General features: G+C 40.3%; 2 protein-coding genes across 11 annotated transcripts; one reads left to right on the top strand and one right to left on the bottom strand.

Moving 5' to 3' along the window:
• Nucleotides 1-52,101: 52,101 nt before the first annotated feature.
• On the top strand, nt 52,102-252,811 carry GPR39 (G protein-coupled receptor 39). 2 transcript variants are annotated; one of them, XM_089520145.1, is made up of 2 exons: nt 52,102-52,969; nt 252,288-252,811. In XM_089520145.1, the coding sequence occupies exons 1-2, from the start codon at nt 52,102-52,104 to the stop codon at nt 252,809-252,811; spliced, it is 1,392 nt and encodes a 463-aa protein (XP_089376271.1). The 2 variants fall into 2 exon arrangements, 1 of the variants encoding a protein (XP_089376271.1); XR_016280878.1 differs by lacking the exon at nt 252,288-252,811 and adding an exon at nt 55,590-56,642 and having other exon boundaries at nt 52,934-52,969.
• On the bottom strand, nt 170,066-287,704 carry LYPD1 (LY6/PLAUR domain containing 1). Of its 9 annotated transcripts, none has more exons than XR_016280880.1 (5): nt 287,410-287,704; nt 284,494-284,631; nt 238,466-238,560; nt 175,535-176,433; nt 170,066-171,004 (listed from the first exon to the last, which is right to left on the bottom strand). XR_016280880.1 is itself a non-coding variant. In XM_089520151.1 (4 exons), the coding sequence occupies exons 1-4, from the start codon at nt 287,459-287,461 to the stop codon at nt 170,998-171,000; spliced, it is 342 nt and encodes a 113-aa protein (XP_089376277.1). In that variant the 5' UTR covers nt 287,462-287,704; the 3' UTR covers nt 170,066-170,997. The 9 variants fall into 9 exon arrangements, 7 of the variants coding, with proteins under 7 accessions (XP_089376277.1, XP_089376272.1, XP_089376273.1 ...); XR_016280879.1 differs by having other exon boundaries at nt 176,289-176,433; XM_089520151.1 differs by lacking the exon at nt 238,466-238,560 and having other exon boundaries at nt 176,289-176,433.
• Nucleotides 287,705-288,358: the final 654 nt, after the last annotated feature.

The following is a 288,358-nucleotide window of genomic DNA, read 5'->3' as shown; positions in this document are numbered from 1 at the left end:
ATGAAATCACTGTAAATAGTTAATGAAAGATCTCTTGAAAAAGAGTTCAGCAGAAGATGTTCAGAGAATATTTCCTCCCTCCATTCCAGCTTCCACTGCCCTGGCCTTGGAGGGAGAGAAGAGGCAGCCACAGCTGCACTATGTCTAGACCTAGAGACAAAATAGGTGGCCCTCCCTTCATCTTAACTGCTATCACCTTGGCATTAGAGGGAGAGAAAATGAGCCAGGCACAGCTCCTCCATGCCTAGTCCAAGAAGCAGATGAACGGCCCTCCCTCCATTCCAATGGCCAGCATCCTGCCCATGGAGGAAGAGAAGAACTGGCCATATCTGCTGGACATGATCCCCGTCTTCACTGCTATTCTCTTCTCCTTTTGTGTCATGTCTTTTTAGATTGTAAGCCTGAGAGCAAAGTAGCAATTTGTAAGGTGCTCTGATAGGCTTTGTGGCTGAAAAGCAGGGTATAAATACTCAAATAAATAAATAAATAAATAAATAAATAAATAGTATATAAATGTATAACTGTGCACACCATAATCATAGCCTTTTTCCATCTTTACCTGAGTTACTTTATTTGAAGTACATACCATTGCTTAATTGCTGCTTTGTGCCCCAAGGGACACCCTGTTTGCTTCCAGTATTCTCTACAGGCAGCTTTACCTCCCAGGTATGAAGAGATGTTAGCAGAATGGCCTATTGGTTGCTTTGGAAGATACAAGCGCAGCAAATCACTCATGGGATGTATATGCAATACTTTTATCCTAAACTAGACAATATTTATTCATGAACTCTTGTAATGGCAATAAATGCATTAAAATATCTTGATACATGTAATTGTTATCCAGGGTGTAATACCACACAGTTCCTTTGTTTGTTTGTTTTAAAATGTTTTTACCATTTTAGAGCTGATGCTCTTTCATGTTTTAAACAGAAGCAAAAACTCATGTTTTTCACAATTTGCAACCTGCATGTTTGGGCCTCCTTTTAGGCACAGTGAAGCAAGCTGGTAAAAGAAGTGGTGGCAGTAACTATACTGGGGCAGGTTGAGGATGATGCATTCGTAGAGGAGAACTTGGGCCACCATTAGAAACCTGAACGCTTCACATTCTTTCACAAACCTACATACTATCCAATATTTCACAGATGAAAACTGAGACATGCATCATCAAGCAACCTCAGAGTAGGGTCAAAAGTTGTTACTGAGGAAAAACACACAATCTAGGAGAGGCTGCAGCAGTTTGCTTTTGCTTGAGTCTACTGGGAAGGGCAACACTCCACCCTCTCTCCTCCCTTCAACTGAATTAATTGAATGCAAACAACTTTGAACTGAGTTTGCAGCAACAGAAAAGTGGGAGGAAAAGAGATAAAATAGGATATTTTTAAAACAGCTTGAAAAGCGGGACAACAGAGGATTCGCTGGGATGGCCCCTCCCAAACTGAGACAGTTGGAGTGTATGAATTTACTACTTCTTTCATTTTTTGAAAACTATATTTCATTTTGTTTTATTACATTTCATTCCTGTCTTTCCACTATCACACAAAACAAAGCAGAGCATTTTGGGTGGCTAATAACAGCATTAAAAGCAAATTAAACAGTAGGATCATTAAAATCATAACTAAAAACTGATATAGTAATCAATAAGTCTGATATATATCAACCATATCAAGGCAGGATAAGTGTTCATCAAGGTGCACAGTTGATTCATCTGTTAAGAGGTAAAATAAAATTATAGTACCATGAAATGTGTGAATAACAAATGTGAAAGAAACAAAACAATGTTGTTTTTCCCCCTAGGCTTTGAAAACGTCAATAATTTGTATTTCTTATAGCACTGGTTGAAATGAGTGTCACAGTTCATTATATGGACTGATTGGAATGTTAAGTAAATAATGTTTTGAGAGTTGGTGAACAATCTTACCGCTTTTAATATGTTAAAGCAAGCTGCCTGCTAATTATTTTCAGGTATAAAATGTCAATGCCTATTAGAATTGAAAATCCCATGCCATTCCTATTAGTACCCTAATAGTAACCTTTCATTAAATCATCAAGACACTGGTTTATAATATACAAAACTGCATTTAGTGCTGTGTGTGACTTTGGGCAAAACATAGAAGTGTTTTCGCCTTAGGTCTGATTTAGCTTTAATTTTGCCTTTAAAGGTGTTATTAACCATTCTTTACAGCTCCCTTTTCTAAGAAAGTTTTAATAACTCCAGATTTGAGTTTTGCAAGCTTTTCTCTTAGTTGTCTTAACACAGAATCATAATTCAGATCTCCATGCCTTCATTTAAAGTTCTGACCATTTTCTATCATATAGGATTTGCTGCAGCTAACTGCTTAGGCTCATTCTATCTTCATTCAATCAGTTAATTTGCCACTTTGCTTAAATTCCTGGGAAATGAAGAAATAACCTTGTAAGATACAGTTTGTGCTATAAAGAACAAGGATGCTGAGGTACTGAGAATGAAATTAAATTTCAGCACAATCCTTTGAAGATCCAAAGTTGCATGTTTAATACTCAGTTTCATTCATGTGTTCTGCTGTCAAACACATTTTCCTTTTGACCTGATAGTATTTTAGTAGAAACGTATGCGAAGCATAGATGTTAGTATGCTAATAATCTGAGTAGAACGTCTATACCTGTTATTTGTGTTTTAGTATTATCCTGTTAGAAGTACTTTGATCCTGTTGTCTAATAATAATTTTTATGAACCTAAAGAAAGTATTTCCAGTAAAATGTGTTATGAATCTGTTATAAGTATTAGGTTTCGAGGTGAACTTTACAATAGGTATGTGGATAAGATTAAATGGGAAATAATAAACTGGCAACAACAGCAGCAGCAATCATCAATGGCAGTCTGATGAGAATAAATAGCTGACAATGTGGTTAACAGAAGACATACAAACAATAATTGGATTAATAATCAGATATTCCATCATTCCTAAAGGGCAGATATAAATTACATGCAAAAGAGAAATGTCTAGTATTAAAATGTGTACCCTGAAGAATTTTATTTCTAAGAATACATTTCCCTTGATAATGGAAAAGACCAATGAATGTCATGATAAAGGTAGTAAATTCAGTGGTGTCACTAGGGGATATGGTGGTGCAGACTGCACCAAGTGATACCCCAGAGGGGGATGTCACCCCATGGGGTAATAAACCCCCAAGGGGAGCAAGCAGCTGTCTTCTGGGTCCCGGGACTTGGAAGGTCAGGGAGGGAAGATGGATGCCTTCCGGGTCCCATGCAGCAATGGGCATGTGGGACCTGAAAGGCTAGGGCTGGGGGCTGCCTTCTGGATCCTGTGTGGCCATTGCCAAGAAGGCAGGTGGGGTAAATTTACCTGTTGTCTCACAATGTTATAAAGCAGGAAGATTAGTTTACATTTTGGTCCAGATTAACGATACTAAGTGGGAATATTATGAAATTGTGGGAATACACTCACCTCTAAAATATGCATTATGTTTATACTTACAGAAGAAAAATCTTGCAAACAATCACAATGTGAAAACAATTTTGCCAGCCTTGACCAGTCTTTTCTCTGGAATGGTGTTGGGCCATTAACTTATTTATCATTGGCCCTCTGTATCTATAGATTATTTATCCACAGATTCAACCATCAATGGTTTGAAAATATATAAAAAAAAAAATTCCGAAAAGCAAACATTGGCGGGTTACAAAGAGCCAGAAAGTACGTGCAGAGCGCGTACTAGGGTTAGGAAGGGGTGGTGCTTCCACACACCCCTAACCCTAGTACATGCATAGCATCCAGACGTGTCGCGGTGGAAGTGATGCTGCGAAAGCGCGCCTTGCGCTTTGCAGTGCCACTTCCGGAGCCCAGGAAGGAGCGTGATTTCCGCGCTCCTTCCTCGGAGCGTCTGGGAGGCCCGCGGTGTGGCAGCTGCGGCTCCCAGACGCTGCAAGCGGCGGCGGCGGGAGACCGCCACAACCCGGCGGTTTGTAACCCGCCATTGATTTTACAACTGTTTGTAAGGGACACCGTTTTACTATGCCATTATATTTAATGGGACATGAGCATTCACAGATTGTGGTATCCACAGGGGGTCTTGGAACCAAACCCCAGTGGATACCACAGATACCTACTGTACTTCTGAATCCTAAGTATGTCCTCTAATGCTACAGAATTTGCACGTGCACTTAGTATGCTTACTAGGGAGCTCTATACTCCTTAGTAAACAGGTCCAACACTATCGGGCCTATCCTTAAGAAATAGAGCCCTCCCTCCAGTCCATCTGCCTGGGTCCAGGCCTCAGAGGGAAAGATGAACTCCAGGACCTCATCCCCTTCCCCACAACCATTCCCTTCTCCTTTTTTGTCGTGTCTTCTTAGATTGTAAGCCTGAGGACAGGGAACTGTCTAATTAATATTGTATGTACAGTGCTGTGTAAATTTACAGCGCTATATAAATAAAGCTTAATAATAATAATAATAATAGTGCACAAATGGTCTTAAACTCATTACAAAACCAAGCAAATATACATCGAAGCACATAACTGTGTCAACAGTGCAATGACAGTTCCATAGAATGTCTACTGTGCTGTCCTTAGTCCCCAGCAGACTTCTTTGAAGATGCCAAGGGTTTATTGACATCTGCTCCAGCAGCTTTGACTCCTCAAAGTATGTCAATATATGGGGGGGGGGGGGGGGACACCAATCTGACACCAGAAAAGACAAAAGACAAAAAGAAGTGAGTTGGCTTCAACCTCCAGTTGTGTTGTTGTCACTAATCACAGACTTCCCACCCCAAACATGCATTCATATTTCTGATATTTTAGATAGCACTTCATGAATTAGAATCCACAAATAAATCTGATAGTCTTTAACATAATTAAATAACTGTAATGTAACGACAGAACCGCTGGATTTTGTTTTGTTTTGTTTTCTGTTTTTGCTGCAACATGTTATTGACTATTCCTTTTGGAAATTGCCAGTAGACTTTATTGTAATACTCAAAATTACAGTGGAACCACATTTGTACACTGCTTGGATAATGATAACAGAATTATTGGTTCCAAGGCCATGTTCCTTTCATGTATTTAATTGTGCCAGTTTTTTTAGATTTAATTTCAAAAGACTGAATGGTCCTTAATACCACTTTCCCAAAGGTTTGAGGGCTATGATTATACATACCAGAAATTTATTTACCCTTGGGGCAGGAAATCATACCCTCCACCTGTCCAAACTTGGCAGTGACAATCCTGTTTAACTCTCTGTCATCCCACTTTTTCAGCTGTTTTTCAAATGTCCTATTTTTTTCTCTCCTTACTTCATTTGCTGCAAACTGACTGAGTCCAAATTGCAAAACTAGTTTGTACTCAATGAACTCAGAAGAGGGGGAGATAAGCAAGGGCAATCTTCCTTTACTCAGTAGACACAGGTGAAAGCAACTACTGCAGGTTCTCCTAGCTTGTGTTTTCTTCCTCTTTAATACCTTTTTTTGCCATCTTGACTGCATTCTAATGTTCCTGGGCCATGCACATCCAGCGTTTTCATTTGTGAAATGTTGGAGGGTATGAAAAAGTATGCACAGTATAACTACTCCAAATATTTGTTTAATACCCTGGGAACTTTAGGGCATCTACCCTCCAGGACAGGTTACAAGAGCCAGTGTAAAAAAGAGCAAGATCATCAAATGCACAATATATTTCCCCCATTTCCAATAATCTCATGAATTTGCAAGTAGCAATCTGACTAGGGTTGCCATAACCCGGCTGCAACCGGGTTTTTCCCGGTTTTGGCGGCACTTGCCCGGTCACGGCATGGGTGCAGCCAAAATCCGGGAAAAGCCCGGTTACAGCGGAGTTGCTAGGCAACCCTGGGGCCTCGCTGCCCTCCTCCTCCTCCACCATGCATGGCCACGCAGAGGAAAAGGAGGGCAGAGAGGCCTGGGGCGGAGGAGGCTGCAGGGAGGTGGCGCCTCTTGGGCGCAGCCGCGCCAACCTCCCCGCCTCCCTGCAGCCTCCTCGCCTCCTTCCTGGTCTCCGCGGGGGCCAAGAAGGAGGCGAAGCCCCGGCCATCGCCGGCGGCCTGCTCGCCTCCTTCCTGGTCCCTGCGGGGGCCAGGAAGGAAGCGAAGCCCTGGCGATGGCCGGCGGCCTGCTCGCCTCCTTCCTGGTCTCCGCGGGGGCCAGGAACGAGGCGAGGCCCCGGCCATCGCCGGCAGCCTGCTCGCCTCCTTCCTGGTCCCTGCGGGGGCCAAGAAGGAGGCGAGGCCCCGATCCTGGCCTCCGATCGCGGCGAAGCCCAGGGCCCAGGCGGGGAGGGAAAGCCTCCTTAAGTGGAGGCTTTCCCTCACCGCTTGGCTCCGCTCCCCACCGTGATTGTGAGGGGAAATGTAGGACACATTTTTGTGTGTCCTACATTTGAAAATTTTGTCCTACATTTTTCCCGGTTTGGAGGTCCGGCACTATGGCAACCCTAAATCTGACTGACTTTTGACATGAATCTTCTTTTGATTCACATTGCAGGAGGACAAGGTGATTATCTGTTTCCCTTCCTTTACTGATTCTGTGTCAGAAGTAGATAACTGCATTCAGGGGTTCTTCCTCCTCAGGAGTGCTACTGAATAAAAAGTCTTCAGCTGGTACAGCCCTTCACCCCTAAATGCAGTTATCCAAACCTATCATTGAAAACATCCACACCAGGAAAAAAACCTCTCCTGTGTAGAGACATTAGCCTCTGGCCTTGTTTGTGTTAAGTGGCAGAGAATTTAAAGTAAGCTAGAAGCTTTGTAGCTCATGGTAAAATCTCAGGCCAAGATTATCTCAAAATAAGAGTGTGTTTGCATGCTCTCACTGCATGAGCACAGTGGTGTTGAAGTTGAAGCAATGTGGCAGATTCTGATAGGGCACTCTAACAAAAACACTAATACAGTCTCATTTAGATCTGGATTTTTATGGGGAGGGTGTTATTTCACATTGACTCCATTTTTAGCTTTTTCAAACAAGTCTTTTTTCCTTGTCAAGGTAGAAATCAATTAAATTCAATCATGTGTCTAAAGGAAAGCATACCAGCAAAATATTTGGGATATTTCTTGATTAACCATTTGAGAGCTTTATCTATTCTGTTTTCCAGTTCCATGTGTGAATTTATGAACCATCTGAACTTGCCACCCTATAATATTTATTTAGAGGTAAATCCCAAGTAAATGAATATACAGTGGTTATTCGCTGAGGTTTGGTTCCAGGATCCACCATGGATAACAAAATTCATGGATGCTTAAATCCCATTAAATATAATGGCATAGCAAAATGGTGTCCCTTATATAAAATGGAAAATCAAGGTTTGCTATTTGGAATGTAACCTTTTTTTGAATATTTTCAAGCCATGGATACTTACATCTGTGTATAAAAAAATCTGTGGATAAGGAGGGCAAACTGTGTGACCCATTTAATTTCATTTCATTTCTGGGATTCTTCTGACAATAGGTGAATTTGGGATAATGCCCAGGAAAATACAATGGAGTATGTCTGTTGGTAAGTGTGAGACATAGTACTTAATCTCTCAGGCAGAGTAATCAAATTGGCAAGGTGGAAGTTGAACAACAACCAATCCCATGCACACCCATACACACTCAGGGTCTAGCAGAGAAAAGAAACAAGCTTAGTCTTTGTAAAACATATAAAAGTAGCTTATGAAGTGGTATTGTAAACCACCACCTGTATTGTACTTTACTGTATTGTAAAGTACATTAATAACCGTACTTATTATTCTCTTTATCATCTTTCATGACCCTTTTGTCTGCTCTAATTTCCACTGTGACCAAAATATGTTTCACCAGAACTGAATTGTCTGTAGGCAGCAACAGACACAACTTAATGTTTGTTTCTCTCCTCTTCCAGATACCATCTATGAAAGTACAATATGCTTTGGTGTTATTCATTTCTAAGCTCCTGCTGCTAACAACCAAAAATCTCCAGCAAACAGGTCAGTGACATATTATGCTTTGCCCTAAATCCAATTATTTGTCCCAAGTACAGTAAATGCACTGGGTCAACTGCTGAATGGCAAGTCAATACTTATATAAATCCCATAGATTCAATTGGGTCTACATTAGTTAGAAGAGAGCCAGTGTCATGTAATGGTCTGAGCCCTGGAATATGTCTCATGAGATCAGGGTACAAAACCCTGCTTGGCCATGGAAACTCACTGGGTTACCTCAGGCAAGTCACATTCTATGAGCCTCAGAGGAAGACAAAACCTGAACAAATCTTGACAAGAAAATAACTATGAGAACAAATACACATGTCCAAGAATATCTTGATCAGGGCCTTTCTCACCCAGCATCTTTGATTACAAACATATGGTCAGACAAAACTTTACTGCTGTTGAATGCATTTGCTACAGCTGTTTTCCAACCACCTCCCTAGAAATACAGGGGGTTTTAGTGGTAGTAGTCCAGGAGTCTCCAAAATGGTCAAGAATCATGTAGTTTACGAGTGGTCTACCCTATTTGGCAGACGTACTCCAAGAAGCCTTTCCCTATCTAGAGATACCATAGAAAGAGACCTTCTGGAAGCAATGCATGAATTCTGTCACTAAGCTAGAAGCCTTCCCACATCCATCTTGTAACTTAAAATTTCTTACTGGACTGTGGTATGCACCCCCCTGTTAAAACTGTAGAACCCTTCCAAGGGATTCTAATTTACATGACCTGTACCACTGATTATAGGCTGTAATTAATTTTTGCCCCTTCTCACTTGTGTTAGTCAAGCCAGGAAATAACAGACTTAATAGTGCTAATACTTCATGTGGCTTCCAGTTGAAGTGACATATATTATTTCACAGAACAAAGGCAGCAATGCTTGTTTGCAAGACTTTTGCTGAGAACTGCAATTATTATCATAATTGTTTAGTCCCACAGTAAGAAGCATGTAGAGAGAAGAACCTTCCCCCCCAAAAAAAATGTTTGTAAGCAAATTTAAAATACACATACACTAAAACTGCAATATTCAAATAAGTCATTGAGTAATATCAATCCCTTCTCTGAGACTACACTGGTATAAAAGGTGCATGGATTTGAATCAAGGTTGGAAGTGCTTTCTGACCTAGGATTGTTTCCTTGCTCTTTAGCCATTTAAGAGACTATAGTTATGAAAAGAAAGAAGCACCAAAATTGGAAAATGTAAAGAAACCCTGCAGATGAAAATGGGAACTGGCATTTATAAAGGAAACAATTTTGCATTGGGCGTTTTCAATTGATGTGAAAGAGTGATCTTTTGTAATAGCAAAAATTGTACTCTTGGCTTTAATTGTATGCAATTATTCACCATGCTGCACCATTTTCTGTTTTCAGCTGCTTGTAGTTTTAATTGTGTGCCAGAATGCATCAGAGGTGGCAGCCTAAAGCATAAATCTTTGCTTCCTTTCGCCAAGAAAACACACACACACACACACACACACACACACACACACAAAAACCCACTTCATTTCCTTTCTTTTCTGGGATTCTTCTGACAATAATCCTCCCTAGCCTATTGGCTCTGAGCATCCCACAAAAGCAAATGTTTTTATTTCTGAAAGACACCTATTGAAAATGGGCATGGAGGATGGAAATCAATTATCAAGCTCATGACTGAAGAAAGTTAAGGGAGGTATAAGGACATAGTGCTGAACTACCCTAAAAGCATCATATCCTGTCTGTTCTTGGAATCTAAGCAGGGTGAGTCCTGGTTGGTACTTAGACAGTACTTAGACTTAGACATGGCTCTGGCTCCCGGGGTGTCCAGGGGCATGAAGCCCTAAAGACACCCCTTTTCCGTGCCACAGAGAAGTGGCATTTTGCCGCTTCATCCGTGGTCCAGAAAAACTCTGGATTGGGGCCGCAGGGCTGCCCTGCCCCCAACCCGCAGCGAAAAGGGGCGTCACAGACCCACACCTTTGGGGCAGTTTGTACTACGCCATTGTCAGTCTGTCCTAATATGACACATTTGTGTTTAGAATAATAAAGACTAGGGGCGGGGAAGAATTGAGTGAGATCCATCACTGAGGGTCTGTATCAGACCCATTACTGTTTAACTTATGTGCCTCTGACTACAGTCCATGAATGAAACTGGATTTTTGGATTATGTGTATTATCTATGGTATGGGAGCAAATAACTATGAGGACAGATACACACATCCAAGAGTATCTTGAACTGGGCTGTTCTCAACCAGCATCTCCTGTCTTGAATACCTCTTTTAGGATTATTTTGCTTTCTTTAAAGGGAGGAAAGATTCAAGAATGGCTTGTAATATGGTGTGTACTATTCCGTGAGTTCCAGTTCTGCTGGGCAAAGAGAAAGTTATGCTTTGGCATATGTTGTTGTTGTTGTGTGCTTTCAAGACATTTCCAATTTATGGTGACCTTAAGGTGAAGCTAATGTGTGGTTTTCTTGCAAAGATTTGTCCAGAAGGGGTTTGCCATTGCCTTCTACTGAGGCTGAGAGAGTATGAGTTGCCCAAGGTCACACAGTGGTTTTCTGTAGCCAAATGGGAATTCAAACCCTGGTCTCCAGAGTCATAGTCCAGCCCTCAAACAATTACACCATGCTTACCTATGAATTTAATGCAAGGCAATACTAAGCAGAGTAGCTTAGTATGTTACAAAAGTTACAAAAATTAGCACATGCTTTTTGTTGGTTTCCCAGTGGTTTAATTTATAGATTTTCCATCTTGTGTCTCTACTCCTAGCCATACTTTCCACTCTGGGCAAGATTATTTTTTTCTGTGTATCACCTTGTTTGTAATCTGTGACATGGAGAGCAGTTTTCTTTCCATGTTCTGATAAAGGATGCAAAGGCTACCCTTGGTACATCAACTGTCCCCATATAAATATGTTGTTTTTGTCATCTCTAACCTAGCATTCCTGTTCCGACAAAAACAGCTTATTCTTTGGCTTTCAAGACTTTACTAATATGTAGAAAGAAGCATTTTAAGCTGTTGACAATGTGACAGTTAAAATGGCTGAAACAATGGCTATTACATTCTGTGAACAAACTGTGGGCCTTCTGAAAAAAAAAAAATAACCAAACACAACAAGATATCCCCCTTTTATCTGAAACACACAAAAAGAGAGACAAAATATGTACATCATAATATCAATAAAATGTATTCTTCAACCATGAATGCATGGTTAAAGAATACATGGTTTATGATGAATTAATTCTAATTCCTTGTTTTAAAAAATCCTGTTTAGTTGGAGCCAAGTTACATATTTATCAAGATAAAATACATCTCTTGTAATTGTGAGGGTTGTACTTTCTTTCAAATTTATAACAATAAATGTATAAATGTATAATTTTATATTTGCATGTATACCCATTTATGATTTTAATATCTATTTATTTATCTAGATATAAAACATCCCCCCAAAATAAAATCTAACCTATAGTTATACCAGTTTTAATAAGAACAAATGTAATGATACCATATCTTTGTAAAACTATGACAGTTTCTTCCTGCTCTTGGTCTCAGAGATAGCTCATGCAAGAAAATAATAAACATAGCATCTTGCTCAGAAAAATTACTGTAGTGCTACCCTTATCAAGACAAAACAAAGTCAAAGTTGATATAGGGGTGAAGCAGACCAGCAGCAAGGAGCAATCTCTGGCTCCTGCAGCCTTGGTCGGCCCTTGATCGGCCACAGACCACAGCTATCGGACAGCTCACTTGGAAGCAGGCTGCTGCCATGGTCCCGAACAAGCTGCCACCAAGGAGCGCTTTTTCTGCACTCCTTTTTCTGGCAGCTTCAGGCCACCAACGCAGCATCATCTGCATACCCTGCCTAGAGATGTAAAATTTCTGGAAGTTTTTTAGCCATGGGGGGGGGGGGGGGGATTCCTGAAAAAATGGAAATTTTCAAAAATAATTGTAAAAAATGCAACATCAGCACTTCTTACAGATTAAAAGTCAGGGAATTCTAGGAATCATGGTTTGTTGTGGCACCAGAGGTGGATGTTTGGGTGGATGTTTGTGGCACCCATCAATTGATGAAAGGTATAACAATGTCCCATGTCCATAGGTGTAAAATCACTCAACCCAAGAGAACAGATGGTCACATGATGTGGAACATATGTTTTGAGTAGCTGTCAACCCTCCTTTGAAACAATGTAGCCAACACTGTATTTATGACTTTAAAATACTGCTTGTGTTATTTTGAATTCAGAACAACAAAAAGCTTGTTTGGACCCCCCCCCCCCCCAACTCTCATGAACATGAAACCTAAAGAGGAACAGGTTTTGTCATTTATCTGCAGGATGCTAATGGTATCATGGGTCAACTGTCTACCTCAATAACAAAATAGTTTTGTTAGGAAAATGTCCAATGAGGGACCACTCTTTTTTGACAACCACTCAGGAGAACCAAAGCATGTTCTTTTCCCCACAAAGTTTCTGCATCTAGTACACCACCTGCTGGTTTTCTTCTACTACAGATAAAATAATAGGAGCTTTATAGCATATATGACCTATAGCTTATTATTATTATTGCAACCTCCAGTCCTAGATGGGGTCACGCTCTCCACAAAGGACTGTGTTCACAGTCTGGGGGTGCTCCTAGATCCGTCACTTCACATGACGAACCAAGTGAATTCGACAATCAGGAGCGCCTGCTATCAGGTAAAAATAATGTAATTGGCGTATATTCTACAAAATAATAACAAACTACATATAAAATAATACATAATAATAATTATAGGAGTCGATAAAATAAGCAGGCAACAAATTAAAAACATCAAATCAAGTTATTCCAGTGAATAGTGTAGAAGAATGTTAGATCTTATGTTGGATCATTCTAAGCTAGTGGGAAAAAATATCCTCCTGCCACAATTCATCCAGTGTGGAAATATGGTTCAACTTCTCACCACTCTCCAACCAAGCTAGGCTTCTCATCATGTACCATGCTGGCTGCTCAGGTAAACATTTGAGATTTATATTCTTTATTATTGCATTTCTGTAGGTACGGAAGTGACACACTTATAAACTTTGATAATTATAAGGAACTACGACTATCAAGTTTTTATAATTAAGAGAAACCAACAATGGTAAATTGTTTTGAGGTCCTTGAATAGCTTATCTTTTAATAACTGCATAGCAGGGGATTGGACTGGATGGCCTTTGTGGTCTCTTCCAACTTTACGAGTCTATGACTCTATGATTCTAACCTTGGAAGATTTGTAGTGGTATTGTTTAAACTGTTTTACTGACTTTGAGATAGTTTCACAGAGATATAAGATACAGTAGCACCACCTGCTGGTTATACTGAGAGGCTGTCCACACGTGCTAAAAGGCCCTTGTTTAAATTGTCTCTGTTTAGGGTTGCCATAGCTGAGGACCTCCAAACCGGGACAAATGTAGGACAAGGTTTAAAAATGTAGGACCTTTTTTTTTAAAAAAAGGTCCTACATTTTTAAACCTTGTCCTCCTTCTCCTTCCCGGCTTGGGAGGAAGCCTCGGCCTGCTCCCAGGCCGGGAAGGAGCGTGGGGGCCGCCTGTCATCGCGGCAATCGTCGTGATGACAAGCAGCCTCCTCAGCCTCGCAGAGGCCTTGGAGGACCCTGTGGCCGGAGCTCCGACCACGGAGTCTTCCAAGGCCTCCCTGGGGCTTGGGAGACGATGTCTCCCAGGCAGCAGGGAAGCCTGGGAAGGGGCTCCACAGCCGCAGAGCCTGCTCCAAGGCCTCCCTGGAGCTTGGGAGAGGATGTCTCCCAGGCAGCAGGGAAGCCTGGGAAGGGGGAGCAGGGCACCGCGATCGCGGTGATTGCGGGCAGCCCCCACTCCCCTTCCCGGCCTCTGTGGAGGCTTGGGCCTCCATAGAGGCTGGGAAGCAGGGAGAAGGGCGCCCGCGATCGCGGCGATTGCGGGTGGCCCCCACTCCCTTTCCCGGCCTCTGTGGAGGCTTGGGCCTCCATAGAGGCCAAGAAGCAGGGAGAAGGGCGCCCGCGCTCGCGGCGATCGCGGGCGGCCCCCACTCCCCTTCCCGTCCTCTGTGGAGGCTTGGGCCTCCATAAAGGCCGGGAAGGAGGGAGCAGGGCGCCCGCGATCGCCGCAATCAAAGCAATCGCGGGCGGCCCCCACTCCCTTTCCCGGCCTCTGTGGAGGCTTGGGCCTCCATAGAGGCCGGGAAGCAGGGAGAAGGGCGCCCGCGATCGCAGCGATTGCGGGCGGCCCCCACTCCCTTTCCCGGCCTCTGTGGAGGCTTGGGCCTCCATAGAGGCCGGGAAGCAGGGAGCAGAGCCAGGCCGCCTCCCTCGCCGGCGGAGGAGGCGACAAGGCAGCGGAAAAGGGCCTCGCCGAGGTGAGACCCTTTCCTGCTGTCAGGCAGCTTCCCTCGCCAGCGGAGGAGGCCAAGCAGCGAAAGGAGGCGAGGCTCCTTTCCCTGCTTGGCGTCCGTCGTGGGGTGGGGGGTGTCCTGGGGGCAGGGCCAAACTGGGGCAGGACCGTGCGGACCCGCCCCAAACCGGGAAAGTCCCGCCCCCTGGCGGGATATGGCAACCCTATCTCTGTTCCCAGATTACTTTAGAGGATGACTTCATTTAGAAGGATTTAATACATGGTTTAGATGGCATTCATACTTATGGTGTGGTAAAAATGAACCCTTATGGGCCTGATACTTTCCTTGTTTTGTTTTTAATTGCTTCAACTACTAGGGGGCCGCTATGATGATGTAGGTGCGGTGCAACACCCAAATGGCACTGCACCACACGTACATCATCAGTGCACGCAAGGGTGACAATGGCTGTGTGTCTTCAAATCATTTCTGACTTATACTTAAAACAGAGTAATGGAATAATAGAGCTGGAAAAGAGCACAAGGGCCATCCAGTCTAACCCCTTGCCATGCAAGAATCCACAGTCAAAGCCTTCCCCCGCCCCCCAGCAAATGACCATCCAGCCTCTGTTTAAAAACTTCCAAAGAAGGAGACACCACCACACTTGGGAGGAATGTGTTCCACTGTCGAACGGCTCTTAACATCAGGAAGCTCCTCCTAATGTTGAGGTGGACTCTTCCTGTAGCTTGCATCCATTGTTCCAGGTCCTAGTTTCTGGAGCAGCAGGAAAGAAGCTTGCTCCATCCTCAATATGATATCCCTTCAAATATTTAAACAAGGCCATCATATCGCCTCTTAACTTTCTCTTCTCCCGGCTAAACATATCCAGCCCCCTATGTCTTTCCTCATAAAGCATAGTTTCCAGAACTTTCACCATTTTGGTCTGGACACTCTCTAGCTTCTCAACATCCTTTTTGAACTGTGGTGTCCAGAACTGGACACAGTATTCCAGGTGAGGCTTGACCAAAGCAGTATAGAGTGGTACTATTAATTCTCTTGCTCTCTAGACATTATACTACTGTTCTATAATTTCTATTCTAGAAACAAATTAGTAGGAAAGTGGAGAAATATAAACAAGAGAGAGGTTAGGGAGTCACTTATAAATTTTAATATAGAAATTTCCCTTTAAATAGAAAATGTTCTTTGTTCATTTATTAATAAGAATTCACTTTATTGTGACTCTCATATGATGCAATGACTATACATTACTTTGCAAAATTGTATAATTGCATGGACAAAACCTTGTGTTATTGTCAGAAATTATTCTGTTCTAAGCTTTCTTATATTTTGAGTTTTGCCTTTTTGTTTATTTATTCATATTTCTGAATAAAAATAGATAGGGAGAAATATCAGTTGGAAAATCAAGGACTGAGAATTCTTAATCAGAAGTGTCTTTATGCATTTGCCCCATATTTCTCTGAATTGCACCCTCTGGGTTTTGTACTCACTTAGAAGAAGAAACATGCTTCAAAAAACAATGACAGAGTACATTCTTCATGTAGGATCAGTCCCTGTTACCTCCGTTTACTCACAACTCCAGTGGTCACCAGCTTTCCTCCTGCTCTTAAAATCACCCCCTAGAAAGAATAACAAGGCAATAAGTCATTACCATTGCACCACAGAAATAGTGCTCTTAATCAGAAAAAAATAATTTGCTAAGTCTCACTGGAGGAAGGGAGAAACTAGTTAAACACTTAACTAGTTAAATTATTTCCAAGGACTTATAATGATTCTCAGAACAAATTAAGTAGGTGAGCCTCATTGGGGGGGGGGGGGGGGAATGAATCATTATAACTGCTTGGAAATAATTAATTCATTAAGTGTTTAACTAGTTTCTCTCTTCTTTCAGTGAGACTTAGCAAATATTTTTTTCTGATTAAGAGCACTATTCCTGTGTTGCAGTGATAATTAGCACATAACTAGTTAAATGTAACAAGTCTTTCCCAAATTTTGTTGTTATTCCACAGACATTTCTGTGCATACAAACACAGCAAACACAAGCATGGCATCTCATATTGCTCATTAAAATTTCAAGCTTGAGAACAAACAAAACCTGTCCTCAAGAGAGGGCCCCAGGCAATCCAAAACTCTTTTTTAAAAAATAATAATTTAAAATAGGTTTTTTAGATATTTTGTTTAGCTTAGTCCCCTATGGAATTATGGCAACTATACAAACCAAGTGCTTGCATGTTGAAACTAAAAAGATTTGGTAGAAACAACAAATAGTTTTGTGAGTGTATTGTGGCAAGATCTTACTTGACTATATGGGTGCTGAAACATAGTTCTGGAATGTCTCCACTCCCACTGTATAAATTTCCGCTGTTAAAGTGGCCAGGGGCTGTTCAGTGTGGAAGTTGCTTGCCTCTTTGGCAGGAGCAAACAAGTCTTGCCTGGCTTCGCAGGCAGGCTGCTAGCTCTCATATATAAGCATAATTTCTTTTGACTTGTAGTCATTAGCTTGTCTTTTCAGGATTGATCACCCTCCATTGTTACATATGTAAATGAAAGTTTAAGTTGTCTGTAGTCCTTATTTATAGACATATGAAAGGCAAAATGATGCATTTCCAATACACACCAATCTTTTCTATGTGCAGTACTGCTACTATTAAAACTATAACTTGGCTTATAAAACAGAAGTAAAAAACCTTTGCTCCATGCCTCACTTAAGCATGACTTGCTAGATTATGACACTGCAGCCTCTGCAATTTACAGTGGAAATAACAACTATGAAGATGAAGTAATTGGGTTTCAAATATTTGAAGCATCCATTCCAGCTGCTACTAGCACTGCATCACTATATATTAATGGTCTCATTCCTTGCCTGCAAAAAGGCATCCTTTTAAAAAATTGCTTTGCATTTTAAGAATTAAAATTTCTCTTTAGCACTAAATTTGCTCCAAAGCTACAGAAGTCTTAATCACTGTTGAGAAAACCCAAATATTTATACTCGATGACAAAATTCTGCATATTCAACAAATGCTTTGAAAGTATTCTTCATATAACAGTACAGGTTTAGTATCCCTTATCCAGCATTCCAAAAATTAAATACTCCAAATTTTGAAATTGTCCACATAGGTGACTGAGATGGTGATACCTTTGCTTTCTGATGAATCAGTGTACACAACCTTTGTTTCATGCACATTATTAAAAATGTTATATCTAAAATTAACTTCAGACTATGTGTACAAGGTGTATACAAAAATGAATTTCACATTTAAACTTAGATATATGAAAATATCCCAAAATCTGAAGAAAAAAAATCTGAAATCCCAAACACTTCTCGTCCCAAGCATTTTGGATAAGAGAGACTCCACCTGTACCATTTATTCAAATATATGCTTATTATTTGTAGTATCCAGTGCTTCGTTTTTCTTTCATTCAGTTCTTACCTGAAATTGCTAAGAAAAGACAAGGCAGAATCAAGATATTCTGAAACATTCCAGTCCAACAATTTTTACAGGCATTCAACTATTTTTTACATTATTATTTTTATTTGTCATATGGGCAGTTTTCAAACTCAGTCTCTTATTTGGTTATTATTATTAAATAAAATAATGCACTGACTTTCTTTAGTCTTGCTTTCAAAGACTGATACTGGGTCTGCTAATGAAATAAAACATTTACAGAGGTTCTTGGTAAGGGTGACAGGAGACCTTGATGAAAGAAATCCTCACAACTTCTAATGGTAATTTCATTGTGGTTGTACAAGCAGTTTCAAGAGGAATCTATTTTCTAAGCCATGGGTTGGAGATAAAATAGATTACGAGAGCTCCCCAGACTCAGTGAGGCTTTCTTGGTTCCTCTCCACTCTAAAGTCCAATGAGCTCCCCAAAAAGCCATTCCCAAGTGTGCAGGAACACTCCAGAATAATATGTGATGATGGATGCAAGGGAACAAACCAGAAAGGGCAAGGGAGGAATTCAATGGTTATGGATGGAAGGGCAGGAATGTTCCAGGATGTATTTAGAAGGTTTGTGTATGTGAGAATATGTGAAAGGGGGATGTCTGGAAGGAAGGGATGAATAGGAAGAAGGTATGAGTGAGAAAGAAATTAATATGGGTGAGTATATGAAGAGATGTGATTTGGAAGGAAGGGGAAAAAAGGGATTAATGGAAGGAAGCTATGGAGAAGGTTTAAGAAGGTGTGAGGAGTGGGGTAAAATTCCAGAAGTATTTTAAGGATAATTGGTATGAATTAGTTAATTAGAAAATAATTATTATACCCAAACTTGTCATTGTGGGGATGTTTGATGTTGCAGTTCAGATGTTTGTCGTTGAATGTTATAAGTGTGGATGACATCTGTAGAGATTTTTTAAAATGCAAAAACATTTTGTTTCAATAAATATTTAATAACAATAATACTAAAGCATGGATCACTGTGACCCAATTTTATTTTCCTATGAAAAGGGACAGCTGATGCGCCTGATAAGGGGGCAAAGGCATTCCTGCTCTCTCTTGACCTTCCAAGAGCAGTGCCAGACCCCTCCAAACCTTCCCCAGCTGTGAGTCTGAACTCTCAAATAATTGGTACCCATCAAGAGCAGGTTTTAAATCCATCCCAGGTTACACAAAAGACACTCTACCATGTCTACATATTCCAATACTTACCAAAACATTTCTCCTAGTCATCAAGACTTATTTCTTGGTTCAGAGAAGAAGAAGAAAAATGGAGAGTGAGCACTGGTTGATAGGGAAGGGGTGAAACAGCCAGCCTCTGCATTAGCATGACCCAGTATTTCCTTCGTAATGTATTTAGCACTTATGTAGAGTCAAAGAGAGCTGTTTGTGCTTAAGAAAACAATTCACTTAGCAGCACTTTCTGTACAATGGCTCAGATAGAATAGCATGCGATAACTGCACAATGCTTTTGGAATGAAGTCAAGTTGGTTATGGAACACTTTGAAGAACCACGAAGCAGAAAGGCCTTGAGAGTGGTTTGGTACTGCTTTGAAAATATACCCATTATATGAAGGTGTCAAGCTGGCTCTACATTTCAGGCATGAGAGAGTAAACTGTCATCACCAGAGCCTGTCCCCCCTGATCACAGTAAAGTATGAACAAACATTTCCTGCTACTGCCCAGTTAATCTATTTTCCTTAGAACTGTCACTGGGTGTCTTGGCTTCTTTTAATAAGTAGTAAAATTCCCTTTAGAGATAAAACGTCATTGCGCCTTAAAAAAGAAAAAGGAAAGCCATGAATCTCCCTTGCAATTAGTAAGCATTGAAAAGAGATCCTCTGTGAGGGCTATTAAAGACCATTTTTATTTAGTAATAAAATAAAATTTTATTTATTTCTACTATTTTTTAAAAAAAGACTCTTGGATAGTCTCATAGCGTTTGTGAGAGAGACCATTTTATATTCCAGATGTTATTCAACAAATATTTACAATGAAGAGGGAACCACACACACACACACACACACACACACACACACACAATGTTCAATAAGCTCCATCCTTTTGAATTCCTTTTTCCGAAAGAGTTCATTCAGAGGTTGCCAGGTAACCAAGAAGACTATAAATAATTACTATGAACACACAAAAAAGGAAGGATCTTTTTTAATCTCCCGGAGACAGAAGGAGCTATCTGAAAAGATGAAGTGCTTTGCCAATAATGGAAGGGATTGACCATCAGTTTTGTACCTTTTTAAAGTAAAAGGAAATATGAATAATTCTTTGGTAGACCCCATGCATCCAATTTAATATTCATATTGTAGGTGTTTTCCTCACACTTTAATCTGCATATTCAATGTCACATTATGGCTTGGTTTATGCATCCTTTAGAAGTTTCAAAAGCAGGTACAAAAGCAGTGGGCTACAGTTTTTGATCACGAGGCAGAGTATGTGTTTTTGTTTTGCATACACATCCATTGTGTGTACAGCTCTACATAAACCAATTCTGGTAATACCTTTTTACCAGAGGCCAACAAATAAACAGACCAAAACCCATCTTGTCCATTCCCTTTTAAAGTATAGAAAGAATCTCTAAAGTAGTAATAATAGCTCTGAGAATTTTTTAAAATTTATACTCCACCTTTATCCCATTATGGGACCCATGGTGGCTTACAATGTGTTAAAACAGAATACAGTTAAAACAAGGAAAAATTAATAGCTTTGCACATTAAATAAACAATTATATTAAAAACATTAATTCACAACAATGTCAAAAGCAGTAAAAACTTAATAAAGATGGTTGAGATCCCGTATAGTAAGATAATAGAGCTCCATCAGTGTAACTATGAGTGTATCCACACTGCAGAATTAAAGCAATTTGACACCACTGTAAATGCCATGACTCTGTCCTATAAAATCCTGGGATATGCAGTTTAGTGAAGCACCAGAGTGCTCCAACAGACCAGGCTGAAAATATCACTGAACAGCAGATTCCAGGATTCTGTTTGAAAGTGTCATATCAGTTAAAATGGTGTCAAAATGCTTTAATTCTGCAGTGTAGATGCACCCTATGTCTGATGATGTCACCCTGCAAACCCCCACCATATCAGCTAGGCAGTGCCAAAGAGTGCTCAAGGTACTACAGATTGGAGCACTGGGAAATAGTGTTTGCCATGTTCTCCCAGTCATGAGGCATGTTGGAAACTAGTAACTGGAGAAACCCATATGGGTCCTGCCACAACTGCTTCTCTCCAAGCTCTGCATAATCAAGAGTGTACTGCAGATGCCCTTTCCCAAGCCCCTTCAGCTGGGTCACTGCCTGGCTGAAAATGCAGGTTTTGGGGGTCACGTTTGGTCACCAGTGACCATAGATGTGAATTCTAAAAGTTATGAAGACTTAGGTCTGGATTACGATCCTGTAACTACTGAACAGGATGCCAGATGATGATTTTAGAAGGACAGTTCCACCTGCTCCCCTGGTTAAAAGTCCTTTCTGCAACAACTGGTTGACAATTATGGACCCAAAAAATGTCTTTTTTGTCTACCAGTGGAAAGAGAGCAGTGGAAAGAGAGCAGTGAGGCGGCCAACTTGGCTGGGATCAGCCACTGACTCTGGTATTTTATCAGTTGCCATCTCTTTGCTCAGCCAGACAAATTATGACCAAACATGGTCAAGTCTCAAATGTATCCATCCCCTTCTCTTAAACTGTGCATGTACAGTATACACAAACCAGTTCTACCTAAACAGTTACAGGCAAACAATGAGCCATTAATCAGATAGGGCTCACCTTCTGGTGAACTCTGGTTGCACTGGCTGGTGCTTACAGGACTGATAAACTAAATTCAGAATGCAATCCTGGTTTATTTATTTATTGACTGCCTTTCAAGGTTACCTCTTTCAAGCAGGGACGTAGCTAGGATTTTAGGAAGGGGGGGGGGGGGGTCCAGACTAAGTGCCACCATTATAATGGGGCTTGGGTGCGGCGGTGCAGCAGCACACACCATTCATTTTTCTAATGGAAGGGGGGGGGGTCCGGACCCCAAGAACCCCCCCCCCCCCTTGGCTACGTCCCTGTTTCAAGGCAACTGTTACTAGTATCTCTGTCTAGTGGTCTAAGAGAATATTTTTTAATGGAAAAGCTTCCTATAATTAATGTTGGTATAGGAATTTGTTTTAAAAACAACTGCAAAGCAAAGCATGAAATAACAATGGGTAAAGAGCACAACACACATGGCCAGGAGTATGTATAAATCTATTTACTTTCACTTCTGAGTTCACAGATGAAAATTAATTGGATAGTAATTAAAGATGCCCTGTTTTGAATCAGCTCACGTGAACCTTTCCCCCAGCTTGATCATATCCATTGGTTAGACCCATTTGATGGAATTGGTTTGCTTTTATGTTAGAACAAGATGCGGCACACAGATTACTAGTTCAGCCTGTGCTTGTCTGGCTGTCATTGGAAGGACCCAATGAAAAAATGGGTTCCACTAGAGTCGACAGAACTTTACCAGTCAACAGATCCTAGTGCGAGAAGTTACAATATAAACGTTCTGCCAGGTGTAACTTTGACATGTCTCCTCCTTCACTCATCAGTCCACCTTTTATCTGCTGTATCTCACCCAGCACAGATGTCATGCCCAGCCTAGAGGAGGACTCAGAGGATTTGGAGGACTCAGAGGATTCGGAGGACTCAGAGGATGAACCAGAGCCTCTGGGACTGGAGTCTGCAGCTGCAGAACCTGTGGCATCTCAGGAGGCTCAGCAGAGTCTCTCTGCGGCAGATTCTATGGACATGGAAAAGGGTCAAGGGAGTGTGTCTACCTTAAGTCAGCGTAGAGTCGAAAGTGAGTGCCTTCGTAGGTCGTGGAGGCTTTATCAAAAATGCGCTGGTAATCAGATCCACCTGAACACCTGCAGCATGCTCATATAAGTAGCTGTTTGTCTAGTTGCCAGTGATTATTTGACCTTCTTGGGGAAACCACCTTTTACTCTTTAGACTGAAACCTTGCTTCTTGGACTGCTGACCTGTCTTGACTTTCTGGAACCCTTGACCTTTGGGCTGCCTTATCAACCTGCCTATCTGATACCCTGGACCTCAGACTTTTTGACAACTCTTTTGGTAATACGTCTTGTGATTCTGCACTTAGACTCAAAGACTTTGTTGCTCTGCACTGGCTCTGTCAGCCAGTGGTTTGCTTGTTTGGGAACTGAGCTGGTCTTATCAGCCATTTGGCCGCTTTCCTGGACAATAGCCAGTCACTGGCCAGTGGAGAACAGGGTAGCAGTGGAGAAAGTCCAAAGATTTTCCTATAGCTGGATGAAGAGCACTGGAATCATCCTTCAGGTGGTAGAAAAGTGGATGGATCAGGGGTTGCGTAGTTCCTCCTGGGAGAACATTATGCTACATCTTCCTGCTCCAGGATCTATTACATATAAGAGATGTATGGACCTGTAAGGGAACCTTAAGTTCCAGCCTCAGGAGTTCATTGTGAGAAATGACTGCTCTCAGCATGCTCTGTGCACCATGCAAGGTGTGCCTTTTGGTTTTGGTAATCAGTGCTAATAGATAGCCTTAACTATGGCCTGTAGAAGTGGTAGGAAAATATAGAATACCATAAGAGATTAGACTAGTCCATATTACACTTTTCGCCCTGCTCAAAGCATTCCACAGGTAAGGTAGTTCATAGCTAGGAAATAAAGCCCACTGCCTTGATTAAGTCACACTCTCTCAACCTCAGAGGAAAGCAATGGCAACCCCCCTCTGAACAAATCTGGACAAGAAAACCTCACTTGAAAGCACACAACAACAAACAACAACAAATTGATATAACATTTTACTTTTGATAAATAACTTTCTGAATTCTAGTCAAACCATGCAATCTGCAGCTCACTAAACTGAATCCAACCTGTTAGCCATCTATTGAGACTAAATGCTAGTCTGCACAGAGTTCTGGACTTAATAATTCAGCATGGGCTGCCATTTACTGATAACTGTTTTGGTGCCATATAAAGGAGACTTTTATCAGCCCCAACCCTAGCATAAAAAAAGAAAGAAAGAAAAGAAACTTGTATGAATAATGTGCAGTCATTTGTGCTGAGAGACACTGAAACACTGCACTAGTTAAATCTCCTCAAAAGGTTCCCAGGCTAAGATGGAATAAGAAGCCATACTCCATAGTAATTCATCTCATGGCAATTCATGCAAGGATGCAATATGACAGAAGCAGGACATATGAATTATACACTGCCAGAAAAGCAGATAACAAGATCTACATAATCACCACCTTCACAAAGTTGCCAGCAGCTTCAGAAGATGTTTGACATAGGCTTTTGCATATTAATAGAAGGCTATAGTGACTAGGCAACCTAGTCCGCTAGTCACCAATAGCCTTGTATGAATTTACCTAGCCAGTAAACTGGTGAGCCTCCAAACCCAGTGACCCTTCAAGATGAATAGAGCTTGTCAACCACATGTTGTGGCTTGCCTGACAGTTGATAACCTTCCTGCTTTTATAGTAAAAGACAGGCTCCCGCAAAATGGTGGGCCCCCAACTTTAACTGCTACATCATATCTTTGGTATCTAAGGACCTGTTATATAATGACCTTCCCACCCCATTGCCATAGATGTAAATATACATAATTTAGATGTAAATTATATTTCATTTGTCCAGGAATGTTTTAGCTGCTATTTATTAATGTCTTATTTTCAAGAACAGGAACAAGCTTCTCTCTTGAAATACACTTGTATTCACTGCAACCATCTCAATATTATGTGTATTTGAGCACAGAAACCCTTTCATCTGTAAACAAGAGAGACTGTTTTTCATGGTACAGGCATGAAAATGGATATGATACTTACAACCTTAGAGTGAGGATTAGAATGCAGGAGGATAAAAGTCTCAGCACTTCAGCCACCTGATTTAACATGTTCTAAGAGCTAAATGTTAAATTGCTGGTGAATAAATGCAGAGCTTTTCATCTTTAGGAGCTTCATTGAAAACCAACACATAACTGAATGGTGGCAGAGGAGAGATCCAGATTTTATAAGAAGTAAAGTTAAAATAGCTGCAACCTTATTTCATTTCTGAAACTTTCTTCTGGTTTCTTTGTTGATGTTTGCCCTAGCCTAGTGTTTATTAACATTTTCATAATAGGCTGCAGATAAAGGGCTTTATTTTATAATGACAAACTCTGTCCTTCACACCACATATTGGCAATCCAGTGAAAACAAATGTTCTCCATGATGTTGGGGACAACTGATCTCAGCCTTCTGAGCATAATAAATTAAAAAAAAAAAAATTAAGGACCATTTAGCAACAATAGCAATGGCCTCACAGAAATGGAGACATATTGGATTGCAAGAGAAGAGTCCTGTTGATATGCAAATAGACTTTAAATTTCCTGGACTTTGAAAAACTCCCAATTTCTACACTGCCAGGAGGAGGAGCCAGCCTGCAAAATTTAACCTCCTCATACCATCTCTTAACTAAGGACAGAAACAACAAACTGCAGGCATAGTATTAGCATCTCCAATTTTTCTCCTATTTGGTTTGTAACATCTTGCTTGATGAAGAAGCCAGTGGAACTTTGAAAGCATGCAGCAAGTATATTGTGCATTTCGGTTAGCCAATAAAGGTATCACTGTTTGGTGGATTTTTGTTTAAATTTGCCAAATGGGAAGGGATTCGTTTGTTTTTTTATTGTATTTTTATTGTACTTCCACTGTTGTTAGCTGCCCGGATTCCTCGTTGATTGGGTGGGATACAAATAAATTATTTATTAATATTAGTATTATTATAAATGGCCAACACAGCTACGCCTGCATATTTGTTTGTTCTTGTTGTTGCTTGCCTTCAAATTGTTTCTGATTTATGGAGACCCTGTCATGAAGTTTTCTTGGCAATTTTCTTCAGTGGGGGGCTTGCCATTGCCATCCTCTGAAGCTGAGAGTGTGTGACTTGTCCAAGGTCACCCAGTGAGTTGTTGTTGTTGTTATGTTTATTATATTTATTTATATCCTGCTCCTTCCCCAATACTGGGACTCAGAGTGTCTGACAAGATTCTCTATTGCACAATTAAAAACATAGAAAAATGATACATTTAAACAGAATTAAATTATTACAATATTTAAAAAGATTGCATCAAAATAAAATATAGTTTAAAAGATCAAGATGTTTAAAATACTTTAAAAGAATACATCATCCAGCCTGATCTTTAAAAACCTTCTGTTTTTAAAAGCCTATCTGAAGTTGAAGGTTTTAGCCTGCCGGTTAAAGGCCAACAAGGAAAGGGCCATTCTGGCCTTCCTGCAAAGGGATTTCCAGAGTCTAGGGGCAGCCTGTCATGGCCAGCCAAGAGCAAGTCTCAGAGGATGAGGAGGAGGATGGGGTTCCTCCAGTGCAAGAGGTAATTGAGGCTACACCAGGTGTTAATCCTGCTCTGCCAGAAGCCACCCCTGATCTCCCAGCCCCAGAGGAGGAGGCTCAGCCAGGTCCTAGTGCTGGTGGGATTCCTCTGGTGGTACAGCAGCCTAGTGGTGACTCTGGGGAGGAACCAGGCGGTTCCCTCCTTTAGGCAGCGCAGGGCTGAAAGTGCGGGCAGACGCAGGTCCAGGAGGATTGCTGAGAGACAATTGGCAAACAAGCCTCAGCTGGCACCGAGGACTGACTATCATGATCCCTGTTATCCTGACTTCGGCTTTGGCTTTTGGTTTGCTCTTTCTCTCACTCCCTGCAAGGTTTGTGGACTATTTCCAGTTGCACAGCTAATTATCTTGTTGAGCCATCCTTATCGGCGTATGTTTGTGTGTGCTGGCCATAGTCCAGGACACAGCCACAGAAAAGGCCATCTCTTGCGTCCTCATCAATCGTGCTTGTGATGGGGGTGGGATGAAGAGCAGGGCCTCTCCTGAGGATCTCACAGCCTGAGCTGGCCCATACCGGAAGATACAGTCTGCCAAATAGCCTGGACCTGAGCCATATAGGGCTTTATAGGTCATAACCAGCAGTTTAAATTGTGCCTGGAACCAAGCTGGCAGCTAGTGGAGCTATTTCAACATAGGCATGTGATCTCTATAACATGCCCCTGTTAACAGCCTGGCTACAGTTCTTTGGCCCAGCTGAAGTTTCTGAACACTTTTTAAAGGCAGCCCCAAGTAGAGTGTGTTACAGAAGTCCAAATGGGATGCAACCAAGGCATGTATCACCGTGGCCAGATCCAACTTTTATGGCTGAGCAGAGAACTGAATCCTTGGCCCTGTCCAGACCGGTGCTTTGTGCCGGCCTGGATACGTGCTATGGTTGCCCGAGGGTGGTGCCACCGCATGCCCCGCAACCCTAGCACATTGCGGTGACATGATAATGGTGGTGCCCTGTTTACACGGGCATGGCCATTATGACGTCATGGCCATGCCGCAGCCAAACAGCATGGTGTGGGCGTGACATCCTCGTGACACTGCAGGGCACTTGGGGCACCCTTTCAGCGTCAGGTGAAGGAGCTCCGAAACAGAGCTCCTTTTTGCTGCGTGTATTGCTGGTGTGGCCTTTAAACTGCCATGCCAGCGATGCAGAAGAGAAAGGGACTGAACGGCCCCTTTCTCCCATTCCCCACAGCTGTCAGGGTGTCCTTGAGGCATGAAGCCCCAAGTACACCCCTTTCTAGGTCATGGGGAAACAGTGTTTTGCCGCTTCCCCAAGGCCTGGAAAAGCAGTGGATTGGGGCCTCTGGGGCTGCCGCTGCGGATGCCCAGGCCGCAATCCGGAGGGGAAAGGGGTGGGTGCAGGCTGCCTCAAAGGGGTGGTCTGTCTCCTGTCCTAGTCTCCAGAGTCATAATCCAGTGTTCAAACCACTATACCATGCTGGATCTTACAAAATTGAAATCAAACATAGCTAATGCATACAAAAGTTAAAAATGCAATTAAACTATCAACAGAAGTACAAACAGTTAAAAGCATGACCATTATTGTTTTAAGTCAACAATAACAAATGTAAACATTGCAGCACATTATGAAAGGCCCTTTCTACCTGAATAATTAGCCCTGAAAGGGATGCTGAAACAAAAGCAGCTTCCAGTGCCTATAGCACAGAGGGTGCTAGTCTAACCTTTCTAGGAAGGAAGTTCCAGAGCTTGGGGGCAGCCACTGAGAAGGACTTCTCCCTTGTCCCCACTACATGTACCTTTGAATCTGATGGGACAGAAAGACAGACATTCCCAGATGAACTCAAGATACAGGTAGATTTATATGGGAAAACACAACTCATTGTTGGACAGATGCCAGAGAATTCTATGTAAACTCTTTGCCCAAATAAAGTCATCCCTTTGCCCTGCCATAGGTCTGAGGAAGCCTATTAACTTACAAGAAAATAGGGAGTGCTTTCTCTCTAATTTGGAGAAAGGAGAGTAAGCTCAAGTAATGGTAAAAAATTGTATTAAATATTAAAGAATTTTAATTTTTTTTTTTTTGAAATATGAGAAATTAGCATAAGAGTCATGTGACACCTTAACGACTAAGATGTTTTATTAGGTACAAGGTTTTGAAGACTACATTATTGGATGAGTATATGAGGTGGTGGGCTAGAATCCACAGAAGTGTATGGTAAATATAATAATAATAATAATAATAATAATAATAATAATTGTTATTATTATTATTATTATTATTATTATTATTATTATTATTTATATCCTGCCCCTTTGAGGTCAATCGGGGTGGCTAACAGCACTAAATTACAATACACTGTACATCAAAATTTCCTCCCCCTCTTTAAAATTATTAAATCAATTATAATTAACACCAACAAATTAAACAACATTAACACATACACATTATTACAAGACAAAAACAAAACAGAACAAAACAAAACAAATAAAACAGTAAACTATGGTAGCATTTCCAGGGAGGACCTTGGGGACTCTCATGAGAAGAGGATTGCTGAGGCCGGGGTTATCTATCCTGGAAAGGCCTGCCGGAAGAGATCCGTCTTGACAGCCTTTTTAACACTGTCTAAAGATGTCAGTTGATGGATCTCGTCCGGCAGGTAGTTCCATAATCTGGGGGCAACAACAGAAAAAGCCCTCTGGGAGGTAGCCGAAAGCCTATATCTTTGAGGCTGCAGCAAATTCCTCCAAGAGGACCGGAGTGTGCGGGGATGATTATATGGGAGGAGGCGGTCCCTGAGATAGTTTGGACCCAAGCCATTTAGGGCTTTAAAGGTGATAACCAACACCTTGTACTGGGCCTGGAAACTAATAGGCAGCCAGTGGAGGGACTTTAATACCGGAGTAATATGGTCCCTCCTCGATGTTCCTGACACTACTCTGGCCGCCATGTTCTGCACTAATTGCAGTTTCCGAATCAAGCACAAGGGTAGCCCCATGTAGAGCACATTACAGAAATCTAGACGTGAGGTTACCAGCGCGTATACAACAGTCTTGAGATCCCTTACTTCCAGAAAAGGGCGCAGTTGGCGTATCAGCCGAAGCTGATAATAGGTGCTCTTGACTGTTGCATTTACCTGATTTATCATCAGGACTAGTCAAGGAGCACCCCCAGACTGCAAACACAGTCACTAGAGGAGAGTTTGACCCTATCCAGGACTGGAGGTTGCAACCCAATTCTTGGTTTCAGGGCCACTACCATGAGCACCTCCGTCTTGTCTGGATTCAGTTTCAATCTGTTTTTCCTCATCCAGCCCATTACTGCTTGGAGACATTCATTGAGAGAGGAGATACCATTAGAATTCAAGGCCGACGAACGAGACACGGAGAAATAGATTTGGATGTCATCAGCGTACTGATAACACCCAGCTCCATTTGTTAGTCTTAAGTTACCAAAAGATTCTGTGTTGTTTTTGTTGCAACAGAATAGCTAACCCCACTTACCCTAATAGACAGACTACTGTAAAGCACTTCACACCATTTTGGTCCAGACACATGTAATCAGACTATTTGACAAGGTGGATTATATGAAGCATGCAACTCTCTTGAAAGAACAATTTTGCTATCTTTCAGAGTCCTAAGATCTTTGGAAGACTCTTCTGTCATGCCACTATCTGAGGCACATTTGGCAAGAAAACAAGACAACATTCTTGGTGGCTATGAACTTCTTGTTAAGGGAAGAGAATGTAGAGACAACTCTGTTGCTCTTTTGTCAACAGAAATGGCATTGTTAACATTCAGACAGCATTTTGATGACTAAGAGCTCATTGGGTTTGGCCAAATGTATCAAGACATGGAAGTTCTCTCTCTCTCTCTCTCTCTCTCTCTCTCTCTCTCTCACTCACTGTGTATATGTGTGTGTGTTAACTACCTTCAAGTTGACCTCAACTTATGGTGATATTATGAATAAGACATCTTCAAGATACCCCAATCTCGATAACCCTGTTCAGGCCTTACAGATCCAGGGCTATGGCTTCTTTGATTGAGTCTATCCACTTTTAATGTGGTTGTTTAGACATTTTGATTTCTAGGAAGTGTGCAGGTTTGATTTGTTCTAAGATGCACTTATTTTAAAAAAATGAGCCCATGATGTCCACTGAACTCTTCTCCAACACCACATCTCAAATGAGTTGATTTTCTCCCAATCAGCTTTCCTCATGTCCAGCTCTCACATCCATACATAGGTATGGGAAATACAATGGCACGGACAATTCTGATTTTAGTATCCAGTGAGCTATCTTTGCACTTCAAGATCTTGTCTAGTTCTTTCATAGCTGCCCTTCCAAATCCTGTCTTGTTCAGATATCTTGACTGCAGTCTCCATTCTGATTAATAACTAATCCAAGGTATGAAAAATCTTTAGTTATTTCAATTTCTTCATCATCAGGTAGGTAAATCATCCAAAGTCATTATTTATGTGTTCCTAGTGTTCAGCATTAAACCTGCCTTAGTACTTTCCTCCTTGACTTTCTTCAGTAGTAGTTACAAGTCTTTCCCATTTTTTGCTAATATTATGGTATCATCTGCATATCTTAAATTGCAATTGATTGGCATTACAGTTGATTGTTCACAATGTCTGTTTACTTCTGATGTATTTTAATCCTAAAATATTTGTAAAATATTTATATTCATTTTACATTTAAGTATGCTAGATCTACATATGATTTATTCTGTGATGTACTTTTTTGTTTCGTTCATTTGCATGTTTTGTATGCCAATAGCCCATGGCCCAAGCATTAATAAAAATGGTACAGATAAAAGCATCTCAGACCTCCCATTCTAGAATTGCCCATCCCCATACTAAATAGTATTTGGAGAAAAGTGTGTTTTGGTTTTGTCATGATGTCATGATAATATAACACTTTCTTCTAATTCTCCATTTTTAAAATCTGATATTAACAGTATTTAAGATTTCTGCAAATAGAAAAGTGGTATTCATGTTTTCCTTAAAACACAGCTGTAGTGTGTTCTTCCATAGTCCCATTTGCACTATGCAATTGTAACTGAAGCAATAGCACATGAAACACTAGATACTTAATTATGATTGTGAAAAAAATATTGTTTACTATGGATTGAATATTACAGCCACTGCTTCATCTTCAACTATCAATAAATAACATTTGGAACAAACAAAATTAGCATGGCTGTGCATTCTTAAAATGAACAGGACTTTTTTTTTGTTCCAGCAAGCAATTTATTATAATTATGTTCAAATATTCTAAGCCTTATTTAAAACCTATGTACTTTTAAACATAAAATAAACAAGCAGTTTGTGCCTTGCAAATGCATTTCAAAGCCCATCATCCTCAGTTGCATTGCCACCTGAAAAGAAGGTTGATGCCCCATCTTTGGATCCTGATCCCATTTTAAATAAAAATTAAATGCATCCAGGGTACCCAAACACCCTCCTTTTCCAGGACATGTCCTACATTTCAACCTTTTAAAATGTTACTACTATAGATTTTTCTCCCCCCCCCCCCCCCGATATAAACATATATTAATTGACCCTTACTATTTACATTGGGGTAGCAAGGTGAAATAATGGTTATGGAGAAGAGGGCATTTCATTCTTTGAAGATGCCAGCCACAGATGCTGGCGAAACGTCAGGAAGAAAATCTTCTAGAACACAATAATAATAATAATAATAATAATAATAATATAGATTTATTTCTAGCCCGCCCAATCATGGAGAATCTGGGCGGGTTACAACAATAAAACACATCAAGTTACAGTAAAATACAAAAAATAAAATAAAAAATCAGACCCTAAACCCCCCAACATGGCCACATAGCCCAAAAACCCCACAAAAAAAACATGGATGCTGGCCATGAAAGCCTTCAACTTCACAGATGGCCAGCTAGCTCATGAAAAGGCTGCAGGGGGCAGCCAGGTGGCATTGGGAGGGAATGGAAAAGAGGGCTGGGCCTCTTTTTCAGACTTCTTCACTTCCTTGGCTCCCTTGACTGTGAGACCCACAGCCGCAGAGAAGCCAGAATGGACTACACTCTCCCATTCTTCTGTGGCCTCCCAACAGCCTGTTCTGGATCTGGTGCAGATGCTTGCCCAGCACCCATGCCAGTCCTAGAATGACCTCACCTTTCTCCAGAGGCTGCTGATGGGGGATAGTGCTGTGGCCTTCTAACAGCCCATTCTAACTCTGGCATGGCTACTGGCCAAGCAAGAAATGGAAGCAGCACACTTTCTCACTCACCCAGCTGTTGTACTGCCCCACTGGGTATACGCCTCCCCTCTGGGATGTCAGCTGGTGTGGTCTGCACTCTCTCTCTCTCTCTCTCTGTCTCTCTCTCTCATTATGTCCCTGCTTGGGGTAGTCCTCTCTTGCCACTGCCTTTCCCACTTTCCTCCTTTCCCTTTCATGTTTCTTTAATCCAATCATGAGTTCACAGTGCCTTGCAAACTTAGGTTCTAGCCATGAGGTGGAGCATCACATTGCCCACCCTTTCACAGTTAGTTGATAGAATTTATTCCCCCTGCCAAGATATGGATTGTAAATTCCACGGAGAGCTATGAGTTCGAGCCCACAATGCTCTCTATACTTTCTACTTGTTGCAAAAACAGGAAGTGGGCTTCACTTATTCAGAATCATTTTGTACATTAATAAAGCCCTCCTTGATCTTATAAAAACAACCACAACAGAGTACTGTGTGGTTGTTTGCTCTGTGTTCTATTATATGTCGTAGTTTCTTGAACACACTGCTCTGTCACTTTCAGGGGCTGAATTTATAATTTATTAAGGGATGTCCACAGGGATATTCACTGCAGTGAATGACTGCAGTTGTTGTTAGAAAGATAACTGGAAGTCAGCAAACTAATACTAGAGGTGGTGGTGGTGGGAAAGAAGAGGGAGGAGTTTTGCAAATGAGATGATAGCCACATCAACATAGTACTACAGTGAGCGTGGTTATAAAGATGATATTTCAGTCTGTGATATTACATTGAGACAAAAACAGCACATGTTTAGGGTAACGTGAAGCACATGTAAACATGAAAGCAGCTGTCATCATGTTTGTTGGAAATGCAACAATGCCCAGCTTTTCAAGAATTAATTGTGTTTTAGAGAGAACATCAATGATAGGGTTAAATATTGTTTTCATGTCCTAAAAACTTATCATGTCTTATCTATCTAGCCTAACCTCTGTGACATACAGATATTCTTAGGGATCATTCCCCCACTTCTCTCCACCTCCTCTTTATTATTTCACTGTTATAAAAGTAAAACACATTTAGTCCTAGAGTGTATCCACATTGTAGAATTAAAACAGTTTGACAACAGGTTAATTGCCATGACTTTGTCCTACAGAATCCTTTGATTTGTAGTTTAGTGAGGCACCAGAGCATTCTGACAAACTAGGCTGAATACCTCACCAAACTACAAATCCCAGGATCCTGTAGGATAGAGTCATGGCAAAATGGTATAAAACTGCTTTGATTCTGCAGTGTGTGGATATACCCATAGTCTTTCCTGTCCCTGTTTAGCTTAGCTTAGTATCCTTTAGAAAGCTTTCCTGCCTCATACAGTTGCTACAGTAAACCTGTGTTTGTTTTCTATAGCCAATGGTATCATTGCTCCTCAATCAAAATACTCAGACATTGACACACGAACTCTCTTTCCACATTAAACCTCAACTCTTTGCTTATATTGTGAAAAGGATAAAATGATGGCAATACCAGGAATGGATACTGCTTTGTTTGGATGGACATATGTGTCCCATCTAAAGGAAGGATCTGTTAGCCACTATCAGCATAATATTTACTGAGTCTGTCTGAATCCACCCAGTTTGATAGTGATTCAGTCTTATACTGAAGGCTCTAACAAAACTCGAGTTATGAAACATTCTGTGAAATACAGGATGTCTGTACCAAAATCGAAGTCTGAAAAGGTATTCACCAAGTTTTCATTTGCAATGGAGTCTAGACGTCTTGTACAGAACAGCAGCAGACTAGTAGTTGATAGAAATATCTGAAGATACTATAAAAGCATGTCACTGATAAGGTCAATGTATTTTATTAAGGATTAAAAACTGATGTGTGTGTGTGTGTGGGGGGGGACACTATGCTTTGCATATTCCTTGCTTGCAGTGAGGTTAACAGTAAGCAATGTGACTGACCTAATGCAATTTCATTAAAAGCAAAGGAAAAGCATCTGAAGCAATGGGAAGAGAAAAGGCCCATCTGTCTCCCATGAACTGTATGAAAATTTAAATTAACTGGGTTTTCCAAAGTCCAATGCAATCCTCAGGTTAGAAAGCTATAAAATATGAGTCTGCAGAAAGGAGCAATGAAATATTTTGTACATTCTGTCAACACATTTTGCTTTGCAGCAGGCTGAAGTGCACCATCATGTCCTCGCTCTTTTCAAATCAAATTAGCTGATTTTTGAAGTTAAGGCTAAATGGCTCTGTAATTACGGAGATGGGCATACAAGTTTGAGCACAGAAGATAACAAGAGGTGAAGTACAAGATGCTCATTAGCAATCATTTCTTCCTTTGGTATGTGTGCAGTGCATCATGTAGCAAACACCATTTGCACAAGGCAGAGAATTCATTCCATGTAGGTAATTTATCCCCAAAAAATAATCATCCAAAAACGTAGCACTCTCCAACAAAAAAACCCCAACAACCTTGAATGAATTGTAATACTTTGCCATCAGAGAAGAGAAACCTCGGCATCTTCCTCTGAATTGAATACTTGATCCTGTTGGGTCATAATCAGAGTCTGCAGAGATCAAAGCACCCAAAATGAGGCTTTTTAAGAGTGACTCTGTTACATCCTGTAGAGGTGATAAGCCAAAGCTATTGAACTTACATTTAAAGAAATTAAATGCAAACTTTAATTCTACAGCCATTTGTGAAACTGATAGAAAAAAGACTGTTAAAATATTAAATGGAAAGGCCAAGCTAACATTATTAACACAGCTATTTTGCTTCATGGAAGCATGTGTTAAAAAATTTTGGATTTGAAAAAATGACTTAAAATGCAGAAAAGCATCATCCTAAGCAGGTCGAGTGATATTATTTTAAGACTGTTAAACACCTGCCAAGGCAAGTGGTTCAGAGAATGTGCAAGAAAAAAAAATGGCATTTTTCTGTCTTAGAAGATCCCTTGTGAAAGTTGTTGTTAACTGCCCTCAAGTCGATTTTGACCCATGGCGATCCTGTGGATGAGACATCTCCAAGACCCTCTGTTTCCCACTGTTCTGCTTAGTTCCTGCAAACCCTTACCCATGACCTTGTTAATACAGTCCAGTCCATCCAGGCACTTAAGGCACTTAAGACGGATCTCTTCTGGCGGGCCTATCCACCTGACCTTTTATAGCTGATTTTATGGAACATTCCCACTCTGACTTGATAGCACAGAAAATTGATGATGATTTGGCCTTTTTAGTGATTGGTAGTAATATTTTTAGATAATATTGTATTTTGTATTGTATTGTGTATCTTTGCTGTAATCCAGCCTTAATCTGCAGGAAGAGGCAGTAAATACAAATAAAATTTATCATCATCATCATCATCATCATCATCATCATCATCTAACACATGGTCTTCCTCTCTTTCTACTTCCCTCCACCTTTCCTAGCATTATTGTTTTTTCCAATGAGTCGTGCCTTCTCATGATGTGTCTGAAATACAACAGCCTCAGTTTTGTCATTTTGACTTCCAGGGAGAGCTGTGACTTGATCTGCTCTAAGACTCATTTGTTTGTCCTTTTGGCTGTCAATGGGATCCTCAGCACTCTTCTCCAGCACCACATCTGAAATGAATTGATTTTTCTTCCTATCTTCTTTCTTAACTGTCCAGCTCTCACATCCATACGTGGTAATATGGAATATGTATGATTATAACATTTGTGCTCAGTTGTACATTTTGGCACTTTTAGAATCTTTTCTAGTTCTTTCATTGCTGCTTTCCCCATTCTTAATCTGCTTCTGATTTCTTGGCTGCAGTACCCATTTCTGTCAATATATGATGATGAGATATTGAGAATTCTTTTACTATTTCTATTTTTACTATTTCTATTCTATTGTGAAAGTAAAAGTGGTATATTCTGAAGCATGGTGTAGTGGTCTGCCAATGACTCTGGAAATCAGGGTTCAATTGCCAGCTTGACCATAAAAATAAAAAAAAAACACACCACTGGGTGAACCTTGGGCATGTCAAGCTCTCCCAGCCTCAATGGAAAACCCCTTCTGATGCAGCTTGCCAAGATACCCCTATGGTAGGTTTGACTGACAGTTGCCATAAGTCCAAATGACTTGGAGGCACACAACAACAACAATACATTTTATGTAAAGCTTTCAAATGTGAGGTTTCATGACAGCAATATATAGGATGCTGAGATTTCAGGACCTAAGGATGGGCAGCCCAAATAATATTTCAGGAGTTGGCACCTGATGATGTCATAGAGGGTTGGACCTCAATGACATCCCCACCCCTGGTGTCACCTGGTGTGTGTGTGTGTGTGCCAGGGAGGTGGGGTGGCCAAAAGGGCATGCTTGTCCCTTCTCTTTTGCTGCAGTGGTGTGGCCTCTTCCTGAGGAGACCACCATCACTGCAATGAAGCCAAGCCACACTGCAGTACTATGACCTACTCCTGAGGAGACCACTGCAGGAGTGAAGCTGGGCTGGGTATGCTCGGCCTTCTCTTTTGCTGCATCTGTGCATGCCCTTATTTATTTATTTGTTTATTGTGACAGCTGGTGTTATGGCAAAGTTGGACCAGGTAGGCTTGCCTCCTCTTCTTTGTTGCAGTAGCCTGCTTGGCAAAGTCAGGATGGGTGCAGTTCCCCCTTTTCACCCTGCAGCGGGAGAAGGCCCAATCAGATGTCATCCCTTTTCTGGGGTGTCACCAGGTGTGGACCACACATTACTGCTGGGTATCATTTGGTGATGTCATTAAGAATACTCCATTAAACATCTATCACAGTTTTTCCCAGCTCTCAGTTTTCCAAACTGTGGTTTTAATAGGTTTTCTTGTTAATCAGTGTCGCTCACTGGTCATATTTTATTTTCTCTTTGATGTTTATCACACTATACTTTTAAAGTGCTACAATTCCACTTTGACTCCTCTAGCTGCTTCCTGTTGCATTCTGGGATTGGCAGTTTTAAGGAGGGGTATTTAGAATTCTCAGGCAGAGAAGTTCTCTGCCTGATAATTCTAAATACCCCTCCTTAAAACTGCCAATACCAGAATGCAACAGGAGGCAGCTAGAGGAGTCAAAGTGGAATTGTAGCACTTTAAGATATAGTGTGATAAACATCTCTATTTTACAGTCAGATCATGACATCCTTCCTCATCCCCCAAAGATTACTTTATCACAATCATAATAATGCTACAAAATATTTTGAAGAGATTATGATTATGATAATTATGACCAACAGGGCAATAGAGAGCAAGGCAATGTTATCACATATTTATTCATCAAAAGCAAACCCTACTGAGTTTAATGAAAATTTCACCTTTGAGAATCTAACATATATAAGTTATAATGTCAAGGTTTCTGTGGAGAGAAAGGAGAGAGAATTGGAAAGGGGGGAGGGGAGGAGAAAGAAGATGATATAGGAGAGGTGGAGGAAGGAAGGAAGACCATGCAGAAAGAAGAAGATGTAGTTCAGCAGGAGAATTGGGAAAGGGGAGAAGAAGACAAAGAGGGTATTAAGGAAGGAGGATGAGTGCAACTAAGAGAGGGAGTGGAGGCAAGTGAGAAGGAAAATGAAAAACCCATGTAAGATGAATTGTGGGAGTAGCTGTGGTGCTTAGTCAGTAGTTGTGGTAAAGAGAGGAGAAATAGCACAAGAAAAAGAGGGGGTCTAGGAAATGAAACAAGCTAGCATGGCATTAGTGGTTTAAGTGTTGACTACGACTCTCTAGAACAGGGTTTGATTCCCAGCTGGGCCATGAAACCTACCAAGTGACCTTGGGTAAATCCCATGCTCTCAGCCTCAGGGGAAGGCAATGGCAAACCTCCTCTGAACAAATCTCCCCCCCCCCCCAAAAAAAAAAAAACAAACAACCATGATAGATTTGCCTTAGGGTCACCATAAATCAGAGGAAATGACTTGAAGGAAGACAACACACTCACTAGGAAATAAAGGAGAAGGTGAATGTAGGCTGGTGTTTCAGCATGCTAATTTTTAAAAATATTTTATTTGCCAATAATAAAACACTTATGAACATACAAACATATTTACATATACATAAACAAACTCATAAAATACTCATACACACAAAAGCAGAAACATTACTACAAACATATCACTAAAAATGTGACTTCCGAGAGTTGTAGTTATTGCATATAAACATTTTACAAATTGACTTTGAATGTTCACAAAATATTCCTTTACGCTATCCGACCTGATTTTGTTATTCTAAATATTCCCTTATCAATGGGCTGTCCTACCTTGACATAAAAAAAGAAGAATTCTGTCTTTAACAAACCTACTCACAATTTATATATTTTTACTGATTTATCTATATATGGCATAAACTATTACGTAAACCAAACTTATCAAATCTCTCTTGTAAATATGTAACAATACAGGACTTCTCAGGCTAATTTTTTTTCAAGGCAATACTGTTATCCTAAGATTCTCTCTCTATACCCTGAAACTTAGAGAAAGGGAATCTGGCCAAAGATCTGGGAACCCTACTTGCTAAAACTTTCTGCACATTTTGGGAGGTGTACTCAGAACCAAAGTGGCATAGTGGTTTGAATGTTGAACTGCAACTCTGCAGACCAGAGTACAATTCCTCGCTCAGCCATGAAAACCCGCCAGGTGACTTTGGGCAAGTCACATGCTCCCAGCCTCCAAGGATGGCAATGGCAAACCCCCTCTGAAGAAATTTGCCAAGAAAACCCCATGACAGGTTCATCTTAAGCTCACCATAAGTCAGACATGACTTGAAGGCACACAATTTGGTGTTCCAGGATTTGTGAAATCTGCTGAACACACTGTTCACCTTCCCAGCTATTTCCCAACCATTTCCACACACAGGAGAGGTGTATACCCTCACAGAGTCGACATTTGTACTTGGTATTTAGCAATTCTCAGTACATTGTGAAGATATTTTAAGGTTGCAGTTTCTCAGCAAGCTCATGACCAATATTTGCTGTTGTGCTTATAATACAAAATACCCCTTGAGCTCCTCTCTCGCTCCTCTCTCCTACTTTTTTCCTTTTTAAAAAATGTTGTGCTCTTTATAAAGCTGGCACTGCAGTGAGAGAGGCTACTGTTTTATTTGCTCTTCACACAGATACATAACAATTGGATTCCAAAAAAACCAAAGACAAATTGTTGAGTTTTTTATACAAATTATACAAATTTATACAAATTAGATACTAGCGGAATAGTATGCAATGAAATATAGGCGTGGGACAGACCACCCCAAAAGGGCAGATTCTCAGCACCTGTTTTTCCGCTGGAGGGAAACCGCAGCCGCCAAACTGCATGGCTTCCCGCTGGCAGAAAAAGAACCCTCTTCTAAAGCTACGGCAGTGGCGTAATAATCAGCCACTAGTGCACTGATTATGTAAGTGTTGTGCGGCGCTGTGTGGATGTCGTACAGTGCTTACGTAACAATGGTGGCGCCCATGTATACAGGGCGCCGCCATTGTTACACCCTCATCATGTGCTAGGGTTGCGGGGCGTGTGGGCTCCGCCCCCAGATAACCCTAGCACATGACACGGGCGTAGCAAAGGGCCCGTATGTACTGGGCCATAGATTAACAATTTGGCTGTGCTCCGATGCAATTGTCAACTGTTGCTTATTGATATGAGAACCAAGCTTATACATCCTCTCTGTTAGGCATGGACACCCTCCTATGGGTGCAAAAAAAAAGGACTTCAGAAGCTTTCATACACTTTTTGAGTGACTGGGTTATATCTAAACCAGTCACATCACCTAAAGAAGAATAAATATGAAAGTATATCACAACTACCCATAATGGAGTATCGTAGGAGGAAAATTCTGCAGAGGTGGCCCAGCTTTCCTGTTGTCCAAAACAGGAAGTAAAGTGCTGCTACTTTGACACTGTGATGATAGCTGCCCACATCAGGACACTGCCACCCAAAGCTCGAGAGCTGGAGGACTATGTATAGAGCTTCAAAAAACAGCTGGTGCAACAGCACATAGCCAGTTGCTTCTTAAATGCCTGTTTATGGTAGGACCTAAGAGCCAAGCCTTGTGGGGAGGGGGTGACCTAAAAAAATACTTGTGCTGTATGTAGTACAGGCCATTTCCCAGGCCACCTTGCCTATAGTTCCAGGCTCTGAGGATGCCTCAGAATCTGGCATTTAGAACATAGCCAGCTCTTGAGAACTTCACTGAGAAGCAGTGGTCCACCAGAGAGGCAAGGGGACCTGGGATCTTGGGAGCGAGTGTGGATGTGCAGAATGGTGAATTTGCCACTTTTGGTGCTCTACCACTTAAGATAGTCACCTTACTGAACCTAATGGAAGGTCTGGGTCTGATGCTCTGAGATCCAGAACATCATCCTATGGCTATTCATTGGTCTATAGCTTCATATGTCTTTATATTCATTCTTCTTGAATTCTAGAATTGTGAGGGAGGACACTGCTTGTGCATTTCTCAGAAGCATTAAGCTAACAGTTGATTGGATGTGGGGTTCAAGAATAGACAAATCTTAAGTAGTTTTTATTTTTCTTAACCTTTTACTTTTAAAGCTGCAAAGCTGGATAGATCAGGTTGTTCAAAATGAACTACTGCTCTATTCTGCAGTTTCAAAACCTTTGTCTCCATTGTACTTCAAAGGTTTTCATATTCTAAATTTCTTATGCCCCACCTGGCCCCAAGAGAAAAATCAAGGTGGAATTATTGTCACTGTTAATGTACTTTAGGATGGTAGACAAAGAAGCCAGTCAGAAAAGGGAGATTAGTGCAGTCAATTAGAGTATATTTGCATATGCATAGCACAGCTATTGAAAAACATATATGAAGACAATGGAAAATTAATAATCTCTGTGAGCCACTTTGGGCCTAGGGATTCCTAAACTGAATGGTAATTGAGAAATAAACAAAGTGCATTTATGCAGATTGGGATACAAAGAACCAATATACTAAGATGCAATTTGGGGCAGGAGAGGGATATGGATATAGGTATTAGTTGTATTATTCTACAGCAATATGGTGAGAGAATCAAATCTGTAACAATGTACATACAACAAGAGGACATTTGTGAAATTATGTTGATATAAACAAAACTTTTATCCCAAATTCTATGGAAATTTTAAAGACTTAAATGTATGCTTTGTAAAGTTGAAATATTATGAGGATGCAATTATGAATTGATTCATTCAGGCAAATTATGTATACATCTAAAGAACTTGCTTTTTTGGATTATGAGTCCCAGATCCCCCAGTAAGAATAACTGAGACATTCTGGCAGCTACTTTTAATTGCTCGCATATTAATGTAGTCCATATAGGATTTCAAAATAAACAAATGGAAAAGCCATATTTAGAAGCTGTAGTTCTCAACATTGCAGTGGAAGAAGTGATGTGAATGTTTAACACTTTTCATGCTTGCAATTTTTCTTCCTCAGAATTACTTTGAGAGCCCACACATTCATGAAAAATAATTAAATTAATCAAATAATTAAATTATAAATTATAATTAAAGTGAAATGAGAAAGGGCAATAGGGTACAGAGTGATGAGGAGCACAAAGTGAGAGAAAAAAACAGAATTCTGAAACATTCAGCTAACATGAAACTGAGCAACTACAACAACAACAACAAACATAAGAACAAATAGACTAACACATGGAAAATATTTAGACCCTCTTAATAGTTGTTAAGCTTGCATCTGAAAACAGGTAAGCATGTAACAGTTAAGCATGCATGGACCTAAAAAAAAATTACAAAGAGAAGAAGAGAAAGGAGATGACATTCTGAACTGAAGCCCATTAGTGTTGCTGTTTTCCTGTTGGCCTTTCTCTTTCTGAATTCATTAGCAGAGGGCATAGCATAGTGCTTTCTTTCAAACATTCAGAGCACTTCACATGCCTTTTAGTGAGGTAATTCTTATATCAACCCTGAAATGCCAGGTAGTGTTATAATCCTCATACTGTAGATGGAAGGCCAAGAATGAGTAGCCTGCCTAATGGCAGAGGTGAGATTAGAACCAAGAAGTAATTGATTTATAGCTCATTCATTTAGCCAATATGCCACACCACCTCTTTACTTTGACTGGATTGTGCCCCAAGGTTGCTAGTTGTCATGGACATTGCTTCCCTCTAAAATAATACATATGCCGTCTCTTCTGCTCAAGCAATCCATCTTTATAGTGTTCCTTAGACCAGAGGCTGAACAGTTCTATTATTCTTTATTTCCAAATTTTATTTGATCTGGCAACCTCATTGAACTCAGACTGCACTAATCCTTAAAAAGGAAAGGAAAGGAAAGGAAAGGAAAGGAAAAGTTGATGCATAATGTAAGGGGAGTCTGCGTACATGTGATCAGAAGCATGCTAAACACTTTTATCTTTTTAGAAAACGGAAATGTGCTTTACAGCTTGCAGACTACTTCATAAGGCAAATGTATCATTAGAGGAGTTAATGTTGGCTGGCCTGTAGGCTAGAAGTAGAATGAGACGCCACCGTTAAATCTGCATTGTGTGCAAATAATCTCCATTTTTATGAGCTTTCTGCATTATCTTAATTCCCTGGTTTATATATCACTTTCCTTTCTGATTGATGGCAGCCTGCCAGGATAGCAGCATGCTAATGGAACAAAATCAATGTTGTTATATTCAGTCCTTTCTAGATAACCAGTCCAGGCACATACTTACATTAAGGACTGCAAAGTACTTCTGTATACTTTTTCATATTCCTGAAGTTTGCTGAGAAGGCAAACTATAATGCATCCAATTCAGCCCCCAACCCACCCCCAAAATAATAATAGAAACGCTGTTCTCTGTGTTTTGTTTTTAATTCAAGGTCTTCTTGCTTCCTCCAAACAAGGATGACAACTCAGGGACTAATAGCCTATGAACCAAACATTAAAATCATCAAGGTGTTTCCAAGTATCACTTCCTTTTAGGAAAAAATGCAATGGCTTTATGATAATATGCCATGAAATTATCACTAAAACACATACATGGGGAATTTAGATCCCAGTTGGAGTAAAACCAGTGAGACAGTGAAAATTTGAAAAGTCAGCACTTAGGGCTTTGTTTTAACCTATATTGTAAGTTCCAGAGCAATACCCTACATCAAAAGGGTGCCAACATATACAACAAAACTCTTATATTCTCCTCCCCACTACTTGCCATGGACAAGGAACAAGTGTCTACTTTGTCCTGCAGAGACTGGGAAGAGCCTTATATTACCCATGCCACTTTCCCCCAATTATGTACAATGGCACAGCACTCGACACAAAGATTTCTTGTCTCCTTACTCTGGAGGCCATCAAAAGTAGATCCCTCCCCTGCAGCACCACGTACCCCACATTTCCAGGTCTCCATTCCTGGAGGAGAAGGTGCATGTGAATGTTCTCATTAGTAAATAAAGGAATTTTTAGCAAGAAGTTAGATAAAGTTAGATAAACAATATGCTTAAGGTGGATTGTATGTATTTTAAAGTATTTGTAAATTAGTACTACCTCAGAGGATCCCTTAAATACAATTTCAGGAAATGTGTTTGGGTTTGCTCAAGTTCTGTGACAGGAAAAAAATGGAATTATGTATTTGTGTATATAAAATGTGCATGTTGTACTGTCCATGCAAATAATATTGTTTAGAAAATTTGCATGGTCAACCTAAAAAAAAACTGATGAACAGACAAATTGATTGATCAGTCTAGGCCATAAGGTAAAACTCTAAAGCTGTAGCAGTTCTTTTATTACAATTAATAATTAATTGCATTTAGTGTGGTAGAAGCATTTTACGTTTGGCGTGGCAGAATGACATTTATTAGCAATGTTATTACAAGATCATCTGCATTTAAGAAGTCCTATTCAGTGGATAGACAAATTATCACAGAGTCACATCATAGCAGCACACATCCATTGTGACCCAATTAGCATAATTTACATTACTGTTGCATGAGCACGGAGGTGGAAGGCTGATCTTGGTTACAAAGACCTTTGCCTTGTCTGGTGTCAGCTGCACAAGATATCTCTGAAGATGAATATTGCCTGAGATTTCAGTAAGTTAATACTCTTTCAAGCTCAGCAATCAAAAACATTGCTCTCAAATCTGACACATCTTGCAACTTTTTACCAAACCCCCAGGTGCTAACAAAGCTGAACTCAAAGGCATTTACTTTTGAGAAGGTATATAAAAGAGTAAGGTACTAAATGTACTGATATTGGTGAGTTCAAGTACATATATTGCGGATTCTGGGTAGGGGCTAAAGACACACACTGTGGATCACATGGGCCATTGGAATAGCACACCAGCTTCCCACTGCTGGCACTACTACAGGCACTGCTACTTCTCACAACTACAAACACTACTGCAACAAAACTTGCCATGGGGGGGTAAAACATCTACTCCCCACTTACTGTGTTTCCTAATGAAAATACAAATACTTTTGCAGTAGTAACAGTGGATGTACAGTTTCTTTCCAGTGGCAGGAAATTGCAGTCCTACTGGGCTGAAGTGAGAAGTTGCATGCAGCTAGGCTAGAGGTTGTACAGTACTGTATCATTTTCAAGGTGGAGGGAGATCCTTGTCATACTGGGAATTTTGGTAAACCTTCTATCAAGCCAAGGGCATCCCTCCGAATAGCAAATACAGGTCTGCAAGGCTTGGTGAAAAATGCTTGGAGGCTGCAGCTGGAAAAAGCACTCCTTTTAGTAGGCGATCTCTAGCACTTTAATGCTCTTTGACTAAGGATCTGATCCTTCATTTGTACAAGCCATGCTGAATGGCACTGGTGAGCATTGGAAAGCCACAGGTTTGCCACCTTCACATTTTAGTAAGGAGTAAAGAATACACAGTAGTTTTTATTTTGTTTTGTTTCCCATTTCAGGCCTGTAGCTGCATCTGCACTGCAGAAACAATCCTGTTTGACACCACTTTAACTGCCATGGGCTCAGTGATGTGGAATTCTAGAAACTGTAGTTTTTTGTGGTACCAGAGTTCTCTGACAGAGAAGGCTGAATGTCTCACAAAACTACAATTCCCAGAATTCCATAAGATTAAGGCATGGCAGTTAAAGTGGTGTCAAACGGGATTATTTCTGCAGTGTGGATGCAACCTATGTAATCAAAGTTATACAATGTCTCCATCTCTTCTTATATACCTCTTCAAGAAAGTGGAAGAGAAAATGGTAGGTTAAATTTTTTGTTAGTACTGTGTGCCTTCAAGTCGTTCCCAGTTTATAGTGACCATAAGGCAAGCCTATCATAGGGTTTTCTTGGCAAGATGTGTTTGGAAGATGTTTTGTCAGAGCCTCCCTCTGAGGCTGTGACTTGGCCAAGGTCACCCAGTGGGTTTCCAAGGCTGAGCGGGGATTTGAATCTTGGTCTCCAGGGTCCAGCTCGAACAACTAAATTACACTGGCTCCTAGACTAGAAATTAGTTAATAATTTTTAAAAATAGAAAAGTAATCTTATGAGTGTGGTTTCTGTCATGCAGACTCTCTTGAGTATGGAAAAAAATCTTGCTTACACCAAAGATGACATGGAAATTGATTAGGGAGTCATTGGAAGCAATAAGAAACTCTTGCTCCTCGAACCTTTGGCATGGGGGGTGGTCTGGAAGGCTGATTAGTCCTGTAGTCATATCAGGCTATCACCATAACACCTGAACTTGGAAAAGTTCCTTTTTGGGTTCCAGTTCCCAGAATCTCCTAGTCAGCATGGGCAGTGCTGAAATTACCATCCAGAGAAGTCCCATTTCCAAGCTGTGTATGATGCTTCAGCTATCCTTTGCCTTGCCATCCTCTGAGTCTGGGAGAGTGTGATTTGCCCAAGGTGGATTTCATGGCCAAGCTGGGAATCGAACCCTGATCTCCAGAGTTATAGTCCAACACTCAAACCACTATGCCATGCTGGCTCTGAAGGCAAACCTATCATGGGGTTTTATTGGCAGGATTTTTTTCAGAATGGGGTTGCCTTTGCCTTCCTCTGAGGCTGAGTGAGTATGCCTTGTCAAAGGTCACCCAGTGGGTTTCCATGGCTGAGCAGGCCTTTGTAGTGTCATCTCCAGTCATATTTCCTGAACAGACTGGCAAGAAATGCTGACATGGGGGCATGGAGTCCGCACACTGCATGCCCTGCCTGTGCCTTGATGCTGTCGTCATGCCGCACATTTGACCAGATGGCGGTTGGTATCATGTCATTTCTTTGGTGCAGCATTTAGACGGTGGTGGAATTTAGGTGGTGGTGGCAAGAGTTGCTTTTTGCCATTTTAAAAAAGAGCAGCATTTTGCTGCTGCTTTTTAGAGTGGCAAATTGCTGGATTAGGGCCACGGTGTGCAGTTGCTGTGGCTCCGATCCGGTGCTGAAAGGGGCTCTTTCGGGGCAGGCTGTTCAGACCCATAGTTTAACACTCAAACCACTACAACATGCTGGCTCCTACTGAAGGGTTTATTATGATTATGATTATGATTATGATATCATGAGTGAATTGTTCAATGTGGATGGGAGCTGGAGTATATATTTCTTCTCAGTAGAGCACAAGATGGATCGGGAACTGGGTCAGACACATCTAAGGACTGTAAGCTAATATTTATACATTGCCCTCAAAGTCAATAATAAAAGTAGTTGTGTGTGTGTTTCAAAAACCTTTCTCTCTTTTTAAAAGAGATGTACGTATTCTCTTAAGAAACAAATACATCTCCTCCACAACATGCTGGGACCTCAAGAGGATATATAGTTAATCATCCCCCAGCCTTTTTTCTATCAAGGCAAAAGACATGTTAATAGTAAATTTTGGCCTGCATATGTTATGAGACTAATAGGACAAAACCGAGGTGTCTCTTTAACAATTGCTATGGGGAAACATTGAAGAAAACACAATCTCTGCAGACCCTCTTCCCTCCTCAGCCCCTGGTAACCAACAAGTTTTTAATTTGTTTCATTTCCATGAGTCAGCCATGCATGTGTAATCTCTGTTCCCACTTTTATCAAGTAAAATTAAATGAAAGAAATTGGGCAATAATATAAAGCTTGTTTGAGCAGAACAAATCTGAATTATCACACAACAGAGGAGGACTGGGGCAAGAGGGCTTCAAGCAGCACAAAAAGTCAAAGGGACCCCCCCCCCCAAGGATTATAAATAATCAACCAGTGTTGATTGTTTGTTTTCTTTTGTTTATTATATTTTTGAAAGGTGGGAAGATAATCATATTGAATGAAATGATAACACTCTCATGCACAGATTAAAAAGGAAACCTGCCTTATCTAATAAATTTTGGTGATTTTTTTAAAATAGTAGATTAAGAGTGCAATCCTATGTAAGTCTACTCACAAGAAGATCCAGCTATGCTGGCTCAGCACTTCCCCCTACAGTAAGTAGTAGTAGAGGTTTAGGAGTCCAACATTTTGCAGGAGAAAACCAGGACACCTGTGGCCAAGTAACATTAGTAACAATTGAAGGAAGCTGACAATGAAGCAGCAGGAGGAGAGAGAAACTGGGACTTTTTAAAAAGTAGCTGAAAAGTGGGAGGCAGAGAATTAAGGCATTTAGTAGTGGCATAGCTGGCCATAGTAAGTTTATGGGAAAGAAGAAATCTGACATGTGAAGGCTACTGCCTTTTTTCTCATTCCTCTTCCTGTTATTTATATCCCATCTTTCTCCTCAGACCCAGAACTCAAGCCTTTAAAACAATTACAGTATTGATAAAAGAATATGGAAACTACAATAATAATGAATCCCACTGTGGAAGAAAGGCAAGATCTAATTCCTTAGAAATAAATAAATAATATTAAACAAGAACATTTTTAAAAAGCCATTCAAATAAAAAGCAGTACAGCAGACTGTTAAAAGTCCATTTTTTGAAAGCAGTCAGTTCCCAAAGATCTTTCATATTTCCTTTAAAAAAAAAGGTTTTGCTGACAGAAAGACAACAATCTAGCGTTCATTTTTACTTGTCTTACACCAGCAAGCATGCATATATATATATATATATATATATGAATATGAAAATCCCATTAGGATTTTATAAACTGACTAATTTACTTTTATTAATCTATACATACAAAGTTTCTAATTGTTTCTAGAGGCTACAATCAGAGACACTTGGTGCAAAACATAAAAACTAAAAAATTAGAGTATCTTTAATTCATTGCTTCTCGCAGCTATGAGGAATAAAGCTGATAAAAATGATCTGTATTATTTTGGTTATCTAACTAGCAAGAAAAAAAGGAAGATGTAAAGGACTACTCCTAAACTTTGAAAGTCATCTGCTACATTTAGTAGAATGGTTTACCTGTATTAAATACAGCCGCAATACAGAACAGGTAGGAAATTCTTAGAACCATAGTGATGATCAAGTAGTTAGTATATGCTGATCTGACTCCTGGTTTAGGCTTTTAAAAAAAAATGGAAGAAAAAATAACTGGGAATGGGCTCAAAATATATTCTGGGGTACTTGTGTTGGCCTTGCAGCAACCTACAGCAAAATACAAAATCCGCAAAAGAGAAATATTTTTATTGTGTCAACTTCAAGGCATAAAAAACATTATGCAAGCTTTCAAGCTTCACTGGCTTCTTCATCAGGTAAAGATGTTAAAAATCATATGGGGGAAAATGATGATATTAGGCACATTCTGTCTGAGATGTTGTTAGTTAAGATGGTACTGAAGGCTTTCAGTGCAGGCAGAGGCTATTCCCCTTATTGGCCATGTGAGAACTAGAGACAAAGAGCAATAAAAGACAGGTAATAAAATTCCAACTCCATCTGCAACAAAAAGTAATCTCACTTGTGATCCTGATGCCCCTGTGCTGTGTGAAACAATCTGTTCCTTCCTTAGGCAGAGCACATTGAATTTCACAAGGAGCCTATGTACAGTTTACATCTGGGAAAGCTTTTAGGTGCTGTATAGGTTAAATACACCAAACTGTACTCCCAAATTGTAATCCATTGAAAGAGTTTTATCTTTGTTGGAAGCAGAAATTTTCAAAGAGTTAAGTCTTAGGCGTTTCCTTCCCCCTTCTTTAGGATAAATTTGATATCTTGAAAGCTAGGGGGTTATTTATTTATTTATAGGGGTAGCTATGTTGGCTGCACAGCAAAATAAAACAAAATCCAAAATCCACAAGCAGTAATACAACTTTTGGGCCAATACATTACGTGAGCTTTCAAAGCTTCACTGGCTTCTTCATCAGGCAAAGATGATAAAAAACCACACAGGAGAAAAACGTTGATTGATGTTAAAGTCACAAGCCTACATCTGGTGCATTACAGAGGCCCATTCTGCATGGGTGGAAAGTACGCGCTCTGCGCGTACAAAATGGCAGCGTCCGTTCTACATGGGCGCCGCCATCTTGACATAGTGGACGCTTAGTGTCCGCACGTCGCAAGTGCACCATTGGCGCCTTACAGCGTCATTAGCACGCTGCAATAAGAAGCACCATTTTGGGGCTTCTTTTTTGTGGCGCCAGGGAGCCTCGTGGTTTGGCCGCTGGGGCTCATCCACACCGCTAATGGCGTCGGCGGCAGACCGCCGCTTTCAGGCAATCTGTAACGAGCCAGAGTTTCTTTACTTAGACTCTAGCCTCTAAAGAGTTTATTATTCTGGCTTGTGAAAACTCGCCTAGTAGTAATAGGTGACTAGAACATGATTGAAGGTGGGAAGACAAGGGATAGAAAGCTTGTCTTTCCTCTGAGTCTCCCACTAGCAATCAAATTATCTGTGAGAGCATGAGTGCAGTTATGTGGCCCTCCAGATGTTGTTGGATTGTTTCAGCAGCCTTAGTCAGCAGAGCCAAAGGTGATAAATGTGGGACAACAAGCCTAATGGGCCTTTATTGATGTTGGAAATCTTTAAAGGTGCAAATGAAAACTTAATGCACCAAGATCTCATCCTGATATTCCTCAGGACAGCAAGAACTGAATTTTAAAAGGGTGGAAGAAGCTGCAGGGTTTTTCATTTTGCAGATGGTTAGAGAGAATTTTGTCATTGATCCTAATGAAAAAACTTACATTTGGAGAGAAGTGATGAGAACAATTTTGATTATCTTGTTATTGTGCTTTGAGAATTAACTTTGTCTATGGACCGCCACTGAAATATATGTGATTTTGGACTGACATGTAGTAACCCACATATTTACAGTACTATTTGTACTTAACCATTTTTTTAAAGTACATCTGTGCAACTGGTAATGATGCTTCATTGTGTGTGTGATTTCCCACATCTGCATTATGGAGAAAAATGCCCTCCCCATTCCACATAAAACTGAATCTCTCTGTTTGTCTTCTACCAGAGTATGTATGTTTGTATAGCTACCTAACAATTGGAGGGAGGTATTTACAGGACTGTTATGATCTATATTAAAAAGGGGCAGAGAGGGGACCAAAGGATGGAAAATAAGTGCATAGTCTTAATTTTAAAAATGGTAAAGGTAATTGTTGGCACAATCACTAAACCACCTCCTAAGGAAAATTTGCCCATCTTTTATTTAAACGAAGAGAATCTGTGAATTAAATCCATTTGTTAGTCCCAACCTGAGTAGAGTAGGTATTACATAAGTACTGATTTACCAAGTAACCCTGGCTCAGTGGAGTCATCTACTCTAGCTGGATCTAACAATGGAATTTAGTCCTGTGTTTTTAATGGTTTCACTATAGCTACCCCCCCCCTCCATAATGGGAACATGGGGAGTAAAACTGCCATGTACTAGGACTTACATTCTTTCTTTTTCTTCAGGTATGCCAGAAGCATATAGTCATGTAGTTACCCCTCCTTTACCTATTGATTTCTGGCTGCCAAAAGATGGTTTATACTACAGACCATCATTTGTCAAAGTGACAATACTGCTATAGTGATGGTACTATTGTCTTGATAAATAATTTCTGTTTTTCGTCCAGCCCCATGATTATGCAGTATTAAAACCATTTAAGGTTTGAGAATTTTTAAAAAATTATTTCCTGCTAAATGCCAACAAATGTGTGAAGAGAAAAGGAAACTTAAACCTGCAGCTAAACTAGAAAGTGATCGCTTACGCTCACTTGAAATACTGTAAATAGGAAGGAGGGAATAAATCAAAGGTTAAATTGTTCAGCAGATGTAGATTCTTTCCACAATTATAGTTCCACTTTAATTTTTCTCTTTCTCTCCTGTCTGGAGTTGTTTGAAGAAGCAGAGATCAAATTTCAGGAAGGGAAAGCCAGCCTGGTTATCTTGAATCAGAGTTGCCTCATTCCCTTTCTACTCACTTTATCGTTTTAATCAGTGACCACATCCCTTCTACAGTTCAGCTGCAAGTTAATGTTTGACAGACATTTGTTGCCATTCAGCCACAGGGAACTCACACTGCAAGCTGTCTGGGATGGCAAGCAACAGTGACTCACTGGAGGAAACTGACACCTTAGCTACCCATTAAGGAGAACTGGAGCCACCATTACACAGTGTTTGAGAAAGAGCTACGTGCGGAAAAGAAGACCAAGAAGTAAGAAGTTTAAACCCTCTGGGGTTTCTTATTTCTTAAGGTGCCTATGAGGTTATTTTATTTCTTTTCTTCCACTGAATCCACAAATAGGGTGGGCTGCTTGCTAGATTAGATCAGGTAGAAAAGTTGTTGAACATACTCAAGGTGTATGTGAATTATTACGGTTATAGCTTCAGACTCATGCATAGTTGCTTAGAAATAAGGCTTCTTTACTTCATTAGGTGTTACATTAGAGTAAGCACACACAAGATTGAGCTGGAAGCACAGTAAGAACATTGAGACAATGACATGCTCTGAATCTCCCCCTCTCTTTTGCAATTTCTATACATAGTTCTGCACATGGCGACACAAGATGGCGAGCCAGATTGTTGGGATATAATAGATGACAGCCACATTAAGGAATTTGAAGTAGCTCAATGGATCAAGATCACTCTTGCGCTTGTATACATCATTGTCTTTGTGGCAGGTATCTTGGGCAACAGCATTACCATCCACACTACTAAAGTGCTCCAGAAGAAAGGCTACTTACAAAAAGAAGTTACAGACCACATGGTGAGTCTAGCATGCTCAGACCTGCTGGTCATCTTACTGGGGATGCCTGTGGAGTTCTTCAGTATGATATGGAGCCCCTTCTCAACTTCTAAAGGGGACCTGGCTTGCAAGTTGTACTGCTTCCTTTTTGAGGCCTGCAGCTATGCTACAGTGCTGCATGTGGCCACTCTAAGCTTTGAAAGGTACATTGCCATCTGCCACCCTTTCAAGTTCAAAGCTACATCTGGACCTTGCAAAGTGAAGATCCTCATTGCTTTTGTCTGGATAACCTCTTTTCTGGTGGCCCTACCACTTCTCTTCGCAATGGGGACAGAGTACCCTTTGGAAACTATCCAGGGCCATCAAAAGTTGGTTGCATGCAGAAGGGCCCAGGCCCGGCACCATATGCCTGACATAAGGCTAAATGTGACTGTATGCACAAGCTTGTCATCCAAATGGAGAGTCTTCCAGTCCAGTATATTCACAGCCTTCATTGTCTATGTTGTGATACTGGTATCTGTAGCATTTATGTGCCGGAGTATGATGAAAGCCCTGATGGTCCACAAGCAAGGGACTCTGGCAGTAAGAGGTGAGAGGGAAAGTCAACATCAGTATCTAAGGAAAACTGAGAATCCTGAGGGCAGAACTTCCAGGAAGCAGACAATTCTCTTCCTAGGTAAGATCACAGTGGAAACAGAGAAATTGTGTTGGGCGAGTGGGGGAAATGATTTTGAGAAGGTACGGGATGAAAGACAAAAAGGCAGACATAGGATTACCTCAGGAAGAAATAAGGAGAAAATGCAGCAGGGTTTTTGCATCATCCTTTTCAGTTTCACCATTCCATACTCATTATGGAAGCAATTCTGCTCAGCAGAAACCAAGTAGTTTGCATAAAATGTATGGAACCTATGTAGGGTGATATTAAAGCAAGCATTAATGCACTCACAATGGGCATTCGAGAGGAATAGCTTTCATTTCAGCTGCATTTCCCTTTTCTTTATATAGAGATCCAAATGGCTGGGCTTTTTCACAGGTATTGGGGCTGCCACACATTCCATCACCTCCCCCATCATCATTTAAAGAAAGCTCTCTCTATTGAAATGCTTCCATATTAAAGCTGAAGGCTCTAGCTTGTATAGTGCTGAATTTTGCATCACTTAAATTAAGTGTGTGATCTTAAAATTCAATTTGCCTTGACTAGTCATCGTGCTTGATAATATCTTATTCCCATTCCTCACCCTATTTTTAGATAAATGAAAGAAGCCTTCTGCATTACTGCCCAGGAAAAATATTCTATAGTCAAAGAGGGTAGAAGGATGGAATAGGGTTTGGAAGAAGGAAAATGGATTAATATGCGGATTGTTGTATATTCAGGCCTTTTGGGGGGAAATGAGAAACTCTGAAAATCACATCCTTGCATTGGAATCCCATGCATTTCTATTCCGAAATAAATCCAGTTTGCATTCCTTAGGTATCTGTATCTCAGGAAAGTGGAACTATTGTAGATATTCCCAATGAAGCACAATTATAATTAAAAGAAAACAAATGTTGGAACAATTGTTTTGGTCTCTACCCATTGTTCTTAAAACAACAACAGCAGCAACAACTTCAAACCTCATTTGGATTCTCATTTTATTGGATTTAGTATGGATTTACAGCCTGGGGCTGTAATCTCAAATCCTTTTACCTGCAAAAAGGCTCATTGATGTTAATAGAATTTACTGTATTTCTGAATAAATATGCTCAGTATTTGTTACTTTTGTAACCATGTGCCTTTTCAAAAAAATGTATTTTAGTTAAATCTTGGCTTTTGTAAAATCCCAACTCTAGCTAAATCTGTATTTCACAAAACCAGCACTGAGATTTTTGTTAATGGTGGCCACATTATTTTTCTAGTTTCTTTTACTAGCTCCTTTCCTTCATTTTTAACGTATAGGTAAAGTTACCAGATCCTGTCTGATCTTGGAAGCTAAGCAGGGTCACCCTGGGTAGGACTAGGTTGGGAGATCACCATTGAAATCTAGGTGCTGTGGGCTATATTTCAGAGGAAGGAACTGGCAGAACTACCTCTGAGTATTTCTTGCCCAAGAAAATCATACAAGATTCATAGGGTCACCATAAATCAACAAGTGACTTGAAGGGATATACATACAGACAATTTTGGTATGCCTGAGAATCATTTTTTTTAACTATTGGGACCTCATGGACTGTTAAAAATAAAAGTGCCAGAAGCATGATTCTTGTTTAGAAAAAGAAGTTATTTTTTTTAAAAAATTTTAAGACAGTGCTATCTGTTCAACCAACCTATTTTAAACCTATTTAATAGCTTAATCACCACTTCTGCATATTTATTACTTAAAGTACAGTAGTAATATCCTACCCTCTATTTAAAGATCTCAGGGCAACATGCAATAAGCCAGCCTGACTAATTTAAATGTATAAAAGTTCTTTCCATCATGAGATAGTCTAAGGTCTGTAATTTGGTAGAATTTTCCAGCGCACTTTCCTGAGCTACAGGATTAGCTCACTAGCAGAGAATTTACTGCATTTCATTACACTCTGAAGCCCAGGATTACATAAGATGGAGCCATGGTGGTTAAAGTGGTAACAAAATGCTATAATTGCCTAGTGTGACTATACCTCTGCAGGTTTCCAACAAGAACATTTCTTGCCAAAGGGTACAAAATAAGGTGGAGAGGTTAAGGATGGAGGGAAAAACAGCTCCAAGACTATACTGTGCTACTCCTGGATCTGTAAAAACCTCAGTACAGATGTACACTTCTCCAAAGCGTTTGGAACTAATAGGGCAGTGATAGTAGTGTTGAGACTGGCTGAGTTAATCTGGGACTTGTAGTCTTTTAAAAGGTAACTCTTCCAAACTCTTATTCACCAGGACTATCCAGACAGGGACCCTGATTTGTGAAATCATGGCAGCCTTTTGTGAGTTGCTAAGTATGTGCTAGTTGCAACTACTTACATTTCATAAAAACTTTGCAACTGTGAGAGGCTGATGCTAAGCTTGGGAGTATCCATGTACAGTATATTGTCAAGGTAGTCTTGTGGAGGCTGCGAACCAATATGAATTCCTACCACACGTTAGGGCCAGAGAAGAAAAAGCTTTCACATTTTCTTTTGCCTTCAGCTAGGCCCCACTAACTTTAAGATACAGAACTGTTCCATTTCTTACAGCTCTTGTTCCCTTTCTCAGAATACTTTTTCTTTCCTTTTGAGCTTATTAAAAGGCCAGTAGCTTGGGAATTATGTTTGATTCTGATCTCTCTTGCCACATTTTTCAGGCTAAACCTAATCAAGTTGTCATCGCACCATCTTGAGAATCTTTCCAGGCTGTGATCCATGTACCCTCAGCATCTTATGGTGGGCTCTTAGATGCGCTTTTCATCATGTTCTGCTTGAATTGCCACAATTCTTTGTTTTTGCTTGCTTGCTACATACTGTGCTAGTGCTGCAATAAATGAACTTGCTAGCATGTGAATGTGCATACATCCAAAGCAGTGGGTTTTCCCCCTCATTGCTTTTGTAAGACCCACTGGATATTTGTGGGGCTGGGAAGGCTGTGGTGAGGAGACAGAATAATAAGTGTGATTATCAATTCTAAATGCCCACATAGAATAATGTTCTATATATTTTCTAGTAACTTGTATTTTCTTTTTCTTTTCTTTGTCTCTCTCTTTTTACTATAATCTGTGTTCAATAAAGCTTCAACGTAGGCTGAATCTGCACAGGCTAAATAATGGGTCTTACCTCAATCCCAGTCTTGTTGGGACATACAATATTTCTCTCCTTCAGATGTGAAAACATTTACTTTCAAAGAACTTTATGGTGATTTAAAAAATAAACCCTTCCAGTTTACTCTGCTGTTCTGAGGAAGAACCACATTTTTAAAATGCTATTTGATTAAATGAATATGCAAATATGTAAATATGTAAATGCATTGTGGGAATTAAAAACAACAACCCAGCAGCTGATGTGATTGTGTGGCCAAACATAAACCGATAAAGCAACCATGTGCCTTCAGTAGAAACACCCCCTTGTACCAATGTGGCTATGTAATTTGGGTCCTGTGTGACTTTCCAAAGAGATTTCAGTTTGGATTAAAACTGGCGAAGTAAAGGAGTCAAACTGGGGCAGGGATACTACACAGTGGAGTTGGAATTCAGCCCTAGTTGTTTGTCTAGAGAATGAATTTTCCAGGTAACAATCCCCGGGTATATCAGTGCTGGCTCTGTCTAAGAAATCGATTGTACTGGAGAGGCCTCTCGAACCAGACATATACACTATTAATGTCCCCTCAGCTGGGGGGGGGGGGGGGGGAGTAAGCAGTAACATACATATATTTAATGGCAAAAGTTTGTGTGTGTGTGTGTGAGTGAGTGAGTGAGTGAGAGAAAGAGAGAGAGAGAAAAAAATAAACTGCCAAAAATACAGGATGAGAAAACAGCCAAAGGGTCAGCAAGTTACTTCTGTATAGCCAGTTTCCTTTAAGATATGTGAAACAGTAAACTAAGCCAGTTTTGACTAATGTCTAGTTTAAAATAAACAAACAAACAACCTTTACTTTTCTTACTGTATTATTTTTACTGCTGCTTACAAAAACAGAAACTTGTTACATGTTAGCATTAAGTATTCATACAAAAACAATAACAGCAATAATGTATTAAACATTTTATACAAGTGTTTGAAGCACTTCTGGACTATGACTTTGGTGAGCAGTGTGTGAATGCCCCTCAGCTATGAAAATCCACTGGGTCACCTTGGGCAAGTCCCAGTCTCTCAGCCTCTAAGGATGGCAATGGCAACCCCCCACTGAAAAAACTTACCAAGAAAACCCTGTGGTAGGTTTGCCTTAAGGCGGCCATAAGTTGAAATGACTTGAGGACAAGCACTGCACTGAAACACTTCACGTATTATCTTTAGTAATTTATGTAAGGCAGGTTTCTCATGCTATCTTATGTCTCAGTATAGGGGAGACCTGAGTCTTGAGAAACAATGGGTTGCCTAAAGCCACTGACTATGTCTGCTGTGACCTCCAAGCTCAGATACTTATCTTTGACTAGCTTCCCCACTTTTCCTACAGTCTCTCTACACATACTTCTGGTTTTACAAACCTAGTCTGGGGTGGAAAGCAGGAGAGCAGTTCTGAAAACCAAATGTGATTTCGTTATGATTGTTGGTTCAGTGTTGAGTTTTTCTCATGTGTTTTCTGGTATTTGAATTGCTAGATCATGCAGCTTTCTCATACAACTCAGATGCTGACCTCTGAATCACATTATTTGCTCTAGACTGTGAATTACTTTTTATGCAGCAGCCACTGTGCTGAAAAGATAGTACTTCCTGCCCTGAAAAAAGCATCTACAAGTCTTTAAAAAGGTGTGCGAGGACAAAACACATGCCAAAATGGCCAAGTGCCCACTCTCTGAAGCTTGGACCTATTGGCCACTTTGTGGCAAAAACAATTTTGAATCCCTCTTCCTGGAGTCAGGGCTTGCCAGTTCTTTGCAGCTGCATTGGGCACTATTTGGAGCCCACAGAGCACACATTTCCCTTTCTTGTTTTATTAAGACAGGCCACAGGTGCTGTGATGTGGCTTCAACCTTTTTCCTTAAGACTTCCATGCTATACGGACAGACTGTCTTGAAAAAATACTAGTACTTCAAATCATGCTATGTCTGGAAAATGTGATATTGCGGGCAGGGTATTCTATCAACAGAACGTAAAGAAATGCTCAGTTTCATTAAAGAATTATCTTAAGGTTGGAAGGTCTTGTAGTCTGTGGTTGGCCACCAATGCTGCAATGTGTTCAGTATGACTCATTCTTCCCTAGGCCTCTCACTACATTCCAGCCATCATGTGTGACCTTCTCTTGTCTCTGGTGGAAAAACGTTTGTGTGACTTGGTGCAAATAAGAGAAAACAAAAGAGGGGGAGGGAGGGAAAAAGTTAACTGTCCCTTGGCTTCTTTGTGGTTAATGCTTTCTTGTTGAAAGCAATTTTGCATTAATGCTTACAAGTAAGTGTGTCTGTCTGTCTATTGGGTTGAGGTGGCAAGGGAGGGTAAAAGTAGTTTTTTCCCCCCTCAGTGGTTTCTGTGCAGTATTTCAAACGACTCTTTAATATGAGTCTTGCTAATTAACTTCGGTTAGAAAATAAATTAATGAACAGAAGAGAGAAATCATGGCCTGCATCCATGAGAATAATATATCTGAAGTTGTGGCTTTCATAAGAATGATGCTTTAGGGTGCTTTTAACCCAGGCATAACGAACAGATATATTGTTTACAAATTGCTGAATTTAAATATTGTAATGTTGCATTCCTGTTTGCATTTCATTTAGCAGATGGGTCAAATTAAAACAAATATTTGTTCATTCCAAATGTACTTCTCATTGAATGTGAAATGTAAATGACAACACAGAGCAAGATGTCTCGAAGATCTAGCAGCAATAAAAACAATTTAGAGTCTTTCTCTCGTCTAGTTGTTAAAAGTGATAACTTCTATAAAACAGAAATTAAATTCATAAATCTACTGCTCAAGAAGGGAGAATGTTTGCAGAAAAACAAATAGAAACGTATGGAGTTTTAGTGCTATACTTTGGTGTAATGACTGAAAAATAATGGGGGAAAAAAGAAAACGTTTTAGAAGGGGGAAAGCAGGGGTGCTTGCACTGGATTTGAAGACGAGAACAGGACAGTGAAAGAGAAGAGGAGACACATCTTATTCAGAATACTCAGAAGTGGATATTGTAATGTTTGGTGTAGGCAGATGTTACCCAAAAAGATGGAGGTACTGGAGGGGATCCTCACCAACTGTGTCAGTGTCTTTAAATATTTGGAAAATTGCTTACTTCAAAGGACACTTTGTGAGAGGCTCGGTACTCTTTGGGTCATTTTCACTTCTCTATACCATTACTAATTGTGAGAGAACTACAGATTTAATGTACGGTATAAAGATTTTTTTTATATGGATGGAAATACAGTTACACCAAATGGGAAAAATGAGTTAGTAGGAGACAGCAAAGCTATTACAATGCAGTTGTGTAGTTCTTATGGAAAGGATGGGGCATGCATTAAAAAGAGAGAATATAGATATATCTGTAAGCAGAATACATTAGGAGCTGGCTGACATTTTCTGTATCAAGGCTGGCAATTTGCTTCTCTCTCCCTCTCCTTCTTTCATACAGTTCTCCCATTTTTCTTTGAGTTGCTCCGTAACACTCAGAATAGCATGCACCTTCCCCCTGCTACTATTGTAAATATAAAACCGTGCTCTAAAATAAAATAACAGTACATTCACTCCAACACACAATAGTACAGCGGACTACAGTAATCAGTCTCTTGCACTACAACTCATGGAACACATCCTGATTTGAAGAGAGATTCTAATTCTTCAAAAGGAAGCCCACAGAAAAGTATTATTGTGTACCTCTATGAATGTGTTATTTTAAACCTGAAATATCTCAGTTCACAGCATGCTTTGCTGTTATGTCTCCATTCAGAATCAAGTTGGTATAATTTGGGCTTGGAACAATACTGGGGGGCACAAAAAATGAATGGATAAATTCTGGCAATACTTGTTTCTTTAAAAGTGGAAATGATTTTGCTGACATAAGGTGGGAAGGCAAAAACAGGACCTTACCAGTTGTGGTCTCTCACTTCTAGAATTCTCTCTCCTTTTTTGTAAACCAACATCTTTTCTGCTGACCCTATTATTTCTGCATGTATATGGTTTGCTGCTGCTATGCTTGATCTGTAACTTGTTGCTTGTTTTATTTGCTAATATTTCCTTGTATCTTTATTTCTCTATCTCTTTAGAGTGACAATTTTATAGTGTATATTTTTACATTTATAACCTATTTCTTAAATCTCACAAATAAATAAATAATATAAACAAATCTCATAAATAATTTTGTGGGAATGCAGCATAACAAATTGAGAAACCTCCTTCTAAAACAGGTTTCTACACGAAAGACCGTCTTGAAATATGACCCTACAATAAAAAGAGCTTTCCCTAGAGAGGAATAGTGCTTGAATTTGATGACTGTGGATACTTTAAAAATTTGATTGTAGGTTTGTTCAAAAACACTCTGGCAGAATAGTGTGGGGGAAAAAAGCTACGTTTTCTTACAGTAGTAGCCTGTAAGTTGTTAAAACAGCCATTGTGGTATAAGAGTGTCTCAAAAGCACTGAGAAGAAAATAGGCAGACATCACATTAGCCAAATATCTAGGGTTTTAAAAAATGGTTTCAGTGATTCTGTCCACATAGATAAGAGATGCTGAAATGGACAAAAATAGCAGAAGTGGTCCTGCGTTTTCACCCGAGCCGGTTATCAAGTTAGTGAATTTTGTAACAGCCTTTTTAGAATTAATTGAGCTACTGGGAAGTTATTGTAGGCACTGCCATTCCTTTAAATCAATTTAATGTTAAAGTTCTACTATGCTACACACACACATATGACAGCAGAGCTTGGAAGAAACTAATTACAAGTAAGAGATTGTTAGTAATTAATTACTTTCCCCAATCACTAAAGTATGACTACATGATGACTGTAGCATCATTAGAGATAACTGCACTCTGTTTGCAGTGTTGCTAACACTTTAGTGGCTGCATTAAGTGGTAGAGAAAGAGCATCACATTGTTCAAGTGCTGTGCCCTGTGTGGGTATTCAGGGGACAACAAGCGTCATGGGAAGAGTGTGTGTTTGCTGTCATAAGCAACTGCATGTAGTGGTCAAATACTTGTTTATTAAAAGTAATCAAAAGTAGCTGTTCTAGTTCATTTTGAGAAATGGAGAAGTAAAGAATTGCTGTTTAAAAACCTGTAAATATAGCAATGACTAGCTCTGGATCCTTAGAATTATAACTGTAACATATTACTTGTTTAAAGGTACATTTCCAAGAGAGCAGAACAATTCATTGAAAGTTCCTATTCAGTTTCTGTTTCTTTGTTGTTTTTAAACTGACTTGAACAATGTAGGGCCTTAAAAATGTTATGTTGAGTAAACACTACAAAAGAGAAAAGAAGCTGCTTCTCCACTCAGAACTTTGTTTACTGATGAGAAAGGCCTGCGGGATGGCTGCCTGTAAGATGATATCTGCTAGATGGGTGAAAAACTGCTTCTTATGCCCTTACAGATGATATTTAATTGTGTTTGTTAATACAGAAGGCATCAATGCATAATTCCTCCCCCTTTGCTGGAGTAATGCCAAAATTGCCACAGTTCATTTTAAATGTTATATGTGAGATCCAACGTGTGTAGGGTTTGAATGTTGGACTATGGCTCTGGAGACCAGGTTTTGAATCCCTGTTCAGCCATGGAAATCCACTGAGTGACCTTGGGCAAGTCACTCTCTCTCAACCTCAGGTAAGCCCCCTCTGAACAAATCTTGCCACAAAACCCTGTGATAGATTCATCTTAGTGATATTTTTCCACAATGTCACTCTTAGAGAGGACTTATCCCAGGAAGAACCAGGAATGCTCCAGCAACAAATCATTCACTGGTTCTTCCTGGGATAGGTCCTCTCTAAGCATGATATGTGGGAAAATCTTTGCTGCAATTGCGTGACTGTCCCAGGAAAATGCCTTGTTAAACCCCTAATTTTCCACCATCTGATAAAGTCTTATGTCATCCTGATATCAATAGCCCTGCTCCAGTCTTGCAAACCCAGGGCCATGGTGTCTTTGATTGAATCTGTTTGCCTGGAATGCAGTCTTTCTACCTTGACAAGCATTGTTGTATTTTGTAATAACTCATGTCTTGTCATGATATGACCAAACTACAATGGTCAGAGTTTAGTCTTTTTTGGCTCTTAGGGAGAATTTAGAATTATTTGTTCTGGAACACATTTATTTGTCTTTTGACAGACAATGATGCTTATATAACTTTCCTCCAGCATCACATTTCCAACGTGTTCGTTTTTATCCTGTCATTTTTCTTTTTGACCATATGTAGATACATGTCCATCTTTTACAATCATATATAAAAATATGTAACATGAGGACATGGAAGTCTTGACCTTGGTATTCAACGATACAGCTTTACACTTTAGGATTCTGCCTAGTTCCTTCATAGATGCTCTTAGAATCACAGAATCATAGGCCTGTTACAGACTGCCAAAATAAAGCTGCTTCGGGTCTCTTTGGAGGTATGCTATTTAAATGATGCATGGGTCCTACGAGTCCAGAGGTCGCGCCAAAGCCACACTCCATTCTTAAGCACTGGAGTGCAGCTTTGGTGCAGCTTCCGAATTCTTAGGATGCATGCATCATTTAAACAGCATACCTCCAAAGAGACCCGAAGCAGCTTTATTTTGGCAGTCTGCAACAGGCCATAGAATCAGAAGAGAGCTCAAGGGCCATCCAGTCCAACCCCCTGCCATACAGCAAACTCAGTCAAAGCACCCCTGGACAGATGGCCATCCAGCCTCTGTTTAAAAACCTCTGAAGAAGGAGACTCTGGCACTCTGCAATGGAATGTGTTCTCTGGTCAAACAGATCTTACTGTCAGGAAGTTCTTCCTAATTTTGAGCTGGGGTCTCTTTTCCTCTAGTTTGCATCCACTGCTCCATGTCCTAGTCTTTGGAGCACCAGAAAACAAGCTTGCTCCATATTTATCTTATTTCCTGGTCTTCTTTGTATTTCATGACTACATTATTCATTTTGATTAATGATTCAGCCAAGCAATGCCTTCATCACCTGCTTTAAAGTTATGCAAATCTACATAGCCCTGTTTGTGTGACCAATCTCAATAAACCAAATGCATGATTCTGGTAATCCCAGCTAGAGTGGTTCATTTCATTAGGGGGACTTTCAGTGGATTTACTCTTGTTGGGATGCCTAAGAAGATTCAGGTAAAAGATTCTGGTAGCATGCACTACTCAAGCTCTGTTTGTGCTCAGTTGTGTGAACAGACTCTATGTTCATACAAATTGGATCTACAGGCTCATTCAGCATCTTGTATACAAGCCTGTGATTTACACATCTATGTTTGTAAAATATTAAAAAGGCATCTGCATTTGAGATCCTGTCAAAAGAATTAATTTTTAAAAAGAAAACAAAATGGGCAAACAGAATCTCACTTGGTTACTGTCCAGCAGTTTGCATTTTAGATGGAGCTACATATTGTGAAGAAAACATGAGCAGAAAGCAAGGTCATCTTCACAAAGAAAACTAGATGTAAATGAGAGAAGAGGAGGAGTCTGCAGATGTATCAGTCTTATTGTTGTTCCCTTTCTCAGTATCTGACATCTATTGTGAAACTTTAGTCAGGAGCATGTTTTTACATGGAGATGTATGTGTATCTTTATATGGATTGTTCTAAGCACATACCTTCCTGCCCCCTCATGATTAGGGCTGCATCTGCACCGTAGAAATAATCCTTGTTAAGACCACTTGAACTGCCATGGCTCAGTGCTATGGAATTCTGAGAATTGTAGTTTTGTGTGACATTTAGCCTTCTCTGTCAGAGTGCTCTGGTGCCAAACTACATGTCATCAGGATTACATAATATTGAGCTATGATAACTGAAGTGGTGTCAAACAGGATGATTTCTGCAATGCGGACGCAGCCTAGGCCATGTTGATGTATATTTTTAACTGTGTGCATTTACTTATTTATTTTTTGTTGGTTATTATCCACCCTTTTCCTGAAACTGGAGCTTCTGCTTATACTCCTTTTTTTAAAGGAGCATATTGTGTGCACATATCTGTAGACAATCTCTGGAGGTGAGAAATCAGTATTTCCATCTAGAAATAGGAAACTGAGTGAACATCTCAACTATCCTTAAAGAGTAGAAACAAGACAATTTCACCTGGTGGAATAAATATCGATCTCCATTGATTGTGTACTTGACTGTGGAATGAATATCACAAACATAATTATAAACTTTACAGTGACTTGAATATTAAAACAAATAACTAAAAAAAAAAAAAAGGAAAGAAACAAAATTCATAACTGGATAAAATGTATGTATAGAGTGCCAGCAAAAAGACTGTGGAAACATCAAAGAAAGTTTCTTCATTATTTACATCAGTGAATAATTTTCAAACCATTTCTGTGTTTCACAGCATGCTATCATACAATCCAATGAAAGAATTTAGCAATCCTGATGGATAAAATCCTAGAAATAAAAATAAAATCTGATTAAAAAATCTGAAATGAAAACAAAAACAGACTGCCAACTACATGGAATTAGCCCTTTCACCCACATCCAATAATCTGAAATTCCATTATTTAGATCAAGATAATATGGGCTTAGGGTCACAGGAAAACAGCTGCTTCATTCTACTTTAACTCCCTTTCTTTCTCATCCTATACGATACAAGCCTATCTTCTTTCTTTAGCAATCTTTGCCTATTAGTTAAACCACTTATAGTCCAGAGAGCTTATATGTGCACTCTTTGCACCTTCTCCCCACCATGCTCAGCACATTATATTATGTTATTATCACCTCAAGTGTTACTACAGTCTGAAGTTCCTATTGGTGCATCCATTGTAAAATGAATGCATCAGTCCTTTACATGGTAGTAGTATTCAAAGACATAGCTATGGTAGTCTGCATCAGTATGCAAAGGGATCTTTTAGCATACTTAATCGTGATCAAGCAGTTTGTAAAATACACTTTTGGAGACTGGGTCTAAATTTGATGAAGGAGATGCAGTCTACAACCACATATACTACTAACTTTTTTTCCTCAAAGGTGCTACATGATTTCTTTGCATATATCTGTGCTTACAGAGAATAGAAAAAAGAGAAACAATTTTTAAATTGTTTTAGCCTGAAAGCCTGGAAGAACTGAAGAATTAGGAAAATAAAATATTACTTCATGATATTTTAAAATGCCTTGGTAAACAACTGAAGTTATGATGTAGACCCAAGTAAGAAGGAATCTTTGGAAAGATGGAGATTGGGCCACTTCAACATGTAGGTAAATAATTAATTCTTCTCAAAAATAGGGAAAGTATAGGCTGCAGGCCTCATGCCGGACCCAAGGGCATTTTTATGCCCCCAGCTGCCCAACTAGCCACCCAAAAGCATTTTTAAAGCAAATTTCCCCCTCAACTGCCCCCACCCCACAACTCCCCTATAATTGGAAACATCTTAGCCACTTCTTGTGGTGTGTTAGGTTTATTGAATGCCTTTATTTCAACAGAAAATGACCTGGAATTGTACTTTGGGGTCACTTTACATTGGGGAAAAAGATTCACAGAATTGGAAGGGGTCTCATGGGATATCAAGTCCACCCCTCTGCTTAATGCAGGATTTCAAGATAAGCCATGGCCTTCCTCTGAGGCTGTCAAACCCCCTCCAAAAATTAAAGATCCTCTTGATCAGACCTGCTGTTGCTACTACCAAAGACATTCTTCCCAGTCTTTGTGAGGCTCAGCCCATCTGTAGCCAGTAGTTCTCTGTCTCAAGAGTGAAGATCATGGTCCCAGAAGCCAGACCTCTCCCATCTACATTATCTACATAGCCAGGCATTCAGTTTTAGTATCACCCTGTCCCTGTATAGTCCTCTATACTTCAGTGGCTAGCAAGAATAGCGCCAGTCCCTCAAACCTCTTCAGCTTTCCCCAAACTTCATAGTCAAAGATGCTCAGATCTGCTCTTGGTAGTGTCATTGGTGCTCACATGAATAAGGGAAAAAAGGATACTGATCTGTGTTCTTATCAGTTTGGGCAATTGTCAGTGACATCCTGGATATATGCGTGAGAAAGACAGCACACTTCCCAATTCATCTTTTCAGGTTGGCACACAGGCGCCTCCGTATCCCTGAGCAATGACTCCCCATCCACCACACATTTCTTTTCTTCTTGTTGATACTGGCAACCTTGACTTTTTCTTTGGCACGTGGTATCCCTTGTTGCTGGTTTCCTGTATGAACATCTTCAGTGCTGCTATCCTCATGAACATGTAGGAACACAATTGCTTAGTTGGAAAAGTTTTGTATGCCTTCTGTATGGTCTGCTCCTGAGAGTGACTGTCCTCCAGGGTGGTTCCTCATTGTAACAGTTTCTCCCTGTTGTTTTTGTAGGATCAATTCTCCTTGTGTTCTGTCCAGAAAATCCTCATGTTCTCTGATCCACTGAAGGGACTCAACATGTGGCTCTCTGCCAAGAGAGTTATCAATATGTTCTTGCTGCTGGTATAATTGGTAAGGTTTTCTGGGAAGAAAACAAATAAATTGTACCTAAATTGCAACAGACAACTATGGATTCTTCTACTTTTATCTGCACAGTTATTTCTGTCCCCCTTTTCCCTGTAATATATATAGGGGACATAGCTGTGCATATCACAAAATGTGTATCACTGGCTCAAAAGCTTACTATCTCTCCCAACCCACCTGATTTTCTGTTTACAATGACTTCAGCAAAGGCTAATGGGTAAAAGTATGCAACTGAGCTTTACTCTCCCAGAGCTTTACCTCTCCCTGAGTATAAAATGACCAAGAGAGAGCCAAACCTATGACAAAATTGCCCCACCACACATTCCTTGGGAATTTGGGGGCAAAATCAATTCATTTTTTATCTCAATTTTTTTATTAGACAAAACATATATACATATATGCATTCATCTTGTACATAAATAGAATAACCACAAATACAATCAATACATACAAACAATCCAATCAAAAACAGAGACTTCTACGATCTAAAACGAGCCTCCCACCCTCCATGCCAGTTAATAAATACATATAAATTTTGTACTTCTTCATTTTTTTACTTTAATCTGTATTTTCACTTCTGCCAAATCCATCTATCTAAATACAGCTCAGTAGTCAAATCTCACAAATGTATTTATCCCTTTCCTCTTTAAATATTTAATAAATGGTTCTCAGTTTTTTAGAAATTTTTCTCTTTTATCGATGTAGACAGTTTAATTCCAGCCATCTCTATCATCTTTAATATCAATTCAACTTTCAGTGGAATCTCCAGATTCTTCCAATATTTTGTTTACAACCCTCAAGCTTCCAACATCTTGACAAATTCATTTTATCAGGTGTGGTAGTCGGGTGTATTGCCCTCTCAGTTCCCCTGATGGAACAATATGGACCCCTAACCTCTGACAGTTGCCCATCCTTGATCTAGACTATTTATTATAAGAATATAAGAAAAACCCTGCGGTATCAGACAAAATAGATCCTATCTAGTCCATCATTCTGTTCCTACAGTAGCCCTTTTGATGCCTACTGAAATCCCATAAGCAGGAAATGAGCCCAATAGCACCATCACATACATGCTCTCCAGAAAATGGTATTCAGAAGCAGTAGCTGCCTCTGGCACTGGAGACAGTATATCCACCATGAATAGTAGTTACATATAGCCTTATCCTCCTTGAGGATACTATTATATTGCATATACTACATCTATGCTTTCTCAGTCAACATAAACTTGACAGTGGTACATTAATCCCATCAATCGACTGACATTTGCAGTCACAGCAAAAGAAACCAAGAACAGGAATTCTAACTTATTCCTAAACAAAGTGATGCACTACCTAAACATGTATCAAAATTGCAATGAGTTGCTTTTCAAGACATGTTTGTGTTAGATCTGAACACTATTTGGTTGTGAAGTATAATTAGTAGCCCATGTTGGATCGTTTCCTCTCCTATATCTAAGACAAAAAGAAGCAAAGCCCCAACACTCTAAAGCTGAACAACTAATTTTTTCACAATCAATCTTGTGTTGGCAGATTAATGTGTAGCTCAAAATAAGGGTGTCTTGCTTAGAAAGAAATAGCCTTTCAAAAGATCACTGAGGAAATATATTTTCTGAGGCACCTGGCAAATGGATTTGCAGTAGGACAGATTACTTCAAGTAGTCTGCTAAAAATATGTGCTTGACATCTACGGATGACTTGAGCACAGTAAAACTTGACAATGCTAGGACTTCTGTTACAGGAAAATTAGATGTTTCTTCGTAGGCTGAAAATTGTCTGTGTTTGGATTGTTGTTGGGATTGTTTCCCACCTCCTTTTACAGAAAAGGATACAGCTTGGGGACAGAATGAAATGGAAAGAACAACTTGATTGATTGGTTTTCAGAAAAAAATATATGGCGTCAATTCTGTGCTTTGAGTTCTTTGGAGTTCCTTGTTACACTCAATTGCATTTCTTTTTAGGCTTCAGTAGAGTTATCAAAGATGTAGATATTAGTGGCTTTAAATTTTTTTTCGTCTTGGTGTCCTGTGCAACAACAATTGTGTGAGAAGCTCATGAATAGGATACTTGAGAATAGGCTATATTCATTTTATATCCACAAAATGAAATAAACTGTATTTGAAACAAAATACAGTTACAACAATGAATAACAAAAAAGTTTAAATACCAACTAAACAGTCGTATTGAAAACATTAAACATGTTTTAAGTGGACACAATAATAATAATAATAATAATAATAATAATAATAAGTCACACCCCTGTAGTAACATTCTGCCTTTCTATATAGACATTTCAAATTTATTGCTAGGCATTACCGTTCAGGCGAAAACTACATGACTGCCAAAAATTTGGTCACAGTTAAAGATGCTTCATTTTTTAAAACGTGAGAAGTAGTCATTTTTAAAATAGTTTATAGCTTTCATGTTCTGGTGACAAAACTCTCATCTCTAATTCTAGATCTGAGAAGCAGATCTAATCTCTTAGTGATGAAAGGAAGGCACTTTTAGAGGGAAATGGGTTGGAGCGTTTCCTTTAGAAGACAGGTTAAGGAACATCCTCATGCTTCTGATTCACATTTACTCTCCCTCTCTCCCTCTCCCTCCCTCTCTCTCTCTCTCTCTCTCTCTCTCTCTGTGTGCTAATATTTAGAGACTCTTTGCAATTTTAAATTAATGTTTGGGATCCTAACTAATGTTCCAATGAATGTCTACTCAGGGTAGCTTTGCTCATTGGATGCTCTCATGGAAAAAAGAGAGAAGGGCACAATTTTTACTGTTTTTCCTTCTGTTCTTGTTATTGGTGTGTACTCTAAAGATCCCTAAACCCCCAAAATTCTGCTCCAGAGGACTTCAGGAATTTCTCTAACAATGATGGACTAATGATACAGGGGACAGTGGAGAAGAAAGGAAATTTATGAAAATCACCTAGAGAAAAGGCAGGAGGCTGGAATAAATGGCCCTTGTGGTCCCTTCCATCTCTTTCTATGATTCTATGAAAATTGCCTGATCTTCTAGTGGAAGCTTCAGCTGGATCAGAGTCTTTTCTGATGATGGATGTTTTTTTTCCCTTTCAAAGAAAGAAAGTCCTAACCCAGTATTTCTGATCACTTTCAAAATGTTGTTTTTCAACTCTCAAGCATGTATTTTGTTTTGTGGTGAAGGTGGTGCTATGATTTTTCTTAAGATAAACAATGGAGAACAAGGTGACCTGCTAATTTGAGTTGGCTCACTAGATGGAACAGCAGCATCATGTGAACACATACTTATTAGATGAAAATTGTCAGGTGTGAGAAGAATCATAGGGTTTACTTTTTTTTAAAAAGTGCATTTTTTGCTCATAAGGCAAGAAGGGAAGGAACAAACCCGGCAGGCAGGCAGGCAGGCAAATGTGAAAATGTGTGGTCACTGTCAGGTGAAATTTAGGGATGAGGTGGGGGTTTAGGTGTCAATGTTCTCTACTAAATCTTAGAGGCCATATAATAAACTATGTAATGTAAGCTATAGGAACAAATCACTTGATCTGCCAGATCTGTATAGCCTTCAGAATCTGGTTTTTCTTGATTCAAAATTTTGAAGGTTGAGTGTAACCATTGCATAAGGCTTCAAAGGGGTCCTGATCCATAATCCTCTGATTGATTCAACATCTCATTAATATGTAATTAATGTTCATAAATGCAAAGGAGTATCTTCAAGGTGATCTGACCTTGAGGACATGTTAATTTTATTATCAGATGTAAAGGGAATGCAGATAAAAAGTTACAATTTCTGTAGTATTTGACTAGATAGATCAAATCTGGATCTTATAAATATTTTTTAAAGTTACTCTTGGGATGATCCAGAAGAACATGTTATTGCTGCTGTTACTGAGCATTGCCCAGAACAAGGTAGATATGTCTTGAATATAAAGTGAAGTACTGGAACAGAGTTTTAACAGAATATAATGCTGTGTTTTATTTTTGTTTTTGTAAACTTCTCTACTAGGTTTGGAAACTGCAATAGCTAGTGATTAAGCCCTGAATAAAGTGATGGAGTGAATATACAGTAGTGGATCACTTTGTTCTGACTTTCTTTCATGAACTTTGCCTCTAGGTAACCAGGGCATTAGGGAGAAGCAGAGTTGAAGCTCCAATTTACAAGCAATTCATAGACGTTCTATCTTCCTTCTATTAAAATTTGAAGAGCTGCAATTATTGCTTTCTAGCCAACATCAGAAGCATTATTGGAACACAAAAGGTTTAATTTTGAGAGAAGTGGTATAATTGGAATTGGAAACAATGGAAGACTAGATAATAGATTTAATATTCATAGTTGAAAGCTTTAATAAATCAGCTGTGGAGTTACCATAAAATGAGTCCTATCTACTAGGAGCTAGGGCAAGATAAAGAAGAAATCATGATCTAGAAAACAATAGTGACGAAATATTTCCACTGTGGGGCTTTCAGGCTTACCAGTCTTGTTGGGAGAAAATCAAAAAAGATGCTAGGGTACCTTGCAGCACCCATCCTAGATGATTTTTTGACCTGGTTTATGAAACATTTTCTTTACAGGGCTTAAAGTTGCATTGTTGCAACACTGTGTCATTGCTGCATTGATAACTTAAGGAAATGGCTTTTGAATATGATGTTTGCTTTCAAAGGTTAATTCTCATCCAGGCTGCTTGCATCAGCACTAATAAAGATTAACTGTTGGTATTAAAAAGTTACCATTTGACCTGGAGTGGCATTCAGTCATAAAGCCTGCCTTTTTTCTTCTTTGCCATCAAGTCAGTTTTGCCATATGGCCAACTCCATTGTATCCTGCTCATGGATCAGGCCCATTCTCATCCCCAGCTTCTACCTGCTCCAGTACAGCAATGGGGGGATGTTCAGATGCATGCATGGCAATGCACTGTGGAGCTGCTGCCACCACTGCCTTGCCCATCACTGCCATTCTACATTCAGTCCTCTGCTGCGGCCCATAAGGGCAGAAATTGGGTGCTTGGCTTCATCCACATGGTCAGGTGCCCCCTTATGACATCACAAGCCATGTCTGGGGCCTGCATGTTGCATGGATGCAGTGGCTGTAGATAAGGGGGTGCATGGCCATCCAGTCCATCACCTGTCACTCTGGAGTTTCTGGGAAACTCCACTGCAAACTACCAATCTTTTTAGATCAGGATAAAGGCCAGTTGAGCTGAAGTTGGGCCACTTCCACCAGAATGCCATCTGACCTGCTCCTCCCCAGCCTGGGACTGTTGGCCTGCATCATCTAAACAAAATGACACCAGGCCAGGGAGAACACAGACTTTTTGGCTCATGCATACAACCCCTTTCTTGATTGAATCAATCCACCTGTAGTATGATCTTCCCCCTTTCCTACTTCTTTTCCATTTACTAAGCATTATAGTTATTGACAATGAGTCATGTTGTCTCATGATATTCCAAAGTGTGAAAGCCTTAATATAGAAGCTTATTGCACACATAAATTTCCCCGTTATGGGAACGGAAGGAGACTCTTGGGGCCATATGCAACTGGGAAAAATTGTCCTCAAAATGACCCCATTCTGTTCTGTGGTGCCAAGCCGTCCCCATCCAGTGCTGAGGAGCATTAAATGTTCGGGTCTGAAGTCTTCTGACCAAGCAAAATGGCACCCCTCAGCACTGAATGGGGACAGCTTGGTGCTGCGGGACAGAACGGGGCCAATTTGAGGACAATTTGATGTGTGATAAAATCATTTTTTTCCTGGTTGTGTGCAGCCCCAAGAGTCCCCTTTCTATTCCCATAACTGTGCAATAAGTAATAACTTCTAAGTAATCTTGGGTTCTAGCTCAGGCCATATTTGCTCTAAGTCCTAATTGTTATTCACTTTGGCAATCCATGGTATCTATATAATTCTCCCCCAACACCATGTTTCAAATGAGCTGATTGTTCTGTCAGCTGTATTCACTGTCCATTTATCACAATTATATAGAGAAATTGGAAATACTATGGTGTGGATGGTTCTAACTTTCATATCTAATAATATACTTTTACACCTAAGGATGTTTTCTCTAGATCCTTCATAGCTGCCCTTCCAGGTCTTAGTCTCTGGCATTCTCCATTTTTATTAATGACTGGGCCAAGGTGTAAAAACTCTTAATTGTTTTAATATATTCATTATCCACTTCAAAGTTATATAAATAATCTGTGGTCATTATTTATGTTTTTTAATATACAGTCATAAACCTGCTGTTGCAATTTCTTCCTTAACATTACTCATTAGTCATTCTAAATCTGCTGTTTTCTGTAAGTAGTATGATATCATATACATATTTAAATTATTGATGTTCCTTCCCACAATTTCACTCCTGTTTCCTCTGAGTTTAATCCTACTTTCTTTAATTATATAAATTAAAGATTGCATAATAAAATGGAATCTTGTCTAACCTCTTTGTCAATTAGAAGCCATTCTGTTTCTTCATATTCTGTCCCAATGGTAGACTTTTGTCCTATGGGAAGGTCACACTTGAGGAACCTGACTACAAAGAAGCAGTTTTTCAACCAGCAACTAATCACACTATACTACATCTGTAATAAGAAATTACATTACATTATTGTCCCTTAATAGCCTCTTAGAAACTGGACAGTTTTTAAAACCTAGGAATTTAGGACACTGCTCATATGTTGGATCAAACTATTTATTTGTCCATCTATAAATAAATATATTTACTCTGATTGGCAACCGTTCGCCATGATCTGAGATAATCATAGCACCCGCTACCTGGTCATTTTTAACTGGAGATGCTTCTGATTAAACTTGGGATTTTCTGCATGCAAAATATGTACCATTGAAAATAGTTCCACCCAAATGCTAAATCTTGTAAACATTTCATTTATTGATAATTTGTCTGTATTTTCTGATTTATATACTTTTATATCTTGCTTTTCTATTTATAGAATATAAGACAGTATACATAAGTTTGCTATGTGATCTCTCATCTTACTTTCAGCAATGGGTTTTGTGTTACTTGCCTTTCAGGATGCTGAATTATGTGCCTTCAACCTTTCAAATAATATTCTAGTAATTTGCTACTAACTTTGACCATTTCTGAAGGCTTCTATCTTTTCCAATTTAAATTAAATGAAATATTGGAACTTTCTAAGGTCCATACTACTGTTTGCTGAAGCAGGCAGAAATGAGCCTTTTTTTAAAACCATGTTCTCAGAAAGTACTGTAATCATATTTAGTAGGGAATTCTTGAGGGAGAAGAAATATTTGCAGCCAGGCTATATCAAGAGGTCTACCAAGGGTAATGAGGAATTCAGTTCTGACAATCTAAAATATCTACTGCTTCTTTTAAGTATAGCTGGACCTATGAAACCTCATCAGTATGTAATATTGAAGTGAATAAGGGCTATAGCCCAGAGCCATTGATTCTTCTCACCTGATTCTTTCTCACACAACACCCATATGCAAAGGATAGTTAAGCCAATCTGTGTGAATGGTAAATGGGGACAGTGGACTGCAAATCCAGCCTCTAAAGCCCTTGCCACAACTGAAGCTTTTGATATAACTGTTTCTTTAGACCATAGGTTCCCAAACTTTGGTTCTCCAGGTGTTTTTGACTTCAACTCCTAGAAAGTCAAGCCAACTTGGCCAACAATCAGGAATTTGTATCTGAAGTCCAAAGCACCTGGAGGACCAAAGTTTGAGAATCACTGCTTTAGATCAGTCGCATCACAAAGTGAGCAACTGAGGCATGGGAAGTCCTTACTCCAAAAAGTGGTGTGTGCCTCATCCACTGATATGTTGAGAAGTTCCCATACCCTGCTTGGACTATGAGCCACTGGTGAGTTAAAGTGCATGAAGAAAAAATATCTAGAACCTTCCTATATGAGTGAAGGAGATGGCTAATGAAAGCTTCTCTCAGGCTCCTTACAACTTGGATGTAAATGGATGAGATTCATGTACAGTTTTCTAGGGATGAGAGTCTGTGTGATAAGGAGCCAGATGTATATGTTTTCTGGGTCAGAACCCCAGATCAAGTTTTTTCTTCTTGCCCTACAGTTATTTTGTGATCACAGTGCCTATTGTGATGGTGGCAAAAAAAAAAAAAAAAGTCACTTCTTTCCCAATTTTCTAGTTAAACACCTTTGGCCAACACAGCTTTGGGGGAATGTTTAGAGGTGTATGTAGCACAGGTCAACAAACTGAATCCTTAAAAGCTGTTGTGGCCAATTTGCATTAAATTTTGCAGACAAAATTGCTTCTGTCCATCCTGACTTTGATGCCATAGTTTTAAAAGGATCAAGGATGGAGACAGCCACAACACCATCTGGCCTTGTTATGAATATTTTTCTACTTGTACAGCTTGAGGATGGGCACAATCTGCTTAGAGGGCTAGGGTCAAACAACTGCTGTTGGGATTTTTGCTCATAGTGTATTGTGAAATGTGCCAAAATTATTTCTTACCACATTTGTAAAAAGTTGACTGTGGTTCAATAATGCGTGGTCCAATTACACAAAGTCTTCCTTGGCCTTGAAGAATATTTAGACCAGAGGTCGGCAACATACGGCCCGCAGGCCACATGTGGCCCGCCAAGGCCTAGGGGCCGGCCCCAGACTGGCCCTGCTGCAGATTGTCGCCGGGACCTCTGGCCTTTGGCGCAGGTGCGCGGGGCCTTTGTGCGTGGGGCAAGCGGCGGGCAAGGAGGAGCAAGTGGGGGCAAGGGGGAGCAAGAGGGAGCAAGAGGGGCAATTGTCTATAGAAGCCTCAGAAACATGCATTTATATTAACATTTTTAAAAAAAAATCAGATTTTTTTTGTGTGTCCTCCATGTTTTTATTATAAAAGTGTCCTCCATTTTAATTTTTTGTCCTTCATTTGGCCCGGTTTATTTATTTAATTAATTTTTTGGCTTCAGCCCCCCAAGTTGTCTGAGGGACAGTAACCCGCCCCCCGGGTCAAAAACCCCTGATTTAGACACTACAGTCAGTGCAGAATGCAGCAGCTAGACCACTTGGTGTTCAGACCAAGTTATATGTACAGTCATCCCTTTGGATTCACTAACTTCCCATTTGAGGTTTTAAATTTCCATAGATAGGAAGCCAGGAGGGACAAAATGGCATGTGCACAGGAGCGCATGGCCGTTAAAAACAATGGGGCTCCAATATTTGTGGTTTTTCCAATTTGTAGATGGGAGACGGGTCCGGTATGGATCCCCTGTGAATCAGAAGGGAAGACTGTATTTGTTTATGTTGGCTGCATTTCAGATATTCAAGATTTACAATCCTGGGATTAGCCTTTAAAGTTTATAATAGCTTCAGACTAGGGGCCAAAAGAGATGGTGCAAAAGGAGTGGCCAGAAGCTGCTCCTGCCTCAATCAACTCAGGACTATGGCAACCACATGCTGTGATCCTGAGAGCACCCACTGCAGTGGTCCCAAATGTGCAGCAGCAAGAAGCAACCCCGGTGCAGTTTGGGGGCATGTGTTGTCTAATCACCATGCTCCCAAACTGCACAGAAAGCACCTTTTTTCCTGTCTATTTCTGGCCTAGGTTATTGGAAGGGTAGCATATGTTCTTATGAAGCAGTTGGACTTTTAAAATCAACATCTCACCATGAGAACTGTGAGACTGAAGAATGGTGTTGTGACTCTACAAATTTGGAATTGATTTCCATGGAAAATGCATGTGGCATCCTTTTTTGGAGAAGCTTCAGTCAGGACTTACTTGCTTCATCCAGGACTTAGACATTTTCGAGTGTTATCCTTTTAACTGTGACTTTATTTGCTATTAGATCTTGCTTATTATTTACGCTTTCATTTTCAAATTAGATCATCACCTACTTTGGGGGGGTTGTTACCTAGAAAAACAGATTATATATTTAGATGATGATGGCGACGACGATGATGTCTACAGCAGCAACAGATACCCTATACTCATAGTTTAATTGGGCGGGGGGGGGGGACTCTTAGGCCCAAAACAGACAAGCAGACAGGAGCAGCTTCTGACCACTCTGGGGGCATGGCATTTACATGATGCACATCCCCAGAACACCCAGAAGCCACCCTGGGGCTGTCTTAAGTGGCCCAAATCTGGCTATTTGGGGCCACAGCAGGAGGCTCCATCAAGATCATGGTGTGTGTTCACCGTGGCCCTGGAGTGATCAGGCTGGGATGTTTCTGGCCACCACCTCCTGCCCATCTGCTTCTGCCCTTAGTTTACTTTCAAAATTCAAGCTCTAGGCTGGACTTTTGTAGCTACTTATCTGAGAATGAGCCCGTGAACATAGTGTGACTTATTTCTGAATAACCACATATATGATTGCATTGTTAGATGTCATAGCAAATAGTTTTGGTTTTTACTTCCTTCTAAAGTGACCTTTCTCAACCCGGCACCCTCCACCCACCATCTTCAGCCAGCATAGCCAGTGTGGTGTTGTGAAGGGTAAAGAATGGGTGAATGTGCTGTTTGCTTATAATGATGTAACAGAGGTAGAGATCCAATAATGTTTCTTACTTGTGTTGTTTCTGCTTGGAACAATGAAAAATCCTTCTTGTATGGCCATGACATGCACTGAAGTTGGTCCTCTTCTGGTGTATCTATACAATTAATAGTTGTAACTGTTTTTCTTAGACTGGAAGGGAGGAAGGAGGTAACAGGGGTGGGGGGAGGAGAATTAGTGATGTTTGTTGCTCTTTGATAAATCTACAGTCCATTGTTGCAGGAAATGGTGAAAGCACATCATGGACTCTTGAAATTATTTAGATTGGTTTACTTGAATGGCATAAATAAGTGAGAAGTTTTAACTCCCTGGCTACAGCTCTTTTCTCCAGTGGCTATGCTTTGCCTTGAACCTTTTCTAAGACCTTTTCTGATCTGTAATTATTTTTCACATATTCTAATGAAAAAGTATATGTCCTTTTAAGTCCTTAAGTGCCCTTTTGCCTCTAAGAGTTTAACCAGCTATTTGTCTGCTCTAGGTGCCACTTTACATCCCCGATGGAGGCAGATGAGTCTAATTATACACTGAAGAAAAAAATTACTTCCATGCTCTAAGAGGCCAATTAAAAGTGACAGTATCTGTAACAGTTTATAAACAGCTGACAATGTTATTGGGAATTAAAACCATTCTGGATTGCAGACTTCTTTGGCATCAAACAATTCTTATTTGAGAATCTCAAGGGGGCAATGGATATGAAACTTTGAGCTTATCCCTCAGCATTTTAAACTGGCTCCAGCCTCCCTGGCTGGAGTCAGGACGCGGGATGGAGGCGGCGATTATCACACACTAAATCACCACTGAATCACCAGCCGCCATCAGCCTGGGCCCCAGCCACGTGCACAGCTTGTGATCAATTTTTTCCAGAATTCTGGCACAGACCAAATCATTTCAATAAGACTTCAGGGAAAACCCATTCATTTAACCATAATCCAACTATAGAGGTTGAAGAAGAATAAATTGAAAGATTCTGTGCTGGAATCCTGGAAGAAATTGATCACACCCCAAAATAGGACTTTGTGTTAATCATAAGCAATTTGAATGCAAAAATAGGAAACAGAGCAGAATCAATGATTGTAGAAAAAATGGTCTAGGATAAAAAAATGAAGCAGGACAGTGACTGGTTGAAATTTGCGAGGCTCACAGTTCGTTTATTGCAAATACATATTTCAAGTAACTCCAAGAGGCAACTTTTGGAGAATATCAGCTTTCTCCATGCCTTGCCAAATGGCATTGTAAAGTTTGTGTTCTCTTCCTGTGGGAGATGGTTGTAAAAGTGTGTCTTTTGTTGAATTGATTTTTTTTCAGCTAGAAAAAGATGCACTTTTAAAACTGTCTCCTGCAAAAAGAGAAGTGAAGTGTCCTGTGGTAAGGCATGCCACCCTCTGGCTCTGTTTCTACTTTGTTTTCTTGTGCAATAAGTCTCCTAGTAAAAGACCAAAGTGTCTAAATAACAATACCAGAACATTTAAGCAACTCTCATCTGTTGTCTGCCTGGGATGTTCTGCTTGATGTCCTATCTGATTGCAAGTGTCCTTGTGCACAGTTTAAAAGCTTACATTGTGAATTGTCTTTGTTGTGCTAGAAGAAAGTAGTTTAACCTTATCAAACTTTTGTGAAGTTTAAATGGGTTGGATCTTTGTTTGCTGACAGGGAAATGATGATGCCTTCCAGACAGGCTGTCAGAGTTTGAGCAACATACTGTAAAACCAAATCATACCCTCTTCTTAGCCTTCAATCAGACTGTATCATGGACTGGAAAGAGATACTGCCTCAGTCTCCTTGGCTTCATGCATAGGATTCCTATTTTGAAGTGTTATGCGATATTAAAAAAACATTTGGTATCTGCATAATTCAAACAGATGAAGTCCACTAACAAGCCTCCTCCTTCTCCTCCTCCTTCTTCTTCTTAGCTTTATTGATAAAGCGCCGTAAATGTACACGGCGCTGTACAAAACCAAGTAAAATCAAGAATATATAAAAAGCCTGCCTATGGCGTACAATCTAGAACAATCATTAACATCTGAGATGACCAATACGAGGTTTTCATTGCAGGGGCAAATTCTTTTCACTGTAAGTGTTCTTGAGACTAATTTATTTTTTTAATGAAGCAGAAAAATGATACTCAAGGAAACCCAACATTCATTTCCATTTACAAATAAAGCAAGTCCTGTATTATCTTGGGCAGGCCTTTCCTCACAATCAAGGGATCCTTTCACTTCCTTCACATCAACTCTAGGAAACTCCTGTGAACCAGTAATCTGAACTCCCATGTACTGTAGGTGGTCTGCATCTGATAAAAGTTGTAGACCATAAAAGAGAGAAGAAATTAAATGGTGTGGAGTAGCAAGTATATGTACATCCTAGGAAATGCTAGCAATCACATTATGGATCTTCCTCCTTTATTGTGTATCTTGCTTATTAAAGGCCTTAACTGTTTGTGGAACTAGGCATATTACCTAACTCTGTTCTCAAGAAATCACTTTCAAGGTTTTGTTTTGTGCTGTCTGGCTAAAGGTGATGCTCGCTGGAAGGGATTTTGCAGAATTATCAGAGGCTTTTAGAAAACCAGTGTATAATCAATAAAGTCTACGTTTACATGATCAGATTCTTAAAGGAGCTTCCGAATTAAGTGCATGAAGCAAACACTCACTAAAGCCACCTGAAAGCTCCCTTGTGCCCCAGTAGAAAAGGATTATGGCTGCATCTGCACTGCAGACATAATCCAGTTTGACACCACTTTAACTGCCATCAGATTCTGGGAGTGATAGTTTGTTGTGGCTCCAGAGCTCTCTGACAGAGAAGGCTAAATGTCTCACAGAACTACAGTCACTTGAATTCCATAGCACTGAGTCAAGCAGGGCTGGCTCTGTCATATAGGCCACCTAGGCAGCCGCCTGGGGCGCAAAATTGGGGGGGCGGCATTGCAAGGAGGCCAGAGAGAGAGAGCCCGGGAGAAGTCCCAGAAGCCCCGCCCCTTCCCCCAAGAGGCGCCAGCTTTAATTTTTTTAGCAGCAGCAGCAGCAGCAGGAGGAGGAGGAGGAGGAGGAGGAGAGAGGCTGGGAAAGGGCTTGAAGGTGCTCATGAAAGACAACAGGAATAAAGACTAGCCTCCTCCTCCTCCTCTTTTGGCCCTGGAAGGCAGGGGGGGGGGCGCTGGGGAGGAGGGGAGCCCGCCTCCCCCCCTGTCCCTGCAGCCAAGGGAGCCTGAAGAGCCCAGCCCAGGAAAAGGGCAGGCAGTCGGGGCTGCTGGCAGGCCAGGTGGGTCCTCCTTTCCCAGGACGCCTCCGCCTCCTCCTCCTCCTCCTCCTCCTCCTCCATCCCAGCCTTACCCCCAGGTGCAATTCCCAAATAGATGTCCAGGACACACTGCAGAAATAAATCCACTTTAAGACCCCCTTTAACTGCCCTGGCTCAATGCTGGGGAATCCTGGGAACTGTAGTTTTGGGAGACATTGAGCCTTCTCTGTCAGGGAGCTCTGGGGCTACAAGAAACTACAGTTCCCAGGAACTACAATTCTGGGGATGGTAGTTTGTTCTCAACGTTATTTTTGCATGTTGTTGTTGTTGTTGTTGTTGTTGTTGTTGTTATTTCTTTATATGAACCAGGGCAGTTAAAGTGGTCTCCAGTACACACACACACACACACTATATATATATATATATATATATATGTATATGTATATATATATATATACATACACTGAGTCCTAGCAGCAAGGATTTCAGACTCCTATAGCACATAAAGCCAAGGTCCAAAACACACTGCAGAAAGAATCCAGTTTGAGACTGCTTTAGCTGCCTTCAGTGCTAGAGAGTTCTGGGATTTGTAGTTTATTGTGGCACCAGAAGTCTCTGACAGAGAAGGCTCAATGTCTCACAGAAGTACAGTTCCCAGAATTCCCCAGCACTGAGCCAGGGCAGTTAAAGCGGTCTCAAATGGGTTAATTTCTGCTGTGCACTTTGGACCTTGGCTTCCTTCTCATATTGTGGATGTTGCTCTTGTGTGTCTCCAAGTCATTTCCAACTTATGGCAACCTCATCCTGGGGTTTTCTTGGCAAGATTTCTTCAGAGGGGTTTGCCCTTGCCATCCTCTGGGGCTGAGAGAGTGTGACTTGACCAAAGTCACCCAGTGGGTTTGCATGGCTCAGCCAGGATTTGAACCTTGGTCTCAGAGAATGCTCCAATGCTCAGAATGCTCCAAGGCTTCCTTGCATGTGCTGTTATTTTCCTCTCTCTTTTTCTGCCCCCAGTGAAGGAGTAGTTGTGAATTTGAGTTTTGGAGTTGTGCTGATAGGCATGTCAAATGTCCTACATTTTGAGCATGACTGAGAAACAGGAATTTATATTGTCTTTTATTAATGTTTTTGGCTTCTAGTTGGTGGTGTCCTCCATTTTTCTTGAATGTCCTACAATTTGTCCTACATCATGCCCTACATTTTTCCTACACTTCAGTGGGCTATGGGGGGGTGCCAAAATATTTTTCGCCTAGTGTGGCCAAATACCTAGAGCTGGCCCTGGAGCCATGGGCATTAAAGTAGTGTCAAACTGGATTATTTCTGCTGTGTGGATGCAGCCTATGTTAAGAAGCTGCTTTGGAGACGGAGAAAACTTATTGTTCTGGTACACAGTAGGACCAAAATTGACATTTGTCTTCAAACTAGCCCTGATGGTGAGAAACAAAAATAGAACTATACTGGTTTTAATTCATTCCAGAAGCAATCTCCAAAATAAAGCAGGGTTATACTGACATGTGGATTAACAGAACTAAAGTGCAACTATTTTTGTTTTTTTACCTACTGTAAGTCTTCAGGGATGTGGGATAGTGGCTTAGTGGTTAAGATGCCAATTCTAATGATCGAAGGTTGGCAGTTTGCGGCCCGAGTGCTGCATGATGGTGTGAGCTCCTGTCACTAGTCCTAGCTTCTTCCAACCTAGCATTTCGAAAGCATGCAAAAACAAGTAAATAAATAGGTACCACTTCTCAGTGGGAAGGTAACAGTGTTTGGTACAGTCATGCTGGCCACATGACCACCAAAGCAGTCCTCAGACAACACTGGCTCTTGGGCTTAGTAACAGAGATGAGTGCCGGCCCCTAAAGTCAGTTAAAGTGGACCCTTGTTATACGCTGGGGTTTGGTTTCAAGATCCTCCATGGATAACAAAATCCGTGGATGCTCAAGTCCCATTAAATATAATGACATAGCAAAATGGTGTACCTTATTAAAAAATGGAAAATCAAGGTTTGATATTTGAAATGTATACTTTTTTTAACATTTTCAAACTCTGGATGCTTGAATCCATGTATAAAAAAATCTGTGTATAAATAGGGCCAACTCTACGACTAGACATTCATGTCAAGGGACTACCTTTACTTTTACCTTTAAGTCTTCAGTAGCACATTTCCACATTTCCTTCTTCAATCATTTAGCTTTTGAAGGAAGCTTCTTTCTGTTAGATGGGAAGTGTGTATTCAAAGTAAAGATAGCACATGGCTTCACAAGCACCATTTTGTTAGATGTAATTCCTCTAGAATGGTTCTCAAGCTTAGCTTTCCCATGGGCCACTTGAAAATTGGTGTGTGGGTCTCTGCAGACCACTTAATCAATGTGCTTGGGTTTTTTTATTCTTCAGCTCAAAGCACATATGTAGCTTACATTTTAATAACTACAGTCTTGCCATTCTAATGGATGTTCCTTTTTTTTGCCCTAATTGATGTGCCACATGCACCAGTGAACAAAATTCTATGAATCTGGCTGGTGTAATGTTTGGGGTAAGATTCAGTAAAATGCACCAGTGCGGTATAATAAATATCAGGCCAGTGACTTGTTAGTCTGTTTGATCATCTGGCCCTCATCAAAACAGCACAAATCTTAATTATCCCCCCAAATAAATCAAGCACAAGGCCAGGTCGGAGCTTCCAAACCACAGTTGGAGACCTTTTGCCTATTTCTAGCTATAAACAACTGAACTTGTGGAACATTTCTCCAATATTCTGAAAGGATGATACTCTTCAGCTTGAGTCTGTGCCAAACCCTATATGTTGAATGCTGCCATTATTTTCTGTCGGTTACCCTTTATTTCTTCCTCTGACTCTCAAACTGAGCATCAAAACAAACAGCTGGGGAACAACAGCATTATCAGTACTTGTACATTCCTCTTGTGCCAAATACGAACATGTATATGAAAATCAATATTAAAGAAATGTTATGCTCTTCACTTTTTTATTAGTACTTTACTAACAACAAAAGTTATGTACATAATACTTTTTTTAAAAAAAAGACACTGTCCATGTGATTTCAACACTCAAGCAGACTGGAAAGGTCCAGTATTAAAAATGGCTTATGTGAGTATTTGTTTCTAAACCTCTCTTAATAACTCTATGCTTCATTTATGGATTGATGAAAGCCCATATGCTGTTTAAACACAGACTAGGGGAAAATAAAAAAAGGAAGGCATTTCTTTGAAATGTTCCTTCTGAGGCAAATTTAAGTTAAACTTAAGGGTACTTTTCTCAGTAAAAGTTCTAACTTTATGATGGAGTTTTCTTCCCTCATAGCAGCTGTAAAGATTCCTGTGTTCTTCGCTGTTTTTTTAAAAAAGTTCTTTCCTCAAAACACTGAAGCACTTCATGACTTGAAACTTAATTCTGATGCTGCTATTAACACTTTCAACGTGGAATCAGGACAAATCTTTTTCAGCATACTGTTGTGCATTTTATTATACAGTAGCATAAAGTACTTTTGCCTTCTATACTTTGGTTTCTTTCAAGGTCCTTTGAAGACAACCCACTTTGAGAGGATGACCAGTGCTTTCTTTCCACAGATGCCCTCCATCAAGTCTCAGTGCCACAGTTACCATTGCCACAGTGAGATTCAAGGCAGGTGGGATGCCCTTCACAAGCTATAATAGATGCTTCCAGTGCTGCCATTACTGGCCCCTTACTCTCTGAAACAACATTTTGCCCTCTAGTGTGATTGTGAGTTGTGAGTCATGAAAAAGCCAGACCTTAATTATTCACATAGCAAAGAATGGAAGGGCATAGAGCTGTTCCAAGTTACTTTATTTCAGTTTTCTGGGTTGTGCTATGATTAAATGTCCTAAAGGTACCAAATCTCATCTGATCTTGGATGCTAAACAGGCTGAGCCCTGGTCAGTACTTGGTTGGAAGACTGTCAATTAATACTGGATGCTGTAGGCTATATTTCAGGGCAAGGAACTAGCATAGAGCCAGCATAGCCTAGTGGTTTGAGTGCTGGATTACAATTCTGGAGATCAGGGTTCAATTCTCAGCTCGAGCAGTGACATGGGCAACACACTCTCTAAGTTTCAGAGAAAGGCAAAAGCAAACTCCCTTTGAAGAAACCTGCCAAGAAAACCCCATGATAGGGTCACTGTAAGTCAGAAATGACTTGCAGACACACAACAACAACAACTGGCAAAGCTACCTCTGCATATTCCTTGCCTAAGAAAACCCTCTGAAATTCCTGGGGTTGCCATCAGTTGACAGGTGACTTGAAGGCAGCTTATGCACACACAGTAGGCTGAAGAAAAACAGTGGAGAATGCTGCTCCAACCTGACTTCAGGAAAAAGGCAGGGAGCTTCCCTCTTCTCATTATACAGTCAGCCCTTCTTATACATGGATTTTTATACATGGATTCAAGTATCCACGGTTTTAAAATCTTCAAAAAAAGTAGAAATTTCAAATATGAAACCTTGATTTTCCATTTTTTATAAGGGACACCATTTTGCTATGTCATTATATTTAATGGGACTTGAGCATACACAGATTTTGTTACTCACGGGGGATCTTAGAACCAAACCCCAGCATATAACAAAGGTCCACTGTAGTATGCTAGTATTGGCAGCATCTCTAGAATGTTTTAGCTGGTACCCTCAACGCTTCCCTATAGTCCTGTATTGTTCAAGAGCTAGCTACAAAAGCATTTTTTTACAGCAAATCCTCTTGCTCCTCCATGAACAGAGCAAAAAGGAGCCTTATTCTTACTTACTTAATGTTACTTATGTACTTATATTTACTTATTTTTCCTTCCTAACATTAAATTTGGGATTTTTTTTAAAGCATCCACCACTGTCTTATCTCATGCCAGTGCTGGCAAGGATTGGTACTGACTGCTTTCCATAGACTTTTCTGTAGGCTAGCTTAAGGTTCTGATGGCTTCAAGCTGGGCACTATGACAACCAGATGAGGCTGGCTTATCTCTGCTCTGCTATAGTGGCTTGCCAGAATTCAGAGCATGCTGTTATTGACTTTCATTCTGCTTTGCCGCCGCCAGTGCAGCTGCCCAGATACAGAATGTAGGGTAATTTCTATTTCTACATTTAAGAAGTGAAGCAAGGAGCACCATAATTTATATTTCAACCTAGGTCTCCAGTATGAGCAACTTGTCATTGGGGATGATGACCAATCTCATCTTGGACTGTTACTTTCTCATTCATAGGCTTGAATGCTTTGTACTTGCTTTGCCTCGAGACTTTCAGTATCGATAAGACCATACCATTTTTGTTTGTTTCTAGAAAGGCCAAGTACTTAAGAATTATTGTTGACTTTTACCTGCCAAATCTGTGCATAAGTTGTGTGAGGAATGAAGGTGTTCAGCCATTTTATGTTTTGTTTTGGTTGCAAAATCATTGCTTTCTGCTTCAATCCTCTTCTTATGAGTTTATAAGCTGAGAGAAGAGTCAAAAGATCAGTCAATTGGAAAACCTAGTTATAATGAGGACTGGAAACTTAGAAAAAAGTCTGTTGTCATTTGAATTAGCTAAGAAGTCAGGAGAGGAAGTTAAAATAGTACAGCCTGAGTATCTCTTATCCAAAATTCCCAAATCCCAAATTTTCCACATGGGTGGCTGAATTAATGACATCTTTGCTTTCTAATGGTTCTGTGTACATAAACTTTGTTTCATGCACAAAATTATTAAAAATTTGTATAAAATTACCTTCTGGCTATGTGTATAAGGTGTGTATTTAGACTTGGGTTCCATCTCCAGAATATTTTATTACCTATGCAAATATTCCATAATCCAAAACCCTCCCCCAAATCCAAAACACTTCTGGCCCCAAACATTTCTAGTAAGGGAGACTCAACCTGTATATAGAAACGGTGCTACCTGTGTGGCATTGTGCAGAAATTCAGAATAGAAAGTGGTAGAAATGTGAAGAAGCCAGGATGGAGAGTGTTGTAGAAGAACCAGGCTCCAGGGACAAATATCAAACAAAGAAACAAACAAAAAACCATTCAGGATGGATGTCTGAAACTGCACTGCCAATCAACTAGAATAAGCTGAAATAAATCTTGCCCACAATTGGGAAACACTCTGGACTAGGTATAAATGAAGCATTTTCCATTTAAGTTTCATCTCCCAACAGCTTTTATAGTTTACTACTGAAACTGTTATAAGATTTATTTCCCCCTGAGAAGTATCATTACAGTAGTTGCGTAGTTGCTGCATTTTAAAAACCTTTAATAAAAACTAAATTTGTTGATTTAACCTTGGTCTGATACTTTGATTGTGCATATTTCTTGTCACCCCCTTATTTGATTCCCTTAGCGTAGAACCCAACACAGCAATGATGATGATGATAATAATAATAATAATAATTTATATCCCGCTTCTCTGTTATACACAATCGGAGCGGCTTACATAAAAATTCCAGCAACAGTACCTCAAGTAAATACACCCACAATTCCCTCCCCCCATTAAAATAACAATTAAATAAGCAATGATTAAAATAATCTGTGAGACAGATCATAATTAAAATATCCTAAAATTAACAACAATGAGTTGGTTTGACTAATAATGATCTTATAGAAATTAAAGGACAGTTGTCATTGAGACAAACCAGGAAATAAATCAGGGAATCAATTAGCAGGCTCACTGAGCAGGCTACAGCTTATTGTGTGACATGGTGTCAAGTGGCAGATGTTCATTTGTTACCATACTGTTAGCAATTCAGATTTCTGACAGACTACCCTAGGATTGTTACTATCATAGCTAACATAAATTATCTCATTGTCCTTCTTGGGTAGTCCAGCAAATAACCTACTATACCATGAGCATGTTGTGTGTTGCATCCCTGCATTGAGAATAGAGTTGTGTGACAAGAACAAAGACAGCCCCAAATTGAGATATTCCTAGTGGCTTGATCCTATTCATTTTTTATACTGTAGCCCATCTAATCTTATTCCTTCAACAATCCTTTCCTTCCTTTCAGCCTATGTGTAGCAACATATGGCTGAATGTAACTTTATAGCTAATGAACTTATGTTTTAATTCTTCTGTACACTAAGGACTTATCTGCATTGGCCAGGATACTCCAGGGGTAGCCCTCAATATCCTGGTCCCACAGCTGCTCCATTCTGTTGCCATTACCATGGCCTCCACTTCTGCACTGCCAATGCTGTTTGCATGGTCATCTCACTGGGCTGGTCAGTACATCCACAGCCACTGCAGGTTGCTCACTTCTGAGGTCAGAATGTGGTGCTCAGTGATGGTCATATGCTGGGTGCCTCCTTCTGACCTCAGAACAAGTGATCTGCAGTGGACGTTCTGGGTGGCCCAGTGGGACACCCATGCAAATAGATGCCTCAGTACTGCAGATAGATGCCTCAGTACTGAAATGGTGGGCTCAAGATCTTCCTGGAAGATACAGAGCAACAGGGAAGATTTTCAATAGCAATATTATTTACATTTCTATAACACTTAATAGTGAACTCAACACTATATAAGCAGTTTACAATGTGTAAGCCAATTGCCCCCAACAAGCTGGGGACTCATTTTACAGACCTACAAAAGAATAGAAGGCTAAGCCAATCTTGGAGCCCCTGGGATCGAACTCACAACTTTCTGACTGTAGTAGTGGCATTTAACCACTGCATTACCAGGGCCCCCTTCTGCCACCAGATTTTCGGTTTTTATTAGCCTTGTTGTTGTTGTTAATATTAATATTTCTTACCCATCTCTCCCATGGATTGAGGCAGGAAACAACAACAAATAATGCACTACACTAATTAAAACATATAAATTAAAGCATGCAACAGTTAAAAAGGACAAATAAGACATATACATTCTAAAATAATCTACATTTAAAATTCATCATTTAAAATTCTTAAGTTATGCCTCACTTTTGGTGCAGGACATGCTGGATGTCTTCTGGACTGCCCACACCAGAAATGAGGTTTGGGCCATGTGTCATCTGAAATAGGACAAAGCAAGAAATGGGTGCATATAATGAGCCTTTTGGCCAGTGCAGACAAAGCCAGTGGAGATGAGAAGTGTCAATTATGCTTTCCAGCATGTTTTTCTTCCATGATGCTGTCCATGGTTCCCTCACTCCCCTAAGCATTTTATCTTCATCCAGTAAGAGCCATCCAATAAACAACTGACAGTGGCATCCAATAGGTTACATGACCCTAGATCAAGGTTTCTCGGCCAGGGTTCCTTGGAACCCATAGATTTCTTCTGCAAGAGATCATAATTGTGGGGGAAATTCTTTTTGAGGTGGAGAGATAATAATGTTTATGTAAAAGTTCTCTGGGACCTGAAAATTATTTCAAGAATTTCTTCAAGTTAAAGAAATTGAGAAAGGCTGCTCTAAGTATTTGAACCTGGGCCTCACAACTTCATATCTGACTCTTTGAACACTATACGGCAGTGTCTAAGCAGGCTCTCTAACAGGGCTGCAAAACCTCTGGTCTCTAGATAGTATGGGACTCCAGTTTTCCATCAGCCCCAATCAGCCAGACCTATTATTATTAATAATAATAATAATAATAATGTTTATTTATATATCACCATAAATTTACATGGCACTTTACAGACATCATCAATTCAACAATAAAACCTGCCAATGGTGTACAATTTAAAAATCATAAAGTATAAAACTATACAGGAATTAAGCAATTTATACAATTAAAATACAAAACTGTAAAAACAGGTAATGCATGTAATCAAACTAAGTTATACAACAATATTAAAATTAAGTTCCAAATGCTTCAAAGAAGAAGAAAGTCTTTAATTTGGATTTAAAGCTAGCAAGAAAAGAGATAGTCCACAGATGTTGAGGAAGGTGGTGCCAGTAGTACGGTGCGGCAAGTGAAAAAGGGTGAACCCGAGCCAAGGAAGAGGAAACCCTTGGCTGGGTAAGAAGCCCTGAACTCCAGGAACGTAGATCTCAAGTAGGATGGTAAGATTCAATAAGGGCTGACAGATGGGGGTGGGGGTGGGGGTAAGTTGTGTAAAGCTTTAAAAGTTAAGAGAATAAGCATATACCGAATCCTAAAAGAAATGGGTAGCCAGAGAATAGATGCCGTAAGAGGGGTAATATGATCAAAGTGACAAGCCAAAAAGATAATCTTAGCAGCAGAATGTTGGATGGAAACCAGAAGACTAAGGTGGGACAGTGGGAGCCCCATCAAAAGATTTCAGTAGTTAAGGCAGTAGATAACCAAGGCATGAATTAAGGTCTTAGCAGAGGAAGCTGACAGAAACGGTCTAATTTTAGCAATGTTATAAAGAAAAAATCGGCATGACTCAGCTATGGCCTGAATCTGGGGAGCAAAAGACAAAGAAGAATAAAAAATAAAGCCAAGGTTACATGCTTCCTTCACAGAATAGTAATCATCAATATCTGAAGGGCCATATTTTTCCCTCCCCTGTCCATGAGTCTTTGCAGTCACATGGGTACTGGTCATCTGTAGCATGCATCTACTCAAGGGTGGTAAATAGCAGTGCCTTGTACTTTAGATGAACTTCCAGTTATATTTCTTGTTGTGAAATGTGTCCTTTGGTGCCTTATGCGTTATTGAGAAGTAGCTCTATTACTATGGCATGAAACACATGGGCCAAATAGAGAGGCTTCCAGCTGCTTTGGGGGCATACATTTAGAGGATGCATGTCCCCGAAATGTTTGGAAGCTACTCCAAGGCTGCCTAAGGTGGCCTGAAGCTGCCAGCAAAAGGAGAGGATTTCATTCACTCTTGTTGGTGGCCTGTTTGGGACTGTGGTGGTGGCCCACTTTGGGAGCAGGCTGTCTAGTTGCCATGATCCTGGAGTGATCAGCAGCTGGAGATCACTGGTTCCAGGCTGTCTGCTTTGGCTCAATATCTCATTTTACTATTTTTGCACATTATGAATGAGCTTTCTTGGTCTAAATAAAACTCTGTAGTATGGAGCACCTGACAGGACTCTTATCACTTTCCCTGTGCTGTTAGCAGTATCATAACAAAATTCTAGTCAAAAATTTACATTGTCTCCATTGATGCATATTGGCTTGGCTCTACTATTAGTTTAGATGCCAAATCTGATTTATAGTCACGTGAGGAGAAGCAGCTGTTCCTGAAGTACAGTGGTTTTCTTTTGAGAGCTCCACTATAAATTGTAGCAAGTGCTACTTTTAATCTGGAGTTATTTACAAATCTGTATTCCATCTGCATATATGATAATACTTTCATGTTGTTTCCTTCCAGAGAAGCTCCTTGTGTATCAAATTGTCTGGGCAAGGAACACTTTGGTACAGACACAAAGGTTTGTTGCTGCTTCTTAAGATAAAAAAAATCTTATAAGATAAAACAGAGGCTATGTGGAGTTGTCCTCCTCCCCGTTTTCTCATCCATAAATTTTTGAAAACTTGGATTGCCAGATGCATATTTTAAAAATGAAAGTAGAGAGATATGAATTAAGAAAAGAACAAGCATTGATGCTATGTTTCTGGCTCTTTAAACTGGATTAATTTTTTTGTTGGTTGAAAGTATGTAGGTTTTTTTGTTTTTAAATAAGTATGAAATTTTAAACACTGGAAATATTTATATATGCTCTCCTAATGGCTTCTCAGTTTAAAAGTAGATTGTTTTATGTTTTGATTCTAGCAATTTTGCACTGCTGGTGTCTCCCTCCATTTGAATCTTAAAATATGCCATTGTTTAGCTGTGCAACAGATTGTTTCCTTCAGAGTATTCAGTGATGATAGGGATACCTTCATGCTGCCCACTTATACTTATTAGAATTCACACATAAAAGGTTTCTTTTTTATTCTACTCAATGTTAGTTCAGCATCATTGTGTTCTCTGGTTTGCATATAACGGTATTATGGCTGACATACCAAAATCTCTGACATTAAACAACAATGATGTTACCTTCACTGTCTGACCACAGCTTCATGGCAGACAAGTGCCAGTTTGGGGAGAGATGGACTCATCTCTTTCTGTTTGATTTCTGCCCATCTTTGATTCAGTCTGGAATAAATATTTGTTGGGGCTGTATAGGGTTTTTTGAAAAACCCTTCTGGCCTACATTCACCATTGATTTTAAAGTGTTTTTTAAATTTTCTTTTTAAAAATTAATGCCACATTCATTTTGGAAGTCGGCTATTTAGGGCAGTGCAGTTGTAACTAGTTAGGAGGTGCAAGGAAGAATGAGGGGATTTGGATTTTGTTTTGGTGAGTATCCTGGCCTGATGCTTCTTTTAAGGGGGAAGCCACTGGGGCTGGCGGCTGCCTTGTCAAGGAGTGACTGTGGGAAAGGGGTGGTTTGAATCTGCTACAGACCAAACAACTCCTTTAAAGTTCAGGCTAAAACTGGGATATATTTTCAGTCCCGCAAATAGGGTTGCCAGGTGAAAAACAGGATAGGGCTCCTTGACACAAGCAACACCTGCAGAAATACCTCTTCTACACAGCCATTAAAATGGGAATGGGTGACTACTAGACATTACGAGATGCATTGGGCTTTTAGGATCAGAAGAGGCCCTTTTTTTACAACAAGAAATGACCTGGAAGGTGGGGGGAGGGGAACAAAATATGGCAAAATTGCCCTCCACACCCATTAGAGGGAATTTGGGGGCAAAAATATGTGGGCTCTGGCAGCTACATGTGACCACAGGCCACACTTTGCCCACCCCTGCATTCAAGCTAAGGAGCCCTGGCTTGTTTTTCACTTGGCAACCCTACCTACTATTGTGGAAGGCACCAACTTCCACTGACACCTTCTTTGGGTTTGTAGGAGTTAGATTCAAGATCTTTATGTTTGGAGTTATTCATGTCAGAGCTGCAGAATCTTTGGCCCTCTATGGAGTTTATCACACTAGCGAGATCTCACAGGAAAGCAGTATTTAAACAAGAGTTAAATTAGAGAAAACCAGGAAATGCCTGAAGTTTATCACACGACGTTGCTGTTAACGTGAAATAATGCGAAGTTAAACCGAAGTTAAACTGGAGGAAAACGGTAACTTACTTTCTGGAAATTACGAAAGTAAAAAAGTGGCGTTTTTCTTTGCTTCAACTTCGGTTTAACTTCGCATGATTTCTAGCAAAAATTCAGTGTGATAAACTTCTCGACTTTGCAAGTTCTGTTTAAATTCAAATTTGATTTAATTCTCGTTTTCCCACGGGATCTCAGATAGTGTGATAAAGCTCTATGTGTTGTTAGACACTGTTTCCCATTGGCCGTAGCCCATCCAGTCAATGGTGAATGATCAAGGAAGAAGAAGTTTGTTCACACTTGGATTGCCTGGGTCCCCCAACACTGGCCTATACAGAGCCATTGGGCCTATATGGAGGCAATGCTGGTGGGACCTTCTCAGCACTGTGTGGGCTTGAAGCGGTAGGCCCAACTTTTATTCTTGTTGGCAAGAGAGTACCAAATGATGCATTTAGCTTTGTACACTGTACTTTGGGAATTATGCACAGAGAGGGCCTTCTTGATGGCCTCTGCCAAGTTGTGGAATTCCTTCCCACAGGAGGCTCATTTGGCCCCCTCTCTCCTCTCTATCCATCAGCAGACAAAGACCTTTTTTATTTAAGGCCTTGGCTCTTAATTTACTGCAGCATAAGGGGTTTTTAATGGAGTGTGTCATGCTTTTACCCTTTTTTACTACATTTTAATCTGTTTTAGTTTAGTGTTTTTTTAACAGATCTGTTTATTTAATGATATTTAAACTATTGTATCAAATGAGGCAGGATACAAAGTAAATAAATAGGTTATTTAAACCCAACAGCTGCCTCTCATCTCTTACCTACTGGGTATGGGTGCCATTTCCTTTCCTGTGTTCTTTTTTAGTTCAAAGGCTAAACAGAAGGAACCGTAGTTAAGTGCAAGTGTACATGAGCATGTATTTTATTAGGTGCCACTTCTTGCAGTTGGTGCCTATTCAGAGAAGTGTCCAAAGAGCAATATAAGTTGCCACATAAACTTAAGGTCAGAATTCCAGGATTCAATTGAAAAGTGTCTACTCCTTTGGTGCAACAGTGGAACATGACCTCCCAAAAGCAAATAGAAAAGACTCAAATTTGTTATGAGCCTCGAAAGGGTGATTCTTGATTTTTAAGCATTTCACCTTAGTAAACCTGGGTTTTTTCATGCAAGAGAAAACACTGAAGCAAACCATGTGCAACATTCACATAGTTGCTTTCTTTGGTGACATTTTTATTGGTATAAATTTTTGTTCATTCCAATAACTGCCACATCTGGCTTCACACATACAACAGAGCAATGAATGGCACATGAGAAAAGTATACAAGTCCTTCCGAGCTCTCAATTTGTTTCCAAAATAAATTGGTGGCTTCTTCCTGAGACAGATTCCAAGTCAGACTTTGTAGTATGGAATGGGAAGGAAGAGGCATGTGGGGGAGAAGTGGAAGAGTGAACAGAAGTGTGCTCGGTAGCTTGTCAGACACTTTGGGTGCACTAATGCTTGCACTCAGGATGGCAGGGTTCCAACAATTGGCTGGCTGCAGGATTAATTTCTTATAAATCTGTGATCTCACAGGCAGAAGATTTACATGAAGTGTCAATACAGAGCAATGAAACTGTATAGCTTGATTCTGACCCAGCTCACTCCACAAGAGTAATCATCCACCTGAATGGTGCAGCTGCCACTTTTAATTCCTTAGCCAGAAGTAGACAAGCAAACAAGTAGGGCTCTTTCAAAACTGATGTTGATAACAGGATGCAATTCGGTAGGATGCGATTTCTCAGTCTCTGATATCAAGATGGATTTTTCATTGATTGCGTTGAGGAATGGACCATGTGACTGAGAGAGTTTAAAAGTTAATGTTGCTTTTAAGAATAAATTATCCTCACCATTTCTGTCTGTGGGCACAGACCAGCAACTTAAGGAAGAAGAGGGGAACCCTTTCCTCAAACAGCCCGATGTCATGTTAATCAGCTGTGGGATCTGAGTTTCTGTTTCTAGGGAGGATAGAGTGGACCACTCTAGAAAAAGACATGGATGAGTCCTTGAAACTCCAGACATGAACACTCTGCATTACAACGGCAGGGTACAGACTGCCCAAAAAGGGAGACCTGCCGGCGCCTAATTTTCCGCCAGAGGGAAGCCTAAGCCGCCAAACGTCGAGACTTCCCGCCAGCGGAAAAAGAACCCACAAAAAGTGGTTTTCTATAAGTGTGCCACAGTGCGCCACTGGCACACTTGTTACACAAGTGCCATGTAGTGCTTGTGTAACAATGGTGGCACCCTTCTGTACAGGGCACCGCCATTTTGACACCCTTGCATGTGACGAGGGCGTCCTTTTCAGCCCATCTGCACTGGGCCAAAATTTTCTTTCAGATCATGCTTGTATGGTTTCATTTTACTATCCATCTCGAGCAGATGGACCTACAATATAAGATAATTGTATGTCCCCAAGGTGCAGTGATTCAGAGGAAAATGTCAGGCTCTGGGGCTGCTCAATCTCTTCTCTCTTTTCTTGGCCCTGGAGAAAGATTTCACAAACATAGGGCCCATACAGTTCGGAAGCCACGCCAAAGACATGTTCCAGTCCTAAGAACTGGAGCATGGCTTTGGTGCGGCTTCTGGTCTCTTAGGATGCATGCATCTTTTAAACAGCATACCTCCACAGTGACCTGAAGCAGCTTTATTTTGGCCTGTCTGTATGGGGCCATAGTTTTATTCTTCAAAACCTCTCTCATTCATTACAGACTCTAGCTCATTTAAAAACAAACCAGCTTCAAACCATGAATTTGACAAGCTATGAGTTTGCAATAAAATACAATGTTTTGTTCATATGCAACAAGAAACCAAGATTAGGGTGCAGTGAATCTAAATATTCGCAAAGCTCGACCTGACTGTACACCATGAGGAGATGTAAATTGTTTCAGCTGTTTTTCCTGTTTATGAACTGAATCAGAGAAATAATTCATTTTGGTGGTAAGCTCAGAATATACACAAGAAAAGCGTCCCAGTATAACAAAAGAACCATCCATGCAGACTGTTGTGAAGGACACTAGTGTATGTATATTTAGCTCCAAACAAAACCAGTTGTAGATATGTTATGATATATATGCTTAGCTTTTACCCATCTTGGTATACCTGCTTAGATGGACCAGATTAGGAGTTAAGTGGATTTCTTTTAATCTTCTCAACAATAATACTTAGCTGAAGGGGCAGATTTTTTTTTAACTTTCATCCTCTATTAAAATCTGTCCCAGGCAGCCTGCAGATTGGAAATACATTCTATTTGTTCTATTTATCTTGCCTTTCATGTGCTGTTTCCTAGAGACTGCAACATCATCCAGGAAGGGCAGAAGGTGGGAGACTAAACTTCCTAAGGATGGATAGCATTTTGGATTTCATATTCATATAATCCAATTACCACAGCCTAAGCTGTGCAATTCTGCTATGTCCAAGGAATACATCAATCCAGAATAAGTAGAAAGCAACTTTAGCTATTCTTTCATGGCACAACGCAATGCAGTTTCAAAGGGAAGACCTCTACCTCTGTTCTGTATTAATGTTTGAAGTGAGTTATTTGCAAAGACCAGGGAATAAGTTACTTTGGGGGGCCAGGGACATGGAAATAGCCTCTTAAGGGAATAGGGCTCTGTGGTTTGTGTTTTTTTATAACAAACATGCCATCTGCTGCATTCACTGTATAAAAAGGCTTCCTCTTCTGAAGTTTAAGCCAAGGATGTTAATCCTTCCTTTGCCAGGGGTGGCTTAATGGTATCCAGAGAGCAGAGATGAGTTTCAGAAGCAGAAAAATTCTCTCTCCCTCAACCTCCAATTCAGACATCAAATACTAATTTAACTGCATTTGGTAGCTGCTTATGTATACATATATCAGGAGATGTCAGTAGTCTTCTAAGAAATCTTTCATCCTTGTTTGCTATCCTTGAGAACTCTTTCTAAATTAGACAAATGTGTAGAAGTGAGTTGTGTTATGTGGGCCTACAGGAGGAAGAATCACAGTCTCTAAACATGCATTTGTAGATGTACAGAAGAGCAGAATGAGAATATTAATGCCAATGGGCTAATCTCAGAGCTGTTCCATATGAGAATTTATGGGGAAGTGAAATACTCTGGGCCCCTATGGGGGAACTAATGTTCTCCTCCTCCCAGTCCTCTTTTCATCTGAAGTGGGGCAACTCTAGGCCTCTAGATTCTTGGGACTTTAACTGCAAAAGCCACAGCCAGCAGTTAGTAGTGAGAAATTAACAGAGCGGTCTTCCAAAACATATTGGCAGGGTGGGAAAGTTTCTCTATTAATAATCCGTGCGCAGTCTTGACTCGCCGCTTCACCTTACAACTCAGGTGAATGCGACGGTCAAGAGCACCTGTTATCAGCTTCGGCTTATTCGTCAGCTGCGCCCATACCTGGCCCAGAGAGACCTTGAAACGGTGGTACACGCTCTGGTAACCTCTAGATTGGATTTCTGCAATGCGCTCTACATGGGGCAACCCTTATACCCGGAAGCTACAGATGGTACAGAATATGGCAGCCAGACTGGTCACTGGTACTTCCAGGGCCAGTCATATTACACCTATACTTAAAGATCTGCATTGGCTGCCCGTTCGCTTCCGAGCACAGTATAAGGTGTTGGTGATAACCTATAAAGCCCTACATGGCTTGGGCCCAGGATACCTGGAGGACCGCCTCTCTCCATCCATTCCGCCCCGCACCCTCAGAACATCTGGGCAGCAACTACTGAGGGTCCCAGGGGCTAGACTATCCTCTACAACGAGGAGGTCATATACCACCGTCGCCCCGGCCCTCTGGAATACGCTGCCCATAGAGCGCCGCTCGGCCACCTCCCTGGCCCAGTTTAGGAGGGAGCTAAAGACCTTCCTATTTCGTTTAGCATTCCCCGAAGTAAGTTCCAGTTAGCCTTCCCCCCCTTCGACGGCAATTGGCAGCTGGCTGATGGGGTTTTAATTTTGATTTTAATATGGTTGTATTTTAATATGTATTTGTGTATTGGTTTCTGTATTATTAATTTGTTGTTCACCGCCCTGATCTTTGGAAGGGCAGTATACAAATAAAATTTTTATTTATTTTATTTATTAATAAATAATAAATTTTATTTATATACCACTTTTCCACAGATCAAAGCAGTGTACAGACAATTAAAACCATACAGACATTTCATAAAAGGATAAAATTCCATAATAAATACAATTACAGAACTCTAAGCACAATCATTCGCCTTCAAGGGTAAGCAGGAATCGATGGCAACAGGGTAGATAACTTCATTCTTCAGGAGGGAAGGCTTGACAAAAAAAGTAGTATTCTGCTATACACAGTGCTCAAATTCAGAAGAGTGTATATTTAAAATTAGTGCATTAGAGCTATGCATCTGATTCATGCTTCAAAATACAGTCAGTCCTCGGTATCAACCAGGGATCTGTTCCAGACCCCGCAGATACCAGTATCTCCCTGCAGATAACAATATCTGTGGATGCTCGAGCTCCGTTGCCCTCAATGGTGGCATGTGCATGTAGCTGCACCACCATTAGTGACAACGGAACTTCAGCCCTGATGTCTCCAGTGGCAGCATGGTCACATCAGGGACAACAGGATTGAATGGTGGCACAGCTGCATGCATGCATCGCCATGGGACATGGGCAACAGTGCTATCCTCAGTGGCAGCATGACCATGTGCGCGCTCTGCCATTGGGGACAACGTGGCTTGCCATCCACAGAAGCTTGGATCTGCAGATGGCAAGTTCATGGATACAGAGAGCCAACTGTAAATTAAGAAAAACATCATGCAGATTATTTAATTTCTGCAATGTCAGGCGCTCATATGAAAGGTTGATTGGATGTTAAGACTGGAGTGTTATGGAAGATCTGGTGCCCTTATTCATCATCAGGTTGCCCAGACTCAGAGAATGCCTTGAGAGTTTTATATTTGGTATAACTTGAGCTCAAGCACTCTTGCCACTTGAGGTGTGAAACAAAATGCCACCTCCCATTCCACTGTATCAATGATGGCACCTCTTTCACCCCTGAGAAGGAGGTAGAGAATGCAGTGGCAGAACTGTTGCCTATGTCCCCATCCATTCACCATTAGAGAAAGAGGCAGTGGCAGCTGGACCCACATTTTCTTCCCTGAAAAGGCAGAGAATGTTTTCCCATCAGCACAAGGGAGAAGGGACATTACCTGACATTAATGACACTACTGTGTCACTAATGCTGAATCTGGTCCTGCATTCTAGATCAGGAAGATTATGAACTGTGGTGTGAGTACCCAAGTGGAAACAGTTTATGGCCTAACATCTTTGGACCAGCAGGTTCCTGAGAAGAGGGAGCCTTGATTCAAATCCAGCAATTCCTGACAAATGGCATACAGTAGAGTCTCGATTATCCAACCTTTGATTATCCAACATTCTGGATTATCCAATGTCGCTGCTCAGTGATTTCTTTACATTTTCAGAGGACTGAACTGTTTATACAGTACATATTGTACATCACAATGTTGATCAGTGATTTCTTTACATTTTCAGAGGACTGTTTATACATTACAATGTTATTCCTATAACGTTACTGCAACGTTACTTTTACAGTTACTGCAATAAAACTTAAATACGTTTGCAATTCCTAGTGATTTCAAGGCTTTTCTTGGACGCTCCGGATTATCCAACATTTTCGGCTATCCAACTATCAGCCCGCCCGTTTATGTCAGATAATCGAGACTACTGTATCTGTGATTTAAACCCATCATCACTACTCAGCTCAGTTATGCTCTGAACCAGCCACTGAAGTATTTGCTTAAGCTAGGAATACACTTAAATATTACAAAATTCTAGCATGAAAACACTATGTGCACTGAAAGAGGAAGTCACTATTAAATAATGTAGAATGGCTTTCTGGTCAAACAATGTAGAAATGAAGATGTGGAGAAGCAATAGGTCTGAGCTTGTGATCTGCTCCTGTGCACAGCCCTCGTTTAATGTTACTTACGTAAGAATTGCTTAATCAGTAGTTCATTTAGATGTACAAGAGTATTACTGAAATGTGAAAAGTTTGCAATAGTTTTCTCTACAATACTCTTCAAAGTTGTTCTGTCAAAATAATTTAACTGCAACCTGCCACCAATTAGTGTTTTAATACAGAAAGGAGATCAAACTTAGCACTTTGTTTTTCTTCTTCTTGGCGATTCGTGTTGCTGTTTAGCTCTTGATCATCTATCTCCTTGTTGTCTTTCATGTCTGATGTCTAATAATATCTTCTTCCCTTTAGCTATTTGTTTTGAAAGATTTCTTGTTTTTCAACAAGTCAGTCTTTAAATATCTTTTAATTAGACTTTTTCTTTTAATTTTTCAATTTACACCTCTGTTTGATAAGACACCGTATGTGATCCTGATGGAAATACCCAAAGACACCAAAACACTGCACATATGAACCATACTTCTGAAAGACATCCCTTTATGTTTTTAACAAGTAGCTTTTGGAGTGTTTGCTTTCTACACTATGCCTTCATTTTGATTGCTTGTTTGACAGTCTAAGCATTTTGATTTGCTTCTTTGTTTATTCATATAACGAACTGTGGTCATAAGAAGCAAAGATGTAAGGGATCATAATGATAGGGAATCAGTGGTAACATAGGACTTTACCACACAAGAAAACCAATCAGGAGAGTAGCAGCTTTCTCCATACCACTGCACATGCTCTCGTTGCACTTCTGTTCTGTTCTGGAAAGAGCTGTCTAGAAGAACTCTGTTCAAAATTAAAGGATTGTGAAGGAAAACAATTGCCACTTTGTAGGAATGAATGTGCCAAGGTGCTCTGGTGTGACTGAGACATCACACTCTGAGATAGTGTAGTTATCCATGTGAACAAAGTAGAGGACCCCACTTCTTAAAAACTATAAAATCACTTTCTGGTTTTTATAAAGCTTTCAGAGAGAAGGCAATATATATCGGCCACCCCGTGCATTAGCGGACTCCCTTAACGAGCTGACACAGCTGGTCGCTGAGCTGATGCTGGAGACGCCCAGGCTTCTCGTCCTGGGTGACTTCAACATCTCCCTCACGGCCAGCCATGTTCCATCCGGTGCGGCTCGGGAATTCATGGAGACCATGGCGGCCATGGGCCTGTCCCAGCTGATACAGGGTCCTACGCATTGTGCGGGTAATACTCTTGATTTGGTCTTCTGTTCGGAGGCGGAGAATCCGTGGGCGGAAATAGTTAATGTTTCCCCCCTGTCATGGATGGATCATTTCCTGGTAGAGGTGAAACTCAAGGCCTCTACCCAGATCCCCCCCGGGGGTGGTGGACCTGTTAGGATGGTCCACCCTCGAAGGCTGATGGAACCTGAGAGGTTCCAAGAAGCCTTAGAGGGGCTCACGGTTGGAAATGACGGCGACTCTGTTGATGCCCTCACCGGTATCTGGAATACCGGTCTTTCTAGGGCTATACACAGGATCGCTCCCAAGCGCCCTCTCAGGCCCGCTTCCAAGCGTAAGCCCTGGTATACGGAAGATCTCCGGGCAAGGAAGCGAGCTCTGCGACGGCTAGAGTACCGTTGGCGCAAACACCTCCGCTTAGATGACAAGACTCTCCTAGACCAATTGTTAAAGGACTATGGAGAGGCAATACGAGCAACAAAGAACTCGTTCTATGGTGCTCGTATTGCGTCCGCTGAGTCGCGTCCGGCAGAGTTGTTCAGGGTGGTCAGGGAGCTAACTCAGCTCCCTCCCGCCCTGAACCAGATCCTTGAACCTTCTAAGGCCTGCTGTGACTTGTTTAACGACTTTTTTGCGGATAAAACTTCTCATATAAGCGAAGGTCTGAACGCCGACATTATAGCAGAACCTAGAGTAGAAGTGTCCAGTGCCTCCGTGGACTATGTTAAACTGGATCAGTTTGAGTTGGTGAGTACCGAGGATGTGGACAAGATCCTCGGAAGTGTCCGGAAAACAACCTGCTCTCTTGATCCCTGCCCCTCGTGGTTAGCAGCCCAGGGGGGACCGGCGGTAACATTGTTGTTACGCCGGATAATTAATACATCTCTGAGGGATGGGCTATTTCCATCGGATCTTAAATTGGCCATTGTAAAACCGATCCTAAAAAAGCCCTCCCTCGACCCCCTGGTTCATAATAATTATCGGCCTGTATCGCTGCTACCATTTCTGGGAAAGGTGATCGAGAGGGCGGTTGCTATCCAGCTTCAGGCGGTCTTGGATGAAACGGATTATCTGGACCCATTTCAAACTGGCTTCCGGGCGGGTTACGGGGTTGAGACTGCCATGGTCGCCCTGGTCGATGATCTCCGTCTGGGCATCGACAGGGGAAGCGTGTCCCTGTTGGTGCTCTTGGACATCTCAGCGGCTTTCGATACCATAGACCATGGTATCCTTCTGGGACGCCTGGCAGAGGTGGGGATCGGGGGCACTGCGCTCCAGTGGTTCCGGTCCTACCTCTCAGGGAGGTCCCAGATGGTGCAGCTGGGAGACGTGTGCTCTGATGAGAGGCCCCTTAAAACTGGGGTCCCTCAAGGAGCCATTCTGTCTCCCATGCTATTTAACATTTACATGAAACCGCTGGGAGAGATCATCCGGAGACATGGGGCGCGGGGTTATCAGTACGCTGACGACTCCCAAATTATTTTCTCTATGTCTCCGACTGATGCAGTGACCGGGGATGGCGTCTCTCCTCTCGTGGCCTGTCTAGAGTCAGTAATGGGCTGGATGAGGGAAAACCGACTCAAATTGAATCCAGAGAAAACGGAGGTACTAGTGATAGGTTCCCCTGGTCCAGGAATGGCGGTGGTTCCACCTGTCCTGAACGGGGTCACGCTCCCTGTGAAGGACTCCGTGCGCAGTCTGGGAGTGCTCCTTGACTCGTCGCTTCACCTGACTGCTCAGGTGAGTGCGACGGTCAGGAGCACCTGTTATCAGCTTCGGCTGATTCGCCAGCTGCGCCCATACCTGGCCCAGAGGGACCTAGAAACTGTTGTACATGCTCTGGTAACTTCGAGACTGGATTTCTGCAATGTACTCTACATGGGGCAACCCTTATACCAAACTCGGAAGCTGCAAATGGTGCAGAACATGGCAGCCCGGCTGGTCACTGGTGCTCCCAGGACCAGCCATATAACACCGGTTCTGAAAGACCTCCATTGGCTGCCCATTCGCTTCCGAGCCCAATATAAGGCGTTGGTAATCACCTATAAAGCCCTAAATGGCTTGGGCCCAGGATACCTGAAGGACCGCCTCTCCCCGTACATTCCGCCTCGCACCCTCAGAACGTCTGGGCAGCAATTACTGAAGGTGCCTGGGGCTAGGTTGGCCTCCACTACACGGAGGTCATTCTCCACAGCTGCCCCAGCCCTTTGGAATACGCTGCCCACCGAGCTCCGCTCGTCTACCACCCTGGCCCAATTCAGGAAGGATTTAAAGACCTTCCTGTTCCAACAGGCATTCCCCGAATAAAATCCTATGGGCCTCCCTCCTCTTCCGTGGCCAAGAGGATGGGCTATGGGGCTTTTGTTGGGTTTTTTTTTCTGTATAATTACTGTTTTGTATTTTAACTTTTGTCTTGATGTGTTTTGATTGTATTTTAACCCATGTTGTAAGCCGCCCTGATTTTTAGAAGGGCGGGATATAAATAAAAATTTTATTATTATTATTATTATATATATAAGTTACAATAAGCCACCTTGAGTCCCAGCTTTGGAATATAAAGGCAGGATAAAAATAAATATAATTCATTTATATAATATATAAATTATATAATATAAAATACAATGCACAAACATTTGATGGAATGATGGGAAAGTTTCCATCTTCAATTTGAACTGGAATACCTGATTTGTTCCCACAAAAAATAAATGCCTCTAAGTTTGTACAGGCCTCAAACAAATAATATGTAACACTTCACTTCTGTTTTATCTTGGCAATTAAACATCTAAAATTATGTTTGGCTAATTGAGTTCTTATGACTTCCTAAATACCTAAATACATGCCTTTATATTATTATTTTTCTCAAGACACTATTTAGAAGAAAAGTGAATGTTATTCACTCGTATTGTTGTTATATCCTGCCTTTCTCTCAATAATGAGACTCAAGGAGCCTAACAACATATTTTAACACATTGCACGTTAAAAGTATATAAAGACTTCAGTAAAAGTGTTAATATAAAAAATTAGAAAGCAATAAATAATTGATAAAGATAAAAATATTAAGCATTAAAAATGTTAAAATTCAGTAAAAGTCAGCATGCAAACACGGTATTAAAAAAAACGCACAGCACAGTATTAAAAATCCACCCCAGTCCGTTTCCAAAAGCCTGATGGCATAAAAATGTCCTATAGAGGAAGTTCCAAATTCTGGAAATAGCTACCAAGGAGACCCTCTCTCTCTTGTTCTTACCAAACAAACCTTGGAAGGTGGTGGGTCAGAGAGAAGGGGCCCTTCAGATTATCCTAGAGTTTATAGATACAGTTCTTCCAACAGCCTGAACCCAAGATTTTTAGGCTTTTTGCTCATCACCAGCACTTTGAATTGTCCTCAGAAATGGACCAGTAGCCAGAGGAGCTGATGCAACCAGGGGGTAGTGTGCTCTCTGCAACCAAATTTATTAACAATGTGGCTGTAGCTCTTTAGACCAACTGAAGTTTCTGAATACTTCTTCTTGTTGTTGTTATGATGTACCACCAACTTGGCATCTAATTATGGTAACTTTGTAGATTCCCATAGAGTCTGCCCTTCTGTTATACTTACCGTATATACTTGTGTACAAGTCGACCTCATGTATAAGTCGAGGTCAACCTTTGGGGCCAAAAATAGGGATTTTTATATGACCCGTGGATACATCAAGGGTCAGATTGAGTGGGCAGCCCAGCTGGGGAGAGGCTGCTGGCGAGTGCGTGCCCTCCTCCGCGTCTCCCTCACTGGGCTTTTCCCCGCAAAAGAAGCCCAGCCAGGGAGAGGCTTTGGGGCGATTGTGTGCCCTCCTCAGCATCTCCTCAGCCAGGCCCCTTCACTGAGGAAAGAGCCTGGCCGAAGAGAGGTTTTGGGAGGGCAATCGCCCTCCCCAGCATCTCCTCCACCAGGCTCTTTCCCCAGGGAAGGGGTCTGGCTGAGGAGAAGCTTTTGGGAGGGCGATTGCCCTCCCCAGTGTCTCCTCTGCCAGGCTCTTTCCCCAGGGAAGAAGCCTGGCCAAAGAGAGGCTTTTGGGAAGGCGATTGCCCTCCCTGGCATCTCCTCGGGCAGGCCCCTTCTCTGGGGAAAGAGCCTGGCCGAAGAGAGGCTGCAGGGTGTGCGATCATCTCCCTCACTGGGCTTTTCCCATCTGAGGGAGCTGAGCCAAGGGGGGGGGGGGCTGTGGGGCAATCAGTCACCCTTGCTAGCGTCTGCCCAGCTAGGCTATCTCTTGCAGAGGTAACCCGGCTGGGGAGAGGCTTGGTCAAAATACCGCATTGCCCCGTATATGTCTATCTGCGATTTTGGATGCCATTTTGGGGCAAAAATTTCTCGACTTATAGTCGAGTATATACGGTAAATGGCCTAAGTCTTTTCGAAAACCCACTGAATCAATGGGAACTTGGTAAATCAATTGGGTTAAAAAAACAACAACTTTTAATTGTATGTTGCTGTTCTTTTTGTGTTTAAAAAGGTTTAGTTTTTTTAAAAGGAGTGTTTTTATTTGCTATGTCTGTTTGTATTTGTTGTACTTTGGCTCAATAGCCATGGTAGGCTTTGAGGTGATAAACTAATTGTTAAATAAAATTAATAAATTGTATTCAGGCTCCAATATTTTGAACAGATGTTTGCTCAATTCTTTGTTTAGGGGCACTGTGCTTAAAATGATGGCACTTTTGGATGAAAGAATATAGACTCACTAGAAACTGTCCAAGGACCATTTCACACTACACTGTTATAGCACTATAATTCCACTTTAACTGGAGTGGCTGCATCCTATCAATCCTGAGGTTTGTAGTTTACTGAGGCACAAGAGCTCTCTAGCTGAAGAATTGAAACCCCCCCCCCCCCCATAAACTGCAAATCCCAGGATTCCATAGGAAGTTGCCATGGTAATTAAAGTTGACATGGCAATTAAAGATAGTGCTACAATCATATAGTGTGAAAGGACCCCAGGGTCACAGGCCAGGTATATGGACCCAATAGGAAACCTGGGATGGACTTTCAAGACTTAGTCCAGGAAATTCTAGCAAATCTTGCCCAGACAAAGAAGCAGATCTTCCACAAGCTTATATTCATATGCAATAACCACAGCCATAATTGTAAGCTTATAATTTTTGAACAACAAAATATTTTTATATTTATGAGAAATAGCATAACTAATATAAGTAAGAAAAACATATATATATAGAACATAAGAGCACACATAAGATTAAAATTTAAAATGCAATGCAGTCATTGATTTATGCAATGCAATCATTGAGATAGGCTTAGAATGCAGGGGGTAATTACCTTCTTTTTTAATGCTGAGAATTTGTCTTTGAGACACATTGAGTGGCTGGATTTGGCACAATAACACTGGTGGTGTTAAGAGTAGTGCACTGGTTTTTCAGGTTTGGGAGGAAAAGCTCTTCCAGGCACTAAGCTAAGTTGAAGGTTTTAAAAATGGACAGTTAACAAGAGTGACTCCAAGTGAGAATGAAGTAGGAATGTTGCAGCAAAAAAAAGAAAACTTTATTTAAAAGACAAAAAACATGGCATTATAAACCAACAGAAAAGCCTATATTTAATGGAAGCTAACCAATCTAAGGAGGTGTAGCTAACTGCTTTATTACACTAGCAGGCAAACGGGATTTAAACGAGAGTTAAACTAGAGAAAACTGACATGTGATAAACTTCAGGCATTTCCTGGTTTTCTCTACTTTAACTCTCGCTTACATCCTGTTTGCCCACTAGTGTTATAAAGCAGTAAGTTTACAGAATTACAGACTAACACACACACACACACACACAGAGATTTTCTCACCCTCCAACATGAAGAGGAGTCTAGAATGGCTGCAGAGCAGGGAAGGATGCATTCTTCAGTGTGACTTCTGTCTGAGGTAACTTTATTAATAGCTGTCTACTAAAAATTACAGAACCGAGTGTCTTAACAGTAGAACAAAGGGACATGGAGAAATGAACAGTCAGTCCTCCATCTCCACATATTCTGCTTCCATGCATTCAACTATTCACAGCCTGAATACAGCCCCTCCCCCCTCCATACACACAAAAAAATCCAAAATCAAATGTTGATTTTGTCATTGTATATAAGGGACACCATTTTCCTACGCCATTGTATATAGGGGAACTTGAGCATCCAAAGATTTTGGTATCTGGGGGTGGGAGGTGGAGGGCTGGAATCAAACCCTGGTGGATACCAAGGGCTGACTGTAGGTCTTGTTTTATATTGGCCTGTCTGCTGCAGGATTGTCCTGATTCATCTAACTACTCTTTTTGCTTATAGCCAATAAAGTATGATTCAACAGTGCTTGAACCCAAGGTATTCTGAAAATTGAGCAAAATAAGTGTTTTCATGTTTATCTATACAAGATATACTCTGGGGTGTTAAAACCCTGTGTGATGTAAGTGTACAAATTTGAGCTCCAGTGTATATATTTAAAACAATACAACAAATTATATATTAAATCATGCATTGTCTCAAAAGTTCCAAATATCCAATGGGGTGCCAATGCAGAACTCAACTGCAGGACTTTTATTTAGGGCTTTAAGGTTTGCATGAAAATATTGCACTACTACTGAGCATCATGGGGGGGGGGAATTGGATGCAAATCTTAAAGCCCTAAATAAAAAATGCAAAACAGAAATAAATGTATTTAGAAATTACACTATAAAGAATTTAGCCATTTGGGTATTCAAGCATCCATTACTCAATACGAATTGACTGGTGCTCAAAAAGAAGAGTTGTTAAGCATGGACTCAAAACACTTCTGATCACTTTTAATGGGCACTGGGGAGGGAAGTAAAATGAGAACATGCCCGGCTACTGCAAAAGTCTCTGAGAATACTTTTGTTCTGTAGATGAAAGAGCTTTGCTGGTACATGCAATGGTTGAAATGTGGCCCTCTGGGCTGACTCTGTGGAAACTGCTCAGAGAGCAGGCATTCACCACAAGTTTAATCTTTTTGCCTGGATCAAAGTAGAACATGACAACATTACTTGAAAGTGCATTCCTTAGCTCCACAAAATCACTTTGGTGTTTTTCTGACCATTCCCAAGATTAATTTTTTCTCTTTTCTTTTCTTTTTTCTTTTTTCCCCTGGAGATCCTGAAGAGGTTGGGAGATTGTGGTTATTATTCATACCGTTTGCTTGGTATGAATTGGCCACAATAATTTGCAAGGTCCAGTAGTCTGTGAACTTCAGTAGAATTAGCAGACACAGCAGCATTATGTGTGGCCAAAACTTTGGGGGCTACAGTTGAAACACCCCATACAATTGCTGTAGGACTGCTTCAGATCAAGTGTCATACTGCTCTGATGCAGTACCAACATGTCAAAACCTCAGAGAGCAGCACCAACATGAAGAACACTTGGGAGTCCAGCCAAAACTTCATGGTATTCTGAAATATTTCTGCAGCCAAGCAAATGTCCAAACTAAAGTATCTGTAGAGGCGAAGGCCAATGTGAATCCACCGTTTCTGTATACCTGAACTCTGTGTGGGATTCCAAATAATAATAGCCAACTATGAAATGAAGTTTAGGAGGAAAACACCTGAGTCAGATCTGCAATAATGCCATCCATATTGGAAGTATTGTATCTCATTTGATGGCTTTGTTGGATAAATGTATATTCATACAATTCTGAATTTTACCTGACAGCTTAGGCTTCTGGGTTATCACTGTCAGTGAGAGCAGAAGAATAGTTCTGCTGGTTCAGTAATTTCAAGCTCAAAATGTTTTAGTTGTTCTTCAACTTGTTTCTCCATGTAGAAAGGAATGTGCTTATATAGACCATGCCATTTGCAGAAAATATAAAGTTTTATTTGCTTCCTTTTATGCTCTCCAGTTCCTTGAAACATTGCTTCATGACTTTGGAGGCTTTGATTCAGTCCATCAGGGTGAATTTCTGGGAACATTTGAAGCATTCCTAGTACACTAGCTGATTTGTAACTAAGCAATATATCACTGCCATAGGCAACCAAGTACAGTGGGCTTCTAACAGATATGTCCTTGAGAAGAAGAAGAAAACAATTCAAAACGTGCCACACACTGTTAAAGATTCTAAAGTTCTATAAGCAAGTATCTTTATTGTTGAATGCTGAAGTGGTGGCTTCTGAGGGAATATGTGATACATGTGCTGAGCTAGCCACATATTACTAGATGCAGTGGTGTCAGTTAAAACTGCACTTTTGTGTCCCTGTATGAAAATCTGGCAGTGTGGCAGAAAAATATGTTTAGAAATGCAAGTGTAAACCCACAGAATAATTTTTTGCATTATCTTCTAGAAGATCATCCTGAAAAGAAATTGGTTGGCTTTGGCCTTGATGCAAGTTGTGATTTTCATACCTTTGTATGATGGTTTCTTTGCCTACAGTTGTATCAAACTGTAGGAAAAGAGCAAAAGGCAAAACCAGGAGCTCCATATTCAGTTTAAAGTCCTCCTGCTCTGGTTTATGATACTCCTACTGAATACATTCTTACTAACCGCTGTGCAGTGCAAACTATCTCTTATCAGTAGTCCTACTTCATGAAAATGCAGGCCATGGTGCCCAAAGCCAAACCCTTCCCAATCGTACCACTTGTTTACTTTCAATATTCTTCTCTCTGTTCATGAGCCACATCCTTCTACAGGAGGGAATGATGAAATAATAGTGGCAGGACAGTTTCTCCTGTGAAGATTAGACCTTTCAGGTTTGCAACAAGTTACTTGTACACATCCTCCAAGTACCATGGATTGTCAGGGAAAACTATGGTTTCTCCACTATGTTCCTGTTTTTTCCCCCTTCTCCTCCTCCTCTCCATATTTTATTCCTTATCAGCCTCTCCTCAAGGCTTGGGATGGGGTACAACTTAGATTGAAATACAGTATATTAATAAACACTTGAAACCATTTAAACACATCGGTTAAAACACATAAACATAGGATTGAGATGACCATTACACATTAAAATCATCCAGAGATGAATTTAAAAATATACCAATTTAACAATCATAGTTTAGGTGTTACATTATTCTGCTAGGGTCAGGAAAAGGACAAAAAGCAAAACCAGAAGCTCCATTCTCAGTTTAAAGCCCTCCTGCTCTGGTTTGTGAGACTCCTAGGACCTTATCACTTGCAAAAATAAAGCAACTTACCCCTGCCGGGATACAGTCACTTACAGGATGCAACTGGAAATTATGAAAAATGCCACCGATGCCACCAGGCAACTGCATCCTGGCTGCATCCCAGCTCCCAGCCACGCTTAGCCCACTGATTTGCAAACACTGAAGTTTCCTGTGTTTGCAACTTGGCTGGCTGAGTGCAGCTGGGAGGCAGGATGCAGTCCCCCAGTGGTATCGGTGGCATTTTAAATGCGATAATTCCCAACTGCATCCTGTAAGTGACTGTATCCCAGCAGGGGTAAGTCGCTTTTTTTGCCATGCAATAATCTCCCTACTGAATACATTCATATCAACTATCTTGCCTTGGGTCAGTAATGGGCTGGATGAGGGGAAACAAACTCAAGCTGAATCCAGATAAAACGGAGGTACTAGCAATAGGTACCCCAGGCCCGGGGATGGAGATTTGTCAACCAGTCCTGGATGGGGTCACACTTCCCCTAAAGGACAAAGTCCACAGTTTGGGAGTACTCCTGGATCAACCTCTATAGTTGTCATCTGAAGTGGATGCGATGGCCAGGAGTGCTTGGTACCAACGTCGGTTATACGCCAACTGCGTTCCTACCTGGACCAAAAGGACCTTGAAGCAGTGGTACATGTACTGGTAATCTCTCGTCTAGATTTCTGTAATGTGCTCTACTTAGGGCTACCCTTGTATCAAGTTCGGAGCTTCAGTTGGTTCAAAATGCTGCAGCCAGATTGGTCACTAATACACCTAGGTCCGATCATATAACACCAGTGCTGAAATCTTTCATTGGCTGCCAATCAGCTTCCGGGCGCAGTACAAGGTGTTGGTTATTACCTTTAAACCCCTACATGGGACCGAGTTACATGCGGGAACGCCTCTCCCTACATAATCCGCCCAGCACTCTCAGAACATCCGGGAAGAATTTAATGGAACACTATAACACCAGATTAATAGCAATTTCCCATAGAGCATTTGCAGCTGCAGCGCCTAAACTATGGAACAGTCTACTGGAAGAGATCCATCTTATAACCACCTTAAATTCTTTTAAGAAGGCATTTAAGATGGATCTCTTCCAGCAGGCGTATCTACCTGATTCTGTATAAGACTATGATAAATGCTTTGTATAAGGCTATGATAAATGCCCCACCCTTGACGATGATTATAGGATTATTTTGTGATTGGATATTTTAAGGAACTAGTAGGAATGTTGTAATTCACTATTAGTATTTTATAGTTACTATTTGCATTAGTATTGTATTTTTCATGATGTAATCCTGCTTCGATCCTTGGGAGAAGCGGGAAATATAAATAAAAATTATTATTATTATTATTATTATTATCTCTTGCCAGAAGTCCTTCTTCATGAAAATGCATGCCATGGCTTCCCAACAGTACCACTTGTTTACTTTCAAAATTCTTCTCTCTCTTCCTGAGCCACATCCTTCCACCGGAGGGAGTGATGAAATAATAGTGAGTGTCCCAAGCTCCTGTAGCTTCCTACCCGATGGCTCATAGTTGTTCGCAACATGTTGAACGCTATATCTTGCAGTATCATTTCTTTCAAATGCATCAGAAGCAGAAGGAGGAGTCATGAGCTTAATGAATCTCTGCAACATTGCGAATCTTCACCGCTAGAAAACACACATCTCGAGAAATTCTGTAGGGTCTGTACACCCCTGACTTCTCCTATCACTAGGGAATCTCATACCACAAGCACCATGTCTCCTCCTCCTCCTCCTCCTCCTCCTCTTCTTCTGGAAAATGGAATCTTTCCATCCATAAAACACTCCACATATTTTTATGTTGTTCCTAAAGTGATTCAGTCACTGTTTCAAGCTAGCTTAGTTTTCCCACATAATCTTCCAAGGATGCTCTCTTGTTTCCTTGCTGTCCCAGACATCTTTGTTATATGCTTGCAGAATGCCATTGGATTGCTGGTACTTTAATGTTGGCTTTATGACCTGCCTGAATTTGTACAGGCTGAAAAATAACCTTGCAATTTGTGATGTTTTAAAAAAGGCTAGATGTCATATAGAAATAGCGCTACAGTAAAGAGCGTGTTGTGATTTCTATTTATTAAAAAAACCCCCACATTCTGTTGAAGTTATATGCACATACATTTTATTAAAGGGTCATGCTGAAATATAACTTAGTGATGTAATTTTTATAGGATTTAAAAAAAATACTCAAGGAAGTTAACTGTCCTTTGCCACAACAGGAATAGAGTACAATTTCAGTGGGCAGGGGACAAGGGGAAGCAAGGTTTTCAGCGCTATCACTGGTGTTTGAACACCTAAAGACTTGCTCTTTCATAGCTATACTGATAAATAAAACCATTTTGGAGGAAAATTGTGGAATGGTGGCTCCTTTTAGCCTCTCTTTTCTAAACTTCCCTGAGTACTCTTGCATGGCTAAAATTGTCTCCATCTATCAGCCAAATACAATGCCAGATGGGCTTGATTTTGTGAAGTGTGCTGTTGCTAAGCATGTCATGATAGTGATGGTATAATGGACAGCAATGGGCTATGGTTCCACAAACACTTTTAACAGATGCCTAAGCCTCATTGCCATCTTGCCATGTGTTGACTGTGTGATTACTGAATATACAAAGCATTAAGCTGTCCCCAGGGATGCTCAGTTTGGGGCTGATCCAGAACTGATTTTGGTGGAGTTAAAAATGCCTATGTCTTAGTTGCTTGTCGAAGGCTGTGAAGATTTGTTTTTTCTTAATATAACTCAGACTGATGCTAACCAAATTTGCTGGCATCTTGCTCAGAGTATTGAACCATGGGCCATTGCTATTATAAGGGTCATTTCTCCCTTCTAGTCACCAGGATGCATCCTGTGAAAAATCATTGACCTGTTGGCAACTAGTGGAAAATTAGTGACACTCACAGTTTAGTTGTGAATTCCAGGGCTCTGAGCACGCTGAGTTTTTCTTTCTGTCTTATAATGTTCAAAGGCAGCTTGGATGCTTCAGCTGTGCTGCAATTTAAAGGCATTAAATTTTTACTTGGCTCTGTTTTTTTGGTTTTTTTTTTTAAGTCTGCAGTCCATACAGGATAGTTTGGCTGCAATTATATATTGCTCAGTTTTATGGCTCTGCACACGTAAACTCTGGCGCTTATTCAGCCATGAGTAAATCCTAAAATGTACAGATCATTAGAGGAAGTATTGAACCATTTACTTGTAGAACGGGCATAGATTAACTGGGAATGGATCAGTGCTTTTTTACCACATACCATCAATTGAAATGCTTAACTTTTTGGTAGGGGAGAAGCTCATAAAGAGTATTTCACAGTTTCCATATGGATGAATACTATTTGTTGTCTACTTTTGCCACTGAATAATAATAATACTAGTTAGCCTTTATATAGTTTTTGATTCTAAATACACTGAGCATACATTATTTCAGTAATCTCCCACATACATTATCTCAGTAATCTGTACCACAACTTGCATGATAGATAAGAATTATTGCAGATGTTTTGGATGGTGGGATAATGAAAGAATAGTGGCTTGCCTAAGCCCAGACCAACTACTGGCTTTGTAGCAAAAGCAACGTTTGAACTGGGAACTTCCTGTTCTCTTGGTTTTTAAGATAGCTCCACTGCTACTGTGTGATTCTCATACACACATCTCCACCCCAAAATATGAATAGTTTTAAAGTCCAGTTGTAACATTATCCCATGAAAAGGGGATGTGTGCCTGTTTAATCCTTTAAGAGATAGCTTCTTATCACCAGATGTCTGTGATTTGAAAATTTCCTATATGTTGGAAAATCTAATATACACACTTTGAGGACAATAGTACATAATAAACTCTGCAATAGTGTTTACAGTGGGTCCTTGGTATCTGCTAGAATTTGGTTCCAGGACCCCCGTGGACACCAAAATCCGTGGATGATTAAGTCCCATTATATGAAATGGAGTAATAAAACAGTGTCCCTTATTGAAAATGGCAAAATCAAGGTTTGCTTTTGGAATTTATATTTAAAAAATATTTTCAAGCCATGGATGGTTGAATCCATGGATAAAGAATCCATGGATACAGAGGGCCAACTGTAATTCAGACATTCAGGATAGGGTTCACCTGAGTGCATAATAGAAGCAGCAGGCAAACTACACCTTCTTGGTCATTGCCTTCTCTATATCAGGGAAAACAGTCTAAAGAGGATAGCATCTTTTACACATGCAGCTTCTCCACACAGTCAGAGGCACTGAATTTTCATGGTTCTGGACTGTGTTGAGCACCTCAGCTTGTAGTAGAAGCTTTCCTTTTTCATACTTCCACTCTATGGACTATATCACATGGGGGAATTGAGGAAAACTCAGGGTTTAAACAGCTGATTATCCTGTGCAAAATGTGATATCACATTTAAGATTTTCACATGATGTCACTATTAAGGAGGCAATAAAGAGGCTATAAAGAGGCAATAAACAGCAACAAATCATTCATGGGGAAATCCTGAAAATGATTTGTTGCTGTTTATTGCTTCTTTATAGCCCCTTTTTGCCTCTTTAATAGGATGTGTCTGAAAATCTTAACTGCGATATCACGTTTTGCATGGGATAATGAGCTGTTTATTTTCCCTGTGTGATAAAGTTCTTTGTGAAGAGAATGATGGTCTTCTGATGAAGCTAGGTTAACGCTCTCCTGAACACCTGTACATATTAGGGACTGCAGACATTTGTGAAAAACTGCTGCCTTGCTACTTCTAAATATTTCCTTGTGAATGGACATAAATACATTAGTCTCAGATGTCACATAGAATATTGAAGGCAAATTTTCCTAGATCCAGTGCTGAAGAGAAATATTTACTGCGATGAATGCAGAAGATCAGTATGAAGAGATTTCAGACATAGTTTAAAAGACAAGGAACAATTTTCATTATTTTAATGGATGTTTTACTATTCTATCTAAGCTAATCATATTGCAACCCAAATACTATTTTAGATCATATTTAGTGAAGATGTATTTTCAACAAAAGATTAAATAGAAAAAATAGTATCTCTTGAAATCCTACTGTAAAAAAATAAGGTAGGCTGCAGTAACATACTCTTCCAGAAAAAGTGAAGTCCAAATGAAAAAAGATGATTTTCAAATCCTTCTGAGACTCTTCGTTTTTCACAGTGTGACTCAGAGAGAGAGACAGTATCTTAAAAATATATGAGTTCCTCCAAATAATTCTGACCTCCCTGTAGTGTTTTGTCATCAACATGTTCACAGCCAATATGTCTATGTTTTCTTTTAGGAGAGGGCACTGACCATAGTTCTGACACCATTGAGAAAACAGTCTGACTTGGCTTGGACTTATTTGGAGGCTACCCAATCTGACTTTTGTCCAAATCTTCATGTTTCCCACTGACTATTACTTGAAAGAACAAATGGCTATAACTATTTTTCCCCTGCTTGTAATGATAGAATAGAATCTGGGGGCATAGTAGACCCTTCTGAGACAATTATCTAATTTTGGACAAATGTGTGAAGGAGTTTAATGCTGCATAGCATGAATTTGGGATTTTTAATGAATGCGAGTAGCTTTGGTAAAACTGGATGACATTTGCAGGGACTGTTGTTCTGTTAGAGTCGTTCAACTCTGCTAGCATTTTTAGGGTGTTTTTTAAAAAACAGAACCACTCTTCTCCCTGCTTTTAGTCAGCAATTGTTATGGCAACTATGTACGATGGTGAAATATCCTAGGTTAAGAATCTGTAATTTCAGAGGTATGTGTGCAGAATTTTGACAGAAAGAGAGTATCTTCATTTGGGGAAGGATGTGGCCGGGTTGTTTGCAATCTATGTGAAAATCATGTAAGTTATGCCCTTACACAAAATTTAGCAAAATGTCATAATGATAGGTGCAGGGTATAGCTTACAATATTTTACATCTTCTCAATTTCTACCAGAGAAAAGGTGGGTGGCAGCTGTGTGCATGCGATGGAGGAGGAAGAAGAGTTTGAAGATCTAGTATTTTTTAAACAAGAACTCTTTCAGCTATCAATGGGCTTGACTAAGACTTTCAACATTTCTCCTTTTGAGGGGAGAGAGCGAGTGAGTGAGAGAGAAAACACTGACCCAGTCTTTACTTTAATATTTCTGTCCCTAAGCAGAGGCACTGGAGAGCCCTGATGAAACCTTCAACTGTAACTGGAAGTCAAGATCTGCCATTTGTAAAACATCTTTGTATCTCCTGTCCTGGCATTCCTTTATAGGTTTCATCTACAACTGTAAATGTCATGCAGTTTGACTCCACTTTAACTGCCATGGTTCTATTGTACAGAATCCTGAGATTTGTAGTTTTATGGGGCATCAGCACACTTTAGCATAGAAGGCTATGAAGACATAGAAGACACTGTAAATGACAAATCCCAGGATTTCATAGGATGGAGCTACAGAACTTCAAGTGGTATAAAACTACATTGTTTCTACAATGTAGATGCACCCTTAGAGAGAGTATGGGAAGGAATCTCTCATCCTCCTCAGTCACAGGAGCCCTGAAGGCTATCACTGAAACTACCAAGAAATTGGGGAGAAACACTGTTCTAAAATAGGGCCACCCCCTTACATCTGGCATCTGCAATGGGGAGTTATAAATACATTGAGAAGCATCCATAGGAGTTTGAGCCCTGCTATTCTTGGTCTTTGGACTCACACAAAAGCCAATGCCTATGTATGCATATATCCATTGTCTTGGCATCCATTTATGTGTGGATGCCAGGAGGGGGAACCATGTACACCTACATGTCAAACTCATGCATATCATGCAGCCCTAATGCTGACAGTATGTTCCTGTGTATCAGGAGGTGGACAATTATGTCAGGGCCTGTTTTCACTTCTGTGCTTCCATGGGAGGTTGCACCTCCTAATTTTCATTTAGCTATCTGGATGGTTGAATCCATGTATGGGTCATCTCTGGATGTGGAAGAATAGCTGTAGTTTCTGTAACAACCAAATATGGCTACTTTCTGCTTCTCTGTGTCTCTCCAAATCTGAGTCACTTTAGAAGGTTTCAGATTTTATGTTTCTGAATAGTCCCACTTTGACTTGGACACTTCCTGTATCTCTCTGAATCAGCCTGTGAAAGTAAAAGAGACACTAAGAACTTACTCATACCAGCCTTTTAAAATAATAATAATAATAATAATATTTATTTGTATCCTGCCCTTCTCCCAAGATTGGGATTCAGGGTGGCTTATGATATTAAAAATAGTACAAAGATACTTATCATGTGATGTCACCTCCAAATAGTTGCTGCTGTGCCTCCAAAAGCATGGTCCCTTGCCATTGATGGGAACACATGTCAATAAGCTCTCAATCGTGTTGCTGTAGCATTAGTCTTCTGGTGCAATACATTCCTCCAGCTGCAGTCCTGAGAGTGGGCAGTCTTGTCGTCTGAGTCTCCTTCTCTATCCCTCTCCATCCCCTCGCCATCCCCAAACAGGCTGTTTTTCTTTTTCTTTTCCCATTTTCTTTCCTTTTTTCTTTGTTTCACTAAATCACATTTCCACAATTACTAAATCACATTACAACTGGAAATTAAAAATAGCAAAACACGAAAGACATGTTGGCTTGGGCAGTAGGATAGAGAGGCAGGGTTAAGGAGAAGTCTGGAAGAGACTCAAGGGACCATCAATGGCAGAAACAGCTCCAGTCACACTACTGAAGAGACATGTAATAATGAGGGCTCAAAAACAATATCAGCTTACTTTTGCTAATGTGATTACAGTGAGAAGGGGCTTGTCTGATAATGTCCTAAGATGGCTTCACTTGCACTTTGATCCTTGACTGAGCCTGATTGGGATCACAGTCCTTTTTTATTTGTATACTGTATCATTTTAACTTTAATTCTAAACTGCCTAGAGAACTTTTTTTTCATGGGTTGCCTTATAAATATTGCAAATAATATCTAAGTAAATGATAAGTATTCTTTTTTAAAAAACCAATTTTCATTGTGTGCATGTGTACAGTGGGGGAAGACATATGAAAATAGGAACGGCTGCAAGACCAGCATTAATTGGAAAAATATATTCTAGGAGTGAAAAACAGCCCATTTTTCTAATAGTCTTCTCCTTGGACATTATTACTGAAATACTGGCAAATTCACGCATCAGTGTAAATTGTCTAGCTGCATCTGTCAACAGGCACCTAAAGCAATAATAAACGGAGAATAGCTCCTCATAAATATCCAATATCCTAATTATCAGAGCTTGACTTAACCAATGGCAGGCTAATAAAAAATGAAGTTTTCTTTTCCATGAAAAATGCACACTTTACTCTTGGAAAACTGACTGCAGTGTCACTCTTTTTTTTTTTAGGTAGAGCATGAAGCATATTGTCAAAAATATGGTTGGGGAATATGAAACCACTAAATATTTTATCACTTTGGCAATGCAGCCTGCAAAAGTATGAGCCTTAAATCTATCAGGTTCTCCCCTTCCACCTCCCAAACTCTTTTTAATAATATAAAAATTCAAGTTGTAGTGAGGTGTCCCATCCACTTCTCAAAATGCTATGATATAAGGTATGCCATGAATTATGTAATGGTTTTTGAACTGGAGCTTTAAAATGTCACTATTATATATCTCTGAGAAACACTTAGTAACTTTCTGTTTCCCAACTTTGGTTGGATTAGGGCTAAAATCCTATATGCCTTGCAGAGTTCATGGGACTTACTTCTGAGCAATTTCTGGAAAAGGAGCCATGTTAGTGTGTTGCAGCAAATGAGTTTGGTTGGACCTTAAGAATGAACAAATTTATTGCAGCTTGAGCTATTTATTCAGGTAACCTCTGAATAAACTCTGTGCATTTCATGAAGCCCAGGCTATAAAAATTTTATTCATCTTTAAGGTGCCATTGGACTAAATCCAGTTGCTAGTATGAACTGGAGTAGGTCCATTGAATCAATGGAATTTACATACCAGTCAGCAATGGGTTCAATAAGCAAATGCTAATTTACCATTTCAGCAACTCTTGTTGGGATTACCAATTGGATTTATCCCAAACAAAGTCTCCCGTGGCTGCCACTCCAGCTGTTCGGGTGTCTTGCATTCTCTTGTCTTCTATATCTCTTTGTCATTCACTTGCTGTCCTGGATCACCATTCCTCAGGCAAACTAAGGACGCTATCAGATGGAGAAGGCAAGCGTCATCAAAATGTATTAGCATGATCGGGGGAAGATGATCACACACGCATACGCTTTCCCCATTCAAGTTTCCGTTATTACCCAATGATGTGTCCATTACATTTTACGCATGGTATACGAATGGGAGAAGCACATGGGTGTGATAATCTTCCCTTGATTGTGCTATTACAACATTTTAATCACATTTTCATGATACTTGTCTCCCATGTGATAGCGTCCTATCATATACATGGGAGGCAAGTATCATGAAAATGTGATTATAATACATTAGTGAGCCAACATGTAGTAGTGGTTTGAGTGTTGGACTAGGAGCCTAGAGTTTGAATCCTTGTCTGGCCATGGAAATCCACTGGTTGGCCTTGAGTATGTCACACTCTGACATCCTCAGAGGAGCTCAATGACAACTCACTCCCAAACATATTTTGTCAAGAAAACATGTAATAGGTTTGCCTTATGGTCATTATATGCCAGAAATGACTTGCATACAACAGCAAAGAATACATCAGTAGTATCATTCTGGATTGGATAAAGCAGCCATAACATTCAGTTTTTATGTTATGTGCCTTAGGCCAGAGTCCATAAAATTCGAATGAGGCTTTTCATTACTACCTTGTAGGGGCAGTGGGGCTGCCTAAATGGTGAGAGTGGAATAAATCACAGGCTCTTGTAGGTGGGCACCATTGTTTGATACTTCAGAGAGTGGAAGAGGAAGTTGTAAGATGGCTGGTCAGAGTACATCATGAGCCATTTCCTTCTGTGCAGTGGTAAGGATGAAAAGATAGCATGAAGCTGCAGAAGCAAGCATTTGCACAATTCCAGTTACACAGCTAACAAACTTAGATTTTTCTTTCATCCCTGAGATTGGATTCTAATTATTTTGCCAATGCAGACACAAATGATTTCAGGGAGAAAAATTGATCCCTGCTTCTCTAGCAGGAATCTTCAGATTTAAAGGCTGCATTTTTCTCCTTCATTTCCTTGAAAGTGCTAGATGAAATTTCAAAGGCTTGTTTATTTCTTAGTTATGGATAAATTAGCTAGATTTATCAAGGTGAAACCCAGGCATATAGAATTGATCTAGAATTGATCTAGATGACCCAATTCTGTAAATAATGAATCAGTGCATGCATTTTTGTTAATATTACATTCTGAAAAAAAGATTATAGGGTTCACTCCATGGTATGAAAAGAATAGTTCATTCTACTATTGATGCTGATTTGCCCCAGTCAATAGCATTATCTGCCATGGGGCTGAGAAGGCTTTACCTAACCAGTTTGTCCTTCTTTCTTAGCTTTTGTTTGTGTTGCACTTGAATTCTTAGCAAATGGTGAAGAATGATGAGAGTTTGCAGTTCAACAACCCCAGGTCTCATCATTCCCCTGAAACTCTTGTTAAAATGCAATGACAATTGCTATTCGTTTCCCATACCTCAAAAGCAGACGCTGGCTGAAATATATAATCTTTCTGTCATGGCATCATCTTGATGGAAAACTACCTTGCTCCAGTGGCTGTGATGGGCTATGAAGCCCTCATTGCATTGTTCGAGAATATGGCTGAATGTGGCCAGTCTGCAACTGCAACGGAGCATAATGTTTACACTTAACACTTTAACATGCAAATTAATACTACAAGGGTGAGCAGAAAGAATGTGTTTCCACTCCTCTTCTCTTCCTCTTCCTCCCCAGCATCTAGGTGGTTTGTATGGACTATGTGTGTTTTAGACACGCACATAAACTTTTCTATACAGTTGCCCCTCCGTTTGTGTGGACTTCATTTTAATAATAATATAATAATATAGTTTATTTATACCTCCCACCTCTCCCACGGATCAAGGCGGGATTACAACCTTAAAAGACACTTAGTACAATTTACAATCAATACAACAATAAAATACTAGCACTGAATTTACCAAGAATTCCTATTAGTTCTCTAAAAATTACAATTCATCCATTAGCCAACAATCAGAGTCAAGGAAGAGCAGTCATCATAACCTTTTTATATGGAATTCAGTGGATAATCCTGCCGGAAGGGATCCATTTTGAGTGCCTTCTTAAAGGCCTCTAAGTTAGTAATGAGACGGATCTCTTCCGGTAGGTCATTCCATAATCTTGGGGCTGAGGCAGTGAATGCCTTATGTGAAGTTGTCATTAACCTGGAATTATAATATTCTGGTAAGAACTTCCCAGGTGTTCTGAGAGTGTGGGGTGGATTATGTAGGGAGAAGCACTCCCGCAAGTAACTCGGGCCCGAGCCATGTAGGGCTTTAAAGGTAATAGCCAACACCTTGTATTGCACCCAGAAGCTAACTGGCAGCCAGTGAAGAGATTTCAGTATTGGTGTTATATGGTCAAACCTAGATGTTCCGGTGACCAATCTGGCTGCTGCATTTTTTCTTGTTTCTGGAAATTTCCAGGAGCAGTCTCTTTCCTTCCTTCCCTCCTTTGCTTCTAAAGACTTATGAAGTATTTTTGTATGATTTCATGAAGGAATATCTTTAGTCAGCAAGATTGGGCCTAAATGCACTAAAGGAAGCAGATCCTATCTGATCTTGGAAGCTAAACAGGATTAGCTCCAGTTAGTACTTGGATGAGAGACTGCCAATGAATGTCAAGTGCTGTAGGCTATATTTTCAGAATAAAGAACTGGCAAAATCGCCTCTGATTATTCCTTGCCTAAAATTCCCTATGACATTCATCGGTCACCATAAATTGACAAGTGACTTGAAGGCACATAAAGACAAACATTTCAGGATTAGAAATGTTATTTTGTGCCAGGTTGGACCATTGGTCCATCTGTCACAGTATGATTTATACTAAACTGCAGTGACTCTCTAGGCTTTCAGTTAATAGTCTTCCTAGCTCTGCTTAGAGATGGATATAGCATTCTACCACAAAGCAATGGAGGCTAATGGGTCCCATGTCAGTGGGGCAGTGAATCTGGGTTTATTTGACTTACTTTAGCTTTGAAGGTTATCACAAGTGTTGAAAGTATTTTGGAAATGTTGTTTAGCACTTTAGATAGTTCTGATAAAGTCTGGAGTAGAACCTGGAGATGATTCACCATTCCACTAATGTGGTTATTAATCTTTTCTCTGGATAAGCAGCCACTTGGTCTAAATCCTAAGCCCTTTTTAACTGTCATTTTTCTAAATAACCAGCTGAAAGTAGTGCTGGAGCTAAGGAACATCCCATGAGTATCTTGGCTGTTTTATCCCTCTTTGACCTTGGATTTATTCTTTGGACATGAAAGCAGCTCCAAGGCTGTGTTAATTGGTTTTAGGGATTGTAAGGTACTTGCATAATTTATGTATGAATGTGTTCTGATTTGTTGTAATAATTTGGATGTCAAGTGCATTAAAGGGTGTCAGACTGTCTTCTTTAACACCATTAAACTAGAAGGTGAAACTGGAAGACAAGTCTTGATTCCCAATGTTTTGGTGACTAGACATCTGAAAAAGCAGAGGACAATTTTTAAGTTAGCCTACAATGCAACGAAGAGTCCCACCCCCATTAGTTCCATATGTTTGGTCTAATATGCGCAATTTGTACAAGTATATTTGTACAATTATATTTACATATTATATTGTTACCAACTATATTGCTAAAGCATCACTTGCATTTCTCAGCTCTCACTAAGTAGGGGTAGGGCAGACAGCGTGTGCTAAATATTGTTAGATCTGTGTTTTATGATCAGTGTTTCATGTCAGTGCTTATCCACAGAAATGTACTATGATGTGATTATTCTTCTATTTTCAACTTTAAACACACCAGATATAGAGCAAAATTAACACCATACGTATAGCTTGGGGGTGGTTGGAAATAGTAGGGCATTGTGTTTACTACTTCTGTAATTTTATATATTCACAATTGTTCGTTTGCAATTTTTTTAAAAAGAGGAAGTAGCTCAGAAGGAGAGGTTTCTGGGACTTTTGCCCTGACTGTAACTGGGGCTGGGCTAGGCTGTTGTGTTATGAACATTATGCATTCGCCTGATTAAAGCTTGCAGCCCTAATATTTTCAAATACTGTACAGGATGGGGCAGGAAATACATTTTAAATAATAATGGAACTTGCTATTAAAGCACTGAGCTGTAGATGACTAACTACTACAGCAGCAATCTTATGTGATTGTAGTTACCATAAAAAATGAAGAGGCAGTAATATGAATAATCTGTAACAGAGCAACAAAGTGTATAATACTTGATTTTGGCTGTAATATTGCCTAAGAAATATACTGTGTGTGTGTGCATACCACATACGTTATTTCACAGACTGTGCTTATGGTTATAAATGTGTTCTCAGCCTTTGTCTGACAAGCCAAAGACTTTTCAAAGTGTGTAAAAAGTATTCTCCTATAAAACTTGTTGGCCTAGTTTTTGGTTTTTCACATCTCTTTCCCAGTAATTTTGGCCACTGGCTTAATGCCTTCCTGCTGTCAGACCTTCAATACTGAACTTCCAGATCAAATACAGTTGAACATCCAAAGTGCTCCTCCATGTATAAATGAGGGCTCTGCAGATTCTAATTATAAATCATTAAGATTCAGGTTTTTTTTTTTTTTTAAAATCATGCACTCTTTCAAATGTAGTTACTAATTCAAATTGCATATTTTCTTTTGGGACACATAGTAATTTGTAGATAGTGCTGTTCAAAATAAAAACAAAAACAAAACATCAACATACATACAGTTGTTGACTATAATCAATTTGATAGACTTGTATAACTTTTAAGTGATCTATCAAGTCTTTTGTCTAAGCAACTTTATTGTTCAACATTGTTCCTCAAAAAAGGACACTTTGGGCAAGCATTAATATTCATGGGATATTTGAATAGCTTGATATCACATTGCAACCTGTTGCCTTCCTCTTGTGCTTTCAGAACCTGGATACAAATCCACTTTGATGTAGCTTTCCCCATTGTAAAATGTGTGAAGTATGAAGGATCATGAACTAGAGCATCCGGTCTTGGTTATAGTACTCTTTTTCTGAAACTATCATAGGCGGGATACAAACCGCCGCTTTGTGGTGGTCTGCTGCCGCCGCCGGTTAGTCCGCAGGGGAGCCGGAGCCTCCATACAGCGCGACTCCCGCGCGGAGCGAAAAAGAAGCTCCAAAATGGAGCTTCTTCTTGTGTCACGTTTGCGACGTAGCGAGGCGCCAGGGGCGCACTCGCTACGTCACAACGCCCGCGACACGTACGGACGCTCAGCGTCCAATACGTCAAGATGGCGGCGCCCATGTGGAAGGGGCACCGCCATCTTGTACGTATAGAATACGTACTAGGGTTAGGGGGGTGCGGAAGCACCGCCCCTTCCTAACCCTAGTACGTATTCTATACGTACTAAATGGTGGTATGTATCCCGCCATAGTGTTCTAGTAGAAAAAGCTGCTGACCTAGAGCTTGGACAACTTATTTTGGAGGGACTTCATCTCCCAATTGTGGTAGAATACTGGAAGATTCTGGGAGCTGCCATATGAAAAAGTAGCTTTTCAAAGCTCTAAAACTCACCAGTGCAGATGAACAGAGAAATGTCATTGTATCTACTAGTTTAGCAGGATTCAATTGGTGCCACAAGCTTTCCATCTGTTTCTTATAGGCACCTTGACCCAGTATTATTTATATATATTTTTTAATCAGGCTAAATCCGTATTTCTGAGATGGAAGTTATGTGACTTGGGTAAAGAGGAAGCTGGTCTTCATGCCAAAGCCATGTTGACCATTTGGTCATTGTTCACATCTTTTCACACATATGCCTTTGGATTTCCAGGTACACTGCACCTATGGATTGCCAAACTACAGGAAGGTGTGCTGGAGTCATTTAGTTGTAGTGCATTAGAAGTGGAGTCACTCAGTCAAAACATCTGTTTATATTTACAGTGAAGGAGCAATTACCCTGTGTTTTGGTTTACCTGAAAGACATTCCTGCAGTTGCAGGTACCAATCTGCATATAGGAAATTAGAAATCAGAGGTAAGAGTTGTATCATGGCATTCCCTTGGTATGCTAATTTTGTTTGTGCAAATTCTCCCCCACCCCTCTAAAAAAAAAAAAGAAAAGAAAAGATGAATGCATGCAATCTAGTCTTTTCCCAACCATTAGGCAGCATGATGCAGACATCTCAGGTGACAAACGATGCTTAATGTGAAGGGAGGCAATGTCCTCTGTGGGAGGACAGAGTTGTGTAGAGAACACAGACTGCCTTATTAGCCCTACGCTAGCTTACTATCCTCTGGTGTGGTGGATATTATTGCTAGTGTGAGCAGCTTTAGAAGACGAAATGAGTGGGTGCCCTCTTGTCCTTTGTCCCAGACAGCAAAATGTACTGGGACAGTCCAGATGTTCTCCCCACCAACTGAAGTTCTAAAGTAACACTGTTTCAAAGCAGTTTCACCAGCTTATCTACTGTGTATGTGAATTATGCTTAACAGGAACAGATACAGATGAACAGAAGTCTATTTCAGAATTTGAATATGCAAAAAAATACTCTTCTTCTTCTGCCTTCAGTAGGGATGTAATATTTATTAGTATTAAGGCACATACTTCAGTTGCTGGATAGACTCACATGAGATTTATTGTGTTAGCATGGCTTTCTTGAATCCTTATTTGCTTTCATTCCCAGATTTTGGACAACAGAGATGTGAGGCACTGAATTTGTCAGATATCCTTCTTTTTCTTCCTTATTCTTCAGCAGGGATGTAATATTTATTAGCATTAAGGCACATGCTTCACTTACGGGATTGACTTACATGAGATTTACCGTGTTAGCATGGCTCTCTTGAATCCTTATTTGCTTCCATTCCCAAATTTTGGACAGCAGAAGTTTGATGTACTGAATTTGTCAGATATTCTTTTTCTTCCTCACTGTTCAGCAGAGATGCAATATTTATTAGCATTAAAACACATGCTTCACTTACAGGATTGACTTGCATGGGATTTACTGTGTTAGCATAGCTCTCTTGAATCCTTATTTGCTTCCATTCCCACATTTTGGACAGCAGAGGTTTGATACACTGAATTTGTCACTAATATTTTCTGTTGATTAAATTTTATTTAAAGGATGAAACCAGATTTTAAAATGAAATGCTTTATTTTCCAGCTTAGGTGTCAAGGTGGCTCTACAAATAAAGGTCTGCATGCAGTTTTTAAAAGAAGAAGCAACTGCTTAGTTGACTTTTTGCCTTGCAAAGATGTAGATAATTAGTATATGTTAGTTACTCTTTGGAATGTCACTTCAGACAGAAGGGGGCAGCAATGTACAAAATTAGCGATGCTCCCTTTAGCTGTAAACCAGTGGTGAGTTGATGCAGTATCAAATTCTGTACTGGAAGGGAGCATGGTTTGCAGTCTTCATCTATCATTCCTCAAAGCAGCTATTGGCCCACAGCCAGTTGTTCACATTTACCTAGACATCCTACACTTAATGGCAAAATTATAATCACAATTAGTACTTGTATCTGTTTTCTAATTTGAGAAGCTCTTTTAATCTTCCTCCTGCTTTGTGTAACTTGTAAATGGGAAAAGCTGGCTGAAAATTATATTCAAGCCTGGGATTAAAGACATTGTTTTATTATGAAAATAAGCTTCATAGCAAATGATTTCTTTTGAGACACTTGATCAGTTTTCTCTTTAACTTGAAACTTGGATAGAAATCTGCACAGCAAAAGTAAACCCAGGAGGAAATGAGTTTCTGTAGATGACTAAGCTCACTGGAAGTGAGCTGGACAGTCTGTACAAGAATGTAGTGGTGAGGAAATATTAGTACTTCTCTATCCCATTGCCTAACATCTTCCATTTATTTGGAAATGGAGAATGAAAGTTGTTGTCACCTCTAAACTGAAATCAAAAAGGGAAAAAGAGAACAAGCAATCTGTACCAAGGTATCAGGTTGAAGCTTTTGATGACATGGAGATTTTTCATTTGATTATTTCAATGTTTAACCTACTTACTAAAAGTAGTGATGTATGGCTATAGTATAAAATCTGGTGTTCAAAACTCTCCAAACAGATATAACTACAGCTGAAAACAATGAACAAATGCAAGTGCAAATTAGAAACAGAAGTTAATGACAAAAGAGCATAACATAACTAACATAAAAGAAAGAGTGATTAGAGCACCGATTCCCAAAGTGGGTTGTACTGGCCCCTGGGGTTGTGTAGAAAGATCTTGGGGGGGGGGGCGGTAAAAGAAAGGGGGTGGTGAGCAAAAGGGGGGGAGCAGAGGAGCCTTCCAGCAAAGTATTGGCACACAAGAAAGACAAGGTGAGCACATATCCTTTAGGAACATGATAAGGATGAAGAATTAGAGCACATGGCGCTGGGGGAGAAGTGGCAGCAAAAAGGAGCTTTCACATTTGGGACCTTGGTTAATTAAGCTTTATGAGCTCCGCTGGGACTTGGCTGGTTGGTTGGAGCTGTGCTGCTGTTCCTGCTTTCTTTCATTGGACAGGCTGAGGGAAGAGGTAGCAGAAGAAACAATAGTTTTTTGTGGGATTCTCTGAAGATGACAGCCACAGAGGCTGGCAAAACACCAGGAATAAACTCTTCCAGAGCATGGTCACATAGCCCAAAAACCCACCAAAAAAACTATGGATTCTGGCCATGAAAGTCTTTGACTTCACAGAAAAAACAATGTTTGTGTGTGGGGAAGAGGGAATGACTTGAAGCTGTGTGATGAAGGCACATTTCTGGGGAAGGAGAGGGAGAAGTATCCATGGTTGATTTTTTGAAAGAGTACTTCACCTCTCTCGGATTGAGAGTCCTTCCTCACTGGGAAGAAGCTTGTCCCGTTTGCACCTGGTCACCTTGGGAACAGTGATGGAGCAGCTGGTTGGGCAGTGACTGAGAAGCCTCTAATCAATGCCATTTTGGCAGCAAAGATTGGCACAATGAGAGGCTTCTCAGTCACTGCTTGACCAGGCACTTCATCTCTTCTCCCTTCACATCCAGTCACCATGGGAGCAACAACTGAGCAGGCAACCAGCCAGCTGGCCTTCCTTTTGCTGTAAAACTGGTGTGGATAAGAGAGAGGAGCAGGCCTTGGTTGCTGCTGCTGCTGTATTTCACACATGAGAGGTGGAGGTGAGCTGGGCATAACTGAGGTAGATACCACTGGGCAGCTGGCTGCTACACAAACAGTAGACCTAATACCATGAAACAGATTTGGGAGAGTACTAGGGCTGTTGCCAAAGAGGAAAGGGGGCAGTGGCCTGAAAAGGTTTGAGGACCACTGGATTGGAGGAAACAAGCCACCATTAGGAAGAAGTCCAAAGCATTGCTACAGATAAATCCTTGTCTTGTGTTCCCTCAAACACACCTCAGATGGTGGCAGAGACACTTTAAAAATGTCTTCCTCCAATTTTGTTGAATTTCTGCATACTAGCCACAGCCTAGTTTAGCTTGTGGCAGAACTCTACTTTGGAAAAAAAAATACAGTGCGCTTGCATCATATGTGGATTTGAGCATACTCTCAAATCTTTGTAGAGCTGCACAGGAGCGGGCGGGTTGGCCCGTGTGTGCCGCTGTGCTGCTGTGCCACCACATGCACGAGCCCCATTCATTCCAATGGGGCTTGAGCATGCGCAGAATTTGTCTTACGCGGAGGGTCCGGAATGGATCCCCAGCATAAGCCGAGGGCACGCTATATATATAGGCTCATCTATTTAGCTGAAAATTAGCTGAAAATTCATCTACCAATACTTGTAGCACCTTTGAGAATAACTGCATAAAAGAAATTGCATTTCAAGACGTAGTCAATCTACGAAAATGTCTGCTACAGTGTCTTCCACTCAGTTAGTCTCTAAGGTGCTATGAGGCCCCTTTGCAAACAGAGGCTGGATGGCCATCTGTTGGGGATGCTTTGATTGTGATTTCCTGCATGGCAGGGGGTTGGACTGGATGGCCCTTGTGGTCTCTTCCAACTCTATGATTCTATGATTCTATGACCTTCCAGACTTTGGGCCAAAACAGACATCCATAAAGGGCCGGTGTGTGAACTGCTGAAGCACAGCAATGCTGCCCACCATCTAGTCGGGTGGGCGGTGTGACTCTGGCTTGGGAGTGGCATTAGGGCGTGCATCCTCTAAATGCCACACTCCCACCCCACCCCCAAGGCGGCGCTTACTGCCAGTCTCTTCCAGCCCTAACATGGCTATGTCTCTGAATTCTAATAATACTTGACATAGTTTAAATGTTCTTTTTGATTTTCATTATGATATTGGGGAAGAGGAGCAGAAAAGATATTGGCTCTGCTTTCTCTGTTTTAGAAGATTTGGATGTGTGCAGGAAAAGTCTCCAAAACAAACTATGGCCCAGTACAGACGGGCCTCATGGCACGTCTTGATGACATGCTAGGGTTTCCTCAGGGCATCGCTTACAGATGCCTCGCAACCTTAGCACGTATTCCGTATGTCAAAATGGTGGTATCCTGTACAGATAGGTGGTGCCATTTTGACATTATGGACGCATCATAATGGCGCCGCAAGAAGAACCTGCTTTTTGCGGGTTCTTTTTGCTCCGTGGGAAAGTCCCGCGGTCTGGAGGCTGCAGCTTCCCCGCGGAGCAAAACCAGACACCGGGAAACCACCCTTTTTGGGCGGTCTGTACTGGGCCTATGTGTCAGGCCATATACTGTGCCAATTCAATATATTAATAATAATAATAATAATAATAATAGTAATAGGTTTTATTTATATACCGCCCAATCACTGGGAATCCGAGCGGTTTACAATAGAGGGGATAACAGACAGTTCCCTGCCCACAGGCTTACAATCTAAAAGACACGACACAAAAGGAGAAGGGAATGGTGAGGGAGGGAGGGAATCAGGTCCAGCATTCTTCTCTCCCTCTGAGGCCTGGACCAAGGCAGATGGACTGGAGGGAGGGCTCTTCTTCTTCAGGCTAGCCCCTGATGGAACTGGGCCAGCCTCCTCTCCCCCTCAGAGGCCGGATGATGACAGTTAGGGAGGGAGGAGCCTCTTTCCTCAGGCTAGCCCGATGGTACTGGGCCAGCCTCCTCTCCCCCTCAGAGGCCGGACGATGACAGTTAGGGAGGGAGGAGCCTCTTTCCTCAGGCTAGCCCGATGGTACTGGGCCAGCCTCCTCTCCCCCTCAGAGGCCGGACGATGACAGTTAGGGAGGGAGGAGCCTCTTTCCTCAGGCTAGCCCGATGGTACTGGGCCAGCCTCCTCTCCCCCTCAGAGGCCGGACGATGACAGTTAGGGAGGGAGGAGCCTCTTTCCTCAGGCTAGCCCGATGGTACTGGGCCAGCCTCCTCTCCCCCTCAGAGGCCGGACGATGACAGTTAGGGAGGGAGGAGCCTCTTTCCTCAGGCTAGCCCGATGGTACTGGGCCAGCCTCCTCTCCCCCTCAGAGGCCGGACGATGACAGTTAGGGAGGGAGGAGCCTCTTTCCTCAGGCTAGCCAGATGGTACTGGGCCAGCCTCCTCTCCCCCTCAGAGGCCGGACGATGACAGTTAGGGAGGGAGGAGCCTCTTTCCTCAGGCTAGCCCGATGGTACTGGGCCAGCCTTCTTATTATCCAAAATAATCTCTTTTTCCCCTTCCAGCACTGCAGTCATTATCATTATACAGTGTCAGTATATATACACATTGTATGTATTGTAAAAGGAATTAGTCTTCAGCTGAGAAGGCATGATGAGCTTAGGCATTAGATAGTAGGTTTGACTCTATTAACATATCTTGTGAAAAACCCATCTTTTGAGATGCTGCAAAGGTAACCTAACGGTTTGGTGGTTTGTCCTCTGATCTGGTTTGGCTAGTGTGCCTGCATGACAATAAGCCTCCTGCTCACAACTTGTGTCAAGGAGCAAAACATACTGCTGGAGGTGAGGGCTTCATGCTTTTAGATCTCCTTGCTTTTATTTATTATTATACTTTTAACACAAATGACTGAAGTAAGGGGGGGCTATCCATATAGATCACTAAGTATCAAAGTTCCAGGTCCTAGAAAAGCCTCCCTGTGAAGAGTTCTGTGTGCAAACATTTTCTCACCTTAAACATCCATCTGAAGGGGATGGTTGTAAACTACTTATTCTGTAAAATAATTTCTGCACAGAATATTCCATGACAGTATTGATTATTTCCCCTCTTGGCATACTGGTCAGCCTGTATTAAAAACTGAAATGGCAAGACTCAGTACTTAAGACTCTGTGAGGTAGAGTTTCTGTCCAAAATATTGTATCATATCCTTTGCTCTACAATTCTGTGACAACTAAGCTTTGCTACTCATAAGCTATTTGGCTCACACAGGTTCAATTTAGCTATCAATTAATCCATTTATATCCACATGTATATACAGCTACATTGAACCATCAGCATTTAGAGTGATATGGGGATGACATAACTGCTAGGAATGGAGGTTAGACAGACAAAAATACAAATTATGTTTTGACACTCAAATAGAGTGAGAAAGGTAAATGAAGAATCTGCACAAAATCAGTGGCTAAAATAAGAAAAGGTACATTTGCATTAAAACATTTAAAACAATACTTTGAAATTTTCTAGAAACTTGCTAGAGTGGCTTCTGAAAATCAAAGATCAGCAAAAGGTGCTATTTAAGGGTTTTATCTACTCTCCTATTAACAATAACTAATGTTTATTCATACAGCTGAAATAGTAACTTCTGTATTTCTGTTGCTTATTTAATTCTTAATGAAATATGGGTTTATCATGAAACAACATTACTTGTTAGAAAAGATGGTAGTGGCCAGTAAAGCAGTAGGAAAAGATGAAGACCACATTATTGATGGATTGATTCAGTAAAGGAAGTCATGGTCCTGATTTTGCAAGACCGTAGCAGAATAATCAGGTCTCTTGGAATTCTCTCATTTGTAGGGTTATCATTAAGTTGAAGGTGACTTGGCAGCACATAACAATGACAACAAAACATAGATTAAATCCAGTGGTTACTGCGCAGGAGTTGTTTTCTAGTCAAACTAGTTCAGCTCTTTCTGATTTATGCAAGCATGGGGAAACCTCACTTTCCCCAGTATCTTCAGAGTGAAAAAATTGCACACTCATAAGTCAGAGCTGGCTGAAGCAAGGAATGTCAAATTAGCTTATTTATAGTCCTCACCAGGGAGTTCCATGTTTGTAGAAAATCACTTCACTGTGTGTGTGTTTTTAAAGTTCTGTATATAAAGTCAGCATTTTCATGCATGCATATTGCATTTCCCCCCTAATGCTTTTAACCTAGGTCAGCCCAGAGGATTTAAGGAGATCTTGGTTAAGAATGTATTCATTTGAGACTTGGGGTTGGGTTTTTTAAATCCTTAGCTAGCCTTTAAAGTATTTTGGCTATTTGTAGGTGCCTCTTAAAATGATAAACAGTTATTTTGTCCTTGGGGAAAAAAACTTTAAAAGTACACTTCTACACTGCCTCCCCCACTTTATTCTAGAATACTTTATTTAGTACAATTATGAATCTTCAGACAGCAGCGCTTGTGACAGAGAAATTCTATATAAAGTTTCCCTCTTACTTTGGTTTGGGAGGTGGTGGTGTTTTGGCCTAAGCAGTACATAGTAGACGTCTGTTTAAAAAAAGCGGGGGGGGGGGGGGGTTCACCACCCCATTGACATGGAAGCCACCAGCCACCATTGTGTGGCCCATCTGATGCATGAGGACAGTATGAAACCCCACATTTTGGGAACATAGCCAAGTAATCAAAGATGAATTATAGTAGTATACATTGCCTGATCGGGTTTTTGAATGTCTGGTATGATCTGAAACATGTGCAGGAGTGTGGGAATAAGAGAACTGCCCTCTCCCTCTCTTTCAGTGGTCCTGTCAAGTGGCAAGCAACTGACTTTGGGAACCTGTTGGTTTCAGGTCATGTTCTTCCCTGATTTTCCTGGCTCCTAAACTACACATCAGGAGAGAATGTCCCATATGAGTAGACACACTCTTCACTGGTGGTGTTCACCTTCAAACACAAGGAAAGTGATGGACTCGTCAATGAAGATGTGACAGGATAACTTGTTACATTTTTCCTGAGAATAGATGTGTTTGTCTCCCTTCCCTTTGCCATGCTGTTCTATTCATAGGAGAAATCTGAATTGCTGAACAGTCTTCATGTAATACACCTATTCATGTTTGTAATGAAGACTGTGATTTGATTAGGGCATTGGAATACCAGGGCTCTAATCCCTACTCAGCCATGGAAATCCACTGGGTGACTTGAGGCATATCACAATCTCTCAGCTTCAGAGGAAGCCAAAGGCAAATCCCCTCTGAACAAATTCTGCCAAGAAAACCCTGTGATAGATTCATCTTAGAATCACTATAAGTAAGAAAAAGACTTGAAGGTACACAACAGTAACATCAATGAAAATTGTGATTTCATAGACTTATCATGTAGGTTTTCGTCTCATCTATGGATACTGTCTGCATGTGCTGAAAAGACTTTGCATTTGATGTTTCTAATGTGAGGCAAGTGTTTTCTGCATAATGTGACACTGACTTTTGTATGATTTGGCCAAACAGTTACACAGAAGAAACCATGTGCTGACCTAAGGAGCCTATAATGCAATCTTTAATTCACAGACTAAAGAGAAGGTATGTTCTCATAGTTGAGTGTTGTTGTTGGTGTATACCTTCAAAGCATTTCTGACTTCTCGCGACCCTAAAGTGAGCCTATCATGGGGTTTTCTTCATAAAATTTGTTCAGAGGGGGTTTGCCTTTTCCTTGCTCTGAGGCTGAGAGAGTGCAATTTGCCCAAAGTCACCCAGTGGGTTTCCATGGCTGAGTAGGGATTTGAACCTTGGTCTCCCAGTGTCCTAGTCCAACACTCAAACTAAGCACACTGGCTCTCATGGTTGATATCATCTATGAATTATCAGTGCAGTCTATGTCCAGAGATGCAAGATAACTGGTACATTGAATCTGAGCTACTTCTAGCAGGGAGGCACCTTCCACAATATCTATTAGATGGTCTAGATACAGCCTGCCTTTAAATAATATCAAAAACATTTCCATCAGTAAGGGTTGACACAATTCACACAATCCTTGTGGAAGAACTCTCTCCCACAAGGGAGAAATCTGCAGGGAGAGGTGGGATATAAATTATTATTATTATTATTATTATTATTATTAACCCCCAGCAGGGCAGGGCTATAGCAAAACATACCCAGTGGATTAACAGAGAAATGCTGGCATGTATTAATACTTGTCAACATTTTAGTCCATAACTTGATAAAGCTGATAGCTGTGGGTCTAGGAGACACAAGCCAATCCTTACACAAGTTGATGCTTATTTAATCCCCACCTTGAAAAATGGGTAGAGAAACTGGGACTATCCAGAGGATACTGAAAGGTGTATCTGGATCAGATGTTTTGAACTATAGTGGGCTCTTGATATCTGCTGGGTTTTGGTTCTGGAACCCTCACCGAATAATAACATCCATGGATGATCAAGGCCTATTAAATACAAAGGAAGAGTAAGATGGTGTCCCTTATATAAAATGGCAAAATCAAGCTTGGCTTTTTGGAATTTATATATTTTAAAAAATATTTTAAAGGTGTGGATGATTGAATCCATGGATACAGAGGGCTTACTTATATCTTCCCTTATGATGGAATTCATCTTCTGAGTTTTAAAGCTATAAATAACAGTTGGAGGGCCAAAGGTGTCCCACTCTTCCTCTGAATGATGATGTGACACTATCAGTTTACAGCATTTAAACAATAGCATTTTGTAAACAGCATACATATAGACACATGCATATATATATAAGGACTACCAAGTGCTGGTAAATTATCCTTAACATATTTCCTTCATCCCCTCCAAATTGACATCTGTACCCTGGTTCTGCATTGATGTAATGCTAAAGGCTGGAAAATAAGGATGTTTGCATGTAACTGTAAAATACACAAACAGCATTTTTTTTTTTAGCCAGGCTTTCCCAACCCTCTCCTCATAGGGAAAACCTCCTTTCCCACAAAGGGCACTATAAATTGTGGTGGGATTTTGTTTTGAGACTCTTGGCTAATGAGACCTGGGAGCAAGGGATTAGTATAACTTTGCAAAGTTTGCACCAGCCAATGGGAAATGGTATGTTAAACTGACCCTTCCTGGTGTGTTGCTAATTACTTAAGGCAAATGGGGCAGGAAAGGATGATCATTTTCAGTTATAGGAAGACTTCACTCCAGGTTTCTATTACTCCACTGCACAACAGTGTATAACCCACTATCATCTGGGGCTGCTTGGAGCAACACACTGGCTCTGTACAATGGGCTTGTTAAAACTGGTAGTGATCAGGAAAAGATCAGAAGCTGATTTGGCCTTGAAGTAGTCAAAGGCCTGTCAGCAAGACTAATTTATTAGGTAGGTACTTCTGACAAGATCAAGGAGAAAACTGTTTCTTTCACTGAAAGGCTCTACAAAGTCTCCACAGTATCTGGCCAATCCTAGAAGGAACTGAAGCTGTTTTGCAGTACTGCAAATGGAGCTCTGTTTCGGAATATCTACTCTGGACTGTAGCATTAACTCTGGTCTTTTCGTGTTTAGTGTCTGGCCACCAATGCAGGTAGACTCAGGTAAAGAACTTTGTAAAGGCCAATGTGGCGCTTTTGGCCAGTATCTGGAAACATTGCTTCTGGGATTACAATTCCCTCATATCTTGGATTTTGTCATGAACTTTGGAGTCAAAACTCCCCATTCAAAATCCATTAGGTTTGTAACTCACAATACTGTTTTCTGTCATAAGTGAACAAGCACATTTACAGTATGACCCCAGTATCTGCAGGGGATATACTCCCAGATTTACCATGGAAATGCAAACCATGGATAACAGCAAACCCTGTTGAAATGAATGACTTCTGGTGGTTGGCCATAGAGTTCACTGTAGAGTAGTACTAGAGGACCAAGAAGGTCTTAGGCATTTTTAGGACCTCCAGAGCAATTTATGTGGAGTTGTACTGTATTTATTTCTGATGTTCATGTACCATTTTTAATTTTTAAAACCCGGAAGCAGTTTGCAATAGGAGATTTTTGGAGTTGTGATTCCTCCCCCTCCCCCCCCCCAAAAAAAAGCCCCAAGAAGTGTGGGGATTTGTTGAGACTGCTGGAAGATTTTTGAAATTCTGCTCCAAAAAGAGTAACTCTTTCTTGCTCTTCTTTTTTGCTTAATCAACAGAACAACTTTCTACATCTGGATAGGTTTTAGGATGCTACTCTAAAAGGCCACCATCCAGGAATATCTTAAAATAGGCATACTATAAATGTAAGATCCCACAGAATTTATCTGAAGACTTGAACAAACATTATGAAGTTGAAATGCTTTGGTAACATTATATCTATAAAATAGCAAAAGTGTCTACTGGTAGTTGGAACGTTCTTTTTTGTTTTTCCTTTATTATACAATAATGTTCCAGTATAACAAAAGAAAGAAAATAAAAAGTGCAAAAGGATGAAAAATAACCACATCTGTTGCAAGTTTCTGTAACAGCTGACCTAATGACCAAATATAAGTCCATTTATAAATTTCATCTAAACATCATTCTTTCAAACATTAATTCAAATGTTGCTAGAGTTTGCCTCAAACAGATGGCTTAAAAGGGTTGCCATTAAGCCACATTGTGGGCATGGTGTTCAGATGATGCACACCCCGAACGCAGCCGGAAGCCACCTGAGTGTGGCTCTTTCCCAAAGAACTGGCCCAAAAAGGAGCAGTAAAATACTGCTCCTTTTTGGAGCCCAGTTCAGAACCATGCCCCAGTCTGAATTGAGGATGGGCACATGTGGCTGCCGTGGTCCTGGAGCGAACAGCACTAGCGCAATCCCCAGCATGGACTTTTTGCGCCATCTGCTTTGCCCCATTGTTAGGTCTTCTATCCATTGTATCACAGGTAGGGAAGAATGATATTTCCAACAACAAAGGATTCATCTATTCTATTAGCAGTCAAAGGGGCATACAAAAAATTGTTAATTTCCAAGAACATGCACATCCCTGAATATCAAAGAACTTTCCAAAACCAAATTTATTCATGTGATTACTTCCTCCCAAAAGGTAGCTATTATGGGACAATTCCAAAACATATGTGTAAAGGTAGCATTAGTCTTACATCTAAAACAGAGTATTAGTATTACATCTAAAACAGAGCCCTTTCTTGAATAGATGCTGTAGCAACCAACATACTTAAAAGAGTAATTTCTGCTGTATAAGGCATAATCAGAGATCTATAGCCACACTAGTTATAGATGTTAAAACTGATGGCCACTGAGTCGTTGGTTTAGATAATTGGTTGACTTCAAACAGTGTATCAGATATTAAGGAAACCTCAGATGCACTTAAAGCTGCAGGGCCAAACCAGGATTGCAACACATGTTTCAGTTGCCTTTTAGCTGCTAGAGGCAGTTTAAACTACTCCTGCAGAATTGAAAAAAGGCAAAAAACATCACCAGCACCAATTATCTGATTTAAGGTAACAATCCCATTATCAGCCCACAGCTTCCATAAAAATAATTCCTTAACAATGTACAAATTTGGATTCCCCGCTAAAGTCAATTTGGCATGAGTGTATAGGACAAATAGCAATTGATGAGAAAATCATTGCCACACAATTCTAATTGCTGAAATTGTTAGCAAGACACTGCCCCCCTCTTTTTAAATAAAATGAGAACCACTTACTGTCCATTTGAATAGGGATGCCAAAAATGAAGACTTCAAGGCTGGCCATGGTAAATTATTTATTGTAAGAGGATATGTCCATAAATTAATACAAGATAACAGTTATGCTTGATAGTATGTAAGAAGACCTGGAAGTCCAAACTCTCCCCCTTTGCATCCTTTTCATTAAACTTCTAAGAGGAGCTCCTTTACATCTCCTTAGTTTTTGAAAATACTTGCAAGGTATAAGTAGAAGAATTCCATGAATTACAATACTAAGTATTGAGCGAGACTCAACATAACAGCTAGTAATCCGTTCCAGCCCCAGACTTCAGGCTGATGCTTATGTTTCAATCTATGGATTGATATTTTTTCCTCTTTTCCTTCTTTCTTTTTTTCTTGGGTATTTTTTATTCTTTAACTCCTCTTATGCATTTCCTTTCATTCTTTGTCTGCTTAATATTCAATTTATAAATAATGGGTGCATCAGCACTGTAGAAATAATAGACTTTGAGACTACTTTAACTTTCATGGCTCCATCTTACAGAATTTTGAATTTGTATTTTTGTGAGAACCCAACACTCTTTGGCAGAGAAGACTAAAGTCCTTCTCTACAAACTACAAATCCCAGAATTGCATAGGAAGTAGCTACAGCACTTAAAGTGGTGTCAAACTGCATTATTTCTATAGTGTAGATTCACCCAGTGACATCAGCTTATTTGCGGAAAGGGTTCATTAAATAGCTGGTCTAGAATCCTGATGTTGGGTCTAGAATACAGCTGTGGACCTGTTTTTAAATCCAGTCAGAATGTATTCCACTGTCTCAGCCAAATGATTTTTTTAAAATCCTCCATCCACAAAGATACAGAATGTACAAGTAGCCAGGTACTTGATGTAATGCTTCAGATTTAACTGCCTTGCTAGCATTCTTGCTTTGATAAATTGTATCCTCTGAGTTCTTATCTCCTTTGTATAGTCACAAAAATCATTACCTTATCTGAATTCTACTGCAATTCTCCCCACTGCTTAGAAATACAAGGGAGAGAATCTCTAGTAGCCCCATGGAGAAGTTGGACAACCACCGAAGTAGTCCAAAACCATTGTTTAGCATTGGAAACTTGCTAGTCTCTCTTGATTTTGAGTTGAAATTCAGAAGGTAAAAGCAAGAATTTACACAGAAAAATGTTCAAAATTTAATTAGGTGAACACCAACTTCCAAGTCTCACAGGCCAATGATCTATAAGTTAGCATGTTGGTGAGAGATTCTAGCTATGAAATCCAGGCAAACAAAAGACTATGGAAAGCATTCATAGCCATTTCATGAGCTGTAAACCTGTCTTTTAGGGCCCCAAGCTGCAATGCTTTGTGTATGGGCTACCAGTGTGCACACTGAATCTTGAATTTCCTTAACAGAAGCAACCAAAGGCTGCGTGGATAGCATAAGTGGTTTCAGCTTTTCATGTTATGCAGCCATGCCTGGTAGCATGGTAAACATCTGGTCTGTGTGTATGTCCACTACACTCTTTAGATTCTTTGCAGCGAAAGTGAGGGAGGAGTTGGTGCTGTGGAGACATTTATCCTTTCACTTTTTCCATTATGTCCAAGCATTGTATAAAACATCACTGAAATCTGACTGAGCAAAAGCTCTGGAAATGAAACTAAGCTTCCAGATAAGGTAAAAGAGGTTTTAAAAATATCCAAGTAGGGTGGCAGTCTCTAAGGAGTTTTGTTATTTAAAAATGTCTCCTATTAGGTTTGTACAAAACAATTATTACTCCAACAAGATGGGGACTTTCAAACTGAAACCAAACTGAAAGAAGTGAAGAGTCAAAACAACGCAGAGTTCAGTCCATATAATAAATGTCGTATTAAGGTCTAGTTAAAATGATAGTTTCTGAAAAGTTTGCTATTTAAAAGTTACTCCAGTTATATCCAAAGTTTATACAAAATGCTTCCAGCATCTGAATTCAAATCAACTAAAAATGAAACTAGTCTCTTGAATAGCAGTATAGCAACTACATTTCTATACTGCCTATTAGTGCACTTAAGCACTCCCTAAGCGATTTACAATGTGTAAGCTAATTGCCTCCAACAAGTTGGGCACTCCTTTTAGCAAAGTATGTAAGGCTGATTGGACTCTGGAACCCTGCCTGGGATCGAACTCACAACCTTGTGGCTGTGAATGGCTGCAGTGCCACCATTTAACCACTGTGCCACCAGGGCTCCTTGAATGCAAAAGGAAGATTTTTTAAAAAAAAAAATTAAAGCAAAGAGAAACCTTAAATGAGATGCAACAAAATGAAACAAAACAAGATCCAAATATCAAATACCTAATTTGGGTTCTAATTTCTGAGGACTTTGTTGATTAAAAACTGAAAAAAAGAAGTGCTGAAACAGAGCAACTAACTATGCCATCATTCCATCCAGAGGTGGCATGTTGTCAAGTAAGAAGTAATGAATAATGAACGAGACTGGAAGTCACATACATAGTGTGAAACCTCCTACAGTATAGGCCAGTTCCCAAGATACCTGTCCATTTGGCTGCAGTGGCAGAGGCTTATGGGGGTTATTGAAAACATCAGGTCACCAGCCTGCCTACTTTGGGTATAAATAATATTTACAAGGGCTTTCCCCCCATAGTCATGAGGGTGGAGTAGCACACAGGGGTCTGGTGACAGTGGTTTAACATTATGGTAAATTCTACAGAAGAAAGTGGGCGCATAGGTGGGTTTGATCTGTTGGGCAATCACAATTTGCAAAATTGTGCAGAATTCTACTGAGAGTAGAATCCTTTAATTTTATTACTTACAGTACAGTACTTTGTTTTCTCCCATAAGTGAATGTGCACCATTTATTTATTTTGGACATTTATGTATCTCTTTTTGATTTTAAAAATCCCAAAGTGTTTTGGAATTAAAAACAGGCAAAATAAAATAGTGGTTAACAGGATAAAAGCATAAAACAATAAATGCAGTAAAATCCATAAGACAATTAATTAAAAAAAGGAAATTACATGACTTAAACAGATAATGGCAGAAGCACCCAGCTTTAGGAGTCCACCTAGTCTACTCCTATTGGTATAAACAAACAAATACTTTTGAGCACACTATCGGACTGAAAGCTTCTGGCACAGTTTGATACCATTATTTCAGTAAAGGAACCATTTCAGCAAGGTTCACTAAGGTGCTGAATCCATTTATTTTGTCCTCAGGAAGTCTAAAAGAACTACTGGATATCATTTCCCATGCAACAGGTGGCAGATATCTGGTGGCACATTATTGTATACCTAATGTAAAAAGAGAAAAAGAAAAAGAGGATCCTTTTTTAAAAATACTAGGTTCTATTATAGGTCGAGTTGCCCTTATCTAAAATTCTTAGGAATACTTGGACCAGAAAGGATTTTGGATTTTTAAATTTTGGGGGAATATCTGCATATACTCAGTGAGATATTTTGGAGATGGGACCCAAGTCTAAACATGAAATTCATTTATATTTCATATATACCTTATAAACATAGCCTGAAGATAACTGTATACATATTATTTTTAATAATTTTGTGCATGAAACAAAGTTTGTGCACATGGAACCACCAAAAAGCAAAGATATCACAATCTCAGCTGTTTTGGATTTTCAAATTATGGATAAGGGAGATTCAACTTGTATATGTTTTTTGTTTCTCTTCTTTGCTTCACTGGGTACAGCACACCTCCTCAAGGTGATGCTGTCCAGGTTTTTCACACTGCACCTCACTTCATGCCAGAAGCCCTACTGGGGCTGCTGAGAGTTTTAATCCAAAGCATTTGCAGGGCACCAGATTGAGGAAGGCAACAGCAACAGAAGCATGTGGAAAAATCTCTCCATCTCGCCATAGAAAAGAAATTTAGTAGCAGACCAGAATGGAATCTTCATCCACATATCTCCCAAATAGCCTAGTTTGATAAGGGCAGTCTCAATTAATCCTCTGTCATCCCACTTTTTCAGATGCTATGAAAATGTCCCATTTGCTCCTCCTCCTCCCACTTTCCCCCTTTGTTCTCTGCATTTGTTCTCAACTTGCTGCAAACTGAATTGAAATTACAAAAGTAGTTTGCAGACAGGAGGGGAAAGGAGAAGTTGGTGTGGAATCTTGCCCTTCCCAGTAGGTTTCAGAAAAAGAAAACTGACGCAGCCTCACATAGCCTCTGTGTTCTTCCTCATTAATAACTTTTGCCATTTTGACCACAGTCTGATGTTGCTTGGCCAGATGTGTTTCAGTTTTCATCTGTGAAATGCTGGAGAATAAGCATTCATAATAGAGATTTAGAGCTTAAACTAAACAGCTTCATATTTAAGGCCTGCCTTTCTAGAATAATCCCTGGCTGTTGCTTTTTATTGGCCTGGACAATTTATAAGTGGTCATCTTTTAATTATAGTCAATGGCCTAAATCCAATTGTTTGTCCCAACTGGAGTAGAACCAGTGAATCAATAAGAACTTAACAAATCAGTGTTTATATGAATTCCATTGATTGAATCTGTCTGTTCTAGTTGGGACTAACAATTGGATTTGGACCCAAAGAAGCCAAACGCAACTAATCCTCTGAAACTCTGGAATCTATTTGATTCCTCTTTAGAATCTTTCAGAAACGGCAGACTCCCCCTTGAACTGAATATGAATTATTTTGTGTCTGCAAAGTGGCTAGCAAACTCATCACGTAGCATGCAGGCCATGACTCACTCTTGAGGTGAAAACTCCTGAACTTTTCTTTTAAGAATGCCATATAAAGCCCATCCGCTCTATTGAGCTTAATTCTAGATTGTGTTTTGTATCCATGAAAAAATGAAAGTGCTCTCGGAGATTATCTATTTCTATGCAAATTCACCATAGCTCCCTGTTTGCTTGTGCATTAATCATCGTTAACTAAATTACGTACATTTAATCATCTTAACCTTGATGTTAGCCTATACAACAGGCCCCGGAGATATCTGGAAAGAAAGAAAAAGAAACAGTTGATAACAAATTATATGGTAGGTGGTGGAATGAGAGGTTATTAATATCACTCCAGTTTACAAGTTTTATTTTACAAATGAAGACTTGTAACAAAAGTTTGCAGCTTATTCCCCACCCTAAGACTGTGACCATTCTAGATTCTGACTACCTGAATAAGAGCCTTATAGTGTGATTTGAAGTTAGCAATGTTTACTTTTTTTTTGTACTGCACTCTATCTATATTTATTTTTCTATATTTGAATCTATATCAATATCCTCCCAATTAATCCTCTGTCATCCCACTTGTTTGGCTGCTTTTGAAATGTTGCAGTTTCTCTTTCTTCCCTGCTTTGTCCTAAACTTACTTCCATTGCTGTAAACTGAGTTAAAGTGCAAAAGTAATTTGCACTCCATTAACTCTGCAGGGGAGCAAGGAGACTGAGGCACAAGCAAACTACTAGCTTGTGTGTTCTTTCTCATTAATAATTTTTGTCATGTTGACCACACTTCAATGTGTCATGCCTGCACATATTTCAGTTTTTATCTGTGAAATGTTCGATAGGATGCTATGTGTCTCTTCTGATCCAGCCACAATATTCTATCCCCTGCTTTCTTCCACTACCTCATTATCAATTTTCCACCATTTAGTCATCCAACATTCCTTCCTATTGAGTTATTACATAGCTGCTTGGGGTTTTTCTCCACCCTTTGGGGGGTTTTGTTCATGTTTTTCTGAATCTGTAAATCTAGGCCCGCATATACTTCACTTGTGTGTGGCTGATGTAATTCTGGTTTTGATTCCCTGGGCATGGAAAGAATCAAATTAGTTTCAGGGTGTATGATAATCATAGCGGTAGAATGCTTTCTATAAGCTTTTTGTATTGTAATGCTACAGTCCCATGCATATTCATTGGAGCTAAAACTAAGTTAGACCTGCATAAGATTACATTGTTGTTGTTGTTTTTGTGGGTTGGGTGGTTATTTCCCCCTTCCTATTGTTTCTGCACAGCCACTTCTTAGTAAGAACTTGCTCTTCAGCAGCTCTCTGATTCAAGATTAAGGACCTAATATCTATATGTTAAATACAAACTGCTTTATTACTGTAGAGCCAACATTTGTATGTTAAATACAAACTTCATTGTTACTATAGACTTATAAAACAATAAGAGGCATTGCTATTTATAGCTGTTTGGTTTATCTTGCCCCTGTTTATTTTAAAAACTAATGGAAGAAGAACATAATGTTGAATCTTATGCTTTGTACAGCTTCCCTAGGCCCAATGTCATTCACCTTGTGAAGGTGTTTTGCTGTGATTATTATATAATCAATTTAGGTAAATGAATTATGTGGCAAGAGACTTTTTAGAATGCCAGATGTCTACTCACTTTACATCTTGAAACTCCCTGTTAAAATGTTTTCGCATTCTCTCAAGATGATAAAGCTTAAGCTCTCATGCTCAGCTGGAATATCTACTCAGTTTGAATAATCTTTAAATCAGGAAATAGTGGGGATAAATATTTGCTGTTCTCGCTTTTTTATGCTTTATAAATAGCAGGAAGAATCCAGGGAAAGGACAGTTCATGCTTTTCAATCCACTTAAACTGTGCATGTGGGCTACTCTTTAGGACTTGTTTGCACACTTAAAGGTAAAACATTTTATAAACTAAAGAGCATATTTTTGGTACCAGGGGGATACTACTTTCTTATGATAGAATCAAGTATAGTCTCCAGATATTTTATAACTTGTCCTTTGGACATTAGGGTTCTTTTGGTGGGGAAAATCCACATAAAACATTGAGAGTGGGCTTCTATTTCTTAGATCCATGGCTATATTTTTAGCTTTTATCTATTGAAAATAATGAATTTTGTGTATGTCTTACAATAAGCTTGTCTCTTCTGAAGAGAGCAGAGATGGGAGACTGGATAAACATCAAGCGCTAATGCCTCGCTTCGAGGAAAAGTGATGATTGACAGGAACTTGCAAGTTGCTAGTAAGGTGCCAACTAACAGCAATTAATTCTCTTTGAGTAAAGTGGCTAGTACATTTGCAGCTGTTCAGAAGTGGTTTTCAAGATTCTGAGATGGTCTAAGACTAAATTAAAATGGGAGGAAGGAATCAAAGAAGATCAAGAGGCTGTATATATGTAACTTCACTTTGTTATTTTTACCTCTCACAATTCTGTAGATTTCAACTGAGATTTGTTTTATAAAAATGAGGATTTGAAGTCTGCAGGAACATAACGGCAGGAAATTCTGCTGAGGATTGGTAGAAACTGGCTTGGTCTATAGTCCCTAGTGTGTGGTGGGTAATGAGCTCCTTTACTGTCCAGATCCCCCAATCACTTTGTTATATGAAGGTACACTACTGTGTATCTTGGTAGATAGGCTATCCATAAAACATTTGTCCTAAACTGGATTCACTGTAATTTGTTGGAATTATGAAAATTACATTTGTTTGAGACCTAATCCAGCCGAACCAGATTCTAGGATTACCTAACTGAAACAACCACTACTTGTATAACAAGATACATGCAAGTTTTGGATAAGCCTTGGTGGACACATAGATACATAATATGAACAGTGAAAGCAAAAAAAATCTTATACATTCTCTCTCAGTTGATGGAACACAGAATTCCTTGCACTGGGTGTATAGTATATACAAATGTATTGTTCCACACGATAGAAAACAATCTGTTAGGCAGACTTTCCCCCTCAGAAAGCAAGACCAAAGAAATATTTCTCTTCGATCATCAGGAAATCTCTGCCTATGTTCTATGAGGTGGTAGAAGATGGGAGATAAATCACCTTCTCTGCAAAATAGGTCCAGCAAATAAGGGGGAAAGTTGAGGTCACATTTATTTAATACAACAATAACAACACACCTCCTGATCTCAGAAAGGTAAAGTATGATGCCCTAGTTAAGCAGCTTCAAGATTATTTGTATCAGTAACTGTAATTGCTTAATACAATCCAAAAGCCACCAAACATTGATACCTTTATTTCCTCAACTAAAATGCACAATATACATGTTGCAAGCTTTCAAAGCTCCACTGGCTTTTTCATCAGGCAAAGGTGTTAAAAATCATACGGGGGGCAGGGGCGGGAGAAAGATGACTATGCAGAAAAATATGATTGCCAGTGCAGCTGCAGATTCCAATATTACCTTTTCAGTATATGCTTGATTTTGTTGACCAGACTTCTTCTTGATGGTGGCCATTCACGTTTAGGCTGTTAGGCACACAACTGGTTCTTTCATGACTACTGACTGACAATTTTCTGCTTCTGTATAGTCCTTCCATTATATGAATCGAGATAAATTTTGTTATCACATTATTAATTAAAAACTAAGACTGATAACTGAAAAAGTGTCTGAGCCTGTGTTTTTAACAGAATTGGCTTATACACACACACACACACACACACACACACACACACACACACACACACACAGTGTCTATGAGTGTTTTTAAAGGTAGAACTTTTTGAATTAAGTATGTATTATGATGAATGTGGGCAAGAATGTTAAATTAATCATGAGTTGCACATGCAGTTTTATGTAATATGGGTTCTCTAGAAGAGACAATTGTAAATAAAACAACAACATTGTTCTGTTTTTACTGGTCAGAGACAATTTCCTAAAAGCCGTATCTCTTTCTGATAGAAGGTGCTTAGAACAATTAAGAGTAACAGATTTATTTTAGCATAGGTTTTTGTGGTTTATAATCCATAATTCCTCAAACTCAGTGAGTACTATTTTCAAACCTCAGGTATATATGCACAGTTCCATAGTTGTTGGGGGAAGCATCAGAGTGAAATGGGATACAGAAAATGAAAACTGTATTATTAACACTGGTCATAAACTTTCATAGCACAGAACAATGTAGACTCTTAAAATGAGTAACAGCCCTGTTATGACTCATGCATCTTATAATATGGATATTCCTCTTCCTGTGCTACCTGAATGTAGTTAGTCCTTGATTCTTTTGCTGATGGATAGACAAAATAATCAAACAGTCCCACTCTTTATCTGGATACGTATGTGACCAGTCTCTAAAACCAGATTATTAATGGCTCAATGAGTCCAATTGATCCAGCCACCTCCGTATTGAGGGGAGAGATGTGTAGCTTGATTCCAGTTCTTCCGCCATCATATCATCAATCTCCTGAATCCTCTGCTGTTGTTGAATATGTCTGATGTGTGGCCACTCAGAATATTCCTCTATTTCTGGCTGAATGATGAGTGAGTATGTGCAGTGATAACTCCCTAATGAAATACCAAGACAGAAAAGTGGGCAGTGAAGACAAGATGTCAGGAAGGACTGTTCTCTCAAGTGTCTGTAAATGGATATTTTGTGATCTCCTGGAGACCCAGACTTTTCCTTTGTGAAATGGACAGCCATTGAGTTTGCCTATAGCCAATCCAATTCCTGACAAGCTTTTCAAAAAGTAATACACCCATATCTTTACAACTTTTCCTGGCTTGCAGAGCATGTAAGGAATAGGTGGCGTTCCCAGTAGACAGAGATATTCAGATAAAGGTAGTGGAACCTGAAATAGATAGGGCGGGTTTGCTTGGGTTTGGTTGCTTTGGCAAATAGGTTTGCATATGTTCTCTAGGGAGCCGAGTAGTGTGTATGAAAGAGAGAATGGGGTAACAAGGTGTGAGAGCTTGAGATTTAACAATTTCTTCATTGAGTGAGTGGAATTCATCCTGAGCAATGGATTAGTGAGTGTGAGGGATATGGATTTCTGCTTGGACTAAGTGTCCACCCAAATAAATTACTCAGATGGTCAAGGCCTGGCCCCTCTTGTCTAAATCTCAGGGTGAGAGCAAGGAATCTCAGAACAAGAGCACCACCTTGAAAAGTATGTCTACATACAGCTGGCCCTCCATATCCACAGATCCTTTATCCACAGATTCAAGCTTGAAAATATTTTTTAAAAAACAATTACACAAAACAAACTTTGATTTTGCCATTTAATATAAGGGATTCCATTTTACTCTCCATCTGCCTTGGTCCAGGCCTCGGAGGTAGAGAGTAACTGCTGGACCTCATCCCCTTTCCCTCCAGCACTCCCTTCTCCTTTTGTGTCATGTCTTTTTAGATTGTAAGCCCGAGGGCAGGGAACCGTCTAATTAAAAAGATTGTATGTACAGCGCTGTGTAAATTTACAGCGCTTCATAAATAAAGGTTAATAATAATAATAATAATAATAATTGTATTTAAAGAGGCTTGATCATCCATGGATTTTGGTATCCAACGAGGGTCCTGGAACCAAACCACAGCAGATACCAAGTATCCATTGTATATATTATCATTATTTGTTGGACTTGTTTGAATGGTATACTCTTTGCAACTACTGCTGTATTCCAACAATTGCTTTGCCATATAACTGTAAGAATATTCTCCTTCTTATCCTGTCACAACACATTCAGCTTAGTAGGTATGAGCCCTCCATCATTTATTACAATGATTTCCAATAGATTCTAACGTTCATTAAAATTTTATGTATTACTTAAGCAACTGAGAAATAATGCATGGAATCAGGTTTAGCCTCTCTAAAGTTGCAGGGCAGGGCAGGGGGTTCTCATATGAAGGTTTTTGTGCTGCATTTTCATGCTTATGCATTTATTTAATTTCTATTTCAAAACACCTGCAATAGCTCACACATGTTTACAAAGAAGATCCTGTTTCTGGAATTGGTCCACGGACATAGTACAGTTTTTGAAATTGCTTCAAAGCCATAGTATATCTCTATTATTGTTAGGTTTTAGTAAAAAAGAGAAAAAGGCAAAATTGAGATTTAGTAGATCTCCTCAGCACAGCCAGTAGAAGCAGCAAGACTAGCCCTAAACACCCCCTCCACATGTTTCAGCACAATGAAAATAACCAAACACAGTCTTTTTTTAAATGAAAACAAAAATAGTTTTACTCCCAAAACTTGTGTATAATTCTTATACAGGGGCACAGCTTCTTGATGAAGATAAAAGAAAGTAGAAAGACTATATGCAATTTAGGAGTGAAGCAGACTGGCATCTTGGAGTGGCCTCCGGCTGCTCCAGCCCTAGTCAGCCCCTGATCATCCTGGGAATGGATGCCACAGTCCTGAAGCCGGTCACTGCTGTGGTCCTCAACAGGTGGCTGGCAAGGAGTGGCTTTTCACTACTCCTTTTCTGGCTGGCTTCAAGCCACCTTAGATAGCCATGAAGCAGCTTCCGGGCCAATCTGGGGGCATGCACTATCTGCGTGCCATGTTCCCAGAAGCCACACTTTTTGGCTCATGTGTTTCTGGCCTTAGCAGAACTATTCAAAAGAAAGTTAACTCATCATCCTAAGGCAAGCATGGTGAAGAGAGGCAAGCATGGAGATCTCAGACAAAATAAATAAATATGTATTTATTATTAATAAATGTCATTTCATTCATGTGTGTATATGAACACAAACAGGAAATTATCACACACATGCATTCCTAAGATCCTTAAAGGTCTACTTGCTTCCTAATTATCATAGAGCCTCAGCATGCAAAAGTTGCTATACTCAACAATTATTTTCACTGAAGATGGGATTATTGTTCTTCAAGAGCATCAAGCCCCCTCTTTATTTGTTTTTACAATCTCTGGCCCCTACTAGGCTCAGGATAAAGACCTGTGGCTCCATTCATTTGGTATCTACCAAAATTCCTATTGATTGGGGATTCATTTGCCCTCTTGATGTTGTTGAACTGCAGTTCCCAAGGTTTCTCCCCATGGGCATTACTAGCAAGGACTGCCACTCTCCCCATCTGCAGCTCCCAATCTGGAGAACTGCAGAATGTCCACTCCTGTATAGGTTCTGGCAATTCTGACCAGCCTAGTATGCTCACTTCTCCCATTCTGCCATAGACAGAGACAATAATAATGGGGGGGGGGGGGGGGGAGGGGAGACCTAACTCCCTCTATGATAATTCAGAAGGGTTCACAAAGGGCAAAAAACAAAAACAGAAAACCTCTGGATTTACAGCTCTAATAGCCATGTGTGATGGACTTCATTATTATGCTAAACTTTCAAATAAACCAAGGAGATAGAAATTGCCACAGGCACTGACCTGGATGTTGGTGGTAATTGAGTCCATTAGCCTTAATTTTATAATTTCTAAATTAACTTGCTTGCTTACAATAGCTTTAATTGCCAGATCGAAACAGTTAGAAAAAAGAGGAGGGCAATGTTCTGTCTTACAATTCATATCGATGGGCTGATGGGTTCATTTGACATTAATGTGTTCATCTTACATCTAGCAAAATTTCTTATTATATGCTGACCCCAAAACAAGGTTTCACATCCAGCATGGATACTGGAGAGTATAAGGAGTGCATTTAGGGAATAAGAGTGTCTCAGAAAAGTGTGCACAGAGTGCAGTAAGCGATCCTAGTTGCACTGGGATTCCTTCTCCTGAATGAAGCCCAGAACTCAGAGAAGAGAAGACTGAGAGGTGACATGATTGCAGTCTTTAAATACCTCAACAGCTGCCACAGAGAAGAGGGTGCAGCCTTATTCACTGATTCAGCACACAGCGAAGAGGGTGCAGGCTTTTTGACTACTACTCCAGTAGAATCAGATGGAATGGTTTTAAGTTACAGGCAGATAGATCTGTAATGGTTTGAATGTTCGACTAGCTCTCTGGAGACCACAGTTTAATTCCCAGCTCCAGCAAGAAACACACTGGGTGGCCTTGGGCAAATCACATGCTTTCAGTCTCAGGGGAAGGCAATGGCAAACCTTGGGAACAAATCTTGCCAAGAAAACCCCATAACAAGTTTGCCTTAGGGTTATCCTAAATCAGAAACGACTTAAATGCACACAACAGAGAGAGGGAGATTTCGATTGAACTTTAGAAGGAACATCTTGACAGCAAAAGTGAGTCCACAATTGAACCTTCTGCCTAGAGAGATGGTGATGTCCCTTTCTCTTGATGATTTCAAAAAGAGGCCAAATAGCTGCTTGCTGGGGATGCTGTAGTTGGAGATCCTGCACTGAGCAGGGAGTTGGACCCAATGGACCATGAGGCCTTCACCAATTGCATGATTCCATGATTTCTGCCTCATCTACCCTGAATATAGTTAGCACTACTGCTAGGAATAGGGGGTGTAGTTTCTGTGGCCATGCATTTAGGCTTCTGAACCACTTTCCTCTATTCACTAGTCCCATGTTCTTTTTCAGCCCTATCCCTATGTATTTCCCCTTACCTACCTCTGTCAAGCCAAGAGAGTAGTTATTCTTGACAGTTCTCCACTGGCTTTGAGGATGAAGCAAAAAAAAAAAAAAAAAAAAGGGGGGGGGAAGTACAGTGTTGTGGACAAAAGGAGATGTTTCCCTTCTCTCTGGCTTGTTTCATGTGCTGTCTGCTGCTGGTACCCTTTTGCTGGCATCTATAGATAGTTTCCCTCCCCCCCAAGGGTCACAGTAAAATGACCTTTGTAAAATAAGTTTACAGTTATAAAAGAGATAGGCTGCCACTTAGTGCTACTTGTAATCAGCACTGTGTTTTATTAATAATTTGGAAAATTTGAATTGTTTCTGAAACAGGATGTCTCAAGCAATATGTCCCTTTGAGAGGTGACTTTTGCATTTTGGTCAGTGTGAGTGAATAATACTGGTGTTTTCTGCACCAAGTCAAACCATTGCTGGTATGATAACTCAACACAAAAGTTGGACATTCTTTATGAAATATCACTATGGTGGACTTAACAGTTCTGTTCTGTTCCTGTTAAAAAACAGTGGCAATACAGCCAATTTACAGAACAACAGCCAACAAGGAGAATTGCCTTGGAACTAAGGCAATTGAGGCAGATTAGGTAAGGCTGTAGAAACAAAAGCAAATGTTTTAGAACTTTGCATATTTTGTTGTTCTATTCAGCAATTACTTCTATGTTCCCACAGGCCTGAAATAATTGATTTTGCATTCCACCATATTTTAGTTTATGTTTAATTTTCCCGATATATTTTTATACATGGCTGGCTTCAGTCCAGGGCCTATTGTAGTCAGAACAATGAGTTATAGATTTTTTTAAAAAAACAAAAAATAGGATAAGCATAAAATGGAATGTTGCAAAACACTTATTGAAAGTAAGTTGTGAGTAATAGAACTAGCTTCTGAGTAAAATGTGCATAAAGGTAGCCTGTACAGTGAATTGTGTGCCCATCAACATTTAACAGGTGAAAACTGGGACATGTTGGGCCAAGCAACATCTCATTGAGGTCAAGTTTGCAAAAGTTATTAATGAGAATGAACATACAAGCTAGGAGGGGCTGTAGCAGTTTGGTTTTCCTTGACTTCACTGGGAAGAGCAAGGTTCTACACACACACACACACACACACACACACACCCCTCCTCTCCTCCTGCTGAGTTAATTGAGTGTAAACTGCTTTTTCATTTTGAAATTTTTTTTGCAGCAATGAAAGTAGGCCAAGGACAAAGGGAGAAGTTGGAAGGAGGAGAAGAAAATATGAGGCATTTTAAAAACGATGGCTAAAGTGGGACAGAGATGATCAGTCAGGACTGTCCTTTCCAAATCATGACAATTGGAAAATATGGGATTTGTTTTGCTTAAAAAGAAGGGATTGCAATGCTCTTACAATATTGTTAACTACATTTACACAGAGTTCAACAAATCCTGAATAGTTTCCCTGTGAGGTACATTAAGCTGGGAAGGTAGTGGTTAATCCAAAATGTCCCAATAGAGGAAAAAATGTGGGGGCTATAGCTCAGTGATAAAACACATGTTTTGGTGGGTTTCTGGTTCAGCTCCTGGCATCTCAGTATATGTAGTACAAAGAAGTAATCTGGCCTGAATCCCTGGACAAGCACTTGCTGTCAACAATACTGAACTTAAATGGACATTGGTCTCATTCCATGTAAGGCAGCTTCCTATCTGATCATTTAGAAGTTAACACCATGCAGAAAGAATGAGAATGAGTATCCTTAGTTCTTGCCTGACATTCTGATTGCTACAGTATACTCTCTGGGTTAGATTTGCAAACATGCTGGTTAGAACAACTAAGGTGTTATAGTGCCATCAGAACTACAGAGATCCTTTTCACACTCACCAAGAAAGTAATCAACAACTATGGAATGGGTTATAGGAGACTTGGCATCTTTTACACTAGTAGGTGGCCTTGCTGTCTGTGACAAACCATCGTGAACATCCCTTTGTCGTTTTGGCACCTTAGAGCTTGGTGGCTTTTACAATAGTCAACTCAAGTGCAGTTTGATATTTCCCAGCATGCAAAGTTGACTTCTTGAATTCAGAAAGAACCCATTACTGTTCAGGCATTCTTTTCTTTTCTCTCTTTTTTTTTTTTTTTTTTTTTTTTTTTTTTTTGGAGCTTGCTGGTGGTGAGGACTACTACTTGAAGGTTTCTCTTCTTTCTTTCTTCCTCCTCCTCCTTTACTAAAGAGTTGCAAAGATAGCAGCATCTGAAGGAGGAGACAACCAAATGAAACTGTGCATTATCTCTGTGACTTGATCAGTATCTCCGACTCAGGCCCTGCAGGGCTGCTTCAAGAATATAAAGGCTAAGGGGTTAGGAAAGAGGCAAGCTGACGAGATGCTTGGACGTTTTGTTAAAGATCTGCAGGATACAGAAGGGCAAATGTCTTCCTTATTTATCTCTGCTGTGAAGCAAATGGGCAATAAAAGGGGAAAGAATGGATTGGGCTTCGTGCTGTTGCATTATCCATGCCGTCTTGAACACTGATATTAGGCTTCTATCCAGTGCAAGGAGAGAGAACTCTCAGAACTAGAGCCTTTTTCCCTTTCACAAAATGTTTTTTTAATGGAAGCTATTTCCTTCTGATAATCATAGCTTTGGACAAATGCTGCTTTAAATATTTTGGTTTCCTTGAACCAAAATGAGCACCTCGTTTCCCAAAATGATGGTGTATACATTTTTTAAAAAATTAAACACTATTTGAAAAGTCTCACTTTTCTCTGTGAATAGCTTGAAAAAAACAAGAGGAAGATCTCACATCTAGCACACAACTCTTGACTTAGCTAAAATCTGTTCATATGCTATACAAAACTCAGGCCTTGGGTTGATTTGCAAAGAATCTGTTATCTTTTGGTCATTAGTGACAGCCTGTTCTTCTGGTATTTAGAAACAAGAAAAACCAGAAATATTCCTCCTACTGGAGCTTGTTTGTCAAAATGCTGGGGACTGATCTGTTTTTGGTGCATAAGAATGTATGATTCCTTAAGTTTCAGCACATACAGTTGGTAGACCTGAGGAGATTTGTTTTAGAAGTGTAGAAAGCATTCAAGTAGGATCAAAGTCAAGAACTTACATGGATGTGACAGCTAATGCATGCCCACTTCTAAGTGACAAGAAGGTAATCATGCCTGCTTGCCATTTCCCATAGTGAGAGACACCTGGTACAAGTGTGAATGCAATTTCTTTACCTATAAATTGTTTCCCTTTTTTCTTTGAGAATCTAGATAGAAGATCCCTCCCTTCTAGTGTGTGATTGACATTTTCAATGGAAAAAGTAGTTGACTGCCACAGAAATGCTATGTTTTATATATCTGAGGACATCAGCTTATAAAAGGAAATGTATAAGACTAATTGAATAAGATTGGCATCTGCTGCTTATACAGTAAACAGGAGAAAAGACATACATTTGGGCAGGTAGATGCAGGATACTTAATAAAAAACAGTAAGTGGTAGAAAGTTATCAACCTTTCATTCTTCATCTTTTTATTGCTTTCTAGAAGACAATGAAGAGAATCACAATGTAGTTTACTATCTGAAATTCAAACAAAACAGAAATAGCTTCAGTCCTCTCCAAGCAAGAGTTCTGAAGAAGATTGTTTGGCTTAATTTATATATCCCATAAACCAGCTATAACCCAGAATTCTTTGCAGGACTCATTTTGTATGCTCTGCGAACCAATTTCCTTGTTCATTTGCACCTGTTATTCAATTTTAAATTGAATAACGTTTCTTGTTGTATCTTAGGGCAGAGTTTATTACAACAATTTTGTTATCCTATAAATACAGAAACAGATTCTATTTTTGCTTCAGATTCAGGTGTGGAAGACCAAAAAAAAATCTTAAAAGTCTTCATTGTGAACAAGCATAAGTTTGGGTTGTGCATTTACATTAAGACTGCATCTGCTTTAGAGCGTCAAACTGGCCTTTTATTTGTAAAATTAAAGGATGACTTTTAATCTTTTGTGCTATCAGTAGGAAGCTTATGTGAAACCACACAAGACCTGACAGCATACAAGGGTAAAGTACTGGTTGATTTCTAGAGACCATGCTTGAAGCTTGCCAGATCTATTGGACCCAACCTGACATCCAGATTACATAATGGAAAAGTGTAGCCAAATGATTATTATTTTTTCTTCCCTTGCAATTTCTGTTTACTGTGGTAGTAGGGAGAGATAGAATGACCACACCTATTTGTGAAACCTAATGGCCTTTAAACAGTCTAAAGAATGTGGGGGTGTTCTTTTTGTGGTTATCCCTTTTACGATGATTGTACCTGTAGGGGTGTGATCCACATTTCCTGACTGCTAGATATTAAACACAGGAAGGGAATTTGGGAAGAGTATTGGTCTGTTTTGAGGGAGACAGAATGGACCTCAAGGGAGACAGGAGGCCCAGTAAGCAGAGTGGGTTACTTGAAACAACTGGGGCTACTAAGACCAACAGTCTTGCTTATGATTTTGGGGCTAGCAGATGCTTTGCTTATGTATACTAAAGATGTGAAGAATCATAGAGTTGGAAGAAACCACAAGGGGCATCCAGTCCAACCCTCTGCCATGCAGAGACTCAAAGCACCCCTGACAGATGGCCATCCACCCTCTGTTTAAAGACCTCCAAAGAAGGAGATGCCATCACTCTTTGAAGCAGCATGTTCCAGTGAAACATCTCTTACTGTCAGGAAGTTCTTCCTAATATTTAGGAGCTGGAATCTCTTTTCCTGTAGCTTGAATCTGTTGCTCCATGTTCTACTCTCTAGAGCAGTAGGAAACAAGCTTGCTCCATCCTCAATATAACATTCCTTCCAATATTTAAACAGGGCTGTCATGTCACCCTTAACCTTCTCTTTTCCAAGCTAAACATACCCAGCTCCCTAAGCTGCTCTTTATAGGGTATAGGGTTTCCAGACTTTTAACCATTTTGGTTGCCCTTCTCTGGACATACTCTAGCTTGTCAACATCCTTCCTGAATTGTGGTGCCCAGAACTGGACACAATATTCAAGGTGAGGTCTGGTCTGAAAGCAGAATAGAGTATGTGGGGTGCAGATTTAGGAGCTTATCACATGAACTTTAAAGTGTTTCAAGCCTTCTGGGCTGGAGCCGGGATGCGGGATAGAGGCGGGGATTATCGCATGCTAAATTACCACCTAATCACCACCCCCACGGGTCCTAGCCGTGCTCCGCCAGCACTTTTTAGCAGTCCGAAGCGGGCAGCAATTAGGCGGTGATTTAGCATGTGATAATCCCCATAATCCCCGCCTCTATTCCACATCCCAGCTCCAGCCTGGAAGGCTTGAAACAATTTTAAAGTTCATGTGAGAATCTCCAGCATTTCTGAGAGTGTTAACCCTTTTAAACGGAAACAAAAACATGCAAGTTTGAAAGTTAAACTTGTTAGAGTTCAGCTTTCATCAGCAGAACAATGAAAGTGAGGGTCAGACTATTATTTTAAACCTGACTTCCTAAAGAATAAAGACTAAGGGGCTGTGCAGACCGGCTCTGCCCTAAGGCAGCATGACACTGCATGCTGCATCACACGGCCTGCGGTCTCATGGTGCTCCTCTGGCACTGCATTTACAGTGCCCTTTCCAGGACACAAAAAGGAGCCACGGAAAGGCCAGATTGAGGCCGTGGCATGTGGTTGCGTAGATGGAGGTGGCTGCAGGGTTATACAATAACCTTCTTTCAGTAGAATGGAGGTGAAGAAATGATCTGGCTGTACTTATCCTGTTCATCAAAAGAAACTGGTGTCATCTTAACAGCCTGAATATTTGTTTCCACCCACCAATGTTATTTTTTCAGTGCACCATTTCTACAAATGTGTTTTCATTTCTACAAAGGGGTTTTGTATATGGTTAGTTTTAAGTTTAAAACAAACTTCTTTGTAATATTAGATGGTCACCCATGAGTGGCTTCAAATGCAAGTGAGAAGAGGTAATAGTAAAAATATAAATTAGTTTTGCCTTTCATGCTGCTTGTATAATTTCTAAACCATGTGCTTTTCTGGTCCCAACACCACAAACAAGAAGCATACATTTTGTTCCTGCATCTGAAGTTACTCTTTTGAGCACTGCACTCAAAATATGAAAAGATGTTTGGCAAACCACTGATGAATCTGTTCATCTTCTTTCTCTCTAACCTCCAAGGCCATTCCACTATGGCAAGTTGCAGATTTTCAGTAGGATCCTGTTCATTCTATGAGTGGGCCTCTCTCTCTCTCTTTTTATAATGTCACCTCTATTCAGTTGTACATGTAACTTTCAAGTGTTGTGGTATTTAGAATGACTCAGAATTCTTGCCCCCAAGCTGTATGTAACAGTTACAGTGGCTTACCATTGATGCAGATGAACCCGAAACCATGGGTTCTGATTTGTCTTGCTAGTCACCTTTTACACCTAAACAAACAGCTTCATTTAAATACCACTTCATACTGAACTAACAGTGTCTAAGCGGTTTATAAAGTGTACGCTAATTACCCCCAACAATCTGGGTACTCCTTTTAGCAACCTGGGAAGGATATCAGCTTGAGTCAAGCTTGAGCCTTTTGCTGGTATTGAACTCGCAACCTTATGGTTTTCAGTGAGTGGCTGCAGTACACCAGGGCTCCAGCAGTTAGACCTAGTATTTCTGATGTTTGTTGTTGTGTGCCTTCAAGTCATTTTCAACTTATGTCAGTACTAATGTGACCCTATCATGGGGTTTTATTGGCAAGATTTGTTCAGAGGTTTGCCATTACCTTCCACTACCGGCTGGGTAATCATATTCATTCTCTGCAGTGAAGGCCCTGTTTCCAGGTCTGGGAACAACAGAAAGAAGGCAAAACAGACCTTCTGCAGGACTGAGTAAATGAGTCCATCAGGAGAAGCAGATCCATGCAGGGAAGGGCAGAAGAGGAAGGCAGGGGATCTCAGCAAGAAGTAAAAAGACTAAAAGTGTGGGAGGGTGAAGCAAGTAGGAAACCTTTGAGATAGCAGAACTGGGAACTGCAATAGGCATACAGAGAGAACACACAGAGACATTTTGAAAGGATAAAAAATAAGGAAGTCGAGAAAGAAAGAACATGCTGTTGAGTGATGCAACAACAGAAATTGTCAGATTTTTCTAGGATGAGAGGAATGCCTATGGAAGCAGGAATCTTCATTACACTCCTCTTCTAGACTTTGACCTGAGATTTCAAAGAGTTTTTCAAAGTGCTGTACCTATTTGGGAGATGTGGTTCCTTCAGCACCTTGGGTGATTCAGTTGTAGGGCAGACTAAGAGCCAATCTGCACTGCAGAAATACAGCAGTTTGACACAGCTTTAACTGCCTTGGCTCAATGCTATGGAATCCTGGGATTTGTAATTCTGTGAGATATTTAGTCTTCTCTCTCAGAGAGCTCTGGTACTACAACAAACTACAAATCTCAGGATTCCTTAGGATGGAGCCATGGCAGTTAAAGTGGTGTCAAACTGCATTATTTCTGTGCTGCTAATGCAGGCTAAGTCACAGGTGAATTCACTGTTTCACTAACATGGGAACTACCACCCATCAGTTAATTTGAGAAATTAAAAATGGACAGTCCTACATTCTATTACATGATGTGACTAGGAAAGATGCATCTTTCATTTAACTTGGGAGTGAATTGTGCCACAAATTTCTAAGAATAAGGAAGAGCATAACAACCATTTGACAACAGAAGCAGACATAAACAGCATGCCTTCCCCTTATTACTGTGTGCACATTTGTAACTGACCTCACAAGCTTCTGTGTTCTCTTTGAAGCTTGGTTCCATAATGATAGCAAATTGAGCTTGTCAGATGGTCTAATATTAGAATTCCAGTGCTATGCCTTCCTGAGGAATATTGTACTATTTCATCTTTGTACATTAATTTCAGAAAATGGGTAGCAGGTTTGCATTGGGATTGCAGGGCCTGAAAAGGAAGCAGAGCAGAGTTCTATGAAATTGGTCTTGCATGCAATGCCAGTGGTAGAGCCTTTGAAATCAGGGCACATTGCTTTGAGTGACCAGGTTAGAATACTAGGCGGTACTCTAATAGTCATGCTTATATGGTAAGCCCAGTGTTATCAAGCCCTGGCCTTTGTTCCTAGAGTCTTGGTTAGCAAAAAGAGCATGGCACTACTGTCTTCAAAAGATTAGAATTTAGTATTGACTCTTCTTGTATTGGTGATCTGAGTTCTCAAGTTTGTTAATAACAGTATTGCCTAGCAGGCAAAGTGAGCATTCCCTTTAAGAATGTCTGAACCTTTGCACTTTCAGGAAATTTATAGCACAGGTGAATTAAACATGTAGCTTTATAGTTATTAATATATTTATTCTGTAAAACAATGAGCTTGTGCACTTGTCCACTTCTTGTCTATGTAACACAACATTGACATTTCCTGTAGGACATTTAAGGTCCTATATTTTTCTTAAATGTCCTACATTTTGTCCTGCAGTTGTCCTACAGTTTGGTCTAGAATTTGTTCCACATTTTGTCCCTGGTAATGGTGGACAATTATGGCAACCCATATATTCTTTTTCATAGACATTTCATTCAAGGAGCCCTACTGGCACAGTGGTTAAATGTCAGTATTGTAGCCACAATGTTGTGAGTTTGATCCTTCAGGACTCCAAGGTCCATTCTGCCTTCCATCTTTTCGTAGGTTGGTAAAATGAGTATCCAGCTTGTTGGGGGCAATTGTAGACCAATTATCTAGTGCTAGTTCACACTGATAAGCAATATAGAAAGGTACTTGCTATTGCTATTGATTGACCAAGCATGCATCTTCTTATGAAGTACATTGTCCCTACTTACGGGGTGTCATTAGGGGCTGTGGGGTGTGTGGACTGCACTAGGTGACACCCTAAGAGCAGGTGACACCACTACTTTACAAACATCGGCCTTTGGGCAGGAAAGAAGCTGTGGCATTCTCCTGTGTCTCATTAAAATGCTGAAGAGATGGAGTAAGTGGGGTGAAGCTCAGTGGGAGGAGAAAGGAGAGGCCGAAGTTTTTGGTTTTTTAAAATTCAAATTGAAAATCTAAAAAAAAAAAAAAACCAACAAAAACGAACACCCAATTTTAATACTTTTTAAAAATATTTTTTAATATCAACTTTTCCCAATTTTTTTTCACTTGAAGCACATGAATAATAATTAATTTGTTTTATTTATATACCGCTATTCCAAAGATCATAGCGGTGAACAGCAAGTAAGCTAATTAGCAAGTAAGCTAATTTGCCCCCAACAGTCTGGGTACTCATTTTAGCGACCTCGGAAGGATGCAAGCCTGAGTCAAGCTTGGGCCCTTTTGCTGGTCTTGAACTCGCAACCTTGTGGTTTTGAGTGAATGGCTGCAGTACAGGCATTTAACCACTGCGCCACCAGGGCTATGTCTATGTCAATATATTTAGGTTGTGAGTATGATATTATAATTTAAAATTATACTTTTAATTGTGCCAGCTGGTTGTTTGCCATTACATTTAGTGACATATGGGAATTACAATTTTTGAATAATATGAGTACAAAAGCATGACTAAGGATTCTGTATGGTTTGGTGTGGGAGGAGGTCAATGGTGTGTGTGTGACACCGTGAGTTACTATACCAGGTGACACCAGCCCTAGTGATATACAGTGCACCACGGGCACGCACCCCATTCATTCGAATGGGATGTGCCACCACTTGCACCCCACGCGCTTCTGCGTGGCTCTACATGGTGTGCAAGTGGCGGTGCATCCCATTTGAATTAATGGGGTGCGTGCCCGTGGTGCGCACGCACTGCCACTGCACCGCCATGTGCATGAGCCCCATTCAAGTGAATGGAGCTTGAGCATACATGTTTTTTGGCTTACGCGGGGGGGGGGGGGGGGGCGGAACGGATCCCCTGTGTAAGCCAAAGGTGCACTGTAGTGTATTTCTAGTTGTAAGAAATAACTACTGGCTGTCAGTGACTGATTGTCCACATAATGTTTGTGTATGTCTTTTGCCAATGCAAAGGGAGAAATTCTCTGCCTGCCCAGACTATCTCTTTCAGCTCCTCACCAGCATGGCCATATATTGGCTGGTGGAGAGGGGGAAAGCAAGAAGTATCTGGCTTTGTCCCTCTTGCTAGATGCACAATATTGAAGGTATCCTGCAGGACCTCATGGACGTTCTCCAGAGATCCTAGAGTATCATACCATTGTCATGCATTTGGCTGTAAAGGACATAGCTAGATGCTTCTCACTCAATCCTTGCTCTCCACCAGCTACCATGTGGCTTTGTTGATGGGGGCAGCAAGAGATAGGAAGTTTTAGAGGAGAGAGAGGGAAAGGGACATCACTCTGCCTGGAAATAACTTTGTACTCCATTTTCTGATATAGGGTTGCAGCAGACATCTATACAATATGTTTGCAGTACATTCATTCTATAAGGGATCATACATCTCACATATTTGGCTTCCTGCCTGGAGGATATTTTCCTTATGTGGTATTACATCAATACAACATCCAGGAACTGTTCTTTTCAAGGATCCAGGATTGACACCTGGATTTTCAGTTCTTATCTTATCTTGTCTATTTCTTCTGGCTGGCTGCCCAGGAGAAGACTTCAGACCTGCAATTTTTATACCTTGTCTTTTTACACAGACATTTAGGTCATGATGAGATACAACAGTCTTTTAGACTTTTGATTCAAAGGAGCAGGATATGAAATGGAATAGATACAGTAGCAGCAACAGATTTTCCATGGCATATTTAATAAGTGATTTTTTTTTTAACTTTCTGGTGCTGGGAGAGAATTTTCTATTTTGTCTAAAAAAACAGATGAAAGGGGCAAATTAACTGCCATTCTAGATTACTTAGCAACATTCACGTGTCTGATTGTGCTTAACCTGGATGTAAATCCTATTCAATTCTTTGCTATTTACTTCCATGTAAAAGTTATCCCACCAATGGCACTACCTTTCTATGGTAGTGGGATCATGTGCTCCTGTAAGCCTGAGGGCAGGGAACCGTCCAATTAAAAAGATTGTATGTACAGCACTGTGTAAATTTACAGCGCTTTACAAATAAAGGTTAATAATAATAATAATACGTAATAAGAGACTATGCTGACAGTAGCAGTGCTGATAGTAGGGTCTCCTATGTCAAAGAGGCTTTTGATGAGGAGTTAGATTAAATGTGTCAGACAGCTACTGGGCAGCAGCAATAGTGAAAAGGGGGACACTGGCAGAGGATCTCTTATAGACAACAGCAGTGGCAACTTAGCTAACACTTGGCATTGTGCACAAGGAGGCATGGTGAAGTCCTTTTTAATTCTTTTACCGCAAATCCCCAATGATGAAACAATCCAAAATGAAACAAGAGATTGTTCCAGAAGATGAGATTCCCAGGTCAGAAGGCATTCAGTGAACTATTGGTGTAGGGCAGATGACATATAAGTAGTGCTGTGGCTAGTGATGCAACTAGCCAGAAGGAAGTGCAGCTGTTGATGTACTTAGAGGTGAAAGGAAAATCCAAAGCTGCACAAAACATATTATAGTGACATGGAAGGTGACAAGCATGAATTAGAGGGAGCTAGACATAGTAAAATAAGAAATAAAATATTGCCATACTTGGCTTGAGTGAGCTAAAGTGGACCGGAATGGGATGCATTGTGTCAAATAATTACACAGAATTTTACCCAGGAAATGAAAAGACAAGGGAAATTATCGCACAGGAAATCCACGCTGGGATAGATATGGGTTGTAACCACCTGGAATGGATCTTGCCCAGGCAGTAGGCATCCCATATCCAACCTGGGCTTTGATACGGAGTGCCTGCTGTCTGAGCTTTCGGCCAAGCAATAAGATCTGTTCCAGGTGGTAAACCTGTGTCTAACCTGGCATGTATTTCCTGTATGATAATCTCCAAGATGAAATGAGTTGGTATTTATAGTGAAAACAAAAATAGCAATGGCAGTCAAATAATTTAAGGCAAAGTCTGACCAATTAGTATCAATAAAATTTCAGTAAAACTCATCAGTATAGCCATAATCCAGGTTTATATTCCAACAAAAGCGACTGGAGAAGAAATTAAAATATTCAATACTGAAGAAATAATCGATCACACACCAAAACGTGACTTCCTGTTCATCAAAGTTGATTGGAATGCAAAAATAGGAAGTAAGCAGAATAAAAGATTATAGGAAAAGTTGTCCTAGGATCAAGGAGAGTGACTGATTGAATTTTGTGAGGTCATAAGTTTGTTCATATCAAGGGCATTCTACAAGAAACCCAAGAGGCAATTGTATACATAGAGATCATCTGATTGTCAATATAGAAATCATTCATAATTGGAAGCAGAAGATGAAGTTCTATTCTCCCTGCACAAATAAGAGCAGGAGCAGATTGTGGCACAGACCATGAATGGGTAGTATCAAGAAGGAGAGTAAAACTGAAAAATACCAAATCAACCATCATGCCAAAATATAGTCTGAAGAACATCCCTGTAAAATTTAAACATAATGTTAAAAAAAATAGATTTGCACAATTAAGCTTAACTGAACTCCCTCTACAAGATGACTAAACTGAGACTGTTGTACTTTGACTCACATGACCCACTAGAAAAGATTATAATGCTTAGTTAGGTAGAAGGCAATAGGAAAGGAGGAAGACAACATTCCAGATGGATAGATTCAGTCAAGGAAGCCATGGCCCCAAGTTGGCAAGGCGTGAGCAGTGCAGCTCATGATAGGATGAGTTGTTGGTCTCTCATTCATAGACCACCATAAGTCAAAGTTGACTTGATGGAAAGCAACAACAACAAACAGGATTAGGCTGAAATACCAAAAAGCATGTCCAATGTCTGAGAGCCTTTAGAGCTGAAGGGCGGGGTATTAATACCATAAATAAATAAATAAATGTCACATGAAGAAAATGTCACCATGCTCAGACATTGTTTTGGTAGGGCTCCAGATTACCTCTTCCTTACACTGTAACACCTGTCCAACTTAAACCTTATTCAAAAATCCTCTCACAGGTTGTCTCAAGGGATATAAGGTGGCTGTATGCAGGCATGTGTGTTTTTGTATTTCTGTAGGTACCTGGCCAGGGTCAAGTAAGCTGTTTCTACAAAACAGGTTCAGGAGCAGATTAGCAATTTTGAGGCTTTTTTTCTAAACAAAAGGCGGTGTCAGGTGCGCTTTCTGTCAGTTTCCTCAGGTACATTTGTGTCATTACCATAGCTGTTTCCTGACAAAACTTTTTTCCCTTCACTTCCTTCACTCCAGTTTTGCCTCACCCCAATATTCTGTTTATCTTATTGGTTGAACACATAAGTGTAGACATCAGTCCTCTCCATCACAATTGCTGACCAACTCATGAAATAACCTGACCAGACACAGAGAACTGGGTTATAAAATGGGCAGCCTTATTTAACTCAACCTATTAACTTTATTTCTACAAGATCTGCAAAAGTGTGTGGGGGGAACCTTGTGTGGGAACAGCTGGCGGATGGGCTACTCCCAGACCAAACCCCCAACATCCCCTGGATGAAACACCTGAGCCCCAAGGGCAATACTGACAAGACTTAAGTGAGGATTTAAATCTCAGGCCAGCCCTTCCTTTAGTCACAAGACCTAAAAGTCAGTTCCAGAGACTTTACCTTCACCCTTTAGGAGGGTTCCAAGGTGTTCACCTGAACCTCTATCTCCCCCACCTATGCCATGAAACCTATTTATGACCACACCCAGGCCAATTGATTTAGGAGATCATCACAAGCAGGATCTATCATGGTATTAATGGGTTAAGCCACTAATACAAAATACTGCAAATGATGACTGAAAGAACTTTTCAGCCAGCTCAGTGTGAAAGTGATTTGACTATCACTCTCACTCGTGCTTCCCTGCCAGGTCAAGTGCAGGTCATGTGTGAAAGTCCTTCCCGCAATCGAGTAGGAAAGATGGGACATGGACGGTACAATGACATCCCTCATGTGATAATCTTCTTGGTCTTCAAACAACAGTGTAGGATAGCAAAAAAAAAAAAAAAAAAAAAAAAAAAACCCTTGGAAAGGGAAGAAAATTCCTTTCCGGACTCAAAGCGTGCACTGTTTATTTTTAAAACATGCTGGTTTCCCCCCTGAGAGGCCAGTAAAGGCTCCTCTCCCAATCACATGATCAGGGGGGAAGCATTGTCTCTGTGAACCAAACTTGCACTATGATAGAATAGAGATGTATTTCCTGGTGGGCAGTGGAAATGGTGTTCCCATGAAGAGAGATGTTTAATTTTGCAGCAGAGCTCAGTTTGCTGGGGTCTTTTTGTTTAGTAGAGCTTTGAGGGAGATATTTTCTTTAGAAGTAGCAACCTGAAGGTTGTCTCCTGAAGCCAGGTAGAAATTCGTGAGCCAGGCCATGAAGGATTTGATTTTAGGAAGAAGACTGAGCTTACACTCCTTTAAGAAAATGGTATAGTTACACTTGGTTTTCTGCTGTCCAGGTTTGCTTGCTTGCTTTTTTCCTCACTCTAATTTGAGGAGAAAAAAATACTATTTGTTCTCCCTACTGTTAAATAGTTAGGGGTCACAAACATCATCTGCTGCAAAGTGGAAGGCAGCTGTCACTCAAGATCTAGCTTCTGCCCATTGTTGGCATGCTTCACCTTGAAAACATGTGTTTGTACTGTGCAGATGCTTGAAAACAGAATGTAGGGTCTAGCCTTCACCCATTTCCATTAAACATAAAGCTGAAGTGTAGGATTAAGCCAGTTTGAAAGTACGAGGGTTGGCAAAGGCAAAACTGGGAATTACTTGTTTTCAGGGACCAAATCAGTTGCAGCCATAGGAAGAAGCTGCATCAGAATAATTAGAAAGGACACCTGCCAAGTAATGGAGAGAAAATAAAAGTGTGTATAGTTGATTCACCTAAAATCTATACTCCTTGCATTTTGTGGTTAAATATTTTATGTGAGCACTTGGTTCTGTCTGCCTTCTTATTGCAGGAAATATAGGAATAAAAGTGACCTCTTGTTTTGAAGTGTAAATGCGCAGATCTTGTTAGATCTGAATTTGGTTTGCGCACTCTATATAAATGCATTATCTCTGTTTCTCTCTCAGTCTTTGTATCTTGCTTTTTTAGCAAAATGTTTTGTTTCCACTCAGACGCCATCATGCAAATCATATCCTCAGAGGAAATCAACAGGAGATGAAACTTATTTTGAGTTCTTTTCTTCCCCCTATGTCCATCTCTCCAGTCATTTTAAAGTGTGAGAAAATTTGGATGGGCTTCAAATATTGTTGTTGTCTCTAAATTTCTTTCATTTCCCATCCTCAAAATAGTCCATTTGAATAGCCAGTTTATGAAGTCATGCTTATGACCATTGCTACATGTAGGCTGCTGCTGTTCCCATTGCTAAAAGGAACAGATACTTTCCCTTTCCATGGCAAGAAGGCTGAAATAGTTGTGAGAATCAGTGACTTTCTGCTGAAAAGTGATACACTGCATAAAGGTTGAGGGAAAGATTTTCTTATAATGTTACTGCTACCGAATAGCACTTTCTCATTTTTCTTTTTAATTACAGAGAGCCCCAGTGACTATTGCTAGTTGCCATATTTATGTATGTTATGGCAATTGATTCCTGGTCTACTGTTTATTCTCTACTTTCTCCTTAAGCTGCAGTGCATTTGATTTTTAAAGACCTTGCCACTGGTTTTTAATAGCTGCAGAAGTCCATAATAGAAATAAAGACTACAATAAGCAGGTTTTCAAGGGTATTCCACATGTTACTAACATTAATAAAACAAGATGTACAATTTACAAGTGTTACAGTCTGACCAGTGGTGTCATGGAGTGTTGTGGGGAGTTCAGCCCTCATTGGTTGACATCCAGAAGTGGGGTGGCACCTGGTTCAGCCCTTCTGCCCCTTCAGAACATGTTTCCTTGCCGACTGCTCCATCCCCAGGCTTCCTCTCTGGGAAGAAAGCCTGGGGCCGGAGGGACAGGAGGAGTGCACATCACTGCAAAACCTAGAGGGCCAACATGCCCTTTTGTCTGCCTGCACTACCACTGCCCCACAGCAGCCCCCCCCCCGAAACACACTGGGTGACACTTGGCATGGGATGCCACTGAATCAGGCCAATCAGTAGCCATCATTCTAGTTAGCCTCCATCCTTAGGCCTCATCTATAAAAACTATACAAGAGCTGCTGTGAGATTCTGGTATCCTGGCACTGAGTGACTGTTGTTAGCATCTGACTCAGAGCCATCTCCTGAATTGAGGGAATACATGGTAGGGCTATGTTTGTTGTGGGCACTTTAGCCTCTAATAGTGGACTACTCACTTTCACACAAAGGGCACTAAGATATTTTTTAAAGGCCCAGGGCAGGTATCTGTAGTATGTCTTGCCAGAGTGGGTCACCAATTCTACTCACTGCTGCATGATATGCCAGGGCCAATGTCATTACCAGCTAGAGCCTCAATAGGTTCCCACTTCCCTATACCATTTTAAAAGTTGAAACAAACATAACACACCTAGACCCAGTAGAAATCAGTTTCTTCAGGGTCCTGCCGTGAACTCTCAACAGACCTACACAGCATGATCAATAGTAAAGGATGGGGGGGGGGGGGGGTGAAGCCCAAAATATGGTAAGTGAAACATTCTCAGTTCTGCTTTAGACTATGAGAAGCAGACAGTTCTACTCATTGCAGGATCTCCAGTTAAAGAATCCCCAGCAGATAGCTGTCCTTTTTGGAGATGCCCAGAGAAGGAGACCCACGAACTCTTAGGTAATTGGTTCTTTTACCAAATGGCTCAGTGTGTGTGTGTGTGTGTACATACATACACACATACATACTCTTTTCCAGGCAAGCACCTCTGAAGATGCCAGCCACAGATGCTGGCGAAACGTCAGGAAGAAACTCTTCTAGAACATGGCCACATAGCCTGAAAAGCCCACAAAAAACTATAAACTGAAGTTTGTTTGGGGAGAGTTATAGTTGAAGAGCTATTAAAAGGGACAGCAGGCACCTTTAGAAGATCCTCCAACTGCATTGTTGAGGGTTCCTGATTTCTATTCTCACCCCAAATTGGTGGCATTTGGATGCAGATTGGTCACTATACACCAGCAGTTGAGCTTTCATGGCTGATAGGAAAAGTTGATATGGGTGAATAAAGTAGAAAGAGATTTGTAAAGCTAAAGGAAAGTGGCTTGATAGGGTAGCTGGAATTAGTAGAATCCCAACTTTAGAGAGAGGCTACAACCCAATGTAATCCTCTCCCGTCTTTTTACTCAGCCTAGACTTTCCCTTCTACTCCCTCCCCCCCAAGCAACTGAAAGAAAATCTGTCTGGTTTACAGAGTTTTTGTTTTAATTAACATGCAAAAATAGAATCTAGGCTATGGTAATAAGGAAGAGAGGCTTCATTAATAAGGTAATAAAACTGAGAGATAATTTGAGGACAAACTAAAGGAAAACAGGACCAGGGAATCAAGTTGATAAAAGGCCAACAAAGGTTTGGCAGCTTAGTCCAGGGCAAGCTGGAGCTGGCTGATGTCCACTTGGAAGAGGTTTCCTAATTAACTCTAATCCACTCTTCACTTTCAAAATTTTGGAATAGATACTGCCTCTCTTTCTCCCATCCTTCAGGCAATTTTTGCAGTAGGGCAGCAGGCATTGTTATTTGTATAACAGAATAGGTTCAGGAAGCAAGGGAAGTAAATAAAGAAGGCCCTTTTTAGTTTTCAAGGGTATTGGATATGCTTTCAATACCCTTTCCAAGCTTGTACATTCCACTGCAGAAACTTCATTAACTCACTCATTAGCGTTATCTGATTCACTGCTGCAGCCTCTCATCAGGAACGTGGAACAGCAGCTGGAGGAGGAAATCAGCTCAAGCTAATGTATATGTTAATAACACTAATGTTTGTAGCATTTGGTGTTAGTAAGGCAGTAAAATATCTACACAGTGTATCCCCCCAACAAATAGTGGGGGAGAGAGTGATCGCTGCAACATAAAAGTTATCAGCTCAGAACATTTATAGTTGGTATTTATAGATTAGTGGAGTATGTTAGAAATTCCAGCAGTACAACTGCCACATGAAGATCTGTGCCATGAATTATTCAACAAGATGGGTCGCAAGTCAGTCTGAGTGACAAACAGAACAAAATGGATGTTTTGCAGACATCCCTATGACCTGGACAGCTTTATCTGTAGCTGATAGACCTCTGCCAGTAAATTTCCATCCAACAATCTCTTGATCTGATACTTTTAGTAACTTGCACCATCTTATTTTCTGTAAGTTATGCTTTGGGACACCTTAGGAGTAATGCAAGCAGAATCAAATAAATTAACAGATGGAGGGGTTCAGCATTGGAGAGAGCAGTACATTTGGCTTCCCTTTGTAGAAGAGTTGCATTAACTGGATGAAATAGCTTATACAGTTTTTCAGCGACACACTTATTATCTAATTATAAGCCCATGACCAGCTCCCTCACTAGTAGCATGATCTCCTGCCACCACCTAACGAGAATGAATAGCCTACCTGCAGGTTATAGCCCTACCTGCATAGACTGTCAAGTAGGAGGGTGCTTATGAAATAGTTTCTATTGACCTGTGGTGAAAATGATTACAAGACAAAGGCTTCTAGACTTTACTTTTAACTTTGTCAAAGGCAAACTTTTTTCTCATTCCATTCTGGGAATATTATGCCATGACAAAATCTTACTTTGACATATCTGGAAAGGCCTCATATGGAGTACTTTGTTATTTTGATTGTGCATGTGTGCAATTTAGACTACAGTTAACCATGCTTATGTGAGTGTAGGCCCCATGAAGTTGTTGTTGTTGTGTGCCTTCAAGTCGTTTCCGACTTATAGTGACTCTAAGGCAAACCAATCATAGGATTTTCTTGGCAAGATTTGTTCAGAGGAGGTTTGCCATTGTCTTCTGCTGAGGCTAAGAGCCTGAATCAAACCCTGGTCTCCAGAGTTGCAGTCCAACACTCAAACCACAATGCCACACTGGCTCTCTCCTCTGAAATACAGTAGGTTTGAACACATAATATTGTTGTGCCCTGTTAAATATACTTGGCAATATATACAGTGAAGATGAACTCCATCCAGTCACATGGTTACCATTCAGTTTCTTGATATCTTAATATTGATTTACTGAAAGTATATGTTACAAAACATTGTTTTTTTTCCTGTCATTAACTTTCCCCCTACTCCCTGTATAGTTAACTTTCCAACAGACCTCTGAGGCACCATATTCCGCCTCGCACCCTCAGAACGTCTGGGCAGCAGCTACTGAAGGTGCCTGGGGCTAGGTTAGCCTCCACTTCGCGGAGGACGTTTTCCATAGCTGCCCCAGCCCTTTGGAATGCGCTGCCCATAGAGCTCCGCTCGTCTACCACCCTGGCCCAATTTAGGAAGGACTTGAAAACCTTCCTGTTCCAACAGGCATTCCCCGAATAGATCTCCTGCGGGCCTCCCTCCTCTTTCGTGGCCAAGAGGCTGGGCCAAGGGGCTTTTTACTGTTGGGTTGAGTTTTTGTAACTCTGTATGTGTATTTTTATTGTATTTTTATTGAATTGTATTTTGAATTGTCTGTTTTTATGCTGTAAGCCGCCCTGATCGAAGGAAGGGCGGCATATAAATAAAATTATTATTATTATTATTATTATTATATGTAGCATGACTGATAGCATATCTAGTGAATCATTTAAAACCCTTGTGGCAGGCTGTTAATCCCTGCATTCAACAATACCCAAGCCTCTAAGCTTATGTGACTAAAATAAATGCATATTCTTCACCTATTTATGTCTGCCTCAATTTCCCTAGTCTCCCTTGTTGCTCCCTCTGGAGAATTTTGGATTACATACCCCTAAGGGCAAAGGTCAGTCCTCTTACTCTTTATAAAGCAACATGCCCATCAATACTGCTAGAAATACAATATTCATACATTATCATATTCATATATTTAATGCATGAAAAACAAAAGAAGCAATTAGGATAGATACACAGTTCACTAAAGGTGCATTTAAACTAGCATAGCCTCAGAATGAACAGAGTAAGAATTGGTATGTTACTAGTCAGCGTGGTGGGTTTAGTTCCCTGCTCGGCCATGGAAACCCTATGGCAGTGATGGTAAACCTACGGCACGCGTGCCAGAGGTGACACTCAGAGCCCTCTCTGTGGGCACATGTGCCATCACCCCAGCACAGAGTTTGCCAGAGTTTGTTAATAGAAAGCCAGAGGGACATGGCACTTTGCAATAAGTAAGTGGGTTTTGGGTTGCAGTTTGGGCACTCGGCCTCTTAAAGGTTCACCATCACTGCCCTATGGACAAGTGACACCCTCTCAGCTCTAACAAACCACATGTTCTCTAACTAGTATGGCTATACATTTCCAACTTTATTTTATACAGCAGAAACTGTTTTTAATAAATTATTATATTTTTATTCAAGCTTTTAACAATCCATACCATCACACATTTAACACCACTTTATCTCATCATTGTCTTAATTTATCTTCCCTTCTTTTGCTGAGTTTTCTTCTTCCCTTCTTCTTTCTGACTTCCCCTTTCTTCCACCTTCTTTATGATATAAATACAGCAAACATCTTTACCTCCTATAATTGAATAAGTATAACAATCAAACATCATCTCATTCCTTCAAATCATAACTCATATCAGTTTAAATAAGTCATGTAGTTAAACACTTCTCTTTCTCAATCTAGACATTGTAGCCTTGTGTAACTGTCTCTACCTTTCTCTTTAATGGCTCTTTTGGATATATTGGTTACCACAACTTCTATTCAAGAAAAAGTTTTCTAAATCAGCAAATTGCTAGAGATGAAAAGCTGCTAATGCTTCCTTAACACATATGTCTTGGAGTTGTTACACAATAGTTACATTTGGGAAGAAGTAATCCCATGGAAAAAAAATTGGGTTTGGGAAGTTCCTTGATATTCAGAGAAATGCAGGCTTTTGGTGTTGGTTTGTAGCAGCATGTCTTCAGCAGACAATGCAATAAACAAAGCTTGAGCTGGGGAAAACAGCATTCTTCTGGAGTTGATCCAAGTTTAGGCATGTCTGCTGGCTTACAGAAAGCAAGGCAAACAGCAGCTGCCTCCAGAATCCGTTACTGAGCATGCATGAAAAACAAAACAGAGAGAAAAGAGGAGAGCAGGTAAGCCTTACTCACCCGCTACCTTCTTGCATGATTATTTTTAAAGCATAGCTTTATTATGTTTGGCCACCAAAAGGAAAATCAATGTTTAAAAAAATGTGTTGGAACCTTACCTCTCCATCATGGAACTGTCTTCTTTTTCTTCTTTTGACACCTGAATTTTATTTTCCTGTCCATAATGTCTGCTAAGTGCCAATTCAGCTTAAATTAAATGTATCTGATTTTAAAAAGGCTTCAGCTAATTTCATGTGAGTTAATAAGCAGTTCTTCTTTCCAAACTGCATTTTCAGATGTCTTATCTGGAATTTTGATCTCTACTGCTTATGCTCTGTATTCTGAACAGCAGACAGAGTTCAGTGCATTGAACTGTTGCCTTGTATTATTCTATCACAACTCCTATGTGGAGGTGTGTTGAAAACTCCTTTCCTCCCTGAATTTCTCCACAATGTATTTAGATGTGAAGATGATGTTAGTCGGTGTGCATGTGTCTTTACCTCCATCTTCATACCCTGAATTTCAGATCTAGTACTTCGATTTTATTTTTATCACATGGATGGAGTAAACCCTTGAAGACCAGAAACATTCAAACTTGTTTTTACAACAAACTGACCTTGTGGTTTATATGTAAGGGAGATTCCCCCCGCCCCCACTAAGCATCAAGGATAAAAAATTGTGTGTTTAAAGAACACAGTGAAAACATAAGCATCAAGAGTTCAGACTGGGAAGTGAAGCATGAACAAAATTTAGGCATGTTTTGTCAGAGCTCATTGGATATGGGATGCAGGAAAGAAGAGCATAACCCATAAATAAAATTTTATAGCACTCACTGTAGCAGAAGCTTCACAGCTCTCCATTGTGAAAGTGGAAACTCATCAAATTGCCTCTTGCCAGTTATCCTTAGCATCGTGTAGCTTGCTTTCCTTTCTATAAACATTTCTTAGTATCATGGCCTTATTAATTTTACAACTTTCCCAAAAAAATTGTACAATAAAAGCCTGTTTTGCAATTCATTGTAATATTTACACAAGAATCAAAAATCTCTCAAGTGTGTGTGTGTGTGTGTGTGTGTGTAAACTAGAGTGGTCATGTGTCTTATTTTTCTCAGGCATCAGAGAATTAGCAACACAAAGTTTGTATATTTCTGCAATTTAAATATATGCTAAAAGAACAAATTTTAAAGAAAAAAAATCTATAGAGAGATGACAATTCAGGCTCATCTGCACTGCAGAAATAATCTAGTTTGACACCACTTTAGCTGCCATGCCTCAATGCTATGGAATTCCAGGATTTGCAGTCTGTTATGGCACATCTCTAACAGCTAAACAAACACACTAAACAAATATCTCCAAACCCACATAAGCCAGAATTCTATAGCACTGAGTCATGGCAGTTAAAGTGGTGTCAAACTGCATTGTTTCTGCAGTACAGATGCACAATAGATTTTTTTGGGGGTAATAAGTTATAAATGTAGGACTCGCTGTAAGACCCACTGGGTGCACGGACACTTATGTCTAACTAGATATATGTAGGATCTAAACCTTAATTAATAATTAATGAGGTGCATTAAAAATATTAGTTTCTGTAATAGTGAGTGTTGTTAATTTCCAAGTGTATAAAGCAAATCTGTCATTCTCTTTATGCTTCACATATTTAAACTGATATGTGGGTATATTTAAACAAATGAAGATAATAATGGATGAGATAGTTCTCATCAGTGTTATCTGGACTTTCTGGTCTTTAAAGGGATCCCTTTGTATATGCATGTGTTCATTACAGTGGGCCCTTCCCATCCATGGAGATTTAGTTCTGGGCTCCCCCACGGATGTGAAAAAAACTGGGTGCTCCAGCCCATATTAGTCAATGGACAGTGATATGTGCTCATCTGAGTTAGCGTGCCCCCAGGATACACCTCCACTGGCTAATATGGGGTGGGTTAGTCTAGGGGAGCTCCAGTCCACCCGTGGCTACCCACTGATATGGTGGGCTCACTGTATTTTGGAGGTGAAGCATCCTATTAATATTTCTTTTCTCATCATACCTATCATTCCTTGACAGCTGTTCTTGATATGTTTGCCAACCATTTTTGTTTAAAAAAATCTGAGAATGTGCAGCTACACATTTTATACTTTAAAAAAAGCAACCATCCATATACTGTATCTATAGGAATAAAATGTGGGCTTTCCCCCCTGCTGCACTGGTGTTTAACGTTTTTATGTGAAAATAAAGACCAGTTTGTTCTGGGGGGGGGGGGGGAGAGGAGGTGCAGCTACGCTGTAGCAATATTCTAGTTTGATACACCTTTAACTGCCATGCCTCTATCCTACAGAATCCTGCCATTTGTGGTTTTGTAAGGCACCATCACTCTTTGGCAGAGGAGACTAAAGACATTGGAAAACTACAAATCCCAGGATGAAGCTACAGCACTTAAAGTGGAGTCAAACTGCATTATTTCTTCAGTGTAGAAGCACCCATGGGGAGAGAGAGAGAGAGAGAGAGAGATGTTTTTATACCTGTGCATATTTGCCCAGCCAACCCTTGACTTAAAAATAAGGAAGGATGCTATAGTGACCACAGACCAGACTACAAGTTTCCACCCAGGAATGGATGAGAAATTTGGTTTCAATTTATTTTTGACTGGAATCTATCCAGTTCACTAAAAGCCACACCAATATTTAACTAGCCCCAGGGAAGTGTGGGAATAACTGCCCCAACATCCATGTTTTGCTGTTGGTGGCATTCTGAAAAACTAGAGTGGTGAACTCTATGACCTATCAAGCTTCTCCTTTTCTGCCTTGGTCTCAGGGTACTTGAATGATCCCAAGCTGCGGAAGTCATGCCATCATCTCATGGGTTGCCTTCTGTGGCCTGAGCATAATGTTGGGCATGCTCTCCTGATCTTCTCTGAGGTTTCTTAAAGACTGAGAGATAAACAAGGTGATGGCCAAAGAGAAGGTCAGAGAGCTCATGGCTTCAGCTCCTGCTTTTTAAAGTTTTTCAGCTTTTTGTGCACTCATTTCTTTTCCTGTTATAAATTGTAAGGATTCTTGGGCACCTTGGCAGGATTATATGAATGCTCTGTAAAATGAATGAGCTGGCATGGTGTAATGGTTTGAATGTTGGACTACAACTCTGGAGACCAGGGTTCAATTGTCAGCTTGGCTATGAAACCCACAAGATGACCTTGGACAAGCCACATGCTCTCAGCCTCAGGGAAAGGCAATGGCAAACCTCCTCTGAACTAATCTTGCCAAGAAAACCGCATGATAGATTCACCTTAGGGTTACCCTAAGTCGGAAATGACTTGAAGGCATCCAGCAACAACAGCAAAATAAATAAACTTTAAAATGGAAGTTCATTCTGTGTGCCTGCTTACCTCTAATAACCTTTAATAACCATTTACTTCTCTGCTATTCATATACAAGGGAGCCAATTGTAAAGGTTAAAAAAGTAGTTTTATAGTACATGTACGATCAGGGTGCTATATAAAAATAAGAAATTACATGAACTCACTAGCCTGGCCAACTGGATGTTTCTACAAACCTCCCATGGATAGTTTGATTAGATTCCCTTTCCTCTGTGGATGTTGCTATGGTTTCAGGTTTGCTCTCTCGGTGTGTTTCTGGCAAGGGTCACAGAATATTTAACCTGAAATCTCACCTGTCCTTAGTACAAGACCTCAGAGTGCTTTCAGATGTCTTCGAAAGAAAATGGACAAAAACTAACTCGAACTGATCCAGCCTAACAATGTGACTGTGAGAAAAGGAATGATATCGACATTGATCTCCAGTCATTTCTGGTGGATGTGCCATGACTCTCATCTTTTAGCATCCACTAAGTGCGACATCTTGAAGACAGCCTGGTTCAGTCACAAACAATAGATATTAATACATTCCCATGCTGTGCGAGTTATAAATAGCATTCTTTGACCTCATTTTGTTACAGTGGTCAGTGTGGCTCTCCGTAAACTTACCGTGAGATAGTTGTCTGGCTGTAAAGTTGGTTAAATTTCAACATGACAATATTATTTCCTTCTTTTGATTGATTTCAGACCAGGGTCAAGATAGAGTTTCACCAAATGTGAAAACTAGCTCATCATCTAATTGTAATAGTCTCGGCTGATGCCACACAAAGGGCTATTCTATAACATTATGTTGCCTGGGGCAAATAATATGATGCCCCCTTCCATTCCAGCTACAAAGGTGGACTGGACCACCAGATAAATTTTACTCCATTACCAGCGTGGTATTCTGGTTTGAGTTCTGAACTATGACTCTGAAGACCAGGATTAAATTCCATGTGCAGCCAGGAAATCCACTGGGTGAACCTGGGCAAGGAAACCCCATGATAGATTCTCCTTAAGGTCACTGTAAGTCAGAAACAACTTGAAGGCACACAACAACAACAGCCAGTTATTGGGCAGTGTCCTTCACTATGCCTGGGGGCAGTAGTCTAGTTAAGGAGGTGCAGAACAGACCATATAAATCCAACAGATGGGAATGTCTGGGATGGTGTGACTACCATTTCTGCTCTAGCTTCAGCTACCTGGCTGCCTAATGGCTAGGCCAGTCCTAGCCATGGAACAAATTGCTACTGTGTTGAAAGCTGCAGTGTTGTTTAGGTAAGTGTGGGTTTTTAGTTTCTTCAGAGCAATTCCAATAAAGGTTGAGTTTCATTTTGATAGAGATAAATTACAAAGATAGCCGGGAGAACTAATTGCCTCTTACAAGGAAATTGGAATTAAAGTACTGTGAGAGTGTATCTTGATTGAGGAGGATGATTCACTGCTCTTCTTGTCCTGGCTTTTTAAGGTGGAGTCCCAAAGAAAGCTTTTGCTGTCCTCAGTGAGCGATTTTCCTGCAAACCAGAAATCTATAATGAAAAGCAGCAGAATTTCACAATGAGGAAAGTGTGAAAAGTACAAAATAATGACTCTTGTTATCCTTCTGAACAACACAGGCAAGGAAGGGAAATGAAATACTGTTAAAAAGAAAGCTATTCTGTTCCACTCAGAAGGTATAATCTCATTCCAATTTGCAAAACAGGTCTGTTCTTAGAGATACATCAGTTGGTAATTTGATTGGAATGCAGAAGTATAAAATTATAAATGCATACAGTATAAGTCCAACAGAGGACTAAATATAATTGAGCTGGAACTTGTAGAGCCATACCTCAATACAATATACAGATAACCCAGATAACCTAGGAAAGCTAGCACTAGATGATTAAATGATTCCTAGGAGAAGGTATTGTGTGGATTCCACTGGTTCTTAGAATTTAAAGAGCCTTTTAGTATATAAACACTGAAATATAGAAATCTGGTAAGTTACTTTCTCAGAAAATTTTCTTTTTTTAAAAAAAAATATTAATGGTAACTTAAATTATTGTCTGTACATCTTTGCTGAAACATGCTGTCACTTACAGTTTCATTTTACCTGTTTATAAGAGATTAGCAGCAATTGGATCACTAGTCAACAATAAAGTCAAACAATTTCTGATGAAGGATAAGATGATTGTTAAACAGCTGGATGATTTTTTAAATATCTTTGTTCAGTATGGAAGACATAAGGGAGATACTCATGCCTGAACTAATGTTCCAGGAGGAGAGAGTGAAGATTCAAAGCAAATCATAGGTAAGACAGCAAATTCAAAACCTCACTATGAAATTGCTAAAAAATAAAAATAAATCACCATGTCCTGAAGATACCCACTTGACCATTTTTGAAGAGCTCAAATGTGATCTAACTAAAATACTTAGTATGCTCCTAAGATCAACGAATTTCTTAAAGAACTGGCAAATGGGCAATGTAAAATCAATTTTTAAAAAAATCCAGAGAAGATTCAGAAAACTACAGGCCAATTAGCTTGGTATCTGCTCCAGATAAATTAGTGGAAAATATTGTTAAGGATAACATTGTCAAGCACAGAGAAGGGCAAAGCCTTCTAAAGAGAAATATAACTAATGACCAAAACACACTGCAGAAATAATCCAGTCTGAGACCACTTTAACTGCCTTGGCTCAGTGCTAGGGAATCCTAGGAATTGTAGTTTATTGTGGCACCAGAGCTCTCTGACAGAGAAGTCTAAATGTCTCACAAAACTACAGTTCCCAGAATTCCCAAGCATTGAGTTAGGGCAGTTAAAGTGGTCTCAAACTGGATTATTTCTGCAGTGTGTTTTGGACCATACATTCTGCAAAGGAATGTCCCCGTCTTTGAAAGCTCCAGAGTAATCCAGTGGACATTGCATATTTGCACTTCCAAAATGGTTTGATAAAACACCCTTCCCCAAGAAAGAATCCTGAATAAACTCAGACATGGAATAAGAGAAAAAGTCCTCTTCTGTACTGAGAATGGTTTAAAGAAGAGAAAAGTAAGCAGAGAGTAGGAACAAATGATCAGCTCTCACAGTAGGGGGTTGTGAGCAATGGGGTCCTCCAGACATTGTTGTCTTTCAACTTGTTCATAAAGCCTGGGGTTAGGGGTGAGAAGCATCCATGTTTTTTGTGCCATCACTGTTTAGGGTGAGGAGAACACAAATGGATTGCAAAAAACTCCAAAAGGATTTCTCCAAAGTGGGAGAACAGGCAGTAAAATGACAATATCAGCAAGTGAGATACAGCATAAGCAAGTGTAAAATAATGCATAATGGAGCAAAAATCCCCAACTTTACATATACGTATAGGATCTGAGCTGCCTCTGACTGATTCAGAAAGACATTAACAAGCAACTCACCTATGAAGAACCGGTACAATTTGGGCTGGTTGTGTGTTCCTTCAAGTCATTTCCAACTTATGGCAACCCTAAGGTGAACCTATCATGATGTTTTCTTTGCAAGGTTTTCTTGTAGTCAGACTGACTACATATAATCTTCAAGCAATATGCCAAGGGTTTTCAGGTGGAAGGTGATGTTGAACCCAAGACCTTCTTATGGGTGTCCCATGGACAACTGATTGGTCACTGTATGACAGCAGATTGGGCTAGATCAGCCTTTGGTCTGATGCAACAAGGCTCTTCTTATGTACTTAACTGCATAAAGTATATTTGGAAGAGGACATGCAGCTCATGATACAATTCCAATGGCAATTGCAAAAATGTATCATGAGCTGCTGGATTGGAGAAACATGGTTGTTCATTTCCATTGCATGTTTTTGAGTGTATGCTTATACATACATGTGCATAACAAGCTGAGCATTGTTCAGTGCATTTAGTTAAAGTGGTGCAATCGGGAGGGGTGAGTTGGCTGTCTGAGTGAACCTGCATAAGTAGCATTGCTTGGACAGTCTCTATGCCAGGTTTTCCTGAAAAGAGTTGTCCCTTATCCCATAGCTCATTCCCCATTGATAGCAAGTGCATCTCTCAGTAATACAGAGTTAATCTAAGAGATAAACTTTTGGACTTGACCATGTTGGGAGGCAATGATGCAAGATGAAGTCCCAACCATCTATAGACCGGCCTTTTATTCACTTGAGCTGCATTAAACATAACATCCCAAGAACTTTTGCTGTCTGTGACAAAGGAAGTTTTCTTTCTTTCTCCCTCCCTCTCTCTCTCCCTTCCTCCATCTCACACACACAGAGAGACGAAATTCCACATACAAAGCTAACAGAACAGGCAATTGAAGCTTTAGCATTAAAAACAAAATAGTCACCAAACTTGAGGTTGGTAGGTTAGAATGGCACACACTAGGCTCAGTCCTCAACAAGTTGGTAACACTCCTAAGGCAGCTATCTGCTCTGTTTTCCTATTGTCCATCATACTGATAAGACTGGCCATCATAGCACATCTTAGCATACTGTGTAATTCCAAATTGCAGCATGTTAATATTCTACATGATAGCACTGACAGCCAGAAAACAGAAATCCTCCACATCAGCCCCAGTGTCTGTTTGCCCCTCTCCCATACTGCAACCTGAAGCAGAAGCCACAGTGAACTGGTCTATCCTCTAATCACCACAGCTCTCCTATCTGTATGTGAGGAACTCTTTCTCAGTCTGTGTGTTCAAGCAGATAAATACCATTTGGTTCACTATTTGAACAAAATAGGAATTCAGAAATGAGAGAATTAGCTTTCTCTGTATTAATCTTCTTTCTGTCTGGCTTTTTTTTTTCTGCCATATTTTAAACTTTATGTCTGCAGTGTTCAAAGCTTGATAGTTGCTTCCTCTTTGAAAAGAACACTAATGTGCTAACAATTTTTAAAAGACCGTCTGTTGTGTGTAAAAGTTGCTTATTCACAGTCAGCAGAATTGTTAACTATTTTTGTTCCAATATAAGCAGCTATATATTAGTTATCAACAGTAAAAAATGTTTATTATTGATGTGCAAATTATTTTACCATGGTCCCTCTGGAGTGAATATCCCCATCTCATCCCACCCTAGGCAGCCTCAAGTTGATTATGAAAAACCAGTCAACTTCTCCTGTTTCTAGTCTAGAGTTGAGGAGGTTCTGCAGGTCTGAAGGTGCTCCAAATTATACTAGAATCATAGAATCACAGAGTTGGAAGAGTCCGCAAGGGCCATCCAGTCCAACCCCCCTGCCATGCAGGAAGTCTCAGTCAAAGCATCCCCAACAGATGGTCATCCAGCCTCTGTTTAAAAACCTCTAAGGCAGGAGATTCCACTACACTCCAAGGGAGTTTGTTCCACTGTTGAACAGCCCTTACTGTCAGGAAGTTCCTCCTAATGTTGAAGTGGAATCTCTTTTCCTGTAGCTTGCATCCATTGCTTGGGGTCCTAGTCTCAGAGACATAGCCTTGTTAGTCGGGAATATCAGGATGCAAAGGGGTTTTGTACCACCTTTGAGACTAACTGTGTAAAAGAAATGGTAACATAAACTTTTGTAGACTTAAATCTCCTTCTCAGATGCATGGAGTGAAAGCTTGATCAGAAGGACCTTTATAACCAGACCATATCACTATGTCACTTCATCACCATATCTACAAGTTTTGTATTTCTATGGCTATTCATATAGTCTGATTACAAAGGACCTTTTTGGACAACTGCACCTGAGGAAGTAGAGCAAATATTGAAAGCTTATTTTTCTAGTTATTTTGCACAGTTAGTCTCAAAGGTTCTACAAGATCCCTTTGCATGCTGAAGTTCATTGGTGACCTTAGAGAGCCACCCTGCTTCTTATTCCTAAAAAGTGGAACAGTTGAATAACAAGTACATATATATGTTGGCTATCAAAGCTGGCCAAAACATATTAAACCTGAATCTGAAAATATCTAGCATTCCAATAAGTAGAGGGGGTAGTCCAGCAATGGACACACAGTCTAGAATGTCCTCTGGAGCATTTTGAAAAGGTGAAACTAGGACTGCCACAGTATGATGTGAATAGAGACACTCATTTGGTAGAATCATATAACTTCAGGAGTTGAAAAGATGAAAAGGATATCTAGTCTACCCTTTGCTTTTGTTAATTGCCATCAAGTTGGCAACGTTATGGATGAGAGATCTCCAAAACAGCTGCCCTGGTCAGATCTTGTAAACTGAGAGTGGTGATTGAATCTTTGCACACATAATGTGTAGCTCTTCCATACTCCAGAAATACACCAGTTTAACACCACTTTAACTGTTATGGCTCCAACCTGTGGAATCCTGAGATTTGTAGTTTGGTGAAATATTCAGTCTGGTCTGTCAGTGAGCTTGGGTGCCTCCCCAAAGTACAAATCCCCCAGTATTCTTTAGGATAGAGATAGTTAAAGTAGTGTCAGTCTGCTTTATTTCTGCAATATGGATATACCCATGGTCTTCCTGTTTTCCTTCTACCTCCCACTATCTTTTTAATAACTAATATACTGTATCTCATAATATCCTCAAAGTCTGATAGCCTCAGTTTGGACATTTTGGCTCTATACAGACAGGCCAAAATAAAGCTGCTTCGGGTCACTTTGGAGGTATGGTGTTTCAATGATGCATGTGTCCTAAGAGTCTGGAAGCTGCACCAAAGCTGCATACCAGTCCTTAGGACTGGAGCGTGGCTTTGGTGCGGCTTCTGGACTCTTAGGAGGCATGTATCATTTAAACAGCATACTTGCAAAGTGACTCGAAGCAGCTTTATTTTGGCCTGTCTGTATCAGGCCCTTGTCTCCTCTGCAGGTAAAGCATACCAATATCCACCCAAACTCTGTTTAAAAACCTCCAACAACCACTCTGAAATCTTGTAGCACCTATGATACTATCTGAGAAAGAAAGAAGTTGGTAGCATGAGCTTTCGTAGACTTGAGTCTACTTCCTCATGCTACCAACTTCTTTCTTCCTCTCAGTCTCAAAGATGCTACAAGATCTCTTTGCATACGGATCTAGACTAATATGACTATGCCTTTGAATTCTACCACTACTCTATAAGTTAGCCCATTCTAGGTCTGAAGACCACTTCTGCTCAGGAAGTTCTTCATAATGTTGAGACAAAATTTCTTTTAATTTAATCTGGAAAAAATCTTTTAATTTAATCAAATTTTAATTTGATTCCATAGATTCAATCAAGGAAGTATGAATCCAGCAGTATGGAGCAGCAAGAAACAATCTTGCTCTCTCTTCCATGTGACAGCCCCTCACATATTTGGAGATGGCTATCCTCGTAATCTTACCTGATGAACTTATCTGATACTGAAGCTGGTTCTCAGTGTTATGCATGCTACCCAGTGTTTCTGAATTAACTCATACCTTTTAAATGTTGGTACCAGTGTACAGAGTCTAGTTGTTTTTTAAAGGATAACTGATGTTTTTTAATTGTGTAAACCATAAAGGGAATGCATTGAGTGGGGGGGGGGGGGGGACTGTATTCCTTATGAGAACAGTATTTACTAAAGGATTTGGGTGCTGCCTTTGTGATTGTTTGCAGAAAAATTCAACTATTTAATTGTGCATGGACTATTTGTAGTTGTTGGTTCCATAGATGATGTGTAATATACAGTCAGCCTTCACAGGTTCTTTATCCATGGATTCAACCATCTACAGCTTTAAAATATTTTTAAAAATATAAATTCCAATGATTTTGTCATTTTAAATAAAAGGCACAATTTTACTTCACCATTGTATTTAATGGAATTTGAGCATCCATGGATTTTGGTATCCACGAGGGGTCCTCGAACCAAACCCCAGTGGATACCAAGGACCAAATATATGTTTTGCCAGTATGGTTTGTACACTTTTCCTCCAGAGCTTAAAACTGTGAATCATCTGGAATGTATGTGTGTGTGTGTCAGATGTGTATCAGGTGTGTCCAGCCAAGGCATCTTATCTGTTAGAATAAAACAGTAGGAATTCAGGCTGTCAGCTCGAATTGCACTGTATTTAAAACAAACTGTTGCCTAGTACTAAAAGCAAGCTTGAATCAAAGCCACTCTTGACACCTACATAAAGCACAAATGCAAAGCATTAGCACAAAAGCCTTTTTTAAAAAAGCATGGTGTTAAGCCTCCTCAGAAACCAGCTCTATAATGGAACTGATAATGAAAGTTTAATTACAACCGCTCTGGCAGGCTCCCTCAACATACACATCCCATTAGACTATTTCTGCCATGATAGTGCTGTCTTTCAGACTCTTTTCCAGGAAACATTTGGCATTACCTAAGACTAGAACTTTTGTCAGGGGAGGGGGGAACACCTAAGGAAAGAATATTAATATTTTAATTTGAAGCCGAACACACAGATAACTCATATAGAAATAAATAGTGAAATGGCTTTTATGTACGAGAAACATTTAGCCTTTTTGAAATGCCAAAAGAGAAACAAGTAATCTCTCCTCGTTGGTTCTGGCTTCTGTATGAAAGGTTAAACCTTAAAGGTTAAGAAATTACCCTTTGTGTGTATTAACATCAGGTTGTGCTTTGTAGCTGTGCATATTATGAAATTGTTGAATTATTCACTACAGTACAGAATCAATGTTGTATACCCAATTACTGTGGGAAATCAACTAATCTGTTGTTACTCTTCTGGGCCTACTGGCAAACTAACTATGATTTGGAATATAGCCTTGGGAAGTGAAGCTTGTTGAGTTTGACTAGACCATTTCCTAGTGCATTATGAGGCTATGTATGTCCATTCAACCCTGGCAATGGCAGATAGTTGTGTGAAACCTGAATAATGAATGAGGTTGCTGAGTACATTAGGTTGCTGACGTATATCTTGAATGCTTTGTACATCTGAGATGTGTTCTAGACATGATATTTGTATTTGGACTGCACAGAAGTAGGGAAGAAATTTATTACTGTAAAAACTGAGTGAACAAGTGTATGAAAAGATGGCTCCTCTGGAAAAAAATTGAAAAATATACGTCTTTCATGGTCTTGAGACCCATGTCAGAAGAAAGGCAGGATACACACACACACACACACACACACACACTTTCTCCCAATAGGGGACTCAAGTCTGTGAAACATAAATAGATATAGATATTGTGTATGTGTGTGAGAGAGGGTGGGGGTAATATTTATGTATATATTTATATTGAAATACGTAGGTTTACAGATGTACACTGATTATTCATGAGTTAATGAACCAAAATATTTTGTATCTTAGTACTGATTACAGTGCTTACCAAAGTTAGATACCAGGTTTCATAGAAAGCAATTACTTCTACAGAAAGAAGTCTAGTTTTTGCAAATGACAGATTCTGAAATGGATCTGTTGTAAACTCAAGCTTATCACAGGTGGATGTAGGACCACCAGAGTTTGAGCATAGTTTTAAACTGATTTCACCATGAACTCCAATCAGAGGGGGACTATAAAATTCTGGGTAATCATGTACTATGTATGAACACAGACTTTATCTCAAATGTATCTTTATTTCAAAATTCTGCAGACATTAAGTGGCTATTTTCAGGCAAAGTCAGCATGCATCACTTCCCAAGGCTATGTTCCAAATCATAGTTAGTTTGCCCGTAGGCCCAGAAGAATAACAACAGATCAGTCCATTATAAATTTTGTGTTGAGTATATAGAATGGTCTTGGGAAGGAGCAGCACTTAATTTGGGGTTTCTTTAAATGTATTTTATCTGTTTTGACCTGTTCAGCCTGTTATCTGGGTAAGTCCAAATTTCTGAAGCTCCTGCACAAGGGTAGGAGTCATCTACTTCCCCCATGGATATTGGGTTGCAATTTCTAGCATTCTTCACCATTGGCTTTAATGACTATGGCTGGCATAATGCAGTCCAACAGTACTAAGTACTAAATTACCCATGGTATAGAAGTGGAGGTATAGCATAATGCATTTGCACACTAGGCCCTTTCTGCATGATCAGAAACAACTGGGAGTCAAGTAAGCATCATCCTAAGCATGATCATTTTCATGAGCTCAAGTCCAACATCACTGATATTGCCTTGCACCAATGGCACTTCATTTCCACAGTAGTAGGATTGTATGCTCCTGTGATGCAAGAGGCTACGCTGATGGAAAAAATGTTGCTGGTGGATCTCCCATGTCAGACAGGCTTTTGCTGAGGAGCCAGACTAAATGTGCCAAACAGCTATTGGGCAGCAGCAGTAATGGAGGAAGTCAATGGTGGAGACTTTCTTAGAGACAATGGCAGTGGCACCATAGCTAACACTTGGAGGCATGGTAAACCTCCCTCTGAAGATCTTTTACCACGAAAACCCTGTGATGAGACAATCCAAAATGAAACAAGAGATAATGCTAAGAGCTGAAACTCACAGATTGCATGTTACCCAAAGAGCTACTGGGGGGGATCAGAGGACAACTACAAATAGCTCTGTGGCTAATGACATAATTGGACTCAAACCAAAAGAATGTTCAGCTATTGATCTGCCCAGAGATAAAAAGAAAGCCTGAACCTGCACAAAACACATCATAAGAACATGGAAGATAAGAAACATGAACCAGAGGAAAATAGACATAGTAAAACAAGAAATCAAATAGGTTTTTTTGGTGGTTTTTTTTTTAATTTTTTTTTTTTTTTGAGCTATTGGCCATCTTCTGGAAGAGTTTATTCCTGATGTTATACCAGAGACGATGCCAGCCACAGATGCTGCCAAAATGTCAGGAATAAACCCTTCCAGAACACAGCCACATAGCCTGAAAAACCCACAAAAAACTATGGATGCTGGCCGTGAAAGCCTTCGACTTCACAAAGAAGTTGAATGCCTAAACATTGCAGTACTTGGGATGAGAGAGCTAAAGTGGACAGAAATGAGACATTTTGATGCTGATAAATACAATGTTTTGCTCAGGAAATAAAAATCTAAGAAGAAATGGGATGGAGTTAATAATGAGGAAAGGTGTAGCAAAAGCAGTCAAAGGATATAAGACAAAGTTTGACCAAATGGTATCAATAGGACTTCAAGGAAAACCCATCAGTATAACCATAATCCAAGTTTATGCTTCAACTACAGAGGCAGAAGAAGAAGAAAGTGAAAGATTCTGCACTGGACTTCAGAAGAAAATTGATCACACACCAAAACAGACTTCCTGTTAATCATAGGCAATTAGAATGCAAAAGTAAGAAACAGTGCAGAATCAAAGATTGTAGGAAAATTTGGTTTAAGATTAAGAAATGAAGCAGGAGACCAACTGAGTGAATTTTGTGAGGCCAACAGATTGTTCATCACAAATACATTCTTCAAGCAACCCAAGAGGTGACTGTATACATGAAGATCACCTGACAGCCAATATAGAAATCAAATAGACTACATAATTGGAAGCAGAAGATGGAGATGGTCCATTTTTTCTGCAAAAACAAGACCAGGAGCAGATTGTGACATAGACCATGACATGAACTACTAATACCAAAAAATTTAATAAAGCTAAAGTTGAACACTAAACCAACCATCATGCCAAAATGCAACCTGAAGAACATTCCTATAGAATTTAAAGATTTAAAGAAAAGTTTAATATAGATTTGCACTATTAAGCCTAATTGACCAGGAACCAGAAGAATTCTGAACTGAAGCCATACCTTGGTTGAGTCATTAATCAGAATAGGGAATGAAGTCAAAAAATCAGAAGAAGACTAGGACTTGGAAAGATAGCTATGAAGGAATAAGATAAGATCCTAAAATATAATGTTATCTTATTGAATACTAAAGATAGAATTGTACATGCTATTATACATCCTATTTCTATATATGATTGTGAAATATGGACAGTGAAGAAAGCTAATAGGAAGAAAATCACCTAATTTGAAATGTGGTGCTGGAGAACAGTTATAAAGATTTCATGGACTGCTAAAAAAACAAAAAACCCAGTTCGATGGATCATGGAGCAAATCAAGTCAGAACTTTCTCTAGAAGCCAAGATGGCTAAACTGAGACTGTTGTACTTTGGACATACCATGAGAAGACATGACACACTAGAAAAGATAATAATGCTTGGTAAAGTTGAAGGCAATAGGAAAATAGGAAGATGGCATTCTAGATAGTCCTAGGTCTGCAAGACCTGAGCAGTGTGGATGAAGTCTCTCATTCATAAGTAGAATTCAACTTGACAGCAGTTAACAACAACAAATACACACACACAATAACATAGGGAGGCAATATATATAGGGAAGTAGGTTCTCATCACTGCTTGGGAATAGCCATTCATGAAAATTCCATCTGCTTGAGAAGGCATCCTCTTGAGTAGATTCACCTTTATCACATGGACAGGCGTTTTTTAATACATGTCTTTTATATACTGTCCTGGGTGCACCATAAATAAAAATCACTATGCGACTCTAGTTTCAGAGTCTTTCTGTGTTTAAATGTGGACATCTTAAGCATTCTAGCTGTTAGAGAACAGAGTGATGTGAAGCCTTTCCACTACTGTGGAAAAACAGAGTTACCAGACATACTTCTCAGCTGATTGGAAAATAACTCTGCTGGTAGAAACCTCTGTTCCTATTTTAAAATAACCCAAAGGGAAACATATTTGCTCAAGGGAAGTTCTGAATTCCTGGATAATGGTTAAACCCACATAGTGAGAATAAAAAAGGTATTACACTTTCCAAAGCTGAACCTAAACTCCCACTGGGAATGTGCCCCTCTTCTCCTTTCCTTTGTGCTATTATTTCATAAATGTCTTTTCCTCCCTCTTTTTTTCCTTCTTTGGCCCTGGATGAAACTTTGTAGTAAAGAAAAGTTGACTTGTGTCTAGTCAATAACTCTGTGTTGCTGCAAGACATATTTCTCCCAGGAGCTGCTTGGACTGTATTTATAATTCCAAGCTGTTTAATATCTTGTCTTGAAAATAATCAGTGCTGTATTCCCACACAGTTTTTATCATTCTCGTTATGGGATACTGAAAGCAGCTATGCTGCGGCATTCCACAAATATGCTGAGAAATAAATGTGTTGTTGACTGCTGATCGTTTGCTGCAGCATATAATCATTTTTGTATAGAAGCTACAGATAAGGCTTGTTCCTCTGAGCTTTCTCAGGAAGACCTAAAATTTAGCCTTGAACACAGTTCTAAATGCTTTCCTCCAGGTGCTCCTTTGGTCACAATGGTACAAATCCACATCTCTTAGCAAGAGGTCAGAAGGAGAAAGCTGCTAGTTTTTAGGATTTTAGGATTTAAAAAATCTTTAGCAAATTTGCAGTTTGGCTTCAAAATGAATTCCTTTCTGCTCACAGAATCTTAACACTACACCAGGGTCACCTTTTGGTCTCTAGCCAACAATATTTTCAAATGTATTTCTCACATATTTTAATCTCATATTTAAATTTTAGAGCTCATTGTTTGTTACAAAAATTCTGTGAAGTTGATTCAAATAGTATTAGTGTAATAATAGAATAATATGAGCCTAACCAATGCTTTCAGACCTTTAGGGGAGGGCCGTCTGCCAGTCTCACCTTCATCACAGGTATGGCTGGTGAGGATCAGGAACAGAAACGACTTGGTTGGCCTGCTCCCTGCTCTTTTTTCACCAGTAGGCCAAGACCTCCTTATCTAAAAAGGCCTTCCACTTTTAACTGGCTGTGGTAGTGTAGCAAGAAGATTTTAATGTGCTTTTAACTATTTTAAAATAATGTTTTAAAATGGATTGTGTTTAACAATTTTTTAAAATTTCTGTTATTTCATACTGTTTTTAGCTGTATTGATTTACCTTATGGTCCAAGCTGCTTTGGGTGCCATATGGGAGAAAGAGAGGATGTTAAATAAACAAATAGTCCAAGGTCACAGCATGATTTCCATGCTTATTTGTGATTTGAATTCAGAGTTTTATATCTGTTTGCAGAGACAACCAGACACATGCTGTACTGTGAGCATACTGAGATTTTAGCTTACATTAGTGTATGGAATTTCCAGGACAAACTCTGAAGAAGTGCAGAACAGATTGCCTTTTAATTTCATAGAAATGCAGAACTACAAGAATAGCTCCAAGCCTTCAGACCAATTAAGAAAAATTTCCAAGGAAAAGTTTAAATCAAATTTGAATAGAACTGTGGGTGTAATAAAAGATATTCCTAGTGTTGAAAATACACCAAAAGTTGCAGTTTTACTGCTGAGAAAGAAAATGGTTTAGATGTGATCTCATACAGAGGTTGTGAGCTTGGCAAGAATCAACAAATTCTCACTTTCTGGAACTACCCACTCCATCCTGTGCAATAGCAATCATACTTACATAGGAGTTTAAGTAATCAACTCTTGCTGTTTCAAAACAGCAAACTGCCTCAAGCAAAGCCATTGTTCTTTTGTTGTTTGTATCCCAATATGGACATCTTGAACCAAAATAGCTGGCACTGAAAGCTTCACAGGGCTTTCATGTCTTTCCTGTGGTTTCCAGAGCCACAAAGCAGGCAGACTTTTCAAAGTGTAGCAGAAATAGAGCCATCTGCTTTTAAACTTAAACCTTTCTGGGCCATATATTGTGATATTGATTGTAACTTGTTTACTTGACCCCTGACTAAGGCCCATGCACATGAACAAAGATCCAAGATCCATCTCCTTATCTTGAACCATTGAGAATGTGGCATGTTTTAATCCTTCTCAAGTATCCTGCCTTCAGAGTATTTTCTTCCAAGAGTTCAGCCTAAGTGAGTAAGCTTTTGTTAATGGTTTTGTTTTTAAGTATCTGCCTGCCTTCCCTCGTTTTCTCTGATAAATAGCTACATGCCTCCAACATTTTGCAGAAGAAAACGGGGGCTTGTGTGGCCAAGCAAAATCTGAGTGTGATCAAGATGGCAAATGTTATTAATGAAGAAGAACACACAAGCTAAGAGATGCTGTAGCGGTTTCCTTTTGCCTGAGCCTACTGGGAATGGCAAGACTCTGCACCCTTTTTTCCTTTTTCTGTTGTCCAGTTTACTCAGTGCAAACTACTTTTGCATTTAATGGAAGTAAGCTAAGGATGGAAGTGAAAGAAGGAGAAAGAAACTGGGACATTTTAAAAGTAGCTGAAAAAAGTGGAACAGCAGAGGGTTAAATAGGGCTGTCCCTGCCAAATCAGGACATTTGGAGGGTATGTGCCTATCTTTCAATCCAATCCTGAGGTTTCAACAGAGTATGGAAAAGTTACTTTTGGAGTATGACTTTCAGATTCCCCCATCCAGCATCATCACTGTCCATACTGGCTGAAAGGTTCTATGTTTGGAGTGACTCCTTTCAGTTTGGAGTAAAAGTTATTTCTCAATAAGTCATAAGGAAGGGATTTTTTTGGAGTTTGTTGGATGCTCCCCTTTATGATGAAGTGAATGCTCTTTACATCATAGAAAAGGCACTCACTCAACTGCTTGATAGTTCATAAGGGCAGTTACAGCAAGAGACAAGATGTTCGTAGATCTGCCTTGAAAATCTGGTGCTGAAAGAAGCATCTAAATTACACATATGTTATATGTGCAGATGACCAAAGGTTAAAAGAACAGAATGCAATATTAAAACAGTAAAATATTGTATAAAATTAATTTCTGATAAACTACAATTTAATACTAAAATATCATAGCAATTATAATAGAGAGAGCCAGTGTGGTATAGTAGTTTAAGAGTTGGACTATGACTCTGAAGAACAGGGTTCAAATCCCAGGTCAGCCATGGAAACCCACTGGGTGATCTTGGGCAAGTCACACTCTTTCAGCCTCAGACAAAGTCAATGGCAAACCTCCCCTAAACAAATCTTGCCAAGAAAACCCTGTGATAGGTTTCCCTTAAGGTCACCATACATTGGAAACAACTTGAAAGCACATAACAATAATGACTACAACTATTACGATATGAAATTACAGTATAAAAAAACTTTAAATTGTTCTTTTCAGTAGAGAAAGAGTGTGAACACTTGATAATAACACATACAGGTACATATTCAAATATATGTTATATATTGTGAAAACATATGCTGTTCAAAAGAATAGAAAGACTAAGGCCTGAGATAGATGGGCGGGAAGCGGTGTGCCGGCACTGATTCTAGGGTTCAGGAGTGTACACCAACCGCATGCACCCAAACCCTAGTCTGTATGAACACTGGGGCTGCCATGATGACACAAGCATGATGCTGCATCTGTATGTCAGGGCACTGCGCTTGCATCATTGATGCACTACAGTGCGCCAAAAAGAACCCTTTTTCCGGGTTCTTTTTGGTGTGGAGGGAGCTCGCATGGTTTGACTGCTGCAGGCTCCCTCAGGAGCAAAAACGGGTGGCTCCAGACCTTTTGGGATGGTCTGTTGAGCCTCTCAGTTAATAGAAAGAATAAAGAGACCTGTAAAGAAAGACAACCTGTAAAGATAATGTCAGGCAAGCTGCTCCAAGGACTTTTCATAATTTGGGTAGTATCATACTGAGAAGACTTTGTAGTCACATCACATGATGGCAGGGCTTCTAGAGATGATCTAATATATTTTGGTAGGCCTAGGTGAAGGCAATCATTTAGGTAACCTGTACTTAAGCCATCGAGACCTTTATTTTTTTTTAAAGCAGCACTTTGAATTGGTTATCAACATGGACTGGAGATCAGAGACACTGGTCCAGCTAATAAATAACCTTAATAAGGATAATAAGTGCCAGCTAATATATCATCTTAGAGCCTACAGATCCTTTCACAATACACAGTTATTGTACTGTGAATCTAATTTAGCTGCATCCTATGGAATCCTGAGATGGAGGTGGTCATACACCCTAGAGAAGATCTTCAGCTGATAATTTTAAGTAACCCTCTTTCCCAAGGATTCCACTAAGATACTACCATGGAATAGAATTAGAGTGCTATAATTGTATAGTGTGAAAGAGCCCTTGTTCTGAATCAGCTGTGTTTTTAAAGGCAACCTCAGTGTAGATTACCTGCCCATAAATACATTAGTGCTTTGGCATGTTGTTGTCCCCATCTCCGTTTATTTGTTATCATTGTCCTGTGTCATACAAGGAGGTCAAGTTGTACATATTGATTTGACATCCTGTGCTTGTTTGTTTGTAGTAAGTACCATTGAACAAAGTGCCAGTTATGCATAGGCTTGAACTATTCAAGTGGGTGGGGAGAGAGAGATAAAAGAGTGAGCATACAAGACGAAGTGCATATGCCACAATACGCACAAAAAGAAAGTACATAGTGTGATATATAGAATCATAGAGTTGGAAGAGACCACAAGGGCCATCCAATCCAACCTCCTGCCATGCAGGAAGTCAGAATCAAAGCACCCTCAACAGATGTCCATCCAGCCTCTTTTTAAAGACCTCCAAAGGATTAGACTCTGCCATTCTCCAAGGGAGTGTGTTCCACTGTCAAATGAAAGCATGACTGTATTTCACACAACACACTGACAGCAGTTTTATATCACTTTTTACTGTTGTCATTGTTCTGTTCTGTCTGGGATTTGTCCTGTCTGCGATCATAGTTCTGTACTTTCTGGTGAATGCTCTGCCCACCAGAGAAACTGGTCAGTAGCGTACAGAATGGCAGCAAACAAGTAATGTGAGATAAAAATGCAGTATATAGTTCAGGTGGCTATGGAATGGGTCAAGATTCCCATTAGCAGAGCTTATACACACACGTAAGATTATGTATGTGCTTTAGCATAAGCAGATAGGAACAACTAAATATAAGCATTTTTGCAATGGCTTGGCCCTGCTAGCATCTTCCCATTCTTTAAGAATCAAACAGGTAGACTTCTTTATCTCTTTTGCTAGAGAACTGAGGCTCTGTGCCATACAAGGTGGATTGGCATTGCCTATTTCATACTGTGCTTCTTCAAGTTGCTCCCAGTAGCTTCTAGAATGCAAGAATACATCAATGTAAGACTGGGACAAAGGAGAATGAGACCACCACCACCATACAGAATGGGGAGAAGGCATTTGAGGCAAGTCCTGTATTTTTATTTCATATTTGCTTTGTTGTACTAGGAGTTTGAGTTCATCTTGCTTATTTCCCATGCTCTGTGCATTAGTGTAGAGACATCGCAGACCATGGGTCCCTTAAACTTGCACAGGCAGCAGGTAAAAGGGACCCATGGTCTGCGATGTCTCTACACTAATGCACAGAGCATGGGAAATAAGCAAGATGAACTAAAAATCCTAGTACAACAAAGCAAATATGATATAATAGGCATCACCGAAACCTGGTGGGATGAGTCTCATAATTGGAATGTGGAAATATAACATTTTTAAGAGAAATAGGCCAAACAGGAAAGGAGGAGGAATAGCACTGTATGTGAGAGATATTTACACCAGTGAAGATATCCAGGACATCAATACTGATAGCCAGGTGGAGAGCATCTGGATAAAAATTAAAGGGGAGGGAAACAACAAGGATGTTATGGTGGGAGTCTACTACAGACCCCCAAGTCAGACTGAGGAATTGGATGATGCCTTTCTAGAACAGATGACCACACATTCAGAAAGGAGAGAGGTAGTAGTGATGGGCGACTTCAACTACCCTGATATTTGCTGGAAGTCAAACTCAGCAAAATCCTCAAGGTCTAGCAAATTCCTCACTTGCCTGGAAGACAATTTCATTGTCCAAAAGGTGGAAGAGGCAACAAGGGGATCAGCTATTTTAGATCTGATCCTAACCAACAAGGATGACTTGGTTAATGGGGTGCAAGTGGTGGGATCATTAGGTGGAAGTGACCATGTTCTCCTGGAGTTTGTAATACAGTGGAAAGGAGAAGCCAGGCATAGTCAGACACACATTCTAGACTTTAGGAGAGCGGATTTCAGTAAACTTAGAGAAGGATTGAGGGAGATCCCATGGTCAGAAATACTAAAAGGGAAGGGAGTTCAGGACTGATGGGAGTTTCTCAAAAGGGAGATACTGAAGGCACAATTTCAAACAGTTCCAGTGAGAAAGAAAAATCAGAGGTGTCTCAAGAAACCAGGATGGATGACTAAGGAACTTTCAACCGAGCTAAGTTTGAAACGGAGCATGTATAAGAAATGGAAAAAGGGGGAAATCACGAAAAAGGAATTCAAAGAAATAGCAGGCATGTGTAGGGGTAAAGTCAGAAAAGCTAAAGCGCAGAATGAACTCAGGCTTGCTAGAGAGGTTAAGAACAACAAAAAGGGATTTTTTTGGATATGTCCGCAGCAAAAGGAAGAAGAAGGAAACGGTAGGGCCACTGCGTGGAGAAGATGGCAAAATGCTAACAGAGGACAGAGAAAAGGCAGAATTACTCAACACCTTCTTTGCCTCAGTCTTCTCAGAAAAGGCAAAGGGTGCTCAACCTGAGGATAATGGAGCAGAGGACAGATTAAGGGGATTTCAGCACAGAATAAGTAAAGAGATAGTAGAGGAATACCTTGTTAATCTAAATGAATTAGTCTCCAGGACCAGATGAACTCCATCCAAGGGTACTAAAAGAACTGGCAAATGTAATATCGGAGCCATTGGCAATAATCTTTGAAAACTCCTGGAAAACAGGAGAAATCCCAGCAGACTGGAGGAGGGCAAACGTTGTCCCCATCTTCAAAAAGGGGAAAAAAAGAGGATCCCAACAATTATCGTCCAGTTAGTCTGACATCAGTTCTAGGAAAGATTCTAGAACAGATCATTAAACAGAGAGTCTGTGAACATCTAGAAGGCAATGTCATAATCACAAAAAGTCAACATGGGTTTCAGAGAAACAAGTCATGCCAGACAAATCTAATCTCTTTCTTTGACAAAATTACCAGCTTGGTAGATGAAGGGAATGCTGTGGATATAGTATATCTTGATTTCAGTAAGGCCTTTGACAAGGTTTCCCATGACATTCTTGCAAACAAGCTTGTAAAATGTGGACTAGACAAGGTAACTGTTACATGGATTTGTAATTGGTTGACCGGCTGAACCCAAATGCTCACCAATGGCTCCTCTTCATCCTGGAGGGAAGTGACCAGTGGGGACCCACAGGGCTCTGTCCTGGGCTCAGTGCTATTCAACATCTTTATCAATGACCTGGATGACAGAATTGGGAGCATACTTATCAAATTTGCAGATGACACCAAATTAGGGGGAATAGCTAATACCCCAGAGGACAGGATCAAGATTCAAAATGACCTGAATAGACTACAAAGCTGGGCCAAAGCTAACAAAATGAAATTCAACACGGAGAAATGTACGGTATTGCACTTAGGGCAGAAAAATTAAATGCACAAATATAGGATTGGGGATATAAGGTGGGATATAAGTGAATAAAATCATCATCATCATCATCATCATCATCATCATCATCATCATCATCATCATCATCATCATCTAACAGAGAATTCTAGGTATGGCATCAAATTATTAATCCCAGAATAGCATATTATTATTATTATCCCCTTTGATATTAAAAGGAAATTCTAGTATCAAAACTGCGTAGTGTAACTACATAGTCAGATGGAACTGTAGACAGCAAGAAGATTCAGAATAGTCCTTATGTCTGTGGAACCAGAATACCCATATTCTGATAGCCACATCCCTCTTCTTTAAGGTATAAAAGGACCATTTTCTTTTCTTGCCAGTGACCAGCTATGATACTGCTCCAAGATTCTAACACAGCAGGAGCTGTGAAATATTTTCCCAAAGGATGCAAAAGAGAAAGGAGGTGAAGGGAAGGTTTTGACCAATGTTGGGAAAGTTCTAAGAAGGGACTCAAACTGTCTTTTAGTTTTCTACTTTAATATCCACTGCCAGTCTTAATAAAGTGAGCTTGAGTGCTAGCGCTGTGGTTGATGAAGAATAGGCTGCTCAGTTGTGCTTTGGGAATGTTTCTGAAGTGGCATTTAAATTGATATTGTACACAGCTACATTGATAGTAAATATAAATGCTCTTTGCAGATCTTACCTGATTTGTACTAAAATGCTGCTCTTTTATACTTTGGCCAGTGAACTTCTTTAACTTGTTTCATGGTATAGAGTACTTGGAAAAAAATATTCAAATATTTTTACAGAATTCTAATCCCTCTCAATTACTCTTTATTTTACTGTTTCATCATGGTTTTCATTTAAATTGCCCCTCCCCCACTCTCTTTTTCTGTCTTTGTGAATATTTCATACTTAAGACGCATCTTTCTATTTTCATTTGTGTCACAAGATTTTAATAAGGAGAATATGATGAATTCTACACACATGTTTTTGTGATATTGCTTAAAACATTTTCTCTTGCCTATACAGGGCTTTGTGCTTTTAGCCTTGTACTTCTCTGCCTCTAGAATAGGGATATAATTCTTCATTAAGTTTATTCTCAAAAGAAGCATTGAATAAAAATAGACGGGGCTATGCTGATAAGCCATAATATGGCTAGATATCTCAGTTTTATGTATTTCAAGAAATCTAGTAAACATTCAACCGTTTCACATCAGAAAGGTTAACGTAGAAAAAGAAATACTTCACTTGATCATTTCTAGAGGGAGAAGGCTCCCCAGTTGCTTTTCATATTATTTATAGGACCATCCAGTCCTGGCTCGTAATTATTTTTTTCTGCTTTACAGATGGGAACTTGGCTCTGAAGGACAGTGCCAGCCATCTCTGGACTGTAATTTAAATTTGAACCTCCATAGGGCCCAACTCAAATACTAGTGTTCAGTCAACCACAGTGGCATAACCTTTTCAGTATAGTCCTGGTACCTATAAAAACCAATCTGTACTGAAAAGGTTGGAATTATGTGGGAGAGGTAGAAAATATCCTTCAGCATTAGTTTTTATAAGATTAGGAGAAAATGATATGTTCAGTCCACGTACCCATAAAACACATGTATTAAATGTGTCATAATGCACTAAGGAATACTAGGGTTACAATGGTAGGTTTTCTGGCTACTAAGATGAAAGTTGTGCAGTAAGAGCTTTGCCTATCCAGAAAGAGGGAGGGAGGGAGGGAGGATAGAAGGGTTTACAAGTGGGACAGGAAACCTTTTGTCCTCCAGATGTTTTCATCTGCAGCTTTCAGCAGCTGCACCCAGAATGTCCAGTAATAATTAGTCATAGATTCTCCATTCTTAAGAGTTTATCACATTAAAACAACAACAACAACTTACCTTTTCTGTTTTACAGTTGCTTACCAGATGCAGCTGGGAATTATTGCATGGAAAATGCCTCCAATGCCACTGCCTAAATGCATCCCGCCTAAATCCCAGCTGCTAGCCGCTCTTAGCCTGCCACTTTTCAAAGACAGGAAGCTCCCAACTTTGCAAATCGGTCAGCTGAGCATGGCTGGGAGCCGGGATTTAGATGGGATGCACTCGGGTGGCAGCATCAGTGGCATTTTCCAGGCGATAATTCCCAGCTGCATCCTGTAAGCAACTGTAAAATGGAATAGGTATGTCTCTTTTTTTCAGTGCGATAAACTTCATAGTCTACTCTAGGGACATTTCCACACAAGCCTCATTCTTGCCTCAGTTGGGTTAGTTAATGCAGGTGGAAACATACCAGTTTGAGATTAGCCATTATTACACATCTCTGCAACCACACATCTGTGGATGTTTCTGCCAGTGCACTCTCTTTTGCACTACCCCATAGCCCTGTCTCCCTGACCTATGCTCTACGAGGCATGCCTTTGGGTTTTCTAATTTTTATTTTTAATGCAGTTCCAGAGTTATGCTAATATAATTTAAGTTTTTTAGAAAGGAAAAGAAAAGGAATAGATTTTTTTTTAAAAAAAAACAACAGTCTTCTTTGGAATAGTGAGGGTAGGGGGAAACAAGAGGAGAGTAGGTGACTGTGACATCATGTGATTGCCACTATTGCATGGCAATGACATCCTGCAGCTGAGGACGAATGGGACTGCAACAACATTGGGAGCGTATTGATGGGTTTCCCCATCAATGAAAAGGGATGCCCTCACCACGCTTTGGAGATGTAGCAGCTATGGGTCAGAGATGACATTGTACGATCCAAGGTGCTTTTTCCTGACTGTAATTGAAATTTGAAATCACATGACATAATCTCTTATGAAAAAAAGCAGGTAGAAATATGAGTATAAGAGGTCAGAAAGTACATGAAAAGATAGCACATGAACAAAAAGTTATTGTGCTAGGACTTTTACTCTGACACATCCCTTGTAAGAAATATCTAACCCATAAAAGTCACCTCATTGATTGTATCAGAGAGGACACATCCAGAAATATCTGTCAAAGATAATTTGTAGGTGTTTACACTGTAAACTTCAAGTCTATTGTTAGAGAAATTGCATGCACCTTTCTTTGAATGTGAAATGTACCTTTTCGATTAAATACTGGATGTATTCCAAAACATAGATGTCATTGCCGATATATACTGTGAAAAATCTTTCAGGACATCTCAAGGTAACATATGAACAACATTAGTACTTGATATTTTTTATTAGTGATCTGGTAAATAGACTTCCTATGATATTGCTGTAGTGATTAAGAAAGAAAAAGCAGGAGGAAAAAGCTTAGATGTATCTAGTTATAAGAATGAGTCACTTGTAATTCTTTTTAAACTAAATAACATAATTATATATTCCTCTATTCCTGAGTTATAAAATTTAGGTCCAAAGAAATAATCCAGTTTGAGACCACTTTAACTGCCATGGCTCAATGCTAGGGATTCCTGGGAATTGTAGTTTGTTGTGGCACCAGAGCTCTCTGACAGAGAAACTAAATATCTCATAAATTTACAGTTCCCAGAATTCCCTGAGCCAGGGCAGTTAAAGTGGTCTCAAAGTAGATGATTTCTGCAGTGAGTTTTGAACTTAAGTTATGTTACCTTTTAATGTTATGTGGGATAATATTTGTTTTTCATTTTATATTAGTCATTGTAACTGTTTTAGTAACACATAGGCCCTTATCACATGGAGCCTTATTGTAGGCAAAAAGTTCCTGGAGTGTTCCTGAAGCGTGAAGGTGGGATAACTGGTCGTGCTTCTTAATCGTCATTGAGGCATCCCACTTCTCTTTCATTGTCAAGGTGTTTGTGGAGCAGCCATTTTTTGAATAACAGGAACGTCTGTGAATGCTTTGACAATGGGAGAGAAGCGGGATGCCTCAATGACAGTAAAGAAGTGTGACTGGCTATCCCACCTTTGCAGTTCAGGAACCCTTCAAGAACATTTTGCTGGCATTTTGGGAACGGTGACTCCATGTGAAAGAGTCCATAATTACAAGGTTTATATAACACCCAACAGCCAGCATTCTGTTGTTGTTGTTTAAAAAATTATGTACTAAAATGCAATTTAAACCAGGGGTAGGCAACTATGGAGGGAGCAGAGCCCATTTTTCACCCCATGACTCCATGGGTGGAAGAGGTGGACACACCAGGAGTTGGACAATTGGAAGTGGATTTATATCATTTTTGATATAAAGCATTGAACTATGACTCTGGAGATCAGGGTTCAGATCCTTGCTTGGCCATGAAACCCACACTCTCTCAGCCTCAGAGGATGGCAATGGCAAATCCAGTTTGAAGAAACTTGCCAGGAAAACCTTATGGTATGTTCAACTTAAAGTCACCATAAGTCAGTAGTGAATTGAAGGCACAAAGTCTACTGACCATCACCCCTTTCTTTTGGTTCATGTGGGAACCAATGACACTGCAAGACACAGCCTTCAGAATATCAGAAAGGATTATGAGGCTCTGGGTCGGAAGCTGAAGGAAATGGATGCACAGGTTGTCAACTCATCTCTTCTCCCAGTCAAAGGGCATGGTCCAGGAAGGGAGAGGAAAATAGCGGATGTGAACAACTGGCTCCGCAGATGGTGCCACCAAGAACGTTTTGGATTCTTGGATCATGGGCTGCGGTTCCATGAGGAGGGACTTCTGGCAAAGGATGGGTTGCATCTCATGCCAGTTGGCAAAAACGTTTTTGCCAATAGTCTCAAGAATTTGATCAGGAGGGCTTTAAACTGAGTTATGTGGCGGAGGGAGACAGTATTCTGGAAGGCAAAAGTTCTGGAGAAAATAGTCAAACTGTCATAGAGGGAACAAGGCAAACAGTGCAAGGAGCCAAAAGTGGGAGGCAAAAGAACTTGCACAGACAGCAAGTAAAGGAAACACATGGTCTTAGATGTCTCTACACTAATGCACAGAGCATGGGCAATAAGCAAAATGAACTTCAACTCCTAGCACAACAAAGCAAATATAATAGGCCTCACTGAAACCTGGTGGGATGAGTCTCATGATTGGAATGTAGGAATAGAGGGGTATAAACTTTTAAAGAGAAACAGGCCAAACAGGAAAGGAGGAAGAATAGCCTTATACATCAGGGACATTTACACCAGTGAAGAGATCCAGGACATCAACCCTGGAAGCCAGGTGGAGAGCATCTGGATAAAAATTAAAGGGGAGGGAAACAACAGGGATGTTATTGTGGGAGTCTACTACAGACCCCCAAGTCAGACTGAGGAATTGGATGATGACCACAGAACAGATGATCACACACTCAGAAAGGAGAGATGTAGTAGTGATGGGTAACTTCAACTGATATTTGCTGGAATTCAAACTCAGCCAAATCCTCGAGGTCTAGCAGATTCGTCACTTGCCTTCGAGACAATTTGAAAAGGTGGAAGAGGCAACAAGGGGGTCAGCTATTTTGGATCTGATCCTAACCAACAGGGATGATCTAGTTAATGGAGTACATGGTGGGATCCTTAGGTGGAAGTGACCATGTTCCCCTGGAGTTTTTTATACAGTGGAAAGGAGAAGCCAGGCATAATCAGACACACATTCTAGATTTTAGGAAATCTGATTTTAGTAAACTTTAAGAAATACTGGAGGTGATCCCATGGTCAGGAATACTAAAAGAGAAGGGAGTTCCAGATGGATGGGAGTTTCTCAAAAGGGAGATACTGAAGGCACAATTTCAAACAGGTCCAATGAGAAAGAAAAATGGGAGATTTATTAATTTATTTATTTTATGGTATTTATACCCCGCCCTTCAGCCCTAATGGCTATCAGAGCGGCTTACAATTATTATTTTTAATTAGAGGGATCCCTGCCCTCAGGCTTACAGTCTAAAAGACACAACACAAAAGGAGAAGGGAACCAGGATGGATGACTAAGGAACTTTCAAATGAGCTAAGTTTTAAACAGAGCATGTTTAAGAAATGGAAAAATGGGGTAATCACCAAAGAGGAATTCAAAGAAATTGCAGGCATGTGTAGGGGTGAAATCAGAAAAGCTAAAGCACAGAATGAACTCAGGCTTGCTAGAGAGGTTAAGAACAATAAAAAGGGCTTTTTTTGGATATGTCTGCAGCAAAAGGAAGAAGGAAACAGTAGGGCCACTGCATAGAGAAGATGGCAAAATGCTAACAGGAGACAGAGAAAAGACAGAATTACTCAACACCTTCTTTGCCTCAGTCTTCTCAGAAAAGGAAAAGGGTGCTCAACCTGAGGAGAATGGAACAGAGGACAGAACAGGGGAAATTCAGCACAGAATAAGTAAAGACATAGTACAGGAATATCTTGGCGGGTTACAAACCGCTATAAAGTACGCGCTCTGCGCGTACTAGACTTAGGAAGGGCCGTATTAGGGTTAGGAAGGTTCTTACCTTCCTCACGGCTCTTTCTCCCAGTACGCGCGGAGCGCGTCGTAAATGGCGGTGCCCATCCACCTGGGCGCCGCCATTTTGATGTCTTGGACGCTGTGTGTCCAGATGTGTCACAGCGGAAGTGACGCCACGAGGGCGTGCTCCGCCCCTCACGGTGCCACTTCCGCGTTTCAAAAAGGAGCGCCATTTCGGCGCTCCTTTTTCGCTGCACGGGGAAGCCTCGCGGTCTGGCCGCTGGGGCTTCCCTACGCAGCGAATGGCGGCGGTGGGAAAACAGCCCCTTGAAGGCCGTTTGTAACCCGCCCTTGTTAATCTAAATGAATTTAAGTCTCCAGGACCAGATGAACTACATCGAAGGGTGTTAAAAGAACTGGCAAATATAATATTGGAACCATTGGCAATAATCTTTGAGAACTCCTGGAGAACAGGAGAAGTCCCAGCAGACTGGAGGAGGGCAAACATTGTCCCTATCTTCAAAAAGGGGGGAAAAGAAGATCCCAACAATTATCGTCCAGTTAGTCTGACATCAATACCAGGAAAAATTCTAGAGCAAATCATTAAACAGAGAGTCTTTGAACATCTAGAAAGCAATGCCATAATCACAAAAAGTCAACATGGGTTTCAGAGAAACAAGTCATGCCAGACAAATCTGATCTCTTTTTTTGATAAAATTATCAGCTTGGTAGATGAAGGGAATGCTGTGGATATAGTATATCTTGATTTCAGTAAGGCCTTTGACAAGGTTTCCCATGACATTCTTGCAAACAAGCTTGTAAAATGTGGGCTAGACAAGGTAACTGTTAAATGGATCTGTAATTGGTTGACCAGCCAAACCCAAAGGGTGCTCAACAATGGCTCCTTTTCATCCTGGAGAGAAGTGACCAGTGGGGTCCCACAGGGCTCTGTCCTGGGGCCAGTGCTATTCAACATCTTTATCAATGACTTGGATGACAGAATTGGGAGCATACTTATCAAATTTGCAGATTACACCAAATTAGGGGGAGTAGCTAATACTCCAGAGGACAGGAACAAAATTCAAAATGACCTGAATAGACTAGAAAGCTGGGCCAAAGCTAACAAAATGAAATTCAACATGGAGAAATGTAAGGTATTGCACTTAGCGGAAAAATGAAATGCACAGATATAGGATGGGGGACACCTGGCTAAATGAAACTACATGTGAAAGGGATGTAGGAGTCCAAGTAGACCACAAGTTGAACATGAGTCAACAGTGTGATGCGGCAGCTAACAAGGCCAATGTGATTTTAGGCTGCATCAATAGAAGTATAGTGTCTAGATCAAGGGAAGTAATAGTACCACTCTATTCTGCTCTGGTCAGGCCCCACCTGGAATATTGTGTCCAGATCTGCACACCACAATTCAAAAAGGATGTGGAGAAACTGGAGCATGTCCAAAGAAGGGCAACTAAAATGGTGAAGGGTCTGGAAACCATGCCCTATGAGGAACGCCTTAGGGAGCTGGGTATGTTTAGCCTGGAGAAGAGAAGGTTAAGCGGTGATATGATAGCCCTGTTTAAATATTTGAAAGGATGTCATATTGAGAGGGAGCAGGCTTGTTTTCTGCTGCTCCAGAAACTAGAACACAGAACAATGGATGCAAACTGCAGGAAAAGAGATTCCACCTCAACATTAGGAGGAACTTCCTGACAGTAAGGGTTGTTCGACAGTGGAAAAAACTTCCTCGGAATGTGGTGGAGTTTTCTTCCTTAGAGGTCTTTAAACAGAGGCTGGATGACCATCTGTCGGGGATTCTTTGATTTAAATTTCCTGCATGTCAGGGTGTTTATTGGATGGCCCTTGCAGTCTCTTCCAATTCTATGATTCTAGCAGCAGCAAGCAGCAGCAGCAGCAAAGAACTTAAAATGAATGATACTCTGGCCTGTTACAGACAGCCAAAATAAAGCTGCTTCGAGTCACAGTGGAGGTATGGTGTTTCAATGATGCATGCGTCCTAAGAGTCCAGAAGTCGCACCAAAGCCACGCTCCAGCCGTAAGGACTGGAGTGCAGCTTTGGTGTGGCTTCTGGACTCTTAGGACGCATGCATCATTCAAACACCATTCCTCCACTGTGACTCGAAGCAGCTTTATTTTGGCTGTCTGTAACAGGCCATTGTGATAAGTGAATCCTGCTCCTCCTGTATTTCAAAAGATATTACTGTAAGTCATAGAATGAACATGCTTACTTGTAAAGCTTTACTCAAATTAGGGACAAGTTGCTTCAGATATGATTTGCACAGCTTTAAATGTTAGCCCAGTGGTTGTGTGCCAAACATTGATACAGTAGCTTTGTTCCCTTAACTGTCCCTAATCTAAAGCTTTGTTCCCTGCTCTGTCCCTGACTTTAACCAAATACTCATCCTGGGCAATGATGATGATACTGTTTTGATCTGTACAGTTGGTACTAAATGTGAACGTGAGTTACTGCTGAAACTCCAAGGCCTAAATACAAGTCCTAGTCCCCATTAGATTAGACCTAGTGGATCATTTGCTGAATTGTAAATTAAGTAGTATTTGAAATTTCAAGATATTTTCATGCAGTTATGATCGGTATGCTTTATAAATCCTGGGAGCAACCTTTAATATATGGTCAGAACATTGCTGGAAGCGTTAGCACAGTCCAGGTGAATATATATGGTGATGCTGAAGAAGTAATGGATTACTCTGCTCTACAGCAAACAAACTCCATCCCTGTGATCAACCCAACTAAGTGACAACTTCCAAGAACAAAATATAGTGTTCATATTCCTGGACATCATGGGTAGAATGAGTGACATTCTAACCAAAGGTATTAAAAACTGTATCAGAATATTCTTACCCAATTATTTGTTGATAATAGTGTAGAAAGGTTGGTTGATTATGAAGACCTTATCTTGCTATTGATTCTGTTGGTAAAAGTGCTCAAAGTCATGACAGTGATAATCTAGTGCAGTAAATTTATTTATTTATTTATTTATTTATTTATTTATTTATTTATTTATTTTCTTATCTCCTGCCTTTCTCCCAAAATAGGTAAAACTATAGTGAAGAGATTGTGATGAAATTTAACTGATGCAAAATGAGTGGCTGGGACAGGCTAGGATGGGACTGTATTATCTTTATATTGTCAGTATTGTATCCTGATTGCATTATTGTCATCTCTTTGTAACAAGACAAATGGCTAAGAATGGCTCTACAGCATGTAAAAGGTAGAGAATTGCCAAGGTAACAATTTTTTCAGATGTATGGACTCTCACTTGTATCTAGAACAACACTAGCTACTTTCAACAAAAGATAATCTTGGATAATAATTTAATGTCAGACATGAGGATTTAGAGCCCTAAAATGATATGGGTCACATGACAGTCACCTCTTTCTAATAATTATTCCTGACTAATTAGATTCTCAGCCTCAGAAGATGGCAAGGGCAAACCCCTTCTGAAGAAACTTGCCAAGAAAATCCCATGATAGGTTCACCTTGGGGTTGCCATAAGTCAGAAATGACTTAATGGTCCACAGGAACAATAATTTGAGTCAGATGGTGAGGGGGATCCAAGTACACTATCTGCACTTAGTCCCACACCTCTCCATTTTTCTCTGTCAACTAGCAGAGAAAATCCAAGAAGTAACACTAGTGAAATTGAAAAGAAGTAGGACAGCATGCTAGCTTGCCTTGTATTCGGTTCCGTTTCATCCCACGCCTAAGGAAGATATGGTTGGAACTCTTGTAGATATAATGGCAAACTCAGTGTGCTATGAGCAGTTTTGGGGATCAAGATGGAAAAGGAAAGAGTCCAAAACTTTGCTGAGAGATGTCACTCTGGGGCATGCCTGAAGATTTGAGGTATCCGCTGATAACTCTATAATAGTAGAAAAGGCAAGGGTTTTTTAAAAATCAAATTGGATGAAGAGATGATAATGCTTGAACAAATGTACTGTATTCTCTTTCTATCCCCCCCCCCCTTGCCACATGTTCATATCCTGCTTCTTTGCATGGCTTATGTGACACAATCGGCCAAAATGGCTTACCTGTGGGACCAAATCAAAAGATGTGAGCTGGGAAAGGACATAGAAGGCACACGGGATTTTGACATACACGGAGTGTAAATCAGAGTGTTAAACAAGAACTCTGCTCCTAGCTGGCTCAAATTTCAAAGGAAAACATTTCAAAACACTGGGGGAGATTGTGCTGTTAAGCTGGTGATGCAATTACAAGGCTGTAAGCTGGAGAAACATTTTCGATGTGGCACATATTAAACCTTTCTGAGGTAGTGCTTTGATTTTTAATTTTACGCTCTTGGCAGGCAGTCAGGGTCTTTAATAGTATGAAGGCCAGAGGGAGAATGTTTCAAAACAGTGAGGATCTTATCATAGTGTGCAATTAATGAATAATTATATCAAAAAACTAGAAATAACTGGGAAGAGCAAGTAGGAGCTAGTAGTAGAGTGTTCTGATTCCTAGTCTATAATGAAAGATCAAGAGAAAAGAATTATTATACCATTTTTCTTCATTATTTTTTCTTGCTGTATTTAAAAAGATCAGTGATCTGGGTAAAATATGTGTCTGTCGCTTCAGTTGGGTTTTCAGTTACTTTACTGCCAGGTGGAAAATATTTTATATGTTTAACTAGTTAACACTCAGTCTAACATATTTCTTCATTAAGTAGGCTTTTTTAAACTCACAAAGGTGAAGAGAGTAATCTAAATTGAAAAGCTATCCACATTGGCAGGCTTATTTGTATGATTTACTTTCAAACTTCTGAACATATTGCAAGCTGTAACAAATTAAACCAATTATCATGCAACCTCCTTATTGAAGTAGTTCTCTTTCCTCACTCTAAAATATCTCTCAGTATGTGTATGTATTAAGGTCCCATATATCACCAATTAAAAGGATCTTGGCTAGCAGTGCTGTGGAAGCACTGAGCTGCAGAGTTGGAAGGGACCCCAGAGATCATCTGCTAATGCAGGAAATCCACAACTAGAGCATGCCTAACAGATGGCAATCCAACTTCTCTTTAAAATCTCTAATAAAGGAAAGTCCACCACCTTCTGAGGTCATCTGTTCTACTGTTGAATAGCTTTTACTGCCAGGAAGATTTGAATCCATTTAGGTTCTGCCTTCTAGAGAAGCAGAAGACAAGCCCAATCCACAAATATGGACAGTCCTTCTGCTATTTGAATGGTTTTCTAAGAACAAAGACTCACTCCTGTATAAAACACTGACTAGTAGTGGCTGGCATAAACATGGTCTAGTAGGACCACTGATGTGTTTTATCAGCACAAGGAATTTGGATATGTATCGCCAGTATGTTATAATCCTTATTTTCCTACATTATCGTATCAGGGATCAGCCTCAGAGAAAGGCAAAGGCAAAACCCTTCTGAACAAATCAAGAAAACTCGTTCTCCTTTAGGGTTGCCATAAGTCAGAAATGACTTGAAGGCACACAACAACAACTTATTTAGAACCATTTAACCAGATTTCAGTCTTGGTCATGTGGGACAGGGGGGAAAGGATGTGGTGGCTTAGTGGTTAAGATTCCAATTCTGATGATTGGAAGATCAGAAGGTTGGCAGTTTGAGCTTCTGCCAACCTAGCAGTTTGAAAGCATGCAAATGCAAGTAGATAGATAGGTGTGGCTTTAGTAGGAAGGTTACAGTGTTCAGTACAGTCATGCTAGCCACATGACCACTGGAGTCACATATGGACAATGCTGGCTCTTCAGCTTAGTAACAGAGATGAGCACCACCCCTTACAGTCAGTTATGACTAGACATTCATGTCAAAGGACTACCTTTACCTTTACCTTTTATGGGGGGAAAACAACCTCAGTCACCCTGATAAATAAGTTTTGCTGGAGGCTGGAAGGAGAGAGTTGCTTCTTGAGGGGCACACTTGGAGTCATTGGTCTAAGAGGAATAGTGCTACAGTGATTCTGGTCCTTACTGTTTTAGGGGCTAAACAGACTGGTGTTATATGCCGGTGTGGTGGCAGCGTGGGGGTGTGGTGTATGCACGCCAGCCACCCCCACATTGGCATCACGCTGCATGCCCAAACGCACAGCTAGGGGCGACACCAAAGGAGCACCAAAAAGCCACCACAGTAGTGGCAAGGGTGCCTTTTTGCCAGTGCTTTTGGCACCAGGAAAATGCTGGATTGGGGCAGTGCCATGCAGTTGCCACAGCCCTGATGCAGCGCTGAAAGGGATGGCAGGACACCATTCCGAAAGGGTGGTTTGTCAAGTCCCTTAGTATGTGGAATGCTACAAGGTTCTATCCCATTCACCATGCTTTTAAATATCTATATAAATTCACCGGAGTGAATAATTCAGAGACAAGGACTGAATTATCACCGTTATGTGGATAATATTTAGTTTTCTCTAATGTATCTTCATGCTCAAAATGCATTAAATTAAAAATATTTATTTTTTTCTTTATGTGTGTTGCAATGAAAGCAGGCATGGACAGGATGGGTTTTTTTTTTCTTTCTCACTTTGATCCTGAAGAAAATTACTTCTCAAAAACTATTGTTTGCATTTGAAAGAAAGTTCCCTATTAAGGCAATTTAACATCAAAAAATGGTTGATCCAGTAAAAACAGTATTTGTCTAGTTATCTCCAGTAGTCTGTCTCTGTGTAAGCCTGCTTCACATAGGTCAGGGGTGGATATTGCACATCATATTTCACACAGGCCACATGTGGCTCCCAAACATTTTGTGAAATATTTATTCAATATGGGCCCAGGCAATTTCTACTCACTTTGGGGGCTCCTGTGTAGGGATGCCATAACCCGGCGGCCCCCGTGACAAACCCGCTTTTGGGGGCCCCTCCTGGTCCCGGTCTGGTTTGGCCCCCAGCCCCCAGTTCGGGGCCCGTGCGGCGCCAACCCACCTTTCCTTGCCTCCCCGCGCGGCCGCGCCACCCACCTCCTCCTCCTCCTCCGTTCCAGGCCGTGCGGCCATGTGGCAGAAGCGAAGGAGGAGGCGGTGCGTGGGGGGAGGCGGGGGAGGGTGGCGCAGGCGCGCACAGGAGGCGCATCTCCTCCTCCATTGCAGGCTGCGCCAAGTGGAGGAGGAGGCAGAGGTGCCTGCCTGGCTTGGTGCTCCCTGTGTGCACGTGTGTGCGCACCAAGGCAGCAGGCACTGGCAGGCAGCCACCCACCGCCTCCTCCGCCTGGCGCGCCTCCGTGCTGGGGGCCCGGGAGGCAGAGGCAGAGGAGGAGGCTGAGGTGGAGGTGGGTGGCTGCCTGCCTCCTGCCTTGGCGCGCGGGCGGGGGGAGAACGAGGGAGGAAGGAAGGAGGGAGGAAAGAAGGAGGAAGGAGGAAAGGGGAGGAAGGAGGGAAGAAGGAAGGGAGGAGGAGGAGGGAGGAAGGAAGGAGGGAGGAAAGCAGGAGGAAGGGAGGAAGGAGGGAGGAAGGACAAGGAGGAAGAAGAGGAGGAGGAGGAGGAAGAGAATAGTGATGATGATGATATGAGGCACGACCAATGTAAGTTGCTCTGATTTTTACAAACTCATGCGCAGTGAAGAAAAAACAAAGTCCCTTGACCAAGTACACACTTCTGAGAAGTACAGTTGAATCCGAGGGCAAACCCACTTCTTGTTAAATCACCTTGACATATTCAGTGTGAAACCCAAAGAGTTTGGTTATGGAATAAGCCTCTGAAATATGCAAATGATTGCCATGTTAAGTAAAGCCATGTTCAATGCCCAAATGTGCTGTTTGGAATAGGGGGGAGGGGGGTGGCCAGAAAGGGAAAGTACATTTCTGTCATCTGTCTAGGAATAATGCCCAAATGTCCTCCATTTTGATCATGCCTAAGAAACATGTATTTATATTAACATTTTTTAAAACCATCAATTTTTTCCGTGTGTCCTCCATTTTTTAAAAATGTGCCCTACATTTGAAAATTTTGTCCTTCATTTGTCCTACATTTGTCCCGGTTTGGAGGTCCAGACTTATGGCAACCCTACTCCTGTGAGACATTTTAGCCCCAGGAGAGGGACTTTTCCAAATGGGAAGAGAACCATCTTCCTCATTTTGTGCTTTAAAATAGTGGAGGAGGCTAAATCCATAGTAATTTTTTCCTCCATAGCCACTAGAATGTACAGGGAAGGGGCTTTTGAGGGAAAACATTACAATTTCTATTTAAAAAAATAGGTAGGGACAGCAGTGGTGATGCAGCCTTCTAAGGTTCTTAACAGTGGTGGGGAGACTTTGGTTCCTAGCCCCTGTCTGTTGCCTAGCCCTGATTTAGGTACATTATTCCAAAATTTACAAAGAAAGGGCATCTAGTATGCGTGGTACAGTGGTATCCCCTGGGGTTTGGTTCCAGGACCCGCCATGGATACCAAAATCTATGGTGCTCAAGTCCCATTAAATACAACAGTGTAGTAAAATGGTGTCCCTTATATAAAATGGCCACTAGCCACCCAAAATTGCCCTCTGGCCTCCTCTCTCAGAGAGCAGGGACAGGTTGGCTTTTAATATCACTGGCTGTGCTTGTGAGCACATTTATTTCTTGGTGGGGATTATGGAAAATATTTAACAATGTATTTACAAGTACTGTGTCCATAGGGTTGCCATAAGCGAAGACCTCCTAACCGGGACAAATGTAGGACAACATATCAAAATGCTTTTTAAAAGTCCTACATTTTGATATGTAGGCCTCGCCGGGGCCCAGGATGGAGCGTCTCCGCGGCCAGAGCTCCGACCGTGGAGCCGCCTCCAAGGCCTCGCCGGGGCCCGGGAGGGAGCGTCTCCGCAGCCGGAGCTCCGACCGCAGAGAGCCCTCCCAGGCCTCAGCAAGGCCTTGGAGGACCCCGCGGCCAGAGCTCCGACCGTGGAGCCACCTCCAAGGCCTCGCTGGGGCCCGGGAGGGAGCGTCTCCGCGGCCGGAGCTCCGACCGCAGAGAGCCCTCTCAGGCCTCAGCGAGGCCTTGGAGAACCCTGCGGCCACAAAGAAGGTGCGCGCGGGGGCGGAGGTGGCCGCGGGCGGGGCAGTCCCGGTTTTGGCGCGAAACCGGACCGGGACCGGGCCGGCACTGCCAAAAGCGGGATTGCCCCACCTACAGGCGGGATATGGCATCCCTATGTGTCCACCTATTTTCATTTACCCTCATTATATTCAAGCTATTCCAACTCAATATTTCTGTCTATAAGCTGGTTTTAACCAAGATACTTTGATTGGGAATATAGTTAATATCTCCCTCCCACTTAAGGGAGGGGGAGAAAAAGTTCTATCCTCTCTATCCAGATTACTCAGATATTTTATAAATACCTGTAATATCCTCCACTCCCCCGATTAAGCTGCAATCCTAAGCAAACCTACTAGTGAATGAAAGAAATTAAGAAGTACTGACCTCTGGATAAAATAACAGATTTCTTACTTGGCAGCGTGGTTCTTTGGATGGTCATTTGTACCTTCACACTAAAAGCTCTTGCAAAGTAATGCTGCATGATCCTCCCCTTCCCATTTCCAAAGTCTCAAAAGCTTTGGGCTTGTAATATTCATATTTCTTTTTCAAAATTTCACTTTATAACATGCTATACAGTCGGCCCTTCTTATACACAGATTTTTTATAAACAGATGCAAGCATCCACAGTTTGAAAATGTTCAAAAAAAGTATAAATTTCAAATATCAAACCTTGATTTTCCATTTTTTAGAAGGGACACCATTTTGCTAAGTCATTATACTTAATGGGACTTGAGCATCCACAGATTTTGTTATCCACAGGCGATCTTGGAACCAAACCCCAACGTATAACAAGGGTCCACTGTATAAGACATGAATGGTGGTATAGTCAAGATATTGGAAACATCTCTAAACTGGGTTTACACACACACACACACACACACACACACACACTCACTTACTCTAATGTGTCTGCAGAGTGGTTCATACTGTATGTGTCTACTTCTTTTTAGGCACTTTCTGAAAGCTATCACAAGCTGGAAAGCCTTTACAGAAAGAATTAACTCTCCCAGCTGCACTGCTCTGAGAGGGGCAGAGAACAATACCATACAGTCAAAACACTTGGCAAGACAGATTGTAGAAAGACTGACAGAGAAATTGTAGAAAGACTGACAGACAGACTCACATTATGCATATGTGGCATTTTTCTTGAATTGTTACTAGGACACAGTGTTCAATCTTTTCCTTCTCTATCTTTTACTATTGCTTTCCTTGTGTGTGTGTGTGGGGGGGGGGGCATTTTTAACTGTCTAATGTCATAGTGATTCCTCCAGCACCACTTTTAACACACAATGGAATAAAGAGGATAACAGCGGCGATGGCAGTTCATTTATTCATTTCCCTGCTATGGAGATGTCTCTGCATCAACACCATATTCAGTAGTCATTTGAGCTAGTGAAGGAGGATATATATTTTTCAGGAATTTCAATTCTGTGTGGCATATTTCTTTTGAGATACATTAGCTCTTAGCAAAGAGCAGCTTACAGGCCAGAATTTCAGCCTGGTTACAGCTCCATGTTCAAGATGTACAGGCGGAATTATGTGCTTTTTGAAGAGTGTGGTGTGGGAGGTATGTATAATTGCAGCTGGATGCTTTACAGGCCAACAAATATAGTTTCTTTTAGGACACCTTTGAAAACCACAGAAAGCCAACAAGAAGATGAGCGTGCATTCATCCTATTAATGTGCCAACTCATATCAAATATATGAATGGGAAGGGTACCAATTTAGGCTGAATCTCTCCAATCCAGATGTGTTGCACAGAATGACTGTGGGATGGTACTGACCTAAGGGCCTGAACAGACAGGCCAAAATAAAGCTGCTTTGGGTCACTTTGAGGTATGCTGTTTATATGATACATGCATCTAAGAGGCCAGAAGCTGCACTAAATCTGCATTCTAGTCCTTAGGACTGGAGCATGACTTTGGCGTGGCTTCCGGCCTCTTAGGACGCATAAAGCATTTAAACAGCATACCTCCAAAGTGATCCACCACCCACTGACATGATTGTATTTTAAAAGTACATTGCATAATCTGCATGCCTTGTTTGGAAGAAAATTTGAGGTATTTTTTATGCCATCAAATAGCCAAAATCTAACAAATTTGTCAGTGCAGCAGGAATTTTCAGCCCCTGATAGGTAAGGAAATCCAGCTTGGTCTCCCATCCCACGTGTACCAAAAACTGGAACTGGAAAAGTATCCCCACAAAGAGGTACAATCGGCCCTCCATATATGTGGCTTTGACTTGTGAGGAGCTGATTATTCATGGATTTGAGTAATATATTCTCTCTAGCAATCTCTAGGTCCTCCAGTGTGACTCTACCAGAAGTTGACCATAGAATTACACTGCGAGACCTAGAGATTCCTAGAGAAAACACTTCTCTACACATTTATAGGGCTTCCAGTGCGGTTCTGTGGTCAAGTTCTGCTGGATATTGTGACCATATAGTTGTGCTGGAGTACCTAGAGATTCCTAGAAAGGTGTTCTCTCAGGTTTAAAAAAAGGGGTTTTTTTATTTGCATTTTTCAGTTTCATAGGAGTCCTGCAACCCTAACCCCAGCGAATATGGAGGGCTCCACTGTACTAATGGAGTGCTTTGGTTTGATTTTGGTCCATGCTGATGTTGCTAGCTTCAGCCTACCATTTTTATGGGCATAATTTAGGATGGAGATCAGACTCCTTCTATGGCATGCATGTCCTTGGCCAGCTGTTTCTCTACACCTGGCCAGGAACTGTTCCAGTAGCGTACCTCTTTAAAACGTATCTATATAAATGAAATCAGGGACATTTCACTGTTTTTCCCTAATACTTTGAATGCTGACAAGTTTCTAGGGTATGTAAACAAGAGTGGATATTTTCAATAGTACATATTCTGTTTAACCAAATACTTTTAAAAAGGCTTTGGAGGAAATAATAACACACACCCCCCCCAATATATTCTGGAGCCATTTATTATCATAGATATGTTTTATTTATTTCAGCAAACCCCTGCCAAGGCAGCAGATATGAATAAATAAAAACATTTAAAAATACTCAAAGCATCTCATTATAGTAACAAACGAAAATAGCAATTTGAAAACATTTTACAACTCAGCACTCATATAAAACAAACTTGAAACAACCAAAAGGGAATCAGCAGTTTAAACAATGAAATGAATTTAAGAAAAAGCCCATCTCACCTAAAAGCAGATTGAAACAAGTGGATTTTCAAGACAATATAACACGCATGCACACATTCTGGAATGGTGTTCTACAAACACTGTGCCACCTACTAAAGGACCTTGTCCTAGCAAGCCAAACTAAATGATATGGATTGTGGTTCTGAAACTGGAGACAATGAGGATTATATCCTATCATCCTTCATAAAAAGCTCTGGAAAAGTATATATAAATAATCAAGGTTGGTGAAGAAGGTTTATACACACTTGTCTTCCTGCACCGCACTTCCATTTAACTATCATTATTTCATGATTAGAGTTTATGTGCATACAACTTGTACAGACTGGCTTTCTCTGTACATGTGGGGACCTGCATTTTGCAAAATCTCAGATCAAGCATCCAAAGTTTGAAGGTCCCATGTCATGACTGTATTTACAAAGAATAATTCACATGTGGGGAACAAGATAAAGAATCTGGGTGTGATCCCTCTGCTTCTACACACATTTAGTACATGTACTTCCAGACATCAGGGAAAGAACTACACTTCCACTCACCAACTACTACAATATAAAACTGGTCCAATAGGTATTCATCCCTTCCCCTTCCAAAGTATTTAGTCTCCTCTTCTTTGCCAATGAGATTTGCTTAGCTGTCTTGCTTGGCCTTTTTTTGCTGTCGTTAATTCATAATCTTGCCAGATATACTTTAATTTAGTGCTAACTCAGCAAGTAACTCATGGGTAAAAGTGCTTTATGTGTCAAGTCCACTCGTGGCAGTTCATCACTTGATTTATCTCTTTATTTCTATGTGGAGTTAAATGTAAACTGCCCCTGTAAATCATGGATGTGAATGGTGCACTATTTGCATATTTTTATACTGCTCGGGTTGACTGTGTGTGGGGTGTGGGGGTGTTTTATTGTGTTAATATTTTCCTCTTCATTTCAAGTTTAGCAGGCTATATTTTAAATTTTAGTTCAAAATCAAGAAACTGATCGCAGATTGCTGCCCTCAAGAGCTATCATAAGTGTATTCACTTCCAGTTCCTATTTCTTCCATTTGCCCATGTTAATAACTCTTACATATGCTGCACTTGTTCCTATTCAGCAGGGATAGCCATGATTTTCTAGTACCTGTCTATCATAAATTACTGTAACTTACGAACTTGCTCTCTGGAGAGTTTTGGGGGAAAGCATGTATTGAACTTAGTGCACGTTTTACTCTGTTCCTCAGTTGTAGAACTGATTTTTTAAAGTCCAATGACTGAAACCAAAATGTAAATAAATCCAAGGGGAACTGCTAACAAGTTTAAAAGTCATATTCTTCAAACCCTCCAAAGAGCACATTCCTACAAGACATTTATTATAACTAGACTCCTACAGGGTTCTACAACTGCCTTTGAAAACTCTTTAATAACCGGTGGTGGTGGTTTTGTGGAGTGCTTACTTGCCCTTTCTTTGTATAATTAATTTTCAAAATAATGTCTAGATGTAAATCTATGAGAAAATGAAACCTGAATTCTCCCTAGAAGCCGAGATATCTAAATGGGGACAGTCATACTTTGAACATATCATGAGATAATGTAAGTCATTAGAAAAGACAAAAATGTTTGATAAGATAGAAAGCTGTACGAAAAGTAGGAGATCACATTGTAGTTTAATAGATGCAATCAAGGACACCAAAGTTCTGAATCTGCAAAACCAAGAACTGTTGATAATTAGGTGACTTGACAGTCTTTCATTTATAGGGTCACCATAAGTTGAAGTTGACTTGATAGCAATTAACAACAGTGATTTGTTGAAACTTTGATTCAAAAATGCTTTCACATCTTTCAAGCTGTTATCAGTTTTCAACTATTCACATGCAATGGACTGATTTCTTATCCAGTAGTATTGCCCAAAGTTCTATGTTGGGCCAAAGACTTTTTAATGTATTCATTAATGTCCAGAGGAAGGTAATCAAGATGATAAAAACCAAACCATATAATAAAGGATGAGCGAGTTAGTTATGTTTAACATAGAAAACAGAAGATTGAGAATTCTAAATACTTTCCTCAACTTCTAATCCCAGGATGAAACCATGGCATTTAAAGTGGAATAGTAGTAGTATAATTTTGTGGTGTGACTGGGCCCAGATGACCCTTAAAGTCCTTTCCTACATCACAGTTCTGTGATTCTATGGTAAGGGTAAGGGTATGCTAGACACTCAAGATATGTCATTCAGAATAAATATGGCATAATTAAACCCACCTTCCATCTAGGGATTCCAAAGTTAGAGCTAGGCAGGCATGTATTGGCTACTTTTGGTCTCCACCACCCCACCCCATGCCCTTCTCTAGAATATTTCCAACTGTGCTTTCTAGACCAAACGCTTGAAAACAATTTTTACAAAGGGTGTTTCTAAGTATCATTTTTTCAAAACCTAGGCCAAAATGTATTTAGGTACTGACTTTCATGGTTTTGAACATAAATACAGTATTGCGTCTTTTGACAAGAATGTATAAATTGTGCCACTTGATTTGCTTTCAGTAATGCTTCAGTGGCTGGCTGTGTATAATAACTTTCCCCTTTATGGCTAACAGATTGCATAGTTGTCCCTAAAATTCTCATGTTTGAAGCAATTAACTAAACTTTCATTTCATGTTGAGGTGGTTCAGTCTATGTCTGAAGGCCCATTTTCTTCAGATTCATAAGTCAAGAGGCATCCTGTAGCTAGAAGAGATTGCTTTTGAACTGTTATGTTGTTTAATCATAAACTGTTGCTTTGGTGTACGAGTAAGTGAGGGTGTTTTGCTGATGATAAAGCACAAGTTTTGAGTGCAGCCAACTGCTACCTTGACCAAATGTACAGACAAACAAGTGAAAAAAATTAAGTTCCGAACTCTTGCAGTCTAATCCAATGCTTCTGTGTTGCTGAATGTGTAGAAGATTGCACTTTTGGGAAAGCGAACCTCCCATAGCGCCTAGTAATAGGATTTATTGTAGATAGAATGATTCAGTATGTTGTATCTTGAATGTTTGAACTGTTAAACTTAGATAAAAGAAGAGTTCACACCATCTGCACATACGTATATGTGGAACATTGCTGCAGTTGACCATCTATCGGCAGTTAATTTGTTTTTTGCTTAATTGGGTATCTGACTTTACCATCTTGATCTAAATTTAAATGATGAGCTTAATTTATTAATGAATCAGATAAATTGAAAACCCAGTACTGGGAATAAGTGTGTTTTTATACTGCAGAAGTCAGCAATGTGCTTCCAGTTTTATTCTGTTTACTTATCACTGTAGAAAGTGTTTTTCCATTCTGCTCTTTGCCCTCTATTACACTTTTGAATTTGGAGAAATATAAATCACATTTATCCAAATTAAAAGCTTAAAATAAATGTGGTTTAACACTTTTTTTGTCTATGAAATTGGGGAATTTACTACGGAAGAATGAAATCTAGGGTACTCAGTGAAGATCTTTGGTATCAACAGTAATAGGATAAATGGGATCTATGAGTCCTTTAATATAACATAGGAGTGGATTTGTAACACCTAGAAAAGCTATTTATTTGTTGATTTTCCTTGGTAGCTGTTGCTGAAGTAAAAGAATTGCCAGCTGGGCACTACTAGACAGTTATCACAATGCACATTTAAAATAGCCTTTCTGTAAATTGAGGGTGAAACAGGCCTCTATGCTAAGTTAATCACATTGCTGTTTTCTTGTTTTCACTTGGTATTGTGCTATAGAAGTCTTTGTTCAAGTTTTGTTTACAGATGGCTGGTTTTCTTAAAATAAAATGTCATATGCTTTCATCTTATGTACCAAGTAATAGTGGTAATCTTTTTTTGTACTTCAGGATAATAGCCATAATCATCAGGACTTCTGGTGGATTATAAATCTCTGCAAAGGTGCACTTGTTGGTTGGAGGCAAAGGCTATTATTTCTTGGCACCACCATTTAGATGGACCTGATCAAAACATCCACCAAACCATGTAGACCCTTAGAGGCCACCTTTCAGCAAGTGCCAGTAGTGATTGTCTTGGACAGGGATGGGCAAATGTGGCCCTCCAAATGTTGTTGATTGTTGCCAAATTGGCTTTACCTTATGGGAACCCTGTAAGAGACTTCCAAGAGTTGTCATCAGCAACTCTACACATTTCCTGCAAACTCAGGGCTGTGGCATTCTTGATTAAGACTATCCACCTGTGGTTATCCTCTTTCCTACAGCCTCCCATTTTACCAAGCATTATCTTTTCTAATGAATCATGTTGTCGCATAATATGTCCAAAGTATGATATTACTGAACTGCAAATCACATCATCTTTCATCATTTATTATGGTGGCTAGTTGCAGTCCAACTATATCTGGAGGGCCACAGCTATTCATCCCTGGCCTATGAAAAACATGTCTGCTTCTATATGTTTGCAATAAAAGGTGTAGTAAGACCGCTGTTGGGTATCCACTGTTAACCATTGGGGTTTGGTTCCAGGACCAAATCTGTGGATACTCACGTTATATACAGTGGCATAGGAAAGTGATGCCCCTTATATAAAATGACAAAATCAGGTCTTGCTTTTTAGAATTTATGTTTTCAAGCTGTGGATGGCTGAATCCATGGACAAGGAATCTGTGGATACGGAGGGCTTACTGCACCTGTTTTATGATATGATAGTCTCTAGGTGTTAATGGTTTAATCCAGTCCATTCTGTCTTTGACTTGTTGAAGAAATTTCATTGAAAGGATGTCTGATCTCATTTAGATACCAGAATGTCAGAGCTACATAATCAGGCTAACACCAAGTTCCATTATTTCAATTTGATAACTGTAATTGGTTGATATAAGTATTGCAGGTATTGCTCCTGCAATAGACTCTGATTTCCTCTCTGTCTTTCTCAAATTGTCATTAAAATTTGTCCAGATTCTGTTCAGTTAACTGTCTTCTGTATGGGATTTGCATGTTGTTTATGCAAAGGCAGAAGGTAGTGATGACTAATTACCTTTATCAAATTTTTATTAATGCCATCTTGCATATAACTGTGCATCCAGAAAATGTAACAAAAGGTAGAGAAATCTGCTGGGAAAACGTTAAGATGAATGCTAGGGTTTGTCATGGGTACAGCTGAACAGAGCCAGAAAACATTAACAAAGATATCTGAACCTGCTATGACTAATTACAGCAGCTGCTCCACAACATGAGAAAGAGTATCCTACCCTGTTCTTCTAATATGAGAAAGAGATGACAAGGAAACATAATTACAAGGTATTGTTGCAGTGCACAGTCTCATTGAGCTGAACCTCCTGGGAAGCATTCAGGAGGTGCTTGTAGCCTTTACCTTTTGATGAATGCAGTTATGATGAGAAGGGGCGGAAGAAGGAACCTCCTTCAGCACCATTATAGCTTCTTCCTCTCCCCTTCTTTCTTTCATTTGTAATTTCAAGCAGCCGTTAGAAATGCTAGACATTGGTCTGCTTAGGAACAATCCTCTATTGGAGCTTAATTTTGAAAGAGAGAATGTGTGTTAGTCAGCATCTCATGCTTTTAACTTCAACCCATTAAAAGTTTTAAAATCAAAGAATCATATATTTGGAAGGAATGAAGAGGGCCATCTAGTTCAACCCTCTGCCATGCAGGAATACAACTAAAGTACTCCTGAGAGATAGCCATCCAAACTCTTATTGGAAGACTTTCAAAGAAGGAGAGTCCCACCACCCTCCCAGGCTGTCTGTTTCACTGCTCTGCAGTCAAGAAGTCCTACATTTTGTGGAATTTTTTTCTCTGAATTTTTTTCTGAAACTTTTTTCTTTGCATTTTCCATTCGTAGTTCTCATCATCTCTCTGGTGCAACAGAGAGCAAGGCTGATGTGCTACTGCCATTCAGATATTTAAATGCAGCTGTCACATCTTCCCTTAATCTTACCTTCAGCTCCTTTAACCATTTTTCAAAGGACTTGGTTTCCAAGTAATAATACCACCACTCTAGGTGTTTTATTGGAGAATTGGAGAATGTGACAGGAATCAGCTTTGTCAGGGGAGTCCTTTTATTAGTAGTTTTGATCAGGAATTAGCTGAGCCTACCAGACATTTCTGAGGTTCATCTCAGATTACTTCACTCAGAGATGAATGCTACATGAGATTTTTTTAATCAACATTTCCTAAAATTGAGGGTTTTTTTTTTAATACAGATGAATTAAAATTTGCAAACTTTTTTAATCCATTGAATTACAGAATATGTGTGGGAGCAATTTAGAAGCATTAAGGCTTTCTTTGGTATTTTGTGGAAGGAAATCACCAGGAGGGTGTAAATTACAGCTCTTTATTAATTTAATTCATAGTTATTTTTATACAAAATTGATTACTATATATTTGATCTGACAAGAAGCCCTGGCACTCTCTAAATCCTAGCGAAGAGTGCGGTCTTTCTCTAACTTTGCTCTGGATAGATTCCATCCTATGGAATCCTGGGATTTGTAGTTTGTTGTGGCACCAGAGCTCTAGTTCTCACAACTACAGATTTCAGAATTCCATAGCATTGAGTCATGGCAGCTAAAGTGGTGTCAAACTGCATTATTTCTGCAGTGCAAATTCAGCCTTAGTGAGACATCTTTTTTGTCTCTGAAGTCAACAAAAACTCCAGGAGACAGACAGACTTTCTTTAAGCTCTAGAGAAGGATAGGACTCTCGCTGCTTTCATGTTTTATTTGTGAAAGAAAGGGGTGACACAAATGTTTGTAAAGAAGAGCTGGGCTCCCCAACTCTCTTTCCCCATTCCCTTTCCCAACTCAGTACTGGGATACTGGGACATATTCTGGTCCCCAGAGTCCTGTGCCTGAAGCTCATATAGGAGTGACAAAATGTGGAGACTACTATCAGTTCTACCCAGTTGTCTCACTGGCTCTAGTAGACATGACCCCAAGAACGTGTATGAAAGACTACCCCCTGCCTTCATATTTATCTTAGTGAAGGCAATACCAGTCTTTTAAGACATTCACTTTGCTCAGAAAGAAATGAAGACTAGACCAGTTTGCAAGAATACAGTGGGTTCACAGATTGATCTCCATGTCCTGCTAAACTTGGCAAAGGGACAAAACATGATGTAAATGCAGGCTACAGTACTGCCTTAGCTATGGTGTGGAAATGTGGCTTCAAAATGAAAACAAAATCTTAAATCTAATTATGTGTTTTAGTAATTATTGCATATGAATCTCACATGGGTAGACAGTAGAGTGTTCTTGTGTTAGGAGAGCTGCCACTGGACTGAGATTCCTTCATCCAGTTTGGGGGTGAATCTTTTTATAAGCATCCCCCTTTGGAGAGAGTTTGTGGGCAAGAAAGGAAACTGCAAAGGGGGAAGAAAGAAACAGAAAGACTACTATTGATCTTACATACATCTTTTCTCTATTGTTTTGAAAGAGCTTTGCTGATTCCCAATTGTACTGATTGGTTTGGTATTAAAATAAATATTTCAAGTCTGTCTTTCTGGCAGGATTTTTTTTTATGACATCTCACATCTTGTTTTGTCTCATTGGGTATTTGGATAGAGCAATTGATTATTCATTGGATTTTGCAGCCAGCTTTCAGCTGACAACATCTGCTTTATTTGGCTTATGCTGTGCTGGTTAAATTTTTGTCTTTTTCTAAAAAAAACAGAAACAAAAAACACATTGTAATGTTTGCACACTCAATGGCATGCACGCACTTCTGAATTTAAATGTGGATTTATTTAGGAAAGTGCTTCTCCCCGACCATTTGGGCTGGGGAGGAGATTTTGCTGGCCTCTCATTAGAGACCAGCATGTTAAAGGAAAACAGCATGCTCTGCTGGCTGTTGGGAGAGGAGGGGGCGGGGTTTAGCTTGCTTGGGGCTTCCCTGCCCAAACTCCTCTCACTTGGCTTCAAACGCTGGAGCAGGAAGGAGGCCTGAGATGCCTGTTCCTGCCCAGCACTCCTTTGGCCGGCCTTGGAGAAGAGGGGCCTGAAAGCCAGCTTGATTCAGGATAAGCCAGCAGGAAGCCAGCTGGCCTGACTGTGGGAAGCCCTTGGCTGGACAAGAGATCTCTGGAGGCTAAGTGATGGGGCTGGGAAGGGGGCTTGGGTCCTTCTTCACAGCAGCCCTCAGTTGGGCCTCTGGGGGAGGAAGAGAATATCCCCTTCAAGTTCTGTGCCTGCTACCTTCCTCCCCCTGTTAATAATTTCAGTAGCCATTTGGTTTGAGGCTTGGCAGCCATTTTGCATTGGCAGCCATTTCATATAGCTGCCTTGCAGCCTTGTTGTGGGAAGAAGGCCTGTGGCTCAGTGAGGAGGGTCCTTCCACTGCAGAGGGCCCCAACTTACATAACAATCCTCAATCAGACCTATTCCACTGATCCCTTAAAGGACTCAGATCCTGTCTGATGTTGGGAGCTAAGCAGTGTCTGCCCTGGTTAGTATTTGGGTGGGAGGCTGGCAGTGCTGCAGGCTATATTTCAGAGGAAAGAAGTGGCAATGCCACCTCTGAGTCTTATTTTAGGCTAAAACAGTTAATGCTAAGCTGGGTTTGCCCAGATGGTTTTTGTAGGGGAGTGTGCCCATAAACACAAGAGCAGCTGGTGTTTCATTCACTGCTGGCTGCCTCCCTTGCTGCTGAGAAGTGTGGCAGCCATTTTCTATTGGCAGCCATTTTGTATAGCTGCATTTGCAGCCTTCTTCTGGGGAGGCCTGTGGCTCAGGGAGGGTGCTATGCATCTCCAGGGGCCCTAGTTTGGCATAACAATCTCTAATCAGTCATTTGGGAATAAAAGTTTTCATGCTAAGCTGGTGTTTAATTCATTCTATAACAGCATTCAGTGCTGGCTGCCCTCCCTTGCTGATTTGGTTGAGGCTCAGCAGCCATTTTGTATTGGCAGCCAATTTATATAACTGCATTCCCAGACTTGTTTGGGGAGGTCTCTGGCTCAGTTGGGGGGTCAAACAACTATAGAGGGCCACAGATTGCCATAACAATCTGTAATCAGTCATTTTGGAAAAAATTTTCATGCTAAGCCAGGTTGGCCTGGACGTTTTTTGAGAGGGAGTCTGCAAATAAACGCAAGGGCAGCTGGTGCTTAATTCCCTTTATAACAGCATTCTGTGCTGGCTACCCTCCTTTACTATCAGTGTGGCAGCCATTTTTTATTATTATTATTATTTCCCCAGCCATTTATTATTCTCACATTGTCAGCCTTATTGAGAGGATGTCTGTGCTTCTACAAGGGGTGTCATACAATTTCAGGGGACCCCAGTTCCACATGTCAAGTGTTAATCAGCCATTTTCAAATTAATTTTTATGCTAAGCTGGGTCCAGTATGGATGATATTTGGAGGGGAGTCCACCGTTAAATACAAGGATGGCTGGTGACACAAACATATACATTCATTAATGTTGGGATGGGTGATATATTATGCAATTCAAGTTTGTTCTGTTCAGTATGGCCTTTGTTTTTTGGAGCACATCCTTATAATAGGAACTATCATTTACTCAGTTAAAGTAATTGCTAATAGCTCCAAAGAAAGGAATAGAGGGAGAAGGGCCCTGCCCCCAAAGAGGATGATAGTGATAAAGATATTCATTGGGATTCAGTGCTATCCAGGTTGCAGGCTTTGGAATCTGAGAGGGTGGAATATGTTCCAAATGCATCTTCTGGGCATATGTCAGCTGTGATGTTGGAACAAAAGAGATTATTTAACAAAGTTTGCTCTCGTCTTACTCCCCTTGAGCAGTTACAAGCCCAAGATGAGGGTTCTTCGCAGTCAATGTGTCAGGAGGCTTCCAGAGGGTGAGCGAACTACAGTGGATGGTAATGTTTCAGACATTTCACCAGGTGAGGAACTTGAGCAACAGTTTCTTTCATCACTGGTCACTTGACCACGGGGTCCAGGCCAGTTGCAGGCTGTATCACAGCCTAACCCCATACCTGGGACTTCCATGGCTACAGGGGTGCCATCTTCCCCTTCTGCTAGGCCTACACAAGGTGAGCGCTTGCATAGTGGACATCTGGTCCAGAAAACGCCTATTTTGTCTTCCTTTCATGGTTCAGGACCAACAAGCCAACAACAAAAACTGTTATGCTGGGAGTTTGGCTCACAGGGTGTCTGTAACCGAAAGCCCTGTAGGTTTAAGCATGAATGCTCATTGTGTGGAGGGAATGAATCCTTTAATAACTGCACCCTGATAAGGGGACAAATGGGACATAAGGACCAAGATACGAGAAAGGTAGGTGGCCCTGCCACCCCTGCTACAAAAGGGACCTAGCTCATTAGATGCTGATACCTTCTCTATCTGGCTGAAACGTTATCCCATCAGAGAGGCTGCATTGTTCTTGTTAAAAGGTTTTACTTATGGTTTGAAGATCCCCTTTTTGTGATATTTCGTCCCCCTTTCTGGCTCCTAACTTAAAATTAGTTAGGGAAATGGGAGACCTGGCATATAAATGATAATCAAGGAAGTTCCGAAGATAGGTTGATTGGACTCTTCCAGGAACCTCCTGTTCCAGACCTGTGGGTCTCTCCATTGGGATAGTCCCTAAGAAGACACTGGGGAAATTCCAGCTTTGACATCATCTTTCTTTTACCAAGAGAGACTGTGTTAAGGATGCCATTCCACACCAATTGGCTACTGTTAAATATATCTCTTTGGCACTTCCATGAGGGAAGTCAACAAATACGGATTGAAAGCAGAGTTGGCAAAATGTGATATTCAGCTTTTCTCCTGTTGCCAGTTCACCCAGGCAAATTTGATTGGTTAGGTTTTAGTTTTGGTGGTACATTTTATATGGATCTGACACTTCCTATGGGGTGCTGAATGTCTTGTTCAAATTTTCAAATGTTTAGCACATTTTTGAAATGGGTGTTTAAGACCAAATTGGGCTTAAAAGGGGTTATACATTATTTAGATGATTTCCTGTTCATGGGGGCATCTAGCTCTGGACAGTGTCTCCAATTACTACAGTGTTTTGAAACATTAGCTGGAGAGTTGGGGGTTCCTTTCTCACCAAAGTAAGACAGAGGGACATGCCAATAGTTTACCTTCCTAGGTAAAATTGTAGATATGGTTAACCAATGCTGGTAGAGGGTCAACTGCTTTGCTTCCCTTAGAAAGGCAACACTAAGGGAATTTCAAGAGCTCATTGGCCACTTTAATTTCGACTTTAGGGTTGTGGCCCCAGGTAGGGCCTTCTTAAGATGTCTCTGTGATGCCTTTGGTGGGATTTCACACCCTTACCATAGGACAAGGTTGATGCAAACTATCCACCATTTGATTTATTCTTAGATAAGTTCAGTGGTATAACCATTTGGAGAGAGGTTAAGAAGCTAGATGCCCAGCTACATATTTTCTGATAATACAGGTTCAATAGGCTTTCTAGTCCACTTTTTGAAAAGATGGTATGCCCACAGGTGGCCTGTGCAATAATTAGAATCAGATATTACTTTAGACTTAACATTCTTGCAATTGTTCCCCATTTTAGTTGTCGTACATTTGTGGACAAGCGAGTTGGCCAACTCTGGTGTGACAACATGGTGTTTGTACAAGTAGTGAGTTCACTGACCTCTAGATCACATAAAGTCATGAGATTAAAATGTGCATTCACATTGCATTGCTTGTCGCATAACATTCTCTTCGCAGCCTCCCTGGAATTGATAATGAGATTCCTGATTCTATTTCTTGTATGCAGATGGAGCGATTCAGGCAACTAGCTCCAGAGGTGGCAGATTCTCTACACCAGAGGTGGCAGATTCTCTACACCTGATGCTAACGGACATATGGAATATTGGCAGGGAAAATTAGTTCTGGCTTTGGGATTGTCATTGACGCCTGCATCAAAGAAAACCTGTGTTGGGGCGGCCAATGAATTTATGACAGTCCAAAGATGCTCAGGGTTGGCTGACCGGTACCCTGTGTCTGTTATACATTTCTTACAGTTTTGTGTGTCCTTACATGATAAAGGATTAACAGTTTTGTCTAGACAGAACAGGCTTTTGGCTATAACCTTTTGGCTACAGCCATGGTACTTCAAGTGATTTTAGGATACATAAGCTACTGGAATGATTGTACAGGGAAGCTATAATAACTAAGGACCCACACAAGCTTCTGTCACCCAATACTTTAAAGGGTCTCAGTGTTATTTGGCCATCTCTATCCACTTCCTCTTATAAGGCAATGCTTTTCCATGCAGCCACACTAAATGCCTTTTTTGGCATGCTGAGGATAAGCGAGCTAGTGGTAGCTTCAAGACAAGATTTCTCCAATAAGGCCCTGTTATTTCAAGATGTTACTCTATCCGAGCAGTCTATTTTCCTTTTTATCCATTCCTCCAAATCAGACCAGGCAAAAAATGACAAGGTGCTGCAACTACTATCATTCAGTGATAAATAGCTCTGTCCTGTTAGAGCTTTAGACAAATTCCTACAAGTTAAAGGACATACCCCTGGCCCTTTGTTATGCTATTTGGATGGGCTACCAATCACCAGGTTCCAGTTTTGTTCAGTTCCAGAAAGAATATTAAATTGTTTATGCTTTAACGGAGTTGTATTTGCCACATACTCCTTTTGTATAGGGGCTGCATCTACAGTGGCTGCCTTGGGCGTACATCAACGAGATATGCAGAGGATCGGTCGATGAAATCTCAGGTCTATGGGTCATGTTTGCGACCTCTGACTTATTGATGGTGTTTTTTGTATGATCTGTTTCAGATGCAGTACACCCTGTGATGAGACACCATGTGTGGATCTGCGGACACATCATGGTGTTCTGTGTGGTCCGCCAAGCCAGGAGGTGCCATTTTGGAAGCCAGCTGGGGCTATCAGATAAGGCCATTGTTGAATGGAAAGAAAAACGTGTCCTGTGGTGGCACGGGCTACTGTCTTTGGCGAAGGCCAGTTTCTGCTCCCTCTTGTTTTGGAGATACATTTGGGAGGCAATGATTTGGTTTTGTTTAATGGCAGGGCCCTTCTTTGTCAAGCCATTCATGACATGCGGTGCATTCATGAGAGATGGCATTTTGTTATGCTGTTAGAGTCGGCAAAGCTGCCACACCAAGTTTGGGGCGGTGGAGGTGATCCACGCCTTTACAATAGGGCCTGTAAAAGGGCCAACAATAAGATCTGCAAGGCTATGAATGGAGGACTGGGTTTCTACCTGGTTCACGATGATATCATGTTGCTTAAGCCTGAGCTCTACTGAGCGGATGGCATCCACGTTTTTGAAGTGGGGAACCAGCTCTTTCTTCGAGATCTGCAAGCAGGGGTTTTGGCTGTTTGGCCAGCCTTGTGGGGGATAGGGGCTAAGCGGACGCTTGCCCCTTATCTGTGGCATAGGCGGGGGGAGATAGATGTTTCGGTGAACACCTCGGCACCCTCCTAAAGGGTGAAGCTAGGTCTCTGGAAATCACGTTTAGGTCTTGCGAGTAAACGTGAAGGGAAAGAGACTTGCCTTGGGGCTGGCTTGAGATTTAAACCCTCACTTAAGTCTGGCGAGTTAAGTGGGGGAGTCTTGGGTTGGCCTTCCGGATGCCGGCCGGGGAGCAACCCAAAGTATGGATTGCCCTTGGGGCACAGGTGTTTTCGCCCTTTGGAAGCTGGGGAATTGGTCTTGGAGCAGACCATCTGCCAGCTGTTCCTACACAAGGTTCTCCCCCCTGGATTTTTGCAGTTCTCGAAGAAATAAGTTTAAATAAGTTGAGTTAAATAAAGTTGCCCATTGTATAACCCAGTTCTCTGTGTCTGGTCTCATTATTAATGAGTTGGTCAGCAATGCTTCTCCCCGACCATTTGGGCTGGGGAGGAGATTTTGCTGGCCTCTCATTAGAGACCAGCATGTTAAAGGAAAACAGCATGCTCTGCTGGCTGTTGGGAGAGGAGGGGGCGGGGTTTAGCTTGCTTGGGGCTTCCCTGCCCAAACTCCTCTCACTTGGCTTCAAACGCTGGCCCACCCTCCCACCTCGACATCAGTGTGAAAATTAATTCTGGTCGCCTCGGGGCCGGGTAGGAATTTTCTCCCCTTTCCAAGGGTTTTTTCGCCTACCCCACACTGTTGGTTGAGGACTTTGACAATTGGCATGGGTGTGGTCATAAATAGGTTCCACGCATAGGCGGGGGGAGATAGATGTTTCGGTGAACACCTCGGCACCCTCCTAAAGGGTGAAGCTAGGTCTCTGGAAATCACGTTTAGGTCTTGCGAGTAAACGTGAAGGGAAAGAGACTTGCCTTGGGGCTGGCTTGAGATTTAAACCCTCACTTAAGTCTGGCGAGTTAAGTGGGGGAGTCTTGGGTTGGCCTTCCGGATGCCGGCCGGGGAGCAACCCAAAGTATGGATTGCCCTTGGGGCACAGGTGTTTTCGCCCTTTGGAAGCTGGGGAATTGGTCTTGGAGCAGACCATCTGCCAGCTGTTCCTACACAAGGTTCTCCCCCCTGGATTTTTGCAGTTCTCGAAGAAATAAGTTTAAATAAGTTGAGTTAAATAAAGTTGCCCATTGTATAACCCAGTTCTCTGTGTCTGGTCTCATTATTAATGAGTTGGTCAGCAATGCATTTTCAACACTGAAGACCATATTGCTTGTCAAAATAAAAGGCCAAGTGCTCAAAGAATACATTTCTGTCTGAATCCTCTGAGTTTTCCTTTGTATTGTGTATCTATAGCCTTTGTTCTAATTCTCATGCCCATGAGCAAGTATGCTATTTCTGTAGTATCAGACTTTATTGTTAAAGAGTTTTGGCTTGCTTTGGGGAAGTTAAGAAGAGATTGGCTTTCAGAATCTGTTTACATAAAAACAGTCTGCTCCTTAATTTTAACAGCCATTCTCCATTGATTAAGAACCATAGATTTTTAAAACTAATAACAGTGAAGCAGAAATCTTAGACGCAGGGGTCAGTCTGATTTAAGCCCCTCTGTGGTGTTTCTTCTATTTTATTTGTAAAGTAGAATCCCTCACCTTTCTGCTACAAGTTGAGTTCAAGGCAACTGCTGTAATAAACTGTTCTCCGTTAATTTTTTATACATTTTAGTTATTATTATTATTATTATTAACCTTTATTTATAAAGCGCTGGAAATTTACACAGCGCCGTACATATAATATTTTTAATTAGACGGTTCCCTGCCCTCAGGCTTACAATCTAAAAAGACATGACATAAAAGGAGAAGGGAAAGGTGGTGGGGCTAGTAGGCTAATACATATAAAGTACATAGCAATACAGGAAATGGTTCGATAAATAGTTAAGGCTGCACTGAATGGGAAGATGACAGGAAGATGTTAGGATCCAAGTATTTTCTATTTCCTGCTTTTTCTTCTTTGTTTAACTGGATACATGTTTGAATCTAATGGAGTACAGCAAGATTTATTGCTTCCTTGCTCTAAACACTACAAATTCTGATTTCCAAATGGACTGTTGAGTGCCAAGAATGGTAACTTTATGCCTTCAAAACTTCCTTTTATCCAAACTGGAATGTAACATTTGATGCAGCAAACTTTATAAAAGGATGCCACAAGATACTGAAGGATAGAAAGAGCCAACTTAACATTGTATACCTTACATATGCAATATAAATCAACCTCGTGTATAAGTCAAAGGCAGGTTTTAGGGCCAAAATTATGGATTGTGATATTATGGATAAATCAAGGGTAATACCATATATACTCGGCTATAAGTCGACTTCATGTATAAATCAAGAACAGGTTTGGGGGCCAAAATTATGGATTTTGACATAACCCGTGGATAAGTCGAAGGTAAAACTTAGGGACATGAACCAAGGATCTAATGGATGAAGAAAAGGAAAATAATACCAAAAAACTTCAAAAATTCCAGCAGGGATGTTTGTGCTCATACTAAAGGCTGGACAGATGAGAGAATAGCGACTGGGAGGTTAGTGCTTCCAGGACTGATTACTCTCTTGCCTTTTACCAAGAGATGGTTCCTTTTTAAAATAAGAGTTAAAGTACAGTACTTACACTGACTCATGTATAAGTCGACTCAGTTTTTTTTTTGGGGGGTGTCAATTTTTTGACTAAAATTCTAGACTTAAACATGACTGTATACAGTACTTAGGGGCATGTAACAAATGATGCAAAAGTTGAAGCAAAGGAAAACAATGCCAAGGAACTTGCAAAATTCTGGCAAACATAACTGTTTGTGCTCACTCTAAAAACTGATGTATGAGGAGGGATCTGCAGTAATGGTGGCTGTGTGATGTATGGGGAAAGTGACCAGGTGTAGATGTGGCTAAGAAAACACAAACATATCAAAAATGATGTAAATGCAAAGCAAGGAGAATGCTGACTACATTAGAAGTGATTATAATATTTAACTGTAATGTGATAACTTCACCTGGTTTTAACCCAGAAAAGCTTAAAATGTACATAGATGTCTTAAAACATATATAGATGTCTCTCTGGACTGACCTTCCTCGGAAGGCTAGGCTGTCCTCCTTCTTGCTGGCCTTTCACCACCAAGTAAAAACATTTTTATGCTAGCAGGCTTTCTGTACATAATGCATAGCAGGGTGGTTTTATGGAGCAGGTGGGTTTTTAGTCTGTTTTTAACTTGTGTATATTTTAGGTGATTTTATATTATATTTTATATTGTGTATATTTTATGTGATTTTATATACAGATGTTTTAATTGTTTGAATTCTACAACAATTTTAAAGGTTTTATCTGTGAGCTGCCTTGGGTCCCTCCAGGCATAAAGGTGTGATATAAATGAAATAAATAAATAAATAAATTAAACCCTTCAAAGACTGATTCCTCTTGACACTGCTTTGAGGGAAAGTGCCAAAGAGCAACTACCACCACCATTTTCCCAGCAATCATAAAGGACAGAAGTGGTGCCATGGCACAGAAAGTAGAGGGGATCGGTGGTCTGTCAGGTGCTCCTGAGATGGACTATGTGCTCACCTTTCTCCACTCTAATCAGAGGAAGAGACGGTTCCTTTTTAAATAACAGTTGAAGTGCAGTATTTATATTAATCCATAGATAAGTCAATCCAGGTTTTTGGGATCAAGTTTTAAACTAAATGTCTAGACATATAGATGAGTATGTACAGTCAATTCTTCCAAATGTTGGACTCAAATGATTTCTGATCCATGTTGCAGCTTTCTGTTGGCATCTCTCCCCATTCATCTGCCTACAGAACACTGTCATTCCCTCTGTCGTGACATGACAGCAACTGTTTGGTGTATAATTATTATTTGTGGACTTGTTCATTTATTAATCTCCTCCTAAGTATTACCTCTTATTAGGTACCTAAGGATATTATGTTATATGTGAGACTGTATCTGTGTTTTATTTGTGTTTAAAGCCACACATTTATCTCAAATACTGAGCCTTCAGCTGTAGAAGACATTTTCCTGATCTTCCTGGAGACTCTACTTTATTCCTAGGTTTCATGTTGTGTGTTGTGTCATGCTGATGGGGGCCCACAGAACCTAAGCTGGAACAAGTGTTGAGCCTCAGGCCCAGGATGTTCTCAGTGAGACTTGTTCTTCAATCCCTAGAACAGCGTGGATGCTAATTGTATTTCAGATATCATGTGAGGTTTTGATTGTGTACATTTCCTGAAGAAATCAGCTGTCATTATCCCATGTCATACATTTAGCTAAGGGGCTAGTAGTAAATATAAAGAACTCAGAGCCATAGATATGAGTTTATCTTGCCCGAAGTGAGCTATTCATACGTCTCATTTTCTGTTGTATAAAAGTCTTGTACTGTTTGAAATAAGGATGGGTAAGCATTTGGTTTCAGTACATGTTTGATAAGAATTTCCCATTATTCACAGGAATAATAATAATAATAATAATAATAATAGGATTTATTAATATGCTGCCCAATCACTGGGAATCCGGGTGGCTTTCAACAGAGGGGATAATAGACGGTTCCCTGCCCTCAGGCTTACAATCTAAAAGACACGACACAAAAGTAGAAGGGAATGGTGGTGGTGGGGGGGAGGGGATCAGGTCTATTCTTAATTGAGGTTAAAAAAAACTCCCACATTCAAATGCATGAGAAACTGAAATGCCAGATTTCTCCACCCAAAGCCAAAGCTTAACTCTTAAATTACTTTTTATCTGTTCAGTGTCTGGGTCTGGATATCTGTATCTTCAATGATGTCAGAGTGGCTAGCCCCCTTTTCTGAAAGGTGTCTTGATGGAGGTATGAATTGGGACACTCACTGCAAATGAAGGAAAATGTTGTTTTCATTGCCTTTTGAAGATTTTACCAAAACTGGCAAATATGCTCATATCTGGGAATTTAAAAACCCAGAGGTTTAAAATATGCGAATATAGGAAGAAGCACAACTTGCAGATTTTGTCATCCCTGATCTGAAGAGACCGATTTGTGGGAGACATTCTCTTCTATTTATAACTCACTTTTAATTCCTAATATTCCACGTGCTTCTCTTCTCTGCCCCATTTTAATAATCCCAGCTACTATGTGAGGTAAGTTGGACTGAGAAACAGTGACTGACCCATGGGTACCAGATGAAAGCTTAATGGCTGAGTAGGGATTTCAGCCAGTCTCCTCAATCCCAGTCTGACACGCTTTGGCACATTACTTTCATGTTATACAAAAGGACTTTCATACCTTTGTGGCTCTTAACTTCTGCAGAACTTTTCAGAATAATGTGGGATGTTGTGTAGGCATGCCAAAGGAAATGGCACTGTTTTATATCAGTGATGACCATGGCTCACTTGCCAATGAGCCTAGGTTTTAGTATGAACTGAATCCTATTTGAGAGGAGGAAGAGGGTTCAGCATCCTAGACAGCTCTTTTAATGTTCATATTCAAACCTAGAGCAGATTCACCACTCCAGATGTAGAAGCCATCAGCTACCACTATCTTACAACAACAGAAGATCATTTTAAGATCCAAGCTGTTAATTTCACCTCAATACCAGACCGCACTGGAAACAGATGCTATTGTAGGATCTCTTTACTAGTGCTTGTCAGGTTCTTTGCGGTGGGGGACCAGCAATTATTTCTTTCCAATGCAGCAGAGACTGTCACTATATTTCTGGCCATTGGATATTTATTTATTTGTTTATGGGGTTTATATCCTACCTTTCTCCCAAAATGGGATTTAAGATGGCCAGAGACCAGCAGACAATGGCTCAGAGACCACCACCAGTCCAGATACAGCTCCTTTGAGTAACACTGTCCTCTACTATAGTACAGTTTTGTGTGGGTCAAGTCAGAGCCCTAGATGCCATTGTGATTCCAAGGAGGTATTTGTTGAGCTTCATCTTTTCCTTTGACAGTGGTTATTTCAATGACTAGGTGAAAAATCCAGTGTGTGTAGGGGAAATCCATTAGGTTGAGGGACCTTCATCTGTGTCCCACCAGTCAAGACACTATACTGTGGGAGGAAGCAAGGCCTGGTTCTGTAATTCTCTCCCCTTAGAGGTCCAGTTGGCACACACTTTTCCATCATTTGGATGCTAAATAAAAATATGGCTTCTAATGAAAGACTTTGAGGACCTAACTGATTTTACAAGCATCTGCACATATGCATGCTTTAACATTGTTTTGAACTGTTTTAAATGATATTATACATCTTCTTTTAGTTTGTTAACTGGTTTGATATGTTTTTTGTTTAAACTATGTTTTAAATTTGCTTAAATTAAATTTAAATTTTGTTCAAATTATTTTTTACTGTTTTAAATTGGTTATGTTGATTTTATTGTGTGCCACCCTGAAATCTTTAGATTGAAGGTGGGATATAGATATAGTAATAAATAAGTAAAACAAGCATACTCCTACTTTGCTCTATATAAGCAGCTTTGAGTGGTCTGATCCCACACTAGAATGTCATGTATATGAATATGACCACCGTATATGGGGCAATTTTGTTGGTTCCCTCCTCCAAATAAGGTCATTCACTTTACACACAATCATCAGAAGCATATGATTGTCACACTTCATGCATTAGCACGAAGGGCAAGAGCTTGGAAAAGTTCCTTTTTTGGATTAGACCTCCCAGAATCTCCCAGGAATGTGCATTTTGGAATGTGGTCCAAAAGACCTAACTGTTCAGTCTATGAATGCACTTACCTTTGTATATTCTATGAGAAGTTCATAAATTTTATAAATGGCACTTCACTTCCACCAGTGATATTCTTGCTATCAATTAAACCAAGCCAAGGACCATGCTAGCTGGGGGCTTCTGGGGCTTGTAGTCTTTAAAAAGCATCTTTTCTATGGTTTTTGAAGGGCACTTCACTGTCACAACAAAAGTTCTTGTTTCTAACTAGCTTCAGTCCTGGGAAAATAATAGAGGCATTTTATTGTAGATAGACTGTATTGTAGATCAGTAGCTAGACTGATGTGCTTGTCAAATACGGTGCTAGTTTTTAGATGGATTCTGAGACTTCTAGTCCAGAATCCTGGAGTTACATATATATTTTATGAATAGAAAGAGTTATGTCTTGTAGAGGTAAAAAGAATGGGCTTAGAAATGGCTTATAACAAAGGGTTTGTTTTCTTTAGTATTGCTGTAATAGCAAGTATCAGATTTGGGGACAATTTAAAGGTAGTATATATATAAAAACAAGAATCTGAAATAAAATATAATGCCCTTACAGGATCGCTTTTGTATCCCCTAAGGCTCCTGCAAATCTCCCAAATCTCCCCAAACCGCCCCCACCAATTGTTTTTAAATTTTTAAAGTACAATTTCATGTGCGTTTGTCCTAAATATCATGCATGAAGCCCCTCCCAAACACACAGAAATGTTCAAAAAGCACTTTTTAACACCTCTGGAATCCCTCTCATTTTCAAAGTACTTTCATTTCCTTCCATTTTTCTTCAAAAATGTCAACATTGAGTGACAAGACCAGTTGTTGTTTTGGAGGAGAAATGAAGGAAAACCATAGTATTTTGGCTTGCTGGGGAGCATGGCTTATTGGGGCTGGGGTGGGAAAGTGCCCCCTGGTTTCCATGCCCTCCCCTGGTCTATACAACAATGTTGGGGGATGACGACAACCATTTCTGTGGCAATAGAAGATGACATGCATGTTGTTACTGTGTTTTGTTGTTAAGAGTGACATGCTAGTTAATCTGCACGTTGTCATTGCTGGAGAGACAAAAACACATGTGTTTATTTACTAAGAGATGATGAAGAAAATGTCATGGCTTCTAGCTCTAGCTTTCTAAACAAGAAATATGTGAGACAAATAACATATCCATGAGTCAAACCACTGCTTCTTTCCCTAAGCCATTCAATGGTGTTACTAGGATTAGTGCAGTAACTCATGGTGTTACCCGCCATTGACATCTTCCCATATCACACTATACAGAATCCTTAGTAATGTTTTATGTACTAAGATTACTCATTAATCATAATTCTGATATATCACTGAATATAATGGCAATAGTTGTGACATAAACAACTAGCAAAATTAAAATTATACCGTACAAATTACAATATCATAAGCACAGCCTAAATGTATTTGCATTTATGTAGTTTCGTGTGATTAAAGTGAAAATTTGATAATATGTGATGTTTTAAAAGAAATTTTCAAATGAGTAATGGGGGTGGGTGGGAACCCTTTCTCCACACACTGGACCTCACCCACTCATGCCTTCTGCTCCACTGTTTTAAAGGGATGTGGGTGAATGCCACTGCACACTTCTGCCAAAAGGCAGACATTTTGGGAGCAGTGGTGTCACACTCTCTTGGGATGTCACCTGGTGTGGGTCGGACCCCCGCGTTCCCCTATTGATGCCCATGTAGCTGTTCACCAAGTACTGACCCATCCATAATAGTACATAATAGTAACCAGAGAAATCAGTAACTATGTACACACTTTATTTTATTTTTTAAAATTCTCTGCCTGGCCACATTGAGTAACTTTGCAAGCAACTAAGACCATGTGTTTAGAAGAGCTACACGTGAACTAATAAGCATATAATATATAGACAAAATGAATATTAAAATGAAACATTTTAAATTTGATGGATTTCATGCAATTACATAGCATGACATCAAATTCAATAGTGGTGTTCATTAAAGTGAGCAAATGTTTGAGTATTTACTTTGAAAATCATTGCCTTGTGTTAGCACTAATACAAAGCTGTATTTGGAACAAAGAGCTTCAGGGTTTTTTGCCTAAGAAATCCATGCACCCTGTTGCAAATGTATGTGGTTGTTATTCTGCCAAATTTTGCTCTCTGAGGGGGAGAAGCAAATGGTTACCTACCCAGCCAGAATGCATAGTACCCCTGAACAACCACAGAGTTAGTTTTCAAAGGACATTGTATTTCAAATTAATAGTCACCCCACTCATTTTCTTATTTTGTGTTTTTCTCTCCTCTTTCCAAATCCTACTTAGCGCTGCTGTTTTCTTTCTTCTTTCTTCTCCAACTCAACATTCTTGGGCTGAAGTCCTGTAGATCCACAAGTCCCATTAGGTACTAAACCTCTGTGTAAACAGCAGTGATTCGGGGGGGTTATTTCCTCTCCACATCCATCCTTTGTTCATATTCCCCCAACACATACTTCTTCAAGCTTTCCTCACTCTTTTAACTGGCTACTTTGAGATGAACATCTCAAAGGGTCCTTGGAGGAGTGGTGAGTGGTACTCCTATGCCACCCTTTCTTAAGCACGCAGTAAGCAGAGCAACAACAGTAATAGACAGTTTGTGTCATAGTCACAATGCTGGCTAGCTTTGCTGTTTCTGAAGTCAAAGGAGGCATAGATGGAGGGCTGATACTTGCTCTGCCCCTTCTTGTGCAAAGGTATAGCTGTGAATGGCAGCTGGCAGTCATTTGCCAGGTGCTTCATAGCTGGGTTAGCTGGCTTTTCTCTTTCATGCACAGCAGCTGGCCAGCAATTGTCATGCTTCCATCAAGCAGGAAGCTACCTACTGCAGGCCAGATATTGTAAGCAGTGCTTGGCCAGTTTTTCTTGTCTTTGAGGACAAGTGATGAACAACAGTAGTGGTTGCTTGCTCTGCCACACTCCCAGCATGCTTCCCAGTACAGGAGTCATGGCATACTATAGAACTAGGCTGACCACCAGTGTGTTTAGAGGACATGATGTGAATTTCAGCAGTAGCAGTATCTTTCTTTCAGGCCTATATATTTAAACTGCAGAAATATGACCATTTCCCTATTAGAGCGGTAAACCTTTGCTTGTTCCATCCTTATATGCAAGAACAAAAAAATTCAAAAATCTTCATCCCACAGGATGAGATCACAAGAATTTCTGTTTAATTTTGGGTCATTTTTCACATTAACCCCCCCCCCCCCATGTATGGGTCAAACCCCAATATTTTGTGAATAAAACAGTGTCTTTAGTACAAAAGGCACAATTTTCTGTAAAAAAACCCCAAAACCAAACAAACCAATGTTTCCTAACACTTAGCGAGGGGCGGGGGAGTCCCTAAAAGTGAAAAACCACACAACGACTAACCATTTTCCTCCACAGACTGTCTTGCATTGTCAAGATACCCTTTTCACCTGAGGATGGGAAAATTTGCAACTGTCCTTTACATCTCTTCACTCTGTGCCAGCTTACTAGCTTTTTATGACTAGGGCTGACATGTGGTCTTAGACTGCCTCAATATTATGATGCCCATAGCATCACATCTGCACAGTTCTTTAATGCCTCAGCACTGTACCATTCTTTTTCAGCTGTATTATTCATATAGTCATGGAAGTTGGGGAAATCCAATGAGGATACTCCTCTCTTCCACCTTCTTCATAATGACTCACAGGCCTGTTACAGACAGCCAAAATAAAGCTGCTTCGAGTCACAGTGGAGGTATGGTGTTTCAATGATGCATGCATCCTAAGAGTCCAGAAGTCGCACCAAAGCCACGCTCCAGCCTGGAGCATGGCTTTGGTGCGATTTCTGAACTCTTAGGATGCATGCATCATTGAAACACCATACCTCCACTGTGACTCGAAGCAGCTTTATTTTGGCTGTCTGTAACAGGCCACAGTTTAGTACACCTTTCCTTCCATTATTATTATTATTATTATTATTATTATTATTATTATTATTATTAGAAAGGCTGGAGGTGGAGGAAAGCTGTATCTAAATTTTATAAGCTTTCTATAATTAAAACCTGGCAAGAGCTAACTATATATCAAAATGATAGGAAACTGTTGTCACTAGGGAGACTGGGGCTTGCTATTTGGACTGTGTGGGAACCTGTGTGCCAAAAACAATTGGCCGGTGAGACTCCACACAACGACAAGTGTTATGAATTTTGTTAAACTGACAGTTTCTTAGCGAAAACATCTGTCCTTTATATGCATTACGCTAACCACAATTATGTTACTGACACTTTGGCTGGTTTTATGCATATGAAACATCTAGCCACAGAGACCTGTAGTTGCATTCTGTTCTGTCATCTGCAAAGCAGTTAGATATGCTGCAGTGGCTTTGTTCTTCAGATACATCTGTATGGGCCTGAGCATCAGCAACAGATTTTTTTCCTAGAGCTCCAATGTAAAAGCAAATGGTCTGCAGAGGTAAGGGGGACTTCACTGGAGAGGACATTTGTAAAGTGTCTGCTTAGCTCTTAGGGCCGTTCGTGGATTGAAGAAGCCAGCAGGTAAAAGTGGAAATAATTTGCTGTGGAAAGAATTAGGACATTGAGGAATTCTGGCACACACAACAGTATTGATGATAAATGCATTCATGCAGTTATTTCTTTATGGCATGATAACAGTATCATGTCTCAAGAGTTCCACAACAGGCTGTGTGATCAGCACAAAAAAGTTTTAGCACCATATATTTGTTTCATTTTTTTAATCAAGCATTTATAAAATGCCTCAGATTTTGTAAGCACTTCTCAGAGATTAAAATACAACAAACTGGTAACTGCTTGCAGGCATGCAGTCTCACAGGCACAAAACAAAATGAAGAAGTAAGGGGAGAGGACAGTTAAGCAAATCCAGGAACCATTTCTTCATAGTGTATAATCTCAAAAACATGCACACTACTAACCAGAAGTTTGTGGGGAGAGGGCAGTTGTAGATGTCTCTTTTCGTATCTTCCTAATGGATGGCAGTATTTACTTCCCCACTCTGGGTCCATTCCAACTGTGGAGTAAGCAAGGTGGTTGTAGGTTCATTTGAGTCACTGCCTTGACCACATCAGCTGAGACACAAGCCAAGGGTAGTGGTAGTGGCAATAGCCTCCCTTCCCTCTGGCCTGAAAGAGATGAGTTCTGGACCCAAGGAGGGCTCCTCATAACCTGGCAGCACTGCCAGTGTTGATCTGCTGAGGACCCTCAAACAGTGATACTTTCATGCCAGCTTAGAAGTGGGGCAGCTATTGGAATTGCTTCAGCATCTGAACCATCTGATCCAGGCTTGCATGAGACAAATTACCTTACCCTGTCACTTTAACTATCTAGCAGCTTCCATGGACAACCAACTCTGGTATTTCCTTCTCCTTGACAGTTCTCGCAGCTTACGCCTTCAGAACACCCCCCCCCCCAATTTTCATCCTCTTGCCTCTTCTCTGTTGCTGTCCCTCAGTTCTTTGTTCTCTTTTCTGCTTAAATTAGGGTTGATGCCTACCTTTGTATCTTCGCTCAGTGATGGCCTTCTATCACATCATTAGCTGCTAGTTGGTCTCTAGCAAGTGGAATCAACAGCATTTAGTAGAATGATCATTAATTGTCCTATCACAAACTGACCTTTTGATTTTTCTGCTCATCAGCAGACAGAATTAGCTGCACTACTAGGATTCTTAACTGTGACTTCCATAACAACACTAATAGGCATGTTGGTAGGCTACCCATGGCAGACCCCAGTCACAAACTATGAGCTAGAAATCTCATAAAACCTTACGGTCATAACAGTGCTATATTACATAACTTTCTATTTTAACATTTCCCTCAGACTTTGTAGAATCCCCACACAGCATAACAGAGTTGTAATAGGAACAGGGGACCCTGGTGTCCTTGAAGAATTAAATTACAAACAAAAAACGAATATGGGCAACCATTTTATTGTGGTTTTGGTGTTGTTATTGGTTTGTGTCTTTCTTCAGCAAGAGAATTATGTAGAGATTTCATCCTCTAGAAATCTGCCTTTTTCAACGAAGTTGTGCCATTTAATACCACAATGCAGAGAGGAGGTAAATTGAATTAAGGGCCTTTTAAATATAGGCATAGCAATTTTTAAATAAGGCCTTGGAGGCCATGCAATTCCAAAGGACCGCTGACAAAGTTGGGGAGGGGATGGGCAGGGGAAGCAATGGGGTTTAATTCCAAAAATATGAAAAACAAAAGGATAAGAAAAAGAAAGTGTAGCTGATCTTAGTTCTATTTATGTTGGTGTCCAACATACCACCAAAAGCTACTCAGCTCTGGAATATTCCATGGAAGGATCTGCACAGGCACAAGACCCAACTGTGTGAGGGTACAGAGACCATGGAGAAGAATATAGACATAGATATAAAGCTGTGTGTGTTTGCTTGTTTCTGTTAATGTTCTAATTTATTTTCTTTTGTAAATATTGACAAAGATGAAGCAAGGTCAATAATGATGTCCCTGATTAATAAATTGTGATATTCACCTCCAACATTATCAATATCATTTGCCTCTAATTAGCTATAACAAATCTATGCCCTTGAGCTAACAAACAATAAATCATAGAAATAAAAGCAAAGCATGTATGTAATTGCCCTTCGCAATTACTGGATGCTTCATTGTGTTGCTTATAGATAAAAGTAGACCTGAGGGTCAGTGAAGATGCAACCAGGATGATAACACAGATTGGGCAGGTATTCACATTAGAGAGCCAAAGGTGTGGCTTCAGTGTTGGGCTAGGACACTGGGAGACCAAGGTTTGAATCCCTGCTCAGCCATGGAACTTATTGGCTGACCTTGAGCAAGTCACACTCTCTTAGCCTCAGAAAAAGGCAAGGACAAACCCTCTCTGAACAAATTCTACCAAGAAAAACCCATGATATGGGTTCCCTTCAGGTTGCCCTAAGTCAGAAATGACTTGAAGGTACACAACAGCAATAACTATTCACATTGGAGAATGGATGTAGGGCTCCCTATATATTGCCACCATTGCCACTAGTGAGGGATGATGACAGGTGCAGTCCAGTAATTTCTTGAGTATGACATGTTTCCTATTCTTGTAAAGAACAGTAGTAGAATATAATTCATCCATCTATCCATCTATCTATTAAAATAGATCTATCTATCCAATAAAATAGACATGCTTTCTCTGTATGTTCCTTTTAAACCTCTTTCCTACCGCACACTGCCTCATTTTCTTGCTTAAGAAATTTAATAACAGCAGATAAAGTGTCTACATGGTAGGAAATCCTCTTAGGTTTTTCAAATAAGCTTCTCCTTAGGATTTTATGATGCTAGTTTTCCTAAATAACTAAAGGGTTATATTAAGAGGGAACTAGTGGTAAAGCATATCACTACTGTTCACGTATAAAACCAGTTTAACTTTTAACACACACACACACACACAACACAAAAGTAATTTTTAAAAACTGAGCCACGTCCACTCTTGTCTGTCCTCCGCTTGGAACTCAGCTAGCCATATGCTTATGTTCCAGTGACAATTATCACTTAAATGTCAGTGTACAAGCAGATGCTGAGAAACCTCATTTGTGTCATTAATTTCATGACCAAAAAAGTCGCTCTTTTTTGGTAGTTAACCTTGCTAGTACCGACACTATTTTTATGAAGGATTTGATTTAGAATCACCTATATGCCATCAGCCATCAGAATAATTGGTGTATCTAGGAGGAACTATTGAGATACAAGGGTGTGTAGAAACAGTTAATCAGGGTGGACATGAACATAAGGAAATAACGTACAAATTTCAGCACTCCTGTGACAGTAATCCTAACCTCATTGGATGAGTCCAGTCCATGGGATAATTGGTCTCTAGAGAAGCTGCTGTGAGAAAACGCCTTGCTTAGACCTTAAAACTTAGAGGAATAATTAGAAACCTTGTAAGATGCAGGCCTATCAATTTTGGAATAAGCAAGTACTGCAGCAATCTTCGTTGTGCTTTGGATGTTCATTGCTAGAATGTGTTTTAAAATCCTCAATAAAGATGTAGATAGTAATGAATTGAGCTTGGTATCCTGTTGCCTGGAGGAATGTTTTTGAGTCGTAAAAAGGAAGAATTGTTAAGGGAGAAGTGACTGCCAAGTTTCTTCTGTTCAGTGCCAGTGAGGCAGTTACTTTGCTGGCAGTTAATGCACTAGGTTTACTTCACTGCAATGCCAAGTCACTTAGGAAAAGATGATGGCATGAAATATACTTTTAAGAAAAGGCGATAGTTCCTTATTTAACATGAACTCAGTGGTTTCATAGTCAACTTGCATGTGTATAAAAAAGATGTACATATATACTGCCTTAGGTATTTAAGTGGTATGTGATGCAAACAAAATAGTCAAAATAGGATAGTCAAAAATTTGGTCAAGTGTGAGTTCTCCTGGATTACATTTATTAGTTGTTTCTATGCATAATCTGAATAATTTATCTTTTTTTCAGTGACTGCAATAACTTGGTTGTTATATGCAAAAAGATATTGTAGCACCTTTGAGACTAACTGAAAGAAAGAAGCTGGTAGCATTAGCTTTCATAGTCTAGAATCTACTTACTCAGATGGTTGTTATAGTAACTGTGAAGTTCAGAAGGAAATTATGTGCGTTTGATAATTTAATGAACCAGTTGTAATTCTGTATGTAATTCTGGAGGCAGCTGAAGGCCGGGGACAGTGCAGGGGGAGGAGGAAGAAGAGGAACACTCCTGTGCTTCCTCCTTCTCGACCCTTCCCAGCCTCCAGTTGCCTCTCTGAGGCAGCTGAAGGCCAGGAGGAGGAGGAAGAGGTGTACACCTCTTTCTCCTCCTTCTCCCCAGGCCTTCAGCTGTCTCTGGAGAGGCAGCTGAAGGCCCAGGAGGGTGAGGAAATAAGTCGTGCCCCGAAATCCCTGCCCCAGAGGGCAGAAGTCCCGCCCCGGAAGGCAGAAATCCTGTCCCTTGCACCGGATAACACCTGGTGCCAGAAGACTTTCTAGTTTGGGCATTTGGCCCCTGGAAGGTTTGCCATCACTGCCATATCGGGTATGGGATGCCTCCTGCCAGGGCAAGGAGGCGTGTAATAAAACCTGCATTTAAAAGTTTACATCCTGCACCTAGCATCGGGCGAAAAGGAGGGGGAAAATAAACTCCCTAGTTAGGACTACCAATTGGATTTATTTCTTAGAATCTAACAAATGTTGGAAGTCTGCAGATTGCCCAGTCCTGAGAGCCAGTGGGACATAGTGGTTTGAGTGATGAACTATGACTCTGGAGACCAAGGTTCGATTTCCAGCTCAGCCTCCTCTGAAAACTTCCTCTGAACAAATCTTCCCAAGAAACCCAAACTTTTAAAGATGTTGACACAGTTGGTGGGGACCTCCCCAGTACCCCCACTTTCTTTGGGTAACCCTTGCAAGATCAGGCAGAATCTGGAACCTGTACCTGTTAGGGATCAGGAAATGAGGAACAAAACTGCTGCATTTTTAGTGGTTTTGTGTAGCTTCTGACAGTTTGGGGGTCAAAGATACTTACTTTTTTTAAAAAAAAGAAATGGGTCTGGAAATTTAGAAGATATTCTGGAGAACTTAATGGGCTACAAAAAGGAGGTTGTAGGTTGCCTGTGGCCATGTGTCTCACTTTCTCCACCCTTGTAGTGGGTGGACATGAATTTCTGGAGTTAGTACAAGGCTAGTTTGTGAACCATGTGTGTATTCATTCTACTGTTTGTACTAGGCCAGAGGTCTCCAAACTGTGGTCTTTAAGGGATTTTAGACTTCAGTTCCCAGAATCCTAAACTGCTGGCCAACATGGCTGAGGCTTCTGGGAGCTGAAGTCCAAATATCTTAAAGGGCACAGTTCGAGGACCACTATACTAGGGCTATGGAGTTAGTATGCCAATCCTTTGACTCTTGATACCTCTATTTTTCTATTATGTGACTCCTTGACATCACAGTATTTGTCTTCATCTGGGTCCTGAGTTATGGTGAAATGCTCAAATACAGCTGACTTTATGGGAAGCCTCTTTGACTTGGTCAATTCATATTTATATTATTTATTATATTTATATTTAAAATACCTGTCAATCAAAAGTAAATATTTTTGCTGAATATATATATATATATATATTGCTGGAATTCTATACAGCCCTTGTGTAATAGGTAGCACTCTAATGATATTGCTAGGGGGTGAATTCTGGGGTGACTCTCCCTTTAAACCCCACTTACCTCTAAGCAGCTGCTGGGACCATTCCTCTGTCAATTGAGAAGCAGCTGCCTGGTATTCCCACCCCTCTCATGAGTGGTCTCCAGCGTGAAAAGCAGAAAAGGGACCTGTTTCAAATTCCTTTCATGTCAGGTATTGCTCATGCCAGGGGTGAGAGAGAATGTCAAGCAACTGCAGCCCAAGCAACAGACGGATGGACCCTAACAATTGCAGAAGCTGCTTACCTGTAAATGGAGTTTGGGGAGCTTTCATGGTCCCTATGTAATACCTATACTAAGGGCTGTGTAGAGATTATGAATAAGTAGTAATTGCAAATGTGCAACTGTAGGCTGTTGTTGAGTACCTTCAAGTTCTTTCCAGTGCATGGTGAACCTAAGACAAAATCACTGGGTTTTCTGGGGTTGAATGTGACTTACTCGAGCTCATCCAATGGGGAACTGAATCCTGATCTCTAGAGTGTTAATCCTATGGTCAAACCACTGCACCATATTTGTGTGGCTATATAGGTTACTGATTCACAGTTGCCTAAAAAGGGTCAGTATAAATGATTTATTTACTATATATTGTTATAAGTTTTTATTTTGAAGCTGGTACATTTCTGCTCACTTTGCCTCTGCCTCCAACCAAAATTGCTTCCAACTCTAGCTCCAGCTCCATGATTCTGACCTCACAGCCCTGGCTTGTATAGTGCTTATATCCATGCTATGCTGGCATTGTTTTTCACTCTGGTAAGAGTCCACTGGCCTTAGCCCTTTGCTTACTCAAACGGTTAGCTCAAAGAATAAAATGTGTGTCATCCAATGGTTCTTGTTGTTCTAGCTCAGAAATTAAGAGAGAAAATGGAACTATTGCTCTTCTTGCCTTCTGATTAAATTGTGGCATTATAAAGCATCATCTATACTTGGACACAGAATATGTTTCATGAACAAAACAGGTGCCCATTCTAATAGAAAATGTTACTTCTTGTTTTATAAGAACATTGGCTTTACTAGTCACTTAAGCCCATTCAGCCCGTTTATAAAGCAATGGTAGCTGCTATACATAGTCTATTACGTCCCCCATGATTTGTCTTACTAAAGTTTGTTACCGGTTGTACCAGCACATTAAACAGAGTGAAAGGATTTTATACTTTATGCTGTTATTGCTTGAATGAGAATATAAGGCTTTCCCCTGTAGGCATAGGGTAATTCCTGAAGCATCTGAGCCAAAATGTTTGTTCCCATTTCTGCAGAAATAAGATGAGCAATTACTTGTCCTTATAAAAATGACAAAGTTTACACACACAGTCTTCTGCCTGCCCCTTGAAAGACTAACCTCTACAGTACTGTACAAGGTTATCATTGGCTCATTTTTCATTTGCTGGTTCCTTCAGAAGAATCTAAGGGAGAACCTTACATGCATAGCAGTTTATATTCTCAGTGAAGGTCAATGGCTTCTCTTAGCCAAGACTATGGCTAAGAGAAAAAACAACCAATGCATTGTTTTATTTTGTTTTAATTTTGCAGTCAATGATTTTAATTTTGGTTTAAGGCTGGACAGATCTTTCTTAAAAATGTAACTTGTAAGACCTGAGCAGGACTATTGATGACTATGGTTCATGGAGGGCTGTCATTCATAGGGCCACCGTAAGGTACTTTGATGGCAGTTAACAACAACAACAACAATAAAATCTAATACCAATTTGCAGATATTTCCAGGAAGCCATAGCTGGAATTCTACACCAAATAAATATCTTCATATAATTAATTAAGCCAACACAACCTTGAAGACTCAAGCTAGGTAACGATAAATAGGCCATGTTTAATTTAACAGCCAATAAAATAATTGAAGCAGAACAAAAACCTTGATTGACTCATGTTAAATATTCTATGGTCTGAAACACATGGGCCAAAAAGTGCAGCTTCCGGCTGCTCCAGGGGCATGCTGTGCAGATGACGCATTCCCCTGGATTGACTGGAAGCTGCTCCACAGCCACCTAAGGTGGCCTGAAGCTGGACAAAAACAGTGGTGAAAAGCCATTCCTTGTCAGCAGCAGTGGCCGGTTTGGAGACCACAGCACCTGGTCACTGTGGTCCTGGGACGATAGGGGATTGATTGGAGCTGGAGTGACCAGAGACCACTCCAAGCTACCAGTCTGTTTGACCCTTATGTCTTTCATCAAAATACAGTTCACTTGTGTAGTTATGAATGTGTAACCATCGTTGTTACATGGCTATGCAGTGACTCCCAACCCAACCCCACATCCTTAACTTACTGAGCAGCAACAACTGTAATTGATGAAGATCTTTTCCCATTGATCTGGAGATTATGCTACCACACCCTCCTGTGAGCAATTTCTGGTATGACAGGCATAAGCAAGGCCCCTGTTGCAATTCTCCTTCATGCTGGAGATTTCTCATGGAAGTGCTCGTAGGACCATCAGCTAGATGCTTTTTGACTGATACGGGAATAGAAATTGTGGGGACTTTCATGGTCTCCATGTAGTCCTTAAACTAGGGAATACATAGGGATTGTAAATATGAAACAGTCACAGATGCAAAATTCTAGGATCCTTTGTTGTTGTTGTGTTGTGTGCCTTCAAGTTGTTCCTGGCTTATGGCCACCCTGAGGCGAAACTATGATGGGTTTTCTTGGCAAGATTAGTTCAGAGGAGGCTTGCCATTGCCTTTCCCTGAAGCTGAGAGCATGTGACTTGCCCAAGGTCATCCAGTGGGTTTCCTGCCCAAGGGGAAATCAAACCCTGGTCTCTAGAGTTGTAGTCCAACACTCAAACCACTACACACCTTACTGCACAAGAAAAGAAAGCAGATATGGAACTGAAGAGTAGCAGCTTTCTCCATGCCTTTTTTCATGATGTTATAGTGCTTCAATTCTCTTCCCACAGGAGATGATCATTAAAAGTGAGTTTTTTATCAAGCTGATTTTTTCAGCAGGAAGTGAACTTAAGCGCTATGATGTCATGCAGTAAGGAGGCCATTATCTCTGGCTCTGTTTCCATTTTCTTTGTTCATGTGATAAGGGTGTAGGTTATACATTCATAACTGGCTTAATGGATTCTGGCCATACATCTCTCCTTAAAGAAGAGTCTCTGAGGATAAAATAAGGGCAAGATAGTCCATGTCATCTTGAAAACTTCTTTATGCTAAGGATGGTAAAAGTGTGGCACTCCAGATGTTACTAGATTGCAAATCCCAGCATTCTTCACCACTGACTAAATTGGTTAATGCAGTCCAACACCTGGAAGGCTCACAATTTGCCCATCCCTGGTCTATATACCTGAATCTTGCAGAAAGATGGTATCATTAAGGAGTGTTCATGATCACTCTTGGACATCAATATGAGGCAAATATGCAGGCTTTCATTATTATTACTTTGGTAAGTAAAGGTTCCAGTTTTGGATGGACCTTGGCAAAATGTTTTCAGTCTCCCAAACCCACACTCTCCATGCTGCTGCCACTGTTCCTTTGTAGCAGCACTAAGAAAGGAAACAAGGTGAATGATGACTGCTGCTTTTTCTCCTTTTACTTCACTTGCTTAGAATTTAGAGACGAATAGGTCAAAATAATGAGAAACAGCAAGCCAGAGGTTGCCACTGCATGCAGTGGACCCTGACACTGGTCTCAAGCCTACACATTACAGTCAAGGCAATTATATCATGACTTTCTGGATCCTAGTTTCATAACCTGGTTTCTAGATAAAGAAAGTTATGATGTAACAGACCCTGGAAATCTTGCACTACAAAACCTGAGAGGGGAGGAGGGAAGACATAGCACATAGGGCAGAAAGATAATTTACAATGCATGGCTTATTGGATCAATATTATTTTTCCAAACCAAACTAGAACTTTCCTTCATGACAACCATCACAGGCTTGGGTGGTGAGGACATGAGAGAGCACCTTCTCAGTGGCTGCTCCCACCCTCTGGAACTCCCTTCCATGAGAACCTAGGATAGGTTGACCTCCTCCTTGCTTTCCTTTTGCCAATAGGCAAACACATTTTTATTCAAGCACACTTTTAATATATAATCATGTCAGGGAGGCTTTTATATGGGATGCGTGCTCTAGTTATGTTTTTAAACTTTTCATGTTTTATATAATTTTATATTGTTTTTAGTTAGATGATTTCAACTGTTTTTAAATTTTTACTGTAAAGTTTTAAAACAATTTTAACTGTGAGCTGCCTTGATTCTCTGTGGGAGAAAGGTGGCATAGAAATGAAATGAAACTAACTAAATAAGCACAGGGGAAAGCAATTGTAAACCTCCTCTGAACAAATCTGGCCAAGAAAATCCTGTGATAGGGTCACCATGATTCAGAAACTACTTGAAGGAACAAAACAACAATTCCCATCATAAGATATTCTAGATCTCTTTCCTAAATTTTCAAGTTTTGACTTTTTAAAATGTGGTTATAACAAATTTAATCCCTCCTGCTATTTTAACATTATGTTCTGGCTGTTCTGCAAAGTTTCTTCAGTTCATCATATAATTCTTGGCTACCAGCCTGAAAAGAAGTCTTCTAAAGGGTGAATGTTCAAAAAATCAATTTAGTGGATCCACCTTCTTTTTGAAAAATGATAAAGATTGTAAAGGTCTGCATGTCTTGAGTGACTCTTCTATGCCATGGTTCATTGATCATTAGTTCTTATTAATGATTTTGACAGCACAGAGGAACAAAAATGAGGGCATGACCTCACTGTTCTTTTACATGATGAAAAAGCAAGAGCTGGTGGAATGTCTGTCTTTAAAAATCAGGACTGTAGCATTAGGAAGCACAAAACTGAACTGGTACAGGTGGAGTGTAAAACACTAGATTAATAGACAAAATCATCTGAGTAGTTGTATGACCTACCATTTATTTAAACCACTAAATCAATAATACACACAAAGATATAGCTATGGGATCACTTGCCTCAATATGTACATATATGTTCTAGGTGTTTATAAGTGCATGTATCTCACATATGCAGAGAGAGAGAGAGGTTTAAAAACAGGTTGAGGATATTATATTTTGTATGGAAATTGCTTACCTACTAAAATGTTATTCAAACATTACTTACCCAATGTGAATCACCATGTGAAGAGGGCAGTGGCAATTCCACCCCCTCCATGAAAAATGACAAATCTGACAAGGAGAGGAACTTGTCCCATTGGAGACATGCTGCAGAAGCACTCTGATTTTCCAGCATCCTTGCTTTAATGAAGGTTCTCTGCACAAACAGGAATGCCTCTCCAGGCTTGTTGCTTTCCACATGAAGAAAATGGCAATAAAAGGGATGTCGGCTTAGGAATACCTGTATTCCAGTGTTAATTCAAATCAGACAATACCCAAAACAGGGTGGTTCAATTCAGAATTCCCTCAAATTGCGGCTCTACTAATCATAGTTAAGAGCCTACAGCATGGATTGACCTTTCAAATTATGAGAAAGCAAACTTGTTTGTATGTTTTTGTTATCCATTAACCCAGTACTTGACTTCATAGATTAACTTACTCATAGGGCACTAGTGCTTCATGGCACAGCAACAGCCTTAACTATGGCAGGTGAAGTCACATATATGGCAAACACAAAGCAATAAGTGCAGTTTACAAACTAACATCAAACTCTTACAAGGCAGAGAAGACAGAGGTTCACATGCTTAAAACCACAATAATTTGTGATATCAGATTATACTTTGAAGTAGTACATTTTAGCAAGCTTTGGGATAAATCCTGTTGTTACTCCTGGTAAAGTAGGCACACTGAGGCAATGGGATTTATCTATGTTTGACACACTTTTCAACAATTGCTTCAGTGAGTCCACTCCACTGAGATTAACCAACAGGAATCTGGCCATTATATTACAAGACTGTTCTGGTTATGTGTTCAGACTCTAGATGTGGAAGTAAATGAATATCAAACAGTAGTCACCTCTTTTGTTGATGACCTTGACTAATAGAAACACATGGGTGTGGGCACCACAAATGTGACTTTTGGGGATTTTTTACCCCTTGTCATATAACATGTACATACTAAGAGATAATGGGAAGTGAAGCATTATGTCAAATTTGAGCTACACTGCCTGCTATTGTCATCTGGATGAGCGAGAAGAACAGATACAAAATAAGTAGTACAATTTGTACTAAGTGGCAAGCAGGAATATGAATACATTAGAAAGAAAATTCCTGTTTAACTTGGCCATTTATGGTTTCTTTGTTATGGCAAAGGGTGAAAGTGCTAGGAACTGATTCTATTACAAAACAAAGTACTGTTTCCATTACAAAACTATTAAGTATCTGTTTCTATTACAAAACTATTTCTTTGTGATAATGGCGACATGCCTTTATGAAACCTAGTGTAAGAAAATCTGCAAGGATTTTGATATAAAGAAAACTTGTCATTGTTATGAAAATTAATCTCTTTTATTAACCAAAGTTAAACATTCAAATCAAAAGGTTCACAAAACAAACCATTACACACAATTTATGACCAGTCCTGGATCTTCCAAGCCACTGCTCTGATTTTTTAAAATCTCATTTTTGTCTGTACATTCATATTTATTGTTCTTTCAGAATTACCAAATTTCTTAACATTATTCAAAACAGCCATTTTCCTCCCTGAAATGAAATTTTGTACTACTTGATTTATTTTGCTCCTTTTATTTATATTTTAATATTTCTAGTTTATTTCTAGATTAATATTGGCAGTAGCAGAGTTGTTTGCAATTTTGCCAAGGAAGCAGGCTGAGTTGTATGACTTGCTTTAAAGCAAACAGAAGCTTTAGTCAAGAGTGTGGTGCAAAATGCACAAATCAAGGGAAATATTGCAATGGGTGGGGTATACCTCTGTTATTGAAAGTGTTTTGTTTTACATATAAGGCACATTTGCTGCAAAACAAGTGACACCACTGCAGGGTGAATTGGCTGAAAACTTTGGAATTGCATTGTAGGAGTTCAATAATTCAAGGGATAAATTTAAAATCCTTTCCCCAATACCACTGTGGCCTTTAAAACAAAACAAACAAACAGGAACTTTGAACTACATTCTTCTTTACATTGTCCCTCTCAGGAACAGAATTTCGTCTTAAATACAACCAATATTTCAGCCCCCTCCAGAGGTTTCCTGTAATCATGTGTCCCTTGGTTCTTATGAAGAGAGGTGGTACAGGTTAGTCACTTACAAACCAGGGTTCAAATCTCACCACTGCTATAAATTTCTCAGAGCTTAGAAATTAACATTGTAATTATCCTTCCAGTAACTAAAACATGAATAAGTTATATTGTGATTACACTGTAATGAAGGATAACATAACTACTTTTTCAGTATAACTGTATATTGTTTTAGTTACTTTTATAGTTACAGGGTGTATGTGATCTCACTAATTAAGTGTGTTTTATACCACAAGCTTGTAACATTCTAGGTAGCTTTGAATAACAAGTAACAAGTAGTTACTTTTTAAAATTAAAAAGACTTCAATTTCAAATTTTAAAATTATAATTGTCGGGAACCATACCTAATTACTTTTAGGAATACCTTTCAAAGCTCTGGAAGTTCTCAGCAAGCCACTGTGTTTTCAGTGAAGATAATGTGACATTTTCACATGGTAAAGATTAAAATAAGGCAAAGCACAAGAAACACATTTAATATTTTAAAGAACTACGTAAATGCTTAATATTCCTGTCAGCTGTGGCAGACAAAGCTCTGCTAAGTGTCTGTACCTTTTCCTTTGCCATAGCCAACAATAAGAAAGCCACAGTGGTATGCTTGTGGCTGTCTGTGGTTGAAGGAAAATGTCATAATGTCCATGTTCTTAAAATAATAATAATAATAATAATAATAATAATAAATAATAATCATCTGGACCCTATGAAGTAGAGAAAAGAAAGAATGAAAGAGGAACCCAAAATGCTTGGATATCAAAGCTCTGAACGCCTTCCATATTATCTGAAACATTGTCTATGGTATGTCTAAGAGGGTTCTTTTTCCCTGTTCCTTTTATTTCACAAATTTCTTTCCCAGATGCCTATTATATACTCTTTGTCATAAAAAGAGCCATTCATACTGTACGCAAAAATATCTTCTGTCAGAGAAAAGTTACCAAAAATAACGCCAAATATACAGTTGTATGCATATTTGTTTTGTAAAATATAAAACAGAATCTGATCCTCTTTTGGGTATTGCCTGCTCTAATATGGCTGTATTTTTAATAATGCAGAGGGGAGTAAAGAGTTGAGAAGGGGAAGGAATCATAGATAACATTTTAAAGAATGCACCATCTTTGAAATAATGTCTTTGAACTTAACCAATGCCAGGGAGTAAAAAAGAAATGCTATCTTAAATATTACATAATACTTATCAGAACCCCGACTGCAGTGACCTTGAAGAGGCTTGCCTCTTCCCCGTTTCTTAGAACAAATTTTGCTAGTGGCAGAAGAAGCTGTCAAGCAAAACACTGAAAAATTGGTATCATTTCCTAGCCAGTAAATGCAGGACTGATACTAAATATTTTATGATTGGTTTTCACATGCTTTCTCTTTCTCCACTCCTTGCTTGCAGGAATGATTGTTGCAACTCTGGCAATATGCTGGCTGCCAAATCAAGTTCGAAGGATCATGGCCGCTGCAAGACCTAAGCAGAACTGGACCGTCTCCTACTTCAGAGCATACATTATCCTTCTCCCCATAGCCGATACTTTCTTCTACCTCAGCTCTGTGGTGAACCCACTGCTGTACAACATCTCCTCCCAGCAATTCCGGAATGTCTTTCTTCAGGTCCTCCGTTGTCATCTGACGCTAGAACATGCCAACAAACAGAAGTTTCTAAAAGCCAATCTGAATTCGGTAGCCAGTAGTAGCCGTTACCGGCGCCCATTGATCTTCATGTCATCCAGGCGCAAGTCTTCTACCAAGACTGCTAACAAGGTTTTCTTAAGTACTTTTCAGAGTGAGACCAAGCCTGACTGCAGTTTGCAGAAAATGAGTCTTGAATCACTGGAGCTGAATGTGAAAACAATGCCACTGGAGACCAGCACAGACCCGAGTCCTTCTAACCAGAATGGCCTTTGTGAACATGAACTGTGAATTTTCATAAAACATAAATCAGATGATACACCATATGCTAAAAATGGATGTTTAAAAACAAACAAGCAAAGGGGTCACAGTCTGCAGGTTGCAACCTCCAAGTTTAAGTGCTTGTTTCAGTAGACTAGTTTCCAATAACATGAATGAATATGGGTTCTGCATGGGTGAGTGTTGATTTGTTTTTAAAGTGCATCTTGGAAATTCAGACAACTATATCTATTCCTTCACTAAGAAAGTTGCTGAGATTTTGTTTTCAAAATTAAATTCTTCTTTCAGCATCTGGATGCAAACAGCAACATTACAATGGAAACCAGCTGTGTCTTTGAAGGAAATAACACAGGACGAATGATGTGACCAAAAAACTCTTCCATTAGAGTTTAGCAGTGTAGTGGTGATAGAAATGCCAAGCCAGAGAGCAGCACGGTTGTTAATACACCAGCCCTGGGCATGGTGCCAAAGTTTCCCCGCTTCTTTGGCCTGGGCCCATTGCAGAGTGGAGTATTGCAGCAGCTTATACAAACAGAGTTTATTTTCCCTGGAGTACAGAAAGTCTGGTATCCGGCAGAGGTCATGAGGCAAGCTGCAGAGGATGCGCAGGACTTGCGATACAGGATCCCTGTGACACAGAACAAGAGTTTATTTAGCTTGATATGAACAAACATGCTTTCTATTGCATGCTAGCCTTTTTTTATATTTGAACAGATTGCCAAGTTTTTAGACATAGTGGTTCTGATTCTCAGTACATTTCAGGGAATTTGGTCCACTATCACCTGTTGTGTTTTTAGTAGGAAAGACAGGGCTCAAGTAAATGACATTATTCTGGAAAGCTCCCCTGTCCCCTCTTTTATTTTAGCTTCCCATAAAATCTGGAAATGGCAAAATCAATATATTTTGACATAGAGCACTTTAAAATTTAAAAACCTCTTTATAAATAAAACAGTAACAATTTAAGATCTCATCAATTAATGTGATTATATTCAGGGGATGTTACAAGAATTTTCAGGAGAATCTGTGCTTGTTTTAATATGTTAGGGTTGTTTGGGTGTTTGTTTGTCAAGTATTTTAAGGAAATTCCCCTCTGCACTGTTTCTGTGAAAAACCCAAACAATGAAAAGCTCACGGGAAAATTCAATAAAGGAATCTCTCCATACTTGTAAGTAAGGTATTGTAGAATAAAGAACATTTGGAAAGAAATGGTGTGCCTGGTAGGAATATCTTTAGAGGTTTTTCTGTACTTTCTTATTTTTTAATTGAGTGAAACAGAGGACATATTTGACATTAACATTAAAGATGTATTTTAAATGTTTTATAGTGATTATAAAATAAACACCCATATTTACAAGAAAATAGTGTGCATGTTGTTTTTGTAGCTATGTACAGTAGCTGGCTGTGAATATCCTCTGAGTCTTTTCTTTCATGTGGCCTGATAGAAATTCAGCTTTGGGCTTGATACATAAATAATGTGGTTATCTCACTCTAAATGTCCCTACTTCCCTTTCTCAATCAGTTTCCTTTGGGACCCACCTGGAAGTAAGAGGGCAGGTTGTACTAAGCCTATGTAGAACGACCCGGGGACGGGGGGAGCAAGACCTGCCTTTTTGTTGTTGTTGGTTTTGTTTCAGTGAAAGAACTCAAGACAGGTGCCTAGATCATGAGACATACTACAAAATTCTACAAAGGTGGAATTATGAATGAAGCTCCTCTCCCTCATCCATCCCCTGCCCTGTACCATTTGGCAGCTGCTGCTTCCACAAAACACTTTACTAGTTGTCAGAAAGTATGAAGTAGCAGATACACAGCAATGAAGTATCCTCTAGGATCCCCTGGAGGATGGTGCCAGTGCTCTGCAATAACCTCCACAATAACAAGGAAAAAATAACTTACAACGGTGTAAGTTGGACTTACTGTATAACTTAGTAAGAGGAAGCAAAACAAATTTGGAAAAACAACATGTGCATGTTTTCCACCAGAATGTGCAGAACTGAAGCTTAGGGCTGATACCGTCATTTTTTTCTGAAACAGTATGCCTGCGGTGAAGCACAGTAATTTCACTCTCTCTTGCCTAATCTACAGAACACTTCTGTATCTGCTGATAAACAGTATTTTATAGATAGGAAACCACAAACATAACTGAGGAGTTTCATGCAAGCTGGTAATACTTATAATTAAAAGCTGCACTGATCTCACCAGCTAAGAGGCTAATAGGCAAGTATTCCTCACCATACTAATAAGCCAAGCAGGAGATCCTAGTAGATCCATGAATGAGGCAAGCTTTGGACTATACACAAAGTAATCAACTTCCATACTTGGTGATAAATGTACATAGGGGACGATGACATGAGGAATCTTGGTGAGTATCCCTCCCATCTGTGGCAGTGAAGAAATGTAATTCAAAATCGTATTGTTTCTTGATTTCAAATGTGTTAGCTGATTGGCCTATTGATGTTTATGGCCTATGCTTCCAGCTTATATGATCTACACAGTCTATTTAAGTCTCAGAAACTGTTTATTTTCGATGCATCACTTTATACATCAATTTTCTTCATGCATGTTTCTGGTTATAAATATATATACACATATACATACAGATACTTTGGGGTTCATTTGTATTATTTTGTATTCCTAATACAATAAGTATTATTTATCTACCTTCACCACCACACCAAAACCATGAGGTTTTGCCTAAGTTTGACTTCCAGCAAATACAAGGATAGTTGATGTCTTCCATCACTACATCTTTCTTTTCTGAGTGTGTGGTCATCTGTTCTAGAAAGGCATAATCCAATTCTTCAGTTTGACTTGGGGTCTGTAGTAGACTCCCACAATAACATCCCTGTTGTATTCCTCCCCTTTTATTTTTATCCAGATGCTCTCCACCTGGCTTCCAGGATTGATGTCCTGGATCTCTTCTTTTTTTAAAATTTTGTTGTATGGATCTCTTCACAGGTATAAACATCCCTGACATATAATGCTATTCCTCCTCCTTTCCTGTTTGGCCTATTTCTCTTCAAAAGGTTATACGCCCTATTACTACATTCCTTGTATTTGCTGGAAGTCAAACTTAGGCAAAACCTCATGGTTTTGGTGTGGTGGAAAAGGTAGATAAATCATGAGACTCTTCCCACCAGGCTTCAGTGATATCTAATATATCATATTTTCTTTGTTTTGCTTGGAGTTCAAGTTCATCTTGCTTATTTACCATACTCTGTGCATTAGTGCAGAGACATTTAAGACCATGTGTTGCCTTTACTTACTTGCTGCTTGTGTAAGGGTTTTTTTTTTTTTTTACCTCTCACTGTTGGGTCCTTGCACTATTTGCCTTGTTCCTCTATAACAGTTTGCCTATCGTCTCCAGCCCTTGGTGAACTCCTGCCTTCCAAACTACTGTCTCTCCCCCCACCACCACCACCACCACACCATTCAGTTTAAAACCCTCTTTATAAAATTTTTGGGATTATTGGCAAAAAGTTTCTGCCAACTGGCATGAGGTGCAAACCATTCCTTGCCAGAAGTCCCCCCTCATGGAACTGCAGCCCATGATCCAAGAATTCAAATTGTTCTCTGACGCACCATCTGAGGAGCAAGTTGTTTACATCCACTATTTTCCTCTCCCACTAGGTGGGTTAAGAGTTAAATCTCTTTTCAAACATTCTTCTTCTACTATCCCCTTCTGTCGGGGATGCTTTGATTGAGATTTCCTGCATGGCAGGGGGTTGGACTGGATGGCCCTTGTGGTCTCTTCCAACTCTACGATTCTATGATTCTACTATCTTCTATTATCTACATGGCAGTTACAGAGACTGGCATTAGGGGATTCTTGTTAAACTACAAGAGGGTCAGCTAGAGGACAATCCCATTGTTGTTCAGTGCAAGCTTTATTATGCTATTTACTGCAACAACCTGATACTGATACATGAATTTCCCACCTTTTGACACCCCATTATCTGATGACTCACTCTTTCAACACTGCAAATTAAGGACCAGTTCAATTAATCTAACAAGGGATCCACTCTTTCATGAGTTCTTCCTGCCTGCAGACACTTGCTTAGGATCATCCATGCATGCTCCTTATAAAGAGAGTGAAGAAAAAGGTACCAAGCTGACTGAGAGACTTTACAAGCAGCAGGGGCAGTCCCAAGCAAGCTGCTGTACCTCCCTCATGTTCTCTATATGGGTTTTGCTTTTTGACCAGTTCCAGTTTCTGACAGTGCTGCAGTACCTAGCCCATTGGATAAGTGGGATCTTCCTCTTCCAGCTAGAGAGAGGATGAGGAAGGTAAGAGGGGGTCAGGTGCCCATAAAGACTTTGTAAGAAGGACCTTCTTTGGCAGAGACTTCAGGGCTGTACAGCCTCCAGCTGTCTCTTTCCTAGCTGGATTGGGGCCGTGGCAATCTCACATCGCAGCCTCAATCCAGCCTTTCCAGGGCATGATAGCTGTGGCGGCGTGGCTATGCAGCACTCCTTCAGTTCTGCGTCGTATGGACACAGGGCTGGAGGAGTGCAATGATGCTACGCACCGTGATGAGCGGTGCGCGGCATCACAGCACACTGGGGGTGGAGTTGAGGCGTGCATCATGAGGATGCTACGCCCTGTCTCCGCCCCCATGTTGGCCCAAAGTGCTGATCTGTATAGGGCCTTTGATAACAGAGGCAAGCTTTTTAAAAATTTAAATTTCTCAAATTGATTGTAGTGTAAACCTTTCATGAACCTTGTGATACCAGAGTAGGGTGTAGCTATTTAAATAGTATCGCATGTGAAATATGTGCTGGGATAGACAGTTTGTAACTATCACCGACATCTTATTGCAATGCCCCATGCCAGGGCAGTAGGCAGCTCATAACCCACCCAGACTTCGGCAGCTTTTCAAGAATAGGAAAATCCCAATCATTAAAATCTGTAGAAGCCTGGGGTGGATATGGACTGCCTACTGCTTGGGCAGGGGCAATATGGTAAAATCTGTCGGTGATGGTTACAACCTGCATCTATCCTGGTGCTGATTTCACATGTGATAATCAGCAGTGAGATTGTGATTGTGACATTGTGATGAGCAACCACACAAGGCATGGACTTCATAGGAGGGTGTGTGCTACATAATTGCTAACAGTGTCACAGCAACACACTTGGCCAGAACTCTTTAAAACCATCTTTTCTACGAAGGCAGCAAATAAGGGGGTTGCTGTAGTCAACTCTGGCTTTACTCCAAATTTTGTTCCTTCTAGTGTAATAGGGAGATTACTTTTGGCCAGCTCTCCCCTCCCACTGCAATCCCTTGGACCATATAGAAATCTACTATGGCACTGTTTTTTAACCTTTTCTATCCCCACACCTCTAGGAAATTTTTGATTAATGTCTGCACATTTGAAGATGAAGAAGCCTAATTTCTAAATGTTTAACTCATCTAAATTGAGTAATTAGATTATAATTTATTTAGAAAAAATGTAAATAGTGAAATTAGTCCCAATTGTTAACATAAAATCCAATGACTTCTTTGTTCCTGCTTCTCATTCACAATCTTGTCAAAATGTGGAACTTTCTTACTGACTGCGATCTGCAGTTCCCACCGCATTTTAAAGGGATCTTTAATCTATGAGAAAATAAAGAGAGCATGTATCACCAAGATATGAGATGCTAATGCTGTTTGCCAATGATTGTTAATTACTGACAGTGTTGGAATGAACCAAGAAAGGTTCTTCTGGTCCTTAATCTCTGCTTTCAACATTTGGTATACAGTACTTTGTGGTGAAAATTTTTGCTAGAACTGGCGTTTCTAATAAAATCTTGCTATTAAACTGTGTTTCAATATCCTTGTTGAGTATTTAATTAAAAGTTCACACAGTAAGGAGTCATTAAAACATGCTACACGTATCCTCATCCAGATTAGATCCAAACAAACATTGAAATGTTGCATAAGGTTATCTACAAATAAGGATTAGAAATGCTAGTGTACAACTTTCTCTGTGAGTGCAACGAATGCAATCAGCACTGCAAAAACAATGCAAAAAGCATATATTTCAAATGCATTTTCACAGACTCTGCAGATGGAAGTGGGATCCTCAACCCTTTAAAATCCAAAACTAATTGTGAAAAGCCACACGTTAAAGGTTTTATACCTATCTTTCAATCATAGCAGGAGTAATGATCCTGAAGCTTCTTGAAACTCAAAACCACACAACTAAGATGAAATGCTCAGAAAATCTATATCAATGTTAGGCTTTTATTTTAAGTCACTAAAGTGAGCTATATTTAATCTGTATATTCAAAGGACCTTGTGCTGTTAACAGCTGAATGTACAACATCCATTGAATTAAATCCACGGAAAATGATTGTTCAATGGCAAACACTTTGAAATCACCAGTTCAATGCTTCTATCTAAAAAAAGTTGAACAGCAAAAAATAAGCAAAGTGGTATATCAATAACTACCTGTATAATTTTACTTTTATAATCCACTACCTTAAATGGAATAGTTCCTGTGAGTATAAATGTTCACAAGGAGAAATTATCCAATGAAAGATAAGATGTCTTTTATGGTTCAGATAGGATAATGATGCTGCATGAATGTCCACAATAATAAGGATATAAAAGAATTTTGAACTTGCAATGCCTAGTCCCAGTATTAAAAAATCCCTTACTTACTCCTGTGGATGGGATTTACTTCTGAGTAAAGATATACAAATGAACACTAAGGTTAGAATAATTCCTGTCATTACATTCCTCATCACTATGTATGGATGAGAGCTGAACAGTGAAGAAAGTGGATAGGAAGATATCAACTCATTTGAGATGTGATGCTGGAGAAGAGTGCTGAGGGTATAGTGGACAGCCAAAAGGACAAACAAATGGGTCCTTGAACAGATCAAGCTTGAATTTCCTTGGAAGCTAAAATTGAGGCTGTCGTACTTTGGCTACATTATGAGAAAAGACAGTGAATTAGAAAAGACAATAATGCTAGGAAAGGTAGAGGGAATAGAAAGAGAGGAAGACTGCACGCCAGATGGCTAGACTCAATTAGGGAGGTCACAGGCATGGATTTGCAGGGACTAAGCAGAGCAATGAAGGATTTCTTTTTTTTTACAGATGTCTATTCACAGAGTCACCATGAGTTGGGGTTGACTCAATGGCAGTTAACAATATCAGTCGTATTAAGGATTGTGTTATTCTAGTCACTCACCATGAAAATCATGCTACTGGAAAATGAAGAATATTCCAATAGGCACAAGTCTTCTGGGATGAATTGGAGCACAGAGATAACTGAATGGCTGCACACCATACTATTATACAATCTAGAAAAAAATGTCCTACAGAAAATCTGGTGCAGAAATCATTTTGCAGTTATGGAACTTTTCCAAAATGTTAGCATGGTCTAACTCATGGTCCTCAAACTGTGCTCTTTAAGCGATTTTGGACTTCAGGTCCCAGAAGCTTCAGCCATGTTGGCCAACAGTCTGGGATTCCTGGAGCTGAAGTCCAAAATCCCTTAAAGAGCAGTTTGGGGACCATTGGCCTAACTCCTTGATTTACATATATGTTTCCATATATGTTACATATATGTTCCATATGTTTCCATTACATATATGTTACATATATGTTGTTGATCAATTTTTGCATAATGTGTTTGCTCATTATGATTTAGATGGGGGGGCTTGAATCTTGTATGGTCTTTACATATGTGTAAGCACTGTAGTTATGCTGCCAGATACTGAATTGTGGCAGGAACTCCTCAACTCCCACATATCAGGAAGCATCCACTGCAATTAATGGGGCTTCATTCTCCTATCAATCTGGAAGCAACTGGTTGATGTTGTTATACTCTCCCACGAGTGATCCCTAGTGTGACAGGCAGATCAACTCCATTATAATTCCTCCTTGCACTAGGAATCACTCATACAAGAGGGGTGCTTCCCAAGTGACAGGGGAACAAGCCCTCATTGATCACAGGGTTCACATTTCCCATGTAGTCCCTAAACTAGGGGCTAAATAGGGTTTGTGAATAAAAAACAGCTGTAAGTGCATAACTCCAAGTTATGCATTCTCCAAGAGGATTCTGGTAATCATTTTTAATATATTGTACACAATTATTAATTATGATGGGTGATTTTCTTTTCTTTTAAAATTCTGTCATTTAACTCCAGTTGAATTTATTTTACTAAGGAGAGTGAATCTGCTTTTTATGATATTGGAGCCAAGTATGGGCCTTACTTTCCAAAACCTATCATGGAAGAACCACCAGTGTGATCTCTATTCTCAATAAGACAGAAGTACAGAAATCACAATGTGTAAACAATTAACAAAGACATGGATTGTCCAGTCCCCATTTCATTCATTTGCGTCACTTTCTTGTTTATATTGTATCTGTATACTGCTTACTGTATCTAAAATTCACATTTTAATGCAATGTACAAAAAGAAAGATTTTTTAAAATAAAAAGTTATACTGCCTGTCATATAGCTGAAATTTTGAAGCAACATACAAAAGATCAGAAAGGTTTGTAAAAGAAGCTAAACAAACATTAAAATAAAAAACAAACAATAAATTTCCAATTTAAACATTTAGGATCAGACAGTTCAAAACATAGTTTCAAACTGGGAAGCAGAATCAACCAGCAAAGGACTGGGTAAAGAGATAGCTCTTCCACAGGTACTATTTCTCCCAAACGCCAGGGAAAAGGGCTCCCAAAATAATGGAGGACAATATGGATAAGGCACCTATGTGGGGCTTGTCTATGCTGGCTTAAAGTCCAAAGCCAGTCTGGAGCATTATGCTCCAGACTGATCCTGGATCGGTCATGATGGCAGCCCATACACATACCCAGTGTGACAGCTCATTGGTGTCTGCATGGGCCAGCCAGGCTGGTATTGTCTCCACAGGTCTGTCCCCTGTGGTGTTGCCACTGCTGCATCCTTGCCAGCAGAAGCTTGATTGAAGGGTTGTCCTATACACTGCCACGTCTGCTGAAAACAGAATGGGGTGCCTGTGTGATTGATATGAGGAGAGGGCATGGCTGGGTGACCTCTGGAGATGTCACAGTGAGTGATCCAGCTGCCTCTCCCCCCCCAAGACCACATGGCTGTATGCCTCCTTGAGATATCACAACCAGCGACCTACTCCCCCCTCCCCCGATAGCATGGCTGGATGTTTCCCAGAGATGTCACAGTCAGTAAACAGAGTAGGTGGGTGGGTGCTAGATCCCTGGCTGTGATGTCTTCAGGAAGTATTCAGTAATGAGATCTAGGAAGGGTTGCTCTATTATTGCCTCATTAATCTCATGGGTGCCCAGTTCTACCCTCAGTAGAAGCAGCAAGCATTGCACTGGGCAGCCTTTCCATGAACCTCCTGCTGGCAAGGCCACTTCCTTTCCCTGTGCTGCTGTGTGGAAAAGGGAGATGGCATGACTCTTGGTGTGTGGGCAACTGACTTAGTCTGAATTAGGATTGATCCAGCTGTCCACGTGGCAAAAAACAACAACATATGACCCCCAACTTTGCTCGCTCCAAAGCAAAACCAGGAAAGTCATTAAAACCTTCAGTATTTTCTTAGAAGTCACTGTGCATCGTGGAGACAGACAGCACCAGCTACATGGTGAGTTTGGAGTGTTTTGCCCACACAGACAAGCCCTGGGTTTCCATTAGATGGCAATCTGATAATCCCAGAACCAGAAAGGCCTCCTTCTTCGATATGAGTGATCAGGTGGATCTAGGGTGGTGATCTTGCCATATAAGCAAATCCCAAAATTGTTTAGGGCTCTATAGGTCAGCAACAAGATGATGAAATTCACTCAGCAACTAATAGGCAGCCACTAATGTGCATGACTACCAACACATTCTGCACCAGTTGTAACTTCCAGGCACAAGGGTGCCTGCCCACACAGTGCATATTATAGCAAGCTAATTGCAAGGTTACCAGTGCATAGTCCAGTGGCTGGGAAAGGCTGAAGGTGGATGATAACAAACCCTCCTTCTCACACAGTCACTTCGGCACCTAAGGGTAGTGGGAAATCCAGATGTTTTCCCCACAAACTATATATATTTTTCTGTAGAGGGAATGTAATCACAACAGACAAACTCCCCAGTACCTATATATAGGTTCTACACATTAATAGTATGTAGATCTTAGCAAGATTTAATTTCATTTCTTTTGGGGGGAGGGCTGTTTTTATCCAACTTGCTTCTACATCCAGGTATCAGATCAGAACATGTGCAGACTATCCAAATCCGATGTCATAGGAAAAAAAAAAAAAGAGTTGGCTATCATCAACATACTGATAATCCCACTCCAAATCTCCCAATGTAACTTCCTTCTGTACTCTTTTACAAATTTTAAATAGTGCTGAGAACAAGATAGTATCCTGTAGCACTGTACAGCATAATATACTATCTGAAAGACTGTATCTCTCCAGATGAGCCTGCCCAGATTTTAAGATCTGAGAGGAAAGCTTTCTCTTGGTCCCACCATCACAGGAACACTTGGTGAAGACATGGGAGACAACCTCCTTGGTGATTGCTCCTAAATTGCAGAACCCCTTCCATGGGAGGTTCAGTTAGTCCTTTCCGCTGACAGGCAAAGACTTTTTTATTTTAGGGTGGTCTTTGATTTTTAATTTGTCACAATGGATGCAGCATTTAATGGGCTATGCTGTGTCTGCATTTTATTATGTTTTAAGTATGGTTTTTTTTTAAACTATTTTTAACTTTTGGTTTTTAAACAGAATTGGAATTTAATTGGTTTTTAACTTTGTATTAATGGTTTTTCAGTTGTGCTTTTTTTTAAATGGTTGTAAGTCACCTCACATCCTGTGTTGGAAGAAAAGCAAGAAAATAAATATAAATAAATAAATAAACAAGCCAAAATACCAGAGCTTAGAACACTTTGATTTGTCTGTTAGAAATTGGAAAAATTAATTCACTAGCATAAATACTAGTAAGTGAACTAATTTACTTTGTTAAATAATCATGAATTAACTCATTGATCTAAACATTAGTCTTGGGCCAGATAATAGGATTTAAATGAAATGGCATGGAAGCTGTCCTTGTTGTACGTTTTATGCACAGGAAAACTGTCTGTATTCATACACAAAAGAATTTTCCCCAATAAGTCCCAGAATGCAAAGGACCTCGTGGCAAATCTCCCTTTCTTTGGCAGGGTGCCTCATGTATCAGGACAGCCTTTCTTCATCTAGGGTGTGCCTATTGATAAGTATTCTTCTCATCTCTACTTTCCCATCCCAGGCCGCTTATCTGTGTGATGAATGGAAATGCAGCACTGCCGGTTCTCCTACAATGGGAAGGAAAACAAATAAAATCTCAGAAAATTCAGTGAGAATATTTATTTCTTTGTTACTGAAAATGACTGGTGCACTCTCTGCTGATGGCAGAATGTTTTGGTTTTTTGGGCAGCTAAATGCCTCTGCTAATTTCTTTTTTCTCTTGAGAGTACTCTTTGCATTTCCCTCCTGGTCTTTTTCCGCAACTTTTACTCTATGCAATAATATATACCTCCTGGAAGTTCTACTGTTCCCCAAAACACCCCCATCAAAAAAGGGAATTCCTCTCCCTCTTCCTAACACATCTTTAATGGGCACATTCTGGCTGCAGAGACTGGAAAAAAGACACAGAAAGGATGGATTTTGTTTACGTGGTTCCATCAGACTGGCACACTGGGCTGAATCTTAGTTACACTTGGATTGTAACAAAACTAACGTGAACAGTAAATCACGACTTATAGTTCCCCTTGAATTCAGGGACATGATTCTAGACATGAACGCAAGGCAGTTATGGATCTCTAACTCTGAGTTATGAATCTGTCCCTTCAATGCAGGATGCAAACCCATGTAATGAAACTATTGGCTAAATCTGTTCCATGTGCTTAAATGCTTAAGATGGCTCATGGAATACTTATTCTGACTCAAAGAAAAGGAAAGCACTGGAATCCTATATCACCCTTTGCTTAATGTAACTTTATGTATACTTTGCAAAGTAGCAGAGGCCATTGCAACCACATACCACCACCCCAATCTGCCCTGCAGCCAGCCCAAATAGCAGTGGAAAAGATTCACTCCTATTTAAGCCAGTAGGCATCCTGGCTCCAACCCTGCCCTGGCTTCAAGCCATTCTGGTGGTGTGTGGCATGTAAGTGCCAAGCTGCCCGCAAGCCGGCTTTACAGGCTGGTCTGTTCCAACCCTAAGAAACCCTGTTGGTGAATTGCAAAGATGTGTATCGGATGTCCTATGTGTGTTGTGTCCAATGCACAATGGGACCAATGCGAATTGGTGTCTGATGCTCACTGGTCCTGTTGTCACTTCACTGACTCTGCTACATAGTAACATAGCAGCAGTACTCTACTGGATCTAGATGTTACAAAACTTCCCTGTTATAATTCCTGCATATGGAAATCCACTTATGATGATGTAACTTCCCCACAGGATTCCAGTACACATCCCATTTTTGTGACCAGGAAACAGGTTGGTTGTGTGATACGACTAAGCTGATTCTGGTTTGTGACATGTACCCAATTCCATTCTCCTTTTTGTCCTATAACTATTTAATCATTAAACTAGCTTCTGACATGCTGACTCTTTTCGATTACATAATGCTGTATTTATGAGCAAATTAGGTATAAAAATTGGGGTAGAATCTTTCCCTATGAATTTCTGCCTCTTGCTTTAGATACACATTTGTATCTTAGGAAAGCAAATCCAAACATAACAGTTACCAGCCATCTCATTGTTCTATGGCAAAATATTTAGCAAAATATTCCATTATTTTGGAATATGTATATATATGCCAAATAGCTGCAGATTTGCCATTTTATATAACAAGCACAAATTTCTATACATATAAAGATATTTTGTTTGTAAGCCATAATAATAATAATAATAATAATAATAGTAGTAGTAGTAGTAGTTTTATTTATATTTTCCAGCCTCTCATGGGTGGACTGAGGCGGGATTACAACCTAGTACAGTTGTCCCTCCATATTCGCTAGGGTTAGGGGAACAAGACCCCCGTGAATCTGGAAAAACCGCAAATAACAAAAATACTGTTTTTACCTGAGAGGACACCTCTCTAGGAATCTCTAGGTCCTCCAGTGCAACTCTGTGGTCAATGTCCAACATACACTGAACATAGAATGGCACTGGAATAGCTACAAATGGTCTTTCAGTGCAACTTTTAGTTAACGTTAACCACAGAGTTGCACTGGAGGACCTAGACAGTCCTAGAGAGAACATATTAATGAAATCCGTGAATAATCAAATTCGCAAATATGGAGGGATGACTATATAAAAATACAAGTACAGGCAGAACAATAAAATACATAAAGAATTAATAATTAAAAACAAAGTATCAATAGTGACTATGAAATAAAATATTCCAATCCTGTTCAAAGGAGGTGGATCTGTGTGTCTTATACAAGATCGGGTGGGTATGCTCACCTGAAGAGATCCGTCTTAATTGCCCTCTTAAAGGTCTCCAAAGAGATAATAAGACGGATCTCTTCTGAGCGACTATTCCACAATCTTGGAGCGGCTGTGGTAAAAGCTCTTTGGGAACTTGAGGCTAGTCTAGTTGTTTTTAATTCCAGCAAATTCTTCCCCGTTGTTCTGAGAGTGCAGGTGGATTATGCAGGTAGATGAATTCCCATAAGTAACTCAGGCCCAAGCCATGTAGGGCTTTAAAGGTAATAACCAACACCTTGTATTGCATCCAGAAGCAAATTGGTAGCCAGTGAAGATCTTTTAAGATTGGTGTTATATGGTCAAACCTTGAGGAGCCGGTGACCAATCTGGCTGCCATATTTTGTACTAATTGAAGTTTCCAAACTTGGTACAAGGGTAGCCCCATGTAGAGCGCATTACAGAAATCAAGACGTGAGATTACCAGAGCATGTACTACTGCTTCAAGCTCCTTTCAGTCCAGGTAGGGGTGCAGTTGGTGTATCAACCGAAGTTGGTACCAAGCACTTCTGGCCGTTGCATCTACTTGAGATGACGCCTGTAGAGACGGATCCAGGAGTACTCCCAAACTACGAACTTCGTCCTTTAGGAGAAGTGTGACCCTGTCCAGGACAGGCTGACAAATTTCCTTCCCCAGACCTGAGGTTCCTATTGCATGTACCTCCATTTTCTCTGCATTCCGTTTGAGTTTGTTTTCCCTCATCTAGCCCACTACCGACTCAAGGCAGGCATTCAGAGGAGAGATGCCATCCTTAGTCACTGTAACAGTCGGAGGCAGCTAAGAAATGAAATTCTTCAGATATACGAAGACACATCTTGTGAATTTGTTAAAACAGTTTAGGTCTGTCCAAATACTTGTGGACATCACTTTGTCTACAATCACAGATTTGACCCCAAAGCAAAGAAATTATACCAATTATTTAAATATTTAACATATGTCTACTTCAGGTGTATGTTCTTGCATTTTGAACAACATTTGACACCTTGTATGCCATTTTGGTGGAAAGGTAAGATATAAATTTAAATAATTCATTTTTAAGCCATTAATGGTAATTGGAACTGCTTCAATAGTCTTTATATGAAGAAGTGGAAAATCACTTGTTTTGAATGGCTGTCCTATTTCTCTACCTTTATCCCCATCAGTTCCTCGTTTGCAGTCCTGGTCATGCTTCAAGTCAATCAGCATTTGATCCACAACATTCAGTTTCTCAACACTTCATAGAGACAAGCTAGTAATTAATAATTATCATTTTCTTAATGATACTCTAAAGTGATTTATGACTGTTTTCTTCTGGATGTTATTCTTATTTGTTTGTTCATAAAGACAAGATTGAACACCTTGTGCATAAACTGATAAAGACTTTTCAGCTCATTCCTGATAAGGGTCTTGCAAATGGGCTCATTTATCTCTTCCTTCCCCAATTTTTTCTGGTTTTACTTACCGGTAAGTCTGGAAGTTCACTACTTGTAAAGCATCTGGCTTTGATGGAAGTATCTTGCTGAATGTACAAATTACCTACTTTCCCCACTGCATATGGCATTCTTTGTTTCCTTTTAAATTACATTATGACTAGCTCTGAATTTCACCCCAACATTTAAATGTACAGATGCAGTGTGCATCTTCATCATCGTCATCATCAATATACTGTCCTCCTTGTTCAGTACATATTGATGAGCATCTCTTGTTACTGTTTTTAATTTAAAGAATTACTTTCACAGAATGACATCTGTAGTGGATGAACTTCTAATAAAAGAAAAAGATGTGCAAGCATTCATCAATTTGCATATTTACCATTCACATATTCAATTTACATTCTGGCTTCATCTAACAAACTAGTTACATTCACTCTGATGAAAGATTCCATTTTCCATCCTCTCATCTTTTTAAATAATAATTTAAAACTGAAGAGCAAAAGCACAGAACAGGCACTCTTCTATGCTATGGCCATGATCCAATAAATTGCTTTGGTGATGAAATGGCTTTTTTCAGCAGTACCCAGGAGTATGAGTGGCCACTTCTCCCAGTATATATAATGTCCCATTGCTCTATCAATGGGGTGCTTGAAGAAATGTAGGATCCTGTTTTTTGCTACAGTGATGATGAATTTATCACACTCCAAGAAGCATGTGCGGAAGCCTAGGCCATTTCATTAATAGGGTGGTAGAATACACTTGGCATTCAGAGAAATAAGGGCGAGAGCTGCCCACCCTTCTGAAAGCACCCAGAATGTCTTCTGTCAAATACAGTTTATTGGTAGCTGCTCTCAAGTCAACTTCAACTCATGGTGACAAGATCCCCTGTCTTCAACTGCTCTGCATAGTTCCTTCAGGATCCTAGCCATAGCTTCCTTGATTGAGTCTATCCATGTGGTTTGTGGTCTACTTCTTTTTCTACTATGCTCTACCTCTCCAAGCACTATTGTATTTTCTAGTGAGTTATGTGTTCTCATGATGTGCCTGAAGTATGACAGCCTCAGTTTGGTCACCCTTGTGTAATCCTTGTGTATTCTTCTTTATTGTATATGCTGTCTGGGACTCAAGGTGCCTAACAAAGCTAAATAAGATCAGCTAAAATGCTGACAATAAAAATTAAAACACAATTAAAAATAATCACAATAATTTCCCCTAATACACACACACACACACACGCACGCAGAGGGGGGGGGGGGGAGAGATTAAAAATATAACAAAGGGGACAGCAAAAACATGGAGTTTGGTCATGTAATAACCAGAGCAACAGAGAGTGAAGGAACTCTTATTTTCCAATAAAAAAGAAAGAAAAGAACAAACGTGGCCATGTCTCATACTTAAGGTAAGCACTAATAAGTAATGGGAAGTGCTATCACTGTTTGCATGAAAAGAGTAATGTATGGGCACTTGCTGCATTGCCCTTTAAAACCAATTTTGTTTTCTCTCATTATTCAAAAAGTAAATATATATGCAACAGCTTTATTTTTTAAACATAGTATCTTTAAATTCTGTCAACTGCAATCACTGTCTTGTGTTCTCAGCAATTGATACTGGAGCCAACCCTGTTTAAATCCATCCAAGACGGCACTCTTCTACATCATGTGGCAGTGAATCCTTCTGCAGTTCAACTATGTGCTATTTGAAGTAGTACTTCCTTACTACCTGCTTTGTGTTTTCCAAACAGTCTTCAGTCTTAAAGAGAGTTTTTCCAATGTTTCCATGGCTGCTCAGTTTGCTCAGGAGTTGTTGGTGAGGGATTTTGTACAAAATCACTTGGAGGTCCAAATGCCTACCAAATCATGTCCTCAGTAAATTTTTCCATAACTTTTCCATATTTTCCCTACTAAATATTAGTGGAACAGAAACTACTTTTGCAGAAGCCATGCTGATTATTTTTCAGCAGTGCTCAACCTTCTAGTTTTATTCTTTAAAATGCTTTTGGGCAATTTATTAAGAAGAGACACTGAGCTAACTGGCCTATGTACAATATAACGAAATGGTGTTATATTGGCCACTAGCCAGTCCACTGATAAAGAGCTATTTCTGTTATCTTAGGCTCGTTCCAGATGGGCAAAAATTATGTACTAGGTATGTACTAGGGTTAGGAAAAGGCGTCCTTTCTGGTACGTACAAAATGGCAGCACCCATTCTACATGTGCCCTTGTTATAAGCTGGGGTTTGGTTCCACGATCCGTGTATGTTCAAGTCTCATTAAATATAATGACAGCAAAATGGTGTCCCTTATAAAAATTGGAAAATCAAGGTTTGATATTTGAAATTTATACTTTTTTTGAACATTTCGAAACCGTGGATGCTTGAATCCATGTATAACAAATCCATGTATAAGAAGGGCCAACTCTATATATTACCAGTAGCTAGAAGATCAACAATTTTATACCCGAATTATTTAAAAGGCTGATACTGGTTAATATCAGTTTTACCACTGAAGATTGTGACCTACGATAGATTAAAATGAACCATGGAAAAGGGTGGAATTCATGATTATGTGAACCTGTGAGAAACTCTTGAATCCCATCATCAGAAATAAACACATCTGTAAGCGGCCAGCAAAAGTTGATTAGAAGTCTTCTCTGTGTCATTTTGAAAAATGAAGATAGCACCCTATCACTGTCTTTTCTTAAATGTGCTTTCAATTTTTCTTCTGACAGTATCATTAGCAATAATAGCGCAGTAAAATTTCTAGCCTTCGGTGCTTTGAGTCGAGCAGTAGAGGAGAATATTCAGATACTTGTCCAAAAATGTAAACAATAAAACTGAAAAGACTACTGTCATTAAATATACTTGTTTATTATAATAAACTCTGCAAGGGAAAAGGAAGGTAAATGCATACATCTGGTTAAGTCACTGAAGTGCTCTAGAATTTACTCATTATACAGGAAACCTGAACCACACTAAAGCAAAGAATTTGGAACCATTATGATAGACGCCTGTGGGCACCATATCCTATCACCGTATATAGCTTAAAACAAGTCCAAGAAATTGAAAAACATAAAAAGCTATTGTCCATATCCAAGAGAGAAATTAAAGTTACTCAACCAGAAACTGCAACTTCCTTTAAAATCATCTTTTTAATATATATTTTTTAAAAATCATAAATTACCTCAAGTCAACATTTAGCTCCATCACTACCCTACTGTATTTAAAACCATGAGGGGAAAAAAAACTGAACCCAATTTATTGTAAGCTCTCCATGGTTTCACCTTATCTAATGCACTTAATTTAGTTCATCTCCTGTTTCCTTTGTAGTGTTACAGGCAACTGTAAGATTGGAAGCAATTTATTAATAAGAGAACATGCCCTACAGCTTTAGCATCTGAAAACACTTCCTGAATGGTAATATATCTGGGGCTCTGAATTTATAGCATATAGTGGAAGTTAATAACATATACCATAATTCTTTTATTCACATGCAACCTTGTTTATCAGCAACAGAAAAGAGCTGGGTGCTTCAGATATGGGTGACTATGAAGTTATTTCATACAAACACTTGCACTGTAAACAGCCTGCAGTACCACTAGATTTTATTGGGGGAAGAGGAACAAATCTCCATATCCCTCATTGCCGGGAAGGTATTTTCATTATGAAGCAAAAGAGATTGCTTTTCTCTTCACTATTTCCTTTTAAACCTGTCCAGTTACTGAGCATCCTACCCAAACAAAGTTTTTAATAAGTTTTATTATAATTTATTGCTCTGTACAGGAAGGAGAAAACAACCACTTGTATCTGTTATGTACTAAATATAAGTGATGCCATTGAAAACATAATGCATATAAAAATGCAAAGTGGGCAGTCACTTTCATGTCCTCCTTTCCCTTTTCTCCTCTTTAGTATATTATAAAGAGGACTGTCTTTTTAATAAAATGAAAAACTATATTCTTATGATAGACCCTATAGGAGATGCCAGATATACCGCTGTTGGCCTTCCATTTACAAAATATGTTTAATTTACTCATACTATTAAATTGACATCAGTAAGTGAATATTGTCAATCTGTGAATATACAGCTGGTTTCAGGGAAGGAAGAGACATTAGGGATCATATTGCAAACATATATTGGATAATGGAGCATACCAACGAATTTCAAAAGAAAAACATCCTGTGCTTTATAGATTATAGCAAAGCCTTTGACTGTGGAGGAAATGAAGAACTATAGATTGCTCTTAAAGAAATGGATGTGCCACAGCATTTCATTGTCCTGATGTATTTAGAACAAGAGGATAGACTACAGAGAAACAGAATATTTCCTGATTGGCAAGGGAGTCAGGCAAGGCTGGATCTTATCATCTCATCTGTTTAATTTCTATGCCGAAAGTACAGTATGTAAAGCAGGTCTAGACTGAGAGGAAAGGGTGTGAAAATTGGGGAAAGGAACATAAACAATTTAAGATGTGCTGATAACACCATTCTACTAGCACAAAACAGGAAAGACTTGGAATGATTACTGAAATCAAAGAAGAAAGTCTAAGGGTGGGTTTATAGCTGAACATTCAGAAAACAAAAGTACTGACCACAGATGATTTACATAATTTTACAGAAGACAATGAAGAAATTGAAATACTTTGAGATTTTCCATACCTTGTCTTAATCATTAATCAGAATGAAGACTGCAGTCAAAAAATAAGAAAAAGACTAAGGCTTGGAAGGGCAGCTATGAAAGAGCTAGACAAGATCCTGAACTGTAAAGATATCTCATTGAATACTGAAGTTAGGATTGTCCATGCATTATATTTCGCATTTCTGTGTATGGTTGTGAAATCTAGACAGTGAAGAAAGCTGATAGGATGAAAAGAGACCCATAAAAATGTAGTGCTAGAGGAAAATTCTATCGATACCCAGAACTGTTGAAAAGACAAATAAATGGTCCCAAACCAAATCAAGCCTGAACTATCCCTAGAAATCAAGATGGCTAAACTGAGCCTGTTGCACTTTGGCCATATCATTAGAAGACATCACACTAGAAAAAAGCAATGTTTTGTAAGGTAGAAGGCAACAGGAAAAAAGGAAGACTGCATTCCAGATGGATAGAATCAATCAAGAAACCCATGGCCCTGAGACTGCAAGACCTGAGCTGGGTGGTTTGTGATAGGGTGATTTGATGGTCTCTCATTCATGGTGACACTATAAGTAGGGCTGCCATAATTGTCCACTTTTACCAGGGACAAAATGTAGGACAAATTCAAGACCAAACTGTAGGGCAACTGCAGGACAAAACTCAGCTCAAAATGTAGGACATTTAAGGTCCACCATTTTTCTTCAATGTCCTACATTTTGGGCTGAGTTTTGTCCTGCAGTTGTCCTACAGTTTGGTCTTGAATTTGTTCCACATTTTGTCCCTGGTAAAAGTGGACAATTATGGCAACCCTAACTATAAGCCAAAGTCAACTTGACAGCAGGTAAAAACTACAAATACAAATTCCAGTTTTTGGGTTTTTTTATTGTTGTGTGCCTTCCAGTTTTGTTTTTTTTTAACTTATGGCAACCCCATCATACATTTAGCAACACATTTTCTGGAGCTGAGTATGTGATTTGCATGGCCAAATGAGGAACTGAAATCTGATTTTTAGAGTTGTAGTCCAACATCAAACCACTGCACCATGCTGGCATTTTGTGATAATTAAAAAATATATAATCTTTAATTTTCATGCAGAGGCCACCCTTTTCTTTTCAACAGAGGCTTTTCCACTTTTAACAGCTTTGTGACAAACAAAAATTGAGCAGCTGATGGTTTTCCACATCACTCCATCTGCACTGTAATAAAATCTTCACTAGATTAATTTCAGGTGACAAGGCCAAACTGGCTGCCAATATGCTTCTGCTCTGAATTCAAGGTACTGGTGATGACATTTAAAACCCTTGGAACCTCAGCACTTGAAGGAGTGTCTGTTCCTATACATATACCAGTGAGTGTCTTCACTGGTATGGTGCCTGGCTTGTGTAATGCCCTCCTTGTGAAATCCCAGCTGGTGCCTCACATGGGTTTCATTCCACCTCCAGACTAAAACATGTCTCTTTATTAAAATCCTTGGGACTTATTGATTTCTTCCCCCAAATGTATCTCTACATGCTTTTAAACTGTTTAAACCTTTAACCAGTTTAATTCAGGGTTGGATTATGACTCTGGAGACCAGGGTTTGAATTCCTGCACAAGCATGCAAACCCACTGGCTTGACCTTGGGCAAGTCAGATTCTCTCAGCCTCAGAGGAAGGCAAAGGCAAACACCCTCGGAACAAATCTTGCCAAGAAAACCTTGTGATAGGTTCACCTTAAGGTCACCATAAGTTGGAAATGACTTGAGGGCATACAACAACAGTGTGTTAAAATTTTTATGTGTTCTTAGCCTTTTAAAATGAGTTGTATTGCTTTGAGGTATATCTTGCATCAAACTGTTTAAATTGATAATTGTGCATTACTCTGAGATCTCATAACAATGGACACAAATTACATATGTTAATAAAAGGTGATGCAAAACTGAATGTGACAGCAGTAAGGATATAGACGTATCATGGGGAAAACATAAACTAGTTATGATGAAATTTTAAATATTAATTTTCCTCCCTATTTCTTATCATTACTATGAAAATAATGTATTTTGCAGAGCTTTACATACACCTTTTACTATTCTGGACTGTACTTTATAAGGTTGTACTCTCCTACTATATTATTGGAAGGACAAAATGACAATAATTGCTTTAATTGTACTGCAACATTTATACAACCTTGGATGCCAAGGAAAACACCACTTTATGTAAACCAAATGAATACAAAATAATTCTATTTACATACTAATTAAAATAAAGTGGGAGGTGGATTCAATTGCAAAGTATGTCTAGCTTTCAACACCATCTGACAATATGGTTTGCAACTTTTCACTACCTCCATTAGCAAAAAGTAAACTAGCAAAATCTGTACTGTTCTCCTAGTTTTTGGAAATGATATTGCAAAGCATAACTAAGGTGGTTGCAAGAGAAAAAGTGGGAAAGACGTGTAACAGTATAACAATTCATAGAGGTTTAAAGTTCATTTCACATTTGTCTCTTTTCCTTTCCTCCTATCCTTGGTTTCTTTCTCTGTATTTCATTTGCTATTGGTTAACTGATTTCAGTCTATTCATGTCATCAGCCATATTCTTACAGACCATCAACTTAAGGTTGCCATAATTCTCTACTATAAACCGGGACAAAATGTAGGACAAAATGTAGACCAAAATGTAGGACATTTAAGAAAAACGGAGGACCTTAAATGTCCTACATTTTGGTCTAAATTTTATCCTACAATTGTCCTACATTTTGGTCTAAATTTTGTCCTACATTTTGTCCCGGTTTATAGTAGAGAATTATGGCAACCCTACATCAACTGGATAAGATGTGTATTCCCATTCTGGGTTAAACCAAGGCTGCATCTGCACTGCAAAAATAATCCAGGCTGACACCACTTTAACTGCCATGGCTCAATGGTATGAAATTCTGGAGACTGTAGTTTGGTAATATATTTAGCTTTTTCTGTCAGAGAACTTTGGTGCCACAACAAACTGTGAATCCCAGGATTCCATAATATTGAACCATGGCAGTTAATGTGGTGTCAACTTAGATTGTTTCTGCAGTGCAGTGAAAGTATTGTATACAGAGGCCAATCACTGATTTATTCCAGGTCTGTTGCCACAATTTCAGTAACGTATCTATCTATCTATCTATCTATCTATCTATCTATCTATCTATCTATCTATATTTGAGCCATAGAAAACACAATGTCTGAGTTTGGACATTATGTCTCACAATGGCGCAGGGGGATATAAGTCAAGCAAGCCTTCTCCAGAGCACAACCCCACCCCATCACTCTCCCCCTTCATGATTAAAAGGAAGTCATCTCGAGGCTTCTGCTTACTGTACTGTGTTCTGTGCCACTCAGACTCAAATTTCAATTTGTACAATGGTCGGTTTTGTACCAACCAACTTAAATTTGTGTTTTCTATTCTATTGCAAGCAATCACAGCTACGAGAGGAATCGACATGAGCCTAGGAGGAAGCCATATCTCCCAGAAAAGGTTACTAGGACCAACCTTAGCATTGTTATTGTTCTGTGCCTTCAAGTTGTTTTTGACTTAAAGAATCCCTAAAGCCAATCTACCCCAATGTTTTCTTGGCAAGATTTGTTTAGAGGGAATTTGCCACTGCCTTCATTTGAGGCTGAGAGAATGTTGCCCAAAGTCATCCAGTGAATTTCCATGGCTGACTGGGGATTTGAACCCTGATGTCCCAGAGTCCACACTCAATCCACTACATCACACCAAGCTAATGTCCCAGAAACATCCCTCAAAGGTGGAGGAAGTGTGTGTGTGTGAAAGCCTGGTGCGCTTCCTCAATCGTTGTGCAGTTGTCGCTCCCTCTAGTGTCCCTGAATCATGTCAAGGGGAGCGGATTTCCTCGGAACGCAAAACAATTCAGGGACGCTAGAGGGAGCGGCGATTACATGATGATTGAGGAAGCGCACCAGGCTTCCACACATGCGTGCTGTCTCCATGTTTGAGGGATGTTTTACCAGCGATTCAGCCAGGTATGAAAATTTTCAATGTCTCTCAGTCTCAGCACAAGCTGACCATATATTGAGGGAACAGCAGTAGGAACCATCTAGCTTTTGTTCATAATTAATCTGTTTTCTCAGCCAGTCTTGCACCTACTACATTGGCGTGGTGGAGGACAAAATGGGGCAGATTATTGTTTCGCACCAAGGTTCATTTTCTGAATATACAATGCACTTCAGGCATCAAAATGTCTTTGGTTAGCCCTAATGTTATTATTGTCCATAAACTAGGATGGGGAACATACAGCCCTAAAAAAGTTGGATTACAGCTTTCATAAGATATAAGTGTGGTACACACGGTACTAAAGTGCTGTGTTGGCGCCATACTAGGGTTAAGGGACCGCACAGCAACTGCATGGTCCCTAACCCTAGTACGGTGCAACGCTGTAACAATGGCAGCGCCCTGAATACATGGGCATCACCACTGTTATGTAAGCGCAGCGTCCGCATGTTGTCACACGGCGCTTATGTAACCAGTGCGCCAGTGGCGCACTGGTTACGCTGCCCCTGCGGCTTTAAAAGAACCTGCTTTTTGCGGGTTCTTTTTCCTCTGCAGGGAAGCCACATGATTTGGCAGCTGCAGCTTCCCTGCGGACGAAAAAGCCACCGCTGCCACTCCGGAGAACATGGAAGGAATGTACCGGGCCATAATAAAGCTGGTTCCACATAAGAATCTGGTGTTTCTATCTCTCCCTCAGTGCTCCCCAGTTACAGGCCTGATTACAACTGTTAGTCCCAAATACTAGCAATGTGTGTTTGTGTATGCATACATGTGCACGCACCTTCAATTCACATGGATTTCAATGGGTTTTCTTTGGCAAGCAATGGTTTTGGCAGTTCCTTCCTATAAAATATAGCCTATAACACCTGGTATTTGCTGGTCTCCCATCCAAGTACTAACTAGGGCTGATCCTGCTTAATTTGCAAGATCAGATGGGATCTGCTGCCATTAGGATACTTAGGCCCTCCCAAATACACCTATTGATATACTAAAATTCTTGGATGCTCAAAATCCATTATATACAATGGCATAATAAAATGGTTTTCCTTATATAAAATGGCAAAATCAAGGTTTGCTTTTTGGATTTTATAAAAAAATATTTTTAAGCCATGGATAGTTGAATCCATGGAAACAGAAGCCGTGGATATGGAGGGGCAACTGTACAGTAGATACACTGAGCTAATTATGTAATTGTTGGTTGGTTTTTAATTCAGTGGGTCTGCTGTAGGTGGAACCAAAAACTGAGTTCAGGCTGGGTTATGAATTGTGCCATCCTCTCAATGTTATTAAATTGCAAACTTGCATAGCAAATAAAGAATACAAGGATTCATAGTCTAGTAACATGTGGAGGGCTGCACAATTCCCATCCTTTATTTAAGCCAAGGGTGGGAAAAGTGCAGCCTATGGGATGCACTTTGAGCACTTTTAACAGGGCCAAACTCATTCACAGATCAGGTAGCAAACACAGTTCTCTGAGTTTTGCAAAATAATCCCTGGTAGAAACATGCAGAAATGGCATTCTTTAAGCTAAAAGGTATACAAAAATGTGTATTATCTGAAAAATGCATTCAAAAATATTTGAATTGCTTTTCAAAATTTGAGATCTATGAAGATTTGGAAGGAATCCTGATTTATGAAAGAAAATATTCAAAACTGGCACAGAGAAAAAGACCAACCCACCTCATCCTTAATAAGTCTTTTATGTACAGGCACAGGGCATGAAGCTGCTTCATCATCATCTCATCATAGGTTACATTTTCCTCCACATCATTTCCTCTCATTGTATTAGTATCATTCAGGAACTTGTGGCTTTGCCTTTCCGATATTCTATGTCAGACTATGATGTCAGCTACCAGTAAAAAAATGAAATATTGTTTGCACTCCTTACTTGGGTCCCAAATTCCTGTATGTAAGTCAATACAAACTGCTACCACAACTACCAGAGAAAAATCAAAGAGTTGTTCGCACAGGCATGAATACCACTTTGTGACTTATACAGAGTAACAAAGATATATAGAGACTTTCTTGAGAAATTCAATGTTCTCTGCCTAAGAAAGGGGCTTGTGGCTTCACAAAAAACAAAGACACCCTGGATCCCAAGAGGAGTTACTTTACTGCTGCTAATGGAGTCTAAATTTTACTATTCTTTGTCTTTATTCATATATGGCCAAGAGAATGGTCTCTAGCTGCAATGAGATTCCTTTAAACCAACTGAACAACAACAAAAACATCCCATACAAAATGCTGGCCTGTGATACTAGCACTGTCACTTTTCTTTTCCCATCCTATTTGATTTTTAAATGATCTTTTGCCTGATGAAGAAGCTAGCGGAGCTTTCAGAGTGCATCATGTGTTCAACTTGGTTGGTCAGTGAATGTATCATTCTTTTGTGAACTTGTGACTCAATATTTGAATATGTTTCATTGGCGCATATATATATATATATATACACACACACACACACACACACACACACACACACACACACCACAATGATAATGGTATTGCTGGTGATGAAATTTTATATCCTGCCTTTTCCCCAGTTTGGGACTCCAAGTGGCTTACAACAAATTAAAAAACAAACACATAGTTAAAAATTCACAGAACACAAAAGTTTAAAAGAGACACTGTAGTCATTATCTATCAGGGACTGGCAACTTTCAGCCCTCCAGACGTTTGAACTTCCATTTCCCCCTATCCTCACCCAACATAGGATATTGCAAGAACTGAAGCCAATATTCCCACCTAAGGTACAGAGGTAAAATTCCTAGTTCTCATGTTGTCAGGAGAAGACGTGAAAGCATGTGGGAATCGTTTTAGACAGCAGATAATGTAATCTCACCTGACTGCCCATATACAATACTTTTTTAAAAAGTGGAAGTAGGGAAATAGAGTTTCCCCTTTGTGCTTTTCATATTATGAAATAATAATAAAAAAGAAAAGTTTTTTAAAAATTCTATGGAGACTCCCATCAATGGAACAAGGAAGGAGGTAATTTCTACTAACTCACAACGCCCCTTCTGCTCCTCCCCAATACCACTTCCTACATGATGTTGTGAAAGGTCTTTGTCGGAAGACACTAGAGGGAGGAGGTGGGAACAGCTGTTCAGCTGTTTCCCTTCTTATGTCAGCAGGGACACCAGTTGGCCCTCTGTTCTCTTCTGTTTTCTTTTGCTCAAACCTGAAACTGATTTCAATCATTTGAGCATCTAATTCACAAGACACCCTCCACTCTGTATGATCTATGTAGGATACTATCTATAATGAATGTGTTTCTCTAAAGTCTAGCCAGTCTCACTGGGTTAATACATTTAATTCTCTGTCATCCTCTACTCTCTCAGAAAACGCTAGTCTATTGATCATGACATGAAAATGCTCTGCATCATTCATGGCAATGCCTATTTGGTAAGAATGATATAGGACCAAAGCAGACAGCCCAAAAAGAGCTATCAATGGCTGCAGTTGCTCCAGGACTGCAGCGATCACACGGCCCGCTCCTGAAGTCAGCCGCCGGCAGGAGGGGATTAAATCAGCTCCGTTTGCCAGCGGCTTCGGGCCGTCTTAGCTGGCCTCAGAGCAACTTCCAGACACTCTATTTGGCCCATCTGTTTCTGGCCATAGTTACTTTTGTTTATAGGAATTTGCTATTCACCAAATTCTCATTAAGGCCTATTATATGGCATGTGGAGTTTCAATGGAAGGCAATTCTTTCCTTCCACTCCTGCTTCCACATCTTTCTGAACCTTCTGCCTTTTGAATCATATTAGGAAACATAAAGTGCACAGCGAATAAGAGATTAATAGAGCTCATTTTGTAAGTATAATTCTGTTCACACACGCAACCCACTGTGTTCCATTTTGGCCATCCAATTTGCAGGAAGATAGATCTAGAAAATTTAAAGGGCAACTTTTTGAATAAGGGGAAATCTTCCTATGTGAAAGAAAGTTTCTTCAGCTACAAAGGCACTGAGGTAAGTTAGGTGAGCAATGAGACAGACTGACAAACCTATACTGGTAGATTTTAAAACAAAACAATTATTCTTGGTACATGAACTTGGGAGTCCGACATAATCTGTGACAAGCTCATGGAATGCATGATTAACATGTGGAATTTATTATCACACGATCACTAGTTTTGATAGTCTTTACAAAGAAAAGGTGGGACAAATACACAGAGATTAGTTCTATCCATACATTAGTAGCCATGATGCCTAAAACAGCAATAACCTTCTGAACACCAAATGTCAACCTAACATCATCACTTCACTAACACTGCCACTTCACATCCTGCTGTGAACTTTCAGAAGCAATTTTTAGGCTACTGTAGCAATGATTGTGTCTTCCTGAAAAAAAAAAAAAAGGGGGGGGGGGCTGGATGGCCCTTGTGGTCTTTTCCAACTTTATGATTTTGTGATTAGAGGACTGTTGCTCCAATCTAATGAAAACCATTCTCACAATTAAGATGAGAAATGGAAATATTTTATCTCTCTAAGTGTTGCTGGACCTAGCTCCCAGCTGCCTTAGCCAGAATGCCAAACATTCAGGCAAGCTGGGAGTTGTGATTCAAGCACATCTGAGGGCTACATGATTTCCACCCCTGGTTTACATAAAGCATGACTGTGTCTTTCAGAAGACACACGTCTTGGTTTTTAATCTTGATTCAGGTAAAAGGAGAATCTCATGCTTGAGGTTCATGTAGGGTGAAATCTATTGTTTCCTGTTTTTTGGAAGTGGTGGGTAAGGTTCAAAGGTAGATAGGTTATATTATTTGTATTAAAAGTCTGCATAGAAAGTGATCAGGTTGTGTAGTTGTAATTATTCAACTTAGTGAACACAAAAGAACATGGAAGAATTACTTTATCATGATTAGCATATACCCTTATTTACTCTCTATAATTAAGTAATCTGATTTGTTGGAAAATAGATAGTTAGATAAATGCATATTGCAAGGAATTCACTAGACCAGTAACATTAGTGATTTAGACCATGAACTTGATCTCAGTATACTGTACTCCACTTTTAGGTAAAGCTTAGGGAAATAATCATATTGAACACTGACAGAAATCTAACTTTTATGAAGGACATACATTATTTAGTCTATAAAAATCAATTTTAGTTCATTGACTCTATTTAATTAAATGGGGAGAGTTCAATTGCAAGACTGCACATTATTTCATTATATACATCAGATTAAATATTCAAGCTCAGTAGCTCTTTTATAATATAAAAATTGATATTTAAACTCTTGAGTGTTAAGTAAGTATAAAGGTAACCTCAATGATAAAATAGTGTGTGAAATTCTGAAAAGTAAGTTAAAATGTGAGAATGTAGTACGTTATTGTACACATTTTAAAGTGTCAGTTAGTTAATTCCATGTAGATTTTACTGAGTACTCTAAGGGTATAATTCTATACATGTCTACTCAGAATCACCGTTGAATTGAACTGCCTTTCTCCATGAAGAGTGTATAGTCTTGCAGTCTGATATGCAATAGCACTGCAGGAATTTATGGACTGGGCAGAGTCACTGATTCAAATCCTTCTTGTTATTCAGTACCCTACAATCTAAGGAAACTTCAATACTGAGTTTAGCTACTCAGCCCAGTCTTAAACACTCTTAAATGAAATACATCTTACTGATATAAACTGAATTTTTTCTCAAGTAGGAATTCTGCATATTACAATCTTGATTTCAATGAGACTAAACTAGCTTTAAAAACTTCTTTTAGTTAATGGAAGACAAAGCTATCTTTTATTTGTACTTCTAATGGAGGTGTCATCAACCACATTAAAAGTGATCATTTGTACGTTACTTTAAGACACCTGGTCTATAACAATAAACATATTTATTTATTAAATGATGCAGGTCTGTACATATGTTATGCATACTGTTCAGGAGGCACAGGTGATCTTCTGGTATAAGTCAACTACTGCTATATATAACCCAGTGCAAAATTGACAGTTTGATAAATCCAAATGGGGAAAAAATCGTTAAGAATGTTCCCTTTTTATGGAATCCATTACAAATCAATTTATCCAAATGGAGAAGGCACATTTATTTCACACTAAATGTTTTAAGATCCAATTAGTTCTTACTTTAAACTTAACATAGTCATGGTAGCTTAATCAGTTTGAAAATCCAGTTCTAAATCTGACTTAAAGCACGCACGCACACACACACACACACACACACACCACATTTCTGAAAAGTCAATTTCTTACAAACCGAGGCACCCGAAAATGGTTTAAGCAAACCATTACTAGATAAAAGAATTTTTCTGGCATACATTCTTCTGCCTCGCTAACCTTCATCTTAAAAGATTACTGATATGCTTACTTGAAGGGTCTTAAAAGTTTTAAATTCTAAGTTGTCCAAAAGAAGCAATGTTAGCAACAGCACAGCTAAGGAAAGCATTTTAATATGTCCACTGGGTTCTGTTTGAAAATGGTTTAATAGCCTTTGAGGTCCCACTACTTCAACCATTAATGCCTATTTTAACAAACAAACAAGCAAAGAAAGAAAGAAAGAAAGAAAGAAAGAAAGAAAGTGATGAGGATGAGTGAGAGAGCTTTTAAACTGCCTTCCCAAAATTGTGTATAAGATTTCAAAATTACATCAGAAGAGTACAATTATCTTACATTTCCACTGATCAGGAGAAGAATGTGGAGTATATAAGGACTGAAAGGAAATGTTTCCTCTAACTCTTTTGTCTATTGAACCTGAGGATTTATTTTACATTTTCAAAACCCAGAGAGGAATCTGAACCTCCCACCTAGAATAAACCACTTGGCCAGAAGGTTAATGTTTATGTTGGTGTGTAGAGCTACCAAGCCTCTCATAACCTACTGAACTGGAAACAACATCCTTTCATCTGCACAACCGTTAAACAGACTACACCTGCAAATTGTGACAACTTATAACTCAGATAATTGTGCCATGTACATAATTTCAGACTTATTGTAACCAATCAGTGATACATTACTCCCAGGTTTTTAAAGTTTAACAAATAAAATTCTTTCATTTAGCTCATTATTATAGATTCTGGTGTCACTGACTTGTATATCAAAGCACTCCTTGAGCAGCAGCCATGCAATTAGATTGAACTCCTTGGTAAATGTATTTTCCCCGCTACATCAATGATACAGAGCATTTCCTGGATATATTATTGTTGTCCCTTGATGTGCCTCAATTTCTCTGTGGCTCTGCTACTTGGATAATATTTCAGGGATGCTGTAAAGTCAGTGCTTGCCCATGGGTCTTCTTGTAAATGCATATCGCTGTTCATATACATTTGAAACTACCAAACAGTTTCTTCCAGGTTTATCTCTCAACTGAAAACTTATCTGATTTTACTGCAATATTAAACCAAATGTATGGGAGTTTTGTGGATCTTAATATCTATTGAAGTGGGTGGTTTTAGAGTAGAATCCTCCACTGTTAAAACAGCAGGTCTGCAGAAAGTAAGTTCTGTGTCATCAGTATTTTACTCCACAGATTCTCAACTCAGCTCTTTTGAAAGGGGGGGGGGGAGAGACAGGATAAAACTGTGCTCTTTTCATTATTATTTTTAATTTTTTTTAAAAAAATTGAAACATTATATACAATCCCAAAGCAAGGTCCTCTAATGCCTAGCCCTATGTAATTCCTAGGTGGAATTCTATGCAGCGCTTTCACATTTATCAGACTCATCTTAAGAACTGAAACGTCAGATCTCCATTTCTACTCTCTCTCTCTCTCTCTCTCTGAACCAACCATTAGGGAGTATGCATTGCTAGAGTAAATAAAAGGAGCTACTAATTCAACACCATTTTTTCCCTAACTCAAGGGACTAGGTCTGTGTAATTAACTGTAATGAGATTAAATGAACTTGCCATAAATTTCCCTGTACTGAAACTTCCTGTGCTGTTCTACTATAGTTTTGTTAACTTCTTTTTAAAGTAAACTTCAGCATTTACAATTTAGAATGAAATTATAAAGAAACACAGACGAATGGCAGTCTGTGTTCAAATCAAACGAAAGTTAGGCAGTCTATGCTCAAATCAAATTAAAGCAATTCTAAAGATATACCTGAATTACCGAAAGGCCTGAAAAAGACGGGGACAAAAATTCAAAGGCAAACATGGGCAGTCCATAATGAGAGAAGATTGGTATAATTTACCTTACCTGAACTTTGCTCCATTACTTCCTTCTGACACATGTCTTGGACATTCACCGTGCAATTCACTATAAACTCTGGGGATGAGCAGTCATTGTTCAACTGAAATTCCTCACACTGATAACACTGAATTTGCAAAGCAAACCCTGGAACAGAAAGAAATGTTATCCAGTTTGTGTTAAGATGCCTTCTAAGGTACAGTCGACCCTCCGCATCCACAGTTTCTGCTACCAGAGTCAACCATCGATGGCTTGTAAATATTTATTTTTTAATTCCAAATAGCCAACCTTAATTTTTGATATTTTATACAAGGGGTGGCATTTTACTACTCCACTGTCTATAATGGGACTTGAGTCCCTGCAGAGTTTGGTATCCACAGGAACAGTGGTGGCTCCTGGATTTAAACCCCAGCAGATACCAAGAGCCTGCTATATTGCACTTTCCAGCATATTTACATGGAAATAAGAGAATTTATGGGGAACTGCTTCCGAGTGATTTTAGCATTAAGTCACCCTGTGAGGAACTAATGAGGAAGCAACTGCAAATATGTTTAGGACTGTGGTGTGTGTGGGTTTTTTTTTTTTTTACTTTATACCAATACACTATACACACACTCATACTTTCGACTCTGCTCAAATATGTGACCTGGAGAGTAGCTCTGTATGCCCTAGCAGCCAAATCTTTAAAAAAATAGGAAGAAATACATAGCAGAAATAGCCATAAGTTCTAAAGGTGATGATTATATTTAGTAACTTTACACTAGCTATATATATAGTTCTCTTAATTTTTTCCTAACTGTTTAGTTTTATACATAATTGCTGTATAACCACTGATGTTGCAAATATGATATGTTTGTATTTTGTCGTTTTTTGTGATAGTGTTTTACACAAAGGCCATTGGCCAAAAGCAATACAATTTGACTGACTGACACCCTGCCTTTAGTCTAGAGTCTAGCCAAGAGCAGCCCCCCCCCCCCTCTCTCTCTGTCCCACTGTCCTTCTGCTTCCAGATCCCCAAAAGCTGCTGGCTGCGTCCAGCAGGGGGCAGAATGAACAGCCGTGTGATGATGAGGATGAGGATGAACCGGGAACAAAAGTCGATCTGTTTTGCACAGCGGCCGCAAGGCAGCCCTCTTTTTCGTTTTCCTCGCCTTCTTCTTCTTCTTCCAGAGTTCTTTTTAAGGGAGAAAAGCACTAGGATGCTTCTTTTTAAGGACCAAAGCAAACTAGAGGAGTAAGAAAACGAGGCTCTCCTCCTCCTGGCTGCACTCCGGCGCTTTTGCTGGGCCGCAGGGTTTACTTAACTCTTAATTAATTGCAAATGATTTAATTACTATTTGGCCACGCGCCATTACGGCGGAGGCGCATCCCTGGGCTCCCCCCCCCCCCTTTGAGCATGGGAACGAGCTCCTTCTTTGGAGACAAACCCCCCCGGGGGGGGAAGCAAGGAGATGCTGGTCCTCCTCTTTTACTACCGGACGGAGCAACTCCAGCCGGACCTCTGGGGGGGGGGGGTGAGGGCGGCTTTCTGCACCCCCAAAGAGGGGAGCGTTGAGGGGGAGCTGTGTGGGCCTGAGGGTCCATCTGCACTGTAGAAAAGCATTGCAGCCTGAGGCCGCTTTAAGGGCCGAGGAGCTCCATCCTATCCCTATGCAATAAGCCTCCTCTGCCCAAGAGGGCTGGCTCCTCTTGCTGGGCGCCTTCAAGGCCTTTCTGATTTAGGAGCCCCGGGTGAACTTCTCACTGGCTTCTCTTGGCAAGTCGTGACTGCCCTCCTCTGAGGCTGAGAGAGGGGGCTTGCCTGAGGCCCCAGCGGGGCTCCAGAGTCCAGCGTCCAAACCCCCAGCTTCTGGCCTGGCAGTGAAAGCGGTGTCCAAGGGCTTTCTTCCCACAGTGTAGACGCGCCCTCTGAAGCGCCACTGCCCCGGGAGGAGAAGGAGGCGCCTTGGGTGCCATCTCCACGGAAGAGGGCCGCTCTCCTGGAGGCGCTGCGCCCGAGGCACTGCTTCTTCTCCCCTAACCCTTCCAGCTTTCCGCCCAAGGCGGGAGGGTGAGAACAGAAGGAAAGGCGAGGCAGAGGGCCTTTGGAAATGGGAGCCACCCTCACCCCCAAATTCCATGCAAGCCCCAGGCGGAGGCAGGGGCTGCTCCAGGAGCCCTCCAAGGAAGAAGAGAGCGGCCCCTGGTCTCTCCCTATGCTGCCACCCAAGGCTCCCTGACTGAAGAGACCCCGACCTAAAGGGGCTCCCCAAGACCGGCCCTCCCGCCAAGGAAGCTGCCTAGCTAGTCTCGGGAGAGAAAGTCCGGGAGGCAGCGGGCGGACCTTGGGCAAACAAGCCCCACTCTCTCAGCCCCCTCAATGGAAGGCAAGGGCAAAAGCTCCAGCCACAGATGCTGGCCAAATGTCAGGAATGAACTCTTCTAGAGCATGCCCACAGAGCCCGAAAAGCCACCAAAAACTCTCAACCCCAGGAGAGCTTCACCGCCTTGGCAATGAGCTGAAGGCACACAGCCAGGAGGGCCCCAGGGAGAGAGAGGGAGGAGGGCGAGGGACCCCTTTCCCCTTCCTGAGGGGAAGAGGAGAGGGGAGACTCTCTCTGTGCCACCCGCGATGCCAGCTGTGCCTGGGTGCCACCCTCCTCTCTGCCCAGGCAGCTGTTGCACACCAGGCGCCAACTTCGCAGAGGCAAGCAAGCAGGTAAGCAGGCAAGGAAGCAGGGGCCCAGGGGACCCCGCTCCCTCTTTTCCAGGACCACGTCCTCCTGACCATTTGCGCCTTTGCAAGTTCCAAAAGGCTCGGCGTTTCTCGCGCTTTCTTTGGGTCCCGTCTTCCCTATTTCTTCCTCCTTTTTGCGGTGGTGAGGACCTCCCTACCTGGTCCTCAGCCCCGGCTGCAGATCGGAAGAGGAAGGAGGCTCTCCTTACCTGGCGCCAGCCACAATCCCCAGAAAGTTGTCGCCACGGCAAGGAGCCACATCCTCTTGGAGCCGGAGGAGGAGGAGGAGATGGAGGAGGAGGAAGAAGGCCAGTCTCCCACCGATGCTGCTGCCGTCGCCGCCTCCCCGCCGCCCTCGGGGTCCGGGTGCCGGGGTCCTGGGGGCTCCGTGGGCTGTAGGGCGGCAGGCAATGGCCTGCGCCCTTGTGGCCGGCCGAGCCCGGCTGCCTCCCTGCTGCCTTCCTCCTTCCTCGCCGGAGTTGCGAGACAGGGCTGGGAGTCCGGCGGAAGGAAGGCGCCGGGCGGCGAGGCAAGAAAAGGAGGGCGGAGGGCGGGGAGGAGAGAGACCCCCTCCCCTCCCCAGGACCACGTGACTCACATTCCGGGTGACACCCCCCTCCCCCCATTTCATTCTGTTATTTTCCTGAAGAAAGTTTTTAGGAAGAGAAGAGCGTCTTCGAAGGTTTTGGTGGAAGAGGAGGAGGAGGAGGAGAGACACACCGAGGAGCTCCAAGTTTCTTAGCCAGAGGACCCCCAGATTATCCCCCCCAAAAGAGTCCACAGCCCCCCCCCCCGAAACTCTTCCCTTCAGGTTGCTTTTTACTGGAGGGTGCAGGGCAGAGATACGCATTCATCACCCAACGCCCGGCAATACAACAGGCTCCATTCATTCATCCATTCCTCCTTTCCCTCATCCATTCCTTGCCTCCGTCTCACAGACGCCACAGTTTCCCGTTGCTGAGCCCTGGGGTTGCTTTCTATAGGAGTCATTCCTCATCCAACGCCTGGCAATACAACAGGTGCCAAACGCCGGGCTCATCCATTCCTTCATCCCCTGCCTCCGTCTCCCAAAGAGTCCACAGTTTCCTCTTGCTGAGCCCCAGGCAACCTTGAGGTTGCTTTCTATGGGTGTGTGTGGGGCGGAAGCGCGTACTCCTC

The sequence above is a fragment of the Sceloporus occidentalis genome, unplaced genomic scaffold (assembly GCF_023333645.1).
Source record: "Sceloporus occidentalis isolate IW3139 unplaced genomic scaffold, rSceOcc1.0.p SCAF_4, whole genome shotgun sequence".
NCBI lineage: Eukaryota > Metazoa > Chordata > Lepidosauria > Squamata > Phrynosomatidae > Sceloporus > Sceloporus occidentalis.
This window is presented reverse-complemented; position numbering and strand designations above follow the sequence as displayed.

Bases quoted from the DNA above. Each gene is read 5' to 3' on its own strand.
- GPR39 (XM_089520145.1), top strand. From the start codon at position 52,102: ATGGCGACACAAGATGGCGAGCCAGATTGTTGGGATATAATAGATGAC. The intron at 52,970-252,287 runs GTAAGATCACAG...CCTTGCTTGCAG, and splicing joins GCAGACAATTCTCTTCCTAG to GAATGATTGTTGCAACTCTG.
- LYPD1 (XM_089520146.1), bottom strand. From the start codon at position 287,461: ATGTGGCTCCTTGCCGTGGCGACAACTTTCTGGGGATTGTGGCTGGCG. The intron at 284,632-287,409 runs GTAAGGAGAGCC...TTTCTGTTCCAG, and splicing joins GGGATTGTGGCTGGCGCCAG to GGTTTGCTTTGCAAATTCAG. The intron at 176,434-284,493 runs GTAAGGTAAATT...TTTTCATTATAG, and splicing joins AGTAATGGAGCAAAGTTCAG to ATTTCTGGTTTGCAGGAAAA.